Raw genomic sequence first — 288,358 nt, forward strand, 5'->3', positions numbered from 1 at the left:
CAGATGTAGCTGTACTGGACTCGGTGAATTCCCTGCTGCTGCTGCCGCCAGTGGCAATATGGCGCCGCTGCCACGCCCTCGGCCATGAAGCTGGCGTATTTTTTCTTCTCTGGTTTTGATTTCCACTCTGAATCCCTGCAGCGTGTGCTGAGCTCAGCCACTGGGAGCTTTAAATGCTGTCTGCGCTGAAAGATCCCGCCTGGCTGTTCCGCAGTGGCTCACCTCGGCTTGCTGTAGCCGTCCGTTGAGTTTGCCGCTGCCGCCGGCAGTATGGTGCTGCTGCCGCGTCCTCGGGCGCGTGTGTCTCCTCTGTGGCCCTGAGCTCTGTTCTCAGTCCGCTTTCTCTCTGGAGCCTGGTGGTTTTTTTTGTTTTTCTGGTGATGGTGTTTTCTGGCTATGAAAGGCGCTGGTTTTGTGGTAATGGAAATTGGTTGTTAGCGGGGCTCTTAAGCCCCGCTTTTCTCGGTCGCCATCTTCCCGGAAGTCCCTGAAATTATTTCTTTAAGAGAGTACAAATACTCTTGGTCTGTGCCTCTATTCCTTCTTCAATGCCTTTTATCTATAAGTTAGGACATTTCATATTGTCTCATAGTTGTTGAATATTTAGGTTCTGTTATTGTTATGTCTTTTGTATAGTATTGACTGTGCTTTTGGTTTTAATTAAACTGTCTTCTAACAGTGATATTCTGTTTCCATTTTATCTAATCTCCCATAATTTCTTTATATTGCTTTCTTCATCTCATTTATTGACTCAGTCCATTCCAGGCCTTTTTCAGATTCTTTCTTCCTGTCTCAATTTTCTCTCTTAATTTGTACACTTACTTTGAGGCCTTTAAACATATTAAAGACAAGGATTCAGAATTCTCCTTGTGCTTTTTGTAGGCCAGTATTTGTGATTTCTCTTATTTCTTCACTGTTCCTCTTTCTCATACTTTCAGAATTCTTGGATTTATGTTTCTGTTGACTTGGCATCTTCCTTACTTTTTTTGTGAGTTGTTGTTGATAGGTGCTGTTCCAGATCACTGTTGGAAGAGATTGTTCCAGCTGCCACTCACATTTTGATATTAACACTGTACATCCTCAATTCTGAGTTGTTCTCAGGTTACTTTTTCTTATTGCCATGGTGGCATTGATGTGTTTCAGATTTTAAGGTTAGGTACTTTGTCTGCCACCATCTTTATAAATGAGTCATCTCAGCAGTGTGGGCAGAAAGTTGGTGATCTATGCATTTTTTTAAACCATGATATGTGATCTTTTAAAAATTGTCTTCTATCAGCTGAGGTTAGTTTATCTTTATTGTCTGGTTATCCTTTCTCATGGATCACCTCATCTTAGCCATAGGGATTTAGAGGTGACAGCAGGTTCATTCATGGGGAAGTGGTGTTGTTGTCAATGGTGAGGGTTAGATGAAGGGGGAGGAGCTGGGGTGAGGGGAACAGAAATGGGGTAAGGAGAGGATATGATCAAGTTGAGTAAGAGTTTAAGCATAATAAGGTAGTATCTGGATGAGATAGGAGATAGTGAATATTTAGTAGGATTCTTGTAGTCAGTTTTAAAAAATTAGGTATAGAGATATGAAATAGCTTTAGTATAAAACAAGAAGATACAGAGCTGGGCATGGTGTCACACACTTGTAATCCCTACCCATGGGAGGCAGAGACAGGGGGGTCATGCAGGTTTGAAGCCAGCCACACTGGCTTAAGAGATCCTGTTTCCAAATAAAAAATATAAAATAGGTCTTGGAGTATAGCCTGGAGCTAGAAGGGTTTCCAGGAACCCCAGTACCATACCACCAAAAAGAAAAAAGAAAAAGGATAAAAGAAAAATAACCAAGAAGATAGAGAAAGAGAAAACAAAGTTTTGAGAGAAAAAAGTAGATAGTATAGAGAAAGGAAGCCCGTAAAAGAAATGGGAGAGGGAGCTAAAAACATGCAGAAAATAACAAAAAAACCAACCAACTAACAATAATAACTATAGCAAATCAATGACAAAACCAACCAAAAAAGAAAAAAGAGCCGGGCGTGGTGGCACATGCTTGTAATCCCCATGCTTGGGAGGCAGAGACAGGAGGATCACGCAGGTTCAAAGCCAGCCGTGCTGGCTTAAGAGACACTGTTTCCAAATAAAAATATAAAAAATAGGTCTGGGAGTGTAGCCCAGACATAGAAGGGCTTCCAGGAACCCCAGTACCACAAAAAATTTAATTATAAAACTAAAAGAAAAGAAGGAACAAAAAAGAAAAAAAGGAAAAAAGCTAATGACAGTGAAAGAAAAAAAATTATACAAATGTACACATATTGGGCCCACTGTTTAATGTCTGTTCACTATAGGAGTAGTATCTGGACCATGTTCCAATAGCTCTCAGTTGCTCACTAACCTAATGTCAGTTTTTGGAACCAATTTTTGAGTGTCTGCACCCACTATTACCTCTCACCGCTTTGTGCTCAGGTCTCAGGGCAGCGGGTGTCACTTTATTATTTTATTTTTATTTATTTATTTATTTATTTATTTTTAATATATATTTTATTGGTTCTTTGTAGTCAAACATCTCAATGGCATACAAGACTTGTGAGGATATACAAGCACACATCATCCAATTAGCCTTTATCAAATCCCCATCCCATTCCTTCCCCCTTCCTCGATCCCATGCTTGATTTAGTGATTGACTTTGATATATTTGTTTAAGTTCATCATGTGCTTTAAAGATATTCCATCTTCTCCCATCCCATCCCCTCTCATAGGTCACCTTAATTTTTCCTCCATAGGGCCCTTTCTTCAACTAGATTTCCTCCTATTACGCATTTCTTCCTAGTTTTCACATATTAGGGAAAGCATATGATTTTTTAATTTTCTGTGATATTTCCCCATGGATGCCGCATTGCAGGCTCTGATCCCAATCTCAAAGAACCCAGCACTGGCCTCACCACTTGGCAGGCTCCGACCCCAGCCTCGGTGGCCCCAGCACCAGCCTCGCCACCCGGCAGACTCTAATCCCAGCCTCGCTGGCTACAGCATTGGCCTTGCCTCATGGCAGGCTCCGATACTGGCCTGGGTGGTCCCAGCACCAGCCTTTCTTTGAGGCTGGCTCCTATTCCAGCTTTGCTAGCTCAAGTAATGGCCTCACTCCATGGCAGGCTCTGAACCCAGCCTTGTTGACCCCAGCACTGGCCTTGCCTTATGGCAGGCTCCAGTCCTGGCCTCGCTGGCCCCAGCACTGGCCTCACTCCTCGGCAGGCTCCAATCCTGGCCTCGGAGGCCTCAACATCAGGCTTGCCTCACAGCAGGATATGATCCTGGCCTTGCTGGCCCTAGCACCGGCCTCACCCCTCGACAGGCTCTGATCCCAGCCTTGGAGGACCCAGCACCAGCCTTGCCTGACAGCAGGCTCCAATCCTGAACTTGGAGGCATCAGCACTGGCCTTGTCTTATGGCAGGCACCAATCCCAGCCTCAGAGAACCCAGCACTGGGCTTGCCTCACAGCAGGCTCTGATCCCAGCCTCGCTGGCCCTGGGACCAGCTTCACCCCTTGGCCTCATGGCAGGCTCTGATCCTGACCTCGCTGGCCCTGGCACAGGTCTTGACATAAGGCAGGCTCCTGTCCTGGCCTCCCTGGCCCCAACACCAGCCTTACCACCTGGCAGGCTCCTATCCTTGTCTCAGAGGCCCTGGCACCAGCCTTGCTGTGTAGCAGGCTCTGGTCTCTGTTACTGTGAGCAGGTCATCTACAGATGTTCCCTCCTTTTTTTTTTTTTTTTGGTGGTACTGGGGTTCCTGGAAACCCTCTACCTCTGGGCTACACTCCAAGGGACCTATTTTTTTATATATTTTTATTTGGAAGCAGGGTCTCTTAAGCCAGTGAGGCTGGCTTTGAACCTGCATGATCCTACTGTCTCCACCTACCAAGCACGGGGATTACAAGCATGCACTACCATGCCCAGCATTCTTCCATTTTTTTTGAAATATAAGAAATGAGTACATGTCTTTTGCAAAAGCTGGGACACCAAATACCTAGTGGCAATGAATTTTGTCTTCCCTCCAAAGGCAGGGGTCCACAGCTTTACTTCAGAGAGAAGGCTCTGCTGCTCCACGTGCACCTTGGCCTCCAGCACTGCACAGAAGAGTGCAGTGGCCATGAGGGCTGATGTCTCCCAGAACACACAGTGTGGTGGCCCAACCTGGCTATGTGGGGCTCCCTCTGATACACCCCAATCCCTTTTACCACTTAGCATGTTGTCCAGACTTCCCGGGCATGTGTGGCAGGAGCAGACCTCTTTTGGGGAGATTTCCTCAAAAGTTCAAGGTGGATTGGACTGGATCTGTCTGCCACTCCAAATACTGGTCACCACTGCTGCCCCTGCTGCCACCACCATCTTGGTTCTCTCCTGAACACCTTTCCCACACGGCATGTTTTCCAGAATTCCCGAGCATGTGCAGCAGTAGCAGTCTACCTTTGGGGAAATTTCCTTAAAATTTTAAGGTGGATTGGGTTGGATCTCTGCCTCTCCCAAATACTGGCCACTGCTGCCATTGCCACTGCCATCTCAGTTCTCATCCGAGCACCTTTTTCGCACAGAATGTTGTCCCAAATTCCTGAGCATATGTGGTGGTAGCATTCTATCTTTGGGGATATTTCTTCAAAAGATCCAGGTGGATTGGATCAGTTCTCTGCCTCTCCCAAATACTGGCCGCCGCCACCCCCACTGCTACCACCATCTCAGTTCTCTTCCAAACACTTTTCCCACACAGCATGTTGTCCAGAATTCCTGAGCATGTGCAGCAGTAGCATTCTACCTTTGGGGAGATTATTTTGGGGTGATTTCTTTGAAAGTTCAAGGTGGATCAGATCTCTGCCTCTCCCAAATACTGGCTGCTGCCACCCCTGCTGCCACCGCCTTCTTCCTAGTTCTCCACTGAACACCTTCCTTACATGGTATGATGTCCAGAATTCCTAAGCATGTGTGGCAGTAGCAGTCCCCCTTTCTGGAGAATTTTTACCAAAAGTTCAAGGTGGATTGGATAGGATTTGTCTGCGTCTCCTGAATCCTGTCTGCCACCGCCGCCATCTTGGCCCCTCTCAAATCTTTTTTTAATAAGAGAAGACAGTAAGTGTGTTTTGAAGAGCTGAGACTGACTAATCAGCAGCAATGGATTTTATCTCCCCTCCAAGAACAGAGGCCCACAGCCTCACCGCATAGAGTTGGATCTGCTGTTCTGAGCACATCAGGGCCCCCTGAGCAGCATAGAGGAGCACAGCAGCCAGGTGCACTGAGTTCCCCAGGACGCGCCGCTGGGCTTCCTGCCCAGCTCTGCTGGGCTCCCTCCACCATGCCTGGATCATTTTTCTCACAAGGTAGGTTGTTAAGAGTTCCCCAGCATACATGGCTGAAGTGGTCTTTTCCCTAATCTCTTCTGGGATGTTCTTCCAAAAATCGTGGCAGGTGCCTCATTATCATCTTGCTTCTAGTTCTGCCATTATCCACTCTCTCACCTGTGTTTTAGATAAGAAGTCACAGCTGGAAATGTCTCCTTAGGTTGTCCCAATCAGATATTAAACCAAAATCTGGTGTCCAGGGCTTCTTTGAGGAATGCTTGTCCTTTTCAGCTGTCGCCATCTTGCCCCCCAGGTGTCACTTTAAATGGGTTTCATATAAGTGCAGGGTTCTTGGCTTTCAAACCCTAGGCCTGCACCTCCCTACCAGCACTGGCAGAGGGTATCCAGTGTAATCCTGGAGAGACCTCCTGTGAGCCTGTGCAGGTACTGTGCCCTGGGCACTATGAGCCTTTCTTGTGTCTCTGCAGGTTATAACCTAACCATGTCAGGGATAGAATACCAAATCTTAGCCCATCAGGTTCTCTGGGGCTGCTCTGGTCTGAGAAACACAGTTACTTTACTGCCCTCTGGGCCTGGGTCTCTAGAGGGCACTGCTGCGAGTGCAGGGTTCTGGTGAACACATGGCCTTTTGGATCATTTTTTAATTTATTTTTTCTCTGTCCCTGAAGCATGGTGCTGGTTGCTTAAGATTCTGCAGTTCTGCCGCTACCTACTTCACCTCAAGTTCTTGGTTTACTTGCTGGGATTTCTTAGGGCTGTGAAGCCAACAGTCGCAGTTCGGGCCAGTGACCCCAAATAGCACCAGCCTCCACACCAGGTCAGTCACATGTTTGGGCTTTTTGCTATTTACCTTGCATTCTGACTATTGATTTTATTCAACTTTAGTTCCCTTTTTTGTGCTTTCAATCATATGTATCTTCACTGCTTTGTTTTTCTTGTCAAGGGCCTGCCTTCTTAGTAGTTGATTTTTATCTGTTACAGCTACTGAGATGTGTGTCCCACAGTCACCATTTTTTATATCCATAAATAACATTAAAAAAGAGTCTAAATCATAATGAGTGTGGCCTGAATTCTGTTTTCCCCAAGGGTATATATTGAAGCTCCAGTACCTCACAATGTGACTGTACTTGAAGACAAGGTTTTTAAAGATGTAATTAGGTTAGAATGAGGCCATTAGAGTGACCCTGATCCAATATGAATGGTGTCCTTATAGGAAGAGATCAGGACACCCAGAGAGATGCAGAAAATGCCCTTGGAAGGGACAGCCTAAGGGTGGCCATCTGGAAGCCAAGGAAAGAGTCCAGGAATTTGTCCTTTCTTCATGCCCTCTGATGAACCAACCATCCTGGCATCTTGGTATTGGACTTCCAAACTTTTATAAGAAAATTAATTCCTGGTGTTTAAGCCACCCAATCTGATATTTTGTTATGGCAGCTCAAGCAGACTAATACAAATATGCCCGTGTATATTTGCTTCATAGAGAGGACAAGAGCAGAATGGAAGAAGTACAGGTGAACCCTGTTCATGGGGCAGGACAGGTGACTTGCACAGGGTCCCAACTTCTTGCTTGGGTGGGCCTGCCCTGGAGTACCTTGGGCAGCTTCATCCTTCCGGTACCAGGGCACTAGATTGGACTGTCTGCTTCTATCAGCAAGGATATTCTGGGAAGAATCATAGTTTTTTGCAGACAGAGGAAAAGCAGAGCATCTTCATCTGTATCAGTTTATAGGTTTAGTTCGGAGGGAGACTGAACTTCAAATCACCCCAAAGTAACACAGAGACCCAAAGAAGTTTCCATCTCCCCCAAGCTATTGTCCTTTTGCAGATATAAATTGATGCTGCATTTTGAAAATGGTTTGTTTCTTTTATGAATGTCTTGGTGTCTTGCATCAAAGAAATATAGAGTCCAGAGTAAAATAAAACAAGCCAGGACATTATGTTTCAGAGTCTATTCATAGAGACCTAATCAGTGCAATCAACGAACACTGTGTTCTCAGTGAGTACTTTACACTGGGCAATGTATGAAAATATGCAGTTCTTTACTACAGACCCAAACTGCTAGTGCATCTTCTCCCAGTGAGGTCCAGGGGGTGAGAAGAGATCATCTTCCAAGCTCTATGTCTTTGCAGAGTCATCTCAGCCACAGCAACACCAAAATTTCCTCAAAACTCTAATAACATGTTGCTGCCAATAGCTGGATCTCTTTATTGTTAAATGTTCTCTTTCTCCTTTGTTTGTGACATAGTTTTAAAATCATGATGTGAAGCTTATGTTTAGGAGAAAGCAGATGATATCTCTATATTCTGTGGCCAGACCACAACAGCCCATCAGTTAGCACTTAACTGTCACAAAGTGTGCATGTGACATCTTAAGTTCTTATTAGTCTGGGGCATCTTAAGTACTTCATTAGTTCCCTGGAGCACCCATATAACAAAGGGTATTATGAATGCTGTCCAAAACTCCAATTGTTTTAAATCATTTTTATTAAATGTAGGTAAGCTATATCAAAAAGAGAATCTTAGGAGTTTAGATGGTACTTCTGAAACTTTCAGTCCAGTGATGGCAAGTAGATTTTACTTCAACTAAATTGATGGTGGCTACCTAAACCATAATGTTGAGCCAGGTGCGGGCTTAACAAAATCAATGTCAAGGTTAATGCTGAGGTCTGATGTAAGCACAAGACTGGAAGTAGTAATAAGATGTGCTAAATAAAGATCTTTCATCTCTAAGTCCAACCCTTTCTAATTACGGATGAGGAAACTGAGCTCCAAAAACATTAAATGATATTCACAAGGTCACAGTACATCCAGACTTTTCTACCACACCACTGGAGAAAATCCAGTAGCATCTATAGCACTTAATTCTGCCTTCCAGGTGGCAATACTGGTCTTCATTCTCCAAGAAAACTGTAATCCAGAAAATAATACTAAAAACCTTCCCTCCTTAAAACAAAAGGGCCCATCTGCCCTCCAAGACCTGCTTACTTCACACCTACTTAGAGAAATTTTATGCCAAGAAATTTTTCATGTTAGAAATTCTGAGAAAAGGGTTATCTCTGGTCAGTATTTGCACATCTATAATTCAGAGAGAGGATTATCCAAGGTATGAACAGTATGTTGAACTTAAGTCTCTATAGCCTTTGAGTCCTTTGAAAAAATAATGAAATATAAGATTATTCTGTTAACAGCATGCCAAATATAGGTAAGACAATACTAATGGAGAAATGTAAACAAAATATTCTGTACTTTAATTGGGTAAACCCTATAGAAAAAAAGTAAAAGTGATACTTAACCTTTCTGAAGGAATAAAAGCAAGGAGTTAAATTTTATTTCCTTGTAGCAATTATGCTTCTCTCTTGGGGAAGGACATTAAGAACTTTGTGCTGCAATGCATCTATTTTTTATTGTGCCCATGAACAAGTACATCTTTCCAAACTGCCACCATTCATTGCTTTTAAATAAGAATAGATGAGTTTGAAAAGATAGGAAGATTTATTAGATCCAGCTCTAAATATTGCAGGTGAAATAATTTTCAACCACTGCAACCTACTACAGACCCAGAGAATAGTCAAATGATACCCTTGAAAATCACATTTCCAAAGTATTCATTCTTGTTTTAATAAATACATAGGCAGCAAGACATGGACCTTCTTAGCAACCCAACCTCTCATGCATCCTATCAGACTGTGAATAACATTTGACCTCCATAGGAAGGGTCATTCCTATAGAGAGAGAATATCCATAATGCCATGGGAGGGGAAATCTGATACTTATGCCACATTTTAGATAATGTGTTGTAGCTAGTAGAAAGTAGTATTAAGACCTATGCTATCCCAATCATCTTAACCTCCACAATACATAATTGAGGCAGTATCTGCTCTTTAGGAAAAGGTGACAAGAGGAATCATGAATTTTCCTGAGCACCTGCTTAGCAATTTATATTTATTACCATGTTGGTTATCATAGCATTCCAAAAGGGTAGTTATTATGATCTGTATTTTACAAAGGGAATGTAGAGACACTTGGGGCTTAAGCGGGTTCCCCGGTTAGTGCATTGGTGATCAGATAGTTTCCAGCCCTGGGACAGAAATAGAAAGTAACCTGTCCCTCACCTCCCTTCCAGCAGGCCAACCTGAAGTCTTCTTACTCTAAGCCATATTTGGTGATCAAGCTGAATCAAGCAGCTTAATTCCTCCCAAGGTGTTTTGCAAAACAACCGAACCTCCGCTCTGGTGTTTCCATCTGGTGTACCTCCTCATGGCATGCCCACACTCCAGGTGGGGGTCCCTAACTCTCCCAAATATAGGAAGGCCTAGTCTTACATCTGAAATTTTGAAATGTAACCCTTCATATACATTCCTTATTTTAATGCAGAAATTCACACAGTTAAAGACTCCAAAGAATTATATGTCAATAGCCAATACCAATGAAATGACATTCCATATGTTAATTTTCCTTAAGAGAGTTAATAAATGAAGATAGTCTTCCCATGTCACCACAGACACTAGCCATGTAGTCTCATACAAGTAACTTGTATGAGCTTCTGTTTCATTTGTAAAATACAGCTATTATTAGAATCCAATATTTTTTTTTTTGGTGGTAGTTCTGGGAGCTTGCTTAAAATACACACAGAGGTGAAGACATGTCTGAGAAGGACGCTGTGCCTCACTCATGACATTCATTTCATCCTGCATTTCCCTAGACTGTGTTATTTCAATGACCAAGAACAAACATTACATGGAACAGCCTGAGTCTCCTACAGTATCTAGCTCAGGGTCTTACCCATAGTAGTTGACCAGGGTCTTAGCCATAGTAGTTGACCAATGCATGTGAGTAGAGTGACTTACTGATTGCATGAATGATCCATCCCTAATGCTCACTGATGATGTCTTTGGGTGTCAGACTACCCCTCCTCCCTTTTTATGTGCCTTTGTTCTTCCCCTGCAGCTCACATGACCTGTATTCTGCCACATCACCTCCACTAACTTGATTCAATGTAATGAGGACCAAGGAGAATGATGGGGCTCATAATCAGCATCACATCGAGAGTTCCCATGTTCTTTTCTCCTTCATCATTTGCCTCCACACCAGCCCAAGTGACTCAGCTCCTGGCTTAATGGAAGTGGTGTTTATAGTGTGTATAATATTCCTTGTGTAAAATAATTTTTGAAACTCTTCCACAGCCACTGTATTTTCTGAGTGACACAACCTTCTTGGGTCATTCATGAGTCTGATGTTATAAGGAGGAAAGAGAGACAGAAAGATGATGGGACCAAGGTCACAAAGCTAGCCATGCTGGTTCATGGCAGATGGGTTCCTTTCATATCACCAGTTTTTCAATTGCCAGCTAACCTTGTGTGTATCCACAGGGTAAAGTCTTCACCCCAGTGACTCAGCTCCAGCTGAGCCCAGAGATGTTGATAAACTCCACCCAAGCTTCTAAAAGTGTGGCCTTAGTTCAGAGGGTTGAAAGACTTGCAGAAGCATAGATTTGTTAAGAACAAAAGCATTACCTAAAATACTTAATATTTTGAAAATTGCATCTCAATGAACTCTTATAAAAAATAAACAGTCTCAATTCATCCATATTCTAGGATTTGAGAGAATGGAGGTGAGTATTGTGGTAGCTTTGGGGGATCCTCTATCTTTGCCAGGGATCTCAGGGACAGTCCTACAGTCAGCATGCCTGGGATACCCAGGTTACATAGCACCTAATGGGCCAGGATCTCCTGTTTGAGAGAGGAGGAGGTCTATCCAAAAGAAGGTGGTCAGCAATGGAGATATAAAGGATGAGTACTGAGGAGATATGGATGGAGGGATGTTGAGTCTCCAGGCTCAGGGTAGTCAATTAATATAAGCAACTGTGGGGACCATTTAGATTACAAGGACACATTTGTGCATGCCTCTTTATTAGATTTATTATATAATTGTTCAGCAGTTGCTTTGTCTGAATCCATTTGTCTGTATATGGAGGGGGGGTTAAACCAGGATAAATTTACCACTTATTAGCTGTCTGAAACTGGCAACATTTCTCTGAGACTCACCTTTCTGATTTTGGGAAGCAGAGACACATTGACTTGCTGCAAGGGTTGTTGTGAGGATAGAGATGATCTACGTACGGCATCTACAACAATGTTTAGCACTGAGTAGTCACTTAAAAATGTATTGCTTTGGTGGGCCTTCATGAGCTCATATCCCCTATACTAAACATAAACACTTCCAATAAGTTCCTTGATCTCCAAAGTCTAGTTTCCTTTGGAGATATTCTGGTAATTGTTTTCTCTTTTTTAGTCTGGAGGCACAATCCATTAATTAGGTAAAGAGGGAGGATAGGTAGATAGATATATTGCATAGATGGAGATAAGATAGGTAGGAAAACCAAGATGTATAGAGATAGAGAATTGAAATATTGTTCTCGATCCACCCACAACCCCTCAAGACATCCCCATTTAATCTTGCTGAAACCAAAGCCCGTGTAACTGCAAATGACACTTGGATTTAGGAGGCTTCACTGCAGGTCCTGGTTATTTCTATTTCTTTCTTGTTACTGAGTAATGAGACATCACAGGAAAAGGAAAGTCATGAAAGAAGAAAATCCAAACCCACTCAGATATTAAAAGCGGGATCAAACAAAGATTGGAGAACAAAGAACATAGATTTTCCTCAGTCTAATAGTACATTTTTCAACCCCTCTAACTATTGTAACATCAGATGCCTCTTCCCCTGGCACCCACACCTTCCCTCCCTGCCTATGAATACCCATGTCCTCAGCTTTTACTGTAGCTGAGGTAATGAACATGACTCTCTATGTGCAACCCAGGAATGCTAAGCTTTAAGCTGAGTGCACGGGGATACAGACTGCGATGAGAAGGTTCTTGGAAGAAAGGGCCTGCGGGAGAAGAATCAACAAGACTGGATGTCCTGAAGTATAGTCTGCCCCTGTCTCCTACATCTAGAGCAGGGAAGAGTCTCAGGCAACAACATCATTAGTCACCATTGCAATGTACAGGCAGCACCCTGTAAGAAAGGAGCACGTTTAAGCAGTGGATACACCTGTCATCTGCCTTGGGACTGGTGGCCATCTCTTAGAGAATTCATGCACATTGATGGAGTAGTTCTTACCAAACCAGGCCCCTAAGGAACAGTTTAGTTAAGTACTTTCAAGTGGGTTGATTTCATTAGTGTGTGTTTTATGTCTACTAGGTAAATGACGTCATGCAATTTCACAGCTGGTAGACCCAAGGTACAGAGAAGTTAGAGTAATTTACCCAGAGTCACACAACCAGCAAAAGGGGGGGATGCATGGACCCCATCTGTCCACTCCATGGCCCCTACTTACTGATTGTGCTATGCTTCCCCCAGATTATAAGTGTGCTTTCTCTGAAGAATGAGTCACAGAACAAAAGGATTCTATGCATCCAGGGACACTTTTACATGAATCTCACACAGAAAAAAATGTGCCAGCTGCATTAGTTATCTAATCATAAACACTACAGAAGCAGCGCAGGGATATGTCGGCTTCTCTTGACGGCCTTGCTTACCTGGCAGTGTATGGCCAGACCCTTCTCTTCTCTTGCGTGGCTATTGTCTTCGTCACTGTAATATGTGTAGCCAACACATCTTGCTTATAATAGACTAATACACTCTGTGTGTGTGTGTGTGTGTGTGTGTGTGTGTGTATTGTACTGGGGATTGAACTAAGAAACATTCTACCTCCATACAAAATATTCATCCCTTTTTATTTCCTATTTTGAAACCGAGTCTTGCTAAATTTCTGAGGTTGGTCTTGAACCTGCAATCCTCTTATCTCAGTCTCCCCAGTACCTGGATTACAGGTATGCATCACCATGTGTGGCTTCAACAAACATTTTTGGAATGAATGAATGCATAGTTCCGTGTCTAGTTCCATCAAGGGTATTTTCAAGTTGAGGTGATTTGGAAACACTAGCTCAGACTGTGAGATAGATGGAAAGAGGGATGTCGGGCTGTGTGCACAAGCTCCTCAAGGCCAATATGAAAACAAAGCACAAGGTCAGTTCCAGGAACGCTTCCATGAAATGTAATTTAGAGATCTGGGAGGACCATAAGGGACATCACTGACACTACAGCTGTGAGGTCAGCGTTAGCCCACACGCCCGCAGTGAGGGTGATGGAGCTTCGGTGGGTCTGGCCTGAGGCTGTGTATGTCATGACTTTCATGTGGAACTGGGGAAAGAATAGGATGTGCTTTCCTCCATTCTCCAAGGTCCAGGGAGGTCTCCAGAAAGAAAAAACAGATGGAGTTGGGTACACCTGTCTTAGCTACTGATCCCAAATGGCTGTATAATAGGAGTTTGTTTCCATAGCTCAAATTCCGGCCAACCAACAGGAAAGCTTTCCCTTCCAGCATCTTCCAAGGGTGTGACTCTAGAATATATTCACTCATTGTCACCCAGCATGAATAAAAAGAAAACACTGTGGCATTTTAAAATCAGCATTATGAATATGAAATTGGGTGTCAGGGACCCAGGGTGTTGGCGTTTTGAGGTTCCAGGGCTCCTGAGTTTATTCCAGGGGAAATTTATGGGTTTAGGGAAGTGCCCTTTCCCTCTTTGGAACAGCTAACAAATCCCAGAGGCCCATTTTGAGGCTGCTATGGAATAAATAAAAGTTTCCCCAAAGGGGTCAGGTTCTGTCTAAAATCATTTAAAAATGACCCATGGTCGTTGGGATAGCAAATATCTATTTTGAGAGAGGTTTAGGTTCTAAATTGGATTATATGTGGAGGCTCATTTCTTTTTTGTAATAGCACTAATAATGCCGGGCGGGTCGCATGTGCCTTTAATCCCAGTACTTGGGCCGAGATAGGAGAATTGCAGGTTCCAGGCCAGACTCAGCAACTTAGCGAGACCCAGTTTGAAATAAAAGGGGCTGAGATTATAGTGCAAAGGTAGACTGCCCCAGGGTTCAATCACCAGTACCAAAAAATAAACATAAAAATTAAAGCACCTGTGACTAAACTATAGCGTCAACCACTAAGATGGGAGACAGAAGAGGGAGAGAGTGGATGCTCCCAATTACTTCCATTCAGGCAAGTCTGCATCATCAAGTATTTGCTGGAGTCATTGCTCAGAGCGACCATGCTGAGGTGACAATTTGGAGAGTGAACAATGTGCTTGTCCTTCTCTGCTCACCTGGCATCTCCAGCCCCTTGGACACTGCAAGACCTTTTTTTTTTTTTGTAGTACTGGGGTTCCTGGAAGCCCTTCTACCTCCGGGCTACACTCCCAGACACCTATTTTATATTTTTATTTGGAAACAGGGTCTCTTAAGCCAGCGCAGCTGGCTTTGAACCTCCTGTCTTTGCCTTACAAGCGTGCGCCACAATGCCCGGCCAGCAAGACCTTCTTTTACAAAATGAACCCTGAGCACCGCAGCTAAGCAAGTACAAGTCAGCCATTGCTGATGAACGCTTCAGACATATCAAAAATTAGAGATATATGAAGAGAGCAAAGCAGGCATGTGTCAGATAAACACATAGGTAACCTTTTGCTTGCTGGGTAGAAAGAAATCAAAAGCACTAGCTTCTCTTGCCCATAGAAAAGGAGATGCCCCGGGCTGTGTAACCACAGGATACTCAGTCTAAAGTACACAGAAAATCCAATTGAAAGTGAACGGCCACAGCAAAGGACTGGATTCACTTATCATTAATTAGGACAAATGAAGAGAGACACTGGGAGATGTGGAGCTTGGGATTATGGGTAGCAAAAGATACTTAATGGGAGGAAACATATTGTTCCTGGTGCTTTTGAAAATCACCTCATGTGGTCTCTGGCTCATTATTTATGTCCCAAAATTTGCACCCAATAAGAGTCAAGGATATTTCTGATAAAACCATATTCCAGGAAACACAATCATAACGGTCTAAGCTGGGAAGAGTGACTGAGTTTGGCTCCCTACTTTAAAAAATGAATATTTTGGCTTAGTTTGTGTGGAAAGACATCTTCTTTCTTTTGCCCAAGTGATAAAATGCACATCACTGAATGAGGCTCTAGATACTGTTTGTTGAGGTTGGTGTGAAGCCCAGAGAGCCCATTTATTATCAACTGTTTCTTTTTTGTACCTTCGGGTGTTGACTTCTCTTTCATAGGCTAAACTCACTATCCTTTTACTTGACTGAAAAAAAAACTGCTAAGCTCATGAAAGATAGGAACAACTGGAAAGAAGTCTAAGGATAGAAGAAAACCATATAGACATATTGCACAAAAAATAAATCTTCTCCTGGAATTCTTAATGTCTGAGCATCCTTTTTCCTCGACTTTCTAGCCAGGAGTGAGAATGGAGAATTATTTTAATCTTAACTCTATTTAGAAGACTAGAGTGTTTCAAAGAGAAGAGTTTTGCTGAGCATTTGAACACTTGATTCCAGATGGATTCTCTCTCTATCATTTTTGAAATTGTTTTCTCTAAATATGTTCTAAAGATAGAATGTACATATATATTCACTGGAATTGAAAAATGTTGAAATATTAAGCAACATGAAAGCAAATATTGCCACATTCTGACCTCAATTGGAAAAATGACTTTAATTCCCATTTTTCTTTTCTTTTTTTCTTTCTTTCTTTTTTGGTGTTTCTGGCAGGAGAGAGACCACAGGATGAATGTTTAAGATAAATGGTTTACATATCTACTCATGCACGTACTTTGAGAATACTTTTTAATAATATGCATGACTTTTATTTCAAATTAGTTTTAGGAATAATTGGAACGAGCAGTGTTTAGAATTAGAAGTGTAGTATGTGTAAGTTTGTATATGGGAGAAGTGAGAAGTTCTAGTGGAGAAGCTGTGATTAAAAACCAGAATCTGATTATCACCCACATGTTACTTCCCAGTTTTCCTTTCCAAGTGGTTGTGATACAATAATTTCCATGCAGAGGTGGCCATCAAGACATCATGTTCAAACAGAATAAATGCCAATTGTAAGCTTCTGATAGGACTTTTAACTGTGCATCAAGCTAACCAACAGGCATAAATTGATGTTCCAGAGACTCTATATCCTTATAATACCTACAGCCAGGGTGAAGGGTCACATGTTAGCATACATGGTGATGCACACCTATAATCCTAATACTTGGGAAGCCAAGACAGGAGGATCCCAGGTTCACTGCCAGCATTGGCAATGTAATGAGGTCTTTGGCAACTTAGAAAGACCTTGTTTCCAAATAAAATAACAAGAGTCAGGGGTGTAGCTCAGAAGTAGGATGCACCTGGGTTCAATCCTCAGAACCAAAAGAAGCAGAAGCTGGAGGTGTAGCTCAGAGGTAGAATTTTCCAATCCCACTACCAAAAGTAAATAAGATAAAATAAGACTGGGAGTGAGGTTCAGAGTTAGAAAATCCCTAGGATAAATCACTAGACAGACAGACAGACACACACACACACACACACACACACACACACACACACACAAGGAGGAAAAAAAGAAAAGAGAAGTGCATATAGTATCTGGTTCTGTGTCACCAGACATAGATATGACTACAATTGATTGAACAAGAGATTATCTTCTCAGCTAAAAGCCACATAAAATATATGGAAGCCCAGTGGCTTATCAGGTGACAAAGTACCAGATAAGCGTGCTCCTTTAGGCGGGCAATGAAAAGCAGCCAACTCAAGGAGAGCTTCTCTCTGGAGAAGTCAGATAAGTGATATGAGATGTAGATGGAAGATTTAGAGGAAACACATCTAGAGAAAGGATCCAAGATTCTAGGGAGAGCCACTTAGAGAGGATGAGTATTGGGAATGATGAATTCACTAGAGCAGGGTCCAGTTGGATGCTGGAGGATGTTAGAGGTAGGTCCTAGGGATCTGCAATGATGCTCTGCGGCTTTGTGATTTCTTCCTGTGAAGAAATTGAGTGGTTTCCTGACCCTTCCTGTTTCCCTGAGTGTCTGTTGCTAAGTCCCCATCACCTGAGATATCACAAACCTGTCTTTCCTCCATGTAATACAAACTAATAATAGAAATAGCTGCAATCATAAAATGCTTTCTATTTAAGTAGATTTTAGTTATTTCAAAAGAGTATGAAGTAGATATTATATTTATGATGGCCATTTTACACAGGAGAATGCAGAAGAAATGGGGGCTCAAGTACAGGAAACTTCCTTACTAAACACAATAGGAATCAATAATCAGTTCACTGAAAATGCCAATTGAAATAAGGCATTGTTAAGAACAGCTTCACATATGAGTTAAACAAATTGCACTTTCCTTAAAACATTTGCATCTATATCCATTGGCAGGGCCTTTTCTTTCGTCGCAGGTCCGCTAGATGAAATTCAGCACTGTTTTTCTGGCAGAGACTACACATGTACCATGTGCTCAAAGCTTTCTAGTTTTAGTGCTTTCGAGGTAAATAAACCTGGGATAAATGTGAAACAATGGGATGCCCCATCTTCCCAGACTTCTGTTTTACCGTTCTCGAATCTCTTACAATAATTGTTCCAACAACCAATTGGCATGGTTTGCTCAAATCCTCCCCTTTCAAAGCTATCAGCCTAGTTCTCATAGGCAGCAAGAGAGCACCTTTTTATTTTACAATCATATTTCTTTACTTATCATATTTAATTAAGTTGAGAGATGACAACTGAGATTAAGAGTTTTGGGAACTAATTCTCAAAACAACTTGTCTGGAAAGAGCAGAGATGTGTAGGTCTACCACAGACATTCTATATCCCTAAGATGGATGTAACTCTGTACTGTCTCATGTGGAACTTTAACTCCTCAGTTAACATTAGAATATACATCCCTTCTCCTTGAAACTGAAGAGGAGTTGGTGACTATGTTGACAAACTTTGCTGTATGACTTCTAAGTGTATATCATAAAATGCACTCTGGCCTTTTTTTTTTCAACACTGCCTCTGAAGGCTATTTGCATGCTGCAAGTAAATCTAAACTGGAAATACCCACACGGAGACTGTTATAGTTTGGATGCAAAATGTCCCCCAAGTCTTGTGTAGTATGTTACCCAATCATGTCCAGTGGTAGGGCATGGCTGGAGGTGGGCACCTGGGGGTACAGAAGGGGATAGTATCTTATTTTGAGCCAGTAGTTGAAGTGCTGTCTTTCTCTCTTCCCTGCCCTCATTAGCTGATACAAGCTCTCATCTTCTCTCTCTATTCCCAGCCATGATGCCCTGAAGACCCATAGTCATGGCCCCTGCTTAGAAACCAGACAAACATGAACTGAAATCTCCAGGACTGTAAGCCCCCAAATAAAATTCTTCTAACTTAAATATGAATTTCAGATGTTTGGGTCATAGTGATGAGAATGCTGGTAAACAGAGAGGAACCAAGGCTTCTCACCCAGTCCTGGATGAGCGCCCACTGACGAGGGCACAAACTAACCAGCCATGTGAATGACCTAACTTGGAAGTGTGTTCTCCAGTCCTCAGATAAACCATTCCACTTTATACCACATGAAGTAGAAAAGAGCCAACCTGCTAAGCTCTCCCCAATTACAGCTTTAGTTGGTTAAGTTATTTTATCTCAAGCCCAGACTAGGTGGGATGGTTTGTTATGTAGCCGTGGGTAATTGGAATGAGTGTTTTGGTATCAATGAATATATTTCACAGAGAAGCACAGAGCAGGTGTCAGTATGTGAGTCTGCTAAGTAAAATTCTATTATAACCTTTTAAGATTACACATATAAAGCTGAGCGTGGTGGCGCACGCTTGTCATCCCCGCGCTTGGGAGGCAGAGACAGGAGGATCACGCAGGTTCAAAGCCAGCTGCACTGGCTTAAAAGACCCTGTTTCCAAATAAAAATAGTATAAAATAGGTGTCTGGGAGTGTAGCCCAGAGGTAGAAGGGCTCCCAGGAACCCCAGTACCACCAAAAAATAAATAAATATAAAAAGATTACACATATATTTAGAAATAAAGCCTAGTTTTGAATTCTTCTAAAATAATTATATTGCTATTTCCTTATAAACATATAAAAAGACCCCCCCCTACTGAGGCATACATGGAAACTGATGATAAGTAGTTATTTGAATTTTTAACTCTGTGGTTATAGATATTTAAAGGGTCCCAGGCAATAACTCAATTCAATATGTCTTATAGTTAAGAGTTAAAAATTGTCAAAATAAGTTTTATGATCTTAAATTTATAAATACCTTCACAGAACTGGGATGACTAGGTGTGAATTCAGAATTCTTGGACTCTATGGCTATGTCCCTTGTATTTATACCCCTGGCTGACTTTGGATACAGATGTATAACCTCTAGCCCATATTTCCAAGCTTCATTCACACATCATGTTTACCCATGAAAAGTCACTTGGTCAGCCCAGGTACTAAGGATAGCCATACTGGAGGATGTTGAACCATAAGAAATGAGCACAGAGAAGAGGCCTATGTACTGTCTGGAAGCAGATGAAATATTTGGGCAGAAAATTCTGGGAGATGTTGCCTGGAATATGGTCAAGAAAAGGAGGTGGACTCTAGTAGGACTCTAGGTGAACATGACCCCCTGGAACCTGTGTCCTGGTGCCATGTAAAGAGTACAGTTGGAGGGAACAGGAGTGGCACCCTGCAACTGAGGCACCCAGGGCAGGGTCTTCTCTTCTCAGGTCTAAGGACAGAACCACCCTACTTCCCAGTTGGTACAGATCTCCAAAACCTTTTCCTCACCCTCTTTCAGGGTGTTTGGCACATAATTGAGGATCAAGAAATATTTACCCAATACATTAATCTGGTTCCAAAAAATGGGGGAGGGAGAATCGACAAAGGACTCACTTCCATTGACATGTGGACATAGGAGAATACCAATGCCATTCTCAATATTCTGTATGGGGAAGAGGGGAAGAATGGGGACGGAGCCACGGGAAAGCCTGCCAAGTGCTGTGTGCATGTATGTCAGTATCACAATGAAATGCATGTGATGTAAAACTATAACACACCAAAAAAAGGTATAAAAATGGCTAAATAAAAAATAAAACTTTTCAAATGTTAAAAAACAAAACAAAATACAGCTAGACAAGAAGATTAAGTTATCTTGTTCTACCACAGAGTAGAGTGACTACAGTTGACAAAAGTTTATTGTACATTTTATAAATAAATAGAAAAAAGAAGTTTTAAGGCTCCCAAAGTAGAAAAATGATATTTTAAGGATATGTAAATGATAACTACCCTGATTTGAACATTACACATCATGTATATGTATCAAATTATCACACTATACCCCATAAATGTGTATAATTATTATTCATTGATTAAAAATAGTAACAATAATAAAATTTTCTATTTCAGGTGCTGATAGAATTTAAGATTTTCAGCACTGAATAAGAACACAGAGTTGAAGCAGATTCAGCACACCTCTGATCACAGCTAGAATTGATTTCTAAATGGCTCTAAAGAGCAAGATAGGGAGAAATGTGTAACAGGAGGAACTCTAGATGAAGACGGAGGTCCTACAGAGGATGGAACTTTCATTGATCTTCCATTGACATGGCCACAAATTCATTGCCTCTCCTCCCTCCAAGAGATAGAGCTTCTTTTTTCCACCTCTTTGAGCTCATTGTATTGTGCTTACCTAATAGAATATGGTGGAATTGATGCTACACTACTTATGATGAAGGCCTTAAGTCCCTGCCCCTTTGGGATGCTGCTGCCACTCTGCAAGGCTGACCTCTGTGAGGCTGGAAGACCACGTAGTCAGAGGCCCAAGCCTGCCCAGATGCCCACTATGCCATCCCCCAGCCAACCCTTCGGTCATGTGCAGCCTCAGCCTCAAGAGTGAGATCAAGGGAAACTATTAGGAGCATCATCCAGACCACCAAAGAATTATGAAAACTGATGAACTGATTTTTTAAGTCTCTTAGTTTTAGGGTGACCTATTATACAGCATTAAGTTGTGGATGAATTGGCCAAAAGCCATCTCAATACATTTTAGTGATTTAAGTCATGTAAAGTATCTTCTTGGAGCATGATAAGTTAAATTATAAATATGGGGATTCTTCCCCGGGACTTGGGAGGGAGACACCTGAAATGAAGACATGGACAGTCGTCTTTTGGACCACTGACAACTTTATTCTCTAGAACTAAGTTTTTATACTTTTTTCCCCTGCACCAAAGCTACAACTTCAAAAGAAAGAAAAACATCAAAGTACAATCTCAAACACAATACAGAATGATTGATATAGAACATATATCATATGCTTGCAGAATACAATCATGGAGGGAAAATTAAAAAACAAGAAGAAACAAAGAGGCCTGGTTAAAGATTATTAAGAGCATGATTGCAGCCAGTTCCCGCTCTCACCGGTGGGTTGGGGGTGAGAAATTCCGGAAAGACCAGAAGTCACCCAGAGTCTCGGAAAGCTTGACCTTTCGCCAAACTGCCTTAACTCTTTCGGAACCTTTCGTTCCTCAGGTTTCTTCCATGTCCTCCATCAATAAATACTATAAATCAATAGTAAAAAGACATCTAGGAAGTGCAGAAATACTTTGAAATTAAATAACATAGTTTTGAGCCAGGTATGGTGGTGCACTCTTAAAATTCTAGTACTTGAGATGTTAAGACAAGAGGATTGTAGATTTGTAGCTAGGCTCAGCTGCTTAGTGAGGCCCTCCACAATTTAGTGAGACCCTGTTTCAAAATAAAAGAATAAAATATGGCTGAAGAGTGTACCTCAGAGGTAAAATGCTCCTGGGTTTAACATACACACGCACACACACTCACACACACACACACACACACACACACACACACACGAGTCAAATGAAACAACATAGTTTTAAAGAGTTTGCAGGTTAGAGAACAAACCTCAAGGGAATTTATAAAAATATTTTGAGCAGAATGATAAGGAAATCATCCAAATTTGTGGAATTAAAATGGTACTCATGGGAAAGTTTATAATTTTAAGTGCTTATATTAGAAAATAATTCAGATTTAAAACCCATGATTTAAGCTTCCACCTAAAAATGCTATTCAAAAAGTGTGTGTGTGGAGTAAACCTAAATTTAGTAGAAAACAGGAAATAACATAGTTATTATTTATAGACAAAATCCTGATTATTATATATGTAGAGCATGCCAATGGTTAATGAAAAAAACAACACAAACCTATGAGAATATGAATTTAGCAAGGATTTAGTATTTACAGTCAACACAGAAAAATTCATTTATTTCTACTTACTAGCAGTAAGCAGTTAGAAAAATAAAATAAAGCACTACCTACAAACATAAACAACTTAAAAATAATTTAAAAAATGTTGAGAATGATCCTTATACTTAAAACTATAAAATATGGCTAAGAAAAAAATTTAGATTTTGTTTGTTATTTTAATTAATTTTTATTGGTGCATTATAAGTATATATAATTGTAGAATTTATTGAGATATACTCATATATACACATAAAATTCTTGTATATTTAAAGATTATAGTGTTACAATGTTTATCTGCCCCCACTTCATCCATAAAATTCAATGCAATGTGAACATTTTTTAAAATTTTTCAACCTGATTCTAAAATGTATATGGGATGATTCCAGAATAATGAAATCTGTTTTGTTAGAAAACAGACAAAGAGTCCACCCGGAAGGACCCTGAGGTCTGGGCCACCTGGCCCCGACCCTGGGCAGATGGGCGAGTGCTGGCGGGGCACCCTTAGGCGACCCCCTCCCCACCTGGAAGGACCCTGAGGTCCGGGCAGCCAGGCCCTGACCCTGGGCGTGTGGGTGGGCATGGGCAGGGCACCCTTAGGCGACCCCCACCCCACACACCCGGAATGAAAAAAATTTTTCATCAGTACGGAGTGCCTGAACCCACATCCTCTCCAAACCATACATACTCTCTTCTCTTAAAAAAAAAAAAAAGGAAAAGAAAAAAGAAAAATATTCGAGAGGGGTTAAGATGGCCGAGGTGGCAGCTAGAATATTGGAGATGCAGACAAAACATATACATCTGAACTGGAGCTTTTGGAAAAACTCCCTGCGAAGGAGGACTGAGGCCTCTCTACATCTTTAAGAATCCTGGACATCACCTGTAAAGAGAGAGTCTAGTGGAGACCCAAGACAAAGGCGGTGGTGGCAGCAGTGGCCGAGATGGCGATGGAGACCTGTCTTTGGGAGAGGTAAACATCTGATCCAACCCACCCTGATCCTCTGAAGAAATTACACCAAAGGTCGAATGTTACCATCTCGCATGCTTTGGAACACTGGACATTGTGCGATATGGGAAAAGAGCTTGGGAAAGATTTGAAATGTTGGAGGCAGCCGCATTGGCACCAGCAAGTACTCAGGGGAAGCAGAGATCTGATGTAATACACCTGGAACTTTTGAAGAAATTTCCTCAGAGGTGGAATACTACCACCACGCACCTCGGGAACGTGGGACAACCTGCTGGGTGAAGAGAGGGCTCGGATCGGAGCCTGCCGTGAGGCAAGGCTGGTGCTGGGGCCTCCAAGGCCAGGTTCGGAGCCTGCCAAGGGTTTAGGCCAGTGCCGGGACCAGCGGGGGTGGGATCAGATCCTGCTGTGAGGAAAGGCCAGTGCCGGGGCCTCCGAGGCCTGGATAGGAGCCTGCCGAGGGGTTAGACCAGTGTTGGTGCCAGCGAGGCCAGGATCGAAGCCTGCCTAGAGGCAAGGCCGGTGCTGGGGCTTCCAAGGCCAGAATCGGAGCATGTTGAGGGGTGAGGCCAATGCCAGAGCCAGTGAGGCTGGGATTGGAGACTGCTGTGAGGCAAGACTGTTTCTGGGGCCTCCAAGGCCAGAATCAGAGCCTGCCGAGCAATGAGGCCAGTGCCAGGGCCAGCGAGGCCGGGATTGGAGCCTGCCATGAGGCAAAGCCAGTGCTGGGGCCTCTGAGGCTGAGATCGAAGCCTGCCATGAGGCAAGGCTGGTGTTGGAGCCAGCGAGGCTGGGGTCAGAGTCTACTGGGTGGCCAGGCCAGTGCCGGGGCCTTCAGGAGTGGGATCTGAACTTGCAATGTGGCATATACAGAGAAATATCACAGAAGATAAAAAATCAGATGCTTTCCCTAATATGCAAAAACTAGGAGGAAAAGGGTAATAGGGGGATATGTAGTTGAAGAAATGGCTCTATGGAAGAGCAATTAAGGTGACCAATCAGAGGGGATGGGATGGGGGAAGATGGAATCTCTGTAAAACACATGATGTATGTAAACAAATATATCAAAGTTAATCACCAAATCAAGCATGGGATCCAGGGAGGGGGAGGGAATGGGATGGGGATAGGATAAAGGCTAATTGGTTGATGTGTGCTTTTATATCCTCACAAGTCTTGTATTCCATTGTGATGTTTGAATACAATGCACCAATAAAAATATTTATAAAATAACAAATTACTCTTTTGGCTTAGATGGCTTTATGATTACTTTTAAACAATTTAGTGATGCTTTTCTGAAATATTTTCTTATGTCTAAGTTTATTATATACTGTGAATTAAATTCAAATCTGTATTTTTAATTTGCATTAAGGTTCTTTAAAGATACTAACAATAAAAATATTTACTTTTCTCTTAACATGAATAAAAAAATAAGCCAGTGAGAACTTTAGTTTTAATAGCTACAAGTCTCATGCTCTGGAACTACCACTCTCATTGAAGAGTATAACTTTGGTGAGGGTAGGACCCTTGAATCTGTCATTAAGATACCTCAATCTCTTCTGGTTTAAAAGATAGCTTTCTACATAAAAACTTATCTTCAAGGTAATATACTTTGTTAATATAATTTTTTAATATTTATTTTTTAATTTTTTAATTTTTTTAAAATTTTATTTATATGTAGAACATATTGAAAATGGTATACATTTAGACTGTGCTTGGGCTCTCTTCCCCCCTCCAGGTTAATTTTTACATTCCTCTTTTTTTCCTTTCATTAAAAAGGCAGAGGGAAATGTGAGGAAAGTTTGCGCAATATCATGGTCGTGGAAAATGTAACATTCATAGCTGTTGGGTCTGCACATAATCCCACAGCCCAGGCCCCACTGGCTTCCACTTGGGGTGTAGCTAATTCCAGCCCTGGGACATCAGCCTTGGTTGTCTCTCACTTACTCTGTCTCCTGGTCTTGCAGGATTACTCCTGCAGGAAGTTCATCCACTGGTCCCGACTGTGTCCTCCCCAGCTGGGATCTCACTAAGACACTCACCATCTGGGTCTCACCATGTCCTGCAATTGGCTCCAGGCTTTGGGCTCTGGCCTTATGGAACTGGCTTATTCCAGGACTTACAAACATTCTTGGCAAGTGCACTAGTTCATTGCTTTCTTATAAACTAATTTTATTTGTTGTATTATATATATAACAAAATGTACACATTAAGCATGCAATTGATAAGACAGATGTATACACATGTGCAAAAAACATCTCAATCTAGATAGAGTATGTTCATCACCCCAAACCATTCCTTGATATTTCTTTTCAATTCCCACACCATAGTTTGGCTATTCTTAAACTTCATATAGATGATATATGGACATACACTGTATGACAGTATGTGCTTTTATAGCTGACAACTTTTGCTCTTCAAATACTTTTGAGAACCATCCACATCATTGTGCAAAATTCTATTACATAAATATATTACAATTTGTTTATCTATTATCTTTTGATGGATATTTTTAAGCTGTTTCCATTTGGTTCTATTATAGAGAAAATGCCTATGAACTTTCTTATACACATCTTTTTATGAACATGTTTTTTAAAATAATTCCCTTGGGCCACTTGGCAACTTAGCAAGACCCTGGTTCAAAATGAAAGGGCTATAAATAAATAATGAGGGCATAACTCAGAGTCCCCTTGGTTCAATCCCTAGTACCACACAAACAAAAATATTCCCTTGAGTAAACATGACTGAGTAGTTATAGTTAGTTTAATCCATTAAGTTCTGAGACACTTTAGTATAAATAAGAGCTCCAACTTTGTCTGATATATATATATATATATATATATATATATATATATATATAATTATTTTTTGTAATCATACATCACTTTGGAATACAAGACTTGAGAGGATATACAAGCACATATCATCCAATAAGCCCTCATCCAATCCCCATCCCATTCCCTCCCCCTCCGTCAATTCCATGCTTAATTGGTAATTACCTTTGATATATTTGTTTATGTACCTCATGAGTTTTAAAGAGATTCCATCCTCCCCCATCCCCTCCCCTCTGATTGTTCACCGTAATTGCTTTTCTATAGGGCCTTTTCTACTACTCAACATCCTCCTGTTACCCCTTTCCTCCTAGTTCTTGCTAATTAGGGGAAGCATCTAGATTTTATTTTCTGTGCTATTTCTATGTGCATGCCGCATTGCAAGTTCCAATCCCACTCTTGACGGCCCCAGTAGTGGCCTGGCCACCCAGGGGACTCTTATCCTGACCTTACTGGCTCCAGCACCGGCTTTGCCTCATGGGAGGCCCCGATCCTGTCCTCGCTGGCCCCTGCACAGAACTGACCTCTCGGCTGGCTTGGCTCCTGGCCTCAGAGGCCCCAGCACCGGCCTAGCCTCACGACAGGCTCCAATCCCGGCCTCACTGACCCTGGCACCAGCAGGCTCCTATCCTGGTCTTGCATGTTCCAGCTCCGTTCTTGCCTCATGGCAGTTTCCAATCCCGGCCTTGCTGGCCCTGGCTCCAGCCTCACCCCTTAAAAGGCTCTGATCCTGACCTCGAAGGCCCCATCCCTGGCCTATTCTGGCCTTGCTGGCCCCTGCACTGGCCTCACCCCTTGGCAGGCTCAGATCCCGGCCTCAGAGGCCCCAGCACCAGCCTTGCCTCCAGGCAGGCTTCAATCTCGACCTCACTGGCCCAGGCTCTGGCCTCACAGCTCAGCAAGCTCTGATCCCAGCCTCGGAGGCCCCAGCACCAGCCTTGCCTCATGGCGGGTCCCAATCCTGGCCAGGCTGTCACCTTGGCATGCTCTGATCCCAGCCTCACAGGCCACAGCACCGGCCTTGACTCCAGGCAGGCTCCGATCCTGGCTTCTTTGGCCACGGCACAAGCCTCACCACTCAAAAGGCTCCTATTCCAGGCTCGGAGGCCCCAGCACTGGCCTTGCCTCATGGCAGCCTCAGATCCCAGCCTCGCTGGCCCCGGCATCAGCCTCACCCATTGGCATGTTCCAATCCTGGCCTCGGACACCCCAGCACAAGATTTGCCTCCAGGCAGGCTTCGATCCCGACCTTGCTGGCCCTGGCTCCAGCCTCACTGCTTGGCAGGCTCCAGTCCCAGCCTAGGAGGCCCCAGCACCAGCCTTGCCTCACGGCAGGTCCCTATCCCAGCCAGGCTGGCACCAGCACTAGCCTCATCCCTCAGCAGGCTACAATCCCAGCCTCGAAGTCCCCTGTACCAGCCTTGCCTCATGGCAGGCTCCATTCTGGGCTTTGCTGGTCCCGGCACCGGCCTCACCCCTCAGAAGGCTTCTATCCCTGCCTCACAGGCCCCACCACCAGCCTTGCCTCAAGGCAGTCTCAGAACCCAGCCTCGCTGGCCCCAGCACTGGCCTAAACCCTCGGCAAGCTCCGATCCTGGTTTGGAGGCCCAAACACTGGCCTTGCTTCACAGCAAGTTTGGATCTTGGCCTCACCGACCCTGGCATCGGCCTCACCCTTCAGCAGGCTCTGATCCCAACCTCAGACAGAGGCCCCAGCACCGGCCTTGCTTCAGGGCAGGCTCCAATACTGGTCTCCCTGGCTCCGGTACCAGCCTATTCAGCCGGCAGGCTCTTTCCTGGCCTCATAATCCCTGGCACCTGCTTTGCTGTGTATCAGGCTCTAGTCTCTGTCGCTATGAGCAGGTTGTCTACAGATATTCCCTTTTATCTTTCTTTATTTTTGGTGGTAATGACATTCCTGGAAACCCCTCTATCTCTGGGCTATACTCCTGGAGACCTTTTTTTTAAATATATATTTTTATTTGGAAACAGGGTCTCTTAAGCCAGCGAGGGTGGCCTCGAACCATCGCAATCCTCCTGTCTCCACCTCCCAAGTGTAGGGATTACAAACATGTGCCACCATGCCCAGCATTCTTCCATTTTTTTATTTTTTATTTTTTTAATATGAAAAACCAGTACATGTCTTTTGCAAAAGCTGGGACCACAAATAGCTAGTGACAATAAATTTTGTCTTCCCTTCAAAGGCATAGGTCCATAGCTTCCGTTCAGAAAGCAGACTCTGCCATTCCACGTGCACCCTGGCCTCCCACTCCGCGCAGAGGAGCACAGTGGCCATGATGGCTGATGACTCCCAGAAAACGCAACGTGTAGGCCCATCCTGGCTATGCAGGGCTCCCTCTGATACCCCCCCAAACCCTTTTGCCACTTAGCATGTTGTCCAGACTTCTCGAGCATGTGTTGCATGTGTAGTCAGTCTACTTTGGGGGATTTTTCCTCAAAAGCTCAAGATAGACTGGACTGGATTCACCTGCCCCTCCAAATTCTACCTTTGGGGCAATTTCTTCAGAAGATCAAGGTGGGTTGAATCAGGTCTCTGCCTCTCCAAAATAATAGCCTCCACCTCTGCCACTGGCACTAGCGCCCGCATCTCTGCACTGCCCTGCCGCTCTGCTGTTGCTGCCTGCTGCTCCGCTGGTGCCACCTTCCTCCTGTTTCTCTGCTGAGCTCCTTCCTTACATGGTATGGTGTCCAGAATTCTTAAGCATGTGCAGCAGGGGCAGTCCCACTTCATGGGTTTTTTTTTTCCCCAAAAAGTTCCAAGTGAATTGGATAGAACTTTTCTGCATCTCCTGAGTCCTGGCTGTCACCGCTGCCATCCTGACCCCTCTCCAATATTTTTTTTTTTTAATAAGAGAAGACAGTATGTGTGTTTTGAAGGGGTTGTGAGATCAAGCACTCAGCAGCAATGAATTTTATCTCCCTTCCAAGAGCGGAGGCCACAGCCTCACTGCATAGAGCAGGGTCTGCTGTTCTGTGTGCACCGTGGCCCCTCATGCAGCACAGAGGAGCATGGTGGCCAGGCGGGCTGGGGTCCCGGGATGCGTGGCTGGGCTCTCCGCCTGGCACTGCATGGCTCCCTCCACCATACCTGGTTCATTTTTCTTACAAGGTGTGTTTTTATGAGTCCCCAGCATGCGCAGCTGAAGTGGCCTTTTCTCTAATCCCTTTTGGGGTGTTCTTCCAGAAATTGCGTTTCTTGCATGTCGGGCACCTCCTTGTCATCTTGCTCTCCACTCTCTCTCCTGTATTCTAGATGGGAAGTTGCAGGTGAAAGTGTCTCCTTAAGTTGTCCCAATCTGATATTAAACCAAAACCTGGTGTCCAGGGCTGCCCAAGAGATGCTTGTCCTGTTCAGTGGCCACGATCACCACTGTGACCGCGGCCGCCGCCATCTTTCTTCCCTCTCTTCACTGGATTATATTTGAACACTCGAGTATATACGCTTCCACTTTCATCTCCTTTAGTTTGAAGTCTTTGTTTTGGATGGGGCATGGGTCTCGGCTGTGTTGTGGCAAGTAATGGGGTCAGGGAATTTGTAACAGGCCAGGCCCTTTGATCCACGTGCCATAATGTGAATATTCTCTCTGAAACTCATATTGAAACTTAATCCCTAAGTTCATATGTTGATGGTATTTGGAGGTGCGGGCCTTTGGAAAGTAATTGGATTGATTGAGGTCATCCAGACAAGGCCTTTATGTGAGCAACAGAGTGTGTGGGGGTTGGTCAAACAACCCAAGCTTTTGCAGAGTTGAAAAGGGTTGTACTCAAGGGTTGATGATGAGGAAGGTTGCAGATGTCTATATGGGGACTCGCGTAGAGTATTAGCAACTGGATCTGAAAGATTTTTAAATCTCTTTATTGGGTAAATAAGGAAAGGGGGGACTTACACAGGAAATATTTTATTTCAATGACACTAAAACAACTAAATGGAGGTGGCATATCACTGAGTTGAAGATAGAGGGAACTTTGGTCAGGCAGCCTGAGTCTGCACTTAGCTCTGCCACTCGCCAGCTGGGTGGCCTTCTACATTTTTTTTTCCTTTTTGTGGTACTGGAGATTGAAACCAGGGAACTTCTATCCCTGAACTATACTCCCAACCTGTTCTACTTTTCATTTTGAAACAGGATCTTCCTAAGTTGCTAAAGGTCTCACTGAGTTGCTAAGGCTGGCGGTGAACTGGCCATCCTGTCTCAGCTTCCCAAATACTGGGATCACAGATGTGCACCACTGCACCCTGGTCCTTCCTTTCTTCCCTCCTTCCTTCTTTCTCCATATTAAACTCAGGGGCATTCTATTTCTGAGCTGCACACTCAGCCTTTTTCATTTTTGTATTTTGAAACATGGTGTTTCTAAGTTACGAAGGATCTTGCTAAGTTGCTGAGGCTGACCTTGAACCTTCCATTCTCTGTCTCCGCCTTCCCAGTACTGAAATTGTAGGCATGCACCAGTGTCAGGCTTCTTTTAAATTTCTTAACTATATTTTCCATATGCCAGAGATTCTTCATCTATATGATGTAAGTAAAAAGCATCCCCAATAGGGCCTAGCACTGAGAAAGGACTTATTACTGTTAGATGTTGTTTTTGCTAAATCAAGCATTCTGAGGATCTTCAAACAAGTTGCTGTTTGAAGGACTTGTTTAAATATATTTAAATAATTAAATATTTTAAATTATTGTAATGGGAAATTCCATTTAAGGATGTAATCACCTGATTTTAGTTCTAAAACTGTATCTTCTAAAAGGAATTCTCATCCATAATGCTTCAAATTATATGCTGGCTTAAAGTAATTTTAAAACTAAATATTAATAACAAATAAATAAAAACAAAAGCAAATATAGCATGGAGAGCATTATAATTCTGCTTAAAAGTCTATCTGACCCCATTTCATCTCAGTGATCTCCATTGGCTTCTTAATTTAAGAAAGGGTCCCATAGGGCTCAGTAAAATTCTGAAGCACATTTCTTTGTGATGGATCCTCATGAAGTGTAAGCAGATTAGCAATTTTCAACTTGGGTAGGACTCCTGAAACCAGCAGTCTCAACACTTTGTCCTCTTTTTAAAAAGTTAAAGTTTTCTATGTATATTTAAGGGATACATTGTTATAAAACACGTGTGTAGTGAAAGAGTTGCTAGAGTGAATCAAATTAACATATCCATCATTTACCTAATGTACCCTTCTCCCCACCTCCCCATGGCCAGAGCAACTATAATTTGCCCATTAAGCAAAAAATATCAAATATGGTACAGTACTATTAATGATAGCCCTTGTGTAGTTTATTAGATCTTTCAAATTATTCATTCTGCATTTTTGCTTTCAATTTCCTCCTTTTCATTCCCATGCTGGTAATCAATTTTACTCCCTATCTCTATATTTTTTACTTTATTTGATTTTTTAGATTCCAGATTGTGACATATCTTTCTCTCCAGGTCTGGCTTATTTCACTGGGCACAACGTCCTCAGGTCCATCTTTGCTGTGGCAAAGCACCTTGTTTTCTTAGCTACATCGTGAGCTCTTAGTATTGGAGGTGAGCAGTCTTCTCGCTCAACCTCATGGCACTTTTCCTCATGGAACCAGTTGGTGACTCAACTCTCCATGCCACGAAGATTTCAGTAAATAATTTGATACTCAAATCTAATGAAGACAGCTCTGACATTTGGGGTGCACAGAGAATTATGCTCAGCAGCTCTCATACCCACCTGGGGCCTCTCCTTGGCAGAGGCAGGCTTGGCAAGGGCTGAGACACTCAGAATACTGTGATTCCACACAGATACAGACTGCAACACACCTGTAGAAGGCACGATAATGGCCCCACAAAGATGTCCATGTGACATCTCCTAAGATTTACAATATGTTACCCTGCATGGAAGAAAGAATTTGACAAATGTGATTAAGAATTTTGAGGTGAGGACATGATCCTGGTTATCTGGGTAGATAAAATATCAGCAGGAGGATTCTTATAAGATGGAGACAGGAGAGTCAAAGTAACAGAGATGTGACAGGAAAGGAGGGGTTGGAGTGGTATCTTTGGAGGCAAAAAACGAACACAATAGGCCTCTGAAAGTTGAAAAATTCAGGGACACACATTGTCCTAGAGCCTCCTGAAGCCGTTGACACCTTAATTTAGCCCCTTAAAATATATTTTGGACTTTAGGTCTCCAGATCTGTAAGATAACAAATTTGTGTTAAGTTGCTAAGTATGTGGCAATTTGTAAAAATAGCAATAGGAAACTCTCATTAGACATCATCTTCTCTTTGTCTCATGGTCTGTGCATCAGCCCTTTCCTTCCCATGAGTAACTCGATGTTCCTTGAAGAGGAGGCCAGGCTGAAAGGGGTTAAACAGGGACAGCTGCAGCTTCTGGTTCTTCACCTGACCAGATTCCTCTGCCCACCCCTCTCCACACCCAGAGACACACAGATGCACAAACACACTCTATGTGATGCCCTTCTTCGGCTCTGGGTCAAGGTTGTGGGGCATCTCTACATGCAGCAGGGGCATTAGAGGTAGACTCCTGGGGTGTCGCCTCCCCACGGTTCCACTGAACCCCAGGAAGTGATGGTTTTTCAAACTACAGCAAAGGCCAAGATATCCAACCTGAGCTCATGAGATCATCTGAGGCATGGACATGATAAGCCACAATTGCCAACTCCAAACTTCTGACTGATTGAGCATAAACAATACTAAAAAACAAAACAAAACACTAACACTGTTTCCCATGCACTCCCAGTGTTGGGATAGCCAAAGGCCTGAGCAATTACTCTGCACTGAAGAACCCTCTAATAATACCTTCTGCACTGAGAGCATCCACATCGACACTGAACCACTCAATGTGGCTCTTGCTAGACTCTCACTCTTTCCCCAAATGGAAAGACCTGTGTAGTTACATTTCGCTCTGTTGATCACTGATACACTACAGAAGGCACTTAAACATTAATTGCATAGGCACTTTTTGTAGCCCACAAAATGCTACAGGAACTGATATAATAAATCGATTATTATTTACTAGCCATTGGACTAAGTTTAGCTATGCAGTTGTAAGAATTAACTGTAGCCCAGTACAGACCAGGAGCTTAAAGACAGCCTATCTCAAGGTGTTTCTAAGTTTTTCTTTCAGGAGAGTTAACTTTAGGTATAAGTTCCCTTAAGATATGTTTAGGGCTATCCTAGGGATCCCAGCTGGAATAATAACTATTGCAAAGAAGATCTATTCTGGAAAGATAAAAAGCTTCCTAAGCACTAGTCTCCCTTCATCTCTCCCCACTCTGTCCAGTCCTTTTCATTCTCTTTCTCTCCAGGTGTTTCATGCATCCATGACCCTTGACTTGTACTTTTCCAGCAGGGACCCTGCCCCTGACCTCTGGTCTCAGGCATCTACTGCCTCTTGTACATTCCACATAGCCAACTTGTAGGCATAGGATCATTCTGCCGCCTCCCCTGGTTGGAGCTTCCTATCAGGATGCACCCATAATTCTGCCACTTTGAAGAACACAGAAGCCATCTGATGTCCAGTTGTGGGCAGGGTTCTGGTCCAGAGGAAGAGCTGAATGCACGATGATGTTTCCCTCCATACTACTCTCACTCACAGCTCCTGCTTTCCAGTGGTCCACCTGCCACCATAAATATTCCACTCAATTGGGTGGAATTGAGTGGAATTGGATGAGCAATTTTAAATATCCGGTCACCATTATGCACTAACATACATGAAACTCTCTGTGCATATAAGAGCAAGCCTTTTTCTTTCTACTTGTAGAAAACCATTAAAAGCCATATTGCATATTAAAAAAAAAGTCCTTGAAAATATGTAAAGACATAAGAAAACTCCAGGACTGGAACATGTTTTGGAAAATGAATATAAAATGCTTTGGGGGAAGGTTTATAATTTTTTTTAAAAAAAAGCATATCACAGCCGGGCGTGGAGGTTCATGCTTGTAATCCCTGCACTTGGGAGGCTGAGACAGGAGGATCGCACAGGTTCAAAGTCAGCCATGCTGGCTTAGGAGACCCTGTTTCCAAATAAAAATATAAAATAGGTGTCTGGGAGTGTAGCCCGGAGGTAAAAGGGCTTCCAGGAACCCCAGTACCACCAAAAAAAAAAAAAAGCATATCACCAAAATCTTATGAAAAATCCCATAGGCTCCCAGTGATTGACATTTTCTAGGGGAAAATCCCATAGATAACATTGAACTCTTTGAATAATTAACCAGATAAATAATTAACCAGATAGTTATTGTGTTGTAGAAAATGGTATCTTTATGAAGGTAATAAATTAATCTCTAGGTACCAGTAAGGTATAGAACTTTGAGCTTTGCTATAAATTATAGCATTACCTATAATTCTGTATCACGTACACATCGTGGGAATATTTTTCTCTGAATTGAAAATTTAGATCTAAAGTATCTTTTGAAGGTCTTTAGTTAATATATAATACTTTAAATTATTTTATATTACACATAAATATTTATATAATACATAAAATTACGCATCTAATATACCATATATCATGTAATATATCATATAAACTAATATTGTTTTATTACGGTGTATTATTATTGCTTATATTATAAGCAAGAATACCATAAACCAGGCATAGTGGCATATACTTGTAATCCCAGTACTTGGGAGGATGAGACAGAAGGATCACAGGTTTCCAGCCACCCTCAGCAACCTCATGAAGCTCTCTTCAACTCAGTGAGACCCTGTTTGGAAATAAAAAAATAAACCCAGGAGTGGTGGTGTGCACTTGTAATCCCAGGATTTGGGAGGCTGTGAGACAGGAGGACCGCAGTTGGAGGACAGCCTCAGCTATACTTAGTGAGGCCCTTTGCAACTCAGTGAGATTCTTTTTCAAAATAAAAATAAAAAATAGGGATGGCAGTATAGCTCAGAGGTAGAATGCACCTGGGTTCTATCCCCAGTATAGCAAAAAAAAAAAAAAAAAAAAAAAAGGCCTGGGGGTATACTTCAGAGGTAGAATGTTGAGTTCACCCAGTAACCCCAGCCACCCCCCACACACATGCAAACTATATCACTTTTAAAAAGGCTGAACTTTCAAAAAGTGTTTTAAGTATCAGATATTTCTAAGCTACATCCAGTAAGTTATGTAAATAAAGAGAATAAACTATACAGGAAAATGTGGACAAAACATGTCCTATTTGCTAGATGACAGCTAGTTTAATTTGGGTCTAGAAAGATAAGTTTATTTTGCTGTTTAACTCCATAAAGGAAGAAGCGTTTGCATATCATCAAAAACAATAGGTTATGCTAACATCACTGAGCTCTGCGAGTAAAATAGAAAGAAAAAGAGTATCGACCTAGGATTTCTATGTTTGACCTACGCTGAGGGAGAGAGGACTTCATTTATTTTAGCATGTTTTTAGTTGGTGGTATGAGTAGAATAAAAGCTAAAATTTTCTGTTTAGGACAAATCAGGTGACAAAATTCATTTACTCTGGAAAATGTTAAGGGAAAACTTAATGGAGAAATTCCCTACAGGATGGCAACGTGCTTTCCTCCTCAGAATTATCGATTTTTCTGTGTCCTGGGATAGGAGAGGAGAAAAGTGTAGCCCATAAGCTATCCCAACATTTCTATTGTGTTACTGAATTTATAGCAGTTAGTGGAGAGAAAACATCCATTCCCAAGAAAGACCTTGCAAAATCTTAGCACAGGTGGCATCACACCATCAGCTAATGGCTCCCTGTGGGACTCAGTCCCAGAGACCCAGCCAGCTCTGGGATTGGGATCTGGTTTTCACCTATATCCCCTGCTCTCCCACATAAAACCCGTCTATTGCTGGAACATGCCTCTCATTTTTTCCATAATATTCATCTCCTCTTTCATTTGTAAAGGTTCACTCATGCCAACTCCCCATTGACACCTTCCCAGAAGCTCAGGGGACAGTTCACCAGCCCTCTGGCCCGTTACTGTTCTTGGCTATTCATATGTCTCCAGGTTTGATGCAGGGCAGTGAGTGCCCACACACCAAGTCTTCCTGCACACCTGGCTCATCACATGCCCGCTGCGAACAGTGCCTGGCACAGAGAAGGTGTTCCATAAATATTTATACTGCAAATTGATGATTCCAGAGAGACAGGCTGCATGCAGAGTCTAAATTTTTATAATATTGGAAGAAAATTTGAAAATGATTAAGATATTTCCAATTTGTTTCTCTATCATAAGTGTCTTGGGCATTGAAAGCAGCTTGAGTTTGAATAATGGTGCTCAAAATGGAAAAATTGTTTATATCATCATAACTCATACAGCACATTATTAAGAATTTTAGTTACTTTGAAGCAGTGAATTCAATTTTCTAAATGCACACCCCCACCCTTGCTGAGTTTCTGGACAATGCTTTCATGGACGGTATATATTTTTCAGTGGAAAGTCTGCTAAATTTTTATTCCAACACAAATTTGGATTGTGTGTACACGTGTGTTTGTGTGTAAGGAGGTGGGGGCTGTGAATATCTTGGAGGAGAATACAGGATATGGGCAAAAGGGCATGGTCCTTGAAAGCAAGGGGGTTTCCTTTCAGGTTGGCCATCTCACCAGGTGTTCTAGTCTCCAGTTACCCCTACCTCGTGCATCCCACACAGATGCTACAGAAAAAGGGGTTCTCATCCTGTGTTCCTCTTTGATTTCAAGTGGGCCGGTATGAAGACAGGTGTACACTAATTCATAGGGAAGACCTGCTGTGTCCTGGAGCACTGATCGTCCAACCTGTGCCTAAAGTTTTAGTCTAGTAATTTTAACATAATGCTCTATACCGTGGCATCAGAAGTATTCTCTGTTAGATGATATGCTACTGATGACACATCTTAAAGTGTTCAGGAGCCAGCCCCACTAAAAGCATGCTCATTCAACATTAGCTTAAATGAAGCGAAACCCCCAAATTCTGGATCTGGATCTAGATCTACCCCCTAAATAATGTTGAATTTCCATTTTTTCATGACTTTGTGATTCATTTGTCCCCTTTCTGTAAATCACAATGCTACCTGTAAATATGAAGTATTGCGCTAGTACTCATTCGAAAGTCACGTGATAAAGCAGAATATAAAGCATTATGCTATTGGAGAACAAAGACATATTTCATATATTTTAAATATCATCAATAATTGTGTCAAATGACCAGCATGTTAAACTCGTGATTCTAAGGAAAACATGTCTGCCTCCCTTCTCATCTGTTTATCACTGTCCATTAAAACGTGTCATTAAGGACTATTCAAAGGTAGAAAATCCCCAGGTATCACTAGGTAGCAGCCTGACCCTGGGGAGTCAATGGCTTCCTTTTTCTTTTCTTTTCATTTAAAAAATACTGATGTAGGCAGGGCATGGTGGCGCACTCTTTGTTAAGCCCAGTACTCGGGAGACTGCAACCTGTGGATCACGGTTTGAGGCCAGCCTCAGCTATTTAAGTGAGGACTCTGCTACTTAGTGAGACCCTGTTTCAAAATAAAGAATAAAATGTAGGGCTGGGGGTGTAGCTCAGCGGTAGAATGCCTGTGGGTTCCATCCCCGTTATTGAAAAAGAAAAAAAACTGAAAAGAGGAAAACTTCTCACTGGGGAAAAATATTTTATAGAACTTCAATAAGCCAAGTAACAATTATATTTGTTATTAAGTAACGGGAATATATTTAAATGATTAAAAAGTTATTTAAGCTTCACAGAAAGAAAATCTCATTAAAGTGGTACTCATATAATTCAAAACACTAATAATTGACCAAATTAATTGTGACGTGGCTATTAGAGGGCTACAGAAATGTGTCGTAGTGTTCTTTTCAAGGTTGTCCATGGGGCATTGTTCTGGTAAGGTAAAGAGTTGCAAGTAGTCGAGATGTCTTGCCTATATACTGTGAACTGGAATAACTCTGCCCCGTTCCACTTATATTTATCTTTGTGAAAGCCTTCTGTACTGTTTCAGAAATGAGAAGCAAACCATAACTCCTAGAGTTTGCATTACTGGTGACAAGGGTGTTGTTGTTGTTGTTGGTGGTGGTGGTGGTGGTGGTGGTTGTAGGTGTGTGTGTGTGTGTGTGTGTGTGTGTGTGTGTGTGTGTTGTCACAGTTAAAAAAATAACTGGACTGGATTTTTCCAGCCAGCAGGAGGCGCCTCAGAGCACTCCAGTGGCCCCCGTCACAGGCGTGTCACCATCTGCCCAGAGCATTCTGAACTCCGCCCCATTCATACTGTATCTAAAAAATTACACATGCACCGCAAAGTTTGATAAAAAATATATTTAAAATAAGCGAGAAAAAAATAATTTTGGCCCTAAGGATAACTTTCATCGTTCTTATAACCAAATGTGAGTTAAATAATACGTAAATGATATCAAGATTTCAAGTACTAACTTAGAAAAGATGTGACAAATCAGAAATCAAAGGACAAGAGGACTCTCCTTTTTTTTTCAGAAAAAAATGTATTTGCAATTCAAATGTTCATATAAAAAGCGTAAATTTTAAAAAGTTCATAGATGTGTGGTGTTGAGAAGTGCTATGTTTTCGCCATTCATTGCAATTACATTCCAGAATGTGCAGGGCGGGCCGCTGAAGTCACACGGAGGTCACTCTCATCACAACCTCTCCTGAAACGTTATCTTCTGCCGGGTCTCCGTGGGGCCTCATCCGATTGAACAGGTGCAGCAGCACGTACCCACACTGGAGCCGGGGCGAGGCCAGCTGTGTTGGATGGACCAAGTTTCTGCTCCGCAGAGCTGTCAGTGGCAGCCACAAAGTCCTGCTTGTGGAAGACTCTCCCCGGCTACTTTCTTCAATGTCTGTGGCTTTGTCATAATTTAATACATCCCAGTGCAAATTAACAGCTCTCCACCGTTTGAACACTCTGTAAACTGCAGCTCCTTCGTGGAAAATGAGACCTAAAATGCAAAGGAAAAAATAATAATCAAGACTGTTGGTAAGCAAGGGATTTCGGGGATAGTTTATTTTCTGTCATTCATTCCCCCATCAAAGAAGACAGCTACACATGTCTACCCATGTTACACAGAAGAGCTAATATTCAAAGAGTAAGAAATCACTAGCATGCAGAGAGTTCAGCTGTCATGGATGTAATTTTCTTATTCCATTACAGTCCAGAATTTGCCTGGGACATTTATTTCACTTAAAAAAAAAAAAACTTTGTTTATTGGCTCAACATTGAGACTGTTGTATGTCAAGTAATATGTTAGGGGCTTGGACCCAATTGACACCTGAATTTGAGAAGGAGAAAGATAGTAGTAAGGTCACTAAAATCTCCCCAGTTTCTAAAATAATGATACACATTATATATGTTAGAGCATTTTGTCATTTGTACTTTCCTCAACAATAAAACGAAAATTTACTGAATACCTGCTTGCTCCAGAGTTCTGTGCACTGCCCCCATTTAGTCCTCACCCCAGCCTTAGGAAGTAAATACCAGCATTGTCTTCATTTTGCAGATGAGGAATGTTAAGGAATTTGCTCAAGATCATACAAGGAGAAGAGGGGAGCAGGGAGACACACCCAGTGGGCTGAGTGGGGTCCTCACACTTGGCTGCTATGAAGTGGGTCTGGCGGTCATCACATGTTTCTGAGACAGATTTTCAAGAAAATAAACAAAGTAACAAAAGAAATTCATCACCTATAAACTGCTGGACCATAAGTCAGCCACAGTGCACTGGTGTATAGAGCCATCCTACTACCCCGCCCACATCCAGCACAGCACCTGTGCCTTCCAGGGGTCTACATTTCAGAATGTATTCCAAGAGCTTTTGAAATTTTGAGTCCTCACAGAAACGAGAGTCCCTGGAAGAGCAGTTCCTTCAAAGAGAGAAGAGTAAAAAAGAACTCTTCATTTTGAGGAAACTGACATTCTACTAGAAGAGGCCAGGAAAGAGTGGTTTTTAAGTGGAGAATGGCATACGCATAGCAAGCCAGTTGGCACAACCATCTTTCTAATGATGAATCTGAAAATAAGTAATCCTCCCTCTGAGAGTTCTGATCCTTGGGTATGCGCCCTAGAGAAACGCATATAATGCGAACAGAGAAGCATGTTCAAAATTGTTTACTGCATAATTATCTGCATTTGAAGAAAATATCACAAGCAACCTCTACACCCACTCTCAGAAGAATGGATAAATTGTAGAACTTGGCCACGATTGATGACAGCAACGAAATAAAAGGGAACAAAGTCATATGCATGAACATGGATAAATCTCAAAACCATAATGAAAATCTCAGAGCCACAATGAAAAACAGTACATGTTTCTAAAAGAAATGATTAGAAATTTTTCTGAATATGTAAACATAAAAGCTTCGCATAAGAGTAATAACTACTAAATTCAAGTTCGGGGAGAGTGAAAGGAAAGAAAAGAGATTGAAGAGGGACTTCAAAGAGGGCTTTCAACCTTACCTCAAGTGCCACATCTTTTAAACTGATGGGTATTATTTTGTATATTTGTATGTCTGCATAATTCAGTACTTTAAAAATTCCAGATACTTTATTCGGAAAGCTAACTTAAAATGGATGAAGTTGGGGAAACAACATTAAAAAAAAAAAACAGAAGTTGCTGTTATATACATGAAGAGCAGAGGACAGAGGGACAAAGGAATAAACTCAGAGGAAAAACTGGTCAGCAGTGTAACTGAAGAAAGGAGGTAAACTCAAGAGTCTCCTATTTTTAAGACTGAGGAATGGATGATTAAAAGAATGATAATAATCTTCTCATAGGTTCAGTGAGTAAGGGTTTTGAGCATATTTTTGTTTGGGAGATTCTTTCTTTTTCTTTTTTGGTCAGCTCAGACAGTGCCAGGTAGGCGATAGAGTTATACACGACACCAAAAAAATCATAATTTTACCTCCTTAATATTAGAATTTGAGTGTTTATTGCTCCCTTACCAAGGAGACAAAACTTCTGATACACGTAACTCAAAAGTTTCCAAAAGTACTAAAGTTTCCATGAAACTAAAAATATGCACAGGGTCTAATACATAAAAATGTCTCTCAACCCAATGATTACAGGCTGCCAAAATAACGAGAAACATAGTAAACTGTTACTTATGTCAATTTCAAAATCTTGTTTTGACCGAATGCTTTTCTTAAAGGAATACTCAAAGAAGTTGACTGGATAAAAATGTTTTCAGGAAAAATAACTATAAGTTAAGACTACCAGAATTTAATTGGTAATTCTATTATTAGCTTCCTGAACTCTCCCATGGCCATGAATTAACCTTCTGGTTCTTTTTCTCCTCCTTAAAATGCATGTGAAAATACTTAATTTTTATATTCGGCAAGAGAATGTGAAGATAAATTGGAATTTATCAACTATAAAGCACTCTGAGGTGGTAACTATATAAATATAAGACACTATCATTAATTAAAAATCAATAGTGAATCTATGTGGTGAACATTCATTCATACTAATCATAAAACAATTACAGCTCAATACAGGTTCACCCTGAATAAGTACAGCGACGGGTGTGGGTCAGAAGGTTGCTTCACCAGCAGAAACCACTCTTTTTGCAGGATTCTATTTTCTATTCTCTTTTTTTTATTGATTTCCTTTGAAAGTCCAGAAATTAGATCATTTACTAGAGTTTAAAGTCACTTTCTGGGAATATATTCCTGGTATCAATTTTCTAAATACATAGATCTACCCAATGTGCAGAATTAAATCCCACAGGTCTTTATGGCACATTTTGAATGGAATTTAAAGAGAAGAAAATTACTTCAAGTCCTCTTGAATTTCCAACTTCATGAGCTGTTTCTTCATTGAAGTAAGTAAGAAATGATGTTTAGATTTTGTTTTATTCCTCACTAGCATCTAAAATTACTCTTTGCCCTCTGGAAGCTTAAATTTTTTCCTCTAAAATAGAATGACTTCTATCCCATAATCAGGATGTTCTCTGTACTGTGTGTCCTCCCCCCTTCTTTAAATGTTCTTGAGTTTTAGCAAATGTCTCTTGTGCTAGTGGTTATGAGAAGATATGACTACTATGATCTTTAAGCCCACAGGTGATGATTCATTCAAGGCTAGTTCACTGGGTTAAAAATCCAGTCTTTAAAACCATACTGGTATACGCTTTCTTACTGATGATCAAACAAATTTGTCACTTGGACATTTGAGGTCACATGAGAGCAGGCTTGGATTTACTTTTTCATCTGAGTCACTAAGCCTGCAGGGGAAAACAAAGGCAATTTCTATAAAATGTAAATATAAAATATTTTAGAATACTTGCTATGCTAACTGGGTGACTTATGGGAATTGGGGGTTTTGATAGTTGTGTGTGTGTGTGTGTGTGTGTGTGTGTGTGTGTGTGTGGTTTGGTTTTTTGCTATTATCTTGCCAGTAACATTTAACTGGAACATAGTATGCAAAGAAAAAAGATTTTTTAGGAAATAATCTTAAAAAACCAAGCAGTTTTAAATAGTTTCTGGTTTCACTTAAATAAAAAAGGTGTTATGTAGCTAAAATACATTCCAAAGTTTGAGGTGGTATATTCTTTGGAATTCTTTATGGCAACAGACATAATTATCCAAAGGAATGAGGGGAAAGATTCTCAAGATCACATGCTTGGGTAGACACACACACACACACACACACACACACACACACACAATCTATATCTACTTCAGTATCTGAACATAAGACTTGAAAAATCTATGATCAAATACAAATTTTATCTCATATCAAGTGGCAAACCACTGGTCAAACATCTTCACTTTGTGTGTTACTAGTCTTAGTTTTGTTTTGGACACTTTTGGTTCTTCCTCATAATTTTTAAGCTAAGTTTTTTTACCAACATCCTATTTTGTGCAACAAACCATCCTAAGAGTTTCACAGGTATGATTTTGTTCATAGCAACTCTGCAAATTTGTGCTATTACTATAATGGAAAGAGTTTCCAGTCAAGGAAACTGAGATCTAGTGAGATGTAACCATCTATGCAACATCATGAAGGTGTAAGAATTAGAGGTGAAATTGAGACTCTCACTTGTCTAAATGCAAACCTTGAGTACAACAATCTTATTCAAGCTCATCTTCCAATGTATGGCAGTGGCTTTTAGTTGTGAAGTGACCATCACAAAGAGATTGCTGCCAACTAAATATTGATGTCTTCCCCTTAAATTCTTATGTTGAAACCTTAATCCCATGTGATGGGACTTGGAAGTGGGGTCTTTGGGAGGTAAGGAGGAGTACGTGAGTTTGTGAGGATGGGGCCCCGGTGGTGGGAAAAAGACTCGTATAATAGAATGGAAGACCAGACATGAGATCTCTTTCTCCCTCCCTCTGTGTGCACACCAAGGCAAAGCAACGTGAGAGCAAAACAAGAAGAGGGCTGTCCAGACGTCAGGAAGAACAACCTTGGAAGACACCAGATATGCGACACCATGGATTTTCTAGCCTCCAGACAATAAGAAACAAGTATTTGTTATTTAAGCCATCCAGCCGTGGTATTTTGTTATAATAGCCCAAACTGACTACAACAGAATGTGTAGATGAACTGCATATCTTTCATTTAAAACATAAATAAGTTAAGATCCAGAGGGTATGATTTGAGTAAAATTAGACAATTAGTACATCTCCTACGTTCTCTGTGTCACTAACACTTCTGGATCCCTGGGATGCCAAGGAAACATCCTCCTCCAGGAGAGAAAGGGCTTGGGAGCCAGATCTGAAGCCTGCATCTGAGTGCTGAGAGCTGGTGCTGGTTGCTTGGTAAGTTACACTTACCCTCAGCTTTCCAAGAAAATGTTGGCCCCTGATGAAACCACAAAGAAACACAGGGCTGCTCCATCAAGATGACCCCTGAACAACTCGCAGCTCACAGACTATATTTGGCAGAAAAGGCTCTTGATTATGAAACTGCCCAAGAGCTCTAGCTTAAATTTCATCTTTCTCCCTTGCCAAGATTGTTCTGTCTCTGTTTCTCAAAGGTTACAAATATAACCTTGTGTCCTCCTGTGATGCAAGTGTGCACTGGACTGGAGACTTTGGGTCTAATCCTGTGTGCTAGTAAAGTTCAAAGCACACCTCAGCAACAGATTCTACTTTTAACTCCTGACTTTCTGCTGATACTTGGTGAGAGCCATGCAGTGGTTCCTTCAAGGATGGATCAGATTGGACTCAGTCCAGGATGCCCTTTGTTATAATAATCTTTGCTAAAATGTAAAAAAGGCATTAACTCCCCTAGCACTATGTTCTAACCCCCCCCCCCCAATTTAATATCCAACAGTTATGGAGACTTAGGTTTGAATGTAGAAATAATTACTTCCAAAGTCACTTCTTTGTCAATGAATCTTGAAGAATTATCTGGGAATCATGGTTATTTTTCAATGTACTGAATGTTTTGTTGTTGTTGTTGTTGTTGTTGTTGTTGTTGTTGTTGCCGTTGTTGGAATGAACTATGCATTAAACTACAAAACATGCAGAAGGATTAAAGTTTAAACCATACAAAAATACAAAAGTATAAAACTTAAGGGAAATGATGGTTGAAAGATGTTTGTCATCACAAAATCACTAGGTTCACAAAACTAAGCTATCATAAATTGATGTCCTCAGCTCTAGGCCTCCAGGAACTACAACATCCTAATTGTATAGGGAAAGTCTTGTGAATACACATCGCATTCTTTGGTAATGTTCAATAGAAACAAAAGATGGAAATAAATACACCCTACATTTGATGCACTTAAAGAAGTCTTGATTTTTGCATTGTTGAATATAAATGGTACGGACCTTTGCTTCTCTGAGAATTGCTAGAGTTAAGGAAAACTCACAGGACCAAACTGAGAATGGGGTGCTGGGCTTGAGTCCTCACAGCTCAGGAGTTCAAACACAGATTCATCCCTACCATTGGCAAGAACTCTGGTGAGGACAATGACTTATTCTGAAATTTCCCATGATGCTGAAGAGACTTAGGCAAAAAGCCAGTTTCCAGATATTGATGGTCCAAGCTACCTCACTCTCCAGAGTACACAACTGCACACCTGAAGAGAGGGCCTCTCACAGCAGTGAAAACCCCCCATCATGGCGGAGTTTCCCCAAGAGCACACAAAAGAACCTTGGTATTCGGCTGGTGACACCGCCTCTCTGCTCAGAGAAGTCTATAGCCCTCAGCCTCAACAGCAGGGAAGGGTCATGCTTGTGCTAGACCTCCAGTGCTGAATCCACCACAGATGGAAACAACAAGACTGCAGGCCCGATTTCCACTCTGAGTATAATCCTTTACTAACTGATACTGAAGGAAGGTTCTGACATGTTCTCATCTTGCCATCCCTAAGCCACTTCATGGCCACCCCCCAAGCCTATTAGGTCAGGATCCTGCAAGCCACTTGTACTCAGTGCTGTTCATTTTGCCTTCCGACAAAGCCTGAGCTAAAATTATAAAACAGAGAAGATCCTGGAATGGCCGTTATCTCTTACATTCGCATGAAGAGCTCTTAATCATGATTTGAGATTTTTTTCTCCAATAAAAATCAATCACAGCTCTCATGCCCAACCTCCCACCCTGCACAGGCAGTACTTACACGCTTTCACCTGCTACTTGTTCCATAACAACTGGTTTATATGCCCAGGATCCCTAAGCAGCTGCATGCCCCCTGACAACAGGAACCCTGTTTTATTTTCCTTTGGCATCTATTCCTATATAAATGCCTGGCACATGATTAAAAGCTCAGTCAGTCTTTGCTAAATAAGATGGAGAGAGAGGGAGAGGGAGAAAGGGAGAACAAAGATCGACTTAATCTAGCCATGACAGGGCTATTAAAATAGAAAAAGATATGAAGTATTGTTCTTTGAAACTTTAAAGTAATATTTAAAGATCCCAAAGACAAACTGGCACATGCACTCTGAAACTAAATTTGAAAAGGAGTTGGGAGTCACTCTCCATGGGGGAAAATCTGGAGGGGGGAAAAAGGGAATGGCAGGGGAAAAGAGCTAAAAATACACTACAAAAATTTGTGTTCAGCCCCTGAAGACTACAGTCACCTCCCCCTCAATGTCTTGTTAGCCTGACCTTCAAATGTCTGCCTATATCAAATAATTATGAACCCAGACACTTACAAAATGATTCAGCCGAGGCCTAAAGCCTAGCAGACAAATACAGATTCCTCTCTGCTATTTCCAGGCAAAATGGAGAGGGTAAAAAAGAAGCTTTCCCATTCATCTCACCCATTTATTAATAAATTATTTTATTAATTTTCCTTATTATTTGATAAACCAGGCTTTTCTTGATGATTTATTTGATGACTTAATTATTAAACTTGGAGCACAAACCTATGCATTGCAATACTCATAGAACACCCCTGAAAAGCTGCAAATTTGGCTACAGGTTATAAAATATATGGTATAGAAACAATTTTTTAAAAGGGATTAAAAGAAGCCCAACATGGTGACACGTGCTTGTAATCTCAGTTCTTGGAAGGCTGAGACAGGAGGATCAAAGATTGGAGACCAGCTTCAGCAGGTACTGAGACTCTCATCAACCTAGTGAGACTCTGTTTCAAATAAAAATAAATAGGACTGGAGAATGTAGCTGGAAGGTAGAATGCCACTGGGTTCAGTCCCCAGTAGCGCGCGCGCACACACACACACACACACACACACACACACACACACACACACAGATTAAAAGAATTCACTGACAGATGAATGGATTAAAAATTATGGAATATACACAAAATAAAATTCTCCTCAGCAATGTTCTTCATTTTTTACAGGAAAATGGTTGGACCTGGAGAATATTATGTTAAGTGAGATTAGCCAGTCACAGAAATTGAAGGGTCATATATTTTCTCTCATATGCTGAAGCTAGAGAGTAATTAGGATAAAAGAGAGATGTTAGATAATGGAAGAAAAACACCAGTAGAGCCAGAGAGTTGATGCAGGATAGGTGTGTGTGTGTGTGTGTGTGTGTGTGTGTGTGTGTGTGTAGGGGGGAGGAGAATTAATGAAGGAAATACTTCCATTCATGTTATGTGCATACATGAAATTATCAATGCCAATTTCAATACCATGTATGGGGAGGGGGAAAGGAGGAGAGAGGCAGAGGAAAGCCCAGCCAGGGCTGTGTGCATGTCACTATCGCTCTGAACTACATTGTGTCGGGAGACTGTCATGCACCCATAAAAGTATAAAAAATTGTGTATTATCTTAACCAGCTCTTCCATTTGGGGAGTTAAAGACTTGAGACCCTGAGATGTGGTACAGCTTGCTCAAAGTCCATAGTTAAGTGTCTGGCCAAAATTAGGAGCCAGCCTTTGGAGGTTGGTCAACTGTGCGTGTTCTGCAAGAACTTAGACATCTGGAGACACCTTTGGTCAAAGCCAGGGTCTCTGTGGCCCACAGAAGGATGAGTGGCTTGAAGGACAGAATCAAAACCTCTTTCTTGTAATACCTAACACTTACATGGGTAAAATCTCCTCTGGTATATATCATAAAGGTATATAGTATAGCAGTTACCTAGGAGGTAGTAGAGGACTAGGGCAACCCCCACAATTCACAAGAATAAATACTCAGCAAACTCAGATTTAATGAACAGTATTTTTTTTTAGCACGTTGATGCTATCTTCTGTGTTAATTAAAGCTGTTAGGGCTGGGAACTGCTTTTGTAGATTTCCATTTGTTTCCCACATTCGAATCCATGGACTACAGCCAGTTCTTAGAAAGAGATTGAGTGGACTGTTTCTAGTAGAAAGTGACAATAAAAACAACAAATTTCCCATTTCTTCTGCAATGGATAAACTGTCCACTACAAACTCACAAAACATGATTTTTTAAAATCATCTTTAAAGTACACCATATGCTTATTGTGTGGTCAGTTTTGGGGGGGTTAAGAATAACATTTTTTATAATTTACATTAAAATAGCTAATTAAAACTCACTCATCTTTGTGGCTTGTAATAGGCTATCTCATCTCCATTGGCTTTGTCTATTTTCTTCTTTCTCTTAAGCCATAAAGGCAATGTTTTAAAATTCTGAACACAATCTACCATATAAGCATAAATGAAATTTCTAACTTCCTTATTTCATTCCATGACACCAGCAAGAGATTTTCAATTGAAAATACTGATGAAAATTTTAACCTGAATGTTAAAATACTCATTTTCTTTAACATTCTGTTTGGTGACCTACTGAGAAAATTCAAGGTTGAGATGAGATTCTCTACTTAGATAAGTCTTATTAAGAAATTATTTTACTCTAAACAACGAAAAGAGAGAAATGGCATTTGGCAAAGTATATTAGATGTTTTCCATTCTCTGTACTATGTTTCTATACATTTTTAGCTCCATTAATGTTGAGTAAGTAAATAAAGACACATCACAAAATAATTGCATTATTTGGTACTTTAAGAAAAAAATGTTCTCCATTTTTTTATCTAAAATAAGCTCCTATGGTTTTTTAGTTTGTTTTCTGTTTTGTTGGTTTATGTTTTGTTTCATTTTTGTACAGGGTATTGGACCCAGGGACATTCTACCTCCAAGCTATACCTCCAACCCATTTTAGTATTTGAGACAATGTCCTGCTGGGTTGCTGGGGATCTTGCTAAATTGTTGAGGCTGGCCTTGAACCTGTGATCCTCCCGTCTCAGTTTTCCAAGTCTTAGGATTACTTGCAGATATCACAAAGCCTGGTTCCTACATTCTTAAAAAAGACATTTATTCTCTATGCTATGTCTTTGGTGTCTGAGATAGTAACTTAAGTAAATTCACTCTACTGTATAGACAGAACATTCTACAAATCAGTCGTTCAGTCTCAGCATCTAAGGAGAGGATTTTACCAAGGAGTAAATAAATTAACTGAGACGCGTAAATATTTGTACTCGCTGTACAGTCATTGGACTGACAGAGATCCCAACCCAAACAATTCCTGTTTTCCTGCTGTGTGACCTTGAGGAAATTGCCCCATATGTATTTTGAATTTCTCATGTCTGAGATGAGAATGACAACAGTCTCTTACATCTCCTAAGGTCATTGTGAGGATTAAGTGTGAAAACTGACATAGAGTATTTGTATTGATGCACAGATCACAGCCACTATGAGCGTAGATGACACTGGAGATGCACCTTTAAAGTCCACGTCTATCTATTTGGAAGCAGTTGAAGACATAAAGGGCTTCTTTCTATGCTTATTTCTGTGGGTCCAGGTGACCCAAGGGATTGTCTGCCTGTCCCTGTCAGCACTCACAGCCACATCGTTATTTAGAAGAATGGACATGTTCACATTCCATTGAGAAAGAAAGCTTTGTGTTGAAAAATAGTAGAAAAACAGGAAATCCTCAAAGTGGTGAGTATCTGTTGTGAAGAAAAATCTCCAGGCTTTCAGGCATAAGGAGGTGCCTCTTCTACAGCCATGGATGAAGGCAGGGGGGCTCTTAGAAAGATCTAGTCTCGCTGGCACACAATCTGCCATCGGCTCTCCATTCCTACATTGCTTTGGCCTCTTCCAGTAACTGATTTTATTTTACAGTGCTTAGGGACACACTTAAGTCCCTCTGAGTTGTCGCTACTGTTCTCAAACCTCCGGTACTTAGTATTCCCACAAGCATTCTTCTAGAAAGCCGTCAAGTCTCAAGTTGAAGCTGTACAGAGCTTCCAGGCAGGCTCACACACAGAACATAAGCATGAGATGAGAGATGGGCAGACCTGGAGGCCCAGCAACTGCCCACAGTCCCAGGCCATCTGCCTTGGGTGGCTCTTGGCTCTCCTTAGTCCCTAGACCCATGACTGCAGAGTCCACTTGGACGTGGACTCTTCTCCACAGCATGCTGCTGCACAGAACACCTTGGCTTCCTAGATTCATCCTTTACCCAGCTTGGGCCTTACCATTCTGGGAACCATTCCAACCCCAAGCTCAGAAACGCTCCTGTCCTGCTGCTGATGATACCTCTGGTGCGGTTACTCACACACGATCTTAATCTCCATGCACTTCTTCCACCTCCTGAAGACTGAGTCTCTGACTGCAAGCCATTCCCAACGTGCCAGCTTCTTGCTGGCTTGTGCTCCTTTCCTGGGAGCCAAGAAAGTCTGGTGCACCCTGCAGCCGTTTCCTCACCACCAGAGGTGAGAGGCACGGTCAGCCTTGCTGCCCCATCTTCCAGCCACCACACAGCCAACCCCCACCTTATACAGGCGTTTCAGCAAAAATAAAATGTTCAAAAGGAACATATGATGTTTCCTCTGCCTTCATCCTCTTCTGAGATCCCACCTTGATGAGACTTCAGCCTCTGTGTGTCAGTCCTGTCTCCCCCTCACCCTGCCTTCCTTCACTACACCGCTTCCAAACTGATCACCAGTCTTTTGAATGATTACTCTCTTTTAACTCTAGCTGCTTCCCACCAGATAGTGCAACACTAATTACTTGTTTGGGTTATGATAGTATCTCTTCAACCTTCTCCAGCAATCCTCTCTCACCACCAAGCTTTATCATTTTCAAGAATTTTTCAATAGCAAGCTGATCATCTGACACAGTCCTTTAAGGACTCTGGAGCTTTCAGTCTCAGCTTACTCCTAAGCTCCACCCAGGGGCTCCTTCTACCTGACCAATTCTCACTTCCTCGTAGCTGCCTTCCCAACAACCATCTTTTGCTCTTTTCACAACAAATTCCACATGAGTGCTTAAAATTGATATCTATATAGCATCGTGTATGTGTTGACAGCCCCTGTCTGGGGCCCTTTCTAATTCCTTCTCTTCTCTAAAATTGTGCTCAAAATTCTCTTCCTCCCCATAGACTTTGCCGATCCTATATGTAATTAAACTTTCCTCAGCAGTGCTCACACATACTCTTTTCCTGGAACTTTTCAAGTTGTGTATCAGTCGCTTTGTTTCCACAGCAAATGGAAAGCAACAAACACATTCCATTCCAGTGCTCAACAAACTGAGAAGTGTGGACAGCGCAATGTTAGGTTAGGACACCCATGAAAGGATATGGCTGTGTCTTTATGGATGCAACTTCATTTATGTATACTAAAGGTTTAAATTTTATGTCATGGAATAATATTCTTCTTTTGATGTGTTTTTTCCAAACCACTTACAGATGTATAAAAACCATTCCCGGATCATGAGCTGTATGGAAACAGGCATTGCCTTTGGGCCTGCCTGCCTGTAAATTGTCTTGGGATTAGCACACAGATTGCCAAATGCTCATGCTCAATAAGTAACTGACACACCTTGACTAGACTGACCCCAGTTGAGAGACAGAAGCATCACAGTTATTTGTGAAGGAAATGGAAGTCAACAACGTCAACACACTTGGCGTGCTGCTCTGCTAATTATGGTAATGATTCTCTGAAGCAACTTGAAGTTTGTAAGGTCACGTAAGAGGAAGGTTGCATTTTTTACCTCTTCATGGGAGACCCCAAAGGGTTAATTATCTTTGAGAAACCATTCCAGCTCAGCATGAAAGGTCAAGTAGCAAAAGCAAGTTCCCTTCTATTTCATTTCCTGGGGTTTTAAGAGCAACAGTACCACTAATAACCAAACATGATAATAATCTTTAGACAAATTGGTGAACATTAGTATGATTAAGGCATAGAAAAGCTTATAATTTGTACCTCCAGAGAAAAGAGATAATGACCCACTCCTCAAAGGATATAAAGGATAAAGATTTGTTTTTCCCCCAACAACTTCCAATTGCACAGGGCCACCATGCCTGTGTCCCCGCGGGGCCGCCTAGGATGCGCTCAGAGTGCAAGGCTTCTAACACCGGAGCCGTGTGGGAAGAGTTACATCAGGCTCTAAGTGAAGACGTAGCATTTACTGGGGTGTGAAGCTAATGCGTTCTGGAATCAAGTAATAATGGTCTCTCCATGTACAGGAATTCTGTTTTATCTCAAAACAATTCAAAATGAATCGGCAGCACTGGTAAATCCAGGATACTCGTGGTTGCACACAGGTCAGTGTACAGCCACGCCGCTGACCTCACCGTCCAGGGATGTGAGCCAGAAGGGGAACCCAGAGGGGCCCAGGAACAGCAGAGCCCCTTTCTGTTCTCCTGAAGAAGCGGCTGGGTGAAGGTCTCCTAAGTAGCCAAATTGTGATGCTGAGGGATGTGGGTCCCCGATCAAATTATCGCGCAGGAAATGAAAGCATTTCCTGGAGCAGAAGTAGCTGATGTGCTTCTTATGTTTAGAGGGAAAATTATAGTGATGTGAAGATTCTAAAAGGAAATATGGGGCTAATCAACTTTGCTGGTTATTATGCCCAACCACGCTTAAACTGATTCTCACAGGCCTTATGACTCACGAGGACTTATCACATCAGTGCTTCCTAGGAGACTTAGAGTGAGGCAAACCCAGCAACAGCACTTCCTACACCCCGCCTCCCACTGCACCCCAGGGTCAATCACAGCATGTGAGCAGCCCCCTGCACCCCCACTTGGCAGCTGATCTGCTGACCTTCTGACCTTTGAAGTACTGTTTCCCTGAATAATCCCAGAGGCTCAGATTCCAAACTTGGAGGTGGTGGTGGTGACTGGGGTGGGGTAAAGGAGGCTGGAAGAAGGGTGGTCTGGGCCCCCACTCCCCGTGCTCTATGATGTGTGGAAATGTCACCATGAAACCCATCAATTTGATATGTGTTAATAAAAAAAACTTAAAACTTTTTTTTTTTTTTTTTTTTTTTTTTTAGTGGTACTGGGGTTCCTGGAAGCCCTTCTACCTCCGGGATACACTCCCACAGGCTACACTCCCAGACCTATTTTTTAACTTTTTTTATGCGGAAACAGGGTCTCTTAAGCCAGCGAGGCTGGCTCTGAACCAGCGCGATCCTCCTGTCTCCACCTCCCAAGCGCGGGGATTACAAGCGTGCGCCACCACACCCAGCGTAACTTAAACTTTTTAAATTAAAAAAATTATCCCCTTAAGATATCGGGCTACAATGCCCCAATTTAAAAAAAAAAAACACACCACAAATGTGTATGCAGTCTTTTAGATGGAAACTGCTGACAGTTTTGAGTGGGGTAGGCCCACCCCAGTTGGGTGGCCCTGAGAAGGTGTGTAGGGACGCAGGGGGGCGGGGATACCAGCTGGCATCTCTAGTTTCCACTTCCCATAGAGAAAGGATCTCTGTGTGGAGGTGGCCTGTGTCCCACCACACTGGATTCTGGGGCTTATGCCTCTCCTGACTGAGGCCCTGAAAAGAACTTACTTGACATAGTCGTCCCTGAACACCTCTGTGCAGGACAGCGCCCCCACAGAACCTAAGCGCAGCCTGCACATGATGAGTGTTCTCTTGGTCACTTTACATTTTTTTCTCTTAGAATTTTTGATAAATTTTACATTTTTCCACAACTATCTTATGGCTTAAAAAAATGCTACCTCTCAGTGACCCAAGGACCACACAGTTCGTAAACCTCCCCAGCAGCTGCTTGGAGCGGGCTTATCTATGTGAGGTGACCTCCTGTCCCAATGAACTTGCCACTCTCCTGTGGTCTTGAGAAAATGCTTGTATTTTTTTTCCCCCTGCTCTAAATTATGGCATGTTTCACTTTCCAATTTAACTTCTTTCGAACTCTTTCTTCCGAGTAGATACTTGTTCATCTAAAACTGCATTCAGAAATACTGGCAACTTCTCAATCATGCTGAGAGGTGCCAGGAAGCTTGGGAGGTTTTATAAAGGAGAGAGTTTAAAAGTCTTTTATATTTTTGCTTGGTGGATATTAGAATTTTATTTTTCCGCAGCAACAGATTTACCTTTTTAATTATGCATTGCTTATGCTTAATGGTTTACACTGAAAACAAGCAAGATGAGCACAACAGTATTTTAGGATGAGACGCTCCTATTATTAAGGAGACACATGATCATCCCTGACATGAGAACTTACTTATGGCAACTGAGTGAATATTCTGAAAATTTTTTAGCATAATTTGTCATATTTTTACTCATAAAACATCACAGAATTTGAGAATGTTAATATTTTAAGTCTCATGTCAATAAGATGCTAAGTTGTGTATTACTTTTAGCTTAGCTACCTGTAAAAAACTTAGCAAAGTGAAGCAATATCAAAAACAAGAGAAAAATCTCACGTTAGTTTTAAGATATAAATACATATCTAATATAATCAAAATCTACAGAAATGTGTCATATTTATTATTCTTATGTTCTCTAATGAAATGAGAATATACTACTCAATATTTACTCTAAATAGTTTTCTTATGTATGCCTAAGTGGTTTTAGTTAGATACATGATTAACTATGAAAAACCTATTTTCAAAATGGCTATAGTAACTATAAGAAATTATCTTATTTTAAATAACTATTTCAATTGAAAATATGGAAACAAAAGTTTATGTTGGAGAATATGAGACCTCTGCAGAAGGATCATCTTTTTCAGTACTGACTATAATTGGTATGAAAAAAAAAAGAAAATATTTTGACCTATTCTCATTCTAGTACATTTCAGTTTATTTTTATAATTTCTAATCTCTGTGGCTTTCAGAAGCCAGGTGGCATAAAAATTCTATTATATTTATTCTACTATTTCAAAAGAGTTTTGAGCCGGGCGTGGTGGCGCACGCTTGTAATCCCCGCGCTTGGGAGACTGAGACAGGAGGTTTGAAGCCAGCCGTGCTGGCTTAAGAGACCCTGCTTCCAAATAAAATATAAAACAGGTCTGAGAGAGTAGCCCAGAGGTAGAAGGCCCCTGGGTTCCATCTCTAGAAAGCACCAAAAAAAAGAAAAAAAGTTTTGAAAAATATATTTTGGTCCTGAGGAGGTTATCAGTACGTGCCTGCATGTGTGTGCGTGTACGTGTGTGTGTGTGTGTGTGTGTGTGTGTGTGTTTTAGCTCCTCCATTCTGAATGGTTACGCTTTAATTTTATAAATGAAGTGATATGAAAAACCAAAAATAACAAATCAGTATTTTAGCCACAGGTACAAGTGGCAGATGAAGGCAACATATATATCTTAGGGCAATGTCAGGGAACGCGTTCTCTGCTAAAAAGAAATAAACCAAGAAGTGAAGTCTCCACGGTGTTAAGTATAAAACATAGAATAAGCTGACTGCAGGTATCTCTCTCTCTCTCTCTCTCTCTCTCTCTCTCTCTCTCTCTCTCTCTCTCTCCAGTGTTCTAGAGAAAACAGGGATGTTGAGGGGCAGCTCCTGCTGAATTTCATCTTCAGAAAGAACAAGTGAAAATGTTTTCTGAGCAAGCCTGGTCTGTTTCTGCACAGCGAACACATCCCCACTACCGAGGACACAAAGCTGGTGTTATGCCCATCATCACAACCCAGTGCGGCCATTCTGATTTTCTTAAATAAAATTCATCATGCCAACTCAGATAATCGATTTTAAGAAAACCTCTCCAATGGTGTTAAATACAGCTAAAACTACCAATTGTCATTTCAGAAAGCGAGATATCCATAGCCGGCAAGGTGTTGGAAAATGGGAACTCTCATGTAGTTGGGGTGAGTTTAAACAGTAAGATCTTTTTAGAGTGCAATTTACAAGGGCTTTTCAGAATTTAACATGTGTGTATTACTCAACTAGGATTTTCCACTTTTCAGAGTCTCACCTACAGAAACATTCAAGTAAAACAGATATCATTTACAACACTGGCCCTGATGCCAAAAATGGGTAAGAACCTAAATGTCCATCAGTAGATGAAAGGTCAAATAAATCACGTATACTTGTTCTAACAGGGAAAGGTTTTTCAGTTGCATCAGTGAATGGAAAGTAGTATTTGCTTAATAAATTGTATAGTATTATCTCACTTTTATAAAAAGTAAAATACCCAAGTATTTGTGTACCCATACATGTGTAAACTAAAAAAACAGATCTGGAGGATATGCCTTAGGATGTTAAAAGGGACATTTCTTCAAAGGGACTGACATAAGAGGAAGGGCCATGTGAGGTAGGTAGGTTTTTGGTAACTACTAAAACCTGGCAGTTTGATAGGTAGATTTCATAATTATAAAAAATGTTTACATAGCATGTATGTGTGTGTATGTGCGCATCTATGTATTATGTGGGCAAACAAAAAAATTAAAATAACAAAAGCCATCTAAGTTTTTAAATATTGTAACCATGCCCAATTCCTTCCCGCACGATCCCAGGGAAGGTCAAAATCTCTTCCAGTTGTAGATTTGCCACTAACTTCTTACATTCATCAGATTAGGCACATGAACTGCAACCTCTGTTCTGTGATGCCCACCCATGGAACACGTTTCAGTTTTTGCTTCTACAACCTGAATTTGAACTCACCTGGCCTGGCTGATACCAGCATGAGTTGAACATGACTTGGTAACTGCGCTGTGGTTAGATGCAAGTTAACCAAATAATGCCCATCCTCAAAGGGCCATTTCCTAGTCCCTCAAACTTCAGTCATTAATAAATGCAATTCTGCTTGTGGGACTCGCTTCTTTGAATCACGTGGCTAATGGAAATGATAGTCTTCTATGTTCTTACTGCGCAAATTATGAGAGAAGAACCGGATTCCCTGCCCTGAGCCTTCTCCCACACACCCAGTCTTCCTGTCTGGATTGTTAATTTTCCCTTGTCTACTGTGCAAATCTCTGTAGGAGGGAGCCAGTGCACGATTGCTTTGTTTTTCATTTCTCCCTAAATTACTGCCACTGGCTACAACATCTCAGAGACTTAAATCCTTTATATTAGTTTCCCTGTGAGCAATCATAGTCTGGATATCATCTATTTAAATATTTAAGAGAGCTTCCCAAATATAGAATAAAGCTGTATCTCTTCACACTTCAATTTCCTTAAAGCAGATGTGAGCTGTATAATAAATGTAGATTGAAAATTAAATTCACATTTAACCCACAGAAGTCTTCCAAAAAAGTTCAGTAACAGAATAGTCATCTATCAAACATGTCTTCCCTTTAAGGCTTTCTGTCTACCTTCTAACACCACCTTCTCCCTTTAACACTCTTCCCTTAATCCTCTTGAACTCATTGTCATTTTATTCTTCTGGCTTGGATTAGAGATTTTTTTTATGATTTAGGAACTATAACCAGCATATGCGGACAAGAGAAACATGTTAATTGCGTCCTTACACATTTATCATCCCACTATCTATAACCCATGCTGTCTTACATAGTAGCCACTGGCAACACATGGCTATTTAGATTAATTTAAATAAAATCAAATTCAAAATTCAGTTTCTCATTATCACTAGCCACATTTCAAGTGCTCGACAACCAAATTTTGCCAGAGTCTAGGTACTGGGCATCACAGATATCACTGCAGAGAGTTCTACCAAACAGGCTTGATGATATTTCAACTATAACAATAATCTCCGGACCCTTTGGGAAAATTTAAAACCTTAACACAGTAAGGGAAAACTAAATCTTGGAAAAGAAAATGTATTAATTAATAATGAAGGAAATCAATAAACAAATTCCTGACATCTGGAAGTAAAATCAACTAACTTCCCCAAGTAAACAAATGTTGTAAAAATCTCTCAGTTTCTCTTGAACAATTCAAATTCTTTCTTTCTGTTATATGTATGGGGTTGATTATAACATTGTTGGATTCTGGAATAATCGTCTGTGGATTTTCTGAACTTTTTAAAAGGGCATTCAAAGCTGTAGGCCTCTTATTTCTCATTTGGTATAATTAAGCGTGAAAGCTGTCCTCACGCCCTCTGAATGAGGAGCTGATCACAAGACCCCCATGGGGGAGAAGGGGACCCTAGCTGCATTTGTCAAGTGTCTACTCGGCTGTCACCCAGCTCTGTTACCAGTTCCCCCGGAGGTCTACCCAACACTTCCCCTTCCAAGCAGGCCTCCAGCATTAATCTCTGTTATCCAACTACCATTTCCCATGTATATTTCCACAACCGCACGCCCCAGAGATTCTATTTACCGTACATACCTGCCCATCCTGTCAAACTACATAAGAAGTGCAGAGATTCTCCAAATATTATGTAAAGTTATTCTGGAGTGGCAATGGTCTGAGTGTCACAGCAAACTATGTGTATGTTCAAATAAGCTAAGGTAAAGGGACATTTTTAAAGAAAAATGAGAAAGATTACGTGAGCTATTTTAAAATGATAATCTTTGGTCACATGGATTAAAATAAAGGATGCTTAAGGATCAGAAACAGCGTGGCGCCAATCCAAGATTACACCGGCAATTCTTGGGCAGACATTCTTTCAGAAACATTTTCTGTTTGAGGTTGCTGAAGCCTCCTGCAAACCTGTGGTCCTGCCTGAGTCTCTTGTGACACTTCTGTCACTAGGCATAAGCGTGAGATTCCCCTCCACAACCTTCCAAACTTACTGATTTTTTTCTGGTTGGGGCCTGACAAAATGACTCTCTTTTGATCCCCAAAACCCTCACCTCCCCAAGAGGCTACAATCTCCTTGGGGCAAGAAAGTGACTGACTCATTTGTATTCCCGGCATCCAGCACTATTTCTGTCATGCAGAATGTTCCCAATAAATATTTATTAAACTGACCTAAGAAATCGGACACCAAGTCATAAACCTGTTTTTCGTTCTATCTCTGACTAGTCTTCTAGTAGGTAGTACTTAAAGTATGATCAATGTGATTTTTGTTACTGTCTACATTTAATTAGTGGACATCTGAATTCATGTGAAATGTAACAGGGGCTTATATTAAGTATAATTTGCTTGTCAATCACTTTTTTTGGTTCTTGAAAACAGAATTCTAATTAATATTGATTAAAATGATGACTGTAACAATAAAAATTTAAACAATAATAATTTATCACTAAACACAAATTGTGAAACTCAAAAAATGATTTCCTAATCAGTAAACATATGGTCCTTTTGGGGGTTACAATGGTAACAAGAAAGTCAAGTGGAATTTTTCCCCCCCTCCAAATTGAATTGGGATGTAGTGCTTCCTTTTTTTTAATATCGCCTTTAAAAAATTGGGTTTTTTTGTGTGTGGTACTGGGGTTCCTGGAAGCCCTTCTACCTCCGGGCTACACTCCCAGACCAGACCTATTTTATATTTTTTTATTTGGAAACAGGGTCTCTTAAGCCAGCAAGGCTGGCTCCGAACCTGCACGATCCTCGTGTCCCCGCCTCTCAAGTGCGGAGATTACAAGCGTGTGCCACCACACCCGGCTAAAAAATTATGTTTAAAATAAACTGACACATAAAAATTGGAAACCAGTCATAGTGGTGCACACTTGTAATCCCATCTTTTGGGAGGCTGAGACAGGAGAATTGCAGTTCCCTGACAGACTCAGCTACTTAGTGAGGACCTTCGCAATTCAGTGAGATCCTGTTTCAAAGTAAAGAATAAAAAATAGGGCTGGGAGCATAGCTCAGAGGTAGAATGCCCCTGGGTTCCATCCCCAGTACCACAAAAAATTGTATATTAATGGACACGATGTAATGTTTCCACACATTCATGCATTGTGTAATGTTTAAATCGGAGTAAATATCTGAGAAGAATATCTGTCTCCTCAAATAGTCATCATTTATTTATGGTGAAAACTACTTTCAAAATTTTTTCTTAGTGACTTTTGAAATGTTCCCCTTTATAGGAGACCACGTTTCATAACATTCAAATTGAAACTGTAAACACTTGTCTTTGAACTTGTTGAGGGATTCAATTTGTAGAACAACTTTGCGACTCTTTATTTAAAACAATGTTTAGAGATTAAATTTGAATAGAGATCTAGAATTCCCAAATGCTCACATATGCATTATCACAGTTAATGCAAAATAATCACATACATGATTAGCCCAATTATTCAGACATCTGCTCAGTTTACCTGTTACTCATGGCATCTCCCCCCACCCTCCCTCCCTTCCCTTTCTCTCCCCCTCCCTCTTCCTCTAGCTCTTCTTTTTCAGCCTGAAATTTGATCAGTTTCTTTCCTAATACTCTTATATTAATGACAAGGGAGGAAATTAAAAAAGGGAAAGTCAGGTTGATCTGACTTTAAACATTTATAGACACAATTCTTTTAAAAATGACTGAGGATATTGAAATTGCTGGTTAAATTTAGGCTTTAGTAGGTACAGACATTAAGTGATCTAAAGTTATTTCAGTCTCTGACTTCTTCAAATATCTTCAGTCTGTCATTTCTCATCAATGACATAATTACTTTATAATCATTATTTCCTTTATTTAGACCTGCATGGTGGGGGGTTATTATTCCCAATTTTATGGTTAAGAAAACAGGACTGTGGGAAGATGAAGTTGACCTGCCCAAGCAGAGGCCAGGATTAGAAACCAGCACATTCGATCCCAAGCTCAGTGTTTGTTCCTGGAACCTGCACTTCTCAAGTCTCAGTGTGTGTCAGAACACGGACGGGACATGTACAAACAGATGGCTGGACCCCACCCCAGAAATTTCTGAGTCTATAGGTATGGGATGGGACCTGAGAATGTTCATTTCTAAAGAGTTTTTACAGCTGCTGCCAGGGATTCAGGGACCACACTGAGAAACACTGCTTTAAACCATGGCTGCCTCCTTCTGCTTTTTTCTTTTTTTTATAACCCAGGAGACTATAAGCCACAAAAGAGCAGGAAAATCCCCCTGATAGTTTGGTGCTCCTCTCCAGAACCCCCCTTCCCTGCAACCATCAACTGGCTACTATGACAGTGGCCAACTGTGCCCCTACACACACACACACACACACACACACACACACACACACACACACGGATGTTTCCAATTTCCTTCTGGTATTAGGAAACTGCAGGAGTAATCGTTTTGTAAGGTCTATTTTAACTTAAATGTTTAGTATGTTTTCTTTTCTAAACCACTGAATTATTAAGTGAAGTGCAGAGACACAAGCCAATAAGGAAGACTGCAAGTTCCCAGCCTCTCGGGGACTCTTTTATACCCCCAGGAAACTGAGCCACAGTCCTGACACAGGTCTTTTAGGTGACCCACTATTGACATTTGCATCAATCCATGCATTCCCAACTTTGGAAAGAAAAAAGTGATTTGCTTTTATTCCTTAGAAATAAATGCCTACCCTTATTTCGCTCACCCCAGTAATTTCTTCAACCCTCCCTTCTTGCTTTCAGTTGCAAAACATGTCATTTTAAATGATATCACTCCACTAATTTTATCAGATTGTATTAGAATATAAATTCTATACTTCTCTTAGAAAAGTGGCCAAATTGTGACACCCCACCCTTTGCCCCAGGTAATTAATGAACTGCAAGGCCAAGGTAATACAAACCATAACATTCTAGTTATATTAGATACAACTGGTTAAGATATAATTGCTGAAAGAAATGGATTACTGATGGTCGGTGAATGGTTGATGTCATGGTCTTACCTATGCACACTAGATCCATAAAACCATACATTCCATAGCAGATTTGAAAAAGGATGTCCTTCCTCTGCCACACGGCATAGGGGCTGAAGGCTGACCAGAGGAGCCAAGTCACACTTGCTATTAAGAACAGGGATCCTAGGATTACAGCAATCATCTGAACTTTTTCAACCAGTGTTATAGAAATGCTTTGCCACTAAAAGAAAAACAGAGGCATGTAAGAAAAAGATGCTGTGTATAATTTTAGAAGAAAAAATAACATTTTAGCCCCATTTTTCTCTTCATAATGCCAGCCCCCTTAAAATCTGATCAGCCCCCAAATGAATTTTCCATTTCGTCCAGGCTATAAAAATAGACAAGCAGATAAAGATTAATGAATTGCCTTCACTTCATTATTTTCAGCGATTCACCACTCTACAAGTTTAATCTAGTTTTACTCCAGATAATAGCACCGAGTGTGAATGGCAGAGGAATATTTAGTACCTATGAGTCACATTATTATCTTTCATGCAGGCATAAAATTAAACACCTTCTGACGGTATATAATGAGGACTCCATTTTGTGGTATTTATTTTGGTCTCAACACACTTGGCTCCTAAAAATGGAAAAACTGTTCCTTGTTTTTGTAGAAAAAAAATGTAAAGAAAAGCAAATAAGTTATATAAGAACATGTGTGAAAAGGCCATTTAAGATAACACAAAAAAAAATAGGGAAACTATAAAACTGTACATTGTCTGTTATTAGTGCATTTTATATTACTGGCTTTGTTATTTAATGGGTGACCCATCAAGTATTTTTGTCAAGACTTAGAATGTTTACACAACAGAGCATCTCAGAAACTCTCAAACAATATTGGCACACAATATTCAATGGGGAAGGTAAGTTGATGTCCTAGGTATCATATTAGAGAGGATTTATAGCACAGATGATCAAAAATCCTTTAAGGGGGCTGTCAACTTGAGATGATGAATTAGTTATGTTTTTCACTTTTGTGTATTTGAGGCAGAAACAAAAGTAGAACTGTTCTGGTTTGGCATAACAGGAGCTCGGAGGGAGCTACACACTCCCATCTGTGTGAAGGGGCTCTGGTGCCTACAACACTTGGCTTATCTGAAGAACTCTTAAACAGTGCCCAACAACCTTCTTTATAAATGGGATTAAGAAATCAGTGTCCACTGGATGAATCTGAAATTCCCTTAAAATCTTACTTACCTTAAGTCTGAATATGTGTATCTCCAAACGGCGAATCTGTCCTATCGATAACCTCCTTCCCTCCCTCCCTCGTCTCTTTCCTCTTTCTTCTCTTTTTTCTCTATCAGACACACACAAGCCACAAATAATCTACTTGTAATATCTCCAATCCAGACTTGACCTTGCATCATCACAGATATTATTAATTTCTACATTTATTGCAGATTAAACACCAACATATCTTTAAAATATTTTATCCTCTGAAGTTACTTTATTTTTCTTTTAAAAACGGAGCTAAGCAATAGTTTGCTATAAAAATATATTGCTACTTATTTTAGTGTGAAGATTCACTTACTGAAAACTAGTTCTTGCTTTTACCATTCTGAAGTAAGAATTGAACTAGTTGACATTTGTTATCATTACAAGTAAATCAATGTCGTATTTCAAGAATGTTTTAGTTTTGCTTCAGTTTTCTACTAATTTTAAACACATTAATTCCAAACTGCAAGGCATTTGAATTTTATTTTTAACCTACTTTTTATACTTTTATTGATACATCATAGTCTCACATCATAACGCAGTTTATAGAGATCGTAACATTCATGCACACAGCACTTGGAGGGCTTTCCCCTGGCTGACCCCCTCCCCCTTACCCTACAGAATCTTAAGATTGGCATCAGGACTCTCACATATGCACATAATGGCAATGGAAGGATTCCTTCATTGATCCTCTCTCCCCCACCTCTTCCCTAGCCCATCTCCTTGGCTCCATTAGAGTTTCTCTTCAATTTTCTGAAGTCCCTTGGGTATCCTTATTACTCCCTAGCTTCTACATATTAGAGAAAACATATGACCCTTCATTTCCTGTTAGTGGATAATCTCACTTAATATAATATTTTCCAGTTTCATTAATTTTCCTGGAAATGACATAATATTGTTCTTCTTTAGTGCTGAGTAGAAATCTATCGTGTGTATGTCCCATAATTTTGCAATTCATTCATGTTTTGATAGACACCTAGGTTGGTTCCATAATTTGGCTATTGTGAATTGTGCTGTTATAAACAATGATATGCATATATTACTATAATATTCTGATATCAGTCTCTTCGGAAAGATACCCTGGAGTAGTATAGCTGCATCATATGGTAGATCCATTCCTAAGTTTTGAGGACTCTCCTCACTGACCTCCAAAGCAGCTGTGGTCACTTGCAATCTCACTAATAGTGTAGAAGAGTTTCTCTTTCTCTACATCCTCACCAGCAGTTATTGTTGTTTTCCTTCTTGGAGATTGCTATTCTGATTGCGGTTTGTTGAAATCTGGTATAGTTTTGATTTTCATCTCCCTGATTGCCAGTGATAGTTAAATTCGGTGTCACCAGATTCAGTGTCCCTGCTTTTGGTTATTTCTGATGCTCACTAAAGTACCTAAACTACAATAGTATATGAAGCAATATAAAAACCACTTGGGCGTGCACACACACACACACACACACACACACGCACACACACGCACACACACACACACACAGTAGGGTACACACACACTAGCTCTGCAGGTTAGAGTGAAAACAAAAAGCAGTGTGCATGTAGTCTACATCAGACTGAACATCACTATACTGGATAAATGCCATGTGCAAATATAAGTATTTAAAATAAATAAACCCGACCCATAGTCTGCGTCTGTCCTAGATGGATACGACCACATCTGTATGCATTATCTTACTCTTTCAGTTTATTAATCACATCAGATAGATGAAAACAATGCACATGATTAAGTCCATGCAGCAAAGATGCCTTGTGTGTGTGTGAATATGCATGTGTGACTGTGATGTTTGTACATGGTGGTTCACATGTTCAAATAGAGATCTCTAAATACTGCGCACATTTTTGGGTAGTCAAAGGTGAGTGGGGAGAGTTCACCAAGAATGGTTTTCACTGTCTATTCTCCTTTAGTTAAGAACTCTTATGTTCTAGATTTGGTTTGTAACTTTAGTGGAGTTAAATTTGAACAGCTCAATATTGTATAAGTTAATCATATTCAGTTTCAATTAGATCTACTAATTAATGAATCCAAATCAGCCTGCATGGTAGCTCAGTGGCAATATGGTGGCTGTGGCACATTATGGCTTAGTTCCACCGTGTGTTTGCACTAGGACGCGATGTGGTGATGGCTGGACATGGCTTTGGAGTTTTCTGGGTCACTGGAAACTGGAGTGCTCACAGCTATGCTGAGGTGATGCTGAAGTGTCAGCCACCTTGATCTCCGGTTTGTCATGTTTCTGGTTCACCAGGTCTAGCTGCTCCTTGGCAGGGAAGTGTGTGTGTGTGTGTGTGTGTGTGTGTGTGTGTGTGTGTGTGTGTGAGAGAGAGAGAGAGAGAGTGAGAGAGAGAGAGAGAAAGAGTGGTTACCACAAACAAGAAACACAACACTTCATGCATGTTCCAGTGACACCACATTTAAAATGATTTAGAATTCAAATGCATGGTAGTTTGGGATGGATGTGTTTAAAATCACATCAGGAAGCTAGGAAAAAAAGAACAACTCTTGATTACAGTGCACCGGGAAGCTTAATTATTTGCTATTATCATAGAAATTATCATTTTTGTGGATATAAGAAGCAATTTGGGGTTTTTAAAGCTTATTTTTTAAAGAAGAATGAATTGTGCAAAATCTATAATGAATCCCCTGAATTTTTTTTTTGGCTAAATATTACACAGCTAATAATGTAGATCACTCCACTAATAATGAAAATATGCAAATATATTACAAATTAAGAAGATACTCTTCATATGGTGAGGAACTTTAATGTTGGCATCCTTTCACTGAGCAGCTAGTGGGGGATCAAACCATTATTAAAATCAAAATTATTAAAGCTGATTATGGACTGATAAAATATTGATAATGTCTTTGCCCACTGCATACCACTCTTTCTTATTTCTACCATTACAGATAAAAAATGGAAGAAGAGCATTCCCTTTCCTCCTCCAGGAGGAATAACTCTGCTTTCCATGGCAGGAAACTCAGCCAGTCGCCTTCCTCTCAGAGACAGGAGTTATCTACAGGCTCAGCCTCGGGGAGCTATGTTAATGGGCCATGAGTTTGGACAATAAAAGCAGAAGATGAGTCTCTTGGGGATTCTCTCTGTATCCATGGTATCCAAAGATGTGATTTAAGTTTGTAAGATATTTTGAAACTTGAACAAACATTTTTAATTGCTAAACACTCTTTTCTCCTCTATGTGAAATATACAGGAGTGTGAGTGTATCTATGTGTGTTCATATATTTCTTTCATCTAACTTTGTTTCCAAGTTTGGATAGGAAAGTAATGTAACAGTAGCTGAACTGCCTCTACTATTACTTCATTTTTCTGTAATATGTGGTTATATGTGACTCTAATTCCTGCAAAGCTCTTCACTTCTATACAACAAACCATCACATCTTCCATTCCTTGCAAAGGGATCAATGGGCTCTTCTCTTGGAATCTTGGCCTTGTTAGGAGCACTGGGAGAAGTAATTTAAAAATAATAGTCTTTATTTAAGACTTTATTTATTTAAGAAGTCCTTATTTGGGAATGGGAAGATGGGGGCCATAGCAACAATAGCTGGCAGCGGCCAAATAGGACAGAAACCCTGGACATCAGATTTTGGTTTAATATCTGATTAGGACAATATATAGAGAGATATATAGCCATGACTTCCTGACTAAAACATAAGAAAGAAGAGACGGACCAAGATGGTGGAGACAGCAGCAGCAGCAGCGACCAGTATTCGGGAAAGGTAGATAAAACCAATCCAACCCGCCTTGAACTGTTGGAGAAATCTCCCCCAAAAAAGACTGCTCCTGCCCCACATGCTCAGGAACTCTGGACAACAGACTATGTAAGAAAAATACTCGGGATGAGTGCGAAGATGGTGGCGGTGGCAACGGCCAGTACCAGGGAGAGGCAGGTAAATTCATTCTAATCCACCCTGAACTTTTAAGGAAATCTCCCCGAAAGTAGACTGTACCTATCCCACATGCTCAGGAACTCTGGACAACATACTATGTAAGAAAAATGCTCGAGGCACCTCAGATGGAGCACTGCATAGTTAGGTCGCGGGAGCCAAGGGCGCTCCTGGCCGCCGTGCTCCTCTGAGCAGTGCTGGAGCTGGGTGAGCTCGGAGCAGCAGAACCCACTCTCCCTGGTGAAGCTGTGGGCCTCCGCTTTTGGTGGGGTGATAAAACACATTGCTACTTAGTACTTGGGACCCCAACTCCTACAAAAGACATGTACTGTTTTCTTTTATTGAAAAGGGAGGAAGATGGCGGCTGCTGCAGTTGTAGCTGCAGTGACAACCACAGAAAAAGTTTTGTGGAGATGGTCCTAGATGGCAGTAGCAGCGGTGGCTAGTATTCGGGAGAGGCAGACAGATCCAATCCAATCCACCTTGAATTTTTGAAAATATCTCCCCAAAAGTAGACTGCTCTTTGCCACACATGTACTGGAATTCTGGACAACATACTATGTAAGAAAAATGTCTGGGGCAAGTTGGAGGGAGCCCCACCCATACTGCTGGGCCGAAATCAACGCACTGGGGGTCCCAGGAGACCTCAGCTCATGGCCGCTGTGCTCCTCTGCGCTGTGCTGTGGGTCAGGGTGTGCTTGGAGCAGCGGATACTGCTCTCCATGATGAGGCTGTGTGCCTCCGCTTTCACTGAGGAGATCAAATCCATTGCTGCTAGGGAAGTGGGCTCTCAGCCTCTGCAAATGACATGTGCTGTTTTCTCCTAAAAAAAAAAATACATATATATATATATATATGTGTGTGTGTGTGTGTGTGTGTGTGTGTGTGTGTGTGTGTTTTAATATAATAATATAATATATATGTTTTAATATAATAATATATATGTTTTCTCCTAAATATATATATATTATGTATATGTATATGTATATGTATATGTATATGTATATGTATGGAAAAATGGGAACCTCTGTAAACGTCATGCCCACAGTGACAGGAACCAGAGCCTGCCAGGAGGGAAGGCCAGGTCTGGAGCCAGTAAGGCCAGGCCCAGAGCCTGATGCGGGGCGAGGCCACATCTGGAGCCAGTGGGCCAGGCCCAGAGACTGCCGCACAGTGAGGCCGGGTCTGAATCCAGAGAGGCTGGGCCCAGAGCCTATTGCACGGCAGGCCTGGAACTGGGGCCTACTTCACAGCAAAGGGCCAGTGAGTTTCTTCAACTGTGTGGCCAGGAAGCAATAGAAGCTGCCACTGCCTCACCTAATCTCTCAGCAGATTTCCAGATCCAAGTGACCTCTATTTAAAAAAAAAAAAAAAAATTGGTTGTGAATGTATCATCCTGTCAAAGTTACTCACCTTCTGGATTTCAGGTTTTCAGTAAGTGGGGATAAATATGGAGAAATAGAAGCTCTAATACATTGTTGGTGGGATTGCAAGTTGGTGCAACCACTTTAGAGAATAGTCTAGAAGAGTCTCAGAAGAAGGAAAATGAACTTACCCTATGATCCAGCATTACCACCTCTGGGTATCTACCAAAAAGAATTAAATCCAAAATGCCAAACTAATGCATGAGCAACCATGTTCACAGCCGCACAGTTCATCATTGCCAAGCTGTGGAACCAGCCAAGATGTCCTTCAGCAAATTAGTGGATTTCAAAACTATGGGGTACTTACACAATGGAATTTTGCCCAGCCATAAGAACAAAATTATGGCATTTACAGTGAAATGTCACAAAAAATAAGAAATCTGATGCTTTTCTTAATGTGCAAAATATTAGGGAGAAATGAGTAACAGGAAGAACTCTAGATGAAGAAGGGACCCTATGGAGGAGCAATGAAGGTGACACATCTGAGGGGATAAGAGGGAGGATAAGGGAAACCCTTAAAAGCACATGATGTACTCAAACATATCAAAGTCAGTCAGGAAGCCAAGCATGGGTAGGAGGGAGGGGGAGCGAAGGGGTTAGGGATTGGGTAGGGGCTGATTGGGTGATATGTGCATGTATGCCTCTACCATCTTGTACTCCATTAAGATGTATGACTACAATGCACCAATCAAAATTTATTTAAAAATAAATAAATATCAATTATTGTAATACTAAAAAAATAAAAAATAAATAAAAATAATAGCTTATATTTACAGAGGACCAATGCATGCCAGGCATTGTTCTAAGAAGTTATATGTAATAACTCATTTACCACAGAACAACTCTGTGAGGGAATTATTATCCCCACCTGAAAGATAAATAAGCTGAGGTAGAAAGGTAAAACAATTTGTGTAAGGCTGGACTCAAGTCAGACTGGAGCTAAGACCAAAGTCCTGGCAGTCTGGCTCCTAGGTTTATGCTTTTTTTTTTTTTTTTTTTTTTTTTTTTTTTTTTTTTTTTTTGGTGGTACTGGGGTTCCTGGAAGCTCTTCTATTTCCCGGCTACACTCCCAGACCAATTTTTACATTTTTTTTTAAATTTGGAAACAGGGTCTCCTAAACCAGCAAGGCTGGCTTCGAACCTGCGCGATCCTCCTGTCTCTGCCTCCCAAGCGCGGGGATTACAAGCGTGCGCCACCACGCCTGGCTAGGTTTATGCTCTTAATACTAACACTAGACTGTGGTAACTCTACTGGGCTCTGGCGACAATGAATTTCACACATTCCATGTAGGAAGCACCTGGATATTCCCCTGCTCAAAGCTCCCAGTGTGTCCTTTCTGGCCTGGTGAGAGAGTTCCTGGATGGAACCCTCAGGGCTGCAATGTCAATGAAAGAAGGCTGCCCCTCACGACGCCATCAGGGAGGGCTAGGTGTCTGCGTCAGGCCAATTCCTCAGTAAAAGAAAGAATGGAAGTTGATTAGGAAGAAAAGAAGGAGGAAATAAGGGTGGAAGGGATGGAGACCCCCCTCGATTCCACTTCATCTGGCTTTTTATTCACCTACCTGCCATGCACTCAGTGCCTTGGTCCTGCTAAACAAGATCCTCCCTTGGCCTGTAATGGCCTCCTCTTCCCTTACCTGACACCATCTCTCCTCCATTCAGGCCTGGCTCTAATGCCACCTCTTCCAGAAGCACGTCCTCCATGTACTTCCCCTCATAAGCAGGATGCCTCTTCACCTGGCCTTCAGTTTCTGTTTACTGTTCACGTCTTCCTCACTTCAGTCCCAGAGAGCCAGCCACCTCCCTATTGTCCGTCCACAGACTGCAGGTTTCAGGCCAATGGAGACTGTCTGGTCTCCTCGTCCACTCCTGTCCACCAACACTGAACTCACCAGCAAATGCGTGACACACATGGGACTCCGATACAGGTTTCTACCACCTGCCTGAATTGTGCCTGATGAGCTTTCTTTTACCATCCATTCTACCACTGATACTTGGTGAAGTCTCAACTCTGACCAAACCACCACTGAGAAGAGAACGGATACCCAGATCTCTGCTGCCAAAGCCTGACGTCTTTCTCAACTGTCCTTCTCTGCCTACTCTCCATCTGTCCTCACCCCCAGCTGCCTCCTTGACTGGACACATCCTGCAGCTGAAAGGAAAACAAGGGCATGATTACACCTGTCTAAGAAGCAGGTGTGAGAATCGATGGGAGCTGACTTAGGCTGAAAGCAACCCAGCAGAGGGCCCTTGAGATCTGACCTGCAACCTTCCAAATGGCATTTCCTAACACATGTTGCATAAGAAAACTGTAGTTTGTTAAATGAATGTTAATATAAAGAGACAATCCCAAGGAACTACAGCCCTTCAATCTTAATAAAAACTTAAACTCACATTAGAAATTATATAATATTCTCTTTATGTACAGTCATTCAGAGGTGCTTCAGGTAAGCCCTCCAGGTCTAAAATGATGGAGAATCCATGTTGCTAGAACTGGTTCCATTTAAATATTAACATAGAGATTATGTTAGTGGAACACTTTTCTTTGGGGAATTAAATGAGCTATTACTCCAATTATTATCACAGATTGCTGCGAAGCAAATATTGTTACTCTGATTTAAAAAACTGACTAATTAAGCAGGCTTATTACTGAATTCAGAAAAGATAGGATTAAAATAAAGCTAGAGCCGGGCATGGTGGCGCACGCCTGTAATCCCCGCTCTTGGGAGGCTGAGACAGGAGGATCGTGCAGGTTCAAAGCCAGCCTCAGCTACTTAGTGAGGCTCTCAACAACTTAGTGAGACCCTGTTTCCAAATAAGGTATAAAATAAGTCTGGAAGTATAGCCCGCAGGTAGAAAGCCTCTGGGTTCCACCCCTAGTACCACCACCAACAAAAACCTATTAAAAAAATGAAGCTAGAAATTTTATTTAAAGAAATGACAGAAACTCAAGCCAAAGCAAGATGCAAAGTATCCCCCTTGTATAAATCACTCCCAGATGGCAACACGAGCACCTGGGGACAGCATACACACTGCACACACGGCAGGTGCCTAGGGTGCTACTCAGAAGACACACCTGTCATCCCATTGTCTGAAAGAGTCAATGCACCTTCTCAGTCTAGAACTCAATTTCCTCCCTGAAAATTACATATGTGCAGAGGAAAGCAGGCTGATCTCAGGGCAGATCCCTTCAAAGGAAATGAAATCATTCAGTCTACAGGACTGCTTCATCCTTGTTTTTACTAAGTAGGCCAGATATGAATCATAAGTTAATAGATTTGTAGTAAGATTATTTGTGCTGTGCCGCATGGCAGGTGAGATTACTCACCAGTGTCACAGGAGAGAACATCTGCTCTTAAGACTGTCCTCCTCAGAAACACGAGTTTAACCGCAACCTATTTTCAATCATCTTTAAATGGTGTCTAAATTGCTCCACTAAAAGTTGAGACTGGAAATGCTGGCTGGCAGAAAACACCTCCACGTGGAATCAGGTTGACGTGTAGATACAACTCTCCATTAATTACATGCTCATTCTCTGTAGAGTTGTGTTTACAGCCTGCATATTAAAAATGATTCCGGGATTTCATATGGGTCCCCTCTACCAGAAAAGATTCTTCACAAACTTATCAGACCTGGGATAAAATCAGGCAAAAAAAAAATTTGCTTTGCCTGAGAAAGATGAAATTTAAACAGTCTTGAAAAAATAATTAGAACACATAGAACCATTTCTTTGGGAAACTTCATAGCAATCAATTAAATGAGACAGGAGGTAATGGCTGATGATAGAAAGAGTAACAATAAAATATTATAAATAACTTTATGTCAACTAATTCCAGCCAGGCGTGGTGGCACACGCTTGTAATCCCAGCACTTGGGAGGTTGAGAATGGAGGATCGCAGTTCACAGAAAGCCTCAGCTACTTAGTGAGGCCCTTCGCAACTCAGTGAGACCCTGTTTCAAAATAAAGAATAAAAAAATTGGTCAGAGGGTGTAGCTCGGAGGTCAAATGCCTCTGGGTTCCATCTCCAGACCCGAAACAAACAAACAAACAAACAAACAAATTCCATAGATAAATTAAATAGGTAAATTCTATGAAAAACTTGATTTACCAAAATCGACTTAAGAAGAAATGGAATGTATGAATATCTTTATACAAAGTAAACTGAATTTGTGATCAAAAGGTTTCCACAAACTATAGACACTTCCAAGACCAGATAGCTTCACCAGATGTTATCAAACATTTCAAGAAAAAATAGTTTCAACCTTATACATTCTTTTGTCAGGAAATAAAGGAGGACATAACATTTTTGCAACTCCTTCTATGAGACCAGCACAACCTGATAACAAAACCTGACAAAAATATTACAAGAAAAGACACACCCCAGACCAACATGTCTTATGAGCAGAGAAGGGGAAAAAAATCTCTATAAAATATTCGTGAATCAAATCCAGCAATATATCAAAACAATAATAGGGTGTGAGTGAGTGGAGTTCATCTGAGAATGGCAAAGTTGATAGAAAAAATACCAGTCAGTGTAACTGACTACATTAATAAATTCAAACAAGCTGGGTATGGTGGTGCAGGCTTGTCATCCCAGCATTTGGGAGGCTGAGACAGGAGGATTGCAGGTTCACAGCCAGCCTCATCTACCTTTAGTGAGGCCCTCCGCAACTTGGTGAGACCCTGATTCAAAATGAAATATAGGGCTGGGGGTATAGCTTAGAGGTAGAATGCCCCTGAGTTCAACCCCAAGTTCCAAAAAAATAAAATAAAATAAACTATAACAGGTTTTGAGAGATGCATGAAAATTCATTTGACATATCCCCATTCATGATGAAAACTAGAAAGAGAAAGAAACCTTCTTAAGCTGAGAAGAGCATGTACAAAACATATAAGGCTGGGCTTGTACTTAATCATTAAAAAAAATGCTTTCTTTCCTCAAATCCTGACTAAGTTACATTATTCATCTCTTTTTACTTGATTTGGATCTAAATGTCCTAGTCAATGCAATAAAGCAAGAGAAAAATATAGAGGCTGTGAAGGAAGAAATATAAAATTATCTGCATTTTTAGATGGTGTGATTGTGTAGAAATTCCAGAGAATCTCTAAGAAAACCTAGTAAAACTACTAAATTAAATCAACAAAGCCTCAAACATAAGGTTGATAAATATCACTTATACTTAACTATCAACAACAAAAACAGAAAGTTATAAAAAGAATATTACATAAAAATACTAAAAACTGTAAAATTCTTGATGCTAAAATTTTAAAAAGATAACCAACATGTTATGGATTAGAATACTTAAAATTTCAATTTTAACCTCTAAATCTATAATAGAAGCAAATATTATGAGAAAAGGAAAAGTTCTTTAATGCTAATGTTTGTGTTTTTTTAAAGACCACTCATTCAAAATGGTCAGAAATCAGATGATGTTCTTTAATCTAGTTTTAATTCACTGAGATCTAAAAAAGAAAAACAAGGCTGGGCGTGGTGGCGCACGCTTGTAATCCCCACACTTGGGAGGCAGAGACAGGAGGATCGTGCAGGTTCGAAGCCAGCCGCGCTGGCTTAAGAGACCCTGTTTCTAAATAAAATATAAAATAGGTCTGGGAGTGTAGCCCAGAGGTAGAAGGGTTCCAGCCCCAGTACCACCACCAAAAAAAAAAAAAAAGAAACACAAATCTCCAAATCACTGGTGTAATTTCCCCAAGAGCCAGACAGGAGTATGTTCTCTGGACTGATTCTCTTGGATGGAACAATCTTTCTCCAATGGCTTTGGCTACTGGTAATAAGCATCTTTTGAGGAACAGTTTCTTGACCATAAACCATCACTTAGTGTAACTAAAATGCCTGAAACCAGATTCTATGACCACAGAAGAGGGAAAAATAGGATTGGGCAGCTTTTCAGGTGTACCAGGAAATATTGTGAGGTTTTCATGTTTTAACAGAATTTAGAATATCGTTAATTTTTTTTCTTTCAGAATCCTAGAAATCCCAGGAAGTTTGACAGGGCATGTCCCAGGACTGTGGCAGTGTCCTCGAAGTCGTTAATATCTCGGGGAGAAGGGCTCTCCCACTTTTTTTTTTTTTTTTTTTTTTTTGGTGGTACTGGGGTTCCTGGAAGCCCTTCTACCTACGGGCTACACTCCCAGACCTATTTTTTATATTTTTTTTAATTTGGAAACAGGGTCTCTTAAGCCAGCGTGGCTGGCTTCGAACCTGCGCGATCCTCCTGTGTCTGCTTCTCAAGCGCGGGGATTACAAGCGTGCACCACCATGCCCGGCGGGCTCTCCCACTTTGGAGGGAGAGTTATGCCTGGGTTCCTGAGACATGTGTCTAGGACCATGAGCCTGGGTCTTAGGATTATGAAGAAGGAAAGAAAAAGGAAGGATTGTCCTTCAGCTTCAGAGCCAGGAGAAGAAAGGTCTGAATGTATCAGGAAAAAGGTGAATCTGGCCCAGGAACACAGGAAGCAACAAAGGGACCAGGGATGCATAACCAGAGCCAGAGTGACTTGAAAAGCCTGGAAACTTTCCGAATTCAGTTCCAGGAGGAGAGAATTCAAAGCAATATGGGGGGGAGGGTTGGATATAAAATGAGTATCAGTCAAGCAGAGCCCAGGGACATGGTGTGGGGGGAGAGGCTAACAGGAGAGGCATCTGTACCCGCTAGGGACCAGGACCTAATCACATGAGGGAGATGAGCCTTTCAGAGGAACACCCACCCAGAACTCTTGTGTGGAAAGCTGCCCTTTATCCAGATGCCAAGTCTTTGGCAACAGAAGACAGAGTCCTGTAGATGCTCCCGTCTGGTTATCCATCTCCAGATCCTCAGGGAGAAGCTCGATCAAAGCAGTATTAAATGTGAGAAGCTTTCTAAAAAGGGATGAGGATGGGTAGTTGGAAGAGTGTGTCTACCTGAGAAAAAAGAAATCTCTGGAATGACTGCATTTTTCAGTAAGAACAACAATTTGAACAGATGAAAAAGTATTATTTTAGAAGTTACAGGGTACCACGTTCATATAAAGAATATCACAGACTCTGGGTCGCACTTGAGGAAAAAATAAAACCTATTCATGTATCCATTATCTTTCTCCTAATTCTTTCAGAACTATCCATATCTCTTTGCTCAATAGTTTCAATCATTATAGATTTTCATGCTTGTCAAACATTTATTAGTCCAGAAAGAAGAGTTCAAATGTTCAAATACCCTATATTTTACCTTTTTGTTTCTCAAGATATTGTCCCGCCTTCCTCTTCCCTGTTTTAATTGTTTCTTAGAACAAAAGCAGATGTTATTCATTATTATGAATCGGGGAAAATTTCCCAAGTGTCCATCCTCTAATTTAGTTAGTATTAGTAACTTGAGTTTGCCCCGTATGATTTAAGAGAGTGTGTCTGTGTATAATACATTTTTATTTCATTACTACTTTCAATATTCAGTTTTAATTATGTTTAACTATAGGATCCCTAGGTGAACTGTATCTAAGTAATTAGTGGGTGATCATAACTGAATATACTTATTCTCTCCTCAAGGAATTGAAAGCTACTTTTGCTAAAGAAGCTTATTAAAACTCTCAATGGCCTACTGCTGTTTTCAGGCTTGATTTTGATCAGAATTTTCACTGAAATCATCTACCTTCCCACTTCAGTTCCCACAGGCTAAGTACGGCATATTCCCTGGGTGCTGAGGACAGCAGCCTTGACAACTAGGAGCCGTAGCATGATGCGGATCAGCCTCTTCCTTGGAATCGATACATGGAATTGATATGGTCCTTCACGGTGTGCTCATCTCTTGGCTACGGGGAGGTAGCATAAGTGCTAGGACAAACAGGCATGGACTGGTGCTACTGCCAAGAAATTCTTCCCATAAGAACCTCATGGTTCTTATGGCATGGTGGGACATGCTTGTAATCCCAGCATTTGGGAGGGTGAGACAGGAGGATCCGGGTTCGCAGACAGCCTCAGCTACTTGGTGAGGCCCTTTGCAACTCAGTGAGACCCTGTTTCAAAATAAAGAATAAAAAATAGGGCTGGGGGTGTCGCTCGGAGGTAGGATGCCCCTGGGTTCCATCCTCTATAAGTGACGTTTGATGTTAGTGATTGTTAAGGTTTAGACACGGCTTGAGTATATCTCCCCAAAGTCGTGTGTACTGGAAGCTTGGTCCTCAGTTTGGTGATACTGAGAGGTGGCACATCTGTTAAGAGGTGGTGCCCAGCCAGAGGTAATTAGGTCACTGGGGTAATCAGTCATAAAGGACGCATGCTTGTCTTATGGAATTCTCTTAAAATCAACATGTTATAAAAAAGAGCAAGGACCCTCTATCTCTCTAGCTTCCTGTCTTAATCTGTGCTCTCTCTTGCAATACTATCTATCATGAAACCCAGAGGCTGAACAGATGGAGCCACCTAGTCTTGGACTTTCAGCCTTCAAAAAACTGAGCAAAATAAGCCTCTTTTTATTACAAATACTCGGACCAAGGTATTTTGTTAAAATATCAGAAAATGGACAAAGATGGCTGTCTTAAAGTAACTGTGCACAGACCTGCTCTCCTTCCCCAGCTGGATTTCAAGTGGCTGAACCAAAGGCTAAGGACCGTGAAGTGGCTGAGCCAGTAAGAAGGACACAGTCTACCGCGCTGAGTGCTGGGCATGCTGTGGGGGCTTCGCTGGGCTTTGCTCCAGCTCTTGCTTAGAGAAGTCACACAGTGGGGCAACACCTTGAGTGTAAAAGTGCACAGGGAATTCCATTCCTCTTCAAGAATCTGGTATGGTTCATATAAAAGTCTTTGTTCAATATGTACTTATTAGATGCCTGGTACGTCTCGTCCCCTATAGAAATCACTAGCCCGGGGGAAAATTCTATTTGCACGAGAGTACTGCCCAAGCAGAACAAAACCATGAAAGTTTAAAAATCACAACGTATCTTGGCATGTTTCCATGGAGAAAAGAGCACGTGGTGCTCAGTGAGTGCGGAAGTTGCCTCTACTGTGGTCGTCGGGGAGGTGAGCGTGGCAGGGTGGTTGGGTGGGTAGAGAAAAAGTGGAAGACTTGGAGAGAAGGAAGGAAGAAGCCTGTGCAAATTAGGGGGTATATAAGGGAAAGTGTGAGATTCTTATTTCTGCTGGAGAATGCAATCCATGTGAACAAATGGCGGGGGCTTCCAGGGTTGGTCATAAAGGTTTGAATTTTATCCTGCAAAGTCAATGTCTACTACATAAGCATAAGAAAAAAAAAACAGGTCTGAATGTGACAGAATGTGTCGGGAAGTCCACCTGCTTAGTCTTATTCTGGCTTCCTGTGTTTTCCAAAGATGGACACAACACTCCACCCTAACTCCTATGCTCTTTACCATGAAGTAGCAACCACTTCACCATCTCCTTGAGCAAGTGGACACTTTGACCAATAAAACCTGTCAGAAGGGACCTTTTGTTGACTGTAAGCATAGACTCTCACCATTAGGCTGTGAGACAACATGGTGGGGAGACCCAGGAACATGGAGGCGCTAGGCACAGGAGTTCAGAGGCTGTCTTGGGAGTGGATCCTCCAGCCCAGACCCCTTAGTAGACGCCACCTTGATCACAGACAAATGGCCTTCTCAGACCACACAGTCATGGGCAGAATAAAAATGACTGGAGCAACTAAGAATCACAATCACGATCGGTTTTCCCTTTGCATCATGATAAAAAAAATATGCTAAGATTCAGAATAGCAGCTCTTGATGTGCCGTTCACTCCATCCAGCCGCCTCACTTCTCCACCCTGCCCTCCTCATCTTCCACAGGGAGACCTTGGCTACGTCATTCCTAAGGTCCCTTTGCTGCTCTGCAATCACACTGCTCTTTATTATGTAACCTTCTCCTTCCTGCCCACCTGTTCTCTATTCCCTCCTCCTCTAGCTCCTTTTCCACACACTCCCCTTCAGAATTTAGTACAGAAAGCTCTTCAGAGCACTGGAGATGTTTTGAAGGTAGAAGGTTCTAAAACTGGATGGTAGTGATGGTGCCATGAGCCTATAAATTTCTGAAATTCAATGAAGTGTACACTAACATAGGTGAATTTTATGATACATAAATTATGCCTCAATGAAACTATTTTTAAAGCTCAGGAAATAAAAGAATCCTTAAACTAGCAAAATGACTGAAATTCCTTAGGCAATTATTTGCTTAGCTGGTGTGTGTTATCCTCTACTGTAAGATATTTGAAATGCATTTAATTTTTAAAAATATAACTCCTGGCACAGCCTAACAGAACTAAGAGGAAAGTCAGATGGCTACTGACCTAAATATAGTCCGCTAAGCTCCTCTCTCCTGGAAGGCTGCACACTGCCTAATGAGTTTGGATTCTGGAGTCAGATTTGAGCTCAGGACCTGGTCTCCATCATGTTGCTGCTTGTCTTTGGGCAATAAGGACCTTATTTTCTGCACCTTTGACATGGGCTCATAGCAAAAATTTCATAAGACTGTGGTGAAGATGAGCTGCACACACACACACACGCGCGTGCACACACACAGCACACCACAAGGCCCATTCACAACAGTGGGCATTCATTTAGTAATAGTTTTTGTTCCCAAGGCAAAAGAACTCTGATCAAGGGCCTCTCTGAGGAAGGGAAACCCAGAGCCCTCTGCTTCCAGATGTTTCCAGAGGAAGTGTGACGGAAGGCTGTTCTCCATGTCTCTGAGTATCAGGCTCAGCTCCCAGGTGCACCCCAAACCATGTCCTGTTTATAGGTACACTCCTGTGGCTTCCATATCATTTTCCTTGAGGGACAAAGAGGTCCATCTCACGGATATACAGACCTGCAAGCCTCTTATGTGGGACTTGGCAGCTCATCACCCCCCAGAAAGGGGCAGAGAGAGGAAGGAGAGCTATGATATCTTCTCATATTCCCTCTTTACTTTGAGCAGTATTTAAATATGACAAACATGTGGTTTTCCCCTATTTCCTATATTTCCTCACTGCTCGGTAGTTTTCCCATCAGTAAGAGTTTTATAGGAATAACCAAGAGCAACCTTTCCCTCACTAAAGAGATCTTCCCTATGCTTATGTGTGTGTGTGTGTGTGTGTGTGTGTGTGTGTGTGTGTGTGTGTGTGTTGCTATTGATTGAACCCAGGGGCATTCTATCTCCGGGCTACATGTCCAGCCTTATTTTACTTTGAAACAGGGTCTCACTGAGTTGTAGAGGGCCTCACTGAATAGCTGAGGCTGTCTGTGAACCACGATCCTCCAGTCTCAGCCTCCCAAGTACTGAGATTACAAGGGTGCACCACCACACCCAGCTTGTTACACACATTTTAATTGAGATGCTACTGTTTGCCCTGCCAGGTAGAAGGAGGAGCAGGACAGGATACTGTAGCTAGATGCCAAAGCCCCTACCCAGAACACCCAACTACCCAGTGACCGAGGAGACACTGGGCCGGTGACTTCTGGCCCTTCAGGGATCCAACAACTTCAAGCTACAAAAAGTACAGGGGAAGTGAGTGTGCTCTGGGGTTTTGAATCATCAAAAGAAATATATTAGGAAAAAAATTGTGATTGTCAGAAGACCAGAAACTTCTCACTCTTTGGCTGTAAGTCTTTTTTTCTGTTTTAATTTTGAGTTCTCTTACGCTTAGTACTGCAAGTCAATATCAAATAGTGATTTGCTTAGTACAATAATCCAGGATAGCATCTGCTTTTGAACCATTGATTTAATAATCGAGGCTCTACTTGAGCAAGGAGGATAATTCACGGGAAACAGGTGATCAAACAATGCAGCATGTCATTAAGCCACAAGCTGTGCAGAAGAGACTGCATTTCATAATGGAAGCTGAGCCGCCAGGCATCGACCCACGCTACAGCAATCCAGGGTGGCTCTCTGGAGGAGGAAGGCCGCTGCAAATGGCAAGGAGAACTTAGAGATGCGAAATTCTGAGGTGAGAATCCAGAGAGGGGGTCAACAAGAATGTCTTTGTGGTCTTCTATTTAAAATAAGGCTCTGTCAGCAGGACCCCAGAGGAGCTATTTGAAAAGTATAAAGTGTTGTCAACGGTCCGATAGATCTAGCTATGTAATGTCCATCAACACAACTAATTTTCTCCCCCTAAATCTACCCACACAGGATTCTTCATGCACATGTCCGCTTCCCCAACAACACTGAGCTCTCTGGCAAGCAGGAACTGTATCTTATTAGTGCTAAGTCACAGTGTCAGAACTCAGGAAGCACAGGGGCGATGGGTGTGGAGAAGTGGGTTTTCTTTTGTCCCTTTGCATGAGTGATTTGTTTGCATAAGAGGATCACAAAAAGTCACATTACCTTCTAATTTATTCACAACCAAGGACAGCTCTGCCGCAGCCCCACCCCACTGCCCGGCGCTATCAGACAATATCTGGAGATGGTGGCACTGGTGTGTGTCAGGTGGAGGCCAGGAATGCTGCTCAACATCCTGTCATGCACAGGAAAGGCCTCTCAACAAAAATGACCTGGCCCACACATCAACAGGGCCAAGGTTGGGAAACACACGAGGGAGAACACAGGAGCCGTGGGGGCCCTGGGTGAGCTCTTTTTTGGACTTCAAGTGTGCTTGTCTTTTAGAAGTAGTGAGAGGGAAGAACCCTTTTCTTTTCAAGAGAACTTCACTGTGTGTCCTGGGAGGCTTAGTGGCAATGTCAACAGTATGCCATGGGTCTCCATATCTGCCCGCACTCACTCTGCACTGGAAAGTGGCTGTGTCCAGATAGCATGTGATGAATAGGTGGTGCAGAAGAGCCGACACCAGAAGGGCAACTGACATGCCCACAGGCTCAGTGGACTAGCTGGAAACCTGCTTGTTCTGTGTGATTCCACAGGCTAAGCTGCATTTGTGTATATACTGCATGGCCTGCTAATTTTTTAAATAAATGATAGATAACACAATGAGACATCAATGAAGGAAGAAAATGTACATTTCTTAAAGATGTCTTTAAAACATGGGATGGATAGATAGATGATAGATATGTAGATGGATGGATGGATAGAAGATGGATGGATAGATGGACTGACATAACCCTCATCCCAGGCCACATGTCAGAGTCACTATACTGACGATCCATAACACTATAAGTACCCTGCATTTTGTCTGCATACAGTGCAGTTGCCCAGATTAGAATAGTTGGCCTTTCATCAGGGGGATGCAAATCAAAACTACACTGAGATTCCATCTAACCCCAGTCAGAGTGGCAAGCATAAAGAAATCAAACAACAACAAATGCTGGCGAGGGTGTGGGGAAAGAGGAACTCTTTTACACTGTTGGTGGGAATGCAAACTAGTTCAACCACTATGGAGATCTGTGTGGAGATTCCTAAAAAAGATGGGAATAGATCCACCATATGATCCAGCTTTACCACTCCTGGGTATCTTTCCAAAGGGTTTGAATTCAGAGAAATACAGCAACATATGCATACCTATGTTCAAAGCAGCACAATTTGTAATAGCCAAAATATGGAACCAACCCAGATCACCATCAGCAGATGAATGGATAGCAAAACTGTGGGAAATACACACAATGGAATTCTATTCAACCATAAAGAAGAACAAAATTATATCACTTGCAAGAAGATGGAAAGCCCTGGAGAACATTATGTTAAGTGAGATCAGCCAAGCACAGAAGGAGAAGGTAAATATATTTCCTCTAATATGCCCTAACTAGGAAACACAAAGGATACCAGTGGTACTCCAGATAATGGAGGGGAAATACCAGCAAAGTCTGAATGGAAAGATAGGAGAGGAGGAAGGCTGATCTTGATTAATGAGGGTCTACATCTGAACATGTGTAAAATTATGAATAAGACATGGTTAACCTGGACAACCATTGGTGGGAGGGGGGAAGGGAAAATGGGGGCGGGGAGGAGAGGGCACCAAATATAGTTTAAATGTATACTATTTATGTTCAATAAAAAAATTGTTAAAAGAAAAAAAAAGAATAGTTGGCCTTTTCTGTCTTTGATTAGAATCTGGAAGAAAGCTACTGAAAAAGGGAAGGTTGCTGCTAATATTGTGGTACCAAATCGCTTCTGAATCTGGCTAACTTCAGGCCTCAGAGAAACTGCCCTAGAACCTCAGCGATAGTGTTGTTCTGGAGATTCAAGATTGAAGCCCAACTGATCTGGTTCTGGGACCCAGGTTCAGAATTCAGCCTATTCCACATTTCCACATACATGATTTTGAAGTTATCCTTATAAAACACCACTGGACGGAGACCAGAAAGTCCCTCAGAGCCCCTTCATTTTAAGGAAGAGATAGGAGCAGCCCAGGCAGGAGAGGTACCTGCTGTGTCCAGGCCCCTGAAATGGCTGATGGGACCTCAACATGATCCTTGGAGTTGATCCAGTGTTCCTGTCCTTCTGCCTCTGAACTTATCCTGATGCCTCTCTTGTCCTCGCTTGGGCCACCTTCATTCCCATTTGTTCTTATGTCTATCTTGCCAAAACAAGACAGGCAGCCCATTACTCATGGAGTGGCAGAAAGTATCTGCCCATGAAGGTGAGAGGTGGCAGTGGGAGGGCCAGGGACCTTGACTATGGCTGGACCTCACTGAATGAGAGGTGAGCAGGTGCACCTACTACTTAGGAAGGTTTTTTTTTTATGAACCTGAAAATCAGTACACAATAATGATTGTTACAGAAGAATTAATGTGAAATTATTTACAGGAAAGCGGAGCCTTTTAAGTGGCTGTACATATCAGGGCATTTATCTGTTATAAGATAGAGTAATCCCATCTTAAAAAGCCCATTTCTTGGGCTTCCCTCTCCCAAGAGATGCTCTAAGCAAAACCTAAACTGAATGGTTTGGAGAAGAAAGGAGAGTTTGAGAAAAGCATTACTAATTATTTTTAAAAATCAGATTACCATATTGTTGCTTCTTAGGTGGTTATGTTCCTAGTAAAGGATAATTTGTTCTTCAAGAAACTCCTCTGACACAAGTTTCATGACTGAAAATACTAGAGTACCAAATTGCTGAAAACCAGAAGAAATAGTAAAATATGGTCACTTATACCACCAAATATTACACTTTTTAAGTAGTTCCAGCATTATTCAGTGTGCCGCACGCTCAGTAACTAAGCCTCTACCTGGACATGGTAGGGCCAAGAGACAGGAGAGGGAGGGCGGGTATAGAGCTGTGGTCAGTGGTGGGTGTAGAACATGGAAGGCCATGTCTTGGCCTCTGCAGGAAGGGGAAGGGAGCATGCCAAGGGTGGAAATATTCCCAGGAGAGGACAAACTTCTGGTGGAGAAGAAAAAGGGCACTGCAGATCAGACATATTCACTTCTAGGAGCTGCGGACAGGGGTTGAGGGTGAAGAGGAGGTTGCCAAGCACAAGGAGAGAGAGGAAGAAGACTGTTATCTTACTTTCTCAGACTTAGTTTCTAATACCAGAATTAAACATAACAGAAACTTTGTTTTAATGATGAAAAACCAGGCTACACCTAAATAAAAATACAGAAGGAACCTAAAATGTGTTTTCTTTGCATGTTTTATTTTTGTAGTGATTTTGTTTGCAGGTCAATTGTCAACGTGCTAAATAACTTTTCCTTACTTTCTCCTCTTATCTCCCAGGAAGCTTCATTATTCTTGGTAGCAAGGTAATCTCTTTTATGTTCAAAATTACTGTGTGGCCCAACCAGTAAGTTAAGAGGACCTATTGGCCTATGGACAGGGGTGACACTGAGAAATTTTACTTTCTGATCAAGAATAAACAGCTGCCATAATTATTAATATAAAAATTAAATACAGCAGAGCATGGCATACACCTGTTAACCAAGAGAAAAAAGGATGGTAGATTTGAGGTCAGCATGGGTAATATAGCGAGATCTGGTTTTAAAAATATAAAGGGTTGAGAGTATAGCTTAGTGATGGAATGTCTCTGGGTTCAATTCTTAGTACCACAAATACACACACACACACACACACACACACACACACACACACACCCCAAATTTCAAATACAATGTGGCTTTTGACTTTTTCCCATTGCTTCAGCTTACTTTATTACTTTAAGAATTAAAAACCTATAAGCCAGGCATGGTGATGCAGGCTTGTAACCCCAGTGCTTGGGAAACTGCGAAAAGAGGATCGCAGGTTCAAGGACAGCCTCAGCAAGTAGTGAGACTCTCATGTATCTACCAAGACGCTATTTCAAAATAATAAAGAAAAAATAGGGCTGAGAGTAAAGCTTGGAGGTAGAATTCACCTAGGTTCAACCCCCAGTACCAAATTAAATAAATAGATAAATAAAAACCTATGCTGAGGAATCCAAAAACATTCATCCAAGCTCTGCTCTTGGATGGTATCTGTCTACGGCATTCAACTGCTCCATGTCCTGTGCTGCTGTGATTATGTCATCCTTTTGCACTGAAAATGCCTGTTGCCAGAATGGTTCATGAATGAGATTATGAGTCTTGATTCTGCAGCAACATCTAAATGGAAGCTGAGGGGGGCTTTATAGAGGGTGTTTTGCAAGAAGAACTTAAAATGAGATATTTAGCCGATCTACTTATTAAGACAGAATTTGTGAGTCTAATTTAAGCCATTATTTAGCAGCGAGTGCCCTCTGGTTCCTTAATTCATCAGTTTCCTTCATAGCACATGTGTGAGACACGCACTTAACTGCACTTGAATTTGTGCTGCTGGCTTCCTCTCCGGCTGAGGAGATCTGTCAAGTGCAGCCTGATGTCACAGCTTCATCAGTTAAGGTGGAAAGGATGAATTCATCAATAAATGTGAATCAAAATCCCGGAAGACGAGAAAGAGAACAGAAGCAACCATGTGCAAGGAGAATTATTAGTTTTTTTCTTGAAGCATATTCAGAAAGCCTGTATGTTAACAGGCATCTTGGATTTTTTAATATGCTTTGATTGGTGCACTGTAATTATACATGATAATAAGGTTCAGAGTGATAGACACACACTACTTGCTGAGGCTGTCCTCGAACCTGCGATTCTCTTTTCGCAGTTTCCCAAGCACTGGGGTTACAAGCCTGCATCACCATGCCTGGCTTATAGGTTTTTAAGTCTTAAAGTAATAAAGTAAGCTGAAGCACACAGCACTCGGTGTGTTTCCTTTCAAATCCCAGCAGGTCGCTCCGACCCACTTCCTATAAATGTTGAGATGGGTAGTGATACCTTCATATATGCCATAGCATTATTTGAACTGTTTTTCCTTTATCAAGCCTCCTTATTTCTCCTCTTGCTCAACCCCTTCCACTATTCTACTGGTCTCTCTCATTTATCTGAAGTCCTTTTCGTTTTCCATTTCCTCTCCAGTTTCCACGGATAAGTGACTACATAATGACCCTTCACTTTCTGAGACTGGCTATTCTTAGTAGCATAATATTCTCTAGTCTCATTCATTTTCCTAAAAATGACCTAATTTTGTTCTTCTTTATGACTGATTAAACTTATACTCTGTGCATATGTTGCACTTTTGTTATCCATTTATCTGTTCTCATACACCCAAGTTGAGTCCATAATTTGGCTACCGTAAAAACTGTGTGGCTGTAAACATGACTATGTATGTATCACTACAGTATTCTGACTATGTATTTTGGTATCATTGGAAATATACCTGGTCATATGATGTTTCCATTCAGAGTCTTCTGTTTTCCACAGTGGTTGTGCTATGTATAAAAATTCCTATTTCTTCGCATCCTAACCAGCATGTATTATTGTTTGTATTCTTTTTCTTTTTTTTTTTTTTTTTGCGGGTTTAGGGGTGGAACCCAGGGGCATTCGACCTCTGAGCTACACCCCCTGTCCTTTTTTAAAAATTATTCTTTATTTTGAAACCGGGTCTCACTGAGTTGCAGAGGGGCTCACTAAGTAGATGAGGCTGTCCGTGAACCAGGATCCTCAGGTCTCAGCCTCCCGAATGCTGGGATTACAAGTGTGCGCCACCTTGCCTGGCTTTATTATCTGCATTCTTAATAATTGCCATTCCAATTGGAGATAGATAGAGTCTTTGTGTAGTTTTTTCATTTCACTGGTTGCTAGTGAAAGTGAACATTTTTTCATATTTACTTGCATTTGTAATGTTTTTTATTTTGAGAAGCATCTATTCAGTTCATGCCCATTTTACTTTTTTATGTTAAGCTTTTTAATTTGTTTTTGTATAGTCTAGATAGTAGTCTTCTACCAGAGAAGTAGCCAGTGCAGATTTTCTCCCACTTTGTAGGTTCCCTCTTTAGACTCTTAAATGATTCCTTTGCTGTGCAGAAACTGTAATTTTATTCCATCCCATTTATTGATTTCAGTTTTATTTGCTAAGCTTTGAGGGTCTTACTGGAGGAATTCCCACAAACACCTGTGTTGGAAAATTGGCCCTATTCCCTCTTCTGAAAAGTGTCTGGTCTGACTTCTAGGTCTTTGATTTATCTTGAACTCACTCCTGTGCAGGGTGAGAGATTGGAGTCTAATTCTATTCTTCTACATATGGATATTCAGTTTTCTGAGAACCCTTGTTGAAAAGGCTATCTTTTCTCTAGAATGTTTATGGCTCAGAAAATAATTTAAATTATATCAGTAATCAATGAATTAGTGAATAAAAATATAATCCAAGCGATCAATAAAACAAAGAGCTGGGTTTTTTTTTTTTGAGAAGACAAACAAGATTTTAAAAACACTTAGCCAACCTAGCCAAAAGAAAGAGAACTGGCCCAAATTACTAAGGGACATAAAAGGAGATACAATCACAGATTGAATAGAAATCCAAAGGATCATTAAAGACTATTTTGAAAATCTATACTTCAATATACTGGAAAACCTAGAATAAAATCAACAAATTTTTGGACATATACAACCTACCTAAATTTATATAGAAAACCTAAATAGACCAATACCAAGCAAAGACATTATAGTAGCCATAATGGGCCTTTCAACAAACCAAAGTCCAGCACTAGACAGATTCCCAGCTGAATAATATAAGATCTTTGAAGACGAGTCAAACTTAACGTGCCTCAAAATATTCTATGAAAGATAAAGATAAAATACTTCCAAATTCATTTTTCAGAGACAAAAGTGAATGAAAATACCTCGAGAAAAATAACTGCAGACAAACATTCCTGATGAATATAGATGCAACATTTATTCTTAATAAAATGCTAGCAATTTACATTTAAAGTTGATTTTAGTCCAGGAATGCAAAGCTAGTTCAGCATATGTAAGTGAATAAATGTAATGCATCACACAAATGGAACTAAAAACAAAAACCACATGATCATCTCAATAGCTGCTTTGGTTGACAAAAACCAACACCCATTTGTGTTAAAAACACATGATTCCATTGAAAAAGAAATTCAAAAATTAATTCCATTCACAATAGTCTAAAAACTCTTGGAAAAAATCTGACCTAGGAGGTAAAAGACTTCTACAATGAAAAATTACAGAACACTAAAGAAGAAAATTGAAGAAGACCATCCAAGTGTGTGGATAGGTAGTGTTATGGTTGGATATAGAATGGCCCTTTGAAAGTAACTCATAAGTTGATATTTGGAGTTGATACAATCAAGTCTTGAGGGCTGCAATCCCAGCAGTGGATGAATCGATTGTAATGGATTTACCTGGATGGTACTAGGTAGGCCAGAAAGGTGTGGCTGGAGATGAGTCTCTGTGGTGCAGCCTTGGAGATTATATGTGATTCTTCCTTCTCCTGCATGCTCACTTGCTCCCTTTCTCCCTCCACCTCACTTCCAGTCTCCATGACGTGAGGACCACAGCCGATGAGCTCTCTTTTTCTCTGCCTCCTACCACCATTCCCTGAGATTCACGGTCCCAGTCTCAAGTGGACTAAACCAAAAACCATAAGAAAATAAATCTTTTCTCTAAATTACAGGGTCAGTCTTTTAGATTATAGCCGCAAGAATGCTGACTGCAACAGGCAGAATAAATATTGTCAAAATGGCCATTAAATTTTAATTAATTGACCAGAAGAAAAATAATAAAAGCATTTATATAAAATCTTCACATGGCCAGGTATGGTGATACATGCCTATAATCTCAGTCATTGAGAGGATAAAACAGGAAAATCACAGGTTCAAGGCCAGCATCACAAGGTAACTTAGCAAGACTCTGTTTCCAAGTAAAAAATAAAATAGAGCTAGGGTTATGTACTTACAGATAGAATGCCCCTGGGCTCAATCTCCAGTAACCCCCCACACAAATTATATGTTATTTAGTTTTTTCATACCCCAAAATGACTTTTGTATACTTTGTTTTTGAACACACTTCTGTATGGCTAGGGGTGTGGCTAGGTGATTGACTCATAAATATGTGTAAGATCCTGGCTTCGATGGCCAGCATGCTTGTGCACACGCGCACAGACACACACACATACACATTTTTAATTTCAATTAAACCAATATATAAATACTTTTACAAGTGTAGGTAAGCATGCTTATTTTGTGGTTGAGGATTGTTAGGAGCAGGTAGCAAAAGTCTATCAGCATGATTCTAACTTTTAGAATATGAATGTATTTATTAATGACCTTCAGAAGATACACTGAAAGTGACAAAGAATATCATATTCTTTTTATCAAGTTAATGAATAGCATTCTTGAACTTAGTAAGCTCAAGTAAAGTACTTCAATCATGAAAGGTTTTGTCTGTCTAACAGTAATTACAAGGCTGCATCTATTTGTATGAAGTCAGACTGACCACAATTTGGTCCCCAGGGCAAGAGGGATTATTTCTCACCAAGAATACAGAACATCCACTAAACCACCTCCACAGTTGCTCACCTAACCAGGCACTGTTATTACCTGCTTCTCTGCCCTTACAGCTCCATCAAACCACTCTAAATATCTGAAATAGCTTAGTTCAGTGTCGCTTCCACCTCTAAATTGCAGAAAACTGTTATTACGGGTGATTTAGAAAATAGTCTCTGCTACTCTATGAACTTCCAAAAGAAGGAAATGCTGTGCTCTTGGTTTCACTTTGTCTGCTTTGACAGAGTACAAGGATCCTAGATGATTTCAAAAAATTAATCTGAGGCTACTGGGGCTTATAAAGATGTAGAAGCTGCTATTTTCCTACCACGCATGATGACATCACATTTTGGAATCTTTGGAGAGAAATCAAAGGCATAACCTCATGCAATGGTGAATTGCTGCCTAAAATATCTAGACCTGCAGCCAAATGTTTAAAACCCTGGATTTAGGGAAAATGCACAGAGTATTTTTATAATAGAAGTCACTTTCTGTGAAACAGCCCCTTGGCCCACATACGGTCAGACAGTGGGGAGGTGCTAAGGCTTTCTTTAAGCACAGGAATAAAAGCTCAAGAAGAGTTAAAGCTGTGCATTCTAGGACATTCTAGGAAAGACAGGATAAGAGAAAAAATTCTAATGTAAATGTGACTCTGGCCATTAGAATTTCAGGGAAATTATTTAAGATACAAGTTAGAAACCCACTTAGAAGGACAGCTACGCAAACTTGCAGCGGTAACTGGCGGGGATTTTACTAGAGGATTAGTCATAAGAACATAGCATGGACCGGTTTTGCAGCTGCCCTGCCTACAGAGAACCAGCTAACTTAATACACGGGGGAGGGTGTGGAGCTAAGCACCAAAATGACTCTGGAAGTTTCTCAAATTGATTTTCTCCAATGCAGACATAAATAAAATATGACTGGATCAGCTGCGCTATAATATGGTTCATTTGGGATGCTGTGAATTATTTATTCTTGACTACCCATTCAGCATGTTTATTCACTAACCTTTTAAAGCCATCTGATGAAATGGTGCAAACTTTTTTAAAATTGATTCATTTGGGTAGACATATTTGGCATCTAGTGTCTTTATTTGCACTCCTGAATTAGCTTTAATACATCTGGACAAAACAGTGTATACGTGAGCCGTGCTTTACAAAGCAACAATTGGACGTAGAGCTAGAGGAGGGTGGCAAGCCCACAGAAGTTGGTGACTGCTTTCTTTAAACCCAGCTGTCTTCCAAATAAATTTGGAACTAAAATCCACCCCTAATTCCATAGTAACTTAGCAGCCACTATGTTCATGGAAGCTAGCCCTGCTTTACTAAAGACTGGCAGGTCCCTGCTCAGACAGTGCTTAATCCAGTGGAAGATATGAGTGTTAGGCTAAAAATGACAGAGAGGAAGCCAACGTATACCTGCATGGATTCCTGAACTTGTTTGGCTGGCTGCCCTCTTTTCAGAAAGAAAAAAATACTCATTGATCCTCTATCCTCTTGAAGTCTAGATTTTTTTTTTAAACAGAAAGATGTTTAGAAAAATTTGCATTATTTTGTGTATCTATATTTCATTCCAGTGTACCCCAAGAGATGGTATCCCTCACTCTGGGAACCTATGTGCAGAGGGCAACAAGAGCTATGACAGGGGACATTAAAAAAGAAAGGTAGAAGAACTCAGTTATGGTTTGGGGTTCAGGAAAGCCTCTTGGGTCAACAGGCGCTTTACCCTGAGAGCGAAGGGACAGGTCTTATTCACCAGAAGAGCAGGGGACACGTGTGTCTGTCAGGGGCAGAGCCCAGAAGCACCAGGGCAATTCTGAGGGGCACAGAGAGCCATAGGTAGAATGGACTGTGGCAGGAGAAAGAGCTGGTGACATGAGATGAGCCAAAAAACGCATGGCCCGGGTCATGAGGGGCCTGTGTGTCCTTTCAGGGGATCTGAGGTCTCACCCCAGCTGGCCAACCACTATTGAGTTTTAAGACAACAAGTGATATTATCTTCTCTGCTGTTTGAAACATGAATGTGAGCAGGGGAGAAGCCGACAAAGCATCTAGAATATCATGCACCTGGTCCACATAAGAGGAGGTGATAAACTGGACCAGGTTTAGCTGTAGATGACAGGACTGAACAGAGATGCAGTATACCCAGACGGAGAGATGGGAGGAGGAGGGCATTCCTGGAGAAAGACCAAGAGTTCTATTAAAGACCCATTTCATTTTCAGGTCTCATTAGACATGCAAGATATGTCAAGAAGGGAGTGAGACTTATGAGTATGAAATAACCACCACTTTGAGCAGAGGAGGAGCCAGGGTTCACACACACACACACACACACACACACACACACACACACACACCACAGAGGGAAGCTGAAGAGTTGGAGAGGTAAAAATAAAGAAAGGACATCACCCGCTGTGCCATGCTGTGAAAAGGGACCCCTGTGTCTTCTTCTAGGTTGTGGTTGGTTTCAGGAAAGTGACAGAGGGCCAAGTTGGCATAGGGTAGGCCGAAGAATAACAGAGAAGTGAAGAGGTGGAAAATTTCAGTGTGGAAAATACTTTTAAGGAGTTAAGGAATCTGACTGGAAAAGAGAAATCTGGCAGCAGATAAATGGAAGGAAGACTTCTTGGTTAGGTTTTTGCTTTTTCTGTTGCCTCTTAGCAAACATAGGAGTGGGGGTTAGATAAATATGTATCCATAGATAAATATCTATGGAAGTAATCCAGAATGAAGGAGACATTTAAGAGGGACTGAAGAGAAGAAGCAGGCAAGGTCAAAAGTCTTGATCATCTGCAGGGCTCAGCTCCAGAGAACATGGAAGATTGGGCCCCAAGAGGCTGGTGGATGTTTCCCCTCTGGTGCCAGGTGGGAGATATCTCACAGGAGCACAACTCTGACATCCTATACAGCATTTGGAGGAAATGCAATGATAATTTTTCCAAATCCCTAGAGCCATACTAATTGGAAGTCTTGAGACTGTAAGATGTTCAGGAATGTCTACTTATGAACACTACATGCTTTGGGATGCCGAGGTCCTATCAACCAGCAAGCCAGTTATGTTTACTGACTTGCTGACAATACCACTTAAGGACCCTCAATTTCTGGGTTTATTCCACCAATTATTCCTCTAGAGCAAAGGAAAACCAGGCTCTGTGTTTTATTACTTCCATTTATAGTAATAAAAACTCAACCCCAGATTCAAATAAACAATGCAGGATGCAATGAAGGAAAATGAACTAGCTTCAAATGTATCACTAAATAACCCTTCACGAATGGACTCTCCTGGGCTTTATGTCCTTACATCTGCTGCTAAGTGCTTAACTCAAGGGCACTGCCATTCCAGCAGACGGTCCAAGGACAGCAAGCAGAGGCCCGCATCTCCACAATGTGCCACGGGCCACCGGGAGCCAGGGGGCCTCCCACAGTTTCTAAGGAAAACAGGGTTTTTCTTGGTTTCTGAACATTCACCTTGGAAATCTGAAGTCTTATGGATCATTTACTCATTCATTTAACAAATATGTAACAAATGTCTACCATGTGCTGGCCACAGTCCTAGGTACTAAGAATGCAGAAGAAAAAAAAAAAACAATCCTCGAACACGGGAGCTTCCACCAAAGGGGTGGAGAAAGTGAATAAAGAGGAAGAGATAAGTCAGGCATGGTGGTGTATGCCTTTAATCCCAGTACTTGAGAGATGGAGACAGGAAAATCACAGGTTCTTGGCCATCCTCAGCAACTTAGTGAGACTCTTCACAACCTAGTGAGACCTTGTTTCAAAACAAAAATTAAAGGGTGCTAGGGTGGAGCATAGAGGTAGAATTACCCTGGGTTCACCTCTCAGTACCAGAAAAAGAAATCAGAGAGAGTAGATATATATCTGGAACCAGGTCACTGCTACCACCTGGGCTCAAGTCAGCTTCAAGTCTCACTTAGTGATTACTACAATCACTCACTACCTGGTCATTCAGCTTCCATATTACTCTTCTGGGGTCTTTTCTTCACAGAACATCCAGAGAAAAGCTGTTCAGTTATTAAGTCATATCATACTAAAGCTCCGCTCCAAACCCTATGGTGCCTTTCCATTTTCTTTGTACAAATGACAAGTAAATTTGTGTTTACAAACAAGGCTCCACAAGCCTCTGACTTCATGTCTTGCCGTTCTCTTGAGGTGAACTATAAAAGTGACACCAGACCCTGTACTCCTCCAAGTGGCAGTCAGAGTCTCCCCTCCCCCTGGAAGCTCGCCTTGGCTTTGAGACTGGCTTTGACCAACAGAACATGGCAGAAGTGAGCTTCCATAGGAATAAGCATGTGGGAACTGGCCAGAAGGTGTGTGATCATTGTTGGCCAGAAAGCGCCTCCCCAATCAAGATCCCCAGCACCAACCAGCACTCTGCATCCTGGCACCTGCCAGACACATGTGCGTGAGCCCAGTCCAGACCAGCAGATGAGCTGCCTGGATGAGCCCAGCCAACCTGCTAACTACAGGAGCTAAACAAAGGTGATTTTCTTTTTAACCATGAAATTTGTGGGATTTTTTTCTCTATGTGCTGCAAATGCTAATACACCCCCCTTGCCCATTCTATTTCTGTTATACTGACCTCCTTACTATTACATAAATACAATATGAATACTCTGCAGTTCAGAGCCTTTGCAATCCCCACTTCTGGTACTAAAGAGCACTTCTCTAGTTCCATCCATTTCCTTGTAAATGATGTAATTTTGTTTTTCTTTATGGCTGAATAAGAGTTCCTTGTGCACATATCCCATAGTTTTATAATCTACTCATCTATTGATGGACATCTTGGCTGGTTCTCTAGTATGGCAATTGTGAATTGTGTGACTGTGAACATAGATACACATGCATTAATTCTTTGGGGTAGACACCCAGAAGTGCTATTGCCAGATCTTGGGTTCATTCCCATTCTTTTGACAATCCTCCATACTGGTTTCCAAAGTGGTTGCACTAATTTGCAATCTCACCAACAGTGTATTGGATTTCCCACTTCACATCCTCACCAGCATTTGTTGCTGTTTATGCTTTGAATGATTGTCATCCTAGTTGGAATTAGGAGAAATAATTTACAGGGAAATGGATGGAACTGGAGAACATTATGCTAAGTGAAATTAGTCACGAAAAGTAAGAAATCAATGTTCTCTCTAAAATACAGAAGCTATGGAGGAAAAGGATCATAAGAGAAACTCTCGACAAAATAGGAGAAGTTATAGATGAGCAAATAAGAGGGTCTAAGTGGGAATGAAGAGGAGCGGGAGAGGAAAACTCCCTAAAGTATATTCACATACATATCAAAGTCTATCACTAAGCCAAACATGAGAATGAGGAAGGGGGAGAGAATGGGGTGGGAATTGGGGAAGGGCTAAATGAGTGATATGTGCAGGTATACCTCTACCATCTTGTACTCAATTAAAATGTATGACTAAAAGTGCATCAATAAAAAAAAAATTTAAGAGCACTTCTCACCAGTGTGGCCACAGAATTGTTCCCTCCAGATATTTGTCAAGCACCATCCACCAGTGAAGCAAGGCCCTCCCTGCCACATTATATGGAGCTGCAAACCCACACACCTTACTCTAGCCAAGGGCTTCTTGGTCTGGCTGCAGAGAGTGTATCGCCATCTGATATAAGCTATGTACTACATATTTACTTTTAATACACCTTGCCCATTAGACTATAAGTCCCATGGGGACCAGAACTTTTATTCTATTCATCCCTGTGTCTCTAGTAATTAACACCAAAATTATATACAGTAGTAATGACTACATAAAGAGAATTAAATAGGGTGCTGAAACAATGAGTGCCTCCTTGCAGATTCAGTGGTGACTGCAGCTATCGCCAAAGATCTGACACCTGAGTGAACACCTGAGTAGATTCAGGTTCTTCTAAACATAGAAGCTGGAAGTTGTGTGCAACGGTCACATCAGCAATGCTGCTGTACTCTAGTGCACAGGACTGAGGTGCAATAGCCCAGTGAACAATCACCATTCACAGACCCAACGAGCAGAGATAAGGCTTCCATGCACAGTAAAGTAAATGTACTCATCTTAAAGCAGGCAGCCTTCATTCTGACTGCTCTCTCAATTCTGCCTTCAGTATCATGATAGCTACATGGTCGCAGCTGGCAATAAGAATGATGCCAACTTTTATGAGCACGTGCACTCTGCCAGGAACTGCCCTAGGCACATCATGGGCTCTGACTCACTGGTATACTGTCCTTATTCTAGTATTTACTGGTACCATTATCATCCTCCTAGAAAGTAGAAGAAAGAGAACTTAGGTACTTTTGTCTAAAGGCACATAGCTGAAAAATAGTAGGCTATGAGCAATATGCCTTGGATAACCCCACCGTGGCCCACCCACCTAAATTGTTGGCATCAATCCTACTTCCTTGCCCAGAACATTGACAGAAGGAAACTCCTGGGCCCTAGTATCAAGTTTTCCCTGGGAAGCTCCTATTACCTCTTCCTTCTCCACACACAGAGGCAAATGTAGGGCATGAATTTGGAGAGGAGGTCTTCCAGCAAAAGAGCCAGACTGAGCTTCCCCACATTAAGAATGAAACTCAGTATTGCCGTTATCATCTGACAGCCTAAGTTCCATGATACTCTGTGGTCAGCAATCCCACATAGCAGTGCTCAGCCCTTATGCGGTCTTTACCTTTCAAAAGCCCAGCAGAAATAAGTCATTCTTAAAGAAATTACTGTGGTGGCACATGCTTGTAATCCCCATGCTTGGGAGGCTGAGACAGGAGGATCTCACAGGTTCAAAGCCAGCCTCAGCTACTGAGTGAGGCTCTCAGCAACTTAGTGAGACCCTGTTTCCATATAAAATAGAAAATAGGTCTGGGAGTATAGCCCGGAGGTAGAAAGCCTCTGGGTTCTACCCTCAGTGCCACCAAAAAAAAAAAAAAGAAATAAAGAAAAGAAATTACTTTTAGGGCAAGAAACATTACAAAAATGCCAAAAGTTCACAAAAATGGCTTTCTTGCTGCTGCACCCAGTGGCAGTTTTGCTCTGCACAGTTTGGAGCTGCAGGCAGCCCTCTGGACTCTTCGTGAGCCTCTATCATGATACTACTACATGTGCTGGCAGCCCTGACTTCCACCTCCTCAGCCACCCCAGCTCAGATCTATCTCCCTGGCAGCAAGGCAAGGGGCAAGGTGTGATGGAGGTGGATTCACCCCATCTCATAAAGAAGGACACATCATCCAAGAAGAGAACCACTGAGACCTTTATGAGAAACCAGATCACACACTGACATCCATGTTTCCTGGAGAGAGCCCTCTGCAGAAGCCACCCTTTGTGAATCCAGAATAGCTGGTTGGTGCCACCTCAGTTTCACACTTATTTTCTAGCATGAGTCTTCTCTCAGTGTTGATGCTGCAAAGCTGCCCACAAGGTGGAATTTCTTCATGAGCCTGACTCTGTCACTCCATACTGAAAACCTGCTCGCCCCCTCAAAGTCGGCCGCAAGCCTTTCCCCCTTCATAACTCACTACATCTTGTATGTTCTTCTGGTTCCCACATACCATGTTAGGTCTGAACTGTGTCTTCACAAATACTCGCATGCTAAAGGTCTAACTCCAGGACCTCAGAATGTGACTGTATTTGGAGAAGGAGGTGATTAAGGTAAGATGAGGTCACTGGGTGGACCCTAATCCAATGTGACTGGCATTGTAAAAGGAAGAAATAAGGAAACAGGTTCAGAGGTGAAGTCACAAGAGAACATCCATCGAAGGCCAAGCAGGGAGAACCAGAATAGATCCTTCCCTTACGGTCTTCAGAGGGAAAAGATCCTGCAAAATCCTTGATCTTTGAATTTCAGCTTCTAAGAACTACAGAATAATACATGATTCTACTCATTTGGGTACATTTTGTTAGTGACATCTCTGGGGGGGGGGTGGTAGGTGATTGGAGAGTATCATCAGACTAGTTCTTTTCATTTGCATAAGCAAATTAAATCAACAGTAGCCAAAATTCTTGAAAATTCTGTCACTGATTCGGGGATATTAACGTTTCACAATCAAAAATGAGCCTGGCCTATTAAAAATCCACGGGCCTGGTAAAAACTATCACATTTTTGAGACCTCCAAGCAGTTTCAAAGTACACAAACAAAAATCTTTTCTGTTCAAATGTGATTTGACACTCACTATCTTTATAGAAACTATGTACAGGATTTGGCTTATGTTCCATTTTGAATGCATTTTGCTCATTGTCATGAGTTTTATGCCGAGGACCCCAAGTTTTCTTGGCTCACTGAGTCATGGTGTCATAGTAAATTTTCCCACAAAGCTCAGTAGACCAAAAGAAAACACTTACGGTTCTATTTATTAAATGGTTAGGTTCAGGCAAGGTAATAAGTATTTATTTCCTAACAATAAACCTAGATGCCATTATCAAATGACTGCACTTGCTTATAATAGGACATGTGAACCTGCTGGACACTAGACAGATTCTCAGATGTGGGAATCAGGTAAGACACTGCCACTGTCATTCTCTCTTCTACCTTGATCTCTGTAGGATACTTGCTTCTTATTACAACCACCATTATAATATAGCTTCACAGATGTATAACACATCAAAAGAGCGTGTCATACATCTAAAGGAGAAACCAGGAGCTGCCTCCAGTTGGCAACCCACCCAATGTCCAACAGATGGCACGGAATTATCTTGGAAAATTCATAATATCCAGTGATGCCATGGGGAGTTTCCTGTGGTTTCCCTTTGAGAGCTTCAGAGTTCAAGTTTCAGAGCCAGGGATTTATAGGATTATTCACGTTAGTCTTGAACACACATTTTAATTAACAATAGAAAATATAAATTCATATTTTTAATAATCTCAAATATTTCTAAGCTTTTGGTTGGTGTTTGTCAGATAATCTGCCATTATTTTTCCTAGAAACATGGCTGCACTAGTACCAGCGATGCCAGCATTGTTATGTCTTGTTGTTTTAAGAATATGTCTGAATTATTTTAATTGCCTCAATTGGAGGTTTCTTTGTAGAAAGATTTTTCTGCCCATTGTCAGCTATGTGATGGTAAAGTGAAGTTCAAACCATAGATTCCAGTAGACAGTATCTGCTCAACAGGGTCCTGACAACTGTGATAAGTCAGCACTTGGGCAAGGGCAACACTGCCGACAGCATATTCATGACCATCTGATGCTTGAACTGAATACCAGGCACGGGAGCCAATCCATGCATTAAACATGGGCAAAGCTGCTGCTCTGTGGACTGACTGATGATGACAGAGGCAAGAATTTGAGAATGGAACAGCACATGGTTCACATTTAATAAATCCCGTTATCCTTATTTAAGAGTCCTCAGCGCTATACAGTGTCCCCCAAGTGTCTCCTTGCTGTGTGGTTTTTAAAGCATGGTATTAACTTCCCAGCAATGCTTGGCCTGCTATGGGAGTCTAGTCCCAAGCCTGCACCTCAGGAATGTAAACCCGTGTAAAAGCAGCTAAGACTTGAGGACTGGCTCCTCCACAACACCTCTTGGCTGTTGGGACCCTGAATGCTCACAAGTTCACATTGACTGCTGCCTCCTTCCAAGATCAAAAGAAACCATTTCAGGAAACCTACAGTAAGCACTCTAGTTGAAAGAAATCTAACTCGATTTGTACTATGGGGGAAGAAAAAAAAGCCACCTACATAAATCAGGCAAAATCTAGCACAAATCCATTACAGGATAAGCTGGTGCACCCCATTATGCCTAGCAGATGAACTACATTTTAAATTTTCTTCCTGAGAAGAAAGACAGAACAAAGACAAGTTGCCCCTGAAGTCTGTAGTATTAAGTCAATGTGATGAGAATGTTCCCCTTCTGATTTGTGAACATAATTTCTTGTTTGCAGTTCTTCAGAAAACAATGCAAATAAGAATCCATGATAAAAGATACAGGTGAAAACTTTCATTGTTATACTTGTTTGGACTTCTTAAATAACATCTCTTTGGACAAAAGTTAGTGCACACATAAGTATTAAAACTTACTGCAGTCAAGGATAAATTATTAATTAGGGAACACAGGGCCATGTTTGTAACACAAATGATGAAAAGGTTTTAAGCTATGGTAAAGAGTAAAAGGAGCAGTGGTCACCTGACATGCACTCTGGTTGTGGTGTGGTTTGAATGTGCCCCCAAAAGTACACATTTTGGAGTCCCAGTCCTGGATGTAGAAATGCGAGAGGGTGAAACCTATCAAAGGTGAGGGGACCATCTTGAGGTAATTAGATACTGGAAGTGCTGTTCTCAGAAGAAATTAATGCTGGTCTCAAGCTATTTCTCCCAAGAGCAAGTAGTTATAAAGACTGGCCCCTTTGTGATCTCTGGCTTCTTGTCTTTGTTGCAAGATCTATCCTTCGGCACGAGCTTGTTCTAAGCCATAGCCCATGTTTTGGCACAGCCAAGGGGGCCCTCACTCAGATGCTGGCACCATATTCCTGAACCTTCAGAACTGTGAACTAAATAACCTTTCCTTCATAAAGTATCCAGCTCATTTATAACAACAGAAACTGATAAATACAGCATATAAAGAAAAGACAATCAGGAATTAAAATAAATAATTTTCTAATTTAGAGTGCTTACTAATTCCATAAAGTCACATGCCAAGAATGTGTCACATAAAGGCCACTAATTAGCAATGAATTCATTTACTATAAAATGTTGGCAGATAAACTAATTTTTAACACATGAATTATTTTGTGTCTTCTTCCCAGCTATAATACTTTGCATATGGAATTAAGCTTTGGTTCTTAACTGAAAAGTCCCTATTTGATACCGTTCTTATTATCAAAATAGCTACCTTTTTATGCTTTGCATAGATATTTTATAAGAATTAACTGTTTAGCCGGGCGTGGTGGCGCACGCTTGTAATCCCCGCGCTTGGGAGGCAGAGACAGGAGGATCGCGCAGGTTCGGAGCCAGCCGTGCTGGCGTAAGAGACTCTGTTTCCACATAAAAATGTTAAAAAATAGGTCTGGGAGTGTAGCCCGTGGGAGTGTATACCGGAGGTAGAAGGGCTTCCAGGAACCCCAGTGCCACCAAAAAAAAAAAAAAAAAAAAAAAAAAAAAAAAAGAATTAACTGTTTATAGTAATAGAAAAATTACCACTATACAGTAATCCTGAATTTCCATGGCAAGAAAAAGCAAAATGATACTATATTCTTTCTCTGGCCTTCAGTCCTATGTGCAGGATTTTAAATATTTCTAAGTTTCTCACACAAAGAGACATGCAGAGTGAAGATCCTAATAAGTGCTGACATTAAATCAATTCACCCCATGAACTGCTCACTGTAATACAGTTCATCGCTTGTTCCAACCATAAGCAATAGCATCTTCAAGGGCTCTGCGTTGGTTTACGGCTATTTTTACTAGGTATAGACATTCTATAAAGAGACAAATTAATGACTTGATCACAGCATTAAAATTGGAGGAATGCTTTTTGAGAGTCATAAATGTTTAATAACAGCATAAACCTATCCACTGGCATCACCTTAGTTGAATCAGAACAAAGCCTTTCCCCACGATTCCTTCAAAAAATGAATTATGGAGGTAAAGTAGCATTTCCCAAAGACCTGGCTAAGTACCCAAGTTTTACCAGAAACTCCTAGGACAACAGAACCTAATAGACACTGAGTGAGTGAAAATGGGCTAAGTATTCAAATCAGTATGTGACAAGGAGCTCCAACTCACCATCCTGTCAAGAATTGGGAAGCAGGCACTCGACAGACTATTAACCATCATCAAACACCCTGCCTTTCTTTTTCGTCAGGTTGGAGCAGTGCAATTCTGTGGTCAATGAGATGTGAATGTTCAGTTAATTAGATGTGAATGCTCAGTCATACCAGGGCTGCCCAGGAAATCACCTTCCATGCGCCTCTCCTCCCTCTCCTTCCTGGTGAGCCTGCAGGCTATGGATTCCAGAGGGTATCTCTATAAGACAGCAGAGGGCACTGGACTCAGGGTGAGCAAGCTGTAATCTGTGTTGGACTGAGCCCCTGAGACATCAAGCCTAGCCTCCCTTGGTTAGTAGAGGGCATGTCTGGGCAGCTCTGGTGAGCCACCTGGGCTAACACAGCAGACATTTATTTGCATGCGTAGTTGGCTTCTTGACAAGGCCTCAAGAACTACAATTGCAATCTGTCCTTGTTCCACAAAATGGAGGAACCATCCTAAGTACAGCAAGGCAACTGCTTTGCAGACTTTTGCTCCCACCCAACTCCTAGGACCCAGGCCTGGTTGTTACAAGAATAGGAAGGAAAGGGGGAGGTCAATGGTTTGGCCCTCCTGACTTCTTTCCATCTTTCTCCACTCTCAATCATGAGCTCCTATGCCCTCTGGTTGGCTGTGGCCCATGGAAGGGACATGGCAGTCAGTTGGGGGTATCTGTTCCATGATCTTTCTTCCTACCTCCCCATGAATATGACAGTGGCTCCACCCCTTCATGCCAGCTCCTACTCTCTTCCATAGCCACGGCTCTCCATGCCTCTGGGAGCTTTCCACCTGTCCCTTCACGCCATGCTATTGCAGCCCATGGGGCACCCACTGTCTCTCGCTGGTTCCCTTAACCCTGACCTGGCCACCCACAAAACCCCCTGAGTGAGCCCTCTGTTTGCTAGTAGGGCTGATGCCATTCAAACATCCAAAACTATCTTCATGGAAACTTCTGTACGATGCCATTACTTCAGGCCACTCTAGCAGGTGAAGCACAGCCATACTCACTAGGTGAGGTGCTCTGACACAGTGCAGCTTGGCTAATTGAAAGCCACAGAAACACACTGGCACTTCAAGCTTTTGTGAGTAGTTCAGCAGCACAAAGACCTGTGGGGCTAAAGGCACCCAGCACACCAGCACTTGTCTGCGGGTGCTTCAAATGTGGGCACGGACGCAGTAGTTAGGTGCTTTTGCACAGTTTTACAAATTGCTGAACAGCTATTAACTGCTAAGCCATGTTCATGCCCACTGAGATAGTTCCTAGGATCAGTTGGAAATAGATGGGAGAGGGTTTGAAGTCGTCCAGGGCCTGCTAAAGGAAGGAGGAACAAGAGCCAATAAAGTAGAACCCAATATTCTCTTCACTATCACACGTGTGATTCTAAGCTGGTGTGTCCTGAGAAAATAATCCTCATTAGGAGACAGTGGTGTGGCAAAGTCCATGAACGTAGAATGTGCTCTAAAACATAATCTCGTCAGGATGAATGTCACTTCACTTGTCTGTGTGGTATGTATGTAAACATCACTTCAAATGCGTCACTCAAAGTCCGTAAGAAAATTGACTCAATGTTCAGAAATTTATAGAAAAAGAAATGTGAGCAATTGTGGCCATCTGTTCATGCCAGCAATCCTCAAAACATCAGTTCCAGATGGACACTCAAACCTTAGACATTAACTTATTCTGCCTTTTGTACCATGTTCTTCTCATTTTCCAAGCTGTCTTTTATTTTGCACATGTGACCATACCCTTTTCAACATTCATATTTTTACACAATGAGGCCTCATTAACCCTTGGCTGGCAAGGGCTGATTAGAAGATGAGAGCTTCCTGCTGGAGAATCTCAAATGCTAGCACCACTGTTCAGTCCTCAGCACAACGACTAAAGGCTCAGCACAGTCCACGTGATTGCAGTGAAACTGGCCTGAGCTGGCGCTCTGCTGTACATTTTGGTACACACCACATTTTTCATTTCTGAAGAGACAGGTGCTTTACAAATTTAACAGGACAAGTCAGAGCCATCCTAAACACTAGTAATTATTTAAACTGCAGAAGGGCTGAGAAGGTTTTCTGTCATCCTGTTATGATTATCCCCGTGTATATGGTTCTATTTTCTTGACCACTGTCAAGAAAGCTACTTCTAGTTTATGCCTGTCATATTTTTCCTATAAAAGAATACGTTGCACAATGTTTCAAGCCACCGATTACAAAGGGAAATAGTCCTTATTTTTAAGTGTTTTACATTAAAATGGCGATGGCAAATTTAATTTAATTTAACATAAATATGTTCAAATAAAATAAATATCTATTTTAGGGTTATTTTATATTTCCATTATGCCTTCACTAAGTATTCTGCAAATAACTTTCTCAGCAACCCTTTTTCTACAGTGATTTTCAGCAATTCTAAAAAAAAAAAAGGCTTTATAAAATTTAATTACAGAGTTGAATGTGAAGGTTATAAAATCTTTTTTTTTTTTTTTTGCTTCCAGGTTTTAATAGAGAAATAGTGATTTCAAGGGACATTCATTCAACTGAGTGACATAATTCTCTGTCTTAAAGTCATTTATTATATCTACTCCAAAGGAATTTTATCTTTCATGGATCAGTAAGATACAGATCAAAAGAGAAATAAATGTATAGCATACAGTTAAATTTGCGTAATAAAATCCAAAATTCAGTTTCTATCAATTTATTTCTTTAACATTTCAAGGCATACTCCCTAGAAAATCAATATAGACATTTTTAATCAGTTATAGAGAAAATGAGAGCTGAGTACTGGTTGCCCACTAAGATTTTGTCTAACTACATTGGGTAAATTTTTAACAAGTCTAATATTTATGATCAGATTCAACCTTAGAAATCTGGGCCACTTATTAACAATTTATATTATTTGCTGATATAAGAATCGTAAAGTACATACACACATACGCACACAACACACACACTGTATTCATAGTTTTGTTAACCATTCATTTGTGGTTGTAACCAATGAAGATCTTAAGAGTTATAATAAGATTTAATTGTAGATATCTTGAATTTGAAAACTTTTTCTATGCTAAATATGCTCACAAATAAAGATATTGTGATACTGAATGGTTATATTTGAGCATTAAACATGTAGTTTAGTTGTTTTATAGACTTATGTAGAGCTTATGGCTGGGTGATTATAGAATGTACAGCACACAACAACTAAACAGAGAGGACAAATCAATAATTGGAAATGAAAACCTCCTTGGTTCTTTTTTTTTTTTTTTGGTGGTGGTACTGGGGTTCCTGGAAACCCTTCTACCTCCGAGCTACACTCCCCAGACCTAATTTTTATATTTTTTAATTTGGAAACAGGGTCTCCTAAGCCAGCAAAGCTGGCTTCGAACCTGTGTGATCCTCCTATCTTCGCCTCCCAAGCGCGGGGATTACAAGCGTGTACCACCATGCCCGGCACCTTCTTGGTTCTAATAAAATTTCTCCTGATGATGATATACATGAAAAGAACGGACGAAAGGATAGGAGGCGATACTGATTTCATCAATAAATATAATCCAGCACGTATTGCTGAAGGGGGTCAGCAATAACTGAAATGTGATTAAAGGTTTTTGTTTTGTTTTGTTTTGTTTTGGTGGTACTGGGGTTCCTGGAAATCCTTCTACCTCCGGGCTGCACTCCCAGACCTATTTTTTATATTTTTATTTGGAAACAGGGTCTCTTAAGCCAGAGAGACTGGCTACGAACCTATGCGATCCTCCTGTCTCCACCTCCCAAACGCAGGGATTACAGGAGTGCACCACCACGTCCAACATGATTAAAGTTTATATTATAATTATTGAAGAAGATAAACATAATTACTATAAGACAATCACTTCTAGAAATTGAGTCATAAATGGACAGTCTAACTCCAAATATGTTATATTTATTTTACCAGGCACATTTTCCATCCTCATTAAAATTAGTTTGCTTCCTATATCTGTCCCAACAGGCACAGTTGGTTTTAATTCATATATCTTAAGGCAATCTTATGGTTTCTTTATTAAGTAAACATGTCCCTTTAAATATATATATGGAAACTCAGTAATACCTTAAATATTCCACTTAACAGAGAATAGCCCAAGGAAGGAGACAGAAGGGATGGGTAAATTAATACCAATCCACATGTAATATTAAGGCAACTGCAACAACAGTTAAAAATAATTATTTAAAAAATTCAAAATTTTAATTCCAATAGTGATATAACTGCTAATTAATTTTATAGAAGTGGCCAAGCATCATGTAAGAAGTAGTGTTGTTCAGGAAGCTATAGAGCCAAGCACTATTCCATTAGAATTATATTAAATGGCCAAACAGAACTATATTCCTAAACTTTCTTAATCTCGGTCTGTAGGTGAACACTCCACAACATTGTATTCCCCGATACTTTAAATATAACTACTTTAAATATAAACAGAACTATATTCCTCATTTCTAAACAACAAGAAATAGATTCTGGAAATATTTTCAATCCCATTTTGAAACATAACACATCTATAAATTTACATAACTATACTGGCACAAAGGTGAGAAAACGGGACCTGAGGTAGCAGAGAGGGGAGAAAGACTTGAATATAACACAAAATTTTGTGTTATTAGCAAAGTGACACAAGGAGCTGGTGGTGGGACCAAGAAAGAAACGGCGGAGGATTATGAAGACCCTGGTGTGAGCCCTGCCTTTCAATGACCTGCTCTGAGATAGGAATGAGTCTCAACCCTCTAGGGTTCAATTTCCTCCCATATAATGAGGGATTGAACTTGATCTTTCAGGTCCCCTTTTACTCAAATATTCTGGGAACACTGGCATCTCATGATGGGTAGCTTAAATATAAAAATAACTTTATGCCTAAGAATTGGAACATACGTCCTCTTTGTTTCTAAATACCTACTCAATTCTAATTTTGTCAGCTTCTGGTGTCAGGTATTAAATAGTGGCATCACTTAAAAGGGAGAGACAATCGTTACGTAGCAGAAACTCTGTGGTAAAGTAAGTTCACCAACACAGAAAGAACATAAAAAAAAGGCAGAGAGGTGGCCACTGGGTGGACTCTGAATGTTGTCCAGAGACTGGCTACAGAGGATTCATTTCATTCCTGATCCAGAGCTCAGTGTTTCCTCCTGTGGCTGGGGAGACTGTGAGGTGATGCAGGTGGAGGCATCCTTTGTAGTAAACGTACAGGGCAGGTTTACTGCTGTGTTCAGAGCCAAGCAGAAAATCAGTTATTCTTGAGCTGTTTAAAATCGCTCTAGAGCAAAGATAATAAGAAAAATTGATGGGAGGAAGAGCATGATGTGGTGAGTAGCCAGTAGGATATGTTCATTTTTGCTTTGATTCCATCAACCAACAGGTGAGTCACAGGTACCACGCCAGGGCAACTCAGGAGCCTCTGCAGGCTTCTGTTGCTTTTGGTCTATAAGCACCTATTTCGCATCTGTCTTTAGTGTCTTACTTCTAAAGAGGCCTTCCTGACCCTCCCACGGAATATGGATTGTTGGACAATAACAGGGAAATTGCACACATAAATCAGGTTGCATAAGGAAATATTTTTACAAAGTGCAAGTGATCAAATTTCAGTGTGGACCATTTATATTTAAAGTATCAGGGAATGCAATGTTGTGGAGTGTTCACCTACAGGACAAGATTAAGAAAGTTTATGCCAACTCAAAGGACATCTTAGAAGTCTTCTTGGAAGCCTCAAAAGCAAAAAAAAAAAAAAAAAAGCAAAGTAAAAAAAAAGAAAAAGGAAAAACAAAAAAAGAGAGATAGACAAAAATTACATAAAATATGAAAATAGTCAGTAGTTACAAACACCCAACTAGATACAGTAGAGATGAAGATTAAAAATTGTAAAGGAAATAATAAAACATAATTGGACAACTAAAATTCACATTGGATATTATCCCGGACAATAGTAATACAAAATCAATGGCATACTAAAGAAAATCTTTTCATACTTTAAAATAAATTTTAAAAGTCTATTTGAAAGCCAGGCATGGTGGCGCACGCTTGTAATCCCAGCGCTTGGGAGGCGGAGACAGGAGGATCGCACAGGTTCAAAGCCAGCCTCAGCTACTTAGTGAGACCCTGTTTCCAAATAAAGTATAAAATAGGTCTGGGAGTATAGCCCGGAGGTAGAAAAGCCCCTGGGTTCCACCCTCAGTATCACAAAAAATAAAAGTCTATTTGATATATTCTAAACAATACTAAAACAAAAAAAAGCCAAAAATACCGTAAAATGATTCAATAAAAGTATTTATTGGATAGGTTTATTTCTTCTTTATTTCTTCTTCTGAGAAGTGTCTATTCCATCCACTTGTCCATTTTTTATTGGGTTATTTGTTTTTCTGATGTTAAGGTTTTAAGTTCTTTTTATATTTGAGACATTAGTCTTCTATCAGATGGCAGAAAAGTAGAGATAGCAAAGACTTTTTCCCATTCGATAGGCTCTCTCTTCAAACTCTAGATTATTTCCTTTTGTGTGCTGAAGCTTTCTTATTTGATGACATTCTGTTTATTGATTTTCAGTTTTATTTCCTGAGCTTTAAGAATCTTCATTGAAGAAGTTTCTGCCAGTGCCTATATTTTGGAGTGATATTCCTATTTCTTTCAGTGATTACAAAATTTTTGGTATAATTTTTAGGTTTTTTAATCCATTCTGAGTTGAATTTTATACAGGATGAGAGACAGCGGCGTATTTCATTTTTATACATACGGAGATCCAGTTTTTCCAATATTATTTGTTGAAAAAAACTGTCTTTTCCTCAATATATTTTGGCATCTCTGCAAAAAATCAGCTGGCTTCAACTTTGTAAAGTTGTTTCTGTACCTTCTACTTTACACCATTAGTCTATGAGTCTGTTTTTATTCCAGTATCATACTGTTTTGTTTCTAAAGCTCTGCAGTATAATTTGAAATCAGGTACTGTGATATTTCCTACATGATTCTTACTGCTCAAAATTGCTTGGTCATTCTTGCAAGTTTTGTTTATCTATACGAATTTTAGGACTTTTTTTCTAGTTCTGTAAAGAATAAAAACCGCATTTTGATAGTGATTGCAATGAATCTGTAGATTATTTTTGGTAATATGGCCATTTTGGCAATATTTATTCTGCCTATTTAAAAATATGGAGCTGGATGTGGCGGCACATGCTTGTAATCCCACCATTGGAGAGGCTGAGAGAGGAGGATCGCAGGTTCACGGCCAGCCTCAGCAACTTGTGAGCCCCTCCACAACTTAGTGAGACCCTATTTCAAAATAAAGAAAACAGGGCTAGGGGTGTAGCTGGGAGGTAGAATGAGCCTGGGTTCAAACCCGAGTGCCAAATAAATTAATTAATTAAATATGGGAGGTGTTTCCATCTTCTAATATCTTCTTCCATTTCCTCAGTATTTTCTAATTTTCACTGTAGACGTCTTTTACTTCCTTAGCTGGATTTTTTCTTAAGCTATTGTGAATGGAGTTGCTTTCCAGATGTCTTTTGCAGTGGATTTGCCATTAATTTACGGAAAAGCTATTGATTTTTTATAGTTTGACTTTTGAATCTGGCCACTTTGCTCAATTTGTGTGTTCTAGAATGTTCAACGTCATTAACAGTCGGAGAAATGCAAATCAAAACTGTACTGAGATTCCATCTAGCTCCAGTTAGAATGGCAATCATCAAGAACACAAACAACAAAAAATGCTGGTGAGGATATGGAGGAAAAAGAACAACTAAACACTGCTGGTGGGATTGTAGGTTAGCAAATCACTACGGAGATCAGTACAACGGTTTCTCAAAAGCTAGGAGTCAAATCACCATCTGACCCAGCTACATCACTCCTCCAGTATTTTCCCAAAAGAACTGAAGTTAGCATACTATAATAATACATGCATAACCATGCGCACAGCAGCTCAACTTACAACAGCCAAGTTAAAAAAAACAATGTAGGTATCTGTTAACAGATGAATGGGTAAAAAAAAACTGTTGACTATACAAACCATGCAATTTTATTCAGCCTTAGGAACAAAATTATGTCATTTACAGGAAAACAAGTGGAACTAGAGAACAGCATGCCATACTCAGAAAATAAAGGACCACGTGTTTTCCCTCCTGTGTGGAACCTAGAGAGGAAACAGGAAAGAAATATATACACACATTTATCTATCACACTGAACCTCAATACTGTATATAGTTACAATGCATCAATAAAGTATTTTGAAAATGGGGACAGAGATCACTAGGATACTGGAAGAGGATTAGGGAACAAGGTGGGAGACATACAAGGGAAGAAACAAAACAATATTATGTTTACGTGTGAATTTATCTTTACCGATCTCATTAGCATGCACAGGGAGTGGGTAGGGGTGGTGTGCGGAGGTAAACATAGGAAGAAATGTTGGATGCATATATTAATGTGTCATTTTGAATCTCAATGCAATGCACAATTATAATGTACCAATAAAAGTTTTTAAAACAATTTTAAAAGTCATTTACTGTGGAAAATGGCCCAAATTATCCATTCCTTTCTGCATCCATGCCTTTTTCTATTTATAAAATTTGCAATGCTTCTTACATAAAGGTGGAGTCTATTTCCCCAACTTTTGAATTTGTTCTGGTTCTGTGACTTGCTTTTGCCTACAGAATATGTTTCTTAGCAGTAGCCATATGCCTGTTCCAAACCTTTCTTGGAAAGCTGCCATGTGAACAAACCAAGCCGATGTGCTAAAGGAGAAGGAACCCAGTTGCCCCAGCCTCGGCCATCAGAGATCAGCTAGTTTGCCAATGTCTAAAATGTAAGAAACCTCCCAGATGACTGCCGGGGCATGAGAAAATCCAGCCGAAACCAGAAAACCACATAAACTACCCACACATTGATGCCCAGCAACAGAGGATTATTGTTGAAAACTATTAAATTTTGGAATCTTCTGTTTCATAGTACTGGCTGACTAATTTACCTAAATAGGAGCAAAAACCTGTAACATGCACACACACGGACACACACACACACGGACACACACACACACACACGCACACATACACACATTTGCAAAATTAAGACAAGGTTGAAATATTCAAACAGCTCTTACAGGAAAAAAGCAAAATTCTAATACTATGGCAAACAATTGGGCAAAGCATTTCTTTAGATGAAATTTACAGAAGAAATACAAATAGCATGCAAACCATTCCATTCTATTTACAAAAGAAAAAATTAACACTATGAAATTCAATTTTCTCTATATTCAACTTAAATCAAACTTTTAAATTCATAAGGCCAACTTCTGAGTTTGGCAAGGAAGGACAGTCATTTCCCACACTCCAGGTTAGAATGTGAAATGGCATAGCTATTATCTTAACCTTTTTAGGACATAGTAAGCCTTAAAAATACCGGTGCCTATGCTATGGTTCTGAACATACTGCATTCATAATAAAACATTTAAAAAACACATAGAAAGATGCTCATACTCTTTCACTTATAAATTCTACTTCTCAGACTACACTTAAAAATTACAGACACTGGCTGGGCGTGGTGGCGCACGCTTGTATTCCCCGTGCTTGGGAGGCGAAGACAGGAGGATCGCGCAGGTTCGAAGCCAGCCACGCTGGCTTAAGAGACCCTGATTCCAAATAAAAATATATAAAAAATAGGTCTGGGAATGTAACCTGGAGGTAGAAGGGCTTCCAGGAACCCCAGTACCACCAAAAAAAAAAAAAAAAATTACAGACACTACAAAAACAATATGTAATGAAAAGTTGTTAACATGAGCAAACAAGATAATATAAAAATTTAGGCTAATAAAGCATGAATGCAATTTATTATAAAGTTATAAATGTATTATATATGTTAAGTACAGAAGAAAACACAAAACCAGGCCACCAAGTAGTCTCTGAACCTACAAGACTATAACACACAAACACATACACACACCGTTTTCAAATTCCCTACATCAAGCATATATTAATGTTATAAAAACAAACTCACTTATCTTTTATTTTATTTTAATTTTCGCGGTACTGGGGATGGAACCCAGAAGCATTCTACCTCCGAGCTACACCCTCAGCTGTATTTTTTAGTCTTATTTTGAAACAGGGTCTCATTGAGTTGCAAAGGGCCTCACTAAGTAGTAGCTGAGACTGTAAACCCAGATCTTCCTATCTGAGCCTCCCAAGTGCTGGGATTACAAGCGTGCGCCACCACGCCCGGCCACACTTACCTTTTAAATGGTTGCTTATAACTTATAGTAACATTAGAGGACAGCTCTTAGTCTTCTATGTTTTATAACCTTGTCACCAACGACTACACAATGGCACAGCATATAAGCTTAGCAGTTTAGTTCTGGCAGCAACCCAGGAAACATTAAAAATTCAGACTGACATTGCTAACTGCTGAAGTGTTCAGAAACAAACAGGGTAAATTCAAAAGGAGCCTCTGACAGGGTATTTACAGAGGATAAACTAATTATACCCTGCAATGTGGAGGATGAGCACAGGTGTGTCTGAAATAAATCTAGGAGGTAGTAGACCAGAAACTGAACATGAACTGGAAATCTGGTATAAAAAAATCAAATACATTATTAAAACCTACATCGAAGAATAAAACATGAGATGAATTCTTCCTACCCTGCTGGCCCTGTACTGTATTTTATGAATATCATCTACATGACTCAGATCCACAAGTTTAAAAGAAAGCTTTGAAGGAAAATATTATAAATAACCGTATCTTTTTAAGAAATGAGATCATATATCCTAAAAGAAAAGCACTGTTGACAAGATTAAAAAGTCTTGGGATAGATGAAAAGTAATTAATCTTGCAACGTCCAGGTGATCCCCAAGCCCAATGAAAAACACTTAAAATGAGTGGGGAAATCACACTACATATGACATGTACAGTTACAGCCAAACTTTACTTGGAACATGTTCCTCAGTGCAAGAATGTGAGAAAGGAATCAAAGGACAGTCAGAGAGGAAGAGAGAGAGAGAGAGATTGAAAAGAAAGGGAGGAAGTAAAGAAGACAGATTGAGAAGCAGAAATATAGAGAAAGCAAAACTTGATCTTAATATCAGATGCACTGACTTCAAAGCAAACTGCATCCAGCAAGAAGAAACTACTTAAAAATTATAGCCAACATGGGAAAGTTACAAACAGGGCGCGGATATTTCCCTCACAAAATCCATATGAGTACAAAAGTATAAAAAATCCAGAAGTGCTGCTAATTTTCTACCCAGTGAACAATAATATTCAAATCACAAGGCCATTCAAATTGATAAATAAATGAAATTCTACATCTTAAAACAAAGATGTAACTTTACAAATTTCCATGTTTGGACTATTGAACAAAAAAACCAAAGCCTCAGCAAATTGTAAGGTTAGAAATCAAATGGACAATGATTTGGGTTCACAATGCTACACAAAACCAAAAAACCCAAAACTCTACTATCTAAAAAAATGTCTAAATTCTAAAAATAAGCTTTGTGTTAAAAATTAAATCAGAACCAACATATAGAGTGCACAGAAAAAAGTGAAAACTGTTCTCCTGAAATTGCTGGATACCACTGTGATGTGTTCAGAGGAAAATTCACAGCCTGAACTACTTATATTAATAGCTAAGAAATGAGCCAGGCACACACTTATAATCTCAGTACTTGGGAGGCTGAGACAGGAGGATCACAGGTTCAAGGACAGTCTCAGCAAAGTAGTGGAAGATTCCGTAATCTAAGAGCTAGGGGTGTGGCTTGGAGGTAGAATGCTCCTGGACTCAATTCCCAGTACCACAAAATGAATGAGAGAAAGAAAGGAAAGAGAAAGAAAGCAAGAAAGCAAGAAAGCAAGAAAGCAAGAAAGCAAGAAAGCAAGAAAGCAAGAAAGAAAGAAAGAAAGAAAGAAAGAAAGAAAACTTAAATAAGAAATGGCCCATTGTAATCATACACCCTAGTGAGGTTCAGAGCCACACAAACACACACGTGCACGTCTGATGTGAGTCCCTTCAAATCTCATCCTGATACACATCCTTCTTGTATAATTACAATGTGCTAATAAAGGTATACAAAATAAATACATAAAAATAATTAAGTCTTTTTAAAGAAATTAAACATGTAAGGCAAGAAATATTAGTCCAACAAATGAGATAAACCCTTAAATATTCAAAATAAAAAAGACATCAGAATATGGGAAGAACCACAGATTATTCATGAAACATGAATCAGAGACTATTTGGCTCAAAAATATTATGTTAAATATAAAAACCTGGATGAATAGGTGATTGTATACATAGTCAATAACCAGAAATGAAACTGCAATACGTTTGCACAGAATAACTCTTCCCAAAATGCACCAGACGCAATTTCATACAACTCAATTCTATGAATCCTTAAGGAGCACATAATTCCAATGCCAATCACAATGCACACAGAAAGGACGAAAAGATTTTGCTACTCCCTATGAGGCCAGCATCACAGGCACACCAACACTACACACAAACTACACACCACACACACACACACACACACACACACACACAATATCCCTTTATCCTCAGTGCAAAAGTCTGAGCCTAAACTGACGTCAGCCAAAATGTTCAGCATATCACTCAATATAAAAAGTGTGTGTAGCTGGGCGTGGTGACACACGCTTGTAATCCCAGCATTTGGGAGACTGAGACGGGAGGATCACGGTTCGCGGACAACCTCAGCTACTAGTTAGTGAAGCCCTTTGCAACTCAGTGAGACCCTGTTTCAAAATAAAGAATAAAATATAGGGATGGGGGTGTCACTCAGAGACAGAATGCCCTTGGGTTCCATCCCAGACCCACAAAAAAGGAAGTGTGTGTCAATACAATTCTTCATCTCACTAAATATGAAGAAGAAAATCATTTTCTCCATTAATGCTGAAAAGGAATTTGATGGAACTTAATAAAACTTAACGTGTGCCCATTCTTGATTTTTAAATCATTATTAAACTCAATAAAATAGGAAAATGGAGATTAATTAGTTATCATTATAATGACTATAACATCTATACAGTACTTATTGTTTCTGGTATACTCACTGGATACATAAAAATTCAAAATTATTTTTTCATAAAGTATTACTGAGGCAAAGGCAGAACACTGAGAATAAAGGGGCCCTGGGGGCAGAGTGAAGGCTGGAGGAATCTTTTTTTTTTTTTTTTTTGGTGGTACTGGGGTTCCTGGAAGCCCTTCTACCTCCGGGCTCCACTCCCAGACCTATTTTATATTTTTGAAACAGCGTCTCTTACGCCAGGGCAGCTGGCTTCGAACCTGCGCGATCCTCCTGTCTCCGCCTCCCAAGCGCGGGGATTACAAGCGTGCGCCACCACGCCCGGCTGGAGGAATCTTCTGGTCTCCCTGGTGCTTCTACCTGCTCAAGGGCACCCAGAAGGGACTGTGTATTGAAGGCTACTGAGGCAGAGGACACGTTCATTCTGAATGTCAACGCGGTCATCTCTCTTGGCAGATGATTAGTTCTAAGGCAGCCCCACACCAGTGGGTACCAAAATTCATGGGTACCCAAGTCCTTTATGTAAGTGGCATATTATTTGCATATGACATACATATGCACATACCCTTCAAATCCTCTCATATACTTTAAATCATTTCTAGATTCCAAATAATACATAATGAAATATAATGTTTAGGTGGATTGTTATTTTTCTTTTTTTTTTCTGGGTTTCTTTTTTTTTTTTTTTTTTTTTTTGGTTGTACTAGGGGTGGAACCCAAAGGCTTTCTAGCTTCGGGCTATATACTCCCAGACCTATTTTATATTTTATTTGGAAACAGGGTCTCACTAAGTTGCTGAGAGCCTCACTCAAGTAGCTGAGGCTGGCTTCGAACCTGCGCGATCCTCCTGTCTCAGCCTCCCAAGCGTGGGGATTACAGGCGTGTGCCACCACACCCGGCAAATTGTTATTACTCTATATTATTTAGGAAATAATTGACAGAGAAAAAATTTGCACATGTTCAGTATAGACAATTTTTGAATTGTTTCATTTCACAGTTAGTTGAATCCAGGGATGTAGAATCCATGGATATGTAGAGTCAACTGCGTTTATTGAGTGCTGAACATTATTCTAGGTGAGAAAAACATTCTATCCCCAATTATCTTACTTTCTAGTCCTAGATTTAAATGCAAAGGGCATTTCACAGTGCATATCCTCTTTGTAGTAGAAAACACTCCCAAAGTTTCAGGCACTGAGTAAAATAAAAACAAAAATATGGCCCTTTCCATGGTGTCCACAAGGACATAAAGGCCATCTGGAAACTGATGAACCGCAGAGACCTTGGCCATAGTCAATGGCAAAATAAAAGAAGGTTGTGTTTAGGAAGTCATCAAACAAAAATGTGAGAGATACACATTCATCAGAAACTAAACAGCTTGGGACATAGTGTCTGTACAGCACAACCACTATAATAGTTTGAAGATAATTGGTATTTTAAAAAACTAAAAAATAACTACTTCTCATTTGCTTTGAAAATGTGAACTGAAACCCACAAGCCAGGAAACACATGAGAACACTCTATTCTGACCTTGAGCAAAAAAGATGACAATGCCTCTCAACCATCTATTCTGTGAAAAGTATCTCAGTGTCCAATCATTTCACTTTCTCCACCTCGAGGAGCAAAGGCCCCACCTTCAGCAATCAGGACAATGCTCCATGCTTAAGGGACTTCCTCCCATTTTCCTGGAAAAATCACTTTACATACAATGATTTTGCAAGGCAAAACATAGCCAACACATCATCATCCTCATGAGTTACTGCCAAAAATTTAGAAGACAGACGCATGATCATTTTAAGAGGAAAAATAGCAGATGCCATCTTAGTCAAATCAGGCCAAAACTACTTTAGGCCTCACCTGAGGAGGCTGGCATCATTATTTACAAAACCAAACTACTTGTTAACTATTTTGCAGTTAAAATTGGGAGGAAGTTATTCCATGCATTTGTTTTACAAAAGAAAGCCATTTCTAAGGTAAGACTATAGGGGAAGAAAGCACCCAAGAATTTGCCATCATAACATGATTTTCTGCCCAACCTGGGATCCATGCTCTCGCCCTCTGCACACAAGCTCACCCCTCACACACACACCAAGTTTTTAGAACAACAGCATTGGAAGTGACTGTTCTGGGACCACTGGGCCAGACTTCAAATGACCCTTCTTCTGAGTCCATGATGTCTTAAGCCAAGTAGATAGCTCATAAGTCAAGCAGATAATGAAAAGGTTATAGAGTATTACAACACAGCCCAGTATTTTTTTTAAAGGATTCCAACTGCCTACAAAGTCTGGATGCCAGTGTATCCATGGAGCACAACTGGTGAACCAGGGAAGTTGGCAGTCATGGCACCTATTACCCCTACCTCTCTCTCCTCTGTGGTAAGCTTTACTGAAAGGAAACCCTATTTACACTTTTCCTATTTTACCTTTTAATGTATAAGAGCAAAAATGGTATTGGACCAGAAACAAGGTAGAATGCCCTAAAAATACTTTTCCTCCCATCTCTTTTCTCTACTTCAGTTTCTTATTTGTCCCTGACTTTTCTTTCTATTTAAACTCTTCTAACTGACCCTTTTGCTCTCTCTGTATTCCTGAGTCCTAATAACAGCATAAGGATACAGAGTGTCAGAGACCACCATGGATATGTTCACATCAGGGAAGCAAAGCAGGGTGAGAGAAGATGGCTGATGGGGAGACAAGTCTTGACCTGACCTTGACTCCTACTTGTAAGTCATTATCTGTCCTTCCAACAACACTAGGTCTGCCACACTGAACCAATGCATGCTCCCCTCTTCCTGGTCTCTTTCTCCTAGAGCTGGTTTACCTTTCCATGAACTCTGATATCCTTCCCATCCAGAAGGGACCTTCCTTGACTTATCTCTTTAAGATCCCAATGATCCCTTAAGCAGCTACTCTGATACACTATTCAACAAATGCATACCCTTAGAAGAAGTGTCTTAAGCAAGAGCTAAGCCCTAGCCAGCGTTCCACAAAAACATTTATCTCAACTCAAATTAGTCTTTTTGTTTAAACTAGAGAGATTAATTACAAAATGGAGCAAGATAAAACAGATCAAGGAATATATTTGAAAAAAGTTTTGTCTAGGTCCATGGAAATGTCACATGGAGAAGGCAGTACATCCAGGTCCGATTTAAGTAGTTTGGGTGAGTCCCCCAGAAACAGACTCACCTGGAACGCACTGGTAGCAAAATCTCTTCAAAATAGTTGTGGAATTTCAGAAGTACACACGATGGTGTTGACACTCAAAACATTTCAGATTTTGAAGCATTCCTGTTTGGGGTTTGGGAGTTAGGTATGTAGGTTGACTTAAATGTACTGTGATGTCATATAGTCTAAGAGCTACAGTATGTATGTCCTTTCTTGCATTATTCAGCTTTGTGATATTACAACTCAATATCCAAGGTAACTAACTTTATAAAGGGAGTAAATTTATTTGGCTCTCAAAGATTTATGTAAAGATTAGGAGACCCCCAGTAGTTTGGCCTCTACTGAGGGCAGCACAACATGACAGAGGCTCATGTATAAGCAACTGTTTATATCTTGAACAAGAGCAGAGACAGGACAAGTGGGGCCCCCTAATCCCTTTTGAGAGCACAGTCTCAAAGTGTAGCGAAGGACCTCTCATGAGCCCCCCTTTCTTAAAATCCAAAGCACCTCCCAAGAGTGCCACCTTGCAGACCAAGCTGTTACTATCTGGAGCCCCGGAGAACATAAATAATTAAAGCACGACTAAGCCAACGCATTTGAATCCAGCAGTTCCTAGCAGTGCTGATGCTTATTCCTTCTGTGTTAACAAAAACCAACTGAATTTAACTGAAACTAACAAAAGTTCCTGGTTCTTTATCCCTGACCACGTGATCCAGAGTGAACTACTTCACCTGCCTAAACCTCAGTAGACCCCTTGGTAAGATAAGACTAATGATAGAACTAAGAGCACAGGCTTCGTATAAGGAAATATTAAGCTAATACTTGTGAAGGCACTTCATATATGGAAAAGCAAATAGCAAATGCTAATTTCTATTCATCATAAAAATTTCAGAATGAATGCACTGAAATGAATTTAGGAAATATAAAAGTTGAGAACATGTTCATGAATACTTCTAAATATAATTTAAGATGACCAGTAGTATCCTTCAAGATGGACCTTAACAAATTGCTTTGTGATGCTCAGATCACAGACACTCTACCAATGTGCAACCCATCTCAATGGCTACTCCACCTCCCACGGGTCCCTCCTCCCCTCCCCACACCCGAACAATTTCTGACAGCATTTCTCCACATTCTTGTTGTCTACCACCAACCATTAAGCATGTGTTCTTCGACCTTCAATCTTTTTCATCCTGTAATCCTGCCTGTTGTTTTCCATCAGCCTGTTTGATTGATTTGGGGGTTTTAGGATTTAGTTAAACCATGCATTTTGATTCTTAATCAAAGCAACACACTTCAATCAGTGTATCATGCACACAGAAGAGAGCACAGAGCAGAGTCATGTGGCTCCACCTCCAGTAAAAACAGATGCAAGTTAATGCAGTGAGGGGCCCGTGGTGTCAACGTAGACATGTAACTTCACGATACCAATCACACGGTGTATGATCTAGACATAGTTTTCCATTTGTTACCTGAATCTCTAGGCTGTTAGGCAAACAGACTAAGTGGAAATATGGGATACCTAGCTAGATTTTTTAGTCTTAATCTGGATTTTAAATGTCATGTGTACACCACAGAAAAGCGGCAAAATTAAAAGTAACAGGGGAAAAAAGGTTGTATGAGGAGCTTGTGGGAAAACCACTAGATAAAACTGTCCCATGAGAGCTAGGATAAGGGTTGGCACCAGGGTTCACTTAGATGATGTAAATTCTTTGAAGAAAGCCGATGCATTATAAAAAGTCGAAGATCCTCCACTTCTTAAGGGTGGACTGAACTTACTAATTAATTTTCAGAGAAGATTATAGAAATGTTGTAGGGGTCACTTTACAATAGAGAAATCTGACAAATACTACCTAAACCAAGTTGTCCTGGTGTGAATATAGCCTCTAAAATTTATACATTGGGGTGTATTCATTTCGAGTCACCCCCATGCCATTTTGGCATGGGGCTGTATTTCTATTTTCTGTATTTCTATCTTTCTAATAAACTTCTTTAAATCTTCAAAAAATAAAAAAGTAAAAAAATAAAATTCATACATTGGACACTTAATCCCCAGTTTGGTATGAGGAACCTAATGACAATTATGAAGGCCATTAGGACCCCACTCACTTGAGTGGATTAATTTTGGTTGCTGCCTCTTTTCCTCTTTGGCCTCATGAGGACATGCACTCCTCCCCTCTGAGCAAAGCAGTGTTCATGGTGCAATCCAAGAAGGAGAAAAACTGAGCCTTAACTTGCTGAAGCTTTGATCTTGGACTCGCCAGTCTCCAGAACCATAAAAGAAAAAATTTCTATTCCGTGTGCATTCCTAAGTCTATGGCAGCAAAGAATGGGCTAAGATACAGGTGATCAAGGTCATCAGTAGTATCAAGTCAATGTTGATAGTATGCTCCCTTGCAGGATGTGATTGATGGGAAAGGTGCTTCAAAATCCGTTGTCTTCATCCCCCAAACCAGAATCCCATCTACCTATGGAAAAATTCCAGGCAAATTCAAATAGGACGAAATTCTGTAAGCTAGCTGACCAGTCTTCCCCTAAACTGCTAAAGCCATCAAAAACTCACAAGTAGTAGGAGGCTGAGGGGACATGAGGACTGAATTTAATGTGGCACCCTAGACAAGGTCCTGAGACCAGAAAAAAAGGATATTAAGGAAAACTAGTAAAAATCCTAGTAGATTGTGGAGTTGAAAAATAATGCATCTATTTCTGTTTCTTAGCCTTAACAAGAAACATCATATATTACTATATACGATTTTATCAACTGGGAAAACTGCCAGGTATACAGGAGCTCTTTGTTGAGACTTTGCCACTTTACTGCACATCTAAAACTATTCTAACATAAAAAGTTTATTTTAAGTTGTCAAAGATCAGTAACCATCAGAAAATACTTAAACAAATTGAGTACACTGCAAGTATTTTGTAGGGCTAGAACAGTTATAAGTTATGCTTTGTTGTCCTTGTTTCTTCTATATCCATGAATTCCAAAGGAAGCCTCTCTTTGATCTCTTCCTTGTTCTGTTTTGCACTCTGGTGTTAGATGTCTGGTATTGGCTGTCACCACACTGCCAAAACCAGGTCTCCATCTCTTGCCAGCTCTCCCAAACAGAGCCTGAATCTTGATCTCTTTCCTGACCCCTTTCCTTGACCTCATCTCATATACTTGAAGAGGAACGATCTCTCTTTTCTTTTTGAAAAATTAAGGAACAGATCTCTTTATTGATGTTCATGTCTAAGCAGCTTTAAGTAATCTATAGGGTGTTTGGAGTAATATTTAAAAACAAAGAAGTGAATCCATTTGGGGGAGGGGCATAAATTTGGGTGCAAAATGAGATTTTCTGGACTTTTTCATCACTCATAGGGAACACTGGAAGGTCTCTTCTGAGATAGATAGATGAAATTTGCACACTACATCTCAATGATTTTCCTAAGCTTTAAATGAAATCAACAACTAAAATGCTTCAATTAAATGTTTTATAGTTTTGTAGATATCTACTTGAGTCCAGAAGTAAGTTCTTGGTATGGACTGAAGCCCCAGCTCCCAGCATATTGTTACTGTAAATAGGGTCTGTAGGATACAATTAAGGGTAGGTGAGGTTATAAGTAAGTACCCTAGTATGGCGGCACTTTGGCCTTATAAGAGAATCACTCTCTTTCTCCCTCACCACGTGAATACACGGCACAAAATCAGGTGTCTGCAAGCCGAGGAGACACAGATGCCACCAGGAATCAAGCCAGCTGGACCTCCAGCTTCCAGAACTCTAAGGAATAAATTTCTGTTGCCCAAGCCTCCAGTCTATGGTATTTTATTATGGCAGTCCGAACTAATACAATTCTTAATGAAACAAAAAGTACTTATATAATAAAAGACCAAACACATCTATAGTATTGAAAATGACATATGTTGAAGAGACTAGGCTATTACTCCTGATAGAAATGGATTTGGGAAAAAAATATAATACTTTTTCCCCCTCTCGAATGTTTTATTCAAATAAATGCATGAAGATGCTATGCGACTCTCCACAGACTGACTCGCTCCACATTTCAATATTCACGTGCATGCAATGCTCCGCTGGGTCTCCTAGTAGTAAGATTCCTTCCATGTCTAGATACATTTTGTCCACGTTTGTCCTAAATAAATAATTAGATAAAATCTCACCTTTTTAATGGACTTAACCTCCTAGAATACTCTGTGTGGAAACGGTTCAAATTACTTATGTCTAATTCCAACACCTTACCACCTCCCCGTCAAATTCCATAAGCAGAGTATAGCACCCAGTTTATTCAGTTAGTGAACATTTTCAATCAGAGCTCATAATAATCTTAAGGACAGTAAAAAATACTGCTTTATTTTCTAAATAAGTGAAAGAATTGGGACATGAGACCAACCTCCTCAATCACAATTAGGTGCCGATCTTGCATATCTCGCTGTCCAGATGGCAAGAAACTTTGTTTCTATGAATTCAAAATAAAGAAGCAAGCAGCGTTCTAATAACCTCTTGCAATGGCCCTTTTATATATTATACCAAGTCATTCTAACTCGTGGTAGTGGATGTCTGCTATTCATCAGTTGGCCTACATTAACATCATAAATAAGCAAAACCATGTGCATGTGGCTGATCCAAGCCTTTTACTGGTTAAAGCATTCTATTTCTTCTTTTTAGCTCTGATGGCTTCCAAAAGAGTGTTCAAGTTTAGGATGACCTCAACTCAAAACACAAGAAGTTTCTCTGGTTAGTCACTACTTGCAGAGGAGTAAAAATGATTTCCAAATTCAGTGTCCAGGACTTCAGGGCTCCCTCCACCAGCTCCATAACCTTCCTGGTTTGGAACATATGATACCTCAATGTATTTCCAGTTCTAAGAATTAAAAACCTGAAAATAATGAAAAGTTCTGACTTGAAAGGCTATGAAAAGCAGGAGAAACTGCTTGGGATGAGTTTGAAGTTTTAAAGTTTATGGCACAATAGCTGTACTGTGGAGGACAATCAATACTCTCAACTTAGCTTTCAAGACCATTTAAAAGCAGTCCAGCTACTGCAGAAGTAGATACACAGACTGTAGCAGCCATGTCTCTGAAGAAATATAACTCCTGCCTTCCATCATAGTACTGCACAGGAGACCATATCAAGGAGAATGACTGCAGGCTCTAGCTTAGCTATTTTGTGCTAAAAAGACCGGAACTGGGAACAGAGACAGAGAGAAGAGAGATGAGGGAGAGAGAAAGAGCAAGAAAGAATGAGAGCATGTGCATGCTGAATTAATGGCTTTAAGTTTAGCAGAATGGAAATACTGAAAGTATCTTAACAGTTCTGAGGTCGATTTTTCTCAAAAGAAAGCGACATTTCCAGGATTCCCTCATTCAATATCATCAGAGATATCATCTTTGAGGTGGCTGCATTCAGGGAGGGCACAACCACAAAAGGTTTTGATTGGCCAATCTGTAGGGAGTTCCGAGAACACCTTGCCTAAGTACTTAGCCTCCCTTCATGCTCAAAGTAGAAAGCCCTTTATTTTAGAATCACGAGTAATGCCGGCCAACATTCCTTTAGAGTTTCCATGTGTCACTCTGCTAAATGCATTATGCACCTCATTTTGTTTAATCCTCCCCCAAACCCTAGGACACAATTACTACTCTTATTATTCTCATCTGCCAGCCCCCCCCCCAAAAAAAAAATCTGGGACACCAAGAAGTCAAAAAATCATCCAAGGTGACAAAGCAAGTGAAGGTAAGTGACCAAGAGACTCAAAATCTTCTCTGTGTCTTTATTAATCTGTGCCTTTAATTGCAAAACCCCTTATAAGAAATAGTAGGTCCTGGTTCTAGACAAGTCTTAGTATCAGTTCTCTCTGGAAGCTTGGCTACCTCATCACCTTGATGAGGTAAAGAGACTTGATCTAGATGGGTCTCTAATGTGTCCATATAAATCTCAAATTGAGATCTCCTAGATAGGTCAAATGCCTTTTTCTGGTTATGTTAGAATCAGTCTTGGGCAGTAGAGTTTACTGGACATTTCTAGGCAAATAAATACCACATGACATGCAATAGCAATTCCAACACTCTGCAGGGCCATCTGCAGTTATGTGTCCACTGACTACATCTTACTAGGAATCTTACAGAATAGAGAAGGTAATTCATCACTGTCCTCCTCCATACTGCCTGGTCCGTGTCTTGCTCAGTCTATGCGGTCAATCAACGTGCCCCAGTGAATGACCTACGGAATCCTGGGAAAGACTGCCATTTCACGTTTCATACAACTGTATAATCCAAGAAGCTCTCGTGCCTTTGGCAAGGCTGTGTGGCACCTCTATGTTTGGGGAAAGTTCCATAATGTATGTTTTTCTTCATCTCTGGCCTCCTTTTTATATTGGCCACTTTAGGGAAACTTAATATTTGAAGGAGGATGCATTCTGGGAATTTCAACACATTCATTTAATATAAAGGATTAGAGTAGCAAGTAAGTACACAAGATGCTGGGAAATGGAATGATTTTTTTTTCTGTTGCTTTTGAAAGAAAACCAACTTATAGAATTAAATTTATGAAAGAAAACATATATAATGGTTAAATACATAATACCATATATGTCAAGATGTTTCATAATCCTACTTTTACATACCTCTACAAAAGGATAGCTACCCAGAACTTGACCAAATTCAATGACTACACGGCATTTTCATCTCCTCTTTTCATTCTTTTCTTACTTGCTTCCATAGATCTGCTGACACAAGGTAATCACTCCGTATTATCAACTTTCACCCACAATAAGTATTGATACCTATTCAAAAGCAATTTGGGGGGAGTGCTGAGAATTAAACCCAGTGACATTCTACCTCCAAGCTATACTCCCAGCCCAATTTTATTTCTTATTTGGAAACAAGATCTCACTAGGTTGATGAGAGCCTCACTATGTTGCTGAGGCTGGCTTTGATCCTACAATCCTTCTGTCTCAGCCTCCCAAGTACTGAGATTACAAGCATGCGCAACCACGCCTGAGCAAAAACAAATGTAAGCAGTGTGTTTGGTGTTGGAGAGAAAAATAGGACTACATTCCCTGTCTTTCCAACTTCTGTCCTTCCCTACCCACTTACTGGCCCTTCTCCAGCCACCCATTAGCCAGCTTTTAGCACTCCTTTCCTCTCCCCTCCCCAGGGTCCTCCCTGCCATGTTCAATGCTGCGCCTCTCTGAGGCTGGACCTCAATTTCCAAGGCCTTGCATGGAAATATATTTGAGGTCTTTCTATAAAGTCACAAATATATCTTGTTTTAAAGACCTGAGATCTAGCCAGGCTTGGTGGCACAGGACTATAATCCCAGTTCTTGGAAGGCTGATGGGTGATTAGCCTGATTACACATTCGAGGACAGCAATGTAGCAAAAATCTTAGCAACCTGGTAAGATCCTGTTTTAAAAACCTTCTGACCCCAAGAGGAAAAAGCAAAATAGCTGACCAATGGAGCTTCATCCATCATATATCCATTTGGTATAACATTACATAGCAATAAAAAAGAGCAAACTAAGCTGGGCATGGTGGCGCACATTTATAATCTGTGTGCTTGGGAGGCAGAAACAGGAGGCTCACACAGGTTCGAAGCTAGCCTCGCTGGCTTAAGAGACCCTGTTTCCAAATTAAAATATATATAAAAAACAGGTGTCAGGGAGTGTAGCCCAGAGGTAGAAGGGTTTCCAGGAACCCCAGTACCACCACCCCCAAAAAAGAGCAAACTATTGCCGCACTCAACCACACCAATGAATTTCAAACTGTCAAGATATAGAACCCCAAGACAAAACAGGAAACAACTCAAGATTCCATTTATATAAATTAATAAATATATAAAACTAATTGATTTTGATAAAAATATTATGCTTAAGGGTCTACTGGGAAGCAGCCCAAAGAAGCCTGCCAAAAATTAAAGCATCCTGTATCATGATGATTACACGGGGAGGATTTATCAAACTACACACTCTAGATTTATGCACTTCGGTCTCTGTGAGTCACTCCTTAATGACAGAGTGCATTACTACAAATAAATTACATAATTCTTAGAATTTAGAAGGGATAGCAGGAAGCTAGAAGGGCCGATTTTGCTGATCAGAACCGGTGAGCAGAGCAGGAGCACAATGGTTTGAATGTCCCCTCTGGAATTCATGTTGAAACCTAACCGCCACCATAACAGCATTTAGGGTTGGGGCCTGTGAGAGGTGGTGAACGGATCAAGGCCACTGCTGCAGGAATGAGTACGTCATCACAAGACTGGGAAAATGATAAAGAAAGACTTTGGCCCAGTTTTTCTGTCTGTCTCCCATGTGCCCACCTGCCCCTCTACCATATTACTATGCAGCAAGAAAGCCCTCACAAGACGCAGCCCCTCAGTTTTAGGCCAAATAAATTTCTATTGTGTACAGATTACTCAGTTCATGGTATCAAAATTTGGTAACAGAAACACCACTAAGACAGAGTCTTGACTTTGCAGACTCTCAAAGCCAGTCTTGAAGCTGACTGAGAGAGGGGAGGTTTCTTGCCTCTCTATGTCCACAGATCAATTCACCTTAGAAGCATAGTATTCACTGCTGTACAACAGACAAGTGAAATGGCTTCCACGGGCAACCCGGAGGAGACCATCTTGTCTCTGCACCTGGAAAAATGGGATTCTACATCTGTTTGATACCTGATCTGTGCATGGATTGAGGGGGCCTTTTGAATCAATGTAATAGTCAGGTGTGCAGTCAACATTGCCCTTTTTTCTGGTATGAATTACTCTCCAGGAAGCCAACTCATCTTGAATTTTATCTCCCTAGGCATCTTCCTGTCCTCCTTTCCTGATCTCTGTGCTAAAGGCTCAGACTGGTACCCATCTTCACTACTCACACAGCACCCTAGGTGCACCAGAGAGCTGCAAATCAAAACTACCCTGAGATTTCACCTAACTCAAACTAAAATGGCAGTCATTCAAAACACAAACAACAAATGCTGGCAAGAATGTAGAGAAGTGGGAACTCTAATGTGTGGTTGGTGGGGTTGCAAATTATTGCAACCACTTTAGTAAACAGTATGAAGGATCCTCAGAAGAATGGGAATGAACCCACCATAAGATCCAGCAATACCACTTCTGGGTATCTACCCAAAAGAATGGAAACCAAACTACTAAACTAACCCATGCCTTTCTATGTTCATAGCCACACAATTCACAATTGCCAAACTATAGAACCAGCCTAGTTGTCCATCAACAGATGAATGCATTACAAAACTATGGGATCCGTACACAATGGAATTTTACTCAACCATAAAGAAAAACACAATTATGTCATTTACAGGGAAATGGATGGAAGTGAAGAACATTATGCTAAATGAGATTAGTCAGTCACAAAAAAATAAGAAAGTGGATGCTCTCCCTAATATGCTGAAGCTAGGGAGAAAATGGGTCATTGGAAGAAATCTAGATCAAGCAGGAGATACTGTAGATGAACAAATAAGATGACCTAACTGAAGGGGATGGGAATTCTCTAATGTACATGATGTACATTAACAAACATATCAATCACCAACCCAAACATGAGAAGGAGAGAGGGGGAAGGGAATGGGGTGGGACCTGGGGAAGGGCTAATTGGGTGATGTGTGCATATATGCCTCCACCATCTTGTACTCCATTAAAATGTTTGACTACAATGTACCAATAAATTTTTTTCAAAAAAAATGTTAAGCACACACAAAAATATGAAGAGGCATGTCTCACACTAGATTTTATTCTCCAATAGACCCTAAGCTCCCTGAGTCTAGAGGCCATAGCTTGTGTGTGACTCATGGTGGCAGGCTCACAGCTTCACATGAACATTGTAGGACAAATGCTGCTCCCCAAAGCTGAAACGCTGTTCCTACCCTTCCATGTAGTCAAATCCCAACTCTGATGAATGAATCATCTCAGGTGCTTTCTCCTGTGAAAATCTCTTTGATCTCTCCTGCCCGACTGACCTTCCCCTCCTCTTAATTATAAACACCTCCTGACTCTCCAACAGCTTAATACTGTTATGCATCTTCCTCGTTAACTTTTAACTAACAATGTCAATGTTGCAGCAAAATTTTCTAGCTCTTTCTCAATACTCATAAATATATTCAGATATAGATAGATGATATATTTTGATGCAAACAGATATTTCTCTACCTAAGTTAACATCCACTAAGTGAGATTAGAGCATGTGTGCATTCGGTAACTAGGTTTTTGTAGCTCAGAGATCTGAGAAATCTAAGCCAATGCATTTCATGTCTCCATTATCTTAAGGGGCCATAATTTTCATAACCCACCAGGAGTGAAAATACATGACCATGTCAGTCCTTCCTCATCTTTCTCTATCACATACAAGACACAAATCAATATCCTCAAACATATTTCATTTCAGACTTATATAATTATACCCTTAGAGGAAACCCCTTGGGGTGAGATGTGATTGCCAACAAAGAGTCATATTTTATATCCAGACATCCTAGATCACTCTAAAAACACAGTATCTGTACACAGCCCTCTAAATCCACATCCTACTCCTTTAGACTGATCTGATTTTTAACTTTTAGCAGAACAGAAACTTGGTAGTCTTCAGACCTGTACCCTCGGTTCATGTGTGCGTGCATGCACACACACACACACACACACACACACACACACACGTGTATGAATACATATTTGGAGCTATGGAAAGGTGCTATCAATCAGAATTCTTCTTTCCAGGTTATCTGTTATTGACACAAATATACATTTTATATCTTACCCTTAAAGTTACCAAAAAATACATGAAAAATAATCTCTCCATTGACCCGAAAGGGGCAAATAAAATAGTAAAATTTTTCATTCTCTTTTGTTGCCATTTTTGGGTGAAGACAATGACTGTTGAAGCAAATGTAGGAAAAAGGCACTTTAGGCCCATTTTTTTTTCTTAATTAACTAGCACTTCCAGAACAATTTCAAATAACAGTGGTGACAGTAGATACTCGTGTTTTTATCCTAACATTAACAGCTGTATTTCCAGAATGTCCTTCATGAAGCATAAAGAGGGTTTTAGTTGAGCTTCATATTTTATTTCTATTTTACTTACAGTTATATTATAAATAAATGGCTTTTACTCAATGCATTTTTGCATCTATCAAGATGAATGTACAGCAATCGGTAAACTTATGATGGGTATAACAAACCAGACAGTGTCTACCTGCCTGCTCATCTAAGAACTTCTGTTCCTGTAAAAAGATGAGATTTGTTCCAAGTGTCTGAACCACATCTCAAAAATATAATGAAAACCATGTTCTAAGTATATCTACAGTATGGAGTAATAAGTCTTAAGATCCCTGTCACAAATCATGCAAACTGTTAATTTGTCTTGAAGAAACTAAGCCAAATTTGTGAGGATCCAGTTTGGTACAAAGAAATTGTGATTCCAGCAGAAAGAATAGGTGTGTAACAAAGTGATACAAGATTACCTACCAGCAGCTTTCAGCGTAAAATCTAGCATCCATTTCTTACCCCAACCAGGAACACAGAGGGACCCCGAGATGCTTCATTTCTCCCTCTCCGAGTGCAGGAATATAAGTGTGCCCTGGTGAATTCAATTGCAGGAATTGGCACTGTTTCTAAATACTGCTCCCTCTATCTGGCTAAGAAAAAATCTGTTAAAATATTAAGATGTGTCAATAACTGGCCCCCTGCGCTCTCCCTCCATGTGTAGCCCATGCTGCCTTTGAACTAAATACATCTCTCTTCTTACCTCTATCATGATGCATCAGTAATGCCATTTGGACCACACACTATGAGCTAAACTATTGTAATATGATCATTCATATTGTATAAAATAAATATGTGGCACTAAATGCACACAATTTACATGCAATAAGCCATTCATATCAAGTTCCTTTACTGGAAGTCCAATGTTCTGAACATGGACTAAGCACCACAGAGGATGGGAAAACAAACCAGACACTGTTCCAAAATGCCTTATGGTGTAGTAGAAGGATAAAAATGGGCACACAGTTCCAGAGGCACAGAAAAGGTACACTGCCTTGGAGTTCTAAGAGGGATAAGATTACACACAGGGGGAGTCAGCAGAAAGGGCATGGAGGACGTGTGGCTATTGGGTTAGCTTATAAAAGCAAGAGGGTATTTCTCCATGTAGAAAAGAGAGGAAAGAACTGGGCATGGTGGGGCACACTTGTAATCCCAGAAGTTGGGAGGCTGACACAGGAGGATCATGGGTTTGCAGGACAGCCTCAGCTACTTAGTGAGGCCCTCGCAAATTAATGGGACCCTATTTCAAAATAAAGAATAAAAATTCAGGCTGAGGGTGTAGCTCGAGATGGAATACTCCTGGATTCAATCCCCAGCACCACAAAAAGAAAAGAGAGAAAAGGAATTCCTGGATTAGAAAATGTTGGGAGAAAGTCTGATGTTGTCAGCACAGAAACTAAAGCAAGATTCTATGTCCTGGGAAAACAAGGATAACTCTGACAGGACCACATGGATGCCAGAAACCCAGGAAGCGGCCTTATGACTGGCGACTCCAGGCATGGCTCCGTCTGCCAAGCCTTTGACCGCCACGCAGGGAAGCAGTGTTGTTGCTTTGCAGACAACTGGAGTGGCCAAAGCGGCTCTGAAGCTAGGGTACAGCCTGCTTAATGCTATGTGTTAAAAGTGTACAAAATAGAATTTTATTTATGCAAAGCTTACACAAAGCTATGTGCATTGCTTTTATGCAGCAAAACACTGCATTTGATCAACTATTAACTGACGGACAGACACACTGAAAAACTGGTTATAGTGGAGGATGCTAATCATTGCTAGATAACTGACATAGTGCTGTACTCAAAATCCCTGGACCAATTTGCTGATACATTTTAGATTTATATCACTAGCATCTTAACTAAAACCTATCTAATTTCATTATTAGTAATGTAATGGACTTTCTGAAGCATGAATCAAATTTGTAGAAACTCAAAGAATGTTGTAAAAGACGGAACAAGTCATACTGGGCAAACCAACTAAACTTGTCAAACTCAAATTGGATAAAAACAGAGTATTTTCAAAAAACATATACTACATGTAGAGAAAGTATCCATACATTTGGCTAAAATTCAAGTTTTTGTAAGTACTGGAAAAAACAAAGTATGCTGAATATATTTTCTAATCACAAGGCAATTATGTTAGAAATCAATAACACAAAGGTGATCATCATGTGTTTAAAAATTAATTGTATGATGATTTGTTAATGCCTTTCTCCCAGTTAGATTGTAAATTATGTAACAGAAATTAACAAATGAAGCTAGCCAAGAGAAAAAAAAGTTTGTAATGATGCTAATGTGAATTTAAAATTTAATAAGTTTGACTTAATTAAAAAAGGCAGCAGATATAAACCCACAATTCACACACACACACACACACACACACACACACACACACACACACACACATAGAGAGAGAGAAGAGACAGAGAAATAGAGAGAGACCAACCAATGGTCAGTAAACACAGAAAGCAATGTCCAACCTCATCAGTAAAGGAGCATGAAAATGAAAAATAACAAAGTATTGCTTTTATGTAACATCAATTAATTAATTTTTTAGTAATTAATTATAATTTCCCTAGCTATAAAAATATGATCAATGAGCAATGTCCTACAATGCTGGTGGAAATTCTTATAAGTGCAGTGTTGATGGGCGTGGAAAGATCCATCAGAAGTTTAATGGTGCTTTCTCCAAACCCAACCCCCAAACCTACACCAGACTCAGTCCACAGTAACACCCCACTGTGTGCATATGACTTACCACACCATTTTATATTAGTGAAAAATATAAAACCATGTAATATCTCTCAATAGAAAAATTTCTAAATAAATGTGTAGATTCCTTCTAAATAAGGCATTGGCTAAGACAAAAGATAGAAACCATGTATACTGATAGTCAAGCAACTGAGGCTACACAACCTGGCAAGTAGGAGTTTCCCATTTGGGGGAAAGAAAATGGTAAAAATCCACAGAAGCAAATTTATACATAGATAAAGGCATTTTTCATAAGTCTTAGAAAGCTATGGGAAAAAAAAATTTTTTCTCCCCACCAATTGCAACCAGGAGACAAATGGGTTTGGGTGGGTCCTGGGAGGTAAATAAAAGAAGAGGTCGTACATTTCTGTATTATCTGGATTATTTAAATTTTCCCATATATTTTTACAATAGTATGTTTTCCTGAATTATTTGTATAGTTAAGATAATTTAGTGACTTACTCTATTTACTCTTAATCCCATAGTGCTGTGTGGTGACTCATTACCTAGGATTCTGTCTCCCTAACTGATCAGAAAGAACCATTCTCTCCATTTTTCCAAGCTGATGTGAACTTTTCTGAAGTTTATAAGCCCTATAAGTCTTGGCTCACCTTAAATAGTAGAACATCAATGTAAGATACATTTTCCTAACTGTTCATTCTTACTATATTTCAAGTGTGGCATCCTTAATTGAGCGTTTTGCAAGGCGCCTGTTGTGGGGAGGCTCAGTAAATGGCAGCTATTATTGTCAGGCGGTGTCTCTGGAGGTAGTCATACTGCAGCACAAATGTGCCTCTTTTCTGAGCTCACCAAAGGTCCAGCCACGGTCAGCCTGACAAAATGCGTGCATGGGGACATTTCCAAACACATTCTTGGTCTCCTACTCCAAATCGCTCTCAACCACAGTTTAAAAGTACTTTCGGTTCTGGATATGATATATTGGGATTCCTTTCAGGAAAACATTTGTCTAATCCACATCACCTTCCACTTCTGCTGGCTGTGCTATCATGTAAGTTTGAATCTATGAAGATCTGTGAGTACATACATCAACATAGTTTGTCCTGAGTCCTGGACATATTCACTATAATGATAATTATTATATGATTTAACCACTGTATAGTTACTTTGCTGATACTGGTTTTGGCCAAACATCTAGAAGAAATTCCATTACTGGACACTCCGGTAAGATCCTTTTAAAGTGCTAGCCAAATTCTGACTCACAATTGATAAGAAGCTCTGTATGACTTTCCCTATCATAAAACTGTCACCCATCTCTAGTTAGCACTTTATTTGACATTAGGGCCTTGTCATCAAACTATAAAACTGCCTTTAACAGTGCTGGACACTCTCTTAGTTGCTCATGAGAATACCAATCATGTCAGTGTGGAATTGTTAAGAAACAGTTAAAGGAATATGTTTAATACCGAGTATGCAATTCAGATACCAGTTAATGTATTTCTACACACTCTCGACGAGACTTTATGCTGTTTCACTGAAAACTGTCCTAGTTTTATACCAATCCTTTGCTATAATATTAATAATAGTGATTCTTATATTATTACCATACAATTAATATGCTATACATTTTGCTAAAGGCTTAGCTGCTGAAAATGTTACTGACCATACAAAATATGCTTTCATTTACTATGTGTTTATTTCATTCAGTACTCTAAGGTTTTCTTCTGACAGAAAAAAGCTCTTCACCCAGGTGTGGTGGTACACCCTTGGAATCTCAGTACCTGGTAGACTTAGACAGGATGATTGAGGGTTTGAGGGACAGCCTCAGCTACTTAGTGAGGCCCTCTGCAACTTAGTGAGACCCTGTTTCAGAATAAAGAATAAAAAACTCAGTTTGGGGGTGTAGCTCAAAGGTAGAATGCCCCTAGGTTGAATCTGGGTACTGAAAAAGAAGTACTTCATAAGTAATATATGTCATTTTTCTTATAATATTAAAATCTGATGAAGAATATTTTTGAGCATTCCAAACTAAAACATACATTACCAGTCATCTGATTATACATTAACCATATTCATTTATGTAATTATTATCATGTTTAGTCTTTTTTTGTAGTTGTGATTTTTCTATGGTACTAGGGATTAAACCTAGGGTCATTCCACCTCTGAACTATACCCCCCACCCTTTTATTTTTTTTATTTTGAAATAGGTTCTTAGTAAGTTAATGTGCCCTGGCCTTGAAATTTGCAATCCTCCTGTCTCAGCTTCTCAAATAATGGAATTATAGGCATATGTCACTGTACCTGGCTATATTTAGTTTAGCTTTTTAAATATTCTCTGAAATCTATTTTAGCTTAGAAATGTATTCCAATTTTTAATCAGGCAAAAATATTAGAAGAACAAACTAAGCCCAAAGTTAGTGGAAGAACATAAATAACAAAGATCCACGAGAAATGAAATAAACTCAAAAAAGAGAAAAATGTATGAAACTGATTGAAAAATATAAACCAAATTGACAAACCTTTAGATAAGCTTAAGGAAAAAAGAAAAAAACAAATGAAAGAGGAAACATGGCAACTGATATTACACATATGCACACGTATATTTATAGCAGCACAGTTTGTAATAGCCAAAATATGGAACCAAGCCCGATCTCCATCAACAGATAAATGCATTGCAAAATTATGGGAAATGCACACAGTGGAATTCTACTCAGCTATAAAGAAGAACAAAATCATGGCATTCGCAAGAAGATGGAAAGTCCTGGAGAACATTGTGTTAAGTGAGACCAACTAAGCACAGAAAGAGAAGGGACATATGTTTTCTCTAATATGCCCAAACTAGGGAGTATTAGGAATACCAGAGGGACCCCAGATAATGGAGGGGAAACCTCAGCAAAACTAGAATGGAAGGATAGAAGAGGAAGAAGGCTGAGGTTGATTAATGGAGGAGCTACACCCAAATATGTGTAAAAGTATGAATATAGCATGGTCAACCTGGACACTCATTGTTGGGAGGGGGGAAGGGGAACTGGGGTGGGGTGGGGGGGAGAGGGCACCAAGCACAGTCTAAATGTATACCATTTTCATTATGTTCTACTTATAAATAAAAGTAAAGGAAAAAGAAACAATTGATGTTACAAAAATACAAAGAATCCTTAGAGACTACTTTTAGCAATCATGTGCCAAAAAATTTTACAACTGAAAAAGTGGAGAAATTCCTACACACATACAATCTTCCAGAAAAATAAAATCTGAACAGACTAATAATGAGTAAGGAGATTGAATCAGTAATAAATAAGTTCTCTCCCAAAATAGCCCAAGACCTAATGGCTTCACTGTGGAATTAGACAAACTATTTAAATAATGTCAATCTCTTTCAAACTGTTCAAAAAAAAAAAAAAAACAAAGAAGAGGAAATATATCCAAACTCATTTTTAGCATCATACTCAGCAGGGAAAAGTTGAAAATATGTTCTCTAAGATGATAAACAGCATCACAACTTCTATTCAACACAAAACTAGAAGTCTTAGCTAAGACATTACATAGGAGAAAGAAATGAAAGCTTCTAAACCAGACAGGAGAAAGTTAAACTGTCCCTGTTTAAATACAACATAATTTTATATATGGGATACCCTAAAGAATACACCAAAAACCCTTTCAAAATAAATTCAGCAAGGTTGCAGGAAACAAAATCAATATGCAAAATCAGTAGCATGTCTATATACTAACTACAAACTACATGAAAATTCATATACTTGAAAATAAATTTTAAAATAAAAGACCTAAAATACCTCTGTACCAAAAACTATAGAATATTATTAACAAAATTGAAGAAAATATAAATGAAAAAATATCCCATGTTCATGGATTTAAAGAGTATTATTAAAACATCCATATTATCCAAAAGATTATTCAGATTTAATGCAATCCTTATCAAACTTTCAATGTCTTTTCAAGGGAAATGAAGTCAGTATCTCAAAGGGTTATCTTCACCTCCCCTGAATTCACTGCAGCATCATTCAATATTGCAAAGCACAGAATCAACTGTGTCCATCAACAGATGAATGAATAAATAAAGTGGGATATGTACACAAAATAACATACAACTCAGCCATACAAATCAACAAAAAAAGAATTTTTTTTTACTTCTGTGGAATCTAAACATGTTGAACTTATAGAAGCAGAGAAAAGAATGGTAGCTACCAGGGCCTGAGGGTGAGAAGATATTGGTCAAAAGGGCACAAAATTTGAGGTTAGAAGAATAAATTTTAAAAATCTATTGAAACTAGAACCTGGTGACTAAAATTATTTAATAACAGTACATTGCATTCTCTAAAACCCTTACAGAGTAGTTTCTAAGTATTCTTAACAAATAAGGAGATGAGGAGACTATATATGTGTGTGTATATATATGCACATATTTGTATATATTAGCTTGATTTAGTCATTTCACAAAGTATACACATTTTAAAACATGTTATACATGATAATTTATATGTAAATTTTACTTGGACACATGAAATGATTCTAAAAGAGTAAGTAAATCTTATCAACAAATGTACTCAGTAGCACTAAAATCTAATTATCTATCTTGAAATGATTATATAAATAAGTAAAATAGGTTTAATGAATTGTATCAACACACCATCCTCTAGCAGAAGCTTCAGACTCCTAAACTGGACCTTCTTTGCCTGGACTTCACCTGTACATCCTTGGAAACCACATAGCTGAAATGGTTTTCCTTGATCGGGCACACCATGCCTTCCATCTTTAGCCACTGTTCCATATCCGTCTTGATAAATGAGTTTCATGTTGTTTTTGATATATGAGTCAGTCAGCCAATGAGGCAGGGTCAGTGTTACAAACCAAGCTCTTTAGAGCTACGTGTGCTTCATTCATATTCATTTTCAGTAAGTTAAAGGTCGTATTTTCTGAGCATCAAACCAAGAGCAATTTGGGCCTCATTGATCTGTGCTTCCAGACTAACGACATTTGTCAAATGCTAATCATTGATGTTTTGAAATGCCCTCAGCTGTTAAATAAAATTACATTTCCCGATTACAAAAAGAAAATCATTCATCTCTCCTCTTTTTTCCTTCTTCGATTTCTTTGTTATTTTTGATAGTTTTTAAGGTACAGAGCCACTCCTAGGGATTTGCAAGCAGATGGAGAAAAATCAGTCGCCACATATCGTATCACCAATGAAGCAGCCTCAGAAAATGGTTGGTGCCTCAATAGTTACTGCTTAATTGATGTGTCTCTGCTTGTTAACTAAGAACTTAAGCTGCTTAGAAAAATTATCCCGCAAGCAAGATGGTTTGCCATTAGTAAAACTATCAGTAGTAATTAAAAAACCTCATTTTCAAATATATATAGTTCATAAGTTTTACATCATGAAAATGGCTTCTCAACTCATTCTCTTTAAAAATGTTTCCCTAAGCAAAATAAAATGCTCACTTTGAGAATTAAAAGCCAAATAAAAGAAGCTAAAATGCAACCACTATTTTTCTTTCAAATAACAAAACATCTCCAATACTTGGTTAATAGTTCATTTTATATATGTGACTTCATTCAAGTAAGTGATGGCTTTAAAAAAATTTTGCCTTGATTTACAAAAATTATATAACATATTTGATCATAAACATATTGCAAATATTTTGACAGAAAATCCAACATGTTATAATGATTTTCTATTTGTACTTATTATACCAAGAAATACAATAGGCAATCAAAATTTGAATGTACTCCCTAAAATAGGTTTAAGTTATTTTAACATTGAGTTAATTCTGCTTGAGTCCACATGCTTAAACTATCTAATAAATACATACTCCAGAAGTCTCTGAACAGAATAAAGATAAAATCCCCAAAATTTTAAAAATGGAATAAAGAAAGCGGAAAAACTCAATTAAATAAAATCTAATCAAAAGGAAAAAGTGACATCTTTATGCAAACAAACTAGGTGAGCAACAACATATGGTAAATGTTTTTTAAAAAATGAAATCTGGGTCAAAGTGTAAGATGAGAAGAGTATAGAAATATGTCTAAGTTAGCGGAACTCTGTATCATGGGTCAAATTCCAGGGACATAACTAGTTCCTGTGGACACTAGAGGGCAGAGTTGCACAGTGAAGCTCTTCTGATGTCTAGCTGGGGAAAAGGCAGCCAACACTTAGGAGTCTTGATCCTTCAGACCCAGTGACTTATTTTTGAAAGGCTTTAGACTTTTAGCAGATGATCCAAACTAGTCTGGTATGGACCAGAGACAGGAAACCCAGACAAGGGCTCTATGAAGAATACTTTTCCTGAGAACCGTCTATCTTCCTTCCTACACGTGTTCATAAATATAACATCTTACTTCCCGGGAAATGACCATCACTTTCTCTTGAATAAAAGATTCTGAACCATCCACTTACTCCTGTGCCCTTTGAGAGCTAAAGGTTTTAAGTTACGGATGACATTTCCCATCAAATTTGGGAAGTGATTATTCCATTTTCACTGACTAAGTACCATAAGCTCAACAAAATGTCTCCGTATTATTCAAATTTTTTGGAAGAAAGAGAAGGCATCTTCACCTTTCCAATCTCCTTTATATTCATATTCCCTGACAATGGCAGAGATTCAAAAAATATGGGCTGCCCAGCATCCCATTGCACTGACAAATGGAAGCCATTTATTCCTGGATGTATTTTGGAAGCCGAGATATCAATTTGCGTAGCTCCTGGAACAACGTAAAAAGTCATTTCCTCTCTTTAAGTCACTGCGTGTCTTTCACAGTGACCAAGCCACTTCAATATATCCCAATTATATTATCTTGAAAATGATAGCCTCACACATTCATTCTCCAAGTGATCAAGTTTCTAGAAAACATTCAGTGAGATGATGAAGCTTCCTTGTATAGCAATCCATCTCAGAAATTGTGTGTTTTTCAGCAGAAAAACTGAATTTCTCCAGGAAGGCAGAGATCCAAAATTAGCCTCCAACTTGTTCCAATTTTTCTTTTGGTGGTACTGGGGTTCCTGGAAGCCCTTCTACCTCTGGGCTACACTCGCAGAACTATTTCATACTTTTTATTTTGGAAACAGGGTATCTTAAGCCAGCGCAGCTGGCTTCAAACCTGTGTGATCCTCCTGTCTCCACCTCCCAAGAGTGGGGATTACAAGAGTGTGCCACCACACCCAGCTTCCAACTTGTTTTATTATCACTATTATTTATAAAAAGCAGTATTAAGTTATATTAATTATAATCCTAATTTGCAATATATAAAGACCTTTAAGATCCCAGTGCTTTGATAATTGTAGAGGTCAAACGTCAAATGTGACAATGTACCTAAATATGTTAAATGACTCAGGAAAAGCATATGGAACATCTGTGTTTCTTACAGTCCAGAATACATCCTATTTTCCCCCTTAATATCTGATTACCTTCTTTTTTCCTTGATCCTAAAACAAACATCTAGAGTCTTTATTATATTACACCGGATGTAAAAGTAGATCAGGGACACTGAGCCTCTTACAAGGATTTTAATCTATTAATACATATTACAGAGGCTAGAGATACTGATTTCTCCAAGTCACTTATAGAAAACTAAAGCCTGGAGTGAAATGTACTCCAGTAGGAAAAGAAATTATGGTAGATATTCACTAGCATACCCTATTTCTAAGGGGCTCAATATTTTTAAATATCCTTCAATGAAAGCAAAGACTATGAATTAGGAGGCTTCCCTAACCACGTTCCCTAAAATTTTAACAGCATGTATCAGTATTTCCCGACCCTTCATTGTCCAATATGTGTTCCTTAACACTTACCACTAATTAATCCACTAGTTTACTTGGAATTTCTACTTACATATCATCATCTGTTCTGGAATATATGACCCTGGGGGCTGGGATTTTGTCTTTTCTGTTTATTCTTGTTAATCCCAAGTGCCCAAATAGTGCCTGAAACCTAGTAGATCATTATAAATACTTGATGAATGATTAGATTCATGAATAAATAAATGAATAAGCAGAAATTACATATCGTAGAGACTTGTTTCTATTGCAGATCTTATTTTAACAAGAGGAGGAAGTCAGAATCAGTAAGAGGCCATCAATACCAAGAACTTTAAAAATTTTACTTGATTTAATGGCCTAGCAACATTAAAGAATTAATAAACATGGTTGGTATTATCACTTTTGGTTACAAAGCCTAGTAAGTATCTGAGCTGAAATTTGTCCTGGTCTATATATTGCCAAAATATGTGGTCTTTTGATTGTATCACACTAATCCTCATATAATCTCAACCCTTCTAGAAGATATATAGGAGTTATTTTTTAAGTGAGGCTTAAGTGACAAAGGCTAATTGTGCCCACATGACTTAGCAGGCTTTGGCAATGCAGAATAAAAAACTATTTGTGAATGGCAATAAGATTTTCTATTTACTAGAAAATCCTAGGATCTCATAAGTCCTCAATTTCCAATACTAGGAGGTGGAAAAGAGAGAAAACAAGATAAAAGCAAATAGTTCCTTGACAGATTATGGGATAGAAGAACTCAGAAAAAAAGGACTTTTTTCAGTCCTGGGGCCCAAACCCAAGGGCCTCATGCATGCTAGGAAGGTGTTCTACTAGTAAGCTACATCTCTAGCCCAAATACATATGTTATCAGAGTATTCATTTAATTCCGATTAGGCATTCAAAACACATAATTTCAAACAGTACATATTAACCATAATTGTAGAATCTTAGATTCCCCGGAATTGATAACTTCACAATCAGAAAACAGTCTCTGCAATATGCGTTGGTTTTTATTGGGTACTCCAGGAATAACTCTATACAGGTCCAAACTCCCTTACTCAATAATCCAACTATTTGCTCTCTGTAATGAACACACTCTAGATTCAAAGACCAAATGGGTTGGAAGTAAAAAGATGAAAAGACATGTAATTGAAATGGTAACTGAATCAGAGTTTGAATGGATATACTAACACTGGACAAATTAAACATTAAGACAAAACACTGATAGAGTAATATCATTTGAATGGTGGCATCCTCTCTAAAATTTGTGTCCTGAAATTTAACCACCGATGTAACCAAAATGAGCAGTGGAAACTTTAAAAGATGATTAATTCATGAGAGTAGAGCATTATGGATGGGATTAGGACCCTTTTAGAAGGACTGGAGGGAGTGGGCTTACTCTCCTGTGCTCTTATAAAAACACGATATATCAGACTCTCACCCTCCAGCAATGCGAGAAACTTCTCATTTTTTTATAAATTACCCAACCTGTAGCATTTTGTTACAGCGGCACAAATGAATGAAGACATAAGGACGAAGGTCATTCCACAATGATAAAACGGTCAGTCCACTAGGAAGTTACAGAACAAGCATGACTGTATCTTATAACTGAGCCTTAAGAATACATGAAGGAAAAAAATGAATAGAATAAAATGGAAAGATAGGCGAGTCAATAGCAATAGCTGGAAACTTCAATAACTCACTTGCAATTATACAGAAAGATCAGCAAAAAAAAAGAATTTGATGACACTGTCAAAACTACATTACAAATCAACTACACCAAACAGATATCTATATGCCATCTAACAACAGCAGAATATTCTCAAATGGACATATTTTCCAGGACAGACTGTATATTAAGCCAAATTCTCCTACCCAGGACACCTTGGCCCATATGTGGTTCAGAATTCTAAACTGTCTGGAATTGTTAAATATAGCATTATACGTTTTCAGTTTATTATGGAACATACCCACAATCTGCATGGTCTAGGTCAGAACCCTTTAACAAATTACATTTTCCTAAAAAAAAAATTAGACTTTGCACACTAAATGAGATAAAGACTATAAATAGCTTCAAGTCAATTCAGAGATTTTGGCATCAAATAAGTTATAAAACAAAAATTGTAAATCGATTTATTCTGTTTGGAAAGCATTCTCAAATGGATCTATGTTTCCTCATCTCTGTTGCCACCATAAGATAAGCCACAGTGTCCCTTCCATCCATCAAAGATGCATTCTAACAGTGCCCATGTGTTCAGCCCCATCTCTCTCCGGTCCAGGCTCCACAGAGTCAAACCACCCATTGTCATTAGTATGCTACTTCCAGAAACCATCCAATACCTTCCCAGTGCTGATTAGGAGCAATCCTACTTCCCCAAGAAAATGCCCTACTCATCCTCAATCGGTCTTCGAGCTACATGGCCTTCTTTTTATTCTCTCAAACATCCCAAACTATCTCCTGCCTAAAGTCTTTGGTTTCACAGTGTCCTTTCTAGAACACTCTTCAAAAAAATTTTCCAAGGCAGAACCCTCACTGACCTTTAGATCCAATTTCAGCTGTCACCTCCTCAGAGAGAATTTCCCTATCCCTTCTGTCAAGCTATTCTTGGCCTTCCATGTACTTTTTTTTAATAACCTTAATTTTAGAGTCATTTTTATTTGCATAAAATTTGAAAGTGTAGTACAAAAAGTTTCCATAAACCCCACATCCAGTTTCCTGTTGTTAGCATCTATATTACTATGATATATTTATCACAACTAATAATAATACACCCACACCAGTATGTTGCATTGGATATGCTCCATGACTTCAGTAGCTCTTTCTGATGCTCTTTTCTTTTTTAGGATCCTATCCAGTATTCCACATTATGTTTAGTTGTGGTATCTCCCTAGTGTCCTCTGATCTATCATACTTTCTGAGACTTTCTTAGTTTTTTGTTGTTGTTGCTGTTGTTGTTGTTGTTGTTGTTGTTGTTTTGGTTTGGGAGTTTTGCAGGTCTAGGGATGGAACTTAGGGACATTCGATCTCCAAGCTACACCTCCTGCCCTATTTTTTATTCTTTATTTTAAAGCAGGGTCTCATTAAGTTGCAGAGGGCCTCACTAAGTAGCTGGGGCTATCCGCAAACCGTGATCCTCCAGTCTCAGCTTCCCAAATGCTGGAATTACAAGTGTGCGCCACCACGCCAGCTCTTAGGGTTTTTTGTGTGTTTTTTTCTTCAACTCCAAAGAGTATGGGCCAGGCATTTCACAGTCTATCTCCCAATGTGGTTTCATCTGAAATTTTTCTCATGATTAGACTAAGATTATGAGTTGAGAGAAGAAAAGCCACAGAGGTGAAGTAGTCCCATCACAGCATGTCAAGGGCACATGCTTATCACCATGACTCATCAGGAACAAAGTCAGGCTTGATCTCCTGCCTGGATTCTCCACTGTAAAGTTATGCCATCTTCCGCTTTCCACCCTAACACCATCTACTTTCTGGAAAAAGTCAATACAGCTCACACTCATGGCATAAAGGGAACTGAGCTCCACCCCTTGGAGAGGAGATTATATCCATAACTTATTTATAAACACGGGCTTTTGTCATTGGGATTTGCCTGCCTGGATCCCTCTTCATTCTATTCTCTAGGGCATCAGCTGAACCAAGACAGACTGTATGCCTGAAGGTCAGGAATGGAGTAGAGACCCATCATGAAGATAATGTTTGGGTCTCTGATCTGCTGTACTTTTCTATTTCAATGGATAGCTGTAGAAAGCTGTGGAGGCCCAGAGAAATTACGGGCCGGCAGTGAGGTTATGACTTCTGTTCACCCCATGGAGCCATAGATGACCCTGCTCATCCCCCAAAGCTGCAAGCGTGTATGTAGTTACATACGCATGGCTCAGTAATATACAACACACATGTAACACTGCTGTGATGTGAGCTATTTTGCCTACAACCCTATATGACAGGCCTGTAAAACAAAGCTGCTGCTATTCTTTCTTCCCAGGAGAGGGGGGTCTACATGGGAAATTTGTCTCTTCTCTCCCATACATCTGTTTCATTCAATTATATGTTTATAAAAGTATCCACTAATGAATGTTCATACTATAGACTGAGCTATAATCCAATTCTATATTACAATACATATTGTTGTTCAAATTATCCCAACTTTAGTCATGGGGGAAGTCTTTCCAGGTTCACCTGGTTTCCCTTTGAATGCCTCCATCCTTTTGTTTCTTGAGCACTACCATACTTTCTGGCAATTATAAGATATGTCCGTCTCAATTTTATACCACTGGTTCCTTTTATTGCAGAATAATATTTAAACAATTAGCTCTGGCTCTAGGTGAGCTTATTGTTACTGAGATGTCACTGATATTAGGCCATTTCAAGAAAAAGAGGTAAAAATACATGTATATATACTAACCTATGCATAAGAATATACCTATAAGGTTTTCTAAATATAACATGAGTTTATACTGATGTATCCAGTTTCAGTCAAGTGACATATTGTTCATTTTAACATGCCCTTTCTAATTACTCAGGGTATTAATTAAAGTTCTTCAAAGAAACAGAACCAACAGGTGTGTGTGCGCACATGCGCGTACGCGTGCGTGCATGTGCATATGAGTATGTGAGTGTGATTTATCATATGGAATTGGCTCACATGACTATGGAGGCTGACAAGCCCCAACATCTGCAAGTATCAAGCTGGAGACCAGGAGGTCAGATGGTAGAGGCCTAGTTCAATTTTGAAGGTCTAAGAACCAGAATAGCTCATCATATTGTTTTGAAAGATTAACATCCTGAAGGACAGCAAGCTCAAGGTCTAGGAAGACCCCATGTTTCAGTTCAAGTCCAAAGGCAAGAAAAAAATGATGTCTCAGCAGGAAAGCAGATAGGTAAGCAGAATTCCCTCTTACTCAGGGAAGATTAGCTTTCTTTGTTTTATTCAGGCCTTCAACAGATGAGATGAGGCCCTACCACATTATGGAAGAAATCTGCTTCTACTCAATATTATAGATACACCAAGAATAACATCTAACTAAATGTTAGAGCACACTGTGACATAAACCTGATCATCACACTCATTTTATTTCCATTAGGGTCATTAACACAATATATAATTATCTATTTTTATATATGCTTACTTACTTTCTGCCTCACATTATCAAGAATTTAAATTCTAGAAGCAGAAGCCCTCCTTATTTTAATCAACTCTAAGCCCAGGGCCTAGAATAGCACCTACTCTGTAGTCATGGTTATATGTAATAGTGGTTAATTTGTTGAAAAAATGGGAAAATGACCAAGAACATAACATTGACTACATAACTCACAGTAAAAAAAAAAAAAAACTACATAGAAAATATTTTGAGGTCACACCTAGGCATTATTAAATCATCTTTTAGGCCCCAAATAAATGTATAGTAACCATTGCTATACTTTGTTGTACTGTAATCTCCATAAATTTATCATGACTTGACAGTGAAATTTTCCCTATAGGCAATTTAAAAGGATAGCTGATGATTTCCCCCTAAAGCTTATTTTAGTCGAGCCTAATCATGTACAAAATAATGTAGCACATTTCTTGTTCAAGTTTCCTTTTCTCTAACAGGTATTACCTCAGTCTCAACCATGCCAGGTCAAGAGGAGATGTAGAAAAGAGTGGGAGACCCATCACCGTCCTTCTATATTTCACCAAATCAGAATCTAAGAGTTTTTTCATTGTAACCATGTAACCCAACGCTACAGAACAAATTTTGCAAAGCTGGTGGTAATCTTGTTAACCTAGCTTTTTTTCCCACTCTTTTAGACTACTCAAATTTCTGAAAAGGCTTGTCTAGATCTGAAAATGAAAGAAGGTGGAGCAGTATGACCAAGAGACCACCATGAAAGACAATGGAAGACTATACAGAAAGGGGCTGAAAGGCTGTTTTGTTTTCAAAATTTCTTGCAGTTTCCAGGTTTGAGGTTAGGTAAGCCTGGTCCTAAAGATTATTATGTAAATAAGGACATCCCCCTCTATTCATTGTGGCCTTCCCTCCAAGCCACTAGAAGTCTCACTGGAAACCTCCCATGTACTCATGCCCATACAAAAGATGAGAGTAAGATGATGTTCAGGAAAGAAAGAGATGGGCCAAGAATAAATGACATGTTTCCAGAACACCCACAATATGCCTGGAAAATCCTGTGCTCTCTTCTGTTCTGCTATAAGAGCTTTATTTCCTTTTTTAAAAAATTGATACAGAGGGCAATTACATATTTATGTGAAAAATATGTAATCGCAACAGAGAGAAGTTAATACTAGCAAGTGAGTTGGGGCAAAGAGAAGAGCAAGAGGATTTCCTGTAGTTGATAAAATATTATTTCATGTGAGTATAAATAAAATCCCCTGATATTTGTGAGAGACGCTTTCCTTCCCCAAATCTTTTTTTAACAGGTTGAACAAACCAAGACCAGGCTGTGTACACTTCTTGAAATAGCTCCCTATTCATTTGAATGACTATGTCGCTCAGTGTCAGGACGCCATTTGAATAGGGAGATGACATTTGGCACAACTGCAAGGCCATACATAACATTTATTATTTCCGGAAATAAGATCAAGATGTGCTAGCCGGGCGTGGTGGCGCACGCTTGTAATCCCAGCATTTGGGAGGCTGAGACCGGAGGATCGCGGTTCGTGGACAGCCTCAGCTACTTAGTGAGGCTCTCTGCAACTCAGTGAGACCCTGTTTCAAAAAAAAAAAAAAAATTAGGCAGGGAGTGTAGCTCAGGGGTCGAATACTCCTGGGTTCCGTCCCTAGACCGGAAAAAAAAAAAAAAGATGTGCTCCTGGGGAGGCTTCCCTGGGCCCAAGTTAAGCTTTTGGCCACTTGCACATAATTAGCATGCCAAAGAGAAAAGCAAAACTAAAATGTACATTTTAGTAACAGATTTCTATTACTTAAACAAGGGCACATTGCTCGGGTGTGTCATCAGTTGAAAGGAACATATTCCAAGAGATAAAATCTGGAAAGAGTGGTTATCAGATGGAAGTTTTCACAGCATATCAAACCTAAAGGAGGGCTCAAGTAAGAAATGTCTCCACAGGAAGTTCCCATACTGACTTTGCCTACAGAAAAGTGCTTCTAGGTTTTTCTTATGTCCCCCTATGTAACAGCTTTCCATTCACCTCTACTTATGTCAAATTCATTTGGCTAAATCATGTGGAACAGCTGATGAATTGCGAGCTATGTTCACAAGGAAGACGTTGTCAAGTATCCAAGGACTCAGAAAGTCCAAGCCACAATGCAATTTTTCTTGGCCGCATCCTCTGAGTCCACCATCCATTTCCTCCTAATTGTAGGCGATTATCTACTCATCAGTCCATTCCTTGCCATCCTGAAGGGTCAGCCGCACTCTCGTTCTGCCCTCTGAGTTATCCCCTTCTACTCTGAGGAGGTCCAGAAATAGAAGGAAGCTGAATTTCCTTTGTTCCAATCCCGTTAGTGAAGCATAGGCCCCATCAGTGCAAAGCTGCCAGCCGCAAAAGAGCAAGAGGAAAGAGCCTGCTCCACGCCACGCCCCCAGTGCTGGGGGTGCACTCACCAGAAGAACAGCACTTCTGAAGTGATGTTACAACTGTACAAACCACTCATCACAAAATAGCAGCTTGTTTTCAGCCAGGTGGCAGATTTCACACTAAAAAAAAAATTATATCCAGTAAGACATTTCTGAGCAGCTCGTCTATACTCATGATCCTACAGTAAAATGTCCAACAAATTATTCAAATTCCCTGAACAAATGCTACATGAAACCCATTAGCCAGTGACAACCTCAAGAAAGTAAGTGTGTTTCACATGGATAATTCCACGTTTACTGAGTCTTTTTCCATGACATTTTATGTTGTGAAAAAAAAGCAGATATATCTCTCTGGAAAATTTTAAAAAATAGGATTTAAAAAATAGATCCCTGAATTACTTTTAAGTTTTTATTCTTATTTTATTTTATTTTCTGTGGTTTGAAAAACTGAATAAATTTGCCTGGGGAAATTCTGAATAACATTACTAGAAGATCAATTTAAAAACAAGTTGGAAATTAGCAGCCAGGAAATGTCTAATATGTGAGTAATTAAGGCAATTTGACTTTTGAAGATGTATTCTCACTGCAGAAATACCATGGACTCCATGATCCTGCCCACCTGAGTTAAACACTCACTCGGGGATATTCGAGCATGCATTTCTAACACTAGTGTTCACAGAATGCCCACCACGCAGTAGAGAAAATGAATCTCAAGTTGAGCTGTATTATGAAATTCATTCTAAAATGTGTCCCACTCATTGCTGTGCCAACTAACTCCTTTAGAAAGCTAGCCTAGAAACCCTAAGCAAAACAACCTCATTCTAAGACATTGAAAAGGGGGCATTTCAGGCACAACTATTGGGCTACAGAGAGCCGGGAGGGATTTGTTTAAAATGGACTCTAGCATTCACTAGGGTGTCCCCCAAGAGTCACTGAGATGAGAGAGTGGCCCTATCCCATGACACCAAGGGCTTATGCTGAGAAGACCCTGCCTTCTGCTTCTGACTTAACTAATGCTGCTCCTGAGAATTTAGGGTATGAGTCGGATACAACCAAGGAACTGGAAGAAACAGGGATTTTGATATTTAATATTAAGAAGTTTATAGCCTTTTTACATGCGGCTAAAATGCCACCACTTTCAAAATGATGGAAATTCATTATGATTTCACTCAAAAACATCAAGAAGCATGCAAATCTAGAAGTATTTTGCTTATGAAATTTTCTAAGAGGTCATGAAGCACCTACGTTCACATCAGTCCTCTGCTTGTTTAACTTACTACCCAGCGCTGTAGGGCCACATTCAGCTCAACACCTATTTTGGTGTGACCCATAGGTTTTCACATTTTTACCCAATGGAAGAAAGAAACTTTTGAAAGAACATTACTCCTTGATATATTAAGACTACATGGAATTCAAGTTCCAATGTCTATACATAAATTTGTACTGGAAGAAAGCAGTGCTCATTCATTTATATAGTGTCCCTGCCAGGACAGTACCTCCCATGGCCCTCAGAATCTAAAATTTCTTCTATGTGGCCCATTAGATAAAAGGTTTGCTGACCTCTGATTTTAAATAACAAGATAAATGTTATCAAATAAAGACATTCTGAAGTCATGACAATGTTCCTCTACCCAACCGCTGCTGAGGTCTTTGCCACCTCAAATCGCTTTGACCAATAGATCTGCCCGCTTCTGCTCCGAAGGGTGCTCTTTATTCTACGTGCAGCTGGGTGGAGGGGCAAAAGAAGAAAAGAAGAGAAAGTGTGTCAAAAGAGGAATACACTAAAAAGAACTAGAAAACATAGAAAAGAAGGTGTGTTGGAGAGGAAGGTTCTGGAGAACATCACCGCAGGGTCTCCACTGTCCCCATTCCTCACTCTATAGAGTTTAAAAGCACCAGAGAAGCAAGCTCAAAATGTCCTCAATCTCCTTTTTCTCCTGTCTCAGAACCATCTGGCTGTGGGACAAGTTACTGTACACATAGCCTATACAGTAAATAAGATGGCCATAGTAAAGATACACAAATAATTTACACGTTTCATTCAATAGAGAATCATTAATCTTTTCTAGTAAGCCAAATACAGATTCATGTGTTTTGAGAATGAGTAAGCAAAGGAAACAAAAATAATTTCTAAGGCAAAAAAAATGTGTTCTTTATTTTGACATTTTTGTTTTCTAGAAGATGTGCCAGCATTTATATTGGAATGGTGCATGTGCGCATTATTTTTTTCAATTATTCAGATATGGTCATGAAAAACATCCTCTCGGCTGATCATCCGCTAAGAAACTACAGAGAGTGTTATTAAGATTAACAGTCAGAGAAAAGTTCAAAGTGGTGGCTTACCGTGTATTATGGTTTGGCGCATTTGTTATAGGCTCTGTCCCAAGGGCAGCAAGTTTCTGAGGTGGTGCTTTGAGAAAGTGAATGGATCTTGAGTCATCAATGGATGGATGCACTGACAGCAGAATGAATTTTGGGGACGTGGTAGAAACCACAGACATGGTCGGAGAAAGTGCCCTGGAAAGATGTTTCTTGTCCCAGTCTCTCCTCTCCTCTCCCCTCCCCTCCTCTTCCCTTCCCTCTTCTCTTCTCCTCTCCTCTGCTCTCCTCTCCTCTCCTCTACCCTGCCCTCCCCTCCTCTCCTCTCCTCTTCCTCCCTTCCTCTCTCTCTCTCCCTCCTTCCTGGTTGCCATGAGCTGAGCAACTTTCCTTTACCATGTACTTCTGCCGTGATGTTCTGATTCATCTCAGGTTCAAAACAATGGAACCGGCTAAAATTGTAATCTGAAACCATCAGCCAAAACGAATTTTTCTTCCCTTACATTGTTTACAACAAGTATTTTGGCCACCACCACAAAAAGCCAACATGCCATGTCACAAGGTCACACTGTGTGGGCATTTTTAAGCTATAAAATGCAAATGCTCTGAACGATTTTTCAAATAGCAGCTTGCAACATGGACGTAGTTCTTGCTCTAATGCTTTCTTCATTCATTTTCAAAATCTCCATTTCAGTAATTTTTAGGTTCCTCTTGCTGTGTCAGCTACATCATCCTAATAATCAATTCTGAAGGTAAAAATACATCTCTGATTCCCTGTTCTTAAAAATGATAACTACAGGGTCCTTTCTTGAAAATTAATTAAGTTCTATAAATACTATACAAATAAGCCCAGAAGTTCTACCTCAGAAAGATAATCAACACATGTCCTGCTGGTGCCAAATTCCTCTCTAATTTAAATCTATCATGATGAATCTCGGAGCATAAGAGCATGGATAAAAGTGAAAAATAAGCTCATGTCACTCTTCTTCCTGGGAGCCTTTCCAGTCATTCTTACTGCTGTAAGAAGACCTGTTGCCAACAGCACATGGTCATGTTTAGAGGAAAAGCAGTAAAGAAGGCTAATAAAAATGTTACAGGCTAGTAAAACTGGCCAGGGGGCTAATACTCACAAAGGTATATGGCTCACATGAAGTCCTGAGCCCCCCACCCCTCCCAGGCAGGCAGATCTCACTAATCCTTTGCTCTGGTGCTGAGTAATGGAAGAGGAGGAGGAGGAAGGAGAGTTGGGAATAACTCTGATTTAATGTTAATGATGCTCAGCCACCACCCCTTCATGACTGCTCTCAGGAATCTCTGAGGCTTCTCCAAGCTCCTACCCACTGACAGGCCATAGCCCCCTGCCCAACAAAGGTCTGTTCCAAAGTACAAACAAGCTACGGCTGCCTAACCTTGAACAGGGTTGCCCTGTGCTTGGCCACATTTAAAATTTCTCATAAACTCTAATTATGAGAAAACTCTATAAAAATGTAAGACCCACAGTGAGGGGTATCTGGAGAACAAATATGTTCACATGCACTGGGATCATTACATCTCATTACACCTGCCTTTAAAATGCTGGTTCATTAATTGTTTATGATAATTAATTAGGTAAAAAAGCTAAAAAAGGATAAGAATATTAAAAGGATAAAGAATAATATTGGATTCACAATAGTCAAAATATGGAAACAATGTAAGGGGCCAACCACAGATGAATGGATGAAAAAATATGGTATATAGACACAATGGAATACTATTCAGCCATAAAATACAAAAACAAAGAAACAAAAAAACAGGCAATTCTGTCACTTGTAAAAATATGGTTGAACCTAGAGGACATTATATTAAGTGCAATAAGCAAAGAGCAACAAATACATGATCTCAGTTTATATGTGGACTCTACAGAAAGTTGAACTTAGGGAAATAGAGGGCAGATGGGTGATGACCATATCCTGGTGGATAGGAAAGGGGAGATGCTGGCTGGAGGGTGCAAGAAAGGAACAAGTTCTCCTGTTTTTATTGCACAGCACAACTCCAGTTAACAATAATGCACTGGAAGCGGGCCTAGTGGCACACACTTGCAATCCCAGTACTTGAGTGGCTGAGACGGGAGGATTGCTGGTTTGAGGCCAGCTTCAGCTACTTAATGAGGCCCTCTGCAACTTAGCGAGACCCAGTTTCAAAATAAAAAGAATAAAAAATCGAGCTGGGGGTGAAGCCCCTGGGTTCAATCTTTAGTACCGCAAAAACAAAACAAAACAAAGCCAACAAAGATCCAATAACGCACTGCCTATTTCAAAATTGCTAAAAAGATTTTAGATGTTTTTGCCACAAAACATTATAAGTATGAGAGGTGACGGATATGATGATTAGCTTGACTTAATTATTCCACCCTGTATACGTGCATTGAAACATCTCTCCATACCTTATAAATACACATACTTCTTATTTATCAATTAAAATGAAAAAAATAAAAAGTGAATGATCCGGAAACTTCATCTTGCACAATGGTATTAACTTCACCTTGGAATTGTATCTAATCCTCAAAATAATGTATAACATGGGTGCCCTGCCCTTATCATCTCCTTTTTACCAGTGAGTTAACTGAGTTACAAAGAGTTTAAGAAGTTTATCTAAGGGAACACAGACATTCCTTTTTATTTACATATTGTTTATTTGTATGCAGTACAGTTTGACTTCTATAACAAATTTAAAGTTTTCCATACAATAATGTACCTCGTAAATGTTATCTCGTCAAAGAGTGACGATTCTTGAAAAAATGCAGAAAGTATTTATAAGCTGGAATATGACTTAATTACTTTATAATGTCAACTAAATATCAAAATAATTTTAGCCTAATATCTTCTTACATCATACATTTTATAGACCATATTAAATGATTCAAAATAGCATTAGCTTTTACTCTTAAATTATCATTAATGTTCTATCTTAAATGTGTTAATAAGTAAAATAGATCCTGAAGGTAAGTAAGCAGGTAAATGCATTTTAATTGCCACAAATGCCTTGACTCCTACTGTTAATGATTCAACAATTAAGATTTAAATATGTTGTAAAGTATGCATCTGCTAATATTCTCTCTTCTTTTTTTATATGTCTTACTGGGGATTAAACCACAGGCATTCTACTTCTAAGCTATACTCCTTTCATTTTTTTTATTTTGAAATGGGATTCACTAAGTTGCTAAGGGTCTGTTCAATTGCTGAGACTGGTCTCAAAGCTGTGATCCTCCTGTCTCAGCCTCTCAACTACTGGGATTTACAGGTATATGCCACTGAACCTGGCAAGAATTCTGAGTAATTAAAAAAAAAACGTAAAACTAAAGTTTTAGAATCTCTGCAATGTGTTTCCCTCATACACATTTGCTTCCTGGCTATGCACCCAATGCCTTTACTGTCCCTACTTCTTTGTTGGCACCAAGATACATCACAGAAATACTCACTTCTGAAAGTTCTTGAGGACAAGCATGGAACATCACTGTTAGAGTCAATCTCCATACACTTCTTTTAAATCTCTTTGGTTCAAAGCCCCAGGAGGGAATATATGGGGATGCTTGCTACTCCATCTGAACCTGATGAGGACCAAATACCAGGGCAAATAGGAAGAGCTACAAAGCTATAACCTAGGGTGAGTTAAAGATTGATACTCTCTTTAAAAGAAAGAGCAGACCCCAGAGATAGAGTCTATGTTCCCTTCCCTTGATTCTGAGTTTGGTCCTGTGACTTTATTTAAATAGGAGAATAAACCAGATGTGTCACTTCCAAGTAGGACCTTTAAAAGCACAAATCACATAGAATGAGGAACAAGACACCAGCTGGCAGCTCTGACTGGTCTTCCAACCAACAGCCAGCACTAAGAATAATTGAATGACTGAGCTGTCTTGGATGCTCCAGCCCATTGAAATCTCTGGATTACAGATTCAGAGGATGCCCCAGATGGAACTGGCCTCCCAGATGACCTCGATCTACGTGCATATTCTTAAGAACTAGTAATAGCTGCTGTTTAAACCACCAAGTACTGAGATGGCATCATGCAGAAAAAGACAATTTTTTCCAAACACTCTTAGAGACCCTGGCTTCCTTCTTGCCTCCAGCTTTACACAAGACTAGTCTGGGTAGAACCAGAATCATCAAGAACACTGGGAAGGGACTAAGAAAAACGCTTTCCAACAAGGTGGCTATGACCATGGCACCCTGGCTTTGCCTTTTAATGGATATGCACCTGGTAGAAGTTACTGAACTTTTCTGAGCCTCAGTTTCAACCTATGGGAAATGGAGATAATAATATTCCTCACCTCACTGCTTTGCTATGAAGATTAAATATCAGTATCCATATATGTGAAACACTTAGATCAGTGCTTGGCACAGACTAAAGGTTCATTAAATATTGTCTTTTAGTATTATTATCTATTCTGTTCTACATCCAGGATTATTTATTCTCTATTCTGTTCTACATCCAACGAAACCCCTGTTCGCAATGGTGGGATGGTTCTATATGCAGGACAGAAAGATATGGAAACGTACAGGGGATGGCCACAAATGTGCTTCTTGTTTAATTCTGCACCAAAATGAAGTGGATCCCTTGCGTGCCACAGAAATGTGAGTGGCTCAATGCCAACTAAGAACAACTAAGAATCCAAATGAATGCTTGGCGTGTGGGTCATCCATAACAAAAATGCCAGACAAGGAGCCAGACTTTATCTGAGCATAAATTACTCCTATATGTAAGAACTCATGCTTTGAGAACTTTATCACTCATTTTGAGAGTACCTATCTATTTATTTATCTATATATAATGTAGTTTTGGAAAGTCATTTTCTTTCTACCATGATATGAGCTATTATCAAAATCATATCAACATTGTTTATAAATGCTATTTTGTGATTCACCGCAACCATCAGATCAGATTACAGATCACTATAGTCATTATTAATGTCATAATCCAATGTGTTACTAAACATGTTAATAATATTGATTTAGTTTGGGGGATTTGGTTCTTTTGAGGGGAAGGAGAAGGGTCATATCAAAGCCATTTGGTAATTGCTTTTGTTAAAATAATTATTGAAATTTTTAGTGAAGAAAAAGATAATTTTTGCTTCAGGATTAAAATTAATAAATAGTATTATTTTACCCCACACTGGAGTTTTAGATGTTTGTCATGGAGTGACTTCTATTTACTTCAAAACTAATCATTCCAAATAAATTAATATGAAGTGGCCATTAAGTTTTCAAAATACTAAGCATTCTGTTTTGGCTCTGAGAACAGCCCCTCTCATTGGACTCCTCACTGGAGCAATGAAACCTCCCCATCTCTTATCTCCCCATATTTTATTATTCAGAAAATCCATATAGATCCATTATATTAACCATATCCTGATCTTTGGAAATGGTTCCATGTGTGTTTTTTTTTAAAGACAACTGTGGAAGATCATAAATAGATTCTCAACTAGTTCAATCAATTAGAAGTCCTGTGAACATGTGTCAGGCTTGTGCCTATCTTCATCATGATAAAACCACCGATCCACATTAATTATGCTTCCCCTTTCCAAGTAATTTACAAGCCTTAGGTCAGCTTGAGAAAATTAATATCGTATTTTCATTCCAGGCTTGCTAATCATGCCTTAAATGGTAACTATCAGAGTTCTAAATTAATTGCAAATTATATGAAGGAGGCAAAAATTAAAAGCTATGCAATTCAAATTATTAATGCAGTAATAATTTAGCTTCCAGGTTCCTTCTGCAAGCACTATAATTTCATATATATATCAATGAAAATCAAATTTAGTAATAAAGATAGAAACAGGGAATACTATATTCTATTACTCCCCCTCACACACAAGTTTTCAATTCTTTCTTCCTTTCCCTTCCATTACTCCATTTGCCTCTGTGTTTTTGAACTCTTTTATTTAATGTCAGGGCTTAATTTCAGCCCTATCTCACTACCAGATCTCATCAATTACACATCATTTTTCTTTTCTTTAAAATGTCATTCTCAGTATTTTACATTTGACAATGCACCAGGCTATTCAAATAGGGTAAGTCATTTCCACCAGAAAAATTAAGTTTCTTCTTAACTAAATAGGCTTTCTCATCCTATTTTTCAGGACATTTGTAGATTTATGGTATTGTGTTACTATATAATTTTACAAAAGTAAAAGTTTTTTATTTCAGTAATGGAGAGGAACTTGGGAATACTTTCACATTTATTATGTAGTTGAATAAAGCAAAGAAAGTAGCAAAAATTTAACTGAAAAAACAACTTACTATGAAAAACATGGCCTGATTAAATAAACCTATTATTATAACTAATAGGTTCAACCAGTTTCCATAGTAGTAAAGCGCAGTTTTACTTGCATCTTTTTTCCATAAATGGGGCTCATTAGGGTTTAAACACATTAACAAAATGTTACTAAAATAAATTGTGAAACATCTCTAATTAATAAAACAGATTAAATGGGGCATATGACATTTCATCAACTTGCTCTTTCATAAACAAAAATGGGCAGAGTTTGATCAGTAAATGACAAAACCTTAAAGAAATCATTTGATTAAAATGCCTTTTGGGATTCTCAGATAAAGTGCCTGGCTTTCGCAAAGCACGTCTTTAAAAATTCTAAATCCTGTTCTTACCGTGATTTCCGTAACATGTTAAGTAGCATAAGCAAATACGGTTGAGTAATAACTAATCTCAAGTGCATTCATGTTAACGAAATGTTATCTGAGTAGAGGAGTGTCATGTTTACCTGGCAAGGTTGTTTCATCTTAATGGCTATGACATGGTATCTATAACAGCAGAGCTCGCAGGTCCAGGAGCCCCTCTCACTTATCCACTTCAGCAGGCACAGCTGATGTGTGTACCGAACTGACCCATCACATCGGCAGGGATTTAATAGCTCCCCCTTTAAAAAAAAAATGGCTCAGGGTGAATATTTGTGTTTATGTCTGTATTTAAAAATACAGTACTTTCTTGTTTTGCTTTCAAAGCCATTTACCCAGGAGGATACAAGCAGCAAACTCTATCCCAGAAAAGCAAATTAAAATTTTATACCTCTGATGGGAATGGAACTAAAGTCTTAAAACTATTTCAAAGATATTGCTTAGGATTATGACATAAATGTTCTACCAACATACAAAATGTCTGCAAGATATAGCTCCCGATACCCGTGGGGGAAGGCTGCACTATTAAATCTCTTTAATAACTTTTAAGTGGATGGTCAGATGCATTTCCTCTGCAGCTATTCTTAATCACTGGTAAAGAAGAAACGCATGGCATCCCAGAAAGTAGCTTGCAATAGCATCATGCTTTTATATGTTCTAAATGTAGCTTCATAAATATTGACTTAGGGCACTATATCCCTGAAAGCCTGCACATTCTTGTGCAATTTCCTTACTTTTAAAAATTATTAAGCCTAATGTTTTAGCCCACACATTCTGTAAGATAGATATATTATCCTTTTTCTTGTATGGTTACTCTCACGTAACTTTGCATGCACCTCTAATGGTGTTTATAAGTTCAGAATTCTGTCTCTAACAAAATATAAAGGATTTTGTTAAAAAGCCTTCCTTTGGAAGTACTTTTTTTATTATTATTATTCCTTTTGCAAGAACTGTGACGAGCTTTTCACATCGGGGAGATCCAATCACCAAAATCTGCAATAAAATAGACCCATGCTCTTGTGACATGACTCACTCCCAGTTTGTATTCCAAGACCATCGGTCTCAGGGTACATTTATAGGCTTGACACCCTGTAGGTTTGCCTCTACGTGGAAACCAAACTCCTTTGAGTAATTCACAAGAGATCCATATGGCCTCACGGTATCATTAAAGCACCTGAGGAATGTTTAACTGCAGAGGGAGGGGGCAAAAGTGTTGGTCAAATTAGCCCTGTATTCTCCACCGGGACGTTTTTATCTGCCCTCACCGCGGGAAAGGAGAAGGGAGAGAGGCTGCCACGCTGAAGGCAGAGCGGGCACCAGTCCCGGGCAGACCTCCCGGAGGCGTGCGCTGTCCGCGGTGCTGAACGCGCGCCGCCCGCCGGCCGGGTCCGCGGGCCCTACCTGCTCGGCGCCCTGGAAGCAGATCTTGCAAATGGGCTGGTGGTGCTGATGCTGGTGCCCGGCGCGCGGGTCGCCGCTGCTGCTGCTGCTGCGGCTGCTGCACACGGAGCGCGTCTCGGGCTGCTCGCCCTCGCCGGGGTCGCCCTTCCCCGCCGCCGCCTCGGGGACGGCCGCCTCGGGGAGGCGCCGGGGACCTTCCCCGGAGTCTCCGGCCGCCGGCCCCTCCTGGCCGAGGGGCGGCAGGGGCAGGGGCGGCGGCGGCGGCTCGGCGGGCGCGGGCAGCGGCGGCAGGTAGCGCGGGGCGGCGGGCGGCGGGGCCGGCTCCCCGGGCGGCGGGGGCGGCGGGGGCGGCGGGGGCGGCGGCTCCGCACCCCCGCTCTGGGCGCCGCGACTCCCGCCGAGGCCGTGGCCGCCCTCCGCGCTCATGGTGCCGCCGCCGCCCTCCTGCCCGCCCGCTGGCGGGCCGGGCACTGATGCGGCCGGGCGCGGGGCGGGGCGGGGGCGGTCCGGGCGGGGGCGGTCCGGGCGGGGGCGGTCCGGGCGGCGGCGGCGGCTGCTCGGCGGAGCCGCCGGCCGGGCTCTGCGTTGGGCTGCGCGCGGCGGCGCGGGCGGGGGCGCGGGCGGCGGGGCGGGGGCCGCGGCGCGGGGTGGGGGGCGGCGGCCGCCGGGGGAGGGCGGAGAGCGGCGCGGAGGTGCGGAGGGACGCGCCGGGACGGGGATCCCGCGGGATCCCGCCGCCGCCTTCGCCAACCCCGCCCCGGGGCCGCGCACGTCGGTTCCGGGGCGGGCTACCCCTCTCCGGGCGCGCGGCACTGCGGCTCCGAGCGCGGGAGGGGCGGGAGGGGTCGGCGGCCGCGGGTCCCGGAGCCGTTACGGGGTGGGCGAGCGGGACGCGGTGGTCCACGCCCAGACGCGCGCGGCTCCGGGGGCGCGGAGACAGGTGTCCTGGGCGCATCGGAGCGGGGGCGCGGCGATGGGTGCATGGCGCCCGGGAGAGGGCCCCGCCGCTGACCCACGATCGCTCCCGGGGCTCCAGACTTCTCCCCCAAGGGCACTCTCCGGATGCCCCAGAACCTTCAAAGAGAAGTCTCTGGAAAATTTATCCGCCCACTGCCTAAAATGCCCCTGAACCCTCCCCCGCGTCCTCCATGTCCCCCTCTCCTGCAGTAAGTATCCTGGGCTATTTGTAAGGATCTTGGTACCTGGGAGGTCAGAGGGTCATTTGCTGGAATGATTCCTAATAGTGAATCCTGGTGGCATGTTTGGGGATTGTGGTCACTTTTGTCCTTTCGGTAACGACGCAGCCCCTTGCCCAGGAAAAGTGGCTGCAACCTTGAATCTAGGTTTTACTCACTGTCGGGCCAATTTCTCTGTAACCCCACCCCACAACACCTTTCTGGGGCACCTCTTAGGCCCAGGCACTTTATGAAATAAACTCCGTAGCTTGCAGGAAACTGGAGAAAATCCTATCACAGATAGCAGGTTCCAGATCTGTGCAATGTGAAGTCACAAGTCACTGGATTTATATACTGCAGTGTGTCTGGACAAATCAATGGTGATTTTCGTTTGATGTAACACTTGGATGTCTTTGACACAGCAGAGTCCAGCTCTGAGCGGTCACAGCTGAAGAGCCAGGATCAGATAGGCAAAGTAGCTTACTCAAGGTCAACAGTCTATTAGCAAAGAACTTTTCTTCGAACCGACTCCAGATTTTTCTGCTCAAATACCAATGACTTTTTTTGTTTGTTTTTCCCAATCCTTTCTCCTGCCTTTTAAAATAGGATTGTAATGCATGGTATGTTTGGGGGCAATGACTCCCATTAACATGTTTTGAAATGATTTAGCTAAACCACCAGTTTATGATAACTTTTCATGTACATATTCGGTCAATTATAAGCATATTTAACTTTAAAAAAAAGTCTTGGCTCTCTTGATAGAAATAGCTTTGATTGGAAAGTAGGAAATGGTGGTAAAAACAGAATTCAAGAGTACTCTGTCTCAAATGGCCTGAGATGAAATAGTTTCCAGGAATGTCCCCTCACTGTTCTCTCAGACTAGCTTATTTTGGGTAGCACAGTGGCAGGCAGACAGGCAGCAAGCACATTTTTTAAATAATACTCTCCCCGCACCCTAAGAACTTCTCACATTGAAAAATGTGGCTGGAGATTGCTTTCATTTTGGGCCTTCACATGTCAAAATAACACTGCACAAGTTTGTATATTACCAGCCTTAGGATCATCATAAGTCTTAAGATAATCATAAGCCTTGATCATGCATTCTTAATAGTGTCTAAATTTATGGGAACCCTCCTAAGTAATTCAGTTTGTGACGAGTAAATTGCTTCCAGTTGTGATACAAAAATATATTATTATTTAAGGGATGGAATAAAAAGCTCTGGGCTCTGTGAAACAATTCAGATAGCAAAACTGAATAAAGGAGAAAAAGGCTACCAACTAAATGTATCTTCTCAGTTAGCAGTTTCTGAAAAATAAGTAACCCCAATAAGAGAAAACCATTTCCTTGATATGGTGTTGTAACCACATACGAAAGCCTTTCCCAGCTTCAGTGACCTCCAAAGCTGACCTGTCCCTAAAAAAGGAACACTTGCTCATGATCTTCATTTAGCACAGTACACTTACAATGATCAGGAAAAAACACTTTTATAACTTTACTCCTCTGCTATAAAAAAAAATACAGAAGGATGGGTAATACGGGAAAGATGAGTCACACTCAGCTTCTGGCACCAAGTTGGAAAAGCTGGGGACACAGAGGTCAAAAAAAGAAGGCAAGACACCCAGGACACTGACCATCACCAGAACCCATGGGCACCTGCCAAGAAAAAAGCAAACAAGGGCAAATGAAATTTCATCAAATTTGAGCAAATGCAGAAAGAACATCAAACCTGCCTCAACCCACATCAACGAGGAAAAACAATGACAAGACAACATATGGTAAGAATATCTTCATGCGTATTCCTCTACACACACACACACACACACACACACACACACACACACACAGTACAATATACTGTTGCCAGATGGGATGGGATGGTTCATTATGACAGTTTGAACCCTGTAGATACTAGGAGTGTCTTGAATCGAATCCAAGGTGGACAAATGGGAGGGGCCTGGGCAAGTGTGTCCCCCACGGTTCTTGGGTGGTATTAATGGGTATCTATAGGACATTCTTCCTGAACTTCCCCAGTGAGTATTTCCTGGGGGTAGCCCCTACAGCTACTTCAGGGATGAAAATTAGGAAATAGTCTAGGCTACAGCAAATCAAAGTGTTTTTCAGAATTATCCTGAAGGATAATCCACTAAGTGTGGTGACCTTGGTATGTCCTACAAAGAGTGGAAGTTAGCCTGGAGAGCTCTTGAGAACTGCTTCCTATTTTGAAGTTTAGCTCTTAGGAACGCTCCGCTTGCTCGGTCGGGACCTTGGGGGTACACTAATTTCTCTCTATGGCCACTGAGTGCAGTGCACAGACTTCTTAGTTGCCTTCAGAAAAGAAATTAGGCGCTCTGTCTTGCAGAGCTGCAAGATGACCCAGGGTGGGAGCGAGGGTGACTCAGAAGGAGGGCAATGCAGGGCCGTTTGTGTGGTTACCAGTACTCACTACAGATTGCAGCCTTGTCAGGTCTCAGAACAGAAGCAGCATCAGCCCCAGGCCAACAGCACACAGCTCCCTGTGCAGAGGAGCCCAAGACTTGGTCTCCTTTTCTCCTCTCCACTTCCTTCCATATTCACATATCAAATGGCATCCTTCACAGCCACTTCTGACCAAACCCCAAACCTGTCCCCAGTCTGCATGATACCAGTAAACCAGATGTGCATTCATCCAGCTGCTCAAGTTGTTGAAGTCATTTCTGGCTTCTTTACATCATACACTCAGTGTCTGAAAAAAAAAAATTCACAAATATACTTTTCAAACTATATGCCAAATTTCACTGTCACTTTTCACCTCCAACCCCATTCTACTACTTCAGCTATCATGGTGCAAGTTGGCCTACTAACTGTCCCCTATGCTTCTTACCATAGACTCCATCCCTGCTGCTGACCAGGATGATCAAATTCAAATTTAAATCCATTTGCATCAGCCTGTGATCACCAAGTTGGCCTTGAATCTGCACTCCTTCTGTCTCAACCTCCCAAGTACTGGGATTATAGGCTTCTAGACATCTTTAGTGCAGTTCTAGAAATCTTAGCATGCTGGGAAAGTCCTCAGTCTACCCCATGTCTACTTCTCTAAAGACTTCCATGTCCCTTTTCCTTATTATTGATTCTCCCCACACTGACCTTCTTGCTGTACCCCAAGAGCCACCTTCTCACTATTCTAGCTTTTGTGGCTCGTCCTTCAATTCATTCAGAAGCATTGCCGTAATAAGATCCTCTCCTCTCATTTTGTCTAACCATGGTCTACTTTACCCCTTAGCATCTCACTAATACCCAGCCCTACATCCGTATCATGTATCTTTTACTTGTTTTCTCATCTAGCATCTTTGAGAAGAACTGTAACTCCAGAAACTTTGGTTCAGCTATATCACTGGTACCTAGAAGAGTTCCTGGACCGGTAGTGTTCAGGCAATATTTATTCAACAAACATATGAATAATCCACTCTGTCAAGCAGGAAATTATTCATCAGTCTCTGTGTTTAAGGCACCGTGCAGCTGGTTAAGCCGAAGTTCCCAGGTGGGAATGCAAGCTGCAGAGCTATACTCCATGTGACACAAAATATTTTTCTCCATTGCTTAACTGAATTAGCCAAAATGACTCTGTTCTCTTAGTAACGGGAGGTTACTGTCTAATCAGTCACCCCTACCATGTGTAGTCTAGGTCAGATCTTGAATGACCTTGATCTCCTGCTCAACAAAGATACCTGTCAGAAACGTGACTCCCACCTCTGACCAATCCCATCACTGACCCACTGTGCTCCACCCTGAGATTTTATACTAAGCTGCTTACTAGCATCTGTTAATTCAGCCTTTCAGTTTGTTACTCATCTTTCTGGTATTGCCTCTGAATTTCCCCATTGTTCTCTGTCCCTGATGGCTCGTCTACCAAGCATTGCTTTCTCCCTTAGTCCCTCCCCTGCCTCACACCTTGGAACACAAAAGTGTTTTTTTACACCAGAGATGTGAAGACATTAAAAGACACAGAGTGACAGCAGGCACAGAACATCCCAACCCCTTCTGACATCTGTGACACAGCTGATCCGAGTGACAGTGACTTGATGGGGCCATCCAGACTTTAGAAGAATCCCAAAGCCATCCTTGATTCCCCCCAGCTGAAAATCCTCTATTTTTCTACCATACTCACACATTAAATGTGACTTTTAGGTTATGCCTTGCAGCGTGGAATTGTAGAGTTAGGTGTGTGCTTGTCTAGGTATTCCCATTGTATTAGATGGAAGCCACTTGATTTCTGTCTGTCTGTGCTTAAATGACCCTTTTCTCCACAGCATTTATTTAGTACGATACGGGATTGAACCCAGAGTCATTCTACTTCTGAGCTATACCCCCAGCTGTATATTTTATTTTTTATTTTGAAACAGGATTTTGCTAAATTGCTGAGAACCCTGCTAAGTTGCTGAGGCTTCCCTCGAACATGAAACTTTTCTATCTCTACCTCCCAGATACTAGGATCACAGGCATGTGCCACCACTATGCCTGGCATACTGCTTACGTTTGAACTTATTGATCGAGTTCCATAGAAATAACAACTTAAGAAGGGCTATAGCCGGGCATGGTGGCACACGCTTGTAATCCCAGCATTTGGGAGGCTGAGACCACCAACGGGCTGCTGTTCACAGACAGCCTCAGCTACTTAGTGAGGCCCTCCACAACTTAGTAAGATCCTGTTTCAAAAATAAAAAATAGGCCAGGGGGTATAGCTCAGAGTTCTAATACCCCTGGATTCCATCCCCAGACCCACAAAAAAAAGAAGAACTATGTTGCCATAAAGTTTGGCTAGAGAGCAGATGATTAGTTAACTTGACAGAGAACTCACTAGCCTAAAACACCTGCTGTAGATGAAGTTCTGGTAAGGATTCAGTGTCACTCAGGATCATTCAAAGATTACACCAAGTCTAGGGGACCAGCCAAGTTTTCTCTTTTCTCTTTCCCTGACCACTTTTCTCCAGGATATTGATCTCACCCACCTGGGTACCTGATCAGTTTGAGAAAAGATCTAAAGCAAAAAACAGAACAGAATACTGTGTGTGATCCTGGCTCCAGCTGGCCTAAATCCTGGCTGTTATAGGATTCATACCTCTTCCAGGGGGCCTTTGCCATCAAAGAGGCTCCCTTCAGATGGGAAGGCTCTATCTCTAAGCTGACAGCTGACCACCACCTTCACACTCCACTCCATCACCTTCTCCCAGACTTTAAAAATTCCACAAATGGGTTATGAATGTCCTAGTCTGGAGGGTGAACTGCTGACCAGGCACAGAAGATTCCTCCACAAAATTGCAGCTACTGTGAGTAAAAAGCTGCCCCCCCCCCAAAAAAAAAGAAGAAATACTCTTTCCAGGAGAATGACTGCTTGGCAGGTAAAATGAGATGACAGCTACTCCCACATCTTGGAATTTGACCTCTAGTCTGTACAGTGTATGGTACTTGTCACCTTCCTTCCACCTACCTGAACTCACAGCTGCCCCTCCATCTCAGCTACACCAAGAACATGGAGTTTTACCCCAAAAGGTACTGGCCACTGATCTGCAAACCCAAGAGCTATAAGCCTCAGCCATACACGAGGTATCCTAAATGCAGAAAGCCTTAAGTAAGTAGGTGTAAGTTAATGCAGCTTAAAAATGATATGGTCATGATCCCACTGTGTGATAGTCTGTATATGTGGGGTGAGTAGGTGGAGGGAGGGATAAGGGATCCCACAAGTGAGAGATATCACAAAAAATGGTTGCAAAAAGTAAAACAGCATCTATTTATATAATCAACAATTAGCAAGTGACACGATTTTGATGATGTACTTCAAGAGATGCGTAGTGAGACCTATGCATGTATGAGGATTATTGGAGAAAAGAGGAGAAAATATATTATTCAAGTTCATAAAACATGAAGATGATAATGAGTGAAATAAAAGCATAAATGACAAGCAGAACAAACCTGCCCCACACTAAAATGCTAGAAGGTAGGGCATCCTGCTGGAAAGCATCACTATAAACAAAGGCAGTTTAATTACCAAGAGTTCAGCACTCCATCACACGAAACCTACAGCCACCTGAGAACCAGGAGAGAAGAAAATCAGACCCTAAAGGACCACTGAGAACCAGGAAACAAGAGAATCAGACCCTAAAGGCCCACTGCAGCCCACCCTACATGCACTCACAAAAACCCACTCACCGCTTCTTCATCAAGTGAAGTCACTAGATCTGATACATTTGAGTGTGTGTGTGTGTGTGTGTGTGTGTGTGTGTGTGGTGTTTGGTACTAGGGGTGGGACCCAAAGGCTTTCTACCTCTGGGCTATACTCCCTACCCTATTTTTGTATTTTATTTGGAAACAGGGTCTCACTAAGTTGCTGAGAGCCTCACTAAGTAGCTGAGGCTGGCTTCGAACCTGCACGATCCTCCTGTCTCAGCCTCCCAAGCGCAAAGATCACAAGCATGCAGCACCATGTTGGGCTACATTTGGATTTAAATAGAATCCTAAGACATACACTTACCTGATTGCCCTGCCCAAATTGATTGCAAATAAGTTTGTTATTTGCAAATAACAAATTTGGTGATATAAGCAGGGTGATTTAAACATTGGGAAAATAGTAGCTGATATTTCTCCCCTCTCCTCCAAGAAAGCAGACCCACTAACTTAACAATCTTAGCAGTAGAGAGCTCTGTACACAGTTAAGGAAATCACTGTAGGTATTGCTGTCTTGTAGCTGCTACAACCACTGGTACTCATAAGGAAGGGTGTGTGTCCTCCAGATAAGCTGTAGCCTCCGAGATATAGCTCAGTGGTAGAGCCCTTGGTATGTATGCACAGGGTCTGGGGTCTGATAGCAGGCACCTCCCAAAACAAACAAAAATAAGGTTTGCAGCTGGGCCAGGTAGGCTGATTAACCTGTAAAAGAAGCTGAAACATGTTCAGAAGATTCTTTTTCAATATGGTCAATTATAATTTTCTGATAAGCAGATTTTTATAATCTAACCAGATTAAGAAGTCTTTGTCTCTTCTCCTCCGGGGAGCCTCGGTGCCTCCACCCACCCCAGGCCCCGACAGGCGCACCTGTCTGATGGCAGGGCACCCTCGCCTGCCTCCTTCCTCCACCCCCTACCCTGACCACTGCCGCTGATGTCTTTGTCCTACAACAGATCACAGATCATTTGAAGACCAGTCGTTTATATTCTTGTGACGTCTGTGGTTTGTCCTCAGTCCTGGGTCCAAATGCCTTGGCACGTAATGGCTACTCAGAAAAATAAAAGCTTAGATGGTGAACAAAACCGAATGGGGTGATTGAAACCCTTCTGAGGAAGGTTTACAGTAAAGTGAGCGAGCTTTCAAGTACACAAGCAACCTTTTGGCACTCACCAACGATAACTGAAGTTGATTAATCACTTTTTGGGCAAGGCGCTGTTCCAGACAACCACACACGTTATTCATTCCCCCGCATGGTGCTCTGGAACAAGCACATTTATCCTCATTTTTTTATTGGTACACTATAGTTTCACATCATAATGTGGATCATATTAACAATGGCATATGTTCGCACACTACTTGGCGCCCTCCCCCTACCCTGCTTCCCTTTCCTCCCTCTCCCAACAATGAAGGTCCAGGTTGACCACACTACATTCATACTTTTACCTCAGCCTTCTTCCTCCCCTACTCTTCCTTTCTGGCTTTGCTTAGGTTTCCCCTCCATTATCTGGGGTCCCTCTGGTATCCCCAATGCTCCCTAGTTTGGGCATATTAGGGAAAACATATGTCCCTTCTCTTTCTGTGCCTGCCTGATCTCACTTAACATAATATTCTCCAGGATTTTTCATCTTCTTGCAAATGACATAATTTTGTTCTTTATTGCTGAGTAGAATTCTATTGTGTGTATTTCCCACAAATTTGCAATCCATTCATCTGTTGATGGAGACCTAGGTTGGTACCATATTTTGGCTACTGCGAATGGTGCTGCTATGAACATGGGTATGCATATGTTACTGTAGTTCTCTGATTTGTCCTCATTATAACATAAAGGAAAGTGGGCCCAGAGAAAGGGAAGTGTCCCATTCAAGCAGCGGGTAACAGAGGCTGCGTTGCATGCTTCTGCTGCGGTTTAATTCAGAGCACACAAAGGGAAAAAAAAGACCTGTGCAGCTCATTGCCATAAGAGGGGATAGAGTTCACCAGTGTAACTTTTCCAGTTTACAGAAAGGCTCAGTGGTTGTGCAATATTGTGATCGCACTTACAGCTACAAAATTGTAGTTGGAATGGTTAAAATGGTAAATTGCCTATTATGTATAATTTACCACTATCATGTTTTTAATTCTGGGCACATTTCTGGAATACTTTATCCAGGCTGTCCCTGTTTGGATAGCTGGCTTATGAGAAGTGTCTAGACCCTGCATTCCTACAAGTCCCCTTGATGGTCCCTTGGTTTGCTACCCATGACACCTAGACTCCCAGCACCAGAGCCTCTTTAGAGGTATAAAGTGTTTCTTCAGTGTCACAATGGGTCTTATCCTGCCTTATTTGCCACCAAATACCAATGTGATAACCAGGATGCTGGGGTGTATATGAAGCTGGTTTACTACCTTGCTTATTTGCAGAATTTACCAGTGAACTTGCCTAGGCTCCTTGTTGCAACTCCAGAGATCCCTTCCTCATGATGAGAAACACAGGAATGAGGAAAAGATTTGTACAGAGCCTCTAGGCTCTAGAAATGCAGCTATCATGAGAAAGAGATTGAGTTCAGTGCTGTACACGTCCTGGGACAGAGGACATTTGTGTGTAGTCTGAGCTTAATAAATACTGTGTCATCAATAAGGGGATCAATCTGCTTTACTTTCTGCTTTGAGGGAAAGCTGTTTTCTTCTCATCCCAAGCCTTTTGAGAAGAGCTTGTTGGAGACCTCTAAATTAGGAGCTGCAAAGGGCTAGCTTGTGGCTGAGTCATGCTTTCAAATGTAAAGTAGATGATGAGATGGAATGGACCCCTGCTCAGGATATCCAGAGGGCCATAGAAGAGCCAGCTGCCCCATGCAGGAGCCCAAGAGCACATCTATCTGCAGTTTGACTTTGATGTCAAAGGATGCCCAAGTTTTTAACTTGACTCAAATGTGAGCCACATAGAAGAGGCTCTTTCCCACTTGAGCCCCTTGACAAAGCAAGGAAACTTCAGCATTAAGAATCTGGGGTGTGAACTGCCCAGCGGGTATAGGCTAAAACAAGGATTATTAGAGACTGTCCAGAATGGAAATTTGTCTGTGGAGGTCAAGGGAACAACAGGAAAGACAGAAAGCCTCCAAAGAACTCGTGAAAGTAGGAGGGAGTCAGCTTTGATGAGTCCCACTTGGGTAATCTTACCACACATCGGGCCCAGCAAAGACAGGTACACCAGGAGTGAGGTGGTGTCCTCGCTCCCCTCCCCTCCCTGCCCACCTTGACCAGAGCCAGGTCTGAGTCACAAGGAGCAGGCCAGGGGGAAGAGGAGGAAGGCACCAGCAAAATGATCCTTCTTCAAGCAAGCTTCTTTCTGGAGCACACCCATTCAAAGGGTAGAGTTTGGCTTCAAAGGGCTTGAATTTATTATTGCTGGTAGGTATTAGACTTTCTAATTACTGAGCTAAGACTGTTTGCATAAAAAGGACCATGGGACAATTACCTAAGAATGGGAAGAGAAGCCTTGAGGCCCATCTACTACTATGTCCAAGGTAGAGAAGATTAACTGCTGCCATCCTTCTGGTCAGGGGGAATGAAACATTGAGGTTTTCATGATGAACCATGCTTAAAACTGTGCAGTCATTATTTTTTTTAAATATATACCAGCTACGTTTACTAGAATCGATTTTTTGGAAGACAGACAAGTGGGTCTGGGTTGTGAAGGAGAAGAGATTTCTTTTTTCACCCATCACTAGGTTCATGGCCAAGATTCTTGTAGGAAAAGATGGATTAGCAAGAGAAAACATAAAACTTTTTAAAATGTGAGTCTTGGATAATACAGAAGCCTTCAGAATAAAGACTCCAACAACCAGAGGAAACTACTTTTTGCTTGCCTTTGATGAAGAAGTGGGCAGTTGTGGAGAAGCACAATTGAACAAAAGTCATGTGATCTAACATGTGATTAACTGTGGGAATTTAACAAGGCCTCTTAGATTCCTCTCTGTGTCCCGGGTCTTCAAAGAGAGAGAGTCATTACTTTGCTTCAAGTAGGAGGAGGACATCTCTCAGAAGGGTTATTTGTCTATTTGTGGTACCAAAGATTTAACTCAGGAGTGTTAAAATATACCCCCAGCTCTTTTATATTTTGAAAAAGGGTTTCTCTTTTAAGTTGTTGAGGGTCTAGCTGAGATGCTGAGGCTAGCCTTGAAACTGTGATCCTCCTGTCTCAGCCTCCCAAGTACTGGAATCAAGGTGTGTGCCACCATGCCTGGCTCTCTGGAGTGCTTTATGATCTGCGTCAGAGGAAGGTCACAGAATTCTCTGATGGCTTGCTCCAGGTGAGAAGGTGTGAAATCAAACATACCATCCTGCTTCTGCTGTTTCCTTGAATGCCAAGGTTCCCTGTTATGGGGTAGCATGTCCTGAACCTCCTAAGTCTCTATTTCTGCCTGTTCAGATGACCTTCCACTCATGCAGAATGAGGCAGGCTCCAAGGCCTGGGACACTGTCCCTGGGAGTGGACACCCATACCCCAGGGTGATGCCTGAGGTTTACTGAAACCTCTGGACCAGTGCTCTTAAGATGTTTAAGCACTGGAGTGGGATCCAATACGAACACAAAAGAATATGCAACCGAGATGGTATGTGGCCAATAACACTTAAAATATTTACTACCTACCCCTTTACAGAAAAGATTTACCAGTCTCTGCTTTAAGTAGCCCTGTGAGATATATACTAATGTTCTTAAACTATGAGCAGGAATCTGAGGCTCATTAATATGCCTTAAATTTAAGCCAGATATGGTGGCTCATGCTTCTAATCTCAAATCTCAGCACTTGAGAGGCTAAAACAGGAGGATCACCGATTTCAGGCCAGCCTCAGCAACTTAGCAAGACCCTATTTCAAAATAAAAAATGAGTGGGGCTATAGCTTGGAGGTAGAATACCTCAGGTTCAATCCCCAGTACCATAAATATATATTCGTCTGGATCAGTCCACCAGGTAGCCAGGCCACTACTGGGGCCATCAAGAGTGGGATCAGTACTTGCAACGTGGCATGCACAGAGAAATATCTCAGAAAATAAAAACCAGATGCTTCCCCTAATCAGCAATAACTGGGAGGAAAGGGGCAACAGGAAGAGGTCGAGCTATAGAAAGGGCCCTATAGCAAGCAATTAAGGTGACCAATCAGAAGGTATGGAATAGGGGAGGATGGAGCCTCTTTAAAATGCAGGAGGTACATAAACAAATGTATCAAAGTTAATCACCAAACAAGCATAGGATGGGGGGGATGGGATGGGGGCTGGATGAGAGCTAATTGGATGATGTGTGCTTGTATATGCTCTCAAGTCTTGTACTCCAATGTGATATATGATTACAATGCACCAATTAAAAAAATAAAATAAAGCACATGATATATTTTTTAAAAATAAATAAAAATAAATAAATAAAAAATATTATATATTTTTCTATCATCTATACATGCCCTACATTAAAAAAAAATACCCAGTGAAACTAGCAAAAGGAGATGTGGTTGAGAACTTAGAGACCCAGACAGGAGGAGGAGGAGCAGAACTGAAGGGGAAGGAAACCAAGGAGTCTCCAGAGGTGAGCCTGGCTTTCGTGGTGTTTTCGTGTTTCTGCTCCCAAAATGAAGGGACAGTTAGGGTGGGGTTGGGGTGGGGTGTGCACCAGGGTCCCATGACTTACTTTTGAGACTTACAACATGAATTATCATAGACATACTCTTTCAACATTTCTTGTTGCCTGGGCGTGGTGGTACATGTCTGTAATCCCTGTACTTGTGAGGCTGAGGAGGAATGAAGGTTCAAGGCCAGCCTCAGCAACTTAGTGAGGTCCTCCACTACTTAGTAATATCCAATTTCAAAGCAAAACATAAAATAGAACTGGGGGTAGAGCTCAGAAGGAAAATGTCCCTGAGTTTAATCCCCAGTACTGAAAAAAAAAATAATTGCTTTTTGATACTGCTGTCAAAGAGGAAATAACAATGGGTCATTGAGTACATTTGACATTTCCTAAGTACTTATCTGTGATTTGTCAGAAAAACAAAAATCCTACTCTAAAATCCTACTACCCTGCAATGCACAGAATACCATGTGTATGCAGAAAGAGGTCCACAGTGCCAAGGTACACGCACTCCACCCTAAATAACAGCAAAACTCTTCCCAAGACAAGCATATAGGGAAGCTAGTTAAAAATTTAAACATACCACGGAAAGGGAAATGAAAAGTTATGCAGAGAAGGGCAGTCTGAAGGAAATTTTTCGGAAAAATTTTAAAAAGACAATGAGAATTTAAATATTAGAATTTCATTTTTTTAACTTGAAAGAAGTAGAAAGAATTAGGGAAGGACAGTGTCCAAAACTACTTGGACAGGCCATGCATAATACAAGAACATGTGCTTAAAATGAAAAGCTAACTGATTTAAAATAGATTAAAAGTAATGCATATGCAAAAGGTAACTCATCACAAATTGTAAGACTCATTTTCTCCCAGCTTATGTTTTGCTTGCTTCAATGCTCTGAGAAGAGACTTCCCACTGATTTCAAAGGATATTTCAGTTTTTAGCTTTATGGAAGCTAAAAGTTAAACTTTAAAAATTATGAACCCTCAGCAATTTAGGTTTTAAAATCTGCTATGATATAAGGACCTGCTTAAAAGATCCATGTACAAATAGAAACAAGAATTTTGGTGATCCTGATAAGAAAAAAAACCGACTGATATTGGAAAATGTAATCCCGATTAAGAAGAATTAAAACTACCTAGGCATGGTCGTGCATGCTTGTAATCCTAGTACTTGGGAGCCCAAGACAGGAAGATCCCAAGTCTGAGGACAGCCTTGACAACTTAATGAGACCTTCACCATCTTAGCAAAATCCTGTTTCAAATAAAAAGTTTAAAAATTGTTTGTGGGTGAAACTCAGAGGTCGAATGCCCCAGGGTTTGATCCTCAGTACCACTAAAGAATAAGGAGGAGGAGGAGGAGGAGGAGGAGGAGGAGGAGGAGGAGGAGGAGGAGGAGGAGGAGGAGGAGGAGGAAGAGGAGGAGAGAAAGGAGGAGGAAGAGAAGAAGGAGAAGGAGGAAGAGGAGGAGGAGTATGAAAAGAAGGAGGAGAGGAAGAGGAGGATTAAAACCAAAAGTGCTTGCAGAAGATATCCCAAGTCAGCAAGATCATGGACAGTAACATTGATAAAGACCATGCCAGACCAGCCTATAGTCAGACATCTGAACCTTTCGCTAGGCTCACCTGTGCACTTCCTTGTGGAATTCAGCCTTAGCAGGAACCCTGCTGAATAAGAACTGCCCGCTCCTGATACCTGATGCATACCTCATTGCTATGGTTTGAGGGTGCCACCTAAGACCAAGGTCAAGCTCCTAAATCTCTTAGTGCAGCAGGGTTGCGGGTGGGGCCTGGAGAGAAGTGTGTGGTTCCTAGGGATGGAACCCCCCTGCAAGGCTCATGCCTTTCTCTCCTCAGTGCCTTCTGGCTCTCACAGAGATGGCTCAGTTATCTGTAGAGCAGGCTGTGATGAAGTGAGGCTGTCCCTTGTCCTACCAGCATGCTCACCCACCTTCCTCCATGAATTGAAGCAGAACGTCACTAGAAGCCAAGCAGATGGCAGCACCATGCTCTTGGAGTTCCTGAATCCCAGACTGTGAGCCACGGTAAAGCTCATTTCTTTTTTTTTTCTTTTTTTTATAAATTTTTTATTGGTGCACTGTATTCATACATTATAGTGGGATACAAAAATCTTTTGTAGACATACATGCACACATTGCCCAGTCAGCCCCCACCCGATCCCCACCCCATTCCCTCCCCATCCCTCATTCCCATGCTTGGCTTAGTGGTTGACATCTAGTATTATAGCAATTTAACCAATATTAACGATGATAATCTCACATAACAGTTTCATTTGTCTGATACCAAGCTTTTGATGACTTAAAGATAACATTTCAATATTTCCTTTTGCTTTCTTTCTTACCAGAGAATATTTCAGAAAAAATCTATCCTAATATGGAATATGGACTCTAGATACCCAAAACGATCTTGAAAAAGAACAAAGCTAGAAGATATATATTTTCTAATTTTAAACCATATAAAGCTACAATAATTGAAACAGTGTAGTACTGTTCTAAAGGCAGATATATAAACCATTGGAGTTAAATAAAAGCCTAGAGATACATTCTTCCATATATTGTCAAGTTATTTTTGACAAGGTTTCCATGAACATTTGGTGGAGGAAATAATAATCTTTTAACTAAATATTGTTGAAAAATAATAATTACATGAAAAAGAATAAAATTGGACCCTTACCTAATCCCATATACAAATATTAACTCAAAATAGATAAAAGACCTAAATATAAATCTTAAGACTATAAACTTTTAGGAGAAAATCTGGGTCATAAAACCTCACAACATTGAAATTGGCAGTGATTTCTTGGATATGATTTCAATGGCACAGGCAACAAAAGGGTATACAAACTCCCTAAAAAATAAAATATTGTATATCCAAAGACAATGTAAACAGAGTTAAAAGTTACTGATAGAATGGGATAAAATATTTTCAAATGCTATATCTGAAGGTATATTAATATTCCAACTAGAAATCCTAAAAATTAACAACAATAAAAGCAAACAATACAATTTAGAGATAGGTATAAGACTAACATAAATAATGAATCTCCACAGATAACCAATCTTAGTTGTCTGTTGGATGGAAAATCTTGTTTCTCCGGTTCTGGTGTGTGTTACCTATTTCTTCTTTGTAGTTAATCTCTTTGAATATTTTCTCTAGTGCTGGTTTTGAAGACATAAATTCCTTCAGTTTCTGTTTGTCGTGGAAGCTTCTTATTTCTCCATCTAATTTGATAGAAAGTTTTGCTGGGTAGGAAATTTTTGGCTGGAAGTTGTTTTCTTTCAGAGTTTGGAATATGTTACTCCAAGCCCTTCTGGCTCTCATGACTTGGTTTGGGAAGTCTGGAGTGATTCTAATCGGTTTGCCTCTGAATGTCACTTGGCCCTTTGTTTTTGTTGCCTTTAAGATTCTCTGCTTGGCTTCCACATTGGTCATTTTGACAATTATGTGGCGTGGGGATCCTCTTCTCCGATCCTGTCTAAAGGGAGTTCTATAAGTTTCCTGGACCTGTGTATCAACCTCATGCTCTATGGTTGGAAAATTTTCTGCTATTACTTCCTTGAAGATATTGTTGATCCATTTGGTTTCACCTTCTTTTCCCTCCTCTATTCCAATTATTCTTAGGTTAGCTCTCTTAAAATGGGCCCATATTTCTTCAATGTCAGATTCCTGCTGTCGGATATTTTTTTCTAAATTAGAAACTATGCGTTCATTTTTGGATTGTTCATCTTCTAAGAGCAAGATTCTATTCTCCATGTGGTCTAATCAGTTGTTTGTACTTTGAATTGAGGCCTTTACTTCATTAATTGCATCCTTTATCTCTTTTTGGTTCTCTCTGAATTCTTTTCGAAACACCTCTATTATTTCTAAAGTTATTTTCCTGATTTGATCTTCTAGAAATCTCTGAATTTCTGTTTTATCAGGTTCTGATGTTGTGGGATTGTGGGCATTCATTGCTCCATTGTTATTCCTCTTTCCCATGATTTTGGGAGTTTGTTCCTTCTCTGGGTTCTTCCCTTAGGTCACTATGACTTCACTTAAGGTGCTCTGGATCTTGAGTCTGTGGTATCTCAGACCCCACTACTCCTTTACTGGGTTGTATCGCAGAGTCTCAGACCCAGGGAGTCAATAAAGGCTGCTTTAGACTACGGGGGGTGCCAGGTTGCGCGTTCTCCTGTGGTGTGATATCTTTGCCACTGCCACTCCCCCACTGGGTTAAGTCCCTGGGAGTCAGTACTGGAATTTCTCCTCTGGGGCCCACAATTTGACTCACTGTTGTTGAATACGCAGATGGAGCTGTAGTGGACTCGGTGAATTCACTGCTGCTGCCGCTGGTGGCAATATGGCGCCGCTGCCACACCCTCGGCCGTGAGGCTGGCCTATTTGTTCTCTGATTTTGAGCTCCGCTCTGAGTCCCTGCAGCGTGTGCTGAGCCCAGCCACTGGGAGCTTTAGATGCTCCCTGCGCCAAAAAGTCTGCCGAATCCCGCCGGGCTCTTCCACAGTGGCTCACCTCGGCTCGCTGTCCGCCGCTCCTCTCTGGAGCCTGGTGGGCTGTTGAGTGCGTTGGTCTGGAGCTGTCCGGTGAACTCGCCGCTGCCGCCGGTTGTAAAGTGCTGCTGCCTTGTCCTCGACCGTGAGGCTGGCGTATCTCCTCTGTGGCTCTGAGCTCTGTTATGAGACCCCCTCCTCTCTGGGGCTGGTGATTTCTTTGTTTCTCTGGTGATGGTGTTTTCTGGCTATGAAAGGCACTGATTTTGTGGTAATAGAGATTGGTTGTTAGCGGGGCTTTTAAGCCCCACTTTTCTCAGTCGCCATCTTCCCTGAAGTGTCAGCTCATTTCTTTATAAATCTCCCAGTCTCTGGTTATTCTCTAATAATAATGAAAATGTACTGAGATACTCAGTCTTTCCAGGTGATGTCTGATGGTTCTGGCTTTTGTACAGCAAGGATCCTGCTAAGTCAGAATCGCCACCCCCCGCCCAGCCCCTTGGTGTCACCTCTTAATAATTTTATATCCAGTGACTTGATCCTGCCCCTCGGCTATACATTCCCACTTGCTAATGTTATGTTCACAGTTGAGCCTAATTTACCCACCACTGAAAAATCCCACTGCTGACATTTATTGGGATGGTCTTGAATAAAGTCTTCCTTATTCTTTTGGAAAAAAAAATCATTGAATAATTTTATTCTTTAACATTCTCTTTATTACTTTTTTATTTTTATTTTTGTGGTATACTGGGGATGGAACCCAGGGGCCTTCTACCTTCAGACTAACCCCTGAAACCTATTTTATATTTTATTTGGAAACAGGATCTCATTAAGTTGCTGAGAGTCTCACTAAAGTGCTGAGGCTGGCTTCCAACCTGCAATCCTCCAGTCTCAGCCTCCCAAACATTGGGATTACAAGCATGCGCCATCACATCTGGCTCTCTTTAACATTCTTTAAAAAATCAAAATAAAAGTTTTAACAGGACATGGTATTTTTTCAGATTTTATCATTAAAGTAGGTTATATGTTGAAATTCTGAAAAATATAGAAAACAAAACAGAGGAAAAGGTGAATTCTAGTTTCTACTCTTCAACAGAAACAAATGTACACATTTATTTCAAAGTAACTTTTTTTTTTCTCTACTCCAAAAATCCCTTTCTAGGAGGGAACTTTCTTAAGAGGAGAGAAAGAACCACAGTGTCCCTTGGAAAAATAACGCCCCCGAAGTAGACTCAAAGAAGAGCAGTGTTAGGAAGAGCTGGTTAGGTTCTGCAGGTGCTTTATTTTCCTCTGTAAATGTTACTAAAAGAAAAAGTCATAAAAATTATCAATGTACATAAACAAAAGCATCATACACAAAGTGTGAGACTCAGGAGGGCCAGAGCTTAAACCCCCTCTTCATAGGGAAGAAGGGAAGGGAAGGAAAGGCTGTAGGCAGTTTCAGAGGGATAATAAATGATTATTAAGGAGAAGGGATGGACCTGGGAGACAGAAATTAACCTGTAGGTGATTTTTCTTAGCATCTGAATGAGCCAGACATTGCCTTGTGGCAAAATCCTTCCAGGTGTGGCTAAATGCCCGATCTTCTTTTCTTCCCCGGGTGGATAAAGAGATTTCACGGAGGGGATGAAAAGCAACTGTGCTCCTTTAGGTGGGTCTGGTACTGAGGCAGATAAAGGAATTCCCGAGAGAGCACCTTTCTAAACTTGGAGTAGGAAAAATGGGACAAAGTTAGGGGCACCCTAAATCCAAGACAGCATCGAAGGCCTCTCAGCATGTCACAGTGCTAGTCTCTAGGGCACCTTCTTCTGAGTCCCAACAGTGACATTTTCATTTCCATAATAGAATTTACAGTGTCACTAACTATAGTTCCTCACTAGATATTTTTGACCCATTTGCTTGTGACACGACTGAATTTGTCCATAACCTTTACATGTTCCCATTAACATCTCCCCCTTCCTTCCCTTTGTGTGCAGTTAAAGTCTATTTTCTTCTCAATCCTCCTGTCTCGGCCTCCAAAGCACTGGCATAACAGGTGTGTGCCACCGTGCCCCGCTTATATTTCTCTCGACTGTTCCAGACACCCTCACCTTGAGCTGTGAATTTCCCAGCTGTGCTTGCTAAGATACAACTTCCATCTTGGTTTCCCCACTACCATGGAGGTGTGAGAAGCCAGGTTTTGGCAGACATCTAGCCTTGGGATGACAAAGAAGATATCCTTAGGTCTCCCAGGGGTGAGCGTAGCAGCCTCGGTAGTCTGTAAAATATGTGGTGTAGACGTGGCCTTGCTGCCATCTCTTCTCTGCAGTGTGGGTCACTTAACTGGCTGCAGCCCCCTCTGCTTCCTTCCCTGCTGCCAGCGGGGCTTACAGCGTGGCTGTCCATGCAGAATCCTACTCCTGCATCCTGGAGACAGATTTATCAATGTCAGAATCCCTTTCACATCCTACCTCAGGCCGAGCGGTCCTGGCTCCTTCTCTGTGTCGGGGGCGGTCGGAAGGCTTCACGGGGCATTTTGGGAGGGGAACACAGACTCAAGAGGGCATGAAGAAGACTGGGACAGCTTTTTCAGTTCTTAATACCACTGCCAAGTGGCATTCTAAAAGGTGATGTAAGGTTACATGGTCTCCTTCCAAAATAACTTAGATAGCATCTTTTTTAAAGCTATAGAGTCAGCCATGTTATAGATGTGTCTGATTTATTTAACAACTTAGTTTGTGTCCTTTTTTTATTACAGGATGTTTCTACTTTACACACACACACATACACACACACACACACACACACATACACACACACACATGCGCGCGCACACACGGGTCTTCTAGAAGTGGTAATCTAAAAGACAAGAATGTAGTTTAAATTTTGATAAAGGCTATCTAATTACATTGCAAACTGGTTTATTTTTCCCTCCCACTTTCACCAGAAGAGGCTATTATCAATCATTTGAATTTCTGAAAATATAATGTGGGCAGAAGACATATTCTAGAGGCTTTTTAATTTAATTTAAAAGGTGACCAGCCAGGTTGTGTAGCTTTCTGTAAGGCAGTATATGCGGTATCTTATTCTCATCCATTGCAAGGTTAATAACTGACACCCCTGTAATAAAAGACAGGTCAACAAGAGAAAAATATGACATATTTATGGAATAAAATTGCGCACAATAGGAGGGCTTTCTAAAAGAAAGACCGAAAGACCCATGGAGAACTGTGTGGACAGTTGTGTAAAGGTACCTGAATATTTGAATATAAATGCCTAAACTGCGTAATTTACAAAAAAAAAAAGGGAATGTATTTGTGGAGCATAAAAAGTCCAAGATTCAGCGGCTGAAGGCTGAGTATCTGGTATAGTCCCATAGAGGCGCTGTCCACGGATCTTCACATAGCCGATGAGCAGAAGAGAGAAAACCCTACTCTTCTTTCCTTTTCTTTTGCAGTGCTGGGAGTGGAATCCAGGGTCATTCTACCTTTGAGCTACACCCCTAGCCTTATTTTTTTATTCTTTATTTCGAAGCAGGGTCTCACTGATCTGTAAGGGCCTCACTGAGTAGCTGAGCCTGTCTGAAAACCATGATCCTCTTGTCTCAGCCTCCCAAATGCTGGGACTACAAGCGTGGGGCACCACGCCCAGCTCTGTAAACCCTGCTCTTTCAGGCTCAACTATAACAGCACTAACCCCATCCATGAAGGCTCTGCCCTTTTGACTTAATCACCCTGAAAGGCCCCCACCTCATAATCCGTTCAGTTCTCCGTTTTCAATTCCACAAATATAACAATATTCAACTACTTTTTCAAAGTTCCCATGAGTGGCCTATTTGTGGATCAACATTAATTTTTGTAGTTTTTCAACATCTGAGACGATAGGACAAAATAGGTTAATAATATCGCATTGACCACGAAGCTTCAGCATATGAATTTGGGGGACGCAATCAGATCACAGAATGGACCTTTCTGATTCTGCTGCTTTCTCCCTTTCCAGGTTGCTACATTTTAGGGTAGCATTTCCCACACCCTGTCATTTCCATCTCCTTAATGTTCTCTTCCTCCTTTTTCTACAAATACCCTTTGTATCTTGGAGTATTTTAAAAGCATCTGAGTATCCCTTTGAGGGGCACTTTATTTCCATTGGATACTAATCCTTAATGCTACATGTGAAGAATGTATATATGATGTTTAAAAAAAAAAAAACTAATGTGGCAGCTGGGTGTGGTGGCGCAGCATTCAGGAGGTAGAAACTGGAGGATCCCAGGTCAGACAGCCTCAGCTACTTAGCAAGTCCCTTCGCAACTCAGTGAGAGTTTCAAAAATAAAAAGACTAAAAAATAGGGCTGGGGGTGTAGCTCGGAGGTACAATGCCCCCGGGTTCCATTCCTGATACCGCAAAAAAATAAAAATAAAAAATTCTAATGTGGGCAGAGAAGACATGTAATATCAAGAGTCTTCTTGTTTCAGTTTGCATAATCCTAATGAACTTAGAAATTGCTCTCTCTCCTCACGAAGATGAGGTTTTCTTCCACCCATTTTATCATAATCATTTGAGTTTTAAATATCATCTTGAGTCAATCTTAATAATTCATGTTTTCTTAGAAAATTGTTCTTTTCATATAGATTTTCATATCTATCAATATGAAGTCACACATCCAACTTCATACCAGTTAGGACGTGTATTATCAAAAAGCCAAGAGATGAGCCAGGTGTGGTGGCCTCAGCTACTTAGTGATGCCCTCTGCAACTCAGTGAGACCCTGTTTCAAAATAAAGAATAAAAACAGGGCAGGGGATGTGGCTTGGAGGCCAAATGCCCCTGGATCCCATCCCTAGACCCACACAAAAAGGGGGGGGGGCTGGGTGTGTAGCTCGGAGGTAGAATGTCCCTGGGTTCCATTCTCAGTACCACACACAAAAAAAAAGGCAAGAGATAACAATGTTGGCAAGAATGTGGAGCAATACCATCGGTGGGAATGTAGATCTGCACAGTCACTAAAAAAACTGTGTGGCTTTCCCTAAAGAAACTTAAAATTGGACTGGAGATCATGACCCAGCAATCCCAATTTGAGTCATATATCCAAGGGAGATGAAACCAGTACCTCCTGAAGTTGCCTGCACTCCCATGCTTATTGCAACATTATATGCAATAGCTGATGTTCAAAAACCACCTAAGTGTCTAGCCACAGATAATAAAATATAAGATACATATATGTGTACACGCAGAGAGATTATGAGCCTTCAAAATAAACAAAAAGTAAAAGCTGCCATTTGAGCTGGAAAGACATTATGTGAAGTGAAATCAGCCAGATACACACCCACCACTGTTGCACAATCTCACTAATATGCAGAATCTATAATAAGAAAAAGTCAAAATACAAAGAAAAGGATAAAATGGCAGTTACTCTGGGTGGGTGGGGTGCAGAAGTGGGAGGTGGTAGGTCCGACAAAATAAATCAGCCAACACATAGGGAGAAGTCCAGAGTTGTAATGTGCCAAACGAAGATGAGAGTTAATAAAAGTGTGTGGTACTCCATCGGAGATTTCAGTTAAATGAATAAATTTTTGTTTCTCATAAAAGCAGTCACTCTGTGAGATGACAGATCTGTTCCTTGGAGGGAAATAGAACAAGTCATGTGCGCACGTACATTCGTATCACTTGAATCTCACTTGATGTCTTACAACGCAACAAAAAAGTATAAAAATAAGATAAAATATGTTAATATTTTCTTTGCAGCCTAGTATTTTGAGTGTTTGCAATTATAATTATGATGTTTGCAAACACTGTGGTTTCGTGCTGTTTTGTACAAAGTTTTATATATAGTCACTAAATATTTTTCTACTTCATACACTGATTTCTAAGAGACGTTAACTCTCCCATAAACCTCCTTGATTTCTATTCATTTACTTATATATTGAATCTCCGCAAACACACAACTATTATTATGTTCATTTTATTAATATTCTTTTTGTATTTAAAAATTTTATACTAGATATATTCATTTAATTAAATTAATATTAATAATATATTATTTACTATAAAATCATAGGTAATATATAGATATAATTTTGTGCAAATACAGTTATAGTATTAATTAAATAATATGCCAAGTTATTTAATACAAATATTGCATTTAACTTAATATAAAATATAATGATTGGGTGCATTACAATAATAGTTATCATTAAGCTCTGTTGCCTATAATATTTTGGGTTAAGATGACTTCTCTTGGCCAGGCGTGGTGGCGCACGCTTGTAATCCCCGTGCTTGGGAGACGGAGACAGGAGGATCGCGCAGGTTCGAAGCCAGCCGCGCGCGCTGGCTTAGGAGACCCTGTTTCCAAATAAAAATGTAAAAATAGGTCTGGAAGTGTAGCCCGGAGGTAGAAGGGCTTCCAGGAACCCCAGTACCACAAAAAAAAAGATGACTTCTCTTTTTATTTATTTATTTATTTATTTATTTGCAGTACTGGGGATAGAACCCAGGGACATTCTACTTCCAAGCTACACTCCCAGTCCTATTTATTTTTTATTTTGAAACAGGGCCTCACTAAGTTGCAGAGGACCTCACAAGTTGCTGAGGCTGGCCACACAAACCTGTGATCCCCTGTCTATCTCAGCTTCCCAAGTACTGAGATTACAGGCGCTCCTCCTTCAGTGGAATGTATTCCTTCCATTCTGTCCCTCTGACCGCACTGTGTGATGGTTCTTCCTTGTCTGTTCACCCTTTGAGATGCTGATGTGGGTCAGTGGCCTGGATGTCACTGTTCCTGTGGCAGGTAATAATGCAGAGCCAGGCTTTGGCGCTCCGCTGAATCTTGGGAACCTCGTAGCTTTGCATCTCCAGCCCAGAGCCCATTCCTCCAGCCTCCCAGCACAGATCTGCACTTACACAGCAACCCGGAAAGCAAGTCTGGAGCCAGCTGTTCTCCAGAGGTGCCCGTAGTAGTGGCAAGTGGTTGTCTCCAGCCCAGCTTCATAACTTACTAATTCTATTATCTGGATAAAATATTGTGCCTTGGTTTCCCCATTTGGAAAATGTAGATAATAGTATATACATTACAGTATTGTAATGTAGGGGATATGGCTAGATATGCCATGATGCCAGCTAATGTTATTCTATTATATATATCTCAAAAGTTTGTAACTGAGCCAGGGGTGGTGGCATGTGCCTGAAATCCCAGTACTTGGGAGGCTGAAACAGGAAGATTGCAGGTCAAAGGACAGCCTCAACAACATAGTGAGGACTTCAGCAACTTGATGAGACCCTGTTTCAAAAAATAAAATAGAGTTGAGAATGTGACTCAGAGGTAGAATGCCCCTGAATTCAATTCCCAGTACTACAAAAAATAGAGTTTATAATTGAAAAAGTTCTCTTTTACTTGTGATTGTGTGTGTATAAGTATGTATAGATTTAGGGGTATATGTATTTATCTATATGCTTTCTTGTAATAAAAGCTCGCACATACATAGTGCTTCCCATGTTCCGTTTAAGCACTGTGCATATATTAACCCGTGATTCAGAAGAAGAAATCACAGTGGAAATTAGAAAAATATTTTGAAATGATAATGAAAACACAACACAATAAAACCTAGGGGATGATTTTTTCCATTATGCTTCCTAATTAGCTATTGCTGGTGCCTTTAAAATGTCTTAGTGTCTGTTCATTTATTTTGAATTTAGTTTCATTGCTAAGCCATGCCTCGGGCAGAGGGCTTATAAGCTCTTTCTTTTTAGGAACTACCATTTCAGGAGGTAAAGATGAGGCACAGGGGAGCCAAGCCTGGGAGGCTGAGAGTCAGGACCCACCTGGGGAGCTGTACTCACTGCACTCAGGAGGGCCCTGCAGGGTGTGGGAGCTTGAGAGAGGGAGGGAGGGCCTGGAAGGGGAAATGCTTTCTCCACCAGCTTGCCTCTCCTTCCTTCTCTCTGGGACATCAGCCCCTCAGGTCCCAGCCTTGCCAGAAATCCAACTCAGTAGGCTCGCTTCTCTCCTGGAATGTCAAACAGAGTCTGTTCTCAACAAACCCAGGTTTTCTGGATGTTCTCCTTGACCCATTGGAAACTGTACCACTGATATCATAAGCAAAAGCTTACCTTTATGTTTTGTTTTTAGCATATGGGTTTTCATTGATATTGATACTTCTGATATTGTGATTTGTAAGAAGATATATAAGTATATCTTCTTAAACTCTTATATTCCTATCTTATATTTCTATAGAGAGATGATAGAAAGATAGATAGATGATGGATAGATAGATGATAGATAGCTTGGGTCCTGTTTCTTAGCATACAACTATTAAAATCATTGAAATCTCCAAATTGATGTCTTTTTTATGCTAGTGAGCTGTCTGATGGCTGGGGCCAATAATGTCATCAAACATGACTAAATCACGAGATTTCCGTAAAAGCCCAAGGGGTCTGGGGTCTGTAGGGTTCCCTCCCACAGGTCTTGACTTATGTGTCTCTCCTAGCTAGCTGGATGTTCACCTGTATCCTTTGTAGTATCCTTTTGGTATGGGTAAATGAAAGTAAGCATTCCCCCACATTCTCTGAGCGGTCCTTGCAAATTAATTGAGCCCAAGGAAGGGCTGTGACAACCCCAATTTACAGCCAGTCCCTGGGAAGTATGAGCGACAGCCGACTCCTTTCAACTAGCCTCTGAAGTGGAGACAGTTTTATGCATGGAGCCCTCAACCTGTGATATCAGATGCTACCTCCAGTTAGTGTCAGAATTGAATTAAATTAGAGCACACCCAGCTGGTGTCCACCAGAATCTGGCACAGGAGAATTAGCTCTATCTAGAAAGAAACCCTCACATATTTTGGTGACCAGAGGTGTCCCACATTGAGATTTAGTGTAGGAAATAACACTTTAGTGTTTTCCAATATATTGAATATTTTTTACTAATCAATTGTTTCAGTTTTAAATAAATCTTGTCTAAAGAATTTGATTAAATTCCACGATGACATAAATTGAGTCAACCAAGAGAAAACTTCCAAAAGAAAGTCAATATTTAAGTAAAAGCTAATGCCCTTGGTTATTGAAACCAATCATGTTTACGATGGGGTTCAGAATAGGCTACCCCAAAATATAGCACCTGAGCACATCATATATTTTAAGCTGAAGGAATCTGAGATACAGCAGGTCCAGGAAGGACTTTATGCTCCTCCCTTGAAGTGGGTCACAAGATTTTTATGTGAGAAGAGCCCACCCCATACTCAAAGGAAAGAGGCAGCCTTATCTCCAGAGACAGAGGGACAGCAAGAGGAATCCCAGCAACTGGGGCTTGCTGCATTTCTCCATTTCTGACCCTCTACTCCTGCCCTTTTATTCTATCATACTATTTTGTGACATTTTACTTTTTATGAAATCTAATATAAAATACAGGTTTAACCACTTCTTTGTATCATTATTATTAGCAGCAGTAGCCATTGGTTGGTTTAGGCTTGCTATGTCCTCTTGGTTCAATTTAGATGGGTTATGTGTGTTTAGAAATCTATTGATTTATTCCATGTTTTCCAGTCTATTGGAGTATAAATTTTGAAAAAATTTTTTATAATATTTTTAATTTCCCCACTGTCTGTCTCCTTTCTCATTTTTGATTTTAATGATTTGAGTTGATTCTTTCTTTTGGTTAGGTTGCCCAGAAGTTTGTCAATCTTATTGATCATTTAAAGAATCATATTTTTATTTTGTTGACACTTTGCATTTTTTATTATCTATTGCATTATTTCTGCTCCAATTTTAATTAATCCCTACCTTCTGTTGGATTTGGGATTAGACTGTTGCTGTTTCTCTAGGTCCTTGAGATGTGCCATTAGCTTGTTTATTTGAAGACTCTTTATTCGTCTTATGTGGGCACTAAGTGCTATAAACTTTCCTCATAACACCACCTTCAAAGTGTCCCATCGATTTTGGCATGTTGTATTCTGTTTAATTCCAGAAATATTTTTTATTTCTCCCATTATTTCTGATCTTATCCACTCCTTATTCAATAGTGTATCATTCAATCTGATGTATTTAAATAGCTTATTTTGGTCTTCCTGTTGTTGATTTCTACTTTCATATCATTGTGATCTGAAAAGATGCAGGTAATTATATTACATCTTTTGGATTTGTTCATACTTGCTTTGTGGCCCAGAATGTGATCTCTTTTGGAGAAGGTTTCGTGGGCAGCTGAGAAGACTGTGTACTCTGTGGTTTCTGGTTGAAATATTCTGTATATGTCTATTAGGTCCATTTGGTTTATAGTTTTCTTTAGTTCTGAAGAGTTTTTACTCCTCTTTTGCCTTGAAGATGGGTCTGTAATGTGAGTGGTATGGTGAGGTATCTCAATATTATTGCATTTGGGTCTATTTAAAACCTGATGTCCTGGAGAGTTTGTTTTACAAATGTGGGTGCACCCACATTTGGGGCATAAACATTTACTATCATTATATCTTCTTGCTGTATTGTTCTCTTTAATAATAGGAAGTAATCTGCTTTGTCTCTTCTGATGTGTTTTAGCTTAAAGTCTGTTTTATTGGATATTAGCATTGCTAGCCCTGCTCATTTCCAGTCTCCATTGGATGATATATCTTTTTCATCCTTTCACTTTTTCCCTTTGAATATCTTTTGCTGTAAGGTGAAATATACCTTTTTCTTATAGGTGGCATATATTTGGGTTATGTTTTTTAATCTACATTGATTCAGAACTTGAATAGACTGCATTTAAAGAATCTGTCCAGTCACAGATGTGGTCCCCCTGTCTACATATGTGGAGACTAGCAAAATACATCTAGAACATTCTTTGGATTTCTTACAAAATATAAGATTTCTTTTTTAAATCTTTACTCCAAAGTAATTTCACCTGTATTGAATATTTCATATAAAAGTTATCTTGAATTTGTTTATTTTGTTTCATTTCTTCCTCTTTGTGAGTTCAGTTTAATTGCACTTTCTTATTCAAATGAAACTTTTTATTAAGACTGTTGAACTGAGTTCATAATGTGAAGTTAATATTAACAGTATTTAAAATACAGTGCCAAGATTTTAAGAGGATTGGCATTTTATAAGTTAAGACTGGCTACCCTATTTGTAGTATTATATTTAAGAAAATTTAAGGGGACTTTAAAATTACTAATCTCTCTAATAGACTAAGAAATTTTAAGAAGGGCACAAATATCCATGTTCAGATATTTTGAATTTTATTTCCTAAGAATTGATGAAACAACATTGACAATAACTCACAATTTTTGAAGTAGGAGTTTATCAAGTTAGTCTCTCTACTTTTGTATTGCTAGAAATTGTTCACTGTATTTATACTTTTTTATATATTTTAGGTATACTATGTGACATTTTAATATACATAAACATAGTGAAGGCATTATTATACTATAGCATATAACATATATAGTTGATATAGTTGTTACCTTTTCTTCCCTTTTTCTATTTTTCTTTTTTTGTGGGGGAAAGGGAGTGATAATAGTGGTAAAAGTGTCTTGGCAAATTACCACTGTACTATATAATACTACTAACTATAGTTTCACATAGTACTATATTAGACCCTAGACCTACTTATCCCACATAACTAAAATTTTATATACTTTAACTTACATGTTTTCCTTATACCATCCCTGAGAGTACTCTTCTAACAGTACATTCATTCTTCAGCATCCACAGGAGTTAATTACAGCTCCCTGCCACCAAGGATACCCCAAATTCAGATCCCCTACGTGGTATAAAATAGCATCATAGTTTTTATAACCTACTTATATCCTCCCACATATCTTAAATAATCTCTAGATCATTATTATACCTAATATAACATAACTGCTGTGCTAATAGTCATTATAATGTATTGTTTAAAAAATAATAACAAGAAAAATATGTCAGTGCATATTCAGCAGAGGTGAGATATATATATATATAATTTTTCAATAATTGGGATAAAACCCAAGAGCATTCTATCACTAAGTTATACCCCCAGTCCCCATTTCCTTTTTAATTTTAGGACAGAGTCTCCCTAAGTTGCTGAGGTTGGCCTTGAACTTGTTATCTTCATGCTTCATCCCCCTGAATAACTAGAATTATAGGTGGGCACCAATATACCCAGCTTTCTATGTGTTTTCAATCTGTGGTTATTTTTTTATTTGTTTATTGACTGATTGATTGATTGATTGTGGGTCTGGGGATGGAACCCAGGGGCATTCGACCTCTGAGATATACCCCTGCCCTGTTTTTTATTCATTTTGAAACAGGGTCTCACTAAGTTGCGGATGGTCTCACTTAAGTAGCTGAGCCTGTCTGTGAACCGCGATTCCCTGGTCTCAGCCTCCCGAATGCTGTGATTATAAGCATGTGCCACCATGTCCAGCTTCAATTTGTGGTTATTTGAATTCATGAATATGGAGTCAGATTGTAGAGGGCTAACCGTGCTTCCTTTTCTTCCCTTCTCTTCATCATTTCTATTTAGTTCTGTGAATTAGGAGTAGATAGCTCATGCAAAATGCCATTCATTCATTCAACAAATATTTCCTGAGGGTTGCTGTGGACCACAGACTCCTCCCTAGACTCTTCCCTTTCTTGCTTGCATAGGACTAAATCCTAAAAGACAGGGCAGTATATGAGCAAATCATAACACATATGTTCTGATACTGATGGATATCAACCATCTGTTGCTATAGAATCTCAAAATTTAGTAACTTAAAATGACAATCAGTTATTTGTTCATATTCTGTGCATTGGAAATATGGTAGGCTCAGCTGGGGACGTTTACCTGTTCCTCTTGTTTGCAGGTGGCTGGTTCCAGACAGCCCCATTCACATGTCTGACAGTTGACTTGGGTCATAGGCTGAGATGCCTTGCTTCTCCTCTCTGTGGCCTGTAAGCTTAGCCCTGGCTTGCTTAAATGGCCTTCTCAGCATTTTGAATCCAGAAAACAAAGGCAAGTCCTAATGGGTGAAGAATTTTAAGCCTGTGATTATAGCATATTGCATATTGGACATTGCCCTGTTAGCAAACGCTAGTCACCAAGACAAGGCCAAAGTCATGATGAGAGATGGTGATGAAGAGACACAAATGGCCAACAGATACATGAAAAGATGTTCAACATCATTAGCCATCAGGGAGATGCAAATCAAAACTTCGCTGAGAATCCATCTAACCCCAATCAGAGTGGCAAGCATAAAGAAATCAAATAACAACAAATGCTGTTGAGGATGTGAGGAAAGAGGAACTCTTTTACACTGTTGTTGGGAGTGCAAACTGGTTCAGCCACTATGGAGATCAGTGTGGAGATTCTTCAGAAAACTGGGAATGAATACACCATATGACCCAGCTATGGCACTCCTGAGTATCTTTTCAAAGGGTTTGAAATCAGAGAACTATAGTAACATGCATACCCATGTTCATAGCAGCACAATTCGTAATAGCCAAAATATGGAACCAACCTAGGTCTTCATCAACAGATGAATGGATTGCAAAATTATGGGAAATACACACAATGGAATTGTATTCAGCTATAAAGAAGAACAAAATCATGGCATTCGCAAGAAGATGGAAAGACCTGGAAAATATTATGTTAAATGAGATCAACCAAGCACAGAAAGAGAAGGGACATACATTTTCTGTAATATGCTCAAGCTAGGGAGTATTAGGGATACCAGAGGGACTCCACATAATGGAGGGGAAACCTCAGCAAACCCATAAGGGAAGGGTTGGAGAGAAAGAAGGCTGAGGTTAATTAATGGAAAAGCTATATTCGAATATGTGTATACATGTGACCATAACATTGTTAACCTGGATACTCAGTATTGGGAGGGAAGAAAAAGGGGAAGTGGGGTGAGAAGGAAGGGCACCAAGTACTGTGGGAATATATGCCACTGTCAACATGATCCACATTATGTGAGACTATAGTGCACCAATAAAAAATAAATAAAATATAATTTAAAATCTCAAAAAATAAATAAGAAAATGGACACAAGAAGGATAACTATATCCATTTTTACAACAAGAACAAAACAATAAAAATCCCTATATAATATGTGCTGTTTACCCTAGATTCAAGAATTTGTACACAGGATTTGTGCACAGGTGTAGAATATTGGCGTGTGTGTGTGTGTGTGTGTGCATTTGCCTTGAGAAGTATATGTGCAGATACATATTACACATACACAAACACACACACACACACACACACACACATGTACTAGGGCATGAAATCATGGCATTCTACCTCTGAGCTACAGCCTCAGCCTTTTTTTTTTATTTTGAAACAGGCTCTCACTAAGTTGCTGAACTGGCTTCAAACCTGCAATCTACCTGTCTTAGCTTCCCAATCCTGGGATTATAGGCTTACACAACCATACCAGGCAAATACATATTTAAAGAAGGAGGAAGGAAGAAAAGAAAGAGTGAGGTGTGTTGGTGCATGTCTGTAATCCCAGTGACATGAGAGGCTAAGGCAGAAAAATGACAAGTTCAGAACCAGCCTCCCAGGCAATTTAGTGAGACCCTGTCTCAACAAATTAAAAAAAAAAAACTGGGTTCTAGTCCCAGTACCTACTAACACTACTACTACTATTACTACTACTACTATTAATAATAATAATGGAAGAAGTTTTCTTGCCTATTGGAAAATTCTACATTAAACAGAACTAAAGGGTTGTTCTTATTATCTTTAATATAGCAGTATAACAGTATTATTACATAGTAAAATATACATTCCTATTATGTAGTATAATGTAAAATAATGGTACAGTATCATAATATTATGCAGGATAACACTACAGTAATAAAACCACAAGAAGCCAGGCATAGTTGTGCATGCTTGTAATCCCAGCATCTGGGGGGCTGAGACAGGAGGATCGTGGTTCGAGGACAGGCTCAGCTTTTTAGGCCCTCTGAATCTCAGTGAGACCCTGTTACAAAATAAAGAATAAAATATAGGGCTGGGGGTGTAGTTCAGAGGTACAATGCCCCTGGGTTCCATTCCCATTACCACAAAAAAGAAAAAAAGAAAAAGAAAAAGAAACAGGATAAATCAGCCTTCTCAGGAAGATTAATACACCAATGTGCAGTGAGTATCCCTACACTGGGGAGTCTCCCTTGCAGCATTTCTCAAATAGTTTTGGCTGTGATGTATCCTACATGGCAGATGCTACCCAGATCCTCATGGTTTCTGCCATTAAGAGTGTAGAGCAAGCCAGGTGTGGTGGTGCAGGCGTATAATCCCAGTGCCTGGGAGCTTAGACAGGAGAATCGTAAGTTTGAGGCCAACCTTAGCAAATTAGCAAGATTGCATTTTTAAATTAACATACAGGACTGGGGTTATATGTAGTTCAGAGGTAAAAGGGACTTGAGTTTAATCCCTAGTACCAACATTTTAAAAAAAAAAGCTATAACAAAACAACAACAACAAAAAAACACTGTAGGGCTATTATTTCCAGATCTTTCAATGCTTGAAGAAAAACAAAACAAGAAAGGTCACCCCCCACACCTTATGTTATGTGAAATTACCTAATTTTCAGTTACTAACAACTTATTTAAATATTTTTATATTTAAATAAATTCACTTTTATTTTATTTTATTTTATTTTTGCAGTGCTGGGAATTGAACCCAAGGGCATTCTACCTCCAATCTACATCCCCAGGCCTATTTTATTCTTTATTTTGAAACAGGTTCTCACTAGGTTGCTGAGGGCCTCCTGAAGTAGCTGGGGCTGACCACAATCCAGCAATCCTCCTGTCTCAGACTCCCAGGTATGGGGATTACAAGCTGTGCCACCATGCCCGGCTTTCACTATAATTTTTAAATAATTAAATTACAAAAGTGGGTGCTTGAGAGGTGGAGACAGGAGGATGGTGCAGGTTCGAAGCCAGCCTTGGTAGATTAAGAGACCCTGTTTCCAAATAAAAATATAAAAATAGGTCTAGGAGTGTAACCCAGAGGTAGAAGGGTTTCCAGGAACCCCAGCACCACCAATTATTTATTATTATTATTATTAATATTATTATTATTATTATTATTATTATTATTATTATTAATAAGTAAAATAATAATTAAATTACAACTGCAAATGTCACTTGGCTGGTCGGTGACCTCTACAGAAGGGATATGTGTGAATGGAAGGCCGGGTGAAGGCTCAGAGGTCTGCAGAAAGGCTGAAAGGTCCGGGTGGAAGAGGAGGGTGATCCTGTCTCGCTCAGATTGCTCTCATCCAAGGGCAAGGTGTCACACCATGTCCTGGCGCTTGGAAAAGGACAATAATAGAGTACGTAGAGGCTGAAGAACAGTTCTCCATCCTCTCCGCGGGCACCATGAGCCAGGCAGTGAGTATCTCTGTTGAAAACTCACTGGCTTCAGCCCAGCACCCTCAGCATCAGCAAAGACCAGAGCCTTTGTGGGCCAAGGGCCAGGCAGGAGGAGGAGCTGACTTCCTCCACGGGACCAGATGCCACTCCATACGAGCTTCTCCATAGAGAGAGAGAGAGAGAGAGAGAGAGAGAGAGAGAGAGAGAGAGAGAGGAGAGAGGAGAGAGAGAGAGAGAAAGAGAGAGGGGCAATTTTACCTCTCTGATTTCACATTAGATTTTTTTGAGTGTGAAACATGTTGGCCAAAGCCATCTTCTTTTTCCATCTACATTTCCTAGTTGATATTCACAACTTTTCTTTTTCTGCCATTAAGTGTTGCTCCCCCCTTTCTCCAAGAAATGTGTTGTGTGTTTCCATCCCTTTGGTGGTAAATATAGGTTCCAAAACCATGATGCTCTAATACCATGTGGCCTTGCTAGTCTTCCAACAAGAGGAGGAGCTGAAGTCCCTCCCCCTAGATCTGAATGGGCTGTGGCGCTTTTGTAACCAGTGTGATTTAGTAGAAGTGACCCCCTGTGACTTGTGAAGGGCCTTGGGGCTGCTCCCTGTTCTGCTCAGTTCACTTTCTCTAAGTAACTCCCACTTCCCCATCTCTACACACAGCTATTTGCATTCCCTTCTCACACATGGCATTAAAACACGTTGGTTGGGTAGATGGTGCATTGGTGCTTTCTTGTAAAACCAGTACTTGGGAAGCTGACATGGGAGGCTGACATGTTTGAGGACAGTCTTGGCAAGTAGTGAGACTCCCATCAACCTAGCAAGATCCTGTTTCAAAATAAAAATAAAATAGAGCTGGGAGTATAGCTGAGAGGTAGAATGCCCCTGAGCCCAATCTTTAGTACCACAAAAAATGAAATGAAATAAAATAAAATAAAGCACCCTGGATGGAGGTGCCCCTCACTTCATTGTTGCTGAACAATAATTGGCAATCTCCCCTTTGGTCACCTCAGCTGTGATAACCTAACCGCTTGCCAGCGTCCTCCTGCTTCCGACTCTTGATCTTCCAAGACACCATCCCCACACACCCTCCAGCTTCTTCTCAGTCTCTTGCTTGGGCTCTTCTCTTTCTCTGCACATGAATGTCCCTCTCCTTTTCTCTTTTCCCTAGTTCCTGCTTCTCACGTCACTAAGAGAAGGGTTCTCAAAGACTCCATGGTGTCAGACACTCCAGATGGCTCCCTATCCAGGACTCTCCAGTCCAGCCACCCCATGAGCTCTCAACGCATGGATTCAGCTACTTCCCAGCTGTATCCATGGGTGTATCCCTTAGATACCTCCAATGCCTCAGAATCATTATCTGCCTGTTTAGACACATATCCCTGTGGGGATAGCTGTCCTTGAGGCGCCTGACACAACCACTGAACAATGTGTTCTGCCTTTCCTAATGTGCCTAATGTTATTCTACATTGACTCTGTCTTAACCCAGGGCCTTCATCATTAATCCCTTGCACCTCTGCAACTACCTGTATTTATCTTTATTTATTTATTTGTACTGGGGATTGAATCCAGGGGCATTCTACCTCAAAACTATATCCCAGCCCTTTTTCATATTTTACTTTGAAATAAGTTATCTCTCCAAGTTGCTGAGGCTGGCCTTGAACCTGTGTTCCTCCTGGATCAACCTCCCATGTACTAGGATTACAGGCATGTGCCACCATGCTTGGTTTGCAGCAGCCTTCTAAATAATTCCCATATCCAATTTTTGCCCTTCCTTCCTGCCAGTCTTCTCTCTGCTGCCAAATTTCTTTCTAACACAAATATTTGATCCTTGCAGTGACATGTTTAGAGTCTCCCTTGAGCATGAAGTCCAAGTCCCTCAAGTTAGTGGCCAGGGCTGTACAGTGGGGCTCTGCTCCCCTTTCCCATCTGTCTCACCTCTTTCTGCCTCTGCATCGCTCTCTGCACACCAGCTACACTGAACTCGTGTGCAGATGCCTGAACACATCGGCCTCTCCCATGTATATAACTTGCCAATGCAATATTTTGCTCTACTATTTTTTCTTCTTTCTATCATTTCTGTCTTCCTGTTTCATTTCTACTGTCTTAGTTGGCTAATTGTGCTCAGGCTTCAAAAGCTCAGCCCATTTGTCAGCTCTGGATAGCCTTCCCTGATGTCCCTCAAGGAAGACAGAGTAGAGCCAGGCCCTCTCTGACTCAGTACACCCTGCTTTTTCCCTACTGTCTCTTGCAACTTTATAAATTCCTTGAAGCCAGGCATAGTGGCATACACCTGTAATCCCGGGACTTGGGAAGCTGAGACAGGAAGATTGCAGGTTGGATGCCAGCCGTAGTAACTCAGTGAAACCCTCAGCAATCTAGTGAGATCTATTTCAAAATAGAAAATAAAAAAAGGCTGCAGTGTAGCTCAGAGGTAGAATGCTAAAGCTGGATTTTCTCTTACTGGGTCCTTTTTGTCTCACAAAGTCAATGAATCAAGTCGCAGATCACAGAAGGGTGGGCATAGAAATGTGAAGTGCATATTAAGCCAAGGAAAAACAGAAAATAGAATAGCTACCATGAAGGGGAGGGGCCCCAAAAGACCAGCTTTTATCCCCTTCTGTGACTCCCCCGTTTGTCCCCTTGTGGTGGGTCAGTTTTCTCTCCTGGCTCCCTCCTTTCTAGGGTCCCCTCCCCCTTCTCGCTCCTGATTACTCTTGGAATTTGTTTACAGGGTTGTTCTCCGAATTTGGCCCAAGGAGGGGCTGAGGCTTCATTTTAACTTGAACAGTCCCTGCCTGGGCATTGCCATCCCTGTTCATTATTAATCTTCCCTGTTTCTGCTCTTTTTACAGATGGTTTTTCTTAGCCCTACCTGTTCTTAGGTCCTCTGCCCTAAACTACCTAGGAGTTTATACTTCCTCGGTGCCCCCGGGCTCAACCCCCAGTCCAAAAATAAAATAAAAAACAAATAAAAATAAAAATAATAACGAAATAAATAATTTTTGAAAGCAAGCACTGTGTCTCTTTTCTTTGCACTTGCACCTCTAAGCATAGTGCCAGGCATATAATAGATGCTCAGTGAATGCCCTATATACATAGCCTCATTGCACCTCCTAAGAGAGTAATGCGGGTGTGTACTTTGTCTCCTCTGCTGAATCATAAACACGGTGACAATAAGAACTCCTCTTTGCAAATCTGTCTCCCACTGTCTACTACCATGCTGTTCATATTCGAGACACAGCTTCGTTTTGAATGAAATTCCCATTACAGTGTCACATATTCAGATGAACATAAATGGTGTTCATCAAAAACAAGAAAATGTTCGTTTTTTACAATGCTCACCAACAACATAGCACTGTGACACTGAACTAGATGGCTAGTTGCAACTTTTCTAATTACAATGAATACATCTTTTCAAACAATAAATTGTTGTTGGACCTTTGATATCTGGTCCATAAGTCACAGTTCATATTGTTTTTGTTGGGATTTTGTACTAATGTGCCTTCTATCTTCAATCAGGGCCTCCTAGGAGGATAATTCTCCATAGCCAGTGTCCAATCTCCCACAACCTGAATAAAAGAGTCTACAGAATAATTCAACTCTCCTTGCTACAGAGCTGTACTCAGGAAGCCTATGCATTATTTATCAATTGGGTTGAAAGAAGTAAAAAAAAAACAATCCTGCTCTATCTCTTGGACAGTGTTGACTTAGCCCTGAGAAATTCTGATTTCAAATTTGTTTTTTTTTTTTTGTGAGACTGCAAATGTCTTCCTAGGACATTATTGATGATCTACTAAACTTGAATGTATCAGCATTTTTTAAAATTGTAGCTATAGCTTAATCTCCTCAATATTAGATAGATATCCGTGCATCTAAATTGAGATTTGGGAATCGAAGAGAACTTTCATGAGATTTGAGATTTGTAGCTGGCTTCAGCTATTTATTAATTTCATTCAATTTCTGTTTAGGCTTTTATAGTTTCTAGGATATATAAGAACTTTTACAAATCAAGGTGATGGTTGGTGACTGAGTGAAGAAAAAGATTTAATTTCAGCAGAGATGTAGTATACTTGGATTAGGTTCTAAAGTTGGCCTTTTTGGCAAAAATCACACACAAAACAATTACCTTTAACCATCACCCAACCAAATGCAAACATTCCATCTCCCCCAGGGCCCCTGCAGCCAGGCTTCCTGTGTTATCAATCTGATACCACATGAAGTTGCTGGATTGCACGTAAGGGCTATTTTATATGAATAGCCTGTATCTATACAAGAACGAATGACTGTCAGCAGCCTGATATGTTCACATGACCAGTGGCCCAGGGAATCGCTGGAACAGACAACAGATTTGTGTCCCATTTCACTTGACCCTGTGAGACCATGGTCTTTGGTGGTTGAATCAGCACAATCTCTCCCCATCCCAGCTAGATAATTCATGGATGTAAAATGTGGATGTTCTAAGACTGCACTCGAACTTTTCTGAATCACTCTCAGTAACTAATCATGAGCCCAACTGAATACAAGGGCATGGCTCTCTACTCACCCCATTGTGGCAGTGTTCCATTTCTTACTGTTTCAAGCCTCACATCTGTTTTGGAGTTCTGAACTTCCCTTACCATGGTCACCCCAGAAGACACTGGATTTGTTTATTCCTTTCATATCTCAATAAACATGAGATCCCTGATGGAATCTATGATTCCATCTATGATTCTATATTTTTTAATTGGGGGTTAATCCAGGGTATTACACCTCTAAGCTACCCTCTAGCTCTTTTTATTTTTATTTGGAAACAGGATCTCACTAAGTTGCCGAGGTTGGACTCGAACTAACAATCTTTCTCTCTCAGCTTCCCAAGTACTGGGATTGTGCGCATGCACCACTGTGTCTGGATTGATTGTATTTTTAGACCCTTGGCCGTTTTCTTAAATAGCTAATACTATCCACTCTCTTAGCTGAGAAAAATATGTGGGGCATTTGGAATATAAAAATTGTTCTGTTCACTTAAAGTGAAGTTTCCTCTAAGAAATTCCAGTTTCTATCACTGAGAATATGCTTTACCTCTCTGAACCTCAACTTAAAAATTAAATCAAAATTTAATCTGGCATTTAGGTATATCCAGCTCTCATTGATAGAAAATTTTTTAAGGAAAGTGGATAAGAGAATTTGGGGAGCCTTGAATACTGGAGTGAACAATAACTGAAGGCAATTAACATACACTCTCTCTTTTCAGTCCTCTCAACCACCTTAAAAAGTGGGTGTTATTTTTACTCCACTTTATAGGGGAAGAAACTGAGGTTCGAAGATATTCAGTACATTACCCGAAGTCACGGAGATGGCAGCAGGGATCCGAACACAACTTGACCTGCTCCAACACACCCATCTTTTCTCTGCACCACGCTTAGTGTCACTTCAAAATCTCTCCTGCTTTCTCTCTGCCTCTGTCATGAAGGTACTATTGCATGTTTTTATACCACTTTTTCTTAACCAGGCTAGCAGATCTGTGGCTGCCGATTTATTTAGAAGAGTCACATGTGAGATGTTAGATTGCCATCCACTGCAGCTTCTAGAAATCTTGTGACTAGAAATCTTGGATCAAATGTAAAAACTGAAAAGTCGATTCTCAGGCCAGGAACTGAGGAGCCAGCAGCATGACCTGCATCATTATCAGTGGAATCTTTGGCCGAAGTGGGTCTTCTGGAGTTTGAGTTTTACAGCCTCACAGGATATAGGAAAGAGGACAGGGTTGGCCCCAGTTGGGAGGTTACAGGCCATGGTCCAGATGCAGATAAAATCCCACAGAGTTCCAGCCTAATAAATACATAGAAAAGCAAGGCATTAAGACTCTACCCTGCATTCAGGGTATTGCCGAGTGGATCTGTTATCTCAACCCCACGTTGCAGGGATCTCCCCAGTGGATCCAGTGAATGGATGTAAAGTTCTGATCCAAACTTCTTCTGAGATCCCAAAGACCTCAAGTCAAAAATTTCATCTTGAAGGCTTTTCAACCAGTGAAAATAATAGAGTAATAATACCACATAATACAAGAGGTGTTTGAAAGCACTGGAGATATTTGGGAGTTCTAATTACTGGGTTCACTATAGGCTTTTACAGGTAGAAACAGACACAAAAGTTCCATAATGAAATAAAGTCCTGCCCGCCACGTACTCGTTGAGAAACATTGATTTAACACAGAAGCACAGTACCCCTAGAATCTCGGGGAAGCCTAGCTAAATTTGCCCAAAGAAATCCAACGATATCTCAGCTTTTTAAAATGCTCACTGGTCTCAAAGGTAGTTAAGAAAATCAGTCAAAACTAACAGAATAAATAAGATAGCTGTGGGGCACGCCCACCCCAAAGGAATACAGCTCCTGTATTGGTTCCTGGACAGTGGTTAGGGGAGAGGTTCCACCCAGAAGCCCTCCACATACACCGCAGCACTGCCCACCCCTGGCTTGTGTTCATCTCTGACCCTCCTCACATTTGCACCGACACCTTTTGCTGGGTCTACAGGGCTGCCTCCCCCAGTGAACACCTTAAATTTAGCCCAGGGTATAGACATGAGAGTGAGGCAGAGGAGCTCACAGAACCTGCCCTGGAGGACTGGGGCAGAAAGCTGGCCAGAAGCAGATGCACACCTGAGTCGAGGCTGAAAGCCTGTGGCACACACTTTCTTATTCCATCAGGTTCACTGCCAAAGCACAAATGCACACCAATGAAGAATTAAGAATTTTGAGATGGCAACTAAGGAGTATTAACCTGAGTGCGGGGCCTCTCTGTGCCCAGGGATCCATGTAAGGACACCACTCATACACCACGTGGCCGGTCCTGGCACCTAGCCTATCAGGCACCGGTATGCTGCCAGGCCAGCTCTCAGCAGTCAGTGACTGCTTTTCTCATTCTCGGGGGTGCAAATCTGGCTGCAAAAATGTAGATTCGGGTATTGAAAAGCAAGGAGCCTCAATGCCCACGCAAATTATGTAGTATTTCATTTGAAGCCCTTGTTTTCAATATCCTCTTCTAAGCCCAGAAATCCTAAGCCTACATTTCCTTGCCTCAGATTTTCCATAGAATAAACCTCTGGCTTTCTGGCAGGGAAGGAAAACTGGAATCCAGACCGAGAGGAATGAGGGCGAGGCCATGGTGTCATGGCTTCACATAAAAACTTTCAGTGTTTCTGTGTCTAGCCCCACAAACGTTCGGTTTGAAGAGGTGGAGGCCAAACGACCATTTCCAGCTGACTGTGATGTCATTCCTCTTGGCCTTCCCTTCTCGGCTTATATTTCCTCTGCACAGCTAATTCACTTACTGTTCGCAGGTTTCATTTCTAGCTTCCAACATTGGGCTGCTTGTTCTCTATTGTTCTTTTTATCCTGTCGACTTCTGCCTTTCCACATCCCTGCCTGGTATCTAGGTGGAGTGTGAGAAGTGGATGGAATGGCACGTATGACATCAATTCTACAAGATTCACAGAAAGGCTCTCTTGTATATTTTTTTCCCCCCGTTTAAAATGGAGACCCCTTGCCGGGCGTGGTGGCGCACCCTTGTAATCCCTGCGCTTGGGAGGCGGAGACAGGAGGATCGTGCTGTTTCGGAGCCAGCCCCGCTGGCTTAATAGACCCTGTTTCCAAATAAAAATATAAAAATAGGTCTGGGAGTGTAGCCCGTGGGAGTGTATCCTGGAGGTAGAAGGGCTTCCAGGAACCCCAGTATCACCACCAAAAAGAAATAAAAAATAGAGTCCCCTTTCTCTTTCTTCCTCTTCTCCAATGATTGTATATGGAAGTGCTGCTGGCGATCAGATTCACGGTCAGGCCTAGGTTGTGGGCTTCTGTGAGGCCTGGTCTCAGGTGGGAAGGATATGTTGGCATTATATGGGCTAGGAAAGGGGGCACGAGTGCTAGACAGCTGAGCAGTTAAGTACACAACAAACCCAAGACTTCCTTTAAGAGGAACTCCAAATGCACAGTCATTCCTGCTTTTCTTGAAACTCCATACAACAGAGAGGGAGGCCCCACATCAGTATCTATGCCTCACAGGCCCCTGTTCCCGGACGGAGGATCCAGCTGAGCTCATCAGATTATCTACCCTTGGGGTTTCACCTTTGAACCAACATGAGAGAATCCAGAGTTAGTGAGAATCAAGGTAAGTAAATTACAACATTCTAGAGGTGTGATCCTCAAATTCTCTTGTTCAGGCCCCCAGAGCTACCACAGACCTCACACATCACAAGACACAGTGGTCAGCTTTTCTCTAATTCCCGGAGATACCACCATGTACCGTATCTATCCAAAAAATCCTTCTTTGGTGTACTCAATTACCAGGGGAAAGCAGGGTACTGAACTGAAGTTGCAGAAAACAATTATGCACGTGTCTTTCGACTTTATGTTCAGTAACTTCACAAATTGACAAAACAACCATGTCGGGAGTATTTATACCAAAAGAACTGGCAAATGCTACAAATCAGGGTTCTGGAATTCACCCAGAAGAGCTGGATTGTTAAACAAACATCTAACAACACACACCACTGATGCTAATCCCCGTAGTATATTCCCCTGTTCCCCAGTGAGCTCCTCACTAAGTGGGTATGATGCCTGTTTTCCTTTTATTCTAAGAGATATGAATAAGATTTAAATGAGATAATAAGAGAGTGAAGTTTCATGTTTATATATTTATGGTACATTATAATTATACATCTTAATGAGATACAAGATGATGGAGGCATGCATGCACGCCTCACTCATGCTTTTATTGGTGCATTGTAACCATGCCTCATATTAAGAGTTAGTGTAAAATAAACATACGTGTACAAAGCACCTACTGAATTTCCCCCCAAATTCCATCCTGCTCCCTTTCCTTCCCCGTTCACAATATTGAAACTGGTAATAAGAGCTCCACAAATATACATAGGATTATTGAATTGATTCCTTCGTCGAAACTCCTACCTCCTATCCCACCTCCCTTCCCAAATCCCTTTCTACTAAATAGTCAAATCCTTAGTATTTTGACAAATTTGAAATTCGTAATTAATTTTAATGAGTAGCAATTTTGTGGTTAAGGACACATTGTTTAATGGGTTAATAGTTTTCTTTCATGAGAACAGACATTATATGAACTTGGTTGGCTTATGTATAACTTGAGGAAATAAAAATAATAATACAACATTCAGAACATTTTGTAAATATCAAGTGTATACATTTTCTATATATTTTCATTAGTAAATTATAGCGAGCCCCTACAAGAATCATGGGGCAAAGTAAGGTATCTTTTAATGGCCTCCCTCCTCTTTCACAAGAAAAAAAATTAGAAAATTTGAGGCTTTTGTTCTCTGAAAAAAATTCATCTACTCCAAAGGTGGAAAAAATCAACTGTCAGTATAATACATTATTATTTTATATTTGTACATAAATATATTTTACAAAGCAAATATATGTGCATTATCTTCTTCAATTCTACCAACACATATTTTTATTTTAGAATCTCAACACAACTCTCACCTTGTCTTTTTTCCCTTATTTACCTATAAAACATAGGTTCTCAGATAAAATATGGCTTGAATTTCAATTTCAGGTGCAGGATAGGGACAGGCAACTACTACATTTAGATCCATATCTTGGGCTTTGTGTGCTGTCCTCTGAACAACCGAATTAACATCAACTCGGTGTCTTTCATTGAAAACAGACGTTGAATCAAAACAGTGAGGATATTTATCACCGTGAAAAAAATATGCGTAAGGTAGGCAATTCAGATAATATTAGAAAACTACAACAAACCAGGTGCTCTTGTTATTTATAGGGTGCTTTTTAAGAATAAAAAGAAAGGGACAGTTTTTGCCCGCTGGGACTATGGTTGAAGGGCAAAAGAAGAAACAGACTAAATAAACAAATCAGAAACAAGGGTCAGAATGAAGGTGGCTTCGTATTTGAGGCGCACTCACTTCCAGTTTCATTTTTCTTCCCTCCTCAAGCCATCTTTCATGCTTTCTCCTTGCGGGAGTAATTGATTAGGGGACCACATTCGAAAGATTTGCTGAAATATAATTCTGGAAACACATTTGCAAGAGAGGGATTTTGCTGAGAAAAGCCTGATAGAAATATGTTTTTCACATAGAAGGAGCAGCCTAGAAAAAATTTATAGGAAGAGAGGGAATATCAAGGTCTGGAGAGAATGAAGGAATTAATATATATGGGCAATAGAACAACAAAATTCGACTAAAACAAGGGAAAGAAGGGAGTTTAAGGGAGTTACGATGCATCGCATAGTATTATATTTTTATTTACTAATAGATCAGAATTATACAGATCTCCTGATCCAAGTTTTCCCTTCTATAGTAGAATAAAAATGACACAGGAAGCCATAAGTGGAAGTTCCTCTCCTTGTCCTGCTAGGTGGCTTCCCACTCCTCCTCTTCAGGTATCAAATACCTCCTTGCCCAGTAAGAATCTTTTATCTTTAAACTTTATCTCTGATTTAGAATGAAAAAGTGTGCCCCGGTGAAGCAATTTCAGGCATCACTGAACAGGAAAGACTTTTTGCTCAAGATCATGGAATCCATCACATACTATCAATTGTGTAAACCTACATTTTTTTAATTATCTTGTAACTTTTGAGTTAGGTAAGAAATATAACTTCACAGTACTGATAAGTTTGTTATGATTGAATGAGTGAAACATTAAGTATGATAAAAATAAGCATATTCCCAAACTGGATAATGTAATGGCTATTGACAAAACTGATGGATGTGGAAGATCTCAGCAAAAAGAACACAGAGGAGACTGCGTGACACGATGATCTTGGAAACCTCTCCGAATGCATCATGTCCATAATTTCCCTAGTCTTTATTTGTTCCCTAATTGAACAGATATTTACTGAGAAGCTACTCCATGCCAAGCCATGATCATGGCACTTGTTTTCTGGAGTACAAAAATAAAAAGAAGAGGGTATGTTTCAGCTGATGTAACATTACAGGTGAAGGAGATAAACAGGAGAACAGATACACAAAAACACGTCAGACAGTGGCAAAGGGCTATATATAAAACCTGATATGATAGATTAAGTTGTGAGAATAGAGGATATGTCCCCAAGGAGGTAAAAGTTCACGAAGCAAGAGGGCTAGTAAGAAGTCAGGTGAAGATCTGGGAAGAGCTTTCCACAGAGGTGACCTGAATATGGAAGGAGGCCCAGGTGGCTGGAATGCAGCAGGTTAGGAGAAAGGGCATGAGATGAAATTGGAAATATAGGCAGAGGTCAGATTTTAGAAAGTAAGCAGTATAAGTAGGCATAAAAGATTAGTTTTTAATCTGATTGCCATAAAGGCTTTTGTAAGGTTTTAGGGAGGAGAACAATAAGATTAGATTTACACTTTTAAAAGAGCACATGAGCTGCTGTACACATGGGGGGATGAATATGTGTCAGGAGTGAGAGCTGAGAGTCAAGTTCAAAAGCTTTCCCAGCAGCCCAAATAAAAGCTGGCCTTGGAAGGCTGAGACAGGAGGATTATCAGTTCAAGGCCAAATTAGCAAGATTCTGTTTCAAAATTTTAAAAAACAGGCTTGGAGTGCGGCACTGTGGCTGAGGGCTGCTGAGATTTCATCCCCAGTGTCATAAAAGAACAAAACAAAACCTGACAGAGCTTGGATGAGGCCAACAGGAAAAGAGATGGTGAGACATTGTCAGGTTCAGGGCACAACTTAGAAATAACCTCAAAGATGTTGCTTATAAATTGGGTAGGAATGTGCTGAGGGAAAATGAGTAAGTTGTGATTTTTTTTTTTGATGGAGAAACAATAGATAATGGTGCATTAGCTGGGATATGAATCAAAGAAGGAGTAAGTTTATTGAGCCAATGTAGAAAAATCTGAGTTCCCTTTGGCCAAATTAAGTTTGAGATATTATCACATACCTAAAAGGAGAGTGGAGCCGGGAGTGGTGGCCCACGCTTGTAATCCCCACGCTTGGGAGGCGGAAACAGGAGGATTGCACAGGTTCAAAACCAGCCGTGCTGGCTTAAGAGACCTTGTTTCCAAATAGAAAGTATACAATAGGTCTGGGAGTGTAACCCAGAAGTAGAAGGGGTTCTAGGAACCCCAGTACCACAAAAAAAAGGAAAGTGGATAGTTCTTTATGCCAGCTCAGAATCTAAGAAGGCCATAAATAATTATGTGGTAGTCTCTGTCTTACTGGTAATATTTTTACTCTATCAGGTAGATGGAAGTCCCTGGTAGCATCTATAAGAAAGAAGATAAGAGAGATTCCTGGTGTGTTCTGATAACGTTGTCTCAGAAGTAAATGTTTATAAAATAGAAATCAACTCAGGAGAGAGTGGTGTCATAGACACCAAGTGAGGAAAGTGTTTTGAAAAGAAGGATCTAGTTGGCTGAAGGAGTAAGGAAGTTAAAAAATGAAAGTAAATGTCTGATTTGACAATATGGTAGTCATAGTTACTGTGACAACATGCGTGCCAGTGCAGAGATACAGACAGCACAATTAGCACGAGTTAAGTAGAAATGATGAAGTGTGAGGTAGACACAACATCAACTGACAGCCATTTAAGATGGGGGAGGGGAATGAATAGGTAACTGAAGGTGTATATGAGAGCGAAGATTTTTTTTTTTCAAACAGAAGTTACTGGAATGGTTTATATACTGATAGGTATTATCTAGTAGGGGAAGAGAGTGATCCAGGAGTTGGATCCAAGAGTTGGATGGGGATTAGGGCAGGTACAAATGATGGAGAAGCCAGAAAGTGTCAGGACCCAGGGCACAAATGGAGAGGATAGTATTAGATAGCAACAGGATCCCTTAATGAAAAAGAAATCAGGAGATGCAGAAATAGATGGAGGTAAACTGGCAAATCTGAGGACAGGCAGAGCAGAGTTCCATCTGACTGTGTCTGTTAATGAACTCGGAGGAAAGGCCATCTGTGGAGTGGCAGGGAGGATGATCTGAAGAGAGAGCAAATGGTATAAAGCAGGCATTTGGGACAATGAGAAATTCAACATGGTAGTGGAAATGCAGTGAGTCTATGGGACAAGGCTGAACGTTCACTTGACATTTGTGGATTGATCAGTTACAATCATTTAAAGTATGATTAATCTGCACCACTGTTATGTTTTCTCTGTCCAGCAATGTTTAGCTGCACGGATCCATGGTACAGATTTGAGGATAAAGGGAACATATGGAAGTAGAGTTCCCAATGAAGGGATTGTAATGACAGATCTTCTTATTAAAGATAGGTAAGAAGTAAAATGATTGGGTAAGCCTTATAAGAATCATGAAAATTTGTTAGAATCATAGAATTGAGTGAAAAATTTTCTTAAGTGCAAGGAATAGAATAGGTGGTATCAAAAGATAGAAGGTGGGATTCAGAAGTCTATGCTTAGTGTCAAGATTATTTAGTGGCGCCTTCATTGATGGTGAGTATGTCAAGGGTACAGCCATGAAGGTGAATGGCTGAGGAACTAAGAAATCAAGACGTGTGATAGATTTTATGCATGGATGTTGAAGTCATAAAGAAATGTAAGGGTTTGTAACAAAGACATTCTGGTCTTATATTCATCATAAAAAGGGATGTAATAATATCAGCTGAAGGCAGCAATCAGGAGAAATTGAAGGTGGTACTGTCTAATGGCACATGCACAAGGGAACTAGAGGACTAGAAGACAGGGCAAGAGAAATTGCTTGGAAAGATTAATAAGAAAAAGCAATATACTCCTAATGCCAGCTCCTAAAGATTGTAGGTTACAGATGAAAAAAAAATCCTTCATTCAAGATGCCTTCCAGAGAGGTAGCATCATATAAAAGATGAAAAGATGAAGTTAAGAAGGAATCGGGGGGGAGGGTCTGGCAATGGATATAAGCCCTAATAATAGACCATTAATTCACTTAACAAATACTCATCTGTCTGGGCAGACTTGCAAGTGCTGTGCATGGATATGACCATAAGTGAGATAGCCTTGGTCTCTGCTATCCTGGAACTTGCACTCTGGCAAGGGAAGAAAAAAAATTAAATAAATCTGAAAAAAGCCATATTCTATTCAGAGTAAAGAAAAGATTTAAATAGTGTGTTGTGACCTAAGCAAGTAGCTACTTCAGATCATGTCCTGAAGAAGAAAAAAAAAATATTCACAGCAGGGCTTTTAATACAGAGCCCAGACAAATGACTGGGAAAGAAGAGGTAGAAATGCATTCAAACTAGCAGCTATGTAGGGCAGTGTGGAGTGCACAGGCCAGGAGATGCTGGGTCACCAGAGACCTCCAGCTCGGGTGAGACAGGGTATGAGATGTGTTGAGGAAGATGTCAGTGCTAGAGGTGCATAATCTCTATTAGTTTCTGAAGGCTTCCATAACACAAGCACCACAAACAGGAAGACAAAATAACAGAAATGAATTCTTTCACTGTTGTGGAGGCTGGAAATCTGAACTCATGGCATCAGTAGGATCTGTCAGCAGAAAGCTTTGGAAGAAGCTCTGTCTCTGACTCTCCCGGCTGCTGGTGGCCAGCAGTCCTCACCACTCTTTGGCTGTACAGGCCTAGAGTTTTCTTTCCTTGAGCTTTCTGTATTTGGTTTTGGTATTAATGTGATATTGGTTTCATTTGCAGATGGCATGATACTATACTTAGAAGACCCAACAAACTCAACCAAAAAAGACTTACAGAACTGATTAACAAATTTAGCAGTGCCTGGATACAAAATCAATCTTAAAAACTCAAAAAGCTTTTCTGTATGCCAACCATAATCCCACTGGAAAAAAAAAACCATAATCCCACACTGAAAAAGAAATCCAGAAAATACTTCCACTCAGGATAGCCCACAAAAATTAAAATTCTTAGGAATAAACCTAACCAAGGAGGTCAAGGTCCTTTACAAAGAAAATTAAAACAAAGTACCAAACTAATGTATATGTATCTATGTTCATAGCCACAAAATTTACAATTGCCAAACTATGGAACCAGCCAAGATGCCCATCAACAGATTAATGGATTACAAAACTAAGGGATATGTACACAGTGAAATTTTACTCAGCCATAAAGCAGAACAAAATTGTGTCATTTATAGGGAAATGGATGGAACTGGAGGACATTATGCTAAGTGAGATTAGTCAGTAACAAAAAAATAAGAAATCAGATACTCTCCCTAATATGTGGAAGCTATATGGGTCATAGAAGGAACTCTAGACGAAGAAGGAGAAACTACAGATGAGCAAATAAGGGAGGGAGGTGGGGGGCAGGGAAATTCCCTAATGTACATGATGGACATTCACAAACATATCAATCACTAAGCCAAACATGAGAAAGAGGAAGGGAGGAGGGAATGGGGTGGGAACTGGGGAAGGGCTAAATGAGTGATGTGTGCATGTATGCCTCTACCATCTTATAAATTACATTATGATGTATGACTAAAATGCAACAATAAAAATTAAAAAAAGAAATGCTATATATTAAAGTGTGTCTCCAAAAAATACTCTGTGAAACTTTAACCCCCAATATGACTGTGTTTGTAGAAAGGGCTTTTAGGGAGGTGATTAGGGTCACATGAGGTCATAAGATTGGGGCCCTCGTCTTAAAAACCTGGTATCTTTTTAAGAAGAGACACCTGAGAGCTCTGGCTCTCCATGCAAAGTAGAGGAAAGGGCAGGTGAGGACACCAGGAGGACACTCTTATAATCTGGGGGCAGATGCTTCATCGGGACCAACCCTCATGGAAATTTAATAGGAATCTCCAATCTCCAGAACTATGTGGTATCAGCCAGTCGGTAAGTATCTTTTTGTTTTTGTTTTGTTTTGTTATAATGGCAGCTTGAGCACACTGAGACAGAAAGTTACTTCAGGTATAATTAATTAATAGGAGTTAAATGCTCCAAGGAAATAAAGGGATAAAGGAAGATTAGGGAGGGATCAGAGTATTGATGTATTTTTTTTCCTGGTACTAAGAATTGAATACAGGGAGGGGCATCTACCTCCAAGATACATTCCCAGACTTTTTTTTAAATTTTGAGACAGCGTCTTATTAAGTTGCTTAAACTGATTTCGAACCTGATATCCTCCTGTTTCAGCCTTCCAGGTACTGGGATTGCAGGCATGTGCCACTATTCCCAGCTGATATATCTTATAGAAACATCTGTAAGCTTCATGCCAGAGTTTCTGATTTGATTATAAGGGGTTTTTATTAAGCAAACATTTGTTGTGCACTCATCATATACAAGCCACTTAGTTACATTACTAAATTTCAGACATCTGGCCAGACATGGTGGAAATTAATGAACTCTGGTTTGGTGCCAAAGAGAGAGTGACTCTGTGGAGCCACGGTGCACTTCACCATCATTATGCATTGAACGGAAATAATGTTCACCTCTGTTGTCATGATTTCAAAGAGATGGAAAATAAACCTGTGCTCTGAAGTGATGTGATATTGGCTATCTCTTAAAGTAGGGAAAACATCGTTTGCTTTTTTAAAGCTAGTAACAATTTTCTGGCACTACAGATGTTCTTCATTTCATCTCTAGCCACAAGAGCTAAAATTATTCTGTCCTCTTTCTTATGTCTTCTCCTTCTTACTTCATGTTTTATTCCTGCTATCACAAGCCATTTCCATTTGATTGCCACACGGGGAATTATTTTGACCCTTGATAACAAGTTTAGGAGCTTCTTGCAAACCGATTTCACAGTTTGTATCCACATCATGTAACCTTCTGTGATCTTTCTGGAAGAGCATACAAATAGAAACCAAGGGTCACTTTGAAGGTCTGGTCAGGTTTAACATCTTTATTAACAATCTGGAAGAATGTGAAAATACCATAATAATGAAATGTGATTCTAAGTTGGGAGTTGCTACAATGACAGAAGAATAAATTGAGGAGAAAACCACGGAATGACTGAAATTCCACTTGGCAAGGTATAACCTAATCTACCCGAGAACTAAAAAAGAATTTGAAACATGCACTGTCAATGGATGAGTGAAGCCAGTCAAATATTAATGTCCTGAAAGGCCTGAGGGTGATTACAAAGTTAATCGTGCATGGTAGCAGAACTGAGATGGGCTAGACAATGATCAATGCTATTATGCACAGCCAGTGAAGAAGTATAAAGGGAAGAAAAAATGTAAAGGACCGGCGAGATGGCATCTAGAATTCAATATTGTATTGGACGTGTTATTACTTGAAAGGTCCCTCAAATGCAAAGAATTTAAAGACATATATTAAGGAGAGGACTGACATTGGCCAAACAAGGTGAATGAGGAATCAAAGCAGATACCTGTGATCTGGTGGCTGCTTTGGAAATTATTAAAAGTTACAGAAAACATAGTAAGCATTACAGAATCAGACTAGTCTTGAGTTTCTCATTATGCCACGTGTTTAGTTGTTTGATCCTGGTCAAGGTATGTGATTTTCAAAATCTTAGTTTCTTAGTCTGAAAATCTAAAATACTAGGAATGCCTGATTCTTAGGGTTGTTTGAGAGGCGAATGAGACACAACATGCTAAAAAATTTATTTTACCCCTGATAGCATTTTCCATAAATGTTAACTACAACAAACAATCGTAATAGTATTGGTCCACATTTAATTAAGGGTTTTTGACATTACTGTGCATACATTTTTGCCAAAAATTTTACTTTCCTTCAGTGATGGGCTTGGCAGGAAATTTTTCTAGACGTGACATTCAATTTATCGTTTCTCCTCAACTATTCAACAGCCTCTCTGCTAGCAGAGTGCTAATTGTAAGCAGTTCACTGTCCTCATCACTTTCTCCACCACATAATTCCACCATCTGTCCTCCCATCTCTTCTTAATCGGAATAGCCCTAATAGGAAGCCCTTTATCTAGTGTTTTTTTTTAAACCAAGAGAATATGGAATGAAAGCCAGATGGTAAATTTGAACATATCTAGGACAATCACTTTATTTAGCTACAACAACAAACAAACAAAATTAAACAGTGGCTTTTCCTATTTATACGTTAATTTCCCTGGCCAGATATCTCCTTCAACTTTGTTAGATGACAAAAAAAAGTTTATTTTTTTCATCCACTCATCACGTAGCACATATAATTTCAAACCCTGGCAATTCAGAGTTTGATTTCATTCTGAATATGCCATTTAAAAAATCTCAGTCTTTATGCAATTGTTTCCTGTGGTCCAACCCATGCCAGGTCTTTTCTGTGGCTTCAGACTGAAGGATAAATGGGGATATTCTCTTTTAAAAGGTAAATATTTGAAGGGAATTTCATTTGAAATAAAAGATACAGAGATGAACAAGGGGGTGGCATTCTTCCCAAGAGAATGATATAAATCACCAGATTAAATAGAGTCTCCTCCTTCTCGAAGTTTGCTCGCTGATTTACACACTTCTGGGAGGCATGCGAGGTAATGAAGTGAGCTCCTTGGAAGGTCCTTTCCTGAGGTTAGAGCGGCCCGCCTTGTCCATTGTAATCTACATCAGTTAACATTCCTTTGTCAGTTCAAAACGTGTGCTACAACAGTTGAGTCATATGATAACACCAACATAAGAACCATTCTGCTCTCAAAGACATTTTTTTCTGAAAAAGAAATGAATAACATAGTACTTCTAGACATTGTCCAGACATATCAGTTTCTTTTTCCAAACTGAACTTTTTTTCCAAGAGTCAGTAAAAACTATTAAGAAGCTTCTAGCAGAGACTTTCTGTAGCAAACCCTTCTGTATCATCTTGATTTTAATGCCACTGAAATAATTTTCTGTAATTAAGGCTATTTCCACTGAGGTATCAAACTATACACTATAAATAGTTGCTAAGAAATTTTAAAAAAAAAAAAAACATGGCTAAGCACCCTGGCTTAAGAGACCCTGTTTCAAAATATAAAATAGGTCTGGGAGTGTAGCCCGGAGGTAGAAAGGCTTCCAGGAACCTCAGTACCACCAAAAAATAAATAAAAAAATAAAATTTAAAAATTTAAAAACATGGTTAGTTCAACAAATTCCTTACTTTTTCCTTTTGCAGTATGATTTAACATGACAGTAAAGATAATGATATTTTTAGCATTCATAGTACTCCGTGTGTGTGTGTGTGTGTGTGTGTGTGTGTGTGTGTGTGTGTAGTACTGGCGATTGAACCCAGGGGCATTCTACCTCTGAGCTACACCTGCAGCCCTATTTTATTATTTATTTTGAAACAGGGTCTCACTAAGTTGTGGAGGGCCTCACAAGTTGCTGAGGCTGACTGTGAATCTGAGATCCTCCTGTCTCAGCCTCCAAAGTACTGGGATCACAAGCGCACACTACCATGCTCGGCTTCCATAGGACTTTTTATCAGACATTCATTTTTGCCTGGAGGAAGCACTTCTTCCTGAAGAGGGAAGGTAGTATTCTAAACAAATAATGTTCCATGTGGGAATTCAGTCACTCCGAAACTACTTTATTACTGAAGGAAGTAATTTTCTCTGCAGAGAAGTTGCTAATATGTCCCTGACATGTATTAATTAACCATCTAGTTCTTGTGCTGCCATGGAAAAACAACTCATTTTAGTTCTGTCTGAGATGAATGTTTCCCTAACCTTTTGAAACAGAAATGATAGAATGTCAATTTATTTGCCACTTGTATGCTATGTGCAAGAATAAAAAGGAACTACACAAAGTATTTGGAGGAATTCTCCTCTGCTCAGGATGCACAGTTCATGTGTCTCCCTGCCAAAGGTAAACAGTGTAGAATTCGAGGTTCCGTAACTCATGGAGTACTTGATAGCTTTCCATTTGCTACCCAGGTGTGGCGAGCATGCCCACCCTTTGGTTGGCTATTTCATGACTAGCTGGCCTCGGTTTGCAGTAAATACATTTTCTTTGAGAATTTGCTGATCTACTTATATACATCCAGCTAATACTTTCTTTGGGCTAAAAGAAACAGTCATAAAATGAATAAAATTTTATTTTCCCTTTTTGGGGTACTTTACTGAGGTTTTATGTTTGCTTGTTCTGTTTTGTTTTGTTGTGTGTGGCCCTGGGACTGAATCCAGGGACATTCTACCTCTGAGCAACATTCCCAGCCCTATTGTATGTGTTTATTATGTATTTATGTATTTATTTATGTATTTATTTATTTATTTATTATTTTTGAAGCAGTCTTACTAAGTTGCTGTGATTGGCCACGAGCCTGCAATCCTCCTATTTTAGCCTCCCAAGTACTAGGATTACGAGCATGCGCCACCACATCTGTCTCTTTTTTTGAGTTTTATGTCTTTCATTTTATCAAATCACTTGGTAGATAGACTGATTTTTTATTTTTTTCTATATAAGTTTTGGTACAAAGGTATTCTGTTCTCTGAGTGCCATTTGGATTTCCTTTGGCAAGAAGAAAATAGTAAACTTTTTGTAACATGTGGGCTTTGGATTCTCTCTCCATAATGACTTAGATGATTCTATCCTCTCACCAGTATCAAAGAGATAATGCCTCTCAATGGTACCATCTGAGACAGTTTGGGACATTTACCAACTTTGGCCTGTACCAATATGAATTATTATGCTTCATATGATTAAATCACATATTTCCTGCTGCATCAAGGTTATCCAGATATCTGGAGCATATCCATTTTGTTGTAGGTAAAAGCAAGCTGTCCTACTTTAGGTCCGATAGCACAGCATTAAATGTCTGCTACCTTAGGGTGTTCTTTACTGTTCAGATTAAAATCCCTGATAGAGACATTTGTATATTTTCACTTACTATCTATTGCCTGTGACTTGGGAGTCTTTTCTTTGAAAATGTCCTTGGTGATGGGAGGGGAAAGACGGAGAAAGGGTCTCTGTTACTTACTTAGAGAAAATGGGTCCTTTATTTATTCCACTAAGCCACTTCTATCTCTAAATTGCTCAGCTTGTAATTGATATGTTGTCCTTTAAATGTGTTTACACTGTGAACACTGTTGCTTTCACAACAGTTTAAAAGTACTTATGCACCTGGAATTCTGTTCCATACGATGGGAAATTAAAAAGAAGGGGAGGGGGAGAGGGAGAGGAAGAAACTAGTTCTATACACGTTTAAAGCTTTGAAAGAAACAAAAAGAACACATGAAAAAGAATGCAAAGAAAGAAAATGTTTAACAAATGCCATACTTCAGAGTGGAGAGTTAAAGGGACATGTGAGATACACAGAACCACAGAGAATTGAGCAAGGACTCGGGTTTTCAGAGTCCCTGAACCTCACCTGGGTGCTTCCAGCAGTCAGATTCCTGAGCCCACACTACTCACACTGTGTCTGAGAAGCTAAAGAGGAGGCCCGACAGTTCCCATATTCGTCTCTTACCAAGAGATTCATACACACAATGAAATATCATATATTGAGTCCAGGACACTGAAATCTAGCACTGGCCCAACCCCTAACTACCTTGATGGCCTTTCATTTGTCAAATAACGAAGTCACAAATATCTCTCATTTGTCTCACCGAGCTATCAGAATGCTTCCCTGGATAAAACCTTCCTCTGATAGGACCCACTGTTATCTCTGATTTCTCATTTCCATTACTGCAGCAGCTAACTCACAAGGATGTCTGCTTTTATTCTTATCCCCTATAACTCCCTTCCCCAAAGAATATTCAGAGGTCTTGTTTGTTTATTTGTTGAATGCAAATAAGATTCCATTCCATTCCTTCCTAAAATTCTTCAATGGCGTTCTAAAGGACAATAAAACTTAAAATGCTTCTCCTAGGCTGCAGAGCAACACAGGACTTAACACTGCCCATCCCTCTTCTCCAACTTAGTCTCAGACAATATTCTCTCCTTGCCTTCTACTCCCTGTTTTTTCCTGCAAAGCCTACTTTCAAATACACAAGCATAATTAGCATGTCCCTCCCTTTGGGATTTTGAACCCGTAAATGGTTTATTGAGTTGGCTGTACTGGGGAGGGGATGATCAGAAAAGAAAACAATTTTTCTCACACCACTATTCTGCAAGAGGTGCTGTTGAGCTTCTCTTTCTTCCCCTTTGTGCTATATTAGAGAATTTTCTTAGCTTGTAGCTCACATTTTAAATGAGAAAAAAAAATCAGGTCTCACCCTCAATGTGTCCCCTTTCCCAGCTCCTCTCTGCTACTATGCTCAGAAACCAGCAGCTCAAGTCTCCTAACTATGTGCTATGTGGCACTTAGTTGATGCAGCAGGAAATGAGTGATTTAATCATATGAGGCATAAGTCCCCTTCACTCCTTCTTCTTGTTTTATTTCCTCCCATCACCTGGATTCTTTAGGTTGGGACACAGTAGGGAGGGATTAGTGAAAAACACCTGGAGTTACTTGAGTTGCCTCTTGTTGTCAGGGCAGACACCCAAATTATACCTTTGCCTTGCAGGAGCACCATACCTTTTGCAGAGATGCCCCTACCGCTACCACTACCAAGGGGTCCCCATGTCACACCACTCTACAACATGAGCAGTGCATTCCTACTGATAAAAATAAGAGGCAGGTCTCTGAACTTCAGTACGCAAGCTCTGAAAGAAGGAGTCCAGTTTCTCCTTCTTGGAAACACTCCCAGCCCCTCAAGGTTTTCAAATGCTGACTCTTGCACAGAATTTCAAGGAGGGACCAGAACATGTCCCCATCTACCCCCTGCAAGTGCACTTCAAATCATGCTGCACTGGGTGATCATCTAGCGATTGCTCGTGCCTTCTTCTTGTCCACCTCCTGGCAAGTCATTTAGGGAGTGCTCTGAAGAAAGTTCTCCTCTCTTCAGAACTTATAGAGATGCATGACGCTCGCTGCTCTCGTATTTGAAGATTTAATTAACCTAAAGGGAAAGCCACATTCCTTAGGCTCTTCCATTCTAAATGCCTGTGTTATCCATTGCTGTGTAAAAACTCAACCCCCCAAAGCAGTGATTTACAAGTTATTTTTTGTTATGACACTGTGAGTGGCTGGGTTTGGTTGGGAACTTCTCCCCTTCCACGCTGAGGGCATTCAGCAGAGGGTGGGAATTGATGGGTGCTTCAATCAGCATTCTCATGCTATAATCCAGAAGACCTTACCACACAACTTAAAGGCAGAAGGACTTATTTTTTTATTCTGAGTTCAATCCATGTGAAGCCAGGGTCTGTAGTTCAGGGCTGGTGGCAGGAAGCAGGGAAAGAGACTGGGGACCATGAAGCCTCACTGGCATGTCTACCACCTGCATGTTCCTCCGTGAGACACGTTCTCTTTGCTTGAGCATCCTGGCTACATGGCAGCTTCACAGTAAAATTTTTAAGAGGCATCTGACATCAGAGAGAGAAAGCACAAGCTTTCAGCACTCCTAAAACATAGGCCTAGAACTGGCACAGCTCAACATCGACCAAAGCAGTTCATAATGGCAGCCCAGATTCCAGTGAAGGCAAGTGAGAGTCTTTGTCTCTTGCTCGGAGAGTGGTCATTTCCCACAGGGAGGGGAAGAATCAATGAGATTTGAATTTGGAGACTGTTTACCATCCCAACCCCTCTTCTTGGAAGGCTGTTTCCAAAGATCTTGATGCTTTTCTTACCATCATTCAGTTCTCAACTTTAATGTCACTACCAAGGTCATCGCCAACTCCATCCATAACATATAACCCCACTGTGTTGCTTGAGTCTATTTCTTTCATTGCATTTCTTATTTTTTAATTACACAGTGCAGTTATTTACTATTTATAATTTGTTATCTACTTTTTATTTCCTATCTTTACCTGCTCTCCTTGAAAATGTGAGCTCCCTGATAATGAGAAACTTGACCTTCTCATTCTCTTTAGGCTTTTTTTGGGTGCATTGTAATCATACATCTTAATGGGGTACAAGATGGTAGAGGCATACATGCACACATCACTCATTTAGCCCTTCGCCAATTCCCGACCCATGCCTTCCCCCCTTCTCATGTTTGGCTTAGTGATTGATATGTTTTTTAATGTACATCATGAGTAATTTTCCTCTTCCCCCCATGCCCCTCAGTTAGGTCACATTTGCTTACCTATGGTTTCTCCTACTTCACCTAGAGTTCCTCCTATGACCCTTTTTCTCCCTAGTTTCTGAATATTAGGGAGAGCATCCAAGTTTTTACTTTTTGTGACTGACTAACCTCACTTAGGCTTTTGATTTTCTGAAATTTAAAAAAAGGACTCTCTCCTCTTTTTGAGTGAAAGAACAGTGGGTTCAGTTTGTACACATCTGAAACAAGCTCTAGTAAGTGTTTAAGGGAACAAATAAATTTTTCATCTAAGGTTTCATGTGAAGTTGTATTTCAGGACATTTCTTTTATTTATTATTTTTGCTCTAGATTGATAAAAATCTAGGTGAGAATGTGATATGAAATCAACATTATGTTTTCTAAAAAATACTTTATGTTTCATCTGGATAAAACAACCTCAGGTTTCAAAAAATTTCCTAGTTTTAATAAATACCTACCTAACATAATTTTATTTCCCTTGGACAAAGTCAAGGGAAATTTTTCTTCTTTCAGTAATTTGATATAGTAAGTTAACATCCTCAGGAGGAACTATAACTTAAGGTGAGAACTGGCAACCTAGGGATTTTATGTCATTGATTTTATTTGGGATATAATAGATATCTTGAGCACTTTCTCTGGGCCAGGTCCCAGGCTAAGTGCTTCCCATGGACCAACTCATGAATTGCTCTAAGTGTAATGACCAGAAGAGTCTTCTAAAGCCTTTGGGCAAGTGTTTGAACCTTCAAGGATATGTCTTTTATAAACACTACTATTTAAAAATTTCCCTCTTGACATCTTAGAAACTGGAAAATGAAAGAGAGGGGTGCTTGGATGTATTACATTTCAAGAATGGATAACTCTTTCTCTAGGAGCTCCCACCCTAAAATGTACTACTGATTTATTTAAATATGAATAGCAGGATTCAAAATAATGACTATGGGATACAGCACATCTCATTAGTTACAACATATAAAATTCAACTACTAAGAAGTAGCATCTTGACAAAAATAAAAAAACATTGGGAGATATTTGCAAACAAAAACACAAACAGGAACCACAGCAGTGGGCAATCCAATACTCTGAATGCAAGATCCACGGCAAAGAGCATGAGTGCACGACTGACCAGTGTGGCAGCCTGTACCATCTTGGGCCACTGGCCCAAACCACAGTTGCCAGCTTCAGCTCCACGCTGCACAGCCCCAAGAAGTTCCAACAAGTAATCCAAGAATTTGAAGTGCAGAAAGTGGCAGCAGACCTCCAACATCTTAAGCAACCAGCACCACACTTCAGGGACACAGAAAAAAATCCAAAACCTGTGTGCTCACCAGAGGCTGGCACTCTCAGAAGTACACTGTACCTCCAGAGACACTGTGCACACAGGACAGCAAGGTAACCACTTTGTGTTACTCGTTACTTGTTAGACAACCCGGTAGACTAACACCTGGAAGCCCATCCAGGAGGTAGTCCAGTTATAACCTCCAAAGGCATGGTACCTGCATAGGGTCACAGGGGGTTACACAAATACTACACTGGAAGCTCTCCATCAGTAAGGGTAGGGAGATGCAGGCCCAGAGAAGGAAGGTGCAAAGCCCAGGCCTGGAAGGTGCAGAACCCAGGGTCAGAAAGTGCCAAGCTGAGGGCCTAAAAGCACAAAGTATGGAGCCTAAGATTCCAGATCACAGTGCGGAGCCAGAGGGTGTGGCGCCCAGGACTAGGTAGAACAGAAGCTAGGGCCAGAGAGTACACAGTCCAGGGCCAGAAAGCACATAGCATAGGATGGGAAAACTCAGAACACTGAGCTTACATAAAATTCATTTACAGTGATACCCGATGCCCTGACACCTGAGCACAAAGCTATCAAAGGGGAGAGAGGAGTGCAAACACTCATAAAGTGGGTCCAAACACTGACAACAGTTTATAGAAAAATGAGAGACCTCGGGATACACTCCAGAATCTATCACAGTGAACAGACATACAGATTTTATATAGGCCCAGGCCCTACATATATCAATTAGCAGAACTGCTATTTTTGTTTGGTTTTGTTTTTTCCTTCCACACTGTTGCTAGTTCTTTTTGCTCTTTTTTTTATATTGTTCTCTATTTTTTTCTTTTGGTTTGTTTTTTGGTCTTTGATTTATCATTTTTAGTTTTTGTAACTAGTTTTGTTACTTTACACATTTGTTTGCTCCTCCCTACCCATTCTTTTCACAACTTACTCCCTTTTATTTATCTACTCTATTCTCTTAAAACTTTTTTCCTTACTATATCTCCCTATTATATATTCAAGCTATTTCATATTATCATACCTAAAAACTCTACTAACTTCAAGTATCCTACTATCTAACCTTCTCTCATTCTCATCCAGATGCTACCTTATTATATGTAAACTCTTACTCAACTTAATCATATCCTCTACTTTACCTGACTCCTATACCCATCACCCCAGCTCCTCCCTCCTTACCCTACCCTCACTATTGAAAAAAAAACAAAACACTGCTTACTTGTGCAAGAACCTGCTGACACCTCTAAATCCCTATTGCTAAGATTGGACCAGACAGATCCAATCAGACAGATTACCCAAGAGTTATACACAAAAAAGAAGATGCCAAGACATAAAAAAAAACAAGCCTGAGAACCCTAACCCTGAAAATATGAGAACTAGGAATAGTGAGGAATTAAGGGAAATCCGATACTGACCTAAAGAAACGCAAGAAGGAGAATTCAAATCTTGATCTTCAATATAAAGGCCTCACAGTAAGTGTACATGAAATGTAAGAGGAAGGAGGGACTGAGAAAGAATCAGAAAGAGGCCTGAAATGAAATGAAATAATCAATAAATGAAATGAAGAGAGAAAGAGAAAGAAATTCTGGAAGATTAGATGAAATGGAAAACAGAATATCACTGTTAGAAGACAGTTCATTCAAAACCAAAAGCACAGTCAACAGCATACAAAAGTCATTACAGCATCAAAACCTAAACAGCCAACACTCTGGATGACATGAAATGTCCTAACTTATGGATAAAAGGCATTGAAGAAGTGATAGAGGTACAGACCAAGGGCATTCATAATCTCTTCAAAGAAATAATTTCAGGAAATTTTCAAAACATGGAAAGAGACTTGGAAATACACATACAGGAGACATTCAGCAGAAAAAATCAAAGAAGGACCACTCCAAGACATGAAATAATCAAAATGGCCAACATAGAGGCTAAGGAATGAACCTTAAAAGCAGTGAAAACAAAAGAACAGGTGACATACAGGAGCAAAACAATAAAATTTACCCCAGACTTTACAACTCAAGTCATGAAAGCCAGGAGAGACTGGTGTGATGTAACCCAGATGCTGGAAGAAAACAACTTCCAACCAAAATTGCTATATCCAGCAAGATTATCATTCAAAATTGTAGGAGAAACAAAAGTGTTTCAAGATAAATATAATCTCAAAAAAAATCATGAACACAAACCCAACACTAGAGAAAATGCTTAAAGAAATAAACCATAAAGAAGAAAACAAAAGCAATTTTAGAACCAGAGAAGAGATGAATTTGATCAGCAGGGCAACTAAGCAAAGAAAATATAACATTATATCCAACAGAAGATAGAACACATAAGAGCAGGAAACAAAAATCATATTTCAATAATAACCTGGACCATCAAAGGACTTAACTCACCACTTAAAAGACACAGACTGGCAATGTGGCTTAAAAACATAATATAAATATATGCTGTTTACAAGAAACCACCTTACAGCCAAAGATATCTATAGGCTGAAAGTAAAAAGATGGAAGAAGATACATCATGCCAATGGAGACCAAAAAGGAGCAGGAGTAGCAATGCTGATATCCAACAGACAGACTTTAGGTAAAACACATCAGAAGAGACAAAGCAGGGCACTTCCTCTTATTAGAAAAAAATTCACCAAGAAGAAGGCTGAGATTGATTAATGAAGGAGATACATTTGAATATGTGTGTAATTGTGACTGTAGCATGGACAGTCATTGTTCCAGTGGGGCAAAGGGGAAGTAGGGGGAGCACCAAATACTGTGTGAATGTATACCATTGATAATATGATCCACATTATGATGTGAAAATATAGTGTACCAATAAAAGTTAATTAATTTTAAAAAATAAGTCTAACGCCATTTTTTACTTTGAGATGATAATCATTACCCATAAGTAATGTGTTGACTACATCACCAAAAAATTTATCAATTACATGAATTTTAGCCATCTCTTTTAAATTTCATTTCAATGAAATGACATCTTTCTGTAAGAAAGTAAGGATAATTGCAGGATCGACAATTTATACTTCTTGCAATGTATACCTACTTATCCTTAAATAAATAACAACCATTTTGAAAATGAATACATAATTATATGATGTCTTAAGTGCTATTCTAAAAATTGATTTTTGATAAAATTTCTCTAAATCCAAGCAAATGTGTTTTGATATTCCAAGTTGACCAGTTTGCTTAGGATTTTTACAAATATCATTCTATAAGAAATGGAATGAATAGTCTTAGAAATACATTCATCCTGTATCTTCTCCTCAGTGTTCACCACTTAGCTAACTATTCTCTTCTGAAAACACGGGTCTCAAGATCATGGCTCATTTATTTGATGGCTAATGTCTTCATCACACAGCTCTTAGTCCATCAAGAGATCCTTAATGAACTTGACAATATCCATTACATTAACTTTTTTGCCCTAAGTTTAATCATAGGAAATATTTTTACATGTGATTTTGAAATGCTAAGCTTCCTTAATAGATATGATTAGGTAAAATAAGAGGAAGAACATTAATTCAATGAAGATTACTTAATATTATGCAGCAGATTCATATTTGAGTAAAGGGAAATTTATTGTCTATACTTTCCCAGCTCTTAAAAAGAATTTGGCTGAGATCCAGGCTATGAGCTTTACCTTCACTAAGCTAAGCCAGAAAAACACTGATACATCAAGATGATGGTCTTCAATGGAGTATTACTTAAGGATTTATTTTTACATATAATGCACTTCTCTCAATCTTTATATCAAATTGAACATTATAATTCTTTGCTAGAAGAAGAATGGATCATATTCTATGACTGAATATATAAGAGAAATAAACAATGTTGAAATTGTAGGCAACAAGAACAAAATGTGTCTTGTTAAAGAAGCATTCCTCTGAAACTAAGTAAATCTTATATTAAATATTTAAGCCTTTCTAAAACAAAAATCTATTTGCTCAGTTTTTAGAAATGATAACAGCAATGTACAATGCACCTGCTATTGTTGCTGCTACTACTGCAACTACCATGGCTGTGACTGTCCGCTTAATATCCAGCCTTCTGAATGCTACCATTCTAGCCCTTACTGATTCACTTGATATTAGACTAAATTCTGGACATTAAAAATAAGCTATATTGAATTTAGACTAATAAAGATTATATCAGTCTTTAAAAACACATTTTGTGACCCAGTTCTCCTTATTTTAGTTTCCATTAGTCTGATAAAAATTGATGGCTTTGAATTTAAACTTTCCATCATTTGTCTGGTTGAAAATGATGTTATTTTTGAACATTTTGATATAGTCAATTTAGTCATTTTCTCCTATGCCAATCAAACCTCCAAAATGACTATAATGATGATATTAGTTCTAGGAATGATGGCAGCCAGTATTGAAGAGAGGAAACTAATTTATATTTGAACAAGATCCATTTTTTTTCAAGCACAAAATCAGTACCCTTTTACCTCTTAGCACAAAATTTATTTGCTGAGATAGAAAAATCCCATTCAGGCTTCGTGGGCTCCTTGGATTTAATCTTGGCTGAAGGACAGGATGACAAAGTAGATGTCTGTAAAGAAAGGACATCTGGTCTTCTCTGGGTTTAGTAGAGGGACGTGCTTCCACAGACATAATCTCCTTTAGCCAAGTGCCTTAAGGATGTGGTATCATCTCATGTGTGTGGATTACATTCCTTTATTAGATGAAAGGCTATAGCCACCTTACCCATCAGAGAATAATTTCTATTTCTCATAATCATCTCAAATAAAGCTAAATTATCAGAAAAAATGTATTTGTTAAAACCAAAAAATGAGAGGTACTTCAAGTACAATAGACTTGTATAACTCAAGAGTATTTTTTATAACTCTCACTTGTATAATTCGAGTATTATAGATTCTTTACTATGAAGGGCATATCAGCAAATGCCAATTTTCTTTTATCTTTGCCTTCAAAATCAGGTCCTGCCCTACACTGATTAACAGGGAATCTGATAGTTTCAAACAACTGAAAGTCTATTCTGAAGATACTCAGTAGATGCAGCTGGAACTCTTTAAGGAAGACAGGTATCCACAGACCTAGAACAGGAATGCATAAACTACAGACAATGGTCCAAATCTGGTCTGCCATTTACTTATTTTAAAATATTTTTCAACAAGTATAAGTTGCATATACTTAAGGTATAAAATGTAATAATCATGCATGTGTGTGTGTGTGTGTGTGTGTGTGCATGTGTGATACTGAGGCTTGAAATATCCCCAACCCTGTCTCCAGTGTGATGATTTAACAAATGTATATGCTGTGTACTGATGATCACAGTCTAACTGACACAACTATCACCAGCCACAGTGCATTTGTGGAGGAGATGGGTAAAGACATTTAACATAGCTTTCATCGAAGCTCAAATAAACAACACAGTTTTATAAATTATAGTCATTGTGCCATACCTTAAGTTACCAAAACTTATTTTTTTTGTAGTTGATGAATAAATTTCATTACTTATCCCTTTTGCCCAGCCTCTTCCCATTTTATGTGCCCTCTTCCCACAGTTCTTGGAAACTACCATTCTATTCTCTGCTTCGTAGGCTTCAATTTTGTTAGATTCTAATAAAAACAAGTGAATTATGCAGCATTTATCTTTCCATGCCTGACTTATTTCACTTACCATAATGTCCTCCAGATTCATCCATGTTGAGTCAAATGGCACATTTTCTCTTTTTGGTAGCTAAATAAAATTTCATGTGTACATACGTATATAATCCTATATGTGTGTTATATATCACATTTTATTTACCTATTTATTTATTGATAGACAGTTGCATTGTTTTTGTTTATTGGCTAAGGTGAATAATGTTGCACTGATCATCAGGATGCAGATATCTCTGAGATACTAGTGCCATTTCCTTTGAATATATACCCAGAAGTGGGATTGCCAATCATACAGTAGTTCAATTTTTCATATTTGGAGGATGGGGGGGATCCTCCATACTCTTTTCCATACTGGCAATGCCAATACATTCCCACCATAGTGTGCACCTTTAATCCATATACTCGTTGTCTCGTCTTTTTTTTTTTTTTTTTTTTTGGTGGTACTGGGGATAGGACCCTTCTAAGTCCGGGATACACTCTCAGACCTATTTCATATTTTATTTGGAAACAGGGGCTCTTAAGCCAGCAAGGCTGGCTTTGAACCTATGTGATCCTTCTGTTTCAGCCTCCCAAGTACTGGGATTACAAGCATGTGCCACCATGCCCAGCAGACTTATTGTCTTTTTTATAAGAGCCATTCTAGCCAGTGTAGGGTGGTATCTCATTATGGTTTTGATTTAAATTTCTCTGATGATTAGTTATACTGAGCATCTTCATATACTTGTTGGCCACTTGTATATCTCTGGGAACAAGTCAGGTTCATTCAGATCCTCTGTTCATTTGTTAATGGGGTTTAGATTTTATTATTATTGAGTTTTGTGATCTCTCTATATATTTGGATGTTAACCCCTTATTAGATACATGATTTGCTGATATTTTATCCTATTCTTTAGGTTATCTTTTCATTTTTTATTTTTTATTTTGCTATTTAAATTATTTTTAGTTCAATAATGTCCCATTTTATTTAATATAAGTCCTAATTATTTTTTGCTGCTATTTATCTAAAATAAAGTTTTACTGGTGCACAGTTTCACCGCTTGTTTAGGTATTTGTTTCAGTGCACTCTCACTTGTGTAATCCAAAATGCCTGACAAGCACAACTTAGAGGAAGGAAGATGTATTTGCTCACTATTCTGGTGATTTCAGGGATTCAGTCCATGTTAGACTGGGTGAAGAGCTCAAGGCATGGCACATGCAGCAGAGAAAGAGGAGCACGAGGGCTCTTCTCTCACATCATGGAGGCCAGAAGCTGAGAGAATTCATTAAGGGATTAGTCACAGAGGCCAGAGGCCGAGCAAGAACTGATGAAGGTTTAAAGACATATACACAGCCCCTAAGGGCACATCTCAGGGACCCATCTCCTTTAACAACACCCCCCACACCTAGGTTATCACCCAACAGGGCCAATACAGTGGATTCATCCACGGATGAAATTAGAACCAACATAACTCAATCCCTTCTGAACATTAATACATGAACTCTTCAAGGGACAGTCTACACCCAAACTATCTGTATTTATTGTCTATTACTGCTTTTGTGCCACGACAGTGACAGTCAGTGATTGTGGCAAAGACTTTGTCCTATCAAACCTAAAATGCTTTCTACTTGGTCCTTTTCAGAAAATTTAGTGGCTCTTTATCTAGGAAATCATGTCAAAGAGAAAAGGTATCAGAAGCCACAGAGAGGGGACAGCTGTGGGACTTCCTGAGTGAGCTCCTAGCAGGAGGAGAGGTCATCAAAAGGAAATGCATGAACTTTTGGCAATCAGCCTCCAGATTCTGCATGCTGTTAATCAAAGGTGTGTTTGTGCCTCAAGAACCCCTCATAGTTTTTAGTCTTACAAAATATATCTTTCTGCTCATTTAGATTCATTTGGGCTAGAAATTGATAATGGAACACATGCTCTATGCCCCACAGTGGAGGGGTAGGAGATGAAGAAAAATGCCATTTACCATATTTGTAATCCCCAAACATAGCTTCTGCATGCCCCATCATTGTCAATACAGTAATTTTTTTCTTATTATAACATAAGGATAAAAAGTGAAGCATTACAACCTAATCTATATCCAGTGGAGAACCACTGGAAGTTCTGATAAAGATAGAAACATGTTTAGACTTTTTGTGTGAAAGGAATCCAATTTTTGCAGCAACTTAAAATACAGATTGAAGAAGAAGAAAAACTAGAAACAGAAACAAGAGTCAGCATCCTTAGCTAAAAAGTCTCAGTAGTAATATTCTTCAGGTCCATCCATTTTCCAGCAAAGGTTAATGCCAAATGAGGTCAGCCAGTCCCAGAAAATCAAGGGTGGTATGTTTTCTATCATTTGTTGGAGCTAGAGAGAATGTGAAAATCATAAAGGGCCTTAAATAATGTCGGGGAAAATCTGTAGCACAGTTGAAAGGGGTTATAGGAAGGAGATACGAAGGATAAGAGGGAGAATTTAAGAAGCAAACAGTTGAAATCATACCATGGTAATATGTGAACATATTACTACCAATCTCACTAACTCATGTGGGGGGAGGAGGGAAACAGGGTGAGATATGAAGGGAAATACACAGGGAGCTATGTGCATCATGTTACAACACAAAGAGCTATGTGCATCACGTTACAATGCACGGAACCTCATTCATGTCTAAATGCAATGCACCAATAAAATATTTTTTTAAAGGTTTGGAAATAATGGTGAAGATCGTGCAACATTGTGAATGTAATTTATGTACCATGAATTACACACTTAAAATGGAAAAAATGGCAAATTTTATATTATGTATTTATTTAACCAAATCAAAACTAATTAAAAATTTAAAAATAAAAGGTATCAGTGGTTATCGTGGAGGGGAAAGGGAAGGGTAAATAAGTGTAATATAGAAGATTTTGAAGACAAGGAAACTATTTTGTATGATGCTATATGTCACTAATTATTTCTTAAAAGTCCTATAAAATGATTGTCAATAATACGCCTGAGTGTAAACTATGGTCTTGGGTGCTTATGATGCATCAAGTTATGCTCGTCAACTGTAACAAATGTACCATTCATGTTGGAGTTATAAATAGTTAAAGAGTCTTCATGTATGGACACCGAGGTATATGATAAATCCTACTTCCTGCTCAGTTTTGCTGTTTCCCTAAATTTACACCCTACAAAATAAATTATATATTTTTAAAAATATCTCTGACAGCTAGGTATGGTGGTGTACCCCTATAACCCCATGACTTAGGAAGCAGAGACAAGAGGATTGCAGGTTCAAGGACAGCATTAGCAATATAGCAAGAGTCTCAGTAACCTATCAAGAATCTGTTTCAAAACAAAAATATTAAAAAGGCTACGGGTATAGCTAAGAGATAGAATGCCTCTAGGTTCAATTCCCACCACCAAAACAACAATCTTTGTCAAGGAATAATTCCAGATTTAATTGTCAAATGTAGGGATCTGAGCAGATACTGTTACTAGGTTCACAAAGAAAAAAATCTCCAAAAGATGTTTAGAGGAAGGTGTGCTTGGAAGAAATATAGTTTGCCTTAACACCATAGTCTAGACAGAGTGCCATGGCCAGTGAAGCAGTGTGCAGAACGCGATTTTGCAAAAGAGCTCCTAAAAGAGTTATCATCCCACTTTTCCTTTTCCCTGTGTGATGCTGATGCCCTTTTCATAAAGAGGTGGGGTTTTATTCTGCCCCTTGAATCTTGGTAGGGCTATGAGGACAGCTAAGTTTATGGAACAGAAATTCCAGGAATAGGATGTAAAGGTGATGCAAATTTCCTCTTGGGCCACTCGTTTTGGAACCCAGACACCACTCAGAGACAGTGGCAACACCTCAGAGGGCCAGGTGTAAGTTTATGAGTTAAAGTTCCACACAGAGTCCTAGCCAACAGCCCTGACATGTGGTTAGAGAAGCCCCAGGACTACTCCAGCCCAAGACACGATCTGCTACGATCTCATGAGAAGCCACCAAGCAGAAAGCACCTGAGTCCAGTCAACAAAAAGGTCTATGAGGAAAAGAAGGATAAAGTGATTTGCAATGTTTGTTTCAATATATTATCCAGTACAATAGTTTAGCAATAGATTATCAAGGACTATCGAGGATGTTCAATTAATATAAAACGAGACGCCCAAGTGGGTGGGGTGGTTGTTGCTGTTTAATAAATCAACAAAAAAGAAAAAATCATGTCCAGACCTAATATTTAGTTTTTGTTTACAAACATTTAAAAATATTTTATTGATACATTATATTTATACTTAATAGTAAGTATGTTTACTTTTAAACGTTTTGAATAAGTGATCCAAGATATTTTGCTTGTCCTAAATGCGCTGCTAAATTGATAAGATTCTGCTTTCTTAGAGGCAGATAGCCTGTAAAAGCCAGAGGGTGAAAAAATATGCATTATGCTCAAATTTTTATCCATTCTTTTAATTTTAAAATAAAGAATATTCATCATTCTATGTGTCTAAGTTGGAGGTTGACAAAATATAGTCAAAAGATAGTGAATCTTCAGGATGCTATTTATTTTCAAAAACAACCTTCCAAAATTACCTCATCTTTTTATATTCTAAATAATTTTGTTTCGTACTTTAATCTTTGATCCCATGGCTTCTTTTTTATACTTTTATTGGTGTATTGTAATTATATATTATAGTGACATTCAAAGGGATACACTTTTATACGAACGCCTTACTTGGTTTACTTCTCTCTTTATCTTGCCCCATTCCAATTTCCTTCCTTCCCATACATTTAGTGAAATTGGTCGTGATACCCTCATATATGGACAGAACACTGTTTAAGTGGTCCTGGTCTCAAGCCTTATGTTTCTCTCTTTCTAAGTCCCTCTCCAACCTCTGTACACCATTCCACTGGTTTCTCTCCTCCGCTAAGTCCTTTTGGTTTCCGATTTTCTCTCTAGCTTCCACATATGAGAGAAAACTTAGGACGCTTGACCTTTCTGAGACTGGCCAATCTCAGCATAATAGTCTCTAGTTTTATTTTTCTGTAAATGACATAATACAAAATTACCTCCTTATCCTTAAGGTACTAGCTCATCTTTTGCCTTTTACTGTTACAATAATGCATCTCCTAGGACCCCTATTTGTCTTGATAAGATGCACTCTGGCTTGCTCTCTAATTATGGCAACATCTCCAGTGGGCTGTCACTCATGAGGATGCAATGAAATGCATGACTGAGTGGAGAAATGTTCTTGGGCAAATTCCACTCAGTCAGCCAAGGAGCAGCTGCTTGAGCCATCCAAGGTGGCAGAATGTGGTCACTTCTGTCTCCAACTAACACTCCTCTCTTTGTTCTCCCTCTTTAGAACAGAGGATAAATAGCATCGCCTCTCTGGTTTTACTATCCAATCCCCAACTCTCATTTGTATAACCCTGCTCCTCACTTCTAACTCTCCAGGATCTGAGAAAGTCTTATATTTTATTTATTTACCTATTTATTTATTTATTTATTTATTTGCAATACTGGAGATTAACTCGGGAGTGCTCCACCACTGAGTTACATCCTCAATCCTTTTTATCTTTCCTTTTGAGTTAGGATCTTGTTAAATTGCCCAGACTGGACTCAAACTTGTGATCCTCCTGCTTCAGCCTCTTGAGTTGCAGGGATTACACGCATGAAACACCATGCCCAGCAATATAACCTTTCTATTTGAAGCCATAAATGTATCTGTCCTCTTACATTTATCTTTCTTTTTCTGCCTTCTCTGAGACTTTCTCTATAAGTCTTTCCCTTTTTCCTCTGTATCCAATCACCCATCTTTCCTAACATGTGGCCCTCTACCTATAAACTTAAAAGTTCCCATTCAAAAGTTAACTCTTGTTGTCCTTCTGTCTCTTTTAGTGCCTTCCTCTCTTCCCTTCACAATCAACCACTTGAACAAAAATCTCTCCTTGCTCAATCCCTATCTATCCCCTTTTCTACTGCTATTTGAATGCTACCCCATGATTTCAACTGCAAGGGGTACTAACAATTCTTACAAACTGTTCTCAGTCTCATTGTCTCATTTAAATTGATCTTTATAAGGCTTTAGGGATTTTTTTTTTTACCATTTCATCTTGTGGAAATACTATATCTTCCCTGATTTTCATACCACTCTCTCCTAATTTGTCTTCTTTCTGGCCCTTTTCTTCTCCTTCTCCTTCTCCTTCTCCTTCTCCTTCTCCTTCTCCTTCCTCCTCCTCCTGTTTTTTCTTCTGTTTCTTCTCTCTCTCTCTCTCTCTCTCTCTCTCTCTCTCTCTCTCTCTCTCTCTCTCTCTCTCTCTCTGTCTCACCCATCTTCCATCTCCTTTCTCTTTCTTTTTAATAATGTGTAGAGTAAAATTTGTCACACAAAAAGTAGGCAGAAAACAATAGTTGCAGAGTTTTCTTAAAACAGCAGCAAAATCCCTCAGGAACCTCCTTCTTTCTCTTCCCGTGTTCTCAATAAGTTTTTGGCTGTATTTTCATGTCTGCTACTTCAGAGTCTCAAGATGGATACCACAATTGCTTTATAATGATCTCATCAAATTTCTTCCTTAAGAAGCTGAAAACAGAAAAATGCCTGTCCTGGATCCGTGTGTGTGTGTGTGTGTGTGTGTGTGTGTGTGTGTGTGTGTGTTAATGGGGATGGAACCAGGGGCATTTTGCCTCTGAGCTATACCCCTAGCTCTATTTTTTATTCTTTATTTTAAAACAGGGTCTCAATAAGTTGCAAAGGGCATAAGTAGCTGAGGCTGTCCTCAAACCCATATATACTCCTGTCTCAGCCTCCCAAATACGGGGATTACAAGCATGTGCCACTATACCCAGGTAATGACCCATTTTTTAAAACCCAGGAAAATAATAGGAGCCATCATATGTCTCCTTATTTCTTTCTATTACAGCCAGATCACATGCTCATGGCTATTATTGGCAAGAGGAAATGTCCTTCATTGGCGTATTCAAGTCATTCTCAATCTACCCAGGGATACAGAGTATGTCACCCAGGCACAGGGTTCTATCAGCCATGCAGCCAGGCAAGAAAGCATGATAAGCTTCTATGTTTCTGATTCTCCTTTCTTAGTCCTCTTTATCATGCACTCTTGTTTTAATTCTGTCTCCATGTTGCATGTGGATTATCCCCAGTGGGTCCATATCAGTGTTCTAATCCCATAAAATGGAATTTGGGGTTTGATCAAGACCATGGTCTCTTTGGGGTCTTCTGTCTTGAGAATCTGTGATTTTGTGATAAATAAGTCCATTAAGTATGGGAAGAAAAAGTATTATCCTGGATGATGTTCCAAATAATCATTTGGCTCAAAGGCATAAATACTTTATTTTTAGAAGCATACGGTAAATATTTGAAGGTTTCAAAATAGCTGCATTTTAGAAAGGCTACTTAAGAAACCAATGCTTCTTTTAAATTTGGGTCAAAAGTTGAAGATATAACATCGGTGATTTTATCAATACTGGTATTAATCACAACAATTGAGAGATTCATTTCTTCAATGAAATTCTCTATAATTAGTATTTCTATAAGATACAGCCATAATTAAGACTAAGGTAAGATTAAAGTATTACAAACTAATTTATCATATCATATTTAAACATTTGGATTAAGTTGAAAAAAGTTTTATTCTCCTTAGAATACAAGTGTCTTCCAATTAGTTACAAATAGATATGTTATCCCTCTAAGCTCTTATGTCCCTTTCATTCTGCCTTCTTTTTACTTAATGTTTTGTTCTTGAAATTCTCATCTTTACCCATAAATTTATCTCATAATTCTCAAGGCAAAAGGAACAATATAGCTAGTATTTACATTGTGTTTTAAATTCTACAGTGTCCTTTTTAAAATCTACTTCACTACATCTAAGCTATATGTTAATCTCATGAGGAACATAAACAATATATAATTTCACAGACGAAGGACTGTCACCTTTTTCCAAGATCACATGATCAGTATTTAATAGAACTAGGAAAAATCTCAGATCCTTTGATATTTAGCCTAGTGCTCTTTGAAACTCATCAACTATTCCAAACTCAAAAAATATATCTCCCTCTGCTCTTTATAAACCAACAGTTGGATTGCACTGGGATGTCCAGGGTATAAATTGCTTGTAGACTTTTGATTACTCCTTTCTTTTTGCCACTTCAAAACTGAAATGGCAAAACTTGGGAAGGTGTCCAAGTTTATGCAGTGAAAAATTTACTTCTTGGACTTGGAAAAGTCCAGTCGATTTTGTCAAAATAGTGAAAACTGTTCTCCATGTAAAATTCATAAGACAAATGAATTTTTAAAGCTTGCAAAGATGGCTAAGTTGTAAACTCACGAGCTGTATTTCAAAATCCATCCGAGGCCTTCTGCTTCTGGTCAACATGGAGTAAGTTGTATCAGACTTAGCCTTTTCACAAGAAGCAGCAATAAAACTGGACAAAATGTAGGTTATTATTTTCAAATGTTAGGAAACAGGCAGCGTGGATCTGTGTGACCACTGAGAGAGGGAAAAATGAAGTGAGCCTCCCAATGGCCCTGACTTTCTTCCTCGAGACTCTGCCAAACCACAGTGGGTTGGAGAGGAACACCAAAAACCCAAGGTCTTTGTGTCCCAAGGAGGCAGACAGCATAGTTCTGGGCAACTGAGTTGGGTAAAAATTATGGAGCAGGAAGCCGGGCGTGGTGGCACATGCTTGTAATCCCCGCGCTTTGGGAGGCTGAGACAGGAGGATTGTGCTACTTAGTGAGGCTCTTAGTAACTTAGTGAGACCCTGTTTTCAAATAAAATATATAAAAAATAGGTCTGGGAGTATAGCCTGGAGGTAGAAAGCCTCTGGGTTTCACCCCCAGTACCACAAGAAAAAAATTATGGAGCAGGAATGGAGAGAAGGAAGCCATGCAGAAAAAGAATTCCAGAATTCCGCATATGATTGTACTTAGTCTTGGATCTAATGCAAAATTCTACATGCATGAGTAACAATCCATAGATTCTGATTACTAAAGAATCAGAATGGGGGAACACTGACTTGAATAACTACTGGAACTCATCTCGCTGGGAGACATTGGAACCTTGATCACAAAGAGCAGAGCTATTTCTATCACTAACTCTGACATTCAGTAGAGACCAGGGAAGGACATGCTCATCTGCTCCTGCAGTAAAAATCTAAAAACACTACTCTAAAGATTTCCAAACAAAGCTTAAAAATAATCCTTGAATGAATCAAGCTTAACTAAATTAACTGCCTGCCGGAACGAAACTCAACAGTCTATTGAGGATGAACATAAATGACAGTTATTCATCAGAAGAGTGTGCACAGTATCCAGCACGTATAAAAAATTACTATACATGGTAAAGAAGCAGCAAAATTATGATGTATAACGGGAAAAAGTCAGTCAATAGAAAATTTAAATCATTTATTTTTAGCAATATGGATAAATTTCAATCTTTGAAGGTTGCAAACATATGACTGCTTTTTGTGGAAAAAGATTATTTTCTGAAATAGATAAAGTGATAAGAGAAAAATCTTAAGATTAAGTAAGAATTATTTTTTAAAAAGCCTTACCTACATGGGAACAACAACACCTCTGACCTCATCAGCACTGCTGACCTTACTAGGAACAATGTTAACCACACTATATTAGATTAACATCTCTAAAGTGCTGAATGAAAAAAAAGAAAAAAATTAAAATCTTATTAAAAATTTCCTTCAAGAATGAAGGAAAAATGAAAACATTTTCAAACAAACAAATGCTGAAAGAATCTGCCACCAAGAGACAAACACTAAAGATATGTTAAGGGAAATTCCTCAGACTGAAGGAAAATGATACTGAATAGAAATTCAGTCTACACAAAGAAATGGAAATCTTGAGAAAAAATAAATGTGAAAAAATATGATTTTCTCATTGCATGACTCCAGAGGAAGCATACTGTTGAATGGAAAAATGCATATATGAGGGATATATATGTATATATTCCATATGTGCAAACATTTTTATAATATTTATACATATATGTACATATATATATGACTGTGTTGAACCCAAGGATGCATATTATAAACTGAAGACCATCCAGTTTGAAAAAAAGAAAGAGCAAAGGCTTTAAAGAAACAAACTAAACAACAACAGAGGACATAAAATACAGTCTGGAATAGATCCACCATATGATCTGTCTATACCACTCCTGGGTATCTTTCCAAAGGGGTTGAAATCAGTGAACTACAGTAAGATATGCATATCCATGTTCATAGCAGCACAATCCGTAATAGCCAAAATATGGAAACAACCTAAGTCTCCATCAACAGATGAATGGATTGCAAAATTATGGGAAATACACACAATGGAATTCTACTCAGCTATAAAAAAAAGAAGAAAATCATGTCATTTTCAAGAAGATGTAAAAACCTGGACAATATTATGTTATGTGAGATCTGCCAAGCACAGAAAGAGAAGGAACATATGTTTTCTCTACTATATCCAAATTAGGGAGTATTACGAATACCAGAGGGACTCCAGATAATGGAGGGGAAACCAAAGCAAATCTAGAATGGAAGGAGAGGAGAGGAAGAAGACTGAGGTTGATTGATGAAGGAGCTACACCCAAATATGTGTAAAAGTATGAATATAGCATGGTTAATCTGGATACGCATTGTTGGGAGGGGAGAAGGGAAAGTGGGGAGATGGGGAAGAGGGTACCAAGCACAGTCTGAATGTATGCCATTTTTAATATGTTCCACATAAAAATTAAAAATTAAAAAACTGCAGTAAAAAAGTCCTAAAATGTACTGATCCTAAAGATAACAGAAAACAGAAAAAATAATAAAGATATGATGAGACAAAAATAAAATAAATTACAATATGACATATTTTACGCAACCATATTTTCTAATTACATTAAATGATAATGAACTCTTAAAAAAGAGGTTGTCAGCACAATTTTTTAAAGAAGCAATATGCTGTTTATAAGAGAAAAATTTATGGAAGAAATTATGTTACTCAATACTTATAAAAATGCTTGTGTGATCAGAAAATTAGACTTCAGGATAACAAGTATTATCAGAGATAAAGGGGATATTTTGAATGGAAACAATAGATTTACCTCAAAATCATAAACATCTACACATGTAATCAGAAAATTCAAAATACACAATGGAGGAATTTATGGGCCAGGAGGGAGGAATACAAAATTTCACCATTAAAATTGGAAATTTCAATAGTCCTTTGTCAGCAATAGAACAATAATACAAAGTGTTTTGTATAGATATAGAAAATTTTATCAACACTCTGAACTAATTCAACTAACACAATACACATTTCTTTTCAGAATATCATGGCACATTCACCAATACAGATTATATGCTGTGACATAAAACAAACTACAATAATCCTTTGACAAAAAGTAATTAATTTTCAAAATGACTAAAAATAGGTAACAAAAAATCCAGATGCAGAAATCAAGGAACATATATCTTGTCCCCTGGGTCAATAACATTAGAAAATACTCATAACTGAACAATAATGAAAACACTTTTTTCAATATTTAAAATTGTGGGATGTAGAATTAGAAGAATATTTTACATCTCAACTGCTTATACAAAAAATAATAAAAACATAAATCACTGCTTTCACCTTAAAAATCTACATGCCGCAAATAACCAGAGAAAGGAAATAACAATGGGTTAAGAGAGGATGTCAATGAAAATAGGTGAATAATATGGAAAACCATGAAGCCAAATTTGATTTTTGAAAATGTTAACAAAATTGATAACACTCTAGCAAAACTGACCAAAATTAAAGCAGGGAAAACACAAATTACCATGTTTGTAATCCCCGTGCTTAGGAGGCGGAGACAGGAGGATGGCACAGGTTCAAAGCCAGCCTAGCTGGCTTAAGAGACCCTATTTCCAAATAAAAACATAAAAAATAGGTGTCTGGCAGTGTAGCCCAGAGGGAGAAGGGTTTCTAGGAACCCTAGTACCACTAAAAAAAAAAAAAGAGAGGGCACTACTAATAGCCTATGATATAAAGGAATAATAAAATTTATAAACATCTTCATTTCAAGATTTACATTAAAGCAAACTAAATTACTTAAAGGATGCTGAAACTGACAGAAGATGAAATGGATTATAATAGTCCTAAAATAATTAAGGATCCTTTTACTAAAACCTTCCCAAAGAAAATTACAGACCCAGATTGCTTCATTGGTGTATTTTATAAAACAAGTAGGGAATAAATAGAACCAATTTTACAAAATATTATTGGAGTTTAAAATATAGTTTTGCCTTTACTTATTGATTTTAAAAGTAGTATTAATTTTAGAAATTAACACAATCTCTAAATGATAGGACCACAATAAAAATTTCTTAACTTTGGTTGAGGAAATAGAACTAAATAAAAATTAATTAAAAAATACCAGCCGGGCCTGGTGGCACGCATTTGTAATCCCAGAATTCGGGAGGCTGAGACCGGAGGATCGTGGTTCGAGGGCAGCCTCAGGTACTTAGGCCCTCTGCAACTTAGTGAGACCCTCTTTCAAAATAAAGAATAAAGCCGGGAGTGGTGGCATACCCTTGTAATCCCCGTGCTTGGGAGGCAGAGATAGGAGGATCGCGCAGGTCCGAATGAAGCCAGCCGTGCTGGCTTAAGAGACCCTGTTTCCAAATTTTAAAAAAGTATAAAATAGGTCTTGGAGTGTAGCCCTGAAGTAGAAGGGTTTCCAGGAACCCCAGTACCTCCAAAAATAAATACGAGAAAGAAAGAAAGAAAGAAAGAAAGAAAGAAAGAAAGAAAGAAAGAAAGAAAGAAAGAAAGAAAGAAAGAAAGAAAGAAAGAGACATAAAACATAGGGCAGGGGGTGTAGCTCGGAGGTCAAATGCCCCTGGGTTCCATCCCCCAACCTCCCCCTACAAAACGCATTTGTGATTCTTTACTGAACTGAAGTTTCTTGGATTCCAGAGGACACCAGATCAGAGAGCTGAAAGGTTTTATCATGCTTTGTCACCATACTATCCTATGAGAGGGACAAGAATTAGTGGCTATAGATAAAATATGAAAAAGAAGAAGAAATGAGGCCTCGCTTTTCTTTTTTGACCTTAGTCAAGCTTTTACCCCAACTCCTTTATTGAAACTACTCTTTATGAAGTCATCAGTAACCTCCCACTACCAAACCCAATTTCTCTACCAGTCCAGCGTCATTGAGCATTCCCTCCTCATTGGAACATTTTCTTCTACTGGTTCTGGTGCACATATTCTTTTGCTTTCCCTCGTACCTCGATGGCTATTCCTTCTCAGTCTCCTTTGTTATATTTTCTTTCTATTCTGACCTCAAACACCTAGGATTTAAATCTTTGTTGCAAACCAACATACACAACCAGTTATTAGAGAAGTTTTACAAAATGATAATCTCACTTACTCCATGTGTACTCCAGCAACGATCTATTCTGGCTTAGAGTCCTCTAATCTTCAGTCTACTGGCTTTATTTTGCTTAATTTTTGTTGCGTTAAATTGACTTCAGGATCTCAAGTGTTGATACTCTGTGCTTTAAGGACTATCACTCTGACTGCTGTGGCGTCCCAGGGCTGTCTTGGGGACTCTTCTCTAGCCACTTCTGCCCCTAGGTGAAGCCATACTGTTTCCTAACTTTTAAAGTCATTTACATATTTAAATATTCCATAGCCATATCCTCAGCTCTGAAACTTCTGTGAATACCAGCTTTATTTAAACAACAGCATATTCCATATCTGCATCTAGATGTCTAAAAGAAAAATCAAATGTAACTTGTCTAAATACAGAATTTATGATATTCCTCCTAAAATCTGCTCTTCAGCCAGTCTTTTTTGCCTTTATTGATTGGGATTCAAATCTCTGACGTCATTGTTGAGACCTCTCTTTCTCAAGAATTTAATGATCGCATCATCAAAATATCCCCCTGGCTCTATTTACAAAATATATTCCAACCTGACCCACTTTTACCATTACAATATCTATCAACATGATCCATAATTATGTCTCAACTGGAATAATGTACTGGCCTCATTACTGGTCTTCCTGGTTCCATTCTTGCCCAATTAAAATCTATTCTCCATACACTAACCAAAATGACCCCTTTAAAATGTCCCCTCCAGATAAAGGAAGAGAAACTCCAAAAAGGGTGATAGAGGGGTCTTGCAGAGGGAGGTGTGAGGGAGAACTTGATGAAAGAAACATTTTTAAAATGCTGTTTATATACAGAATTAACAATGCCAATCTCTATAGCATGTGGGCGTATGTGAGGGGATAAGGTGGGATTCAGAGGAAAGCATGCCAAGTGCTATGTGCATATTCCTCACTCTGAACCTCATTATGATGTAGAATGACAATGCACCCATAAAAGTTTTCTAAAAATGTGAACACGATCATCATAAGTCACTTCTCAGAATGCCTAATATATTACAACCCCAAATACTTTGCCAGGCACATAGAGCCTTTGAGCTCTTACTAGTTTCTCCTGTGACCTACTTTCCCATAGCTCCCTTCGCTGACGTCATTCAGATTCTGATGGTTGACCTAATGAAAGACGTCGTCGCTGGCCATCCCATAGAAAGAGCAAATCCCTGCCTGTGTCAATTTACCTCCCTTACTTTCTTCATTGCAATTATCATTACTTGGCTTTATGTCACAAGATCTGTTAATGTTTGCTTCCCACCAGACTATGAATCTCAGGAGAGCATGAGTATTGTTTAGTGAGCTTCTTCTGCATCTCTAGTGCTTGGCTCAAAAGAAGCAATGACGTTGGTTGGTTTGTTTTTTAATTTTTTATTGGTACATTGTAGTCATACTTTTTTTTTTGGTCATTGCTGTTTTATTTTTTTTAATTTATTTTTACTGGTGATTGTAATCATATATCACATTGGAATACAAGACTTGAGAGGATATACAAGCACACATCATCCAATTAGCTCTCATCCAGCCCCCATCCCATTCCCTCCCCCTCCCTTGATCCCATGCTTGTTTGGTGATTAACTTTGATACATTTGTTTATGTACTTCCTGAGTTTTAAAGAGGCTCCATCCTCCCCTATTCCATACCCTCTGATTGGTCACCTTAATTGCTTCACTATAGGGCCCTTTCTATAGCTCGACTTCTTCCTGTTGCCCCTTTCCTCCTAGTTATTGCTGATTAGGAGAAGCATCTGGTTTTTATTTTCTGCGATATTTCTCTGTGCATGCCACATTGCAAGTACCGATCCCACTCTTTGATGGCCCCAGTAGTGGCCTGGCTACCCGGTGGACTGATCCAGACCTCACTGGCTCAAGCAGCGGCCTTGCCTCATGGGAGGCCCTGAATCTGGCCTCGCTGGCCCCCACACCAGCCTAACCCCTTGGCTGGCTCCGATCCTGGCCTTGGTGGCCCCAGCACCAGCCTAGCCTCAAGGCAGGCTCCGTCCCAGCCTCGCTGACCCTGGCACTGGCCTAACCCCTCGATAGACTCCTATCCTGGCCTCGGAGGCCCCAGCACCAGCTATTGCCTCATGGCAGGTTCCAATCCCAGCCTTGCTGGCCCCAGTACCAGCCTAACCCCTCTGCAGGCTCCGATCCTGGCCTCGGAGGCCCCAGAAGCGGCTTTGCCTCAAGGCAGGCTCCGATGCCAGCTGCTGGTCCCATCACCGGCCTACCCCTCGGCAGGCTCCAATCCCGGCCTTGGAGGCCCCAGCACCGGCCTTGCCTCACAGCAGGCTCTGATTCCGACCTTGCTGACCCCGGCACCAGCCTAACCCTTCAGCAGGCTCCGATCCTGGCCTCGGAGGCCCCAGCACCGGCCTTGCCTCTAGACAGGCTCTGGTGCCGACCGCTGGCCCCGGCACTGGCCTACCCCTCGGCAGGCTCTGATCCCAGCCTCGGAGGCCCCAGAACCAGCCTTGCCTCAGGACAGGCTCTGCTCCCAGACTCGCTGGCCCAGCACCAGCCTTGCCTCATGGCAGGCTCTGAGCCCAGCCTCACTGGCCCCGGCACTGGCCTACCCTCTCAGCAGGCCCCAATCCTGGCCTCGGAGGCCTAAGTAGAGGCCGTGCTTCATGGTAGGCTCTGATCCCGGCCTCGCTTGCCCCAGCACCAGCCTTAACCCTCAGCAGGCTCCAATCCAGGCCTCGAGGGCCCCAGCACCAGCCTTGCCTCACGGCAGAGTCTGATCCCGGCCTCGCTGGCCCCAGAACTGGCCTATCCCCACGGCAGGCTCAGATCCCAGCCTCAGAGGCTCCAGCCTGGCCTTGCCTCACGGCAGGATCCAATCCCAACCTTGCTGACCCCGGCACCGACCTAATCTTTTGGCAGGCTCTGATCCCGACCTCGGAGGCACCAGTACCGGCCTTGCCTCATGACAGGCTCCAATCCTGGCCTCGCTGGCCCCAGCACCAGCCTACCCTCTCGGCAGGCTTTGATGCTGGCCTCGGAGGCCTTAGTAGTGGCCGTGCCTCACGGCAGGCTCCGATCCTGGCCTCACTGGCCCTGGCACCGGCCTTACCCCTCGGCAGGCTCCAATCCAGGCCTCGGAGGCCTCAGTAGTGGCCTTGCCTCAAGTCAGGCTCCGATGCCGGCCACTGGCCCCGGCACCGGCCTAACCCCTCAGCAGGCTCCAATCCAGTCCTTGGAGGCCCCAGCACCAGCCTTGCCTCATGGCAGGCTCCAATCCCGGCCTTGCTGGCTGGCCCCAGCACCAGCCTAACCCCTCAGCAGGCTCTGATTCCGGCCTTGGAGGCCTCAGTAGCAGCCTTGCCTCACGGAAGGCTCCGATGCCAGCCGCTGGCCCTGGCACTGGCCTAACCCCTCGGCAGGCTCCGATCACGGTCTCGAAGGCCCCAGCACTGGCCTTGCCTCACATCAGGCTCCGATCCCGGCCTCGCTGGCCCTGGCACCGGCCTAACCCCTTGGCAGGCTCCGATCCCAGCCTCAGTGGCCCCAGAACCAGCCATGCCTTGCAGCAGGCTCCAACCCTGGCCTCACTGGCCCGGGCACTGGTCTAACCCCTCGGCAGGCTCCGATCCCAGCCTCAGAGGCTCCAGTAGTGGCCTTGCCTCATGGCAGGCTCCAATGCCAGCCAAAGGCCCTGGCATCAGCCTAACCCCTCGGTAGGGTCCAATCCCAGCCTCAAAGGCCCCAGCACTGGCCTTGCCTCATGACAGGCTCAGATGCTGCCCTCTGGCCCCAGCACTGGCCTAAACCCTCGGCAGGCTCCGATCCCAGCTTCAGAGGCTCCATCACCGGCTTTGCCTCATGGCATGCTCCAATCTCAGCTTTGCTGTCTCCATCGCCGGCCTCACCCCTTGGCAGGCTCCAATCCTTCTTCACCCAGCCATTTGTCCCACATTCTCGAGGGTGCATGGTGGTAGCATTCTGCCTCTGGGGTTATTACTTCAAAAGTTCCAGGTGTAATGCATCAGATCTCTGCCTCCCCTGAGTACTGGCCACTGCCATTGCCACTGCCTCCACCATTTCAAATCTTTCCCAAGCTCTTTTTCCACTCTGAATGTTGTCCAGTGTTCCTAAGCATGCGCGACGGTAGCATCTGATGTTTGGTGTAATTTCTCCAATAAGGTTGGTAGGATCAGCTTTCTGCCTCTCCTGGATACAAGTCTCCACTGCCATCGTGGAGACCGCTTCCAACACCACCTTCCTCCTAGGTCTCCACTAAACTCTCTCCTTACAGGTGATGTCGAAGATTCTTAAGAATGTAGAGAAGAAGCAGTCCTCCTTCATGGGGAATTTTTCCAAAAGTTCCAGTTCATTTGGATAAGTTTTATCTGCATCTCCAGTATCTTGGCATCTGGCACAGCCTTCTTGACCCCTCTCCGATATTTATCTTTTTTCTTTTTTCTTTTTTCTCTTTCTTTTCCTTTTTTTTTTAAATAAGAGAAGACAGTATGTGTGGTTTGAGGAGGTTGTGGGATCAGGCACTCAGTAGCACTGTGACCCGGGCCCGGTTTCCCCGGGGGTCCAGCATGCTCCGCACGACTCTGCCCGGGGCCCAGAATCCTGCAACCAGGGCCCCGGTTTCTCAGGGGGTCCAGCGTGCCCCGCCTGACCCCCGCCAGGGGCCCAGAGTCCTGTGGCCCGGCCCCCATAGTCATACATCTTAATGGGATACAAGATACATGACATGTTTGTTGAATTGGCAACTGATCATTTGTGCTAATACAAATATTATCTTTACACATATCTTTATTGTCCATTAAGACTAGAGTGGTATATTTAGCAATCAGGAAATATAAACAGATAAAGCTAAAAGTCACCTAGAGAAAAAGAAGACACCAAAGGGGTGAAAGGAACTCCAAAAGGAATTATAAGATCTTGGAAGGTGCCAAGTGTGATGACTCACACATGCCTGTAATCCCAGTACTCAGGCTGAGACAAGAGGATTGCAGGTTTAAAGCCAGTTTAACCAATTTAGTGAGACTCTTGGCAACTTAGCAAGTTTTTTTTGGTACTTTATGACTGAACCCAGAGGCATTCTACCCTTGAGCTACACTGTCAGCCCTATTTTATTTTTACTTTGGAAACAGGGTCTTACGAGGTTGCTGAGAATTTCACTACTTGCTAAAGCTGGCCTTGAACCCATGATCCTATCTCAGTTTCCCAAGTACTGGGATTATAGGTGTGTACCACCACACCTGGCTTTCAAGATTCTATTTATTTTGAAAATTAAACTTAAAATCAGTCTGGGAGTGTACTGAGTGATAGAATTCCCTGGGTTCAATTCCCAGTACAAAAAAAAAAAAAAAAAAAAAGCTTGGAAGGCAACAATAATCATCATCTATGTTGCTGTGCCTAGATTCAATGCTCTCAAGCACCTTGATGTACTCCACATGCACTGGCAATTTTGCAAATTCCACAATGTTTTCTCACTAACGTCCTCTGAGTGTCCAAAGAAGGTTGCATAATGCCATGAGTACAGGGTCATGTCTGATGTTCCTCCAGTATAGCTCCTGGCACATCAGAACACTTACTCTTCCTTCTGTGCATTCAAAAAATCCAAGTGGTACTTCTTGTGTGTCCAGCAACAGGGATTTGGGGGTAAAGGACAGTCACCATTCAGAAGGAGCCAACAGCACTGTGAGGGGTGCAGATATGAGGATAATGATGAAGACTGGTCACTGCAGAGACGTGCACCAGTGGCTAGGGGAGCCAGCAAGAAGCATCTCTCTCAGGGTGGCATTGCAGAGAGGCAGGGAATCTTCTAAGATAAGGTGATGCTTATGCTGAGCCCTAAAACTATGCCCATGTTGTATACAGAGGAAGAGGGCAAAGAAGCCAGAAAAGGCAGCATGGCCAAAAGTACAGATTTTATCAAGCTGGCACTACAGGCAGCTACAGGATGCTCTTCTGCACTGGACCAAAGAACAACAGGAGTAAGTCAGAGGCCACATCATGAATGTGGCATGTTCTTGAGAACTTTGTATTTTAAAATGTTTAAATTTTTGTATTTAAAACTCTTAAATGTTTAAGGTTTGTACTACTGAAAAGATATTCTAATAATGTATCAGAAAGAGGTCTTGTTCACAGACCATTGCAAGAGTTCAGTCAAAGAGGACAAGTTCCAGATCTAACTAAGGACAGTGGAGAGAGAATCTATGAGTCTTGGTTGTTGACTACATGTCAGGGGGAGAAGGAGGAAGGTAGCTAGCTGATTCCAAGGTTGTCTGCTAGACAGCTGTGTAGATAGTGTACACATTCAAGTGAGGGAGAGGGTTAGTTTCATCCTTACAGCTGTGAATTGGTGAGGCTTCGGTGAAATGTGAAGGTCTGCTGGGCATCTGTATAAATCCCAACCTCAAGAGACATGGCTGGAGACCAAGAGATTGCTTTCCTCAAGCCATGCACTGATTGTGCAACCATGATGCACATACTAAATCCATGTGAACAATGAAATCTCTAGGAGATAGGAAAGGATATTACATCAAAAAGAGTGGCAAAAGAGGATTTTTCATGAAAGTATCTCTAGATGATTTCTGTGTATGCAAATATCTTTCCTCTTTTTAGATCCAGATTATACATAACTAAATTGTGGCAGTCATTTCAAGGATGACTTCCTTTAGCCATACAAAAACTACTTAAACAATAGAAAAGTTGATCGTGAATATCTATCAATTATGATAAAAGCATTCTTCATGCATGTTCTAATGATGGTGGTACCCTGTCTTCAGCAAAGATCAATTTTCCTAGTCTGTCATTTTTGCAATACATTCCTCTTCTTTACAAAGGCCACCCCCAAGAACTATTCCTTCCATCTACTCACGATCATCATAACGCTGTACTAATTACTTTACAGGTGTAGCACATGTCATATCTGCACTTCCACAAGACACCTTGAATAATTTAATGGTAAATTCAGAGTGAGTTTTACTGTGAAGCTACTGACATGTATCCTTGTGGTTTTTTTGGTTGTGAGGTCTTACAGTATTTGCAAAGGTAAGGCATTTGTATATTCTTTTTTTGTTGAAGATTTAAAGAAGTTTATTAAAAAGATAGAAATACAGAAAATAGAAATACAGAAAATAGTTACAGCCCCATGCCAAAATAGCATGAGGGGGGAGGGTGGCCCAGGCCAACTCACCACTCCCCTGTATATTCTTTTTTACAAAGAGATTCCCCCAAATTATATGAGCTTCAGGTTCTATATACCTGACTCCACCCCTATATAATAATTAACATTATTAAATGTTATAGATAACAGATTGATAAGAAAAATCAACTTATTATTTTAATTCATTAAATTAAGTTAATTCATCGGAAAGTTGGCGTTCACATGCAGGTCTTCTGACGTCGAAGTGCACACCCTCTTCCTGCTGTCGCCTTCTCCACCCTGGCTGTACACTGAGGTCACCCAGTGAGTATGTCATACTACATCAGTTAACACCTCCAATGGCTAAAAACTGAGTTAGCACCTTAAAAAAGTACATTCTCAAGGAAATGTGTCCGGAAGGCAAAGTAGTGAGACAAAGAAAGAAAGTGCTCTGCATTTATTTTCAAATAATTAGTTCACTGACAGTTGAACTGTGCCAAGTATTGTTAAACATTTACTAATATAAAGAAAAGTTGTTTTTCCTTATCTGGCAGAATTTTAGTATAGCAAACGGACTATTTATACTTGTTCTACACTCTGTTGTTGGTCATTTCCTGTGACTTGGAATACACAACTGAATATCCGTGATTCTCTGTGTTCTAATCTGGACAGGACTGAATCACGTTTTTGGTCAGGGTTCGATTTACTGTCCTGTGAATCTTTTTGTCCGTTCAAGACCTTCCCCAGCATCCTTGCCTCACTAAACTCTAAGAATGGAAGAGGGACGTATTTACTCCAGCTGCTGAGCATTTTAAGCCACCACTGCCTAGTGCAAGCCTTAGTGACCCTTATAAAACTATTTTTCCAACTTATCTTTTCCACAATTCAATTCCATCTCTCATAAGGGCCAGAGAAACCAGAAGAATTGCCAGTGAGAGAAATCATCTGAACAGAATCAACTTCCCCTACGATGCTTTGGGCTGCACATCTGCCTCTGCTTCCTTGTTCTCTTCACTTTTTTGTGTAAAGTGGCATTTATTACTCTCTTTCTTTTCCTTCAAGGCCACTCAAGTGAGCCCCAAGTGGAGTAAAGAGAGTGACCAAGTGAAAAAGTCTGATTCCAGATCAGTATCTGTGTAAAATTGTCCAAGGTGACTAAACTCTTCAAAACCTGTTTTTAGAGGTGGGTGTGGTGGCTCGGGCTTGTAATACCAGCATTTGGGAGGCTGAGACAGGAGGATCGAGCAGGTTCTAAGCTGGCCCTTTGCAACACAGTGAGACCCTCTTTCAAAATAAAGAATAAAAAATAGGGCCGGGGATGTACCTCAGAGGTAGAATGCCCCTAGGTTCCATCTCCAGTACCGAAAAAAAAAAAAAGCATTAAAAGAACTACTGATAGAGGAATAATATCTAGGAAAGAAAACCTGTTTTAAACTTCTATAAAATTGGAATATAAATATACATCCTAACCCTTAGTCAGGACCAAATGTGATAATCCTGCCACATTTTATTTGACAGAAATAAATGTTCTTGGGGAGGAGGTCTTTACCTCAAGCTCTTTCATGGAATGCATGCACATTGTGAAAGCAAATCTCATAAATACATGAGCCATTTTGCCAAGCTTTTCATCTGAGTGAGTGTGGAAAACCATAAAAGCCTGGAAAATTTTTTCACTAATTAGAAACAACTGCATAAATTCAATATTTCCCTTAATTTAAGACTATCTTCTAAGGAGATAAGCATTACTTTCATGGAAGATCATTTTGTTCATGAAAAGCTTAGAATCTGATTGACACTGAGTATTATCAAAGGTATTTATTGATTGCTCAGTATAACTACTATACAATGATTTCCCTGTATGGCATTATTTTTCAAAGTTTCTTTAGTCATTATTAAGTGCTCTAAATGTGTGATGATAAAAATCAGAGCAAGGGACAAATGTGGATTTAAACACAAAAACTAAGTGAGACATTGATTTAGAACTACTGAATTGGACAGGAAGTACAGATACTGTCGTGTGCACTAAAACCTTCATTTTATAGATAATGACACAGAGATTAAGTGTCTTGGCCAAGAAGCTTTTTGTTGCATGACTGGAATTAGAATCCAGCTCCACTAAATCAAAATCTAGGTCTCAGCCGGGCAGGGTAGCACGTGCCTGTAATACCTGTACTTGGGAGGCAGAGATAAGAGAATTGCATGTTTGAGGCCAGACTCAGCAACCTAATGAGAGCCTTAGCAAATTAGTTAGACCCTGTTTCAAGATTTAAAAAATGGCTGGTATCCTACTTAGATATAAAATGTCCCCTAAGCCGGGCGTGGTGGCGCACGCTTGTAATCCCAGCGCTTGGGAGGTGGAGACAGGAGGATCACGCAGGTTCGAAGCTATATATATATTCCCCTATAGAGCTCATCTAATAATGTTTAGAGCTGATATAATTGAGTCCTAAGAGTTGTAATCACAGCAGTGGATAAATCCACTGTGATGGATTTATCTGGGTGGTGATTCAGGCCAGGAGGGTGTGGCTGGAGGTGGGTCCCTAGAGGTGCGAACTTGGGGATTATATAGGGCTCCTCCTCTCCCCTTCTCTCTTTCCTCTCTCTTACCTCTGGCCTCTATGATGTGAAAAGACCAGCTCATGTATCCCCTCTCTAGCCTCCTGATGGCATGCGCTGAGTTCTCCATCTCCAGCTTTACATGGACTGAACCTGAAACCACAAGTAAATACATATTTCCTCTAAATTATGTGGTCATGACTTTAGATTATCACTGCAAGAATGCTGCACAGAATAGCTGGGAATATAACTCAGAGGCAGAGTGTCCTGGGTTCAATCATCAGTGAGAAGAAGAAGGAAGAGGAGGAGGAGGAGGAGGAGGAGGAGGAGGAGGAGGAGGAGGAGGAGGAGGAGGAGGACGACGACGACGACGACGACGACGACGACGACGACGACAACGGAAAAAATAGAAAAACATCTAGGTCTCGTTTAAGTAGTTCACAGTAGCCATAAAGATATTCTCCCAAATTTTTACACTAAAATTGCCAACACATAATTGCAGGGGGCAGGAAAAGAATACATTTAAAATGTAGGGGATCAAAATGTTCAGATTATTATAAAAATTAAACAAAGATTTTTTTTTATTTTATGGCTTGATGTCTTATAATAGATGCTCAATTCACAAAATACCTTGGTTCCAGCATGGATTTTTCTACCAGACTATTATAGTCTACTTAAAATGCATTTAATTTGGTTGATTACTTATATTCACAGTACTGATTTTAAATTGGGATTCAATTATAGAAAGCATTATAGTAAATTAACCTCATTGGAGTTCATTTTGTTATTCTTATGCAGAAAATTTCAAAACATTAAGTTAAAGGAGAAAAAAAATACCCAAAGAGGACAGTCTTATACAAACTCTTTCCCTGTGGATACATCCACCCTAAAGTCCACTAAATGGCCTGATGAGGCAAACACTTTCTCTTATTCAGACCAAACAGGTGCAGTTTTGTGGGGGAGTTTGTTTGGTTTTTTACGGTACTGGGGATGAAACCAAGGAGCATTCTACCTTCAAGCTACACCCTCTGCCCTATTTTTTATTCTTTACTTTGAAACAGGGTCTCACTGAAATTGAAAAGGGCCTTACTAAGTAGCTGAGGCTGGTTGCGAACTGTGATCCTTCCGTCTTTCCTTCCCAAATGCTGGGATTATAAGCATGCACCATGATGCCCGGTTAGGTGCAGGTTTTTAAAGTAATGCTTACTGAGATTTTAGCATCGTTTAAGTATTGTTAATTATGCAAAATTATATGTAGGATATTCTGGATGCATATAACATGGACAAAATGTAAAGCAAGGAAAATCATCTAAAAATTTAACCCTTCAATGGACATAATGTACATATCCAAATTTGTCAATGCAGTCACAGTATCATGCAGGTGGAGGGGAGGGAGTGGGCTGGGAGCTGAGGGAGGGCTCAGTGAGTGCTATGTGTACAAATACCTCTATCACTCTGACCTCCATCCTGATAGATGACTACAGTACATCAATAAAAATAATTAAGCATAGTAGTCTTGGCTTTGCCACTGAGTGTGGAGAGAGATATTATATGTGAGCTCTTATGCCGCAGCTGTTCCAGATTCTTCTGTGGCAGTTGCAAATAGGAATGTTTTCCTCATCAATGCTTAACTCCAAGGTTATGGTCCTTTCTTTAAGAAGCAAACTTCATCTCAGTTGTCTACTCTTAAGAGGAGATTGCAGTAGTGGCTAAATATTTTGAATATCATCAAGTAATAGGATTATTTTTCTGATAAGGAAAACAGCTTCCTTTTATCACAGTAGTAAGAGCGACTGATTAGGTTGTAGTCCCAGCCCTATTGCTCATATTGGGGTGTCCTTTTTCCCTCTTGGCCTCTCAGTTTCCCCTTCTTATAAAATATTGGTCATCACGGTCCATTCTAGAGCAAATTTGAATTCTCCCAAATGCTCGATTTCTTTGTCTAAAGCAGGTTTCTAAATTCTGAACTGAAGAATTCTTTGAACCAGAAGTTAGTATTTCATTTTGTTGTAGAAAATTACTTATATGGGATATATTGTTTTATTGCTTTGTTTCCTTTTATATTTACACAGAAAGTGAAAAATATACTTTCACACACATTTCAATCTCCTTTTCAGAAAAAATAAGTGATGAATTCTGAAGTGTGATGAGAGTAATATTAGAGTGCACCTACTAAAAGTTTCCATTCCATCCAGTTTTCAGAGACAAATCCGCCACTGCAATAACGATGATGTTGCCCAGAAAGAGCACAGAACCACAAGCTAGGACATCCTGGATTAGTAGCTCCTGAAGGAAAGGATCCCATCTTTGTCATTTTGCTTTGCCTTCCTAGAGCAGAGCTGTATGCATGGCATACAGTGGTGCTCAAAAGTGAAGACTCACTTTTACTACTGGCTCTGCTGCCTCCCCAGATAAGTGTTCTTGTCTAGGCTTCCTTGGCACAAAAGTCAAGGCAAGGCTGTGTCCCAAGGCCTCCATTTGGATGCTTAATCTTACGGCATGAAGAATGAGAGAGAAAACAAGTTGAAGGTTGTCACTTCTAAGATAGGTATAGCTTCCAAGAAAGACATGGCTGGTTCTCAGCCCAGGATACCATTCAGAGGGACTGCAGATTTCTGAGCTTCCATTAGGGAAACCATCCATGAGAGGAGAGAACATGGCTTCCAAGATCCTACCTGTGACTCAGCATTGGATTTGTCTTATGGGCCATGACTCCAACACACTTGAACAATGTTAGCTGACCCCTGGCAGTGCCTTGTCAGAACCCATGAGTGACGAGGGAGGCAGAACCTACAGCTGAGCCAGGCTGAGCTTCCCCACAGGGGCAGTTCTTCCTTGCCCGGCATTATGAAGGCCTTGCCGAAGACCGGCACCCCCACACTCACCTCAGGCCCCACAGGCTCAGAGGATTAGTAGGTTCTCCACTGAGAAAACAGCAAGTCCCAGGAAGTAGGCAAAGACAAGTGATACAGGTCACCTACTGGCTCGGGGACAGTATGATATTTCAGAAAATAATTTTATATCTCAAATTTTTCAGCTCTAAAATGGTGATCAATTATATTTTCTGATCTGCCATGAGGGTGTCATGATGGTGAAATAATAGGCACATTACTTTAATCTTCTTGTCCCTCTTCTCCTTCACTTGTTTCTACCCAGTAAAAATTCTTATACAGGAAGATATACCCTCCCACCTTCTTTCTGTGTGCCACCAGGTCTAGCTAATAGAAAAGAATTGGATAGCCACATTGGTATTGCCACCTGCAAAAAAGCCTCCCCGCCAGCCCTTGGTGGTTAGTCATCTAAAAAAGGGCTTGGTGAGCTTTCCCACTAAGCTAGCCTCCTCTGAGCCCTTCTCACCTTCCCTCCACCTTCTACTCAGCCCACAGCCTTGTCCAAGAACAAGGGAATTTATAACTATAATATTGCCATACAATATTGGGAGAAGTAACTGTTGTTGTTTTTTTTTTTTTAATTTATTTTTTATTGGTGCAATGTATTCATACATCATAGTGGTATAAATAAGATACTTTTGTAGACATACATGCACACATCGCCCAGTTAGCCCCTACCCGATCCCCACCCCATTCCCTCCCCATCCCTCCTTCCCACGCTTGGCTTAGTGGTTGACATCTAGTATTATAGCAATTTATACAATATTAACATTGATAATCTCACATAACAGTTTCATTTGTCTGGTACCAAACTTTTGATGACTTAAAGATAACATTTCAATATTTCTTTTTGCTTTCTTTCTTACCAGAGAATATTTTTTTTCTTTTTTTTTTTTAGGTGAAACTATCATACATTTATTTATTTATTTTTCAGAAAAAAAATCTATCCTGATATGGAATATGGGCTCTAGATACCCAAAACAGTCTCAAAGAAGAACAAAGCTAGAAGATGTATATTTTCTGATTTCAAACCATATAAAGCTACAATAATTGAAACAGTGTAGTACTGTTCTAAAGGCAGATATATAAACCATTGGAGCTAAATAAAAGCCTAGAGATAAATTCTTCCATACATTGTCAAGTTATTTTTGACAAGGTTTCCATGAACTTTTGGTGGAGGAAATACTAGTCTTTTAACTAAATATTGTTGAAAAATAATAATAAATGAAAAATAATAAAATTGGACCCTTACCTAACACATATACAAATATTAACTCAAAATAGATAAAGGACCTAAATATAAATCTTAATACTATCAGCTTTTAGAAGAAAATCTGGGTCATAAAACCTCACAACATTGAAATTGGAAGTGATTTCTTGGATATGATTTAAATGGCACAGGCAACAAATGGGTAAATAAACTCCCTTAAAAAATAAAAAAATATTGTATATCCAAAGACAATGTAAACAGAGTTAAAAGTTACTGATGCTCTTCCAAGAGTTCCTCCTATGACCCATTTCTCCCTAACTCTCACATATTAGGGAAAGCATCTGATTTCTTATTTTTTGTGCCTGACTAATCTCACTTAGCATAATGTCCTCCAGCTCCATCCATTTCCCTGAAAATGATGTAATTGAGTTTTTTTTGATGGCTGAGTAAAATTCCATTGTGTACATATCCCACAGTTTTGTAATCCATTCATCTGTTGATGGACATCTTGGCTGGTTCCATAGTTTGGCTATGGTGAATTGTGCAGCTATGAACATAGATACACATGCATTAGTTTGATAGTTTGGTTTCTTTTCTTTTGGGTAGATACCCAACAGTGGTATTGCTGGATCAAATGGTAGATTTGTTCCCATTCTTCTGAGGATTCTCCATACTGTTTTCCAAAGTGGTTGCACTAATTTGCAATCCCACCAACAATGTCTTAGAGTTCCCACTTCTCCACATCCTCGCCAGCATCTGTTGTTGTTTGTGTTTTGAATGATGGCCATTCTAGTTGGAGTTAGGTGAAATCTCAGGGTAGTTTTGATTTGCATCTCTCTGATTGCCAGTGATGTTGAGCATTTTTTCATGCATTTATTGGCCATTTGAATTTCTTCTTTTGTGAAGTGTCTATTTAGTTCATTTGCCCATTTTGTTATTGGATGTTTTGTTTTCTTAGTGTTGAGTTTCTTGAGTTCTCTGTATATTCTAGATATTAGTCCTCTATCAGTGGTGTAGGTGGCAAAAATCTTCTCCCATTCTGTTGGCTCTCGATTGAGATTCTTGATAGTTTCCTTTGCTGAACAGAAGCTCTTCAGTTTCATGCAATCCCATGTATTGATTCTCCTTTTAATTTGTTGTGCTTTTGGGGTCTTGTTGAGGAAATGTTTGTCTGTGCCTATGTGTTGTAGTGTTGGACCTATGCCCTCTTCAAGGAGCTTCAAAGTCTCTGGTTTAATTTCCAAGTCTTTGATCCATCGTGAGTTGACCCTTGTACAGGGTGAAAAAGTGGGATTAACATCCAATTTTCTGCATATGGTTAACCAGTTTTGCCAACACCATTTGTTAAAGAGGCTATCTTTTTTCCAGTGTATGTTTTTGGCCCCTTTGTCAAAAATCAATTGGCTGAAAGTGTGTGGACTTGTTTCTGGGTCTTCTATTCTGCTCCATTGGTCTATATATCTGTTCTTTTGCCAGTACCATGCTGTTTTTATTACAATGGCTTTGTAGTATAGTTTAAAGTCAGGTATTGTGATTCCTCCTGCGTGGTTTTTGTTGCTGAGAACTACCTTGGCTATTCTGGGCTTTTTGTTATTCCAGATAAATTTAAGGACTGATTTTTCTATGTCTGTGAGGAATGATCTTGGTAGTTTAATGGGCATTGCATTAAATCTGTAGATCAGTTTTGGGAGTATGGCCATTTTAATAATATTTATTCTGCCAATCCATGAACATGGAAGGTCTTTCCATCTTCTAAGATCTTCTTCGATTTCTTTTTTCAGTGTTTTATAATTTTCTTTGTAGAGATCTTTTACCTCCTTGGTCAAGTTTATTCCTAGGTATTTTATTTTTTTGTGGGAGATCCTGAGTGGAAGTGTTTTCTGAATTTCTTTTTCAGTGGATTTATGGTTGGTGTACAGGAAAGCTTCTGATTTTTTAAGATTGATTTTGTATCCAGATACCTTGCTGAATTTGTTGATCAGTTCTATAAGTCTTTTGGTTGAGTTTGTTGGGTTTTCTAAGTATAGTATCATGTCATCTGCAAATAGTGAAAGCTTGAGTTCTTCTTTTCCTATTTGTACTCCTTTGATTTCCTTTTCTTGCCTTATTGCTCTGGCTAGAGTCTCTAGTACTATATTGAAGAGAAGTGGTGATAGTGGACATCCTTGTCTCGTTCCAGTTTTTAGGGGGAATTCTTGAAGTTTTTCCCCATTTAATATGATGTTGGCAGTGGGCTTATTGTAGATTGCCTTAATAATGTTGAGATATGTTCCTTCTATTCCAATTCTCTGCAGTGTTTTTATCATAAATGGATGTTGAATTTTATCAAATGCTTTTTCAGCATCTATTGAGATGATCATGTGGTTTTTGTCTTTGATTCTGTTTATATGATGAATTACATGGATTGATTTTCGTATATTGAACCAGCCTTGCATCCCTGGGATGAACCCTACCTGGTCATGGTGAATGATTTTCTTGATGTGGTTTTGAATGCGTGTTGCTAGTATTTTGTTTAATAGTTTTGCATCCAAGTTCATCAGAGATATAGGCCTGTAGTTTTCCTTCCTTGAACTGTCTTTATTCGGTTTGGGTATTAGTGTGATGTTGGCTTCATAGAATGTATTTGGGAGAGTCCCGGTTTTTTCTATTTCCCGAAATAGTTTGAGTAGTATTGGGATTAGTTCTCCTATAAAGGTTTTATAGAATTCACTTGGGAAACCATCTGGTCCTGGGCTTTTCTTTGATGGTAAGCTCTTTATTGCTGTTTCAATCTCTTTAATTGTTATTGGTTGGTTTAAGTGTTCTATATCTTCTTGACTCAGTTTAGGAAGGTTGTATTTATCTAGGAAGTTGTCGATTTCCTCCAGGTTTTCCATTTTGTTGGAGTATAGTTTTTCAAAGTAGTTTCTGATAATCCTCTGGATTTCTACGCTGTCAGTAGTAATGTCTCCTTTTTCATCCCTTATCTTCATAATTTGGGTTGATTCTCTCTTTTTTTTAGTTAGGTTGGCTAATGGTTTATCAATCTTGTTAATTTTTTCAAGAAACCAGCTTTTAGTTTTGTTGATTTTCTGTATTGTTTTTTTATTCTCTATTTCGTTAATTTCTGCTCTAATTTTAATAATTTCCCGTCTTCTGCTGGCTTTGGGGTTCAATTGTTCCTGCTTTTCAAGGGCTTTGAGGTGTGTCATAAGGCTATTTATTTGAAGATTTTCTGTTTTTCTTATGTGAGCACTCAGTGCTATAAATTTTCCTCTTAATACTGCCTTCAAAGTGTCCCAGAGGTTTTGATATGTTGTTTCTTTATTTTCATTTGTTTCTAGAAATTTCTTGATTTCACCTCTTACATCTTCTATGACCCATTCTTCATTCAGAAGTGTGGTGTTCAGTCTCCACATGTTTATGTTGTTTCTCTGAGTCTTCTTATAGTTGATTTCTAGTTTCATTCCATTATGGTCTGAAATGACACAGGGAAGTATGTAACATTTTTTAAATTTGCTAGTGCTCATTTTGTGTCCCAGGATGTGATCTATTTTGGAGAAGATTCCATGAGCAGCTGAGAAAAATGTAAACTCTGCTGTAGTTGGGTGAAATATTCTATATGAGTCCAACAGGTCCATTTGGTTAATGGTGTTCTTTAGTTCTGAGACATCTTTACTGACCCTTTGTCTGGAAGATCGGTCTAGTATTGTGAGAGGTGTGTTGAAGTCTCCCAGTATTATTGTGTTGGGATTTATGTGTGACTTCATATCACAAAGAGTTTGATTTATGAAAGTAGCTGCCCCTATGTTTGGGGCATAGATGTTGATTATTGTTATTTCCTCTTGCTGGACTATTCCTTTTACCAGTAAGATGTGACCTTCTTTGTCTCTTCTAATAAGTTTGGGTTTGAAGTCTAACTTGTCTGATATCATAGTTGCTACTCCTGCTTGTCTTCGAGTACCATTAGCATGGATTACCTTGCTCCAGCCCTTGACCTTGAGTTTGTTCCTATCTTTACTTGTAAGGTGTGTTTCTTGTAAGCAGCAGATGGATGGATTCTGGCTTTTAATCCATTTTGCCACTTTATGTCTTTTTATTGGGGAGTTGAGGCCGTTTACATTAAGTGTGATTATAGAGAGATAATTTTTAATTCCCAACATGTTAAGATCTTATTTCTGTTTAAGATACTGTTTATTCTTCTTTGCTTAGTTGTCTGCTGGATGGGAATTCTTGTTTCTTTGGTTCTGGCGTGTATTACCCATTTCCTCTTTGCAGTTAATCTCCTTGAGTATTTTCTCTAGCGCTGGTTTTGAAGACATAAATTCCTTCAGTTGCTGTTTGTCATGGAAGCTTCTTATTTCCCCATCTAATTTGATGGATAGTTTTGCTGGGTAGGAAATTTTTGGCTGGAAGTTGTTTTCTTTCAGAGTTTGGAATATGTTACTCCAAGCCCTTCTGGCTTTCATAACTTGGTTTGGGAAGTCTGGAGTGATTCTAATTGGTTTGCCTCTGTATGTCACGTGGCCTTTTGTTTTTGTTGCCTTTAAGATTCTCTCCTTGGCTTCCACATTAGTCATTTTGACAATTATGTGGCGTGGGGATCCTCTTCTCTGATCCTGTCTAAAGGGAGTTCTATAAGTTTCCTGGATCTGTGTATCGACCTCTTGCTCTATGTTTGGAAAATTTTCTGCTATTACTTCCTTGAAGAGATTGTTGATCCCTTTGGTTTCACCTTCTTTTCCCTCCTCTATTCCAATTATTCTTAGGTTAGCTCTCTTGAAATGGGCCCATATTTCTTCAATGTCAGATTCCTGCTGTTGGGTTTTTTTTTTCTAAATTAGAAACTATGCGTTCATTTTTAGAATGATCATCTTCAAGGAGCGAGATTCTATTCTCCATGTGGTCTAATCTGTTGTTTATACTTTGGATTGAGGCCTTTACTTCATTAATTGCATCCTTTATCTCTTTTTGACTCTCTCTAAATTCTTTTCGAAAGTCCTCTATTATTTCTAAAGTTATTTTCCTAATTTGATCTTCTAGAGATCTTTGGATTTCTGTGTTATCAGATTCTGATATTGTGGGGTTGTTGGCATTCACTGCTCCATTGTTATTTCTCTTTCCCATGATTTTGGAAGTTTGTGCCTTCTCTGGGTTCTTCCCTGAGTCACTACGAGTTCACTTAAGATGCTCTGGATCTCGTGTCTGTGGTATCTCAGTCACCACTACTCCTTAACTGGTTTGTATCACAAAGTCTCAGACCCAGGGAGTCAATCAAGGCTGCTTAGACCGTGGGGAGTGCCAAGTTGGGCGTTCTCCAGTGGGGAGTTGTGACTATGGTATGATATCTCTGCCACTGCCACTCCCCCCCTGGGCTGCACTGCTAAAATCTCCGACCCAGGGAGACTATCTGCGCAAGTCCCTGGGAGCGCAGTACTGGGATTTCTTCCCTAGGGGTCACAATTTGACTCACGGTTATTGAGTGCGCTGATGGAGCTGTAGTGAACTTGGTGGATTCGCTGCTGCCGCCACTGGCAATATGGCACCACTGCCACGCCCTTGGCCGTGATGCGGCGTATTTCTTCTCTGGTTTTGAACTCCGCTCTGAGTCCCTGCCAGTTGTGCTGTGCTCGGCCCTTGGGAGCTTTAGATGTTCCCTGCACCAACAAAACTGCTGACTGCCGCCCGGCTGTTCAGCACCTGCTCACCTCAGCTCGCTGTCAACCGCTCCTCTCAGGCTCCTGGTGGCTGGTTGAATGGATTGGTCTAGGGCTGTCCAGTGAACTCACCACTGCCGCCAGCAGTAAGACGCTGCTTCTGCGTCCTAGGCCGCGAGGCCAAAGTACCTCCTCTCTGGATTTGAGCTCTGTTTTGAGTCTCCCTCCTCTCTGTAGCCTGGTGCTGCTAGGGGAGATGTAGGCCGCTCCGCTCCGGCCGCTCTGCGCCCGGCTCTGGCTGCTCTGCACCGCGGGTCTGGCCACTCCGGCCGCTCCGGCCGTTCCGCAACGCGGCTCTGGCTGCTCCGACTGTTCTGGCCGCTCCGCTCCGGCTGTTCTGGCCGCTCTGCTCGGCTGCTCTGGCCGCTCCGCTCAGCTGTTCTGGCCGCTCCGCTCCGGCTGCTCCAGCCGCTCCACTCCGCGGCTCTGGCCACTCCGCGTGGCCGCTCCAGGCAATCCGCGCTGCGGCTCTGGCTGCTCCGGCTGTTCTGGCCACTCCGCTTGGCTGTTCTGGCCGCTCTACTCGGCTGCTCTGAACCGCGGCTTCGGCTGCTCTGCACCGCGGGTCTGGCCACTCCGGCCGCTCTGGCGGTTCCGCGACGCGGCAGGCCGCTCCACTCTGCGGCTCCCCCCAATCTGCGCTGCGGCTCTGGCCGCTCAGCGCCTCGCGGGCGCGGCACTTCGGGTTGGTTTTTTTCTGGTGTCTTGTTTTTCCAGCCCTTTTTCTCTGTCCCTTGTAGTTACCGTTTTTATTTCTTTGCTGGTGGTGTTTTCTGGCTCTGAAAGGCGCTGGTTTTGTGGTAGTAGAGTTGGATTGTTAGCGGGACTTGTAAGTGCCGCTTTCCTCCGTCGCCATCTTCCCGGAAGTCCTGTTGTTGTTTAAGATTAATTATGTTAGTTATCTTTTTGTAACCAAACACCTGAGATAAATTAACTTAAAAAGAGGAAAATTTGCTGGACGTGGTGGCGCACGCTTATAATCCCCGCGCTTGGGAGGCAGAGACAGGAGGATCGCGCAGGTTCAAAGCCAGCCACGCACACAGGCTTAGGAGACCCTGTTTCCAAACAAAAATGTAAAAATAGGTCTGGGAGTGTAGCTCGGAGGTAGAAGGGCTTCCAGGAACCCCAGTACCACAAAAAAAAAAAAAAAAAGGAAAATTTGATTTGGGCTCACACTTGTGGAGATTTCGGTCCATAGTTCTTTCCATAAAAAAGAATATTTACAAATGTAAAACTAGGTGTGAAAGCAAATATGTATTCAGAAAGAGCAAAGAAAATGTAAAACACTAGAGACCTGGCATTCCAGGTTCTTTTTTTTTTTTTTTTTTTTTTGAGATCTCCTTAGGCAATTTACCAGAAATGCTTACTGATTACAACCTAGAGCATCATGCTACCTGCTATGGTTGGGATCCAGAATGCCCCCCAAAGCCTGATGTGTTGTGGTGTTGTTTTGTTTGTTTGATACTGGAGATTGAAACTGGGGGCATTCTACCTACACCCCCAGCCTTATTTTTATTTTTTTATTTTGATACAGGATCTCATTAAGTTCCTGGGGGTCTCCCTAAGCTGCTGACAGGAGCTATGCACCATCATACCTCACTTCAAGGGCCCACGTATTAAACGTTTTGTCCTCAGCTAGATATTGTTGAGAGGTGGTGAGCGATTTAAGAGATGGGGTCAAGAGAAAGGTTTTAAGTCATTAGGAGCATGCCCTTTAAAGGGATTGTGGGAAACTGAGCTCTCTCTCTCTCTCTCTCTCTCTCTCTCTCTCTCTCTCTCTTTCTCTCTCTCGTGCTCTACCTCATGCTTCTTGATATCACAGGCTGCCTTGCCAGTGACTGAAAAGCAACAGAACTGAGCAACTGTGGACTGAAATCTCCACAATTGTGAGCCAAAATCTAATTTTTCTCTTTTTAAGTTAACTTATCTCAGGTATTTGGTTATAGAAAGTTAACTAACATATTAACCTTGAACAACAACTGTGGTGCTTCTCAGAACTTAAAATGCACCATTCCAGAGGTGTGGATGGGCATGATACTGCACATATTTAACAATTCCCAGGGCATGCACAGATGGCATGAGCATTGTGCAGCCACAGTTCACACTTCAAGTAGCAAAGCTTTCAACTCCCTACACTTGCGGGGCAGGTGCTAGGGAAGGACTGGGAAACCCTAACTTCATTGATTTTGTTACTTTTAAGTACAAGGCCCTATGTCTCTGCCAAGCCAAGAGGCAAGGCAAGATGTTGGTATTAAACAGCACTTTAGACCCCATTTATACAAACAATTATTATGTCTGATAAATTTTGCTTAAAATAATATCAAATATCTATGGAAAGGGGGTGACAAATCATCTGTCAGTTCTTACTTTCCATATAACTGACAGAGAACATCATTCTTTTGTCAACCATTTAGTTAATTATTTTTTTGATCCACACTCTGATTTTTCCCATATACTCAGAGGCATTTTAAGAACTGAATGCATTGAGAGGAAAAAATGCCTTCCATTCATGTCTGCTTATTCCTATGAAAAGGTTTCTCAAGAATTATGTTCATAAAAATATGTAAAATATTGATGCAGAGCACTATTTCATTCCCACAAAAAATAGAATTGACTCATTGATACCTAAACTACTTGGAACATAAAAACCATCTATCTCATTAACAGATACTTTGCCATTAACCTTTATATGTTAATGATTATTTATCAAATATAAAACAATTTTTCTTATCTTGAAATATTATTTACAAATATTAATTGTAAATAATTAAGTCTGATAAAAACATACTTAATATTTAGAAGTTTATAGTCACGGAACTTTTTAAAAATTTAGCTTCAATTTTCTATGTTTTATTGCAGAAATTGCTCAAAAACTTTCTAAAAATATATCACCAAGATATATATAAGAAAGCAAATGGAAATAAGATGAGGGAAGAGGATGGCATAAAATTTCCAAGTATTAAAGAACTTGTTTGTGAATATTTTAAATGAATTGCTAAATATTAGATTGTGATTGTGTGTTGATTCTACAAGGGTTTTTTTTTTTCTTTCTTTTTTTGCTGGCACTGGGGTTCCTGGAAGCCCTTCTACCTCTGGGCTACACTTCCAGACCTATTTTATACTTTTTTATTTTGGGAAACAGGGTCTCTTAAGCCAGCACAGCTGGCTTCGATCCTGCACAATCCTCCTGTCTCCACCTCCCAAGCGTGGGGATTACACCCCAGCGTCACAAGGTATATTTTAAAGCACTGTATAGCCAGGCGTGGTGGCGCACGCTTGTAATCCCTGCGCTTGGGAAGCAGAGACAGGAGGATCGCACAGGTTCGAAGCCAGCCTCACTGGCTTAAGAGACCCTGTTTCCAAATAAAAATATAAAAAATAGGTGTCTGGGAGCGTAGCCTGGAGGTAGAAGGGTTTCTAGGAACCACAGTACCACCAAATAAATAAATAAATAAATAAATAAATAAATAAATCACAGTATAATAATTTTTATCTTAAAATTTCAGTAATTATTATATCCTAAATAAACATCCCATTCAAGACAAATTAAGCTACATAGATACTTCACACAAGAAGAAAGACAAATGGCCAATAAATACAAGAAAAATGTTCAACATCATTAGCAACCAGAGAGATGCAAATCAAAAATACACTTAGATTCCATCTAGCACCAATTGGAAAGGCTATCATAAGGAACAACAATAGATGCTCATGAGAACGTGGGAAAATAGGAGCTCTTATAAACTGTTGGTGGGATCTCAAATTAGTATAGCCACTAAGGTGAGTGTGGAGATTCTTCGGAAATCTGGGGATGGATCCACCATGCTATTCAGCTATTCTACTCTTGGGTATCTTTCCAAAGGGATTGAAATCAGGTTATTATAGTAATACATGCATACTCATGTTTATAATAGCACAACTAAAAGTAATCAAATTATGAAACCAACCCAGGTGTCCATCAATAGATGAATAGATTACATAATTATGGGTTATACATACAATGTAATTCTATTCAGCAATAAAGAAAAACAAAATTTTTGTCATTTGTAGGAAAATAGATGGACCTGGAGAACATCATGTTAAGTGAGAAAATCTAGTCACAGAAAGCGAAGGGTCAAATGTTTTTTCTCATATGCAGAAGCTAGGGAGTAATCAGGACACAAAAGGAACTCAAGATAATGGAGGAGACAGTCCAGTGGAGTGAAGGAGGTGGTCCGAGGGAAGGGAGAAAAGTGAGAAAAATGAAGAAAACTTGTTTATGGACTTTATGTAACCATGTGAGGACACCAATGCCAATCTCAGTATCTTGTATGGAAAAGTGGGGGAGTGGCGAGGGAGCCAGGACAAGCCCACCAAGTGCTGTGTGCGTGTATATCACCATCATTATAAACAGTATGATGTTAGACTATAATGCACCCATAAAAGTATTCTAAAAATAAAAACATAAAATTATGATGAAAAAGTTGTCAATCTACAACTGTGCTGGGGGTAGACAGCCCCAACACTTCTCAGAGCTCAGGCACACATCTGGGGAGCTCTGCTCTGCACGGCTGCCTCTGCTTGCTTATCTCAATTTTGATGGCCTTACTTCATCAATATATTTGGACAACTGACAGGAGTCTGGTAGGTTCTATAAACCTGCATGAGCTTGCCAAAGACACTGGGAAACACTCAGAAAGTGCTATGAAGACACTGGCCCTCCTAGGAGCAGAGCACTGAGCTTTGTTTACGGCAGACAGTCAGCTCCTGTGTCTGCCTTTGATCCAGCGACTTGTTCTGGTCCTGCCCTTCTCATGGATGGAGGATCAGTACGACTTCAATCTGCCAGCACCCAAGCCAACCCCTGAATCTCCTCTTCCATTCCTGGACTTTATTTGCTATTCCCTACTCCCTGGTTGTTTATATCGTATTACTTGGCTAACTGATGAAAGCGCTCTGTTTTAGGATTTACCTGTTGTCTAGCACATTTATTCTACCCACACTGTTGGGTTTGCTAGTGTGAAGTGTATTGTGTGGTGTTCATCCATGGCTAGTTGGTTTTGGCAAAGTGCTTACCCAGTATCCGAACTTAACTTAACTTCACTTAAACAATTTCCTGATAAAGTCCTGTGCGCTTTAATCTTCAAGTGTTGAAGAAATCTTGTGAAGATGTAGAAGGACACAAACTGCGTGTGATCTGACTTACTGTTCTCAGGACCTTGCGGCCTCATTGTTCACGACATCCAGTATGACTGTGTCATAACGAATTACATCCGCAGGGACCTCACTTCCAAATACAATCACATTCTGAGGTACCAGGGGTGAGGACTTCGGCATATTAATTGGAGGAAGGGGCACGGTTTAACTCATAACAGTGACCAAGTCCCACAGCTTTCTTTGATAAACCTTCAAACCCAGCCCAATCAAGACAAATTAAGCTAAATAGACACTTAACACAAAAAGAAAGCCTCCTTGCTCAGCGCCCCCCATAGTCTTAAAAATCTTTTGTCCCAGCCCCTCCTGTTTCTCCTGGGTGCTAAAGCCTCTGTTCCAAGCACACACCTCATTCTGCAGCCTCTCTTTGTCCAGTACTTTGCCACAGACTACCCGTTATCTCATCCTGACTCCTCCCCCAGCCCTAGGCCCAAATACTCAACTGTCTACTTAAAATAACCTCTTAGTTATCTCAGGCATCTCGACCCGCTGCTCCCAAGTGCCACTCCCCACCCCACACCCCATGTGCTCTCCCTCCTCTCCCTCTCTGTAACTGACACCCACATACCCAGTTGCTCACGCCAGTAACCTGACAATCATCTCTAACTCCTTAAAATGCATCTTGAATCCATAGAGAATTCTCTGTTTGCCTTGCCAAAACCCTCATTCCAGCCACCATCCTCACACGGCTGACTCCTTCCACCTCGGAGGTACTTCAACGCCCCACTGTCCTCCTTTAACAGAATTGATTATTAAAGTATATGTACCTGCACAAGACTTCACTTTTGATGAAAGCATGGTCGTTATGAAGTTAGACGTTTACTTCTGGACTTCATTCCTGTGGGAACTATCAGTCCAATTATCATTTCATGGGATAGTGACCAATTTTGTATCTATTAGAAAATTCATGTCTGCACTCTTTTGACTTTCTGGCTGCATAAACCTCTGTTCCATGAGTTCTTTGAATTAACTTTTTGATCCTGCCAGTTGCCTCACTCATTACCCTGATTACGATTTTCTTCAAATGTGCTTCCAAATCACATATGAATGGATATAATGTTTGTAACTTTTCAAAGGGTAGACTTTGCTTTGGAGATGATCCAAGATGTCCAAGTGGACTCCTGTGCCAAAACCAATTAAGCTGTGTCTTCCCAAAAGCGTTTCTCACGGTTGTCCTTTCAAGAACCCCAGAGTGATTCTCAAACAGTATTGCAGCCTTACTTTGCTAATTCTCTTTTTTAAAAACCTGATGCTGCTGTTTGTATCTTTCCTTTTTTTTCTGTTTCTTGGCCACATTCAGTCTGTTTCTCATTTGTGTGGGACCCGTCAGGCTCCTGTTGTGGCTAGGTAGCTCTGTGTTGGCAAATAGCTGATGCATTATTCCTTAAGGGGAACTCATAGGGAATCTGATCTGACCCTGTGGCTGTTTGGTGACCTGTGCTGGTTGAGCTGGTGAAAGGGAACATTTTCCAGCCTGTTAGTCTTTTCTAGGTTTTTGTTTATTTGTGGGTTTTTTGTTGTTATTGTGTTGTGGTTTTGCCTGTGTGTGATCTCAAATAAAAAATGAATAGTCCTTGGATAGCTAGGTAAATTTTTATGTTTGTGTGTTCGCTCAAACCTGTGAGACCTGGAATCCTATGATCTAAGCTACAAACTATTGGAATACCTGTATATCTAATGAGAGAAAGGCCTTAATTCTTCCCTAAATATCCTCCTGCTTTCAGCGGTTATTATTAAATTAAGCTGTAGCACCTCTTAAATTAACAGAATTCTGATTGGTTTATTACAATAATATATGGCTACATAAATCAATTATTCTCCAAAGTTTTCAGGAAAAAATATCTAGGGACAAATCATATGGGTAATAATAATTTTGGTTTAAAAAAGCAAATAAGGGTGTGAAATTTTAGGGAGGAAGAATAGGTTCAAGAGTTATATTGTACAAAACTGTTGCTATAGTTAATATAATAAAATGTATTGTGTTCTTGAAAATTACTGAGAGTAAATTTTAAGTATACTTACGACAAAAAGTAATTATGTGAGATCATGGGTATGTTAATTAACTCTATTTAGTCATTGCAGAACAATATATTTTGTGGGATAAATGTGTGTAATTGTTAGAAAGTCTATGTTTTTTCCTGAGGTTATCAGTGCAACATGTAATTCAGATATATGTTCTGTTTTATTTGGCTTTGTTTTCTTATGAAGCGATTCATTAATCTGACTTCCTAAATTATTTATATCAGCTTATTGATTAGATAACTAATATAACTTCCACATAATATTTATGAATGTGAAAAACACCAAATTATGTATTAAAATAAATTGAACTATGATTCTAGCAAACATTTTTATGACAGTAATTATATTTGTAGTATATCAGCTTGAACATAATTTCCAAGGTCTTCTGATGTTACGCCTTAGACTGTAATTAAACTGAATTACTTAAGGAAAGGTCGGTATATACACACATACTCAATAAATATATGTGTATTTTTGCTTTTCATTTCGTATATAGACAAAGAGATATACATATGCACATAGATTTATAGAGAGAATCAAGACACCCAGTGTAGGGAAGTGAAAAAATGAATCCACTCCAGACTTCTAGGTTCTTTGGCTAGACTACAAATTAAATTGACATAAGACAAATTAATAGGATACAATTATATTAAATTATGTACCTATGCCCAGGAGACTCACAAAATATAAGACTCAAAAAAAAAAAAAGAAGTTCAGATGGCTACAGCATCCTTACATAAAAGCTTGGCTTAAAGTTATGTGAGGTTGAGGGGAGGGCGGGTAAGAGGAGGAAATGCCTGGTGAATAGTTTGTCTTATTAGGCAGACAAAATCTCTCTCCAGTAATAAAATTTGTCTGGGAGCATCTCTCAGAAGAGTAAGTGATAGTCTGTCTGGGTGTGGTGGCTGCCTCCAGTCTCGTCTCCTGTGATCTGAGTTAACCTTCACAGGCTAGGGAAACTCCCAGAGAGAGGATTCAAGTCAAGAGAGCTCCTTCTGGAGGGAACATCTTTAGGCAAAAGGGATGTACAGACAAAGCCCCTGCTTGTGTCTGCTGCTCCCTACGACCCTTGGCTCAAGCAATTAGTGAATCAAATGTCATAGTTTGGGATGGCGTTTCCCCAAACTTCTTTACCAGGACTCTTTAGTGCAGAAAAAGCTGAGAAGTTCATAAAAGCAGATGATTGATCTAGCCTTTATAAAAAGCTGAATAAATTGGTGAGTGAATGATGTTCATTTTGATTTTAATGTCTTAACTCCTCATATAATACAATCTGAGCTTTTTCTGCTCAAACTACCCAAGGTAGGAGATGAAGAGGGGGAGACTTTTCTGTCAGTAATCTCCATTTCCTCCAATCTATTCCCTTAATATCTCCAACACATTTTTCTCTGTTTCCCTTGTTTTCTGTTCACAATGTCAAGGGCCAATAGGTTTTTTGTTTGTTTGTTTGTTTGTTTGTTTGTTTGTTTGTTTTTTGGTGTACTGGGGGTGGAACCCAGAGGCTTTCTACCTCCGGGCTATACTCCCAGACCTTTTTTATATTTTATTTGGAAACAGGGTCTCACTAAGTTGCTGGAAGCCTCACTGAGTAGCCGAGGCTGGCTTAGAACCTGTGTGATCCTCCTGTCTCAGCCTCCCAAGCGCGGGGATTACAAGCGTGCGCCACCACGCCCGGCGGCCAATAGGTATTGACCAACACATGGACAAGCTTGAAGAGAGCCCGAGTTCAGTGTTCAACTGTTAAGGTTTCATGTCCAGACCCTGCTGTCTGAGTGAGTTTATTTCCACGGATCTCTGAACCTGCAGTCTGCTGGTCACTACCTAAATGGCTTTCCCTTGCAAAAGCGAAAATAATTTTTAAAAACCGTTTTACAGTTTTTAATAACCTGGATATCCAAAGAAAGCATTTCTAATTAAACCATTTAAAACCTTACTTTATGAATATGGAAGAGTCTGTTGACAAGCCATCCTAACAATTCATTTTAATGGCAAACTATTTAGAAGAAAATAGACTTTTTCCATATTTCCCATGGGAAAATTCCAGGCCCATCATTATTTTTAACTCTTCTTTCCTATTAGCAGTCCCTCCTTATCCCATACGCACATCCAAGCTTTTGGAATCTACTACCAAAAGAACATTTCTGCTTACTTCGTTTCCCCCTGTCTACTGCCACTAGCCCAGGTAAGACCTAGAGTTACAAGGGTTTTCCCATATGGCACCTTCAGCCTATCTGTCCTACGCCATCACCTCTAAGCTACAGCTTTAATTATCTACACAAAACACATCTATAACCACACATCCATTCTGCACAGGAAAGAAAACTCAAAATCCTACCTTGGAATTTAAAGACCTTCTACCATCTGCCCCCCACACACACTTCCCCTTGTTTATAGACTTTATGGGTCTCTCACAATTTTCAATCTTTATACTTCTGTTCACAGAGTCTCCCTTGTTTGAAAATTCTTTTTTTTCCCTACACTCCACGTGTGTTTGCATTTAAATTCGAGCTAGCACCTGAGTTTCTCTATGATTTTTTTTTCTTCTAATATTTGTTAGGAAAAGTTGTTTAGAACTCTTCTGGTTCCCAGAAAGGGTGACCTTCCCCTTCCGTACTGCAGAGGACCGACCACTGGTGGCAGCTGCTTTCTGCTCTATGCGGTTGATTTCTTGGAATCAATAGTGCCCCTGCATTGATTATTCAACTTGAATTTTTGTAGGAAAATTACAATACTTTTTCTTGTTTCACATTATGTTAATTGATTTTTCTTGGGATTCAGGATTTATAATAACATCCCCCAAGAAATGTCATTAGGAATTCCCATATGAAAACACTATTTTTAATGCCATGTATAATTGGTTCATAAAAAAACTTATTTAATTACTTCAGGCAGTGCCTACATTAGACTTTGTTTTGACTATTAATTAAAGGGTTAGAATCTGTGAAATTACATGTGTGGTTGCTGATTTTATTCTAGTAGAAAAGATAACCCTTAAGGTTATGATTTAATTGCTTTTATGACATTAACCAATTTTGTATCTAACTTTCCAAGCACACTTTAATGATCTTTTCTCAAAGTGCCTCTAAGTCCTCCGTATGTTCTTTGGACTAACCTAATCATCTGAGTGGTTCCTTCATTAATGAATTAATAAGCATCAGATGTATGTCATTCTATATTTGCCTAAGAATCATGGTTTTAAATAGTTTTTTTGAAAATTATACCTTTGCACCATCATTTAGAAGTATTTTCTATGATTCCTCTTAATTTCCATAAAATCTACCTCACATAATTTTCTGTGCCATTCATCTTATTAAGTGATCAGTTATGAAGAGCAGGGTCTTGGAAAAATTCACCTTTATATTCCCTGAAAATCTTATAAATTACCTTTAAAATGGTAGACACACTTTAAATAACTTAAATATGAGGGAAAGTATGGCCAATAATTGACCTTCTTATTACAGACAATATCATAAGAAATCATTTTAACTGGCAAAACTGTTTCAAATTATTTATTAAAAACATAGATTCCATTCTTATGTTTTAGATTCCATTCTTGTGTCCCATTTTATAATTAAAAAGTCAGATTATGAATCTCTTCATGGGAAAACAAAGCCAAATTAAATGAGCATTTAGTTCAATACAATCTTTTAATCTTATAATACTGTTCAAAGATGCCATGGTTATCAATATCAGAACAAAGCTAGTATCTTCAATATCACACCTTTAATATTTGCTATAAATACAAATTAGGAAACTCAGAATAATAATATAGAGAGCAAATTGGAAAAATTACAACATAGTTTTGGTATGTGCAAAACAAACACCTCTGATAAATGTGTGTAAGCGATTAAGGAGATAATTTAAAGCCTATCTTTTTTTAAATTTTACTTTACGCGTCATGCTTAAAACATGAGACCACCTGCGGTAACATAGCTCCGCTACTGGGTCTAAGAACCAAGAACATCTGTGTCAATATGACCTGATTATTCCAGGTAATTCATGCCCAGGAAAATAAGACTGTAAACAGATAATTAACAGCACCATTTACTTCAGGAAATCCTTGTGAACCAACCTGTCAAGGCAAACTGTTGGCTCACAGGCGAACTGTTGGCTCACAGGCGAACTGTTGGCTCACAGGTCAAATAGCTCCCTCATCAGAACAACAACGCTCGCCCTACACACTCACTCACTCTGCAGCACCCAGCTCTGCTCAACAAACATATTTTTCTCAGAAACTTTGCCCAATACCACCGAGCCCCTACCTTAAAAGAGCATCTTAAGCCAGACTTCAAACCCCTGCTTAAAAAAAATCAAACAACTCAGAATACTGTAGTGATACATGCACATCCTTGTTCATAGCTGCACATGCATATCCTTGTTTATGGCTGGTCCCAAATTATGGGACCAACCCAGGTGTCCAGCAACAGAGGAACAGATAACGAAACTGTGGTATAGACACACAATGGAATTTTACTTAGCCATAAAGAAGAACAAAATTGTGTCATTGTAGGTAAATGAATGTAACTAGAGAATATTCTGTTAAATGAGATCAACCAGTCTCAGAAAGTGAAGGGTTATATGTTTTCTCTCATACATGGAAGCTAGAGAGAAACTGAAAAACAAAAGGGACTTAAGATAAAGGAGGAGACACCCGTTCCAGTGGAGCAATGGAGGGATCCAGGGTAGGAGGGGAGGGAGGCTTGTTAAAGGAAACAGTTCAAATAATGCCATTTACATATGCAAAATTACCTATGCCAATCCCAGTAACAAGCACGGGGAAGAGGAGGAAGTGAGGTGGGATCCACAGGAAACATACCAAGTTCTGTGTGCACACAGGTTCCTACCACTCTGAACCTCATCGTCATGTATAATTTCAGTGCACTTACAAATATATATGTATACTGATATTTATTGAAATACATACAAATATATTGATACTGACATAATTTACATACATACATATATACATACATATTGGGCATTGAACTCAGGGACATTCTCCCTCTGAACTATAACCCCAGCCCTATTCTAGTTTTTTCTTTAGAAACAGGTTCTTACTCAGTTGCTGAAAGCCTCACTAAGTTGCCGAGGCTGCCCTCAAACCTGCAATTCTCTTGTCTCTGTCTCCCAAATACTGAGATTACAAGCATGCACCTCTTCATCAGAGCATCACAAACTTTCCCTAACTTCCCTCTCCTGAGATAAAGGGAAGACCTTTGCTGCAGACATTTAGAAAACTCAGCAAGGGCAAGAGTTGGTCAACATGTTATCTCAAAGATGACAAAAGGTTATCTAGTGCTGAAGAGCTGGTGGTGCAGCACACTACAGTAGTTTTTAGATTAGTCTGTTGTCAAGGCATTGATTGTTACTGAACACCGTGAATTGCGAGTTTGCTACAGTTTAGAGGTGGTTTGTGTCCCCAGCCTGGAAAGTTGGTCCACTGAATAACAGCATGGAGTGAGGGTGCAACCGTAAAGAGGCCTAGTGAGAGGTGGTCAGGAGATGGGGGCAGCATCCACACAAGAGATGCCTGTCTCACAGAGTGGATTAGGTTCTGCCATCTGGCACAGGTTGCTATAAAGCAAGTGTACACTGTGCGTTTGGCCTCTTTTGCACACACATGTTCACCACTCTGCCACACGGTGCATCTGTGGAAGGGCCTCCCCAGAATGGCCAACCAGATGCTGGTACTATGCACTTGGACTTCTAGAAAAGGGAGAGAAATAAGCAAACCTCTTTTCTTTGAAAATATCCAACCTTATATATTTGTGTTATCGCGACACAAAATGGACTAAGACAGCATTAAATTAAGAAACTAGACCATTAAAGGATTGTTGGAGTTCACAGATAACAAGATCATAGAAAACAAATTAGAATTGTAGTAGGCAAGTGACATGCTTTCCTCATTTCTCTCTGTGGCTATTCAATGCCATTTACACCGAATAATGAAACATGAATGAGTTTTGAAATGTACAAGCATCCTTCTACCCACTCAAAATCTACAGCTCAGAACTGGCCTTCGGCAATTTTTTGGAATAGTGTTTGTCTTTGAAATTTCCATTTTCTCTTCCTTCTCTTTTTTTTTCTGTACATTCTCTCAAGAAACTGAAACTTCCTTACTTCTTGCTTCAATTATTCATAGACTTCGGTCTTATCAGTCCTCTACAGTTTGGTATGAGTGAATTTCTAACAGGGCTTTATCTCTCTCTCCTCCCCTCATCTTCTGTCTTAACCCAGCCATGACCTGAGCTCTCTCTTCCTCTTTACTTTCTCTCAAGATGTTTTCATTCAAAATCTTTTTAATTCATAAAATAAAAAAACTAATCCTTAGTTAGGGGAATTTCAGATAAAAATTAAGAAGTTTTTGACAAGGCCAAGGAATTCACTACGTTGGTTTCATTTAATGTATATCTTTAACCTATAAGAAAGGCTGGTCAACCGGATATGGTGGCACATGTTTATAATCCCAGTACTTGGGAATCTGAGACAGGAGGATCACAGGTCTGTGGCCAGCCTCAGTAACTTTAGTGAAGCCCTCTGCAACTTAGTGAGACTCTGTTTTCAACTAAAAATAATAATAATAAAAGAGCTGGGATGATGTAGCTCAGAGGCAGAATGTCCCTGGGTTCAATCCCTCAATCCCCAGTAACAAAAAAAAAAAAAAAAAAAAAAAAAGCCAGGTGTGGTGGCAAACACTTAAAATCCCAGAATTTGGGAGGCTAAGACAGGAGGATTGCAGTCTTAGACAGCCTTAGCTACTTAGTAAGGCCCTTTACAACTCAGTGAGACCCTGTTTCAAACTAAAGAATAAAAAATAGAACTGAGGGTATAGCTCAGAGATAGAATACCCCTGTCCCCGGATTCCATCTTCAGTACCGAGAGAGAGAGAGAGAGAGAGAGAGAGAATTATCATATTGACATGAAGGTAATTGAGATTACTGCAGAAGACTGAGCAAAATTATTCAGTGAAAAACAAGAAGCTCAGAAATTGCGAGGACCAATCAGACAAATCCAGGGATATGAATGACTCTGTGTCACAGAGAAATAAGACTGCTCTAGGTCAGAGGTCAAATATTTTTTCTATAAATAATTAGATGGAAAATATTTGGGGCTTTGCGAGCCATATAGCTTCTGCCACAACCACTCAACTCTGACTTTGTAGAGAGAAAGTAGCCATGGACAGTGCTTACCCACATGACAGCATCTGTGTTTCCATGAAACTTGTTTTAAAACCAGCAGCTTGGTCTGCAGCCCTTGTTCTAGATTGTAGACTTAATTTAGCAGCAAGCTGCAATGTAGTCTCAGTGTCGATTTATTGCGGAAGAAACCAGCCATAAAGACGTTTGGGGCAAACATAATATGGTTTGTAGACAGACAATCCTCATCTTACTATTATTCAACTTACGGCTTTTCCTCCTGGTGATAGTGCGGAAGCCATATGCATTCAGTAGAAACTGTACTTCAAATTTTAAATTTTTTGGCTGGATGTGGTGATGCATGCCTACAGTCCCAGTTCTTGAGAGGCTAAGACAAGAGGATCAAAGATTTGAGGTCAGCCTCAGCAATGTAGCAAGACTCTCAACAACCTAGTGAGACCCTATTTCAAAATAAAAAGAGGGGGGCTAGGGGTGTAGGTCATAGGTAAAGTTCCCTTGGGTTCAAACCTCAATACCACACACACAAAATTATATATATTATATATATTATATATTATATATTATATTGTATATTATATATAATTATATTATATATATTTAATTTTAATTTGATCTTCCTTAGGTTAGTGATACATGATACCTTTTAACAATGCTAGGCAACAGTGAGCCTCAGCCAGCAGTCAGCCCAGATGAGCAGGGGAAACAACCAGGGCTCTACAGTGGACTGTGTCCATGACGTTCAGTGAGGTTCGAAGGTTAAGCACATTTTGGACTTATGATAGGTCCCAAAGGCCTTTCTTTGTCATACAGATATGCATGTACATATGTATATGTATATATATATATGTATATATATATGAGTAAAAATTATCTAAAACTCATTAAATTTCATTTAATAAATTCTTTCTCAATGTTAGAAATATACTGTTTTAGTTTTCCAAGTTTTGATTTTTTAAGCTTTTGTAATGTATACCCACTGGTTTTATAAAAGGAAATTTTTATTTTGATTTTTTTAAGATGCAGAAGAAAATTACTTACTTGAAACTAAAAATCAGTGAAGACCTCAGATGATTAAAATGAAGAAAACCTTAAAACTCCATCTTTTCATTTTGGCAAAGTTTTTACTATAGAAATGTAAAAATAGATTTTTTAAATATCTTGTAAAATGAACAGAAATGATTCTTCAAATAAGTGAATCTTCAATTTTTTTTATTTTCCAGTTTTTGATGATTTTTTGGAACTGTTCTCAAGAGAATAAGAAATAGACTTCCCATGAATGTGTGACTTATAAATTACATTTATTACTGCCCACAGGAAGTTTTATGTTGAATGTGTGCAATGAATTATGTGTAGCAATAAATGTGTGTCATATAAATATATATAGCTATTAACTCTGGATTTTACATTTTATTAAAAGAATTATGTGATGCCTTTCTAAGTGCTTGTCATTTACTATAACTGAGATTAAATTTACGTGAAGTGGTTTTGAGTATTTCTTGACTCAGTTAACTTTTCTTTTTCTTTTTTTACTTTTTAATTTTCTTCCTTTAATAAGATTTAAGGCTGTAAATGCTTGCATAGGTGTATTTGTGGAAGCCAGGTATTCTCTATAAATATATAGTAGAGAGTTAGTTGAGAATTAAATGAATTCTCCAGGTTAAATGACAACGATTTACTTGGCAAGTTCTAACAGTACTTTCCAATGCCGTGGAACCGTGACTTCAACAGTAGTGGAAGAAGCCTTCTTCGTTAACACATTGACTTCTGTAGACTTCCCATTTTCTCTTGGAAAATCAAGTTCCACTTAGCACTAAGATGTTATGGCTTATATGTTGGGTATCCCACTCATTGTTCTTTAGTCTTCTTTTAATCACAGACAAAAGATGCTACAATAAGCAGAGTCTAATTGGCTCCTTTCTACCCAATCCCAATATCCTCATGTCAGCCTGCATTTTTTAAGACCACCCAGAAATTTCAGTATACCTTACCCTTAGCAGCAAGAGTCTTCTTTATTCTTACCAGCTTTCCTGAGTCCACCCGTTCCTACCTTTGTACTCCTGCTATGACCGTTTTCTGTGTCAACTTGACTGGGATTCCAAGTTAGCTGATAAAACAGTATTTCTGGATGTGGCTGTGGGGGTGTTTCAGAAAGGGACTGGCATGGGAATAAGCAGCCTGAGGAAAGATGTTCACCCTTGCCAATATGCATGGGCATCAACCCAATCTGTTGAGGGCCCATGTAGATCAAAAAGGTTCTCACCATTTTGGAAGAGTGACTATTACCCTTCAGCCACTGGAGCTGACATCTGTCTTTTCCTGACCCTAGATCTTGGCACTCATGGTTCTCAGGACTTCAGACTCAGAACAGTACTGGTACTATTGGCTCCCTCTGGTTTTCAGACCTTCAGGTTTGGAATGGAAGTATACCACCAGCTTTCTTTGTTCTCCAGCTCACAGACAGCACAGAGTGGAACTTCTTAGCCTCGGAAATCATGTGGGCCAGTCCCAACTCTCTGTTTATATATCTATATTTGTAGCGATACCTATACACACTCATCCTAGAGTCTATGGAGGTTGGTTCCAGAACCCCCTGATGATACCAAAATCTGTGAATGCTCAAGTGTCTTATATAAAATGGCATCGTGTATGCATATACACTATATAACATCCTCTTGACTTCTGGGAAGATGGCGACCGAGAAAAGCTGGGCTTAAGACCCCCGCTAACAACCAATCTCCATTACCACAAAATCAGCGCCGTTCATAGCCAGAAAACACCATCACCAGAGAAACAAAAAAAATCACCAGGCTCCAGAGAGAAAGCGGACTGAGAACAGAGCTCAGAGCCACAGAGAAGATACACCGGCCTCACGCCCAAGGACATGGCAGCAGCGCCATACTGCCGGCGGCAGCAGCAAGTTCGCCGGATGGCTACAGCAAACCAAGGTGAGCCGCTGTGGAACAACCAGGCGGGATTTCTCAGCGCAGATAGCATCTAAAGCTCCCAGTGGCTGAGCTCAGCACACGCTGCAGGGATTCAGAGTGGAACTCAAAATCAAGAAGAAATATGCCAGCCTCAAGGCCGAGGGAATAACAGCGGCGCCATATTGCCACCGGCAGGAGCAGCAGCGAATTCACCAAATTCACCGAGTCCAGTATAGCTACATCTGCGTACTCAAGAACAGCGAGTCAAATTGCGGGCCACAGAGGAGAAATCCCAGTACTGTACTCCCTGGGACTTGACCCAGTGAGGGAGTGGCGGTGGCAGAGATATCACACCATAGGAGAACATGCAACCTGGCACCCCCCACAGTCTAAAGCAGCCTCTATCGACTCTCTGGGTCGGAGACTCTGTGATACAACCCAGTAAAGGAGTAGTGGGGTCTGAGATACTACTGACTCGAGATCCAGAACACCTTAAGTGAAGTCATAGTGACCCAAGGAAAGAACCCAGAGAAAGCACAAACTTCTGAAGTCATGGGAAAGAGGAATAATACTGGAGCAATGAATGCCCACAACCCCACAATATCAGAACCTGATAAAACAGAAAATCAGAGATTTCTAGAAGATCAAATCAGGAAAATAACTGTAGAAATAATAGAGGTGCTTTGAAAAGAACTCAGAGAGAGCCAAAAAGAGATAAAGGATGCGATTAATGAAGTAAAGGCCTCAATTCAAAGCACAAACAACCGACTAGACCACATGGAGAACAGAATCTCGCTCTTAGAAGATGATCATTCCAAAAATGAACGCATAGTTTCTAATCTAGAAAAACATATCCGACAGCAGGAATCTGATGTTGAAGAAATATGGGCCCATTTTAAGAGAGCTAATCTAAGAATAATTGGAATAGAGGAGAGAAAAGAAAGTGAAACCAAAGGGATCAATAATCTCTTCAAGGAAGTAATAGCAGAAAATTTTCCAAACATAGAGCAAGAGGTTGATACACAGGTCCAGGAAACTTATACAACTCCCTTTAGACAGGATCAGAGAAGAGGATCCCCACACCACATAATTGTCAAAATGACCAATGTGGAAGCCAAGCAAAGAATCTTAAAGGCAACAAAAACAAAGGGCCAAGTGACATTAAGAGGCAAGCCAATTAGAATCACTCCAGACTTCCCAAACCAAGTCATGAGAGCCAGAAGGGCTTGGAGTAACATATTCCAAACTCTGAAAGAAAACAACTTCCAGCCAAAAATTTCCTACCCAGCAAAACTTTCTATCAAATTAGATGGAGAAATAAGAAGCTTCCATGACAAACAGAAACTGAAGGAATTTATGTCTTCAAAACCAGCACTAGAGAAAATACTCAAAGAGATTAACTACAAAGAAGAAATAGGTAACACACACCAGAACCAGAGAAACAAGATTTTCCATCCAACAGACAACTAAGATTGGTTATCTGTGGAGATTCATTATTTATGTTAGTCTTTTGTCTATCTCTAAATGGTATTGTTTGCCTTTATTGTTAATTTTTAGGATTTCTAGTTGGAATATTAATATACCTTCAGATATAGCATTTGGAAATATTTTATCCCATTCTATTAGTTACTGTTAACTCTGTTTACATTGTCTTTGGATATACAATATTTTTTTTATTTTTTAGGGAGTTTGTATACTCTTCTGTTGCCTGTGCCATTGAAACCATATCTAAGAAATCACTGCCAATTTCAATGTTGTGAGGTTTTATGACCCAGATTTTCTCCTAAAAGTTTATAGTCTTAAGATTTATATTTAGGTCTTTTATGTATTTTGAGTTAATATTTGTATATGGGATTAGGTAAGGGTCCAATTTTATTCTTTTCCATGTAATTATTATGTTTCAACAATATTTAGTTAAAAGATTATTATTTCCACCACCAAATGTTCGTGGAAACCTTGTCAAAAATAACTTGACAATATAGGGAAGAATTTAGCTGTAGTCTTTTATTTAACTCCAATGGTTTATATATCTGCCTTTAGAATAGTACTACACTGTTTCAATTATTGTAGCTTTATATGGTTTGAAATCAGAAAATATATATCTTCTAGCTTTGTTCTTTTTCAAGATCGTTTTGGGTATCTAGAGTCCATATTCCACATTAGGATAGATTTTTTTTTCTGAAAAATAAATATATAAATATATGATAGTTTCACCTAAAAAAAATAGAAAAAAAATATTCTCTGGTAAGAAAGAAAGTAAAAAGAAATATTGAAATGCTATCTTTAAGTCATCAAAAGCTTGGTATCAGACAAATGAAACTGTTATGTGAGATTATCATTTTTAATTTTGGATAAATTGCTATAATACTAGATGTCAACCACTAAGCCAAGAATGGGAGGGAGGGATGGGGAGAGAATGGGGTGGGGATCGGGTGGGGGCTGACTGGGCGATGTGTGCATGTATGTCTACAAAAGTTTGTATCCCACTATGATGTATGAATACAGTGCACCAATAAAAAAAATAAAGTTAAAGAATAAATATTAAAAAAATAACATCCTCTTATATGTCTTAAAATGTTTCTGGATTAAATAGAACATCTAACAACATGTAAATATTATGTGAATATTAGTTCTACTGTATTGTTTAGAAAATAATGGCATTCAAAAGAAATCTGTCCATTGAATACAGATGTAATTGGGGGGTGTTAATGGGATTTGAACTCAGGGGGTTCTACCTCTGAGCCAAACTCCCAGCCCTATTTTTATTTTGAAACAGAGTCTCCTTAAGTTGCTAAGGGTCTCACTAGAACAGGTCTACCCCAGAGCCTCCAAAATGAGCCAATCCCTTCAGCCTCTTGATTTTGGCCTTTTGGCTTCCAGAACTGTGATAGACAAAATTCTCTGTTGTTTAAGTCACCCAGTTAGTCATAGTTTGCTATGTCAACCCTCACAGAAAAGAAAAGTAATGGACAGTACAATTTGTTCTCTCTCTCTCTCTCTCTCTCTCTCTCTCTCTCTCTCTCTCTCTCTCTCCATATATATATATATGTATGATAGTCCTGTTTTTCACTTTTGAAAAATCTCCATACTCTTTTGCAGAGTATCTGTATCAATTTACATTCCCACTGAAAGCAGAAAGTAAATAAATAAACCCACAAATAACCTAATTATAAAGTGAAGAAGTAATATGAATAGGTATTTCTAAAAATACAATATACATACGGCCTACAGAATTTGGGGGGAAAATCTACATCACTAACCATTACATAAATGCTAATAAGAACCACAATGAGATATCATCCCACCCCAGTTAGAATGGATTTAACCAAAAAAATAATATTTTCAAACCCATGTCTCCTTCCTTTTTTATAACCACTGCTGGTGCATATGAGGAAGAGAAAATACAGTTGAACTTTACAAACATATCAACTTCACACACATGGCATTTGGGGAAGTGAAATTTATTTAGAAATAGATTTATGTTCAAAGAATAAAAGAGAAATTAAAAACCTAGAGCTCTGAGTGATTTCCTGTTAAATAGAATTGGAAGGGGGAGCTTACATACTGAATGGGTAAATTAGGAAATTGCATAGGAGTCTTGGAGGTTGACGGGCAACTTAGCCCACCCCCACCCCCACCCCCCATCCCCTACCCCCCACCTCCATAAGCTAAAGTGGGTCATTGAGCAGCTGGAGGAGGGAGTTAAACGGGATGTTTGTAAATGCACAGGAAAGCACCACATATGCATGAGACACTGATTTTCATCAGTGAGTTCTCATGTGGCATGTGAGTATATGTAGACAATGTATTATTATTGTCACTATATATAACTCCAGCCAGGCTGTGATAGTAAAGAACAGCTGTCTCCCACCAAACAATGTGCCTCTGAGGAGTCCCTAAGCAAGTCTCAGAGCAAGGCGCGGCAATCAAGACTGATTAAAAGGATCGCATTTAACCACGGGAGAGGCAGAGCTAACGAGGAAGAAGGAGGGAGAGATCATTACACCTAAAATCACATTTGCATCGGCTACAGGTATTACCAAACCCTGTAATCATGCTTATATTCGTTTATACCCATGATCACTTATTACAAGGAGGAAATTAAAAAGTTCATTGTTACACCAAAATATCTGGTTATGCAGTTACAAAATCTCATTATGTTCCTAAGTGCACAAAGGGTGATGCTCATTATCACACATTTGTGCAAAGTACAAACATGGCAACATTGAGACCTCAGGTTATTGATGTGCTCTGCAAACTCACTGCCCATCCCTGAAGTTGGATTGTAGACTATCTCTTCTTCGGGGCAAGTTTTTAGTCATTTATGAGATATTCCCTTCTCTCTCTCTCTCTCTCTCTCTCTCTCTCACTCTCACTCTCACTCTCTCACACACACACACACACACACACACACACACACACACACTTGCATGCAAGAGCCAGCTGATTTCAATATGAATGGTAATTATAGATTATTTTATGAATGTGTAATATTCAGGTTTGCCCATCATTAAACAATAGTAGTTCAGCTCTTTTTCTGTGATAATCAACCTTCTGGTGTTTAGTTGGTATATAGTACATGGCCACAGAGAAGGAATAATGTCTCTACCTACCTTACAGTTAGCTAAGAGTGGTCAAAGGACCAGATGTACCCAAGGCCAAACCCAAATCCTAATAAAATATTTTTGAAAATTTAAACCAGCCAGGTGTGTTTGGAGTTGTAATCTGAGCTCACAAATTCAAGGCCAGCGTTTGCAACTTAGTGAGACTGTCTCAAAACAAACAAACAAACAAACAAACAAACAAAAAGGCTGGGTTTACCTCAGTGGTAGAGGGCTTGTCTAGCATGTGAGAAGCCCTGGGTTCAATCCTCAGTACAAAAGGAAGGAGCCGGGCGTGGTGGCGCACCCTTGTAATCCCCGCACTTGGGAGGCGGAGACAGGAGGATCGCGCAGTTTCGAAGCCAGCCGTGCTGGCCTAGAGACCCTGTTTCCAAATATAAAAGTATAAAATAGGTCTGGGAGTGTAGCCCTAAGGTAGAAGGGCTTCCAGGAACCCCAGTACCACCAAAAAAAAAAAAAGAGAAGGAAGGAAAAAATGGAGGATAAAAGGAAGGAAGGAGGGAAAGAGAAAGGAGGAAATATTAAATCTAACTTCATAGAAAAACTATCTGAAACTCTGGTGTCTATGAGCCATTGAATTGTTCTGTCTGGCATCCATCTGAAAATGGTAGTCAAGCACATCTCAGTGTGTGTGTTAAAAAAGAATATACTGGTGCACGCTTGTAATCCCCGCACTTGGGAGGCAGAGACAGGAGAATCGCGTAGGTTTGAAGCCAGCCTTGCTGGCTTAAGAGACCCTGTTTCCAAATAAAATATAAAATAGGTCTGGGAGTGTAGCCTGGAGGTAGAAGGGTTCCATCCTCAGTACCACAAAAAAAAGAATATACTGCATTATCTTTTAATTATATAGCAGTGCCACCTCTGGGTAAATATAACAGTGCAGTGCCTGGCTGTCTGAGCACACATGAACGAGAGGGCCTGTTATCAACAAGTCAGGCAAGTAGGAATTCAGCTCACTCAATTGGATTGTTAAAGGGACTGAAGCTTAAGAAATTTAGAACTTTCTTTATAATTATGTAAAATCCTTTAAATTTTTCATACAGAATAAGTATATTAAGCTATGAGGCACTAAGAAACCTATTAAAAGGTAAGAAATGTCCACCTTCCCTGAAGTGATCATTGTCATTTGTGTTGTCTTCAGATCCTCTGTTCAATCCACTGAAGTGGAATTCCACTTTCTAGGAGGGGTTGCCTATGACAATGGAGAGAGTCTTAGTGGCCAGGCTGATGGAATGGGGTCTGTGGTGGCAAGACCAGGTCAGGTGTTGACAGTCAGCATCTCTTCCAGTACTGAAAGGTGTCCTGCTCTAGCCATTTGATATCTGAGTACCTTCCATATCTACAGTGGCCCGTAGGCTTTATCTCATCCAAGAGGCTAGAAATGTGGAGCCATTGGCAAGAAGCCCAAGGATGGACATGAGCCTTCCACCAGGCAGCAGATACAGGAGTGATGCCAGCTAGACAATGTGATATAAGCAAAGTGCACAGAGGAATAGCCTGCCAAGGAAAGAGCATATCATGACCATAATTGAAAGGACTTTGTGGGCTGAAAATAACCTCAGAAACTTAAATAGAGGCTCACCCTGGAGGAAAGGAAGACTTGGTGAGCAAGAGAAGCAGCAACTCAGAGGCCAGCACACAGAGATGATTCTGGGAGTTGTCGGCAAACACCTCCAGCCTGGCTTTTCAGGATCCAGTGGGAAACATCAGAGATGGCAGGACAGTAAACCTACAGTGCCTGGGCTGGGAGGACATTTAGACCCCAGTCAGGCTCTCAGGTGCTCTCTTCCTCCTTCTTGATTTTGTAGGTCTTTCCTTTCTCCACTGTGCAAACACTGACTGACATTCTTTGCAGGTGAGGACCCCAGAAAACAGTATCACAGACAGTAAGAGGAGGCTGTTTGGTTATTTTTCAAATTCAAAGGATTTTGTTTATTTTGCTTGCTTATTTATTTGAAGATATTGTAAAAACTTGGTTTAACTCCAAAATATATTTTTGTTATTCTTCATACCTTTTAGTGTGAAAAGTCCCAAACATATACAAAAGCAGAGTAAATAAATAACTTGATAAATTTCTTTTCTCAGCAATTCTGTCTTATCCATAACCACCACCATCATTCTAGGTACCCAGATTATTTATTAGCAAATATTAGGTGATCATATTACTTCACACAGAAATATTTTATAGTATCTATCTGAAATATGAAAACTAGAAAGTGAAATTGAGCTCACTCTGAGGAGAATATTCCTCCTATTGTTTGTAAAATGTGTCATTTGGAACTTATTTTACAGAAAGACACATTATTAATGTTCTCTTCTGGGCTCACTTTTTTTCTGATTCTAGAATAACTTTACAGTCATGATAAATTACTAAAGTTTCCTTCTATCTGTCCTGGAAATTCTACCATTTGCCCAAACAAAGTCAGAAAGAAACATTGCTACAGAAGTTGTTGTTGTTGTTGTTGTTATTGTTGTTGTTGTTTTATGTGTGTCATTCCCTTTCATAGCCGATTTGAAGAGTTACATTTTCACATTGTGTAAGTGAGAAGTACAAATTATCCAGCCCCTTCGATGGTGTCTAGTTCCCAACATTAGTTTCCAAGATCTTTCTCTGTTCATTATTCCTTCTTGCAAAGAGTCTTCAGAGTCACTGGTTTCAAATGCAAAGCTTAGCATGTGACTGCTATCTATACCTCAAGAACCTCTATGACTCCCTATTACCTAGCAGGCTTCTACCTGCCTGCTTTATGAAAGAATCTCCACTAGTTATGGCTGCTCTTCTTATCCAGTTGTGCCTCCACCTCTCCTTTCCAATCATGTGAGTTCTTAATCGCAGTAGCCACACAATTGGCTCTTCCTTGTCCATTGATCAGTTTTCTACTTAGAATACAATTTTCCCCTCGGGCACAATTTTTTTTTTCTGACTCAATGCCATTGTTCCCATTTGGTAATAGTGAATCCCTTTTGTGTAAGGTCAAATAGAAAAAGAATATATGTTACCTGATTTAATTTTTTGATTTATATATTTTTATTTTATTTTATTTTTGATACTAGGAATTGATTCTATCTCTGAGCTACATTCCGCAGACCTTTTTAATTTTTCTCTAGAAGATTGGTCTAAGGGTATGAGAGGAGAGTTGAAGTCTCCCAGTATTATTGTATTGGGAGTTATTGTGACTTAATGTCACAAAGAGTTTGTTTTATGAAGTAGCTGCACCTATGTTTGGGACATAAATGTTGACTATTCTTATTTCCTCTTGCTGAATTGTTCCTTTTACTAGTAAAAAATGACCTACTCTGTCACTTCTGATAAGTGGTGTATGCTTGTAATCCCAGCATTTGGGAGGCTGGAACAGGAAGATAGTGGTTTGTGGCTACTTAGTGAGGCATTCTGCAACTTGGTGAGACCACGTTTCCAAAATAAAAAAAAATAGGACTGAGGGTATAGCTCAGAGGTAGAATGCCCCTGGGTTTCATTCCCAGTACCAAAAAAAAAAAAAAAAAGTAAAGATCCCTCATACTTAAAGCACACCATAAACCAAAGGAACATATTAGACACATATAGAATATTCTACCCAGCTACAGCAGAGTTCACATTTTCCTCAGCTGCTCACAAATCCTTCTCCAAAATAGATCACATCCTGGTCCACAAATTAAGCACTAGCAAATTTTAAAAAGTGACATATTTCCCTGTGTCTTTTCAGACCACAATGGAATGAAACTAGAAATAAACTATAAGAGTACCCAAAGAAACCACATAAACATGTGGAGACTGAACACCACACTGCTGAGTGAATAATGGGTCAGGAAATTCCTTGAAACAAACAAAAATAAAGAAAACAACTCAAAACCTCTGGGAAACCTTGAAGGCAGTATTGAGGAAATTTTATAGTACTGAATGCCCACATAAGAAGAAAAGAAATTTACCAATTAAATAACTTAATGACACACCTCAAAGCCCTTGAAAAACAGAAATAGTCTAAGCCCAAATCCAGTAAAAAAAAAAAAAACCAGGAAATTATTAAAATCAGAGCAGAAATCAATGAAGTAGAGAATTTAAAAAATACAAAAAATTGGCAAAACCAAAAGCTGGATTCTTGAAAAAATAACAAGATAGGTAAACCACTAGCCAACTTAATGAGAGAGAGAGAGAGAGAGAGAGAGAGAGAGAGAGAGAGAGAGAGAGAGAGAATAAACCCAGATTACAATGATAAGAGATAAGGAGATATTACCACTAACACTATAGAAATCCAGTGGATTACAGAAAGTACTTTGAAAAACTATACTCCAACAAAATGGAAAATCTGGAAGAAATTGACAACTTTCTAGGTAAATAAAAGCTTCCTAAACTGAATTAAGAAGATAGAGAAGATTTAAACCAACCAATAGCAATCAAAGAGATTGAAGCAGCAATAAAGAACCAACTATCAAAGCAAAGCCCAAGACCAGATGATTTTCCTAGTGAATTTTATAAAACCTTTATAGAAAAGCTAATCCTGTTACTCCTCAGTCTGTTTCATGAAATAGAAAGAATTGAGATTCTCCAAATACATTCTATGAAGCCAACACCATATTAATACCAATCCAAAATAAAGACAGATCAAAAAAAGAAAACTACAGGCCTGTATCATTGATTAACTTAGATACCAAAGTGCTAAACAAAATACCAGCAACATACATTCAAAACCATATCAAGAACATTATACACCATGACCAAGTAGAGTTCATCCCAGAAATGCAAGGCTAGTTTAACATACAAAAAACAATTCATATAATTCATCACATAGACAAAACCAAAGAGAAAAATCACATGATCAATACATACTATAATAGCATTTGACAAAATATAATATGCATTTATGCTAAAAATCCCTGTAGAGAATCAGAATATAAAAAACATACCTCATCATCATAAAGGCAGTCTACAATAGGCCCACAGCCAACATCATATTCAATGGGGGAAAACTCTGAGAATTTCCCCTAAAAACAGGAACAAGACAAGGATGTGCATTATCATCACTTCTTCCCAATATAGTACTTGAAACTCTAGCCAGAGCAATAAGAAAAGAAAAGAAAAATCAAAGGTGTACAAATAAGAAAAGAGGAACTAAAACTTCCACTATTTGCAGATGGCATGATGCTATATTTAGAAGATTCAACAAACTCAACCAAAAGGCTTATAAAACTGATCAACAAATTCAGCAAAATGTCTGGATACAAAATCAATCTTTAAAAATTCAAAGCTTTTCTGTATGTCAACCATAAATCTGCTGATAAAGAAATCCAGAAAATACTTTCACTCAGTACAAACCACAAAAAAATACTTAGGAATAAACTTAACCAAGGAGGTAAAAGACCTCTAAAGGAAAATTATAAAACATTGAAAAAAGAAATTGAAGAAGACCTTAGAAGATGGAAAGTCCTTCCATGTTATTGAATAGACAGAATAAATATCATTAAAATGGCTAAACTTTCAAAAGTGATCTACAGATTGAATGCAATACCCACATTGCCAAGGTCATTTCTCATAGATATAGAAAAATCAGCCCTTAAATTTATTTGGAACAACAAAAAAACCAGAATGGCCAAAGTAGTTCTCAACAACAAAAACCATGAAGGAGGAATCATAATACCTTACTTCAAACTATACTACAAAGTCTTAGTAATAAAAAAACAGCATAGTACTGGCACAAAAACAAAAACTTAGACCAGTGGAGCAGAATAGAAGACTCAGAAACAGATCCACACACAGCCAATTGATTTATGACAAAGGGGCCAAAAATATGGACTGAAAAAATGATAGCCTGTTCAACAAAGGGTGTTGGCAAAACTGGTTAACCATATACAGAAAAATGGAAATAAACCCCACTTTCTCACCCTGCACAAGAGTCAATTCAAGCTGGATCAAAGACTTGGAAATTAGACCAGAGACCTTGAGGCTCCCTGAAGAGAGCATAGGTCCAACACTGCCACACATAGGCACAGGTAAAAAATTTTCTCAACAATACCCTAAAGGCACAAGAAACTAAAATCATTCTAGAATATAATTGGTGTTCAGTAAATATTGCATAAATGAGTGGGCCTAAAACCTATTTTCTTGTAACCCCCATTGTACCATAAATTACTACTGTATAGTTTGACATAATTTATGTTTCAAATCATTTTTCAAAAAACTATAATTCCATAAGCAAAAGTTTGCTACCATAAGGTTAACAAACAAGATAGTCATTAATTTTGGCTTTGATGCAATAGAAAAAATTGAATTCTACATGCTAATTTTTATTTATTTACTTATTTATTTTTATATAATTCATATATGAAAATATCCCTGTTTAAATTTTTTTATTGGTGCCTTGTAGTCATACATCTTAATGGATTACAAGATGGTAGAGGCATAATGCACATATCACTCAATTAGCCCTTTCCTAATTCCCACTCCATTTTCTCCCCCTCCCTCCTTCTCATGTTTGGCTTAGTGATTGACTTTGGTATGTTTGTGAATGCACATCATGAACATGAGAGAATTTCCCTCTTCCTCCTTCCCATCCCCTCAGTTAGGTCTCCATATTTGCTCATCTGTAGTTTCTCCTTCTTCATCTAGAGTTCCTCCTATGACCCATTTCCTCCCTAGCTTCCACATATTAGGGAGAGCACTCAATGTCTTATTTTTTGTGACTGACTAATCTCACTTATCATAATGTTCTTCAGGTCTATACATTTCCCTGTAAATGATGAAACTTTACTCTTCTTTATGGCTGAGTAAAATTTTATTGTACATATCTCATAGTTTTGTAATCTATTCATCTGTTGATTGACATCTTGGCTGGTTCCATAGTTTGGCAATAGTGAATTTTGTGACACTGAAGTCACACTCCAGTTCTAAGAATATATCAGAAATAAAAATAGACTAAGTCTACACATTCACATAACTAAAATTTTAGAAGGTTTGGAATATAAGTAAGTAGGCAAATAAATGTAGAAAGTAATCACCAAAAGATCATTGTCATGGTGGCCATTTTTTTCTTGTTAGTTAAGGTGATAAAGAAAATCACATTGGAGAAAGGACTCTCTGCAAGTAGAAAGGAGACCCTGTTTCAAAATGAAAACTAAAAAAACCCCAAAACTACAGCTGGTGGTGTAGCTCACCAAAGAGAGAGAGAAGGGAAGATATAATGCATTCATTAAGAAAGCAAAAGGGTCGCTGAGGTAAATGAAAATCAAGGAGAAAGTTGAATTTTAGAAGGCAGATAAAGAAAATTTCAAGAAGGCTAAAGTGGCTGTGTCCAACACAGTGAAGGCCCAAAAATAAATGAGGATCCAGAATTGACATTGGATCTGGCAAGATGGAAGTCATTGGTGACTTTAGCAAGAGAATGTTTAGTGGGTATGGTGAATTGAAAAGGGAAAAAGGTCTAATTAAGGGGGATTATTATGAAAATTAAAAAGGAAGAATTGGAGGTGGCAAATACAGAAAACTTCTTGAAGTAATTTTGCTTTAAAGGTCAATAGAGAAGTGAAGCGGTTGCTGGAGGAAATTCTAAGGTCAAAGGAAGATTATTTTCTTTAGCTTGTGGTACATTATGGCCTTTCTGTGTGCTGATGAGATGGTTGCAGTGGAGTTGCTGCAACTGATAAGGTGGCAGAAAGAGGCAACAGATGCCAGAGCAAGTCCTTGAGTGAGTGAGGCAGGCTAGGATCCAAGCACAGAGGACAGGTTGGCCCGAGATAAGAGCCGGTGCTCTCCATCATGTCAACAGGAGAACAGGGAGGGGAGCAGGATTCAGATGCCACGCAATGATGGATGCGCTGGAGCAATACGAGCTTGTTCATCTCTGATTGCTCCTGTGTATCTTCAAACTGAACTGAGGAGTGAGATAATCAGTTTGAGAATACAGAAGAAAAATGGCAACAGCTGTCTCAAAAAATGGGAGAAGTCATTGAATAGGGAAATGCAGTAGAGTAGACCTCAAGGCAATGCAAGGTCCCACTTGAGATTGCTGTAGTCATATGTTTGCTCTAGCCACAGTCAACTGTTCCGATGCAGGTGTGGGACAGGTCAAGAGTGGAGTCTAATTGGAGATGTGGCTTTACTGGTCAAGTACAAGTGAAAGAAGGGAAGGACTGAGTCTATTTATAAGGAAGTTACAATAATGAGTAGTGTACAGCCATATGAACTGCATAAGGGGAAAAGGATGGACATTAAAGAAATAGGGGAGATCTTTGAAGATATAAGAACATTTGGACTGCAAGTCCAAAAAACAATGAGTTAGGAAGTTAGGCATTGGTATCAAAGTGTGGAACTATTGAAATAAAGATGATGGGGATATTCAGATGCTAGTTATGACAAGACCAAAATTATAGCAATTTTCTAGGGTCAGCCCTAGAAATATATGTAATATTATAGCCACTGGCCTTGTGTGTCCTTTGAGGACTAAAATATGGCTATTTTAGATTGAGATATACTGCAAAAAAGCTTGATATGAAAAAATACAAAGCATGTTGTTAATACTTACCATGTTTTTCACATGTCAAAGTGATCAATATTTTTGATATGCTGGGCCAAATGAAATACATCATTAAGGTTACCTTCTGCCACTTTCTTTTACTTTTTTAATGTGGCTCCTGCAACATTGAAAATTGCATATATAATTAATAAGCACGGCTATTGGGACCTAGAAGACTGCTCGTGCAGTTGATGAAAGGCCCTGGAAGTTAGGTGAAGGTCATTAAAAGCCAGGGTGATGGGAGGATGCTGAACGTGGCTATAGAGATCACCAGGAAGAGTGTTGGGGAAAGACCATGAGCTAGGTCGTAGACCAGTCAATGCACAATGATGTAACTGGGATGTGATGGCAGGCAATGGATTATAATGAGGGGCTTAGAGATTTTAAAAGAGAAGAGAGAGAGATGGTCTATAATCATCAGCAAGGAGCAAGAAGCTTTTCTACCTCACCTCTAGGTCCTGTATTCATTGTGTGCACAATGGGGTGGAAAGCACCATATGAGGAGTGTATAGGAGAATAGAAGAACCTAGACAATGATTCCAGCTGAATCAAGAAATGAAGGTCATGCGGAGAAGAGATTGAGAATATGGGATATTGTTGATGGCGGGCCATTAATGCTGGTGGGTGGAAGATTTAGAGAACTCTGTAATTTTTCTGATTTCGGAATATATTAGGATCAATGCCCTTAAAAGGATGTATAACCTTAGATGCTTACCTCTCTCGTGGCTTGTGATGTATGATGATTAGATCTGCTACTTTTAGAAACTGTGTGTATGACCTGGTCTACTTCTTAGTTCTCTCTTGGCCTTAGTGTTTGTACTGGTGACAGAAATGTTATCATTGCATATAAAATATTTATGAACCACCAAAGGCCCTTGGACTGCATTTAGACAGTGCTGTTCAAGAAATTTCATTATGTGTTTGCTTGTACATTGTTTAGTGTCCTCCCAAATTTATATTCACCTGGAACCTCATAAAGTGACTTCATTGGGAAATTAGATATTTGCAGATATAATTAGTGAAGGATCTTGAGATGCAATGATCCCGGATTAAGATTGGACCTAAATCCAATGACTGGTGTCCTTAAAAACAGAGTAGAGAACACTGAGACATGTGTAAATTGGGCAGATATTGGAGAGCGTCTTCTATTGCCAAAGGAGTATTGGGGATCACTGGAATCCTCAGATGTGGGTCAGGAACATGGAAAGTGCTTTCCTCAAAGTATCCCAAGAAAACAACCTGACTGACATATTGACTTTGGACTTCTGGCCTCTGAGCTGTGAAATAACATATTTTTATTGTTTTTAAGCCACCCAGTTTGTGCTAATTTGTGACTACAGCCTTAGGAAACTAATATAGTGATAATAAGCTTACTGGGGGAGGGGTCAGGTTTCAGAGTTGCATTCTTGGTCACAACGATGCAGGGAAGGTGATCAACAATTAATGAATGTGTTTTTACTAAAACCCACAGGCTTCTCAAGTCTTTGGTGCATAATTTCCCAGCACTTAAACTGTCCACATAAAGACAAATTCAGGGAGCCATTTAAAAACAAATTTACCACTCTAATACCCATCCTGTGAGTGACATAAGCTGAACGACATTCAACCATCTGGACACACTATGGTATGTGCCTTAATTTACCTCATTTCTTCCTATTAGTATTTTCAGAATTGAGAAGCCTGTGTGTGTTTTTCTAAATGGCTATTCCAGGGAGGTGCAATGCCCTTATTACCTTGAGAAAAGCAAGTTCAGGAATTCCATTAAAGTTCTGAACACTGTTAACCTTCATCCACCCAAGCATTTTTGCAAAGTCCATTTGTCCTTCAGGAGAGGAGAGTGGAACACAGCCCAACCCGTGGTGGTATTGAGCCTGGTATTGACAAAAACATTCTCTACCAGATGACCTTCTGAATCGCACTTTCTGGACGTGGGAATTGGCTGCAGTTATATAGGCTGACAGCTGGACTGTGCTCTTTTAAATTAAAGTGAAACTTTTTACCAAAATCCCATTTTCTACTATTAGGACTTTAGTAGTATAGAAAATTATTTAGAGGATATTTAAAATCAACTCTAGTCAGGTTCTCTCCCACTCTTGCAAAGCACAGAAGGAAATCTACATCCTCTTTTACAATAGGAAGGGGAAGCCCAAGAGCATCAGTCATTGTTGAACCCCAAAGGCTTTGGGTAGAAGTAAAGCTAAGTGGATTAAAAGAGATAAACTATGTTTCCGTGAGGGGCAGAAATTGGGGTGAAGGAAAATACTGCTTTCTTCTCTCACCTCATCGATCTTTATAACCACTTCAGCCCAGCATGACCCCATCTGCCCACCCAATGACTGGTCTTTCTCACTTTGAGGACAGAGGGGAAAGTGAAAAGATAAAGCTGGGCATGGTGGCACATGCTTGCAATCCCAGAGCTTGGGAGGCTGAGACAGGATTACACTGTTCGAAGCCAGCCTCAGCTACTTAGTGAGGCTCTCAGCAACTTAGTAAGATCCTGTTTTCAAATAAAATATAAAATAGGGCTTGGAATTATAGCCTGTAGATAGAAAGCCCCTGGGTTCCACGCCCAGTACCACAAAAAATAAGTAAAATAAAATAAAATAAAATAAAGAGAAGGCAATATAATCAGAGCAAAAACTCAAGGGAGGCTAAAAAGAGAAGGGAGATTTACTTTTGCTTGAAATAAAACAATGTAATGAAAGTTGCCAAAAGAAAGGCTTGCGAAGTTACTTGTTTGTTTCTCCTGCCCTGTCTCTGCCTTGGATATTGACGCGCACCGCAGGTGTGGGACAGGGTGGGAAGGGGGTCAGAGAGGAGTCGATGCACAGCAGCTCACGTGATGACACTTACCTTGACAGTCTTCCCAGGAGTGCTCCACATAAACCTGGCTCAAACTGGAATAGCAGGGCTCCTTTTATAGGTTAAAATCTTAAATTAAATCAAATCACATGCCAGGCGTGGTGGCGCTCGCTTGTAATCCCCGCGCTTGGGAGACAGAGACAGGAGGATGGCGCAGGTTCGAAGCCAGCCACGCGCGCTGGCTTAGGAGACCCTGTTTCCAAATAAAAATGTCAAAATAGGTCTGGGAGTGTAGCCCGGAGTTAGAAGGGCTTCCAGGAACCCCAGTACCACAAAAAAAATTTAATTAATTAAATTAAATCACTTAAATTGGTTCTAAGATATATTCATTTCTATTCTCTTCCAAGCTTTCATTGGTGTGTCTATTAAGTCACAATTTTTAAAAAAATAAACAATACATCTACATAGTAATGTGAGCTGTAGAAAATATATACTCATTCAGGTGATGATATTGTTGAGCTCAGGACAAACCACACAAAAAAATACTTAGGAATAAACTTAACCAAGGAGGTAAAAGAACTTTACAAACAATATTATAAGACATTGAAAAAAGAAATCAAAGAAGACCTTCGAAGATGGAAAGATCTTCCATGTTCATGGACAGGCAGAATAAATATCATCAAAATGGCCATACTTCCAAAAGTGATCTACAGATTTAACACAATACCCATTAAATTACCAAGATTATTCCTCACAGACATAGAAAAATCAGTTCTTAAATTCATTTGGAACACACACACACAAAAAAAAACCAGAACAGCCCTTAAATATGGTTCTTCTTATACAATCTCTTTCTACTGCATTGGCAAGACATTGAAGGTTCTTCCCCATGACAGAGTAATCAGCTACTTGTGGGAACTGTTTTTAAATAAGAGCTCATCAGTATAAAAGTATAGTTTAACATTATTCATGGGAGTAGAAGAAGTGATTCCCAAAGGTCCTATAAAATGAAGACTGCCTTAGTCCTCTGAGCTGCTATAACAAACCATGATAGACTGGGTTGTCCAAGATCAAGCCATCAGCAGATCCGGTGTCTGGCAAAGCCCACTTCCTGGCTCACAAATCGTCATCTTTTCACATGGCCGAGGAGGCAGAGGAATATTCTGGGACTTTCTCGTGTGTATCGTGTATTTTAGCGCCAGCAACTGACCTACGCATACCCCCATTCCTTACTTTTAATTTTGAAACAGGGTCACCTAAATTGCTAAATCTGACCTCCAACTTGGGACCCTCCTGTTTCTGCCTTCCAAGTACTGTAATTGCAGGTAGTCGCGCACCACCGACCCAGTTCCTTTGGGTCTCTTACAAGGGCAATAATCATATTCGTGAGGCTCTACTCTCATGAACTAATCACTTGTCCAAGGCCACCTCTCCAAAGAGTCTCACTTCAGAGATTTGTTTCCCAGCCTTGGGATTGAACTCAGGGGCATTCTAACTCCAAGCTACACTTCCAGACCTATTTTTATTCTTTATTTAGAAACAGAGTTTCACTAAGTTTCAGATGTCCTCACTAAATAGCTGAGGCTGGTGACAAACCCACA

At 40.2% G+C, this 288,358-nt stretch overlaps 1 protein-coding gene across 1 annotated transcript; it reads right to left on the bottom strand.

Annotated features, from left to right (window-relative positions):
• Positions 1 to 38,836: 38,836 nt before the first annotated feature.
• On the bottom strand, positions 38,837 to 156,550 carry MARCHF11 (membrane associated ring-CH-type finger 11; the record flags this gene model as incomplete). The annotated part of the gene is made up of 4 exons (XM_080698838.1): positions 38,837 to 39,159; positions 61,486 to 61,678; positions 154,810 to 154,965; positions 156,125 to 156,550. 4 exons carry the CDS (start codon positions 156,548 to 156,550, stop codon positions 38,837 to 38,839), a joined length of 1,098 nt encoding a protein of 365 aa, XP_080554964.1.
• Positions 156,551 to 288,358: the final 131,808 nt, after the last annotated feature.

Source organism: Muscardinus avellanarius, assembly GCF_963383645.1.
Source record: "Muscardinus avellanarius genome assembly, chromosome: 1".
Classification (NCBI taxonomy): domain Eukaryota; kingdom Metazoa; phylum Chordata; class Mammalia; order Rodentia; family Gliridae; genus Muscardinus; species Muscardinus avellanarius.